Genomic DNA, 288,358 nt, shown 5'->3' on the forward strand with positions numbered 1-288,358 from the left:
CTCCATTCTGTTTAAGAGACATTCCATTGCTTCCTTTTCACTATTGGCGTTTTCAGTGGTTGAGTAAGATCCAAAGTTTCAGCAGCGGATGCCAAGAGTCATGCAGCAGAGATGTGCAAGTGTGCAAAGGCCGGGCGAATTTCAAAGTAATGCATTTTGGTTTTAGTTTGCATATTTTTTAGCATATTGGCAAATGTTAAGAAAGATGATAATTGGAACATAGCAGGTTGTCTACATCATTTAACCCAAGCTGATTTCCAAGAGCTGTAAGTCATTTCAGACTTTACTTGCGGTCCCAATACAAGGACAAGTGAAAACCAACGCAAAGTTTATTTTACTGTTTTTTACTGTAACTCCACATTCCTTTGTATCTTACATTATGTCAGTTGCAAGATCGGCAGTGGATTACAGAAAGACAGAGAACATGCAGTGTGTGTAAACTTATCTTCATCCTCATCCTCACCTTCATCCTCACAAACACTGACAATATTATCAGACCCAACTCTACACTAACAAACAAAGAAAGAAATGTTCTTGCCTTTTATTTCTGCCATCGTTACATCTGCACGGGCACAAGCTGAAACAGTCACTTGATTTTAAAGCGAGCAAGGAAGGAAGGAAACTCAGATTTTATGGTTTGCGTTTGGGTGGGGGGCAGGTGGATGTAGCCACTCTTTCAACCTAAAAGCCACGACGGGACATTGTAAGTAAGTGATTTGAATGCCGTGTTTGTTTATAGAATTTGATCTAAGTTCATAATTAGCCTAAACCTGATTATAGGCAAGAGCTAAAGAGAGTACAGCTGGAACTGCTTTTTGGAAGGAAAAGGAAAAATGAAAAACTCAACTGTTTTTTTCCCCCTCTCTCTTTTACAGACAGAGAAAGCCAATGTTTCTAATTCCACAACTAATGGAACTCGGTTGGGAGGGAACTAAAATATGAAAATCCTATCATTCCTTGTGTCTTCTGTGGAACACAATTAAGACATTTTTAAGAATGTTGTGCTAGTCTTTTAAACAGGATAAAAAATGTGCAGAGACTATGACATACCATGACATGACTATGACATACTTCTTTCTCCATTCGTCTCATCTGAATCAGGTGAAAAATATGCACAGATCAAGCACTGGTTGCAAGCAAAAACAGTCTAAAACTATTCTACACAAATATGTCATGGATGTGAGAGAGGGGAACAGGAGATGGACTTTTTCACGGGAGGAACTGTTATTATGGACTGGTATTTTGGCTAGTAGCAACTGTTTAAAGTTAAAACATCTGGATGATGGATTTGTTTCTTAACAACATGCAGCTTTTCACTTCACAAGATATTAATTGATGGACTGGAGTGGTATGGATTACTTGTGGATTATTGTGATGTTTTTCTCAGGTGTTTGGACTCTTGTTTTGACGGCACCCATTCACTGCAGAGGATCCATTGCTGAGCAAGTGATGCAGTGATAAAGTTTTCCAAATCTACTCTCATCTACATCTTGCCTGAGGGTTTCAGCAAATATTGCATTATAGCATACAGCATATTGCAATGATACTTTTCAGTTATGAATTAAATTTATTTCTGGTCAACACTTCTCTCAATTCCTCAGACATCAAGCTAATATAATCCTGTACACCTTGATAGCTGGTAGTCAAAAGTCTAGCTTGATTAGACTGATGAAGTGTTTGAAAAAGAGCTTGTTGAGTTGAGCAAAAATGGACACTTGTTGGCTTGTAAAAGGAGAGAGTGAGACAGAAAGGCTTGCAGGGGTTATGGTGAGTTCATAGCACTGATCTCTGGTCAGTTTTGTGTGTTTCAGGTGTTCTCAGTCTGCACCACGACTCTGTTCTCCCTTTACTACTTAGCGGTCAGCGGGTATGTGAAAGGGCTCCTTTCTTTCAGCCTGCTACTCCATCAACCCCCTGCTTACTGCCTCTCTCTCTCATCCCTGTTACACTGCAAGGATTCATATAGTCACTGAGTCCAAGCCAACCAAACAAAGACATCAATTATGCTACTTTGACACTCCAGGTTTTACTTCAACATGCACATACGCACACATTTCTTTCATATCCTTCCATACTTCTCTCCTAGAACAGGGACTGTCAAGCTTCAAAAGAGACTGAAAAGCACCCAAAAAAAAATTGTATTCCAAGAGAGAAAATCACTAGATGAGCTGTGGATTGTAGGAAAAAAATCAAAACATAACAATGGGTGGTTAATGAAGACTTTACATCGATAGCTTTATGCAAGAAAAAACTTCATGTGTTGTTATGGATGTAAGATGCTGTAAACAACAATTACATTTCACCCAGCTATGTGCTTCTACATAAAACTCATGTTTATGAATATTTCTTAAGAGTTTGTTAGTTCCCAGCATGCACTGCAGCACAAATAAATTGTGTGTTATAGGATTATTGCTTTGATATTTTCTGTTGCAATTTATGCTGATTTTGTCATATATTACATTATATACACTAACATTCAAAAGTTTGGGTTCTGTAGGATTTTAATGTTTCTAAAAGAAGTCTCTGATGCTTACCAAGACCACATTTATTTGATCAAAAATACAGTCAATACTGTAATATTGTAACATTATAATTACAAATATTATTACATCTTACTTACCTCAAAATTTTGAACGGTGTATTTGTCAAAGATAGCAGAGTCCACTCATATAGAACTGTAAATAAAAAAAATAATAAAAAATAGCAGGTTAAAATTTAATGTGATGTGTTGCTAACTGAAAATGCACTAAATCGAAAATCCATAGTTGCTTTGAAAATAATTTATTGTCTGACCAAGACATTTTGCATTTGGTGAACAAACAAGGAAAAAAAGCTTGAGGGAACTCTAATTTTTTACTGCATTATTTTGCCTTGATTTTAACTTTTCTGTTTCTTTTTTTTACGGTGCATGTGAAAATGTCAAACCCGGTGTGGCACATCTTGAGGTGTCATGTTTAAATGCGTACAAGCATAAATATGATTAGAGAGCAATGCCAGGGGGCAAGTTTACAACAAATACCGACTTAAATTTCAGTCTGTTCCTCACACACAGCTATCATATGGCTTCAGAAGACTGCTTTAGGAATTTAGCACCTTTTTCAAATGATCCTCAACACTTGTCTCACCTCTCTTTTTTTTTCTCACTACAGTGTTGTTGCGAGGCTCCATCTGGTTTCTATTGGTGAAGCTGAGAAGTCCAGGATGGAGTAATTGGCTATTGGCCAGTGGATCTCTTTGTGGGAGACTGCGGACTGAGAGATCTGGACTCAAGGAGTGGGAGAGAAGAAAATGGTGTTGTACCAGGACCACTTCCATTGTATCTGTGACCTTCGCTATGATACTCCAGGATTGACAAGGCAGGATACTCAGCCAACAATACGAACGATATATCAGACTACATAATATAGTTCATATACACAAGCAAATTAGAGCTGTTGAAAAGTGCAGACTGGTGCAGAGCCAGTGGTGAGATACTGTTCTGTGGTTGTGATCGAACCCGCTGTTTTGTCTTTTCTGCCGTTTTATGTGTTTTTATACTAAAGGATGACTGACCAACATGAGACCTTGAAGCCAAAATCAAATTGATCTACATGGACATGTTCTAGACTCTGAATTTGCATAATGAGGGCAAAACTATCTTGTAGCATCAATGAAAATAATTTTTCAGAACTAGAATGTTTGCGTCATGTTCCGGAATTTGTTTTGAATCACTTTTCCCGTTTTACTCGTTTGTGTTACTCATAATGTAACTTTATGTACTTCTTGACGAAACCATTGTGGGTTCTAAATTTTTCCCATAAAGTAAATGATTACACAAGACAAGGATTTGCAGGAATTTACTTTACAAGCAGATGTCTAACAACAAATTATGCTTGTTAAACAGGAAACCTGTATTCTAAACTATTGCTTCATCTATTTTTCTCCATAAAACTCGATGCAGATTGTAAATATACCTCAGGTATGTCTGTGGATTTTAGCTTTACTTAACTATAATAACCCTGATTACAATTTCAAATACTGTTTCCTATTTTAATATATTTTATGATGTCATTTTGATCTATTTAATGCATCTTTGTGGACTAAAAGTATTAAACACTTTATTAAAAAAAAAAAAAAAAAAAAAATTATTTACCCCAAATTCTTGACCTTGTGATAAATTACAAATGTTAATTTTAAAACATGTTGTTTTGCATCAACGCTGTTATAGTACATTCAAAATGTTGCAGCCTATTTGCTGGTCTAAGCTGGTTTAAGCTGGTCTCCTAGCTGAAAAGTACCTAAAACCATATAAAACCAACCAAAAGTTGTTACAAGGTTAAAGATCAGTGCTAAAATGTCTAAACTATCATTATCTGTGCCAAAAAAAAAAAAAAAAGTTTTTCTATTGTGCTAAGTGAGATCAATATAAATATAATCATAATGAAATACTCTTTAAACCCTGAGGTAAAAGAAATTATGTTATTTCCTTAAATATGATGTCAGAAAGATCAAAGTATTACTCTAAAGCCATTTGTAATCGCATGGCCTTGTTTTAAGCATGCACAGTATCCTCTGATTCATTCTTCTTGTATCTCCTCCAGGAATACACGACTGTTGTTTGTTTGCTCAGATCAGAGCATCTCGGGAATTGTTACCATGCTGTGTGTTTGCGTGGCTGTGCAGAAAAAGTGTTTATGTGTTGTGCATGTGGTGACGGATAACCAGCGCAAGAGTCAAGATGTGTTTTCAGGTATCAGGTTTGAGTCATTTCGCCTGTGTGATCAATGCAAACATGAGTCAGCTAACAGAGGAAGTCTGCTGTGATGTTTGCTGAGGAGGATCACGTTTGCCTTTGATAGTGCGTGAGACAGTTCAGGATCCCTAAATGACCTTATCTTAAAACAAAACCAGTCGCTGTTGAGGTGCAGCAGTTAGCATCCGTATGGAAATGAAAAATTTCAGTTTCAGTTAGTAAACACCAGTAATCTTATATGTCATGAGTATATGAACGGATTTGCAAACAATGATAAAAAATTTTATGCTGTCCACATTATTGTGTAACTCTATACTCTCTATGTATTTTTTGTTCTAAGGAATTTTGATAAAGAAACATCAAAGATGAAACATATGCTACCGTACTCACCAAGCCTGAATTTATTTAATAAAAAATATGGTTAAATACAATAAAATTGTGAAATATTATTACAATGTAAATTAACTGTTTTCTAATTGAATACATTTTAAAATGTAATTTATTCCTGTGATGCAAAGCTAATCATTTATCTTTTCGGTACAGACTGCTCAGCCTTATGCCTATGGGGCTGTCATGTGATGAACGAACGACTCGAAACTCCAAGACTCGGGAGCTGATCTAATAATTTCTGTTTCCTGTACAGAACCTATTGGATGTTGCGCATGCATGGTCAACACAAATTGAACAAATCTCTAGCTGAGACAATTCAGCATTCTCCAGTCATAATAAAGATTTATTCAAAATTAATGAATTGTTCAAGAACGATCCATCACTAATGATTAATAATTGTTGCTGTCACGTTCTGTCAAGCATTTAAATTTAAAAGATGTAGTTTTGCGTGTTGTGTTGTGTTGTGTATACACTCAGTGCCGCTGTAGGTCTCTGGCTAATTCACGTTATAGTTCTGGTATAGTTCTATAGTTGTTGGGGACTCCCAAAACCAAATTAGGAGCCTTTCAAATAGCATCATAGGGACACATTTAAGACCTTTTGTGTCTTTTAAGACCTGCAGAAACCCTGCCTTTAAAAAAAGTGGACAGCAGTTTCTTCAGAATTCTCTCTTTTTTTCCAAAGATGAAAGTAAGTTATACAGGTTTGGAATGAGTTTTGGAACAACATGAGGGTGAGTAAATAATGACCAAATTTTCATTGAACTGTCGCTTTAGTAAAAGCAATTAAGATCTCATTTGTGCTTTTTCTTTCCAACGTGAGCGAACAGCAATAAAAGATCTAAATATGAAGCATATTTCTCCACTTAGACTCCTCAGTCTCTCCTCAGTCTCCATGCTGAAGGAAATTGCCTTGGAGGTGCTGGTGTGTTTGCCTAGCACCTTGCAGAGAGAGCGAGAGTGCACTGTTTTCTAAATGACGGGTAATAGGTGAGAATGTCAGCGGATTCTTGTACTTGTATGTGTGTCTGTGTGTGTGTGTGTGTGTGTGTGTGTGTGTGTGTGTGTGTGTGTGTGTGTGTGTGTGTGCTCAGTTTGGGGCCCCGCTCCACCGTGAGTGAAGTTAACATTCGGTGCCAGATGCAGAAAATGTCAGCATGTTAGTCGAAGGCTCGTTGCACAAAACCACGATGAACAAAACTCGGTTCTTACATGACTTGTTTCCCCAGGAAGCAGCAGTTCAAGGCTGGGTTCAGATGAAGCCGATAAAAACACACTTTTTTAAATTTCCACAGTCCTGAAATTTCTGTGTTTGCTCTGAAATGCCTTAAAACATTATTTAATCAATTAAATAGTAATATCAAGACATGCTTTCCAAGGATGAATGATATATGATCGTAACATCATTATTTGCCTACATACTGTGTGTTTTATAACATATTAACATGAAACATGCCACACAGACTTCTTAGAACATTTTTGAGTGGCATTTGCAAACATATCTTTGAACCAAAGTTTTGAGTCAATTCACTGAAACAGGTCATTTAAACTGACTCAAGGAAATAAATCAAACTTACCAATTCTAATGCAGTCTTTGCTATTGAATTTTAAATGCCAAAAAAAGCTATTAAAACATCTCTGTCTTACAGGTGCTATAAGAGTGTTTGCTATCATCCACATGACCTCTGAAGATGTCAACCAATCAGGTGGCAGCAAACCTGATAATTCAAAATGATCCACAGGCATAGCACATTTCTGATTGGCTAGTTTTCTGATCTCCTAGTTTGGCAGGAAATTAAAGATTTTTATGAATTTAAAATGGGTTTAGTTAATAAAATAAAAAATGTAAAACATTATAGCAAGAATGTAATATATATATATTTAAAAAAAAAAAAATAGGCTGGCTAATGAGCTACACTTTGTAGATGTGAGGTCACAAAGCACATTATAAAGTCTCATTCTTGGTTTTGAGATCCTCATGGGCTTTAGTAGTGGCCGGCTGAAGAACTGCCCTGATGAAGGCTCTTTTTGTGTGTTTTAGGATATTAAGATGACAGCATGCTGATATGTGTATAGGTATGTACACCAGTCCCGAGCTTGTGCGTCACCGTTTATAAACTCAGGCATGTGTGTGCCCACAGTGCTCATATACCTATGTGTAACTGGTAGGAATATGACTGCCAATCATAACAGGTGGACTTAAGGACGTGTTTTTGTAAGCTCTGGAAATTTCTCAGTGGGAATAGCCTGTGCTTACCAAAAGCTCTGATTACAGCTGTTTGAACAGATTCTGGGCAGGAGGCAGGAGAAGGATGTGCAGGTATAAAGACACAGTCTGTGGAGGCTGAGACCCTGAACCATCCTGCAAATATTATTTTTCAACACCTGAGAATTTTCTGAAGACCTGAATAATGACTTCTGCCTGATGCCAAATCTAAATTGTGCACAGGCATCATTATGATCCATCAATCTGGCCAACAGAAGCACCTCTATGTTTTTGCTGGACATTTGTCCGAACTCCCTCTCTATTCTGTAGCTGTCCATTAGTTTATCCATGAGTTTAAGACTAGATAGCTTCCAAAGGACATAGGAGATCCTGACATGTGTGCTGGCACTCTGTGTAGTTCTGAAAATGAATCTGTCCTTTTTCACTCCACTGTAATATTCTTAAATTACACTCAATCATAAAAGCACAGGTAAATCATATAAAGATTTAAAGGGATATTTCACCCAGAAATGAAAATTCTGTCATCATTTACTCATCTCATGCCATTCCCAGTCTGTATGATTATCTTTCTTTTTTCTTTCTATCTTTTCTGTAGAATTTGAATGTAAATGTAAGGAAGTAGATTAAGTAGAATACATTAAAATGTATTTAAAGAAAGATAGAAAGATAGATTTTTGAGGTGCACTGCCGCTTTAAACCCTTCACTGGCTACATTTTAAAGCAGGATTTTATAATGTAAAACTCGTCAGTATTTTAACTTCATATGCTACACGGGGTGCACACATTTTACATGGCAAATGACATCACTGTGTACATGAGCGTCAGGTGGTTCGATGCCTAATGCTGCAGCATTGTTTTAAATGGCATAACTGTGTGTTTACCCACCAGGCTTAGGTTTCATACTTTGGCCAAATGCAATAAAAGTTATAACAAAACATACCTGTATTCTCTAGAAATCCCAATACAAGCAGCACTTAGTTTCTTTTGACAGCTGATCCTAAGCCATGTTATTCCCAGCGGAACCTGTTTTCTTGTTGGAAATCCACTTCCTTTCTATTCTTGGGGCCCAGAAGGCTTCCAACGAAATGTACGATTGAACAATAATAAATAAGTTTTATTGCATGAAGCATGACTTGTGTGATTTGCCACTCTATCAACCAAATAAAACACTACTGAAAGATCATGGGTGCGCAAAGTAGTTCCGGGCCTAAAAATATTCTTGTCTGCTCTTACAATGTGCCATGCATCAGTGCTACGGGATGCAGTTCTCATCTTTCAACAAGCTAAGCTCTAATGTAAATTCCGCCTCCTCAGCTCCCATTTTAGTCGTGTGTGAGGAGAGAGCATGTCTGGCGTACTACAATAAACACAATAAAACACAATGTAAAGGAACAAAATAAATATTCCCACAAGGTGGCATGCCATTTTTTTGAGAGACTCCAGTTTCGTAGACAACTGGATTCGTAGATGTAGTATTGCGGGTGTTGGCCACATTGGAAAGAATAGAAGAAAGTCAGTGTCAAAGCAGAGTAAAAGACAGGCAGATTACAACGTGTCATGGTTTAAATCAGTTGATTTCAACTGGGTTTGCTTCAGGATCCAGATTTTATCCTGTATTTAATGTCATATTTTCTTCTTTTTTGTGTATCTCTGTTCATGATTTTTGAAAAAAAAGGGAATGCCACACAATCTGTACATGTGAGCATCTTATTTTGCTAGTTTCTACCCTGTGAAAGATGTGTTTGCCCTAAAATTGTTTTCTATGGAAACTCGTTTCCACCTTCATGTGAAATAAATTAATAGTGAGCAGTCTGGGGAAAGTTACTTTTAAAAGTAATGCATTACAATATTGCTTTACTCCATTAAAAAGTAACTAGCATTACTTAGCAATACTAAAGTAATGCTATGTGTTACTTTTTCGTTACTTTTTGTCACCTGGGCTGGGCTTGCTTATTTGTTTTTTAATAGCAAAAAACCCAAAAGTTGTATTTTTGGCATCTGTAAGGCAAGGCAAGGCAAGGCAAGTTTATTTATATAGCACATTTCGTACACAATGGTAATTCAAAGTGCTTTACATAAAAGAAGGTAAAATAATCATGAAGAAAAATAATAACAAAAATAAAACAAGCAATTTTAAAAACATAAAACAGGCAATTTTAAAACATTGGAAATGTAAGGGCCCTTTCACACCAAAAGTGAAATGAATAAGCCTGAAGGAAGTGCCTTTGTCTCTGCACTTACTCCCAACTTCTCTCTGCTTGTGGACATGGGGGGTGTGTGTGTATGATTGTGCAAATCGAAGTTGCTTGAATTACTTACTTGAAAAAGTAACTCAGATAGTTTGCTATAAATTTAAAAGTAATCTGTTACTTTACTAGTTACTTGGGAAAAAAGTAATCTGATTACAACTCACGTTACTTGTAATGTTTTACCCCCAACACCAATTGTAGAATCTTTAAAATAAGAAATATAGTAAATTATTGAATAATTGTGCAACATGTGGGCTTTTCATGCTTATAATAGTTAACAGTTGGTCATTCTAAACCCAGTTAATCAGAATCTTAAGAGTTATCTTGCTTCTCATTTTACTCTGCTTATACCAGGTTAACATTCTTATTTGCAATTTTGTCATTGTCACTGATTGGATGAACGCAGTATGTGACTTCTTTGCATAAAGGCTCTAGCATTGCATACCCTTGTATTAAATATTCCTGCATGTACGATCAAGTTTTTCTTAAATGGAATTTTCTACTTTAAAGGTAAGAATGAAATAGTCTCTTCACTCTAATTGACGACTTTCTTCCCTTCAAACACTGAAACAACTGTTTATACGCTGTGTTTCCGTGACGGTCAAACACAAGTCACACTATACATTTAGCATCGCAATGCAGGATTAGCAATGCAAAAGCGGTGAAGCAGGTTTTCATAACTTGAAGTAAAAAGCTGTACTAAGCCTAGCTTTTAAATTACAAGCGTGAAACATTCCTTTACCCTGGGTTAAAAGGGGGTTAAAAACGACCTGGGGTTAAGCACAGTGTGAAAAGCCCTAAGGACTTTTAAACTGGTGAATTAGACTAGAAACTGTTTTATTTATACCTTTATAGTCCACCGAAAAGTTCATGCACGAAAAAATGTGATAGTACAAGTCTGCAACAATACAAGGCTGTGCAATGCTAGAGCCGCTATCTAAACAGGTTACGTGCTGCAGTCATCCACTCAGTGACACTGACAATAATACCCAGGTTTAATTGATAACCCAGGGTAAATTATGAACAGTGTGAAATGTAAAGCAAGACAACAATGGTTTCCCCTTACCCAGGGTTTAGAATAACCCAGAGTTAATTATTTCAAGTGTGAAAAGCCCTTCTAAGACAGAAACGAGCTTCCATATTTGTACTAGGCATGATTACATGTGTTTAGTTGCATTTTAACATTTTTTTCCTTATCATAACAGACCTTCGAACCTCCAGTTCGCATTAGTCTCTCACTCTTGTTCTACTAGCAGATGTGCAATGTGGATTTATTACTAAAGCTCAGTGTATCACCACTAATTCGTCTAGCCGTGACAGATCTCTACATGGTGTTCTGATGTCATTTAGTGATAGAAAATAGGAGGAGGCAGATAAAATTATCTGCCTCCATTGGAATGCCTTGATGCGTGGAAGCAGCTGCCAAATCCAGTGACGGAAGTCATGAAAGTATGCATGCCATTGATCCATCAGGCTCACCCGTGTTTTCTCAACAGCAGATCTCAAAGCTGGGGGTGGAATAATACCGGCCAATCTGCAGAATGTCAGCACGGCAGCCAAAACTAAGAGGTCCAGGCAAGCTGGGAAGGATATGCATGAACGACAAAGGTGGTCTTTGGCCTGACCAAATGACATTGTATTGGCTGTATTATCAAAGTTTGTCCAGCTCGAGTTGCTGATGCTACGGTTGGCCTCTGTATTTTTCCACATACTGAAGAGGAATTCATTAAAAATGAATTGGATCTGATGGGATCGTTGTTGTCTATGTTGTTTTTAGCGATGCAGTATTGAAACTCTGGTCAGTTTTGATAAACCAATACTTATTTTCATGTTATGAATATGAATCTTGTACTTGTTTTTCAAGAAACAAACAAAACTCATTTTTATGCACAAACAAACACAACTCTATCAATACTTTTGCTCTTAACAGGGAAAGCACTCTTTAAAAGGTTAAATCTTTGCCATAATCTGTCATTATCCTTTTAAGATAGTCATAAATGATGCCAAAAGTCAATAAAATCTTAAAATAGGCAGAAATACTGTACTAAACTTCATGTGTTCATTCAGGTCCTGTAAAGACATTGTAGAAGATAAGAGTTACTAACAGTAATTATTGAAAAAGCATTCATTCATAGTTACACGTTAGAAGGCCAGGAAGAAGTTAAGGTTGTGAACTTGCTGAGAAAATATCATAAGAAGAATTATTTTTATGGTATTTAAATGAAAAGTGGTGTATATTTGACATAAATACATAATATATGACTCTGAACCTGGAGTTCATAGGCTCTACTGGAGTGTTTGGGTGTTACGTTTTCTCTCTTGAGTTTTAAAACATTGTCAAACTTTATCCTTTTCTAACAGAAAAAAAAAATCATCCCAAACTTAGTTTTTTTTTTTTTCTTGATCACTGCTTGCTTACATCTTTAATTCGTTTTCCAATACATGGTATCCCACTATATATCAGAATTGTACAGGCATCTGTCAAGGAAATATTAGATTGCATTGGAAAAATGTTAAACATCGGTCAAGGTTTCCTTGCCAGAGCCGATAACAAGCCAACAAAAATGTTAAGCCTGAAAGACAGAGATGGAGGGAAAGAGAGAGATTAAGGTTTAGGAAACACACACTTCGCTCAAAGCCACAGGAACTCTATAAAAGCGAGAGAGTGTAAAGACTCTGGAGTAGTGAAGGTCCATTGGCCAATAGACATGTTTTTGTCAGCTTTCCCAAAGTATCATTGTGAAATCTGCACAGGCAAATGGACGGGCAATTAAAGCTGTATTCAATTAACTCCATGGGTTAAAACTACTCTGAAATCCAAGCAAGCAGGTGGTTCTGCTTATATGTGGAAACAAAACACGTCTCTTTAAGATTATGTGATACTGTACAATCTGATCTAGTTTGACACTTTGCCACAATCCAGGGCCACATACAGTGACAACCGAAATTTAATCCTACAAACAAGTCATGTTTCTGCTTAGACAGATGTTTTAATGTTAAAATATCTATAACAGAGCATGCTTTAAGAATATGCTTTAAGTTACAAAAGGAGTTTATGGTTCCCAAAAATTAAAATCTGCTGAAATTGTACTCACCCTCAGGCAATCCAAGATGTAGATGAGTTTGTTTTTTCATCAGAACTACAGGTATGGAGTAATTTAGCATTACATCACTTGATCACCAGTGGATACTCTGCAGTGAATGGGTGCCATCAGAATGAGAGTCCAAACAGCTGATAAAAACATCACAATAATCCTCAAGTCATCCACACCACTCCAGTTCATCAATTAACATCTTGTGAAGCGTTTGTAAGGAACAAATCCATCATAAGGTTGTTTTTAACTTTAAAACTGTCCCTTCTGGCCAAAATTCCAGTCCATAATCCATAATAACGCTTCCTCCAGTGAGGAAGAACAGTTTTGGACTGTTTTTGCTCGGAAATGATGCTTGACCTGTGCACATTTCTCTCCTGATTCTGAGTTGACTTTTATACCGGAGAAAGTAATATTAATGGATAAAGGACTGGTATTTTAGCTTGAAGCAATGGGTTTAAAGGTGCTGTATGTAAGTTTCTGACTCTACTAAAGCATAAAAATACCAAATGTTTGCAAATATTTAAGAAACATACTAAGTTAAAATACTTGTTTATCTGAAAAACAATGTCACGGTAAGTTATTCTCCTTTGAAAATGAGCATTCCATGTTGGAATGTCTGTATTTGTTTTGGTCTGTGTATCCCGCCCACTGCCAGTTTACCTAATAGTATTTCGGCACCCCGGGTTGCCAGTTGGCAGAAAACACCCCATATTTCATTTCAGTCATGGACGCTGGCAAATGAAAGGGGTCAGAGTCAGAGATCGAACATTCTATCCATTCTAAAAAGCCTCGGCATCCATCAAAGTTGGGATTAAATTTATTTTACACCTCACAATGAATAACAGTCTACTTGATAACGACTACAACTGGGCTGCCTCAATGTATGCAGCCGACAAATGCGACCTCCAGAGGAGGCAGCAGCAGCCTCCGAAATGAGACACAGATTCAGAGTTATAAAAATCCACATTAGGTGGTTTATAATTTGCAAAGAATACAAGCGTATGCATTAGCTGATCAACTACCAGTGAAAGGCAATCTGGCAACCTGCATGTGCGTCAAGTCTGAGGAGGAGGGGGTCTGAAATACCTAGTTCAACCACGGCTGCATCCAAAAACTTAGGCAGGTGACTTGCTGCCTCGCTGCCATATCAGGCAATGACTTTGCAGGGAGCGTTTTTGCACAAAGGCACCTCATGAGACTGATTTTGGACAGGCTTCTGAGGCAGAGTAACGGTTTAATGATCTACAGCAAAATATAGAGAGCTTTAGTGATAACTAAGTGGATATTTCATTAATGCAATATTAATTTCTCACTAGAAATGACATAAAAAGTGGAAAACGTTGATCAAAAACATACATTTACACACAAACTATCCACCGACCGCAACTTTCAGACGCCATGTTTATTTTTTGGCTGAACTGTCACAGAATGGAATGCACAGGATTGTGGAATATCTAAGGCAACGAAGGATACATCTATGCTGCCTTCAAAAATCGGCCAGATGAAGATTGAAGATTGATTCAGTGATTAGCAATGCATTGCATATACAGATTCATCATTATTGTAAAGTATTTTCTTGTCAAACACAACAAAGCAACAAAATTATAAACAAATTCGTTATCTTCTTGTCGCGTTTCTCAGCATATTTTTTTCTTCAAGTCAGACAAATTATTTGTTTGTGAAAGCATTTCCTGTTTAGGATGTGCATTGTCTCTCTAGCAAAACCTTTTACAAAGAAAACTTTTTGAAACTATTTAGTTCTTGAACATTTTGTTTATTATGTATATCTGCTTCCATCAGTTAACATTGTAAATTCAGCTCGTTCAAAATTTCCATTTATTTACAAAAAAAGAAAAAAAGAAAAAAAATGAAAGTGCAGACATAATTAACTAACTGTGGTATGGTTGTTGAATTAAATTCTCTCAATTTAAATGTCTTGTTTGAATGTAATTATATACCTTTCTATATTTGTACAAAACATTTTGAAACCTTTTTTTTCCAGAATGGTTAACATCACAATATGCATTATATGCTGTTACTTTGGAAAGTAACCTTGACTGGATCATCAAAAACAACAACAAAACACACATCTATTATCCCTTCAATTAAAGCACTTTAAAAGCAATAGCATCATGTTTCTTTTGTAAAACAAAGATTTAAAAAAAATGTAAACTATTTACTTAGCGTTGAACTACATGAAATTTAGCTCAATAAAAAAACATAAAAAAATTTGAATATAACAACTAGACATTTACTCGAGTTTCAACACTTTAACACATTCTGATAAAAAGCATAATGTACTTTTGTTGAGCAGCTAGTAATGTGAGGACAAGAACATCAACCTGTTAAAACACTCTGGTGAGTAGTGGTGTATTTTCACCAGCAAGATTCACAAATCTGAAGATATAGTTTCAGCACTAGTGACTAATCTGACACTGGAAAAAACATCCACTCTAATATAATTAAATATTTATTTGTTGCTTGCAATTAAATGTATTCCAGCAGAATACTCTAATAATAGAGGCTACTTATTGACGGTCAATGTAGAAAGATGTTTTTAGCAGCCAGATGGTGTAGTTATGACATCTACCAGCAGGGTCAAACTGAGCCATGCTAACCAGTCAAATGTATTAGTAGAAAAGGCCTCAGCTAGTTTTGACTAGTTTTATTGGCACATCGACACAGGTTTGTGTAAACAAATAATTACAAATGCTACAGCAACAGTGTTTGCTTGTTCTGAATCCTTATGTGAACCTCCTGGTGTTAATATCTACATGACAGGGTTGTGCAAAATTCAGAATGGAAGAATTTGCTCCATTTCAGTTCATGAGTGTGAATCTACTATTAAAAAAAAAAAAAATCCGTAAATTAGGACACAATGATTACAGTGGTTGTTAAAAACGGTTACTAAAATATCGAATTTGACAACATCAAGGCTTTTAATCAGGGTCAGTGCCAGAGCACACAAAATGAGGGGAGGGGGGTATTCACTTTGAAAAAAATATTGTTTCTGAATATTGATTGATCTAAATTATTTAGACAAAGTAATTTTCAGATGCAACAAATAAAATGGGAAAAACACAAACACGAAACTTGTAAATAAAATAATTTTATATATACACAACTTAATAACATATAGCCTAGTTTTATATATAAATAGGGTGTTTTTCAGCTGATTGCATGCCATCGGAGTTTCCAGTGTTGACAGCTCCGTAAAATAGCCTAGTGGAAGTTCTGTAGTTTTGCTGTAGCTATAGCTACTAAAGATACAACACACAAATAACATTTTAAGTTACTTCCGTTTCTGAACAAAGAAAGTAGTAATTGATATCATAAATACACAAGCCTAATTTTTGTTTTAATTGTCAGAATCAATCGTACATAAGAATGTAAGCCAGATTTGGTCCAGACCCTGTTGCTATCTGGGAAGCCAAACATAAGAATACTAAATTTGTTTTAATGTATTTTTTTTAACCAACAGTTATTTGCCTACTTTCATTTGCTGCATGTTTTTTTTTTTTAAATACAGACTATGTAAAAAGTACAATCTTATAGACTTCAGGCAGCACATTAACAAGGATTTGATACAATTATAATGCATTATAATGCCATTTCTCAGCTAATGTGTTCTCAGCCACACACACACACACACACACACACACACACCAAACAGCTGAAAATACTCATTTTTGGTCATACAGTAAAGGCAAAATTCGAGCAGTTTGAAGATTCAAGAATATTAGCAAAGATTATTCGAATTCTTAATAAATTGAACACTGTTCTGTCCCCCATCCCACTTTAATACTGTGACGAGTGGGGCGGGTGGAGTGATTGGGAAATGAGCGACACCTGCTCTACTCACCAGTCTCGAGTCCCACGGAGGAGATCGGGAGGATACAAAAGAGGAGCGACGACAGTGAAGGACGAGAGAGGACCAGGCCTGGGCTTTATTTTGTGTTTGGTTTTTATTTGTGCGCGGCAGTCGCCCGTGAGGGGCTGTCGCGCTGTTTTGTATTTATTTGATTATTAAAGTTTTATTTGAGTGTTCGCCGGTTCCCGCCTCCTTCTTCCCGTGATTATGGAGTTTTTATAATATTACAAATACTTTCAAAACTTTCAAAACTAATACTTTCAAATACTTTCAAAACTTTAAAACAAAAACTAAATTCATTAACCAAAGTTTGTTTTGACATTATAACTAAATGGCAGGTTTTTGAATTTCATTAGAATTTTGATTCATTTGAATTCTAATTCCTTACATTCATTCAAATTGCAATTTTGTTGGCTACCTCAGTTCAAATGCAAGAGTTAAATTGGAATTTAAAAGATATTCTCAGTTAAATTCTGAATGGTGCACAACCCTGTTCCATTCTGAATGTAAGTGTATAGGCTATAGCAAATTGATCAACAATACGGAAATCATACTCTTGATTTTGGCCAAATAACCCATCATAAAGAAAGTCTGGAAGTCATAAAGATCCAAAATGTTTCCATTCCGGTTGCTTTTTGAAAGTCTTTAGAATATCTCGCTACCTGCAGCCACAGCTCTCCACCACCATGTCCTCGTACTGCTTGTACACCACATTATTGGCCGAGTCAATGTACAAAATACTGATGGGGCTGAGTCTGGTTGGGACGCAGCAGGTCGGTGGTGTGGATCTGGGATCCATGGAGTTCATGAGAGTCTGGATGATGGCATGATTAGTAGGCTCCAAATGGGAGCGGATGGGAAAGTCACAGACGCCGTCGCAGTGGAAGGCCTCGTACTCCAGAGGAGCGATGATCCAGTCATCCCAGCCCATTTCCTTGAAGTTGACGTGCAACTGCTTGCGGTTGCACCTCTGTTTGGGATTCTTGGGTGGTTTTTTCCCACGTGGCAGTGGTGCCCGACGCATCCGCCGCTGGGTGAAGAGGTACTCGTAGACAGTCTTGTTGTCGTGACCTGAACGGGCTTTGATCTCGTTGTAAAAGAGCCCTTGCTTTTTCGTACGCCCAAACAGCACAAAGAAGGCTTTTTCCTGGGTTTGCCTTCCTGTCCGGCCCAGGCCGAGTAATCGCAAATCAAGCAGTCGACTTTGATCGACAGCCTCCAGCTCAAAGCAAAGCTGAGGAGTGTTCCTAAAGTTCTTGAACAGTTTCCAGATGTCAAACACTTCCCAGTACAGGGCGCTACGAGGGTCGATAGTTTGAGTCTGCAGCAGGATGGGTCCGTGCTTACCTGAGGCACAGGTGTACAGTTTTAAAGTTACCATGCCCTCGGTAAACGTGGCCTTACGAAAATCCATGTGCTTCTTTCGGAGGATGCGCAGCTCTGCACCCAACAGACCATCTTTCTCCATTGAGCTGATATTGAAGAGGTACCGCTGACGCCTCAGGAGGGACACACGGTCATCTGCAAAAGTTAAAGTCAAAGATCAATAAAAACAGTCCTTGCATTTCTTCATTTGTTTCATTTTAAAACTGGTTTTTATCTAGCATAACACAAAAAGGTAGTACAATTTGTTTTTCATGTACCATTTTTATAATTCTATGGTTTTTGGATGTTACCATGTTAATACCATGTTCTTGTACAGAATATTATGGTGAGGTTGAACAGTTTGGACATCTGCAATTATAGACAGAAACTATGGTACTTCCATGTTTTTTACCATAGTAATACCCTGGTTTTTGCACATACTATCATGATTTTATTTTAACATGCACAATGATTTTATCTTGTTTTTTGGACACAACATCATGTTTTTAACATTTTCCATGAAAATACCATGTTTTCTTGGACATGATGTCATGGTAACACTTTGATTTGTTGGACAATTATTATTATTATTATTATCATTATTTCCATCTGATACCATCACTGTACTTTTGTAAGGGAAGATTTTTTTTTTTAAAGAGTAAAATTACTTTGATCTTTTCTAACAGCAACGCAGTTGATATTTTCCACAATCAAAGCTCACACATCGTGATTATGTGAGTGTGTGTGTCTAAAAGAGAGCACTTTCTGAATGCAATGCAATATGAAGGCAGTGCATTATAAAAATCAAAGGTTTCATTTTCTCCAAGAACAGTTTGCTTTCAAAAGACTATTAAAACCAGACAACCTCGGCCTGGAGACCACAACATACTGTAAACACAGCATTATTATCAACCTGCAGCTATTTACCAGTGGGCCTACCACCGTGACATATGGCTTTCACTAACATAGGCTGAAAAGACCATCTGAAGCGCATGGAGAGGGGCAGAGAGAGTGCAACTGATTAGTGCTGTGTGAGTGTGTGTGTGTGTGGAGATGTAAATTACACTCAATGGATTTAGAAGGACATTATGTGCAGTGGACTTTTAAACTTAGGAAAAAAAGTACTTATAAAAAAATATAAAAAAAAAATAGTAGTACAAAAATGGAAATTCTGTCTCCTTTTACGCACCTTCATGTTGATCCAAACCTGTATGACGTGTATGATCTCCAAAGGGAGATATTTAGCAGAATGTTCCAGTCTGCTCTTTTTCATGCATGGAAGTGAATGAAGATCTAACATCTATTTTTGTGCTCTACAGAAGAGGTCATACAGATTTGAAGCATCGAGCATGAGTAAATTATCATTTGGAGGGAAACTTTTCCTTAAGGTGAGGGAAAAATGCATGCATTTCTTTCTGTGTCTACAGAGGATGTGGTCACTATAAATCTGCAAAGGGCATTTCACACGGCATAAACTAAAACCATTCAAAGCTTCTGAGGAGTCAGCCTTGGAGCTACATACAGCAGGGCCATTTAAATTCTGTTTTAAACAGATTTACTTTGAAAAAATAAAAACATATTGAGGCCACCTACTTGTAACCAGCCCAGGAGTTTATTTACTTTAAGCAGAGGTCCATCAAAAGTCTTATGCCAGATGCATATTGACACAGTTGGTTTGGGTCAGAGACCCATATTTAAAAAAATATATATAATAATAATAATAATAATAATATGATTGTGTCGATTTAGTGTATATGCAATAATAAGCAGAAATAAGATGTTTTCAAAATATATATCCACCAACTTTTCTTTTGTACAAACAGAAAATGACAATTTATTGTAAATGCAGTAGACTTCAAATGGGTATTGACGTGACATTTCAAGCAGTGACCGCAGTATCCTGCCGTTTGAAAAGCTATAAAACATTTTCTGCGTTTTTTTGTGAGCTTATATTATTTGAGAAACTGTATGGAATTTAAATTCTATGGGATATTTATTCTCATAAAAACTATTAATTGAACCTGCAAAAATCTAAAGCATGATTAAAGATTAAAGTGGTGACCAGTTACAACAGCTAAAAATATACACTTTGTCTTATAAAATCTATTTTAACTTAAAATCTATATAGTAACTAACTAATTAACTAATAATAGAGAAACTAATAATGTGGCTAGTTGTCACAAATGAATATTTCAGTGGGTGGTTTATTAAAAAATATTTAGAATTTTAACAAAATCTCTCTCTCTCTCTCTCTCTCTCTCTCTCTCTCTCTGTTTGTGTGTGTGTGTGTGTGTGTGTGTGTGTGTGTGTGTGTGTGTGATTCTCTCTGTGTGTGTGTGTGTGTGTGTGTGTGTGACACACATAAATTTGATGTTAAATTCTTAAAATACATATTCACCATCATATTCCCTGGAAAAAAGATATAGTACTGGGCATGTTGTCACAATATATGTGCTAAGTTGTCTTTTCTGGAAAATGCCATTAAATAGCTAATTATGGCCTTTTCAGCTCATTTCATTTTAAATAGTTAAATTAATAATTCATGAAAACAGCAGAATTCACAGGAAAATAAAATTATTAATAAAAATGTTACATACAAAAACATAACACAAACCACTGTGATTTTATTGTCAATCCATTTAACAAACAACTATATATAAGAATAAGAAAATCATATGAAAAAAAAAATAAGAAAATCATATGAAATATGAAATATTTGAAACCAACATGCAAAAACATTTTATTCAGACTTCTGATTCAAAACCTCACAGTTACTGAGATACAGCCCTTGTGACAATTTACCAGTGTGACAACTTGCCCCGTTTGAGCGTACAACATTTCTCTCCCATGCAAACCAGAATAACCAGGCACACCATACCTTGTCCTCTATCTACAAAGCTGGTGATAGTGTTGGCCATCCCAGCCTCGTGCAGGACGCTTGTATTGACCTCTCCGCTGGTCAGTGACAAGTACAAGGACAGCATGTAGTCATGGGGCGTTACTAAAGGGTGTTTGGATTCCTCGCTGTTCTCCAGTTTTTCCGCGTCTTTCGCTCTCAGCTGTAGCTGTGCAGGTGCGATGCTTTTCTTCATGCCAGCATTGGTCTGACCAGCCCTAACCGAGGCCGGCGCGGCTGATTTCTGCGCAGAAACTCCTTTATTGTGTCCCGCTTGGTGTTGGATGCTGGAAGAGGGTGCGACCCTCACCGCATCCTTGGGTACCCAGCGTGCGGCCTCCCTGCGCCCTAAACTCACAGGGGCCTCGGCGCGAACCGGGTGAGTATCGGTCATTATCAGAGGTGGACCAGCCCGGATGCGAGAGATCTTCGCGTTGTCTGAGGGCTTAACTAGCGTGGTGCCGTTGCGCGCCACCGGTAACCGTGGATTGGATTTGGCCGCCCCGGTGCCCCTGTGACCAGCCACTCCGGCGATGGAGAGCGCCTGTGGGATGAATTCCAGAAATAACAGAGTCCAGAAACCTAATAAAAGAGGGAGACTAGTCAGAACTTTCATCCTCTGATCTTCCTCTGAGTTTCGGCGATGGAGAAATGACCAACGGCTCTACCATGAACGGGTCTGGAGAGGTAAAAATTAAGCTTTGGAAATGTCTGATCGATTATTCTGCGCAAATCATTGCCATGAGCCCCCCTCTTCAGAACCATAGTGATCCAGCTCTCTGTCAGAGTGGAGATCCAGGAGTAGGTATAAAAGCGCAGTGTCTCTCGGTGAAGTCCAGCGGTTCTGCTTGATATCTTGTAAGAGACTTGTTTAAAATCCCACTTTTCCAAGAGGGAAGGGTGGCGTAATCCGCTGTCTCGCTCACTCTCTTTCTTTCTCCGAGTTTGAACATGGTCCAGTGAAAACAGCACGCACACACACACACACACACACACACACACACACACACACACACACACACACACACACACACACACACACACACACACACAAACCTGCAGGTGCTTAAGTTGTGCGCAAACCTGAGCGCAGGAATTCCAACGCAAACTAGCTTAATTACTCTCTGATGTCATGCTGTCCAGATTTATTCAACTGCAATATTTCTTCTTAAAGCATGAGTCACTAAATACATAAAACCAAAAGCTTTGCATTAGGTCACCAGAATAATGCACTGTTTAGGGTCCTCAATTTATGAGCCATGGGTCAGATCTGATATGCAAATGATCTATGCATTAAACATGATTTGATATGCAATCTTCACGGAAATAAAAATGGTGAAGAAATTTTCACCCAGAAATTGCTAGTAAACTTCAGTCACTTAAGAAACAGCATGTAACACATGGAATTGAACATGAAATTTTGAAATAATACTTTCTTGTAAAACAATAAGTTATGTTTTAGTTATAACACTGCAAATAATAATAATAATAATAATAATAATAAATAATAATAATAATTAAAAAAAAAAAAATTTAACAGTTTAAAAAAAATATATCACTGAAATTCTTTTTAAGGGTCAGAAAATTGCATGTTTTCACTTTTTACAATGTACTGTATAACCAGAAAATTTTAAATAATAATAAAGATAATAAATGTACTAACGTTTATGTCACATTGCAAATTTTATCATAATATTAAGTATGAAATTACTTAATATTATATTGTCTGTATTGTTGTGTATTTATTTCAAATTAAAAAAAAAATAAAGAAATAAAATAAATACAGGTAAATAAATAGAAATAAAGAAAAACAAATGGAGATAAAAAAATAAAAGAATAACTACATTAGATAAGTTAATTAATTAATTAATTAAATATTTGAGCTGAAATTATATTATTATGTGAGCAGAAAGCATCTATCGACCAATCAGAATCAAGTATCCCAGAGAGCTGTGTAGTAATATACAGGTAGTTTTCAGAAATTGAACACTAAAAGATCAAATGAAGTGAATGGATTTAAAATTCAATTGCCACATCATCTAAATATCATCACACTGGAATAAGGTCAGAGGTCACATGACAGATTTTAGGTTTCTGGGATGTAGAAACTGGCACTGCACTCTGTTTCTACTCGAGCTCAACCATACATTTGTATTTAAAGCCTGTGGAGAATCAGTTTATTTCCTCAAGTCAAATATATGGACTATTGGTAACTCTATGTTAGACACCCACACACACCATTCCAATCCTTCCCGAACATAAAAAATATCCACCTCCGTAGACAAACAAAGGAGGGAATGGAGAGTGTTTCAGATTGTGCAGGTGAAGCTCAGGACACACACACACACATAAACATGCTCATCCAGGGGTGAAAACCTCAGCACTGGCCAGCAAACTGAGTGAACGCAGCACATTTCAACCGTCCGAGATGTTCATCTCTCAGCATGTTTTCAGAAGGACGGAGGAAACATGGCCTGTGGTTTAACCCACACCCAGACGCATGGATCACCAGGAAGATTTCTTCTGTGTGGATATACAGTCTGAGACCACTAGTGAAAATACTTCCCTTGTGCTTTTTTCTCCTTTAATACAAATGTTATCATTACAGATCACAAAACTGATTTGACAGTGAATTAAAAAAGGTAGCATGAATTCTTAATATCTTGTTCGTTTCTTTTGCTTTAATTAATGACACTCAGGAACATGAACAAAACCTGACGTTCATGTACTTCAGCATCATTTGAGATGATCTAATCTTAAGCTTCAATAAAAGCCACCTGGAAATAATAATAATAATATAAAAGTTTATTATTACTTTATTATTTGTCATATTTTATTGTTAATATGTTACGTTTATCATCATTTTATGATTAATAAACTAGAAATAATAATAATAATAATAATAATAATAATAATAATAATAATAATAATAATAATAATAATAATATAATAAATAAATATGTTTTAATTGTTTTATTTTATTTATACATTTGAATATGTATTATATTAATATATTTTATTATATATCTATTATTTTATTGTTTATTATATTTTATTATTAATACATTGTAATATTTATTCAAAGTTTATTTTATTATTTATTTATTACTTTATTTTACTATTAATAACAAACTAGAAATCATTTTATAATTATTTCATTTTTCAGCAATTGTTATTCATTATTAATACATTGAACTATTTATTTTAAGCTTATTATTTTATCTTTTATTATATTTTATGAATAATAATAAACTTCGAATCGTCTAAATCTTCTTCATTTTATATCATAATCTTTTAAAATCCTTAAGTTTTATATTCAGGTTTTGAATCCCAGATTTTCAATGTGCTGGCAGATATCTTTGACCCCCTTCATGCTACGCTGGTATCTTTGTGCAGAGAAATGTGCTGTCGAGGTGTTAGACGTTGCAAAACCACAGACATTTCTCAGGTTTGGTCGTGGACAAACAAAATATAAAGGCCTCTTGTTCTGGAGGAGAAGCCACAGTTTGCTAATATGCATGTGCTCCCAACTTCACCTGTGCTGTGCTTCGTCGACTCAAGTTAAGTTTAAAGGAAAAAAATATATATTATATCTTTTTCAATGACTTTTCCAGGCAATCTGATCTGATATTTCCAGCTTGTTCTCCTCATTGACAGTATAATGAATGTGTTGTTGAACCTGTCTTGTTCATTCAAACATTTGGGCCACACTATTACTACAGACGATTGACTGAGTTGCAGAAAATCTTTTCACAATGACTGACTGAAAAAATGCAACATTGTCCTCTTTTGGACAATTAAGGCTATTACATTCAAAAAACAAAGGAAGAAAGAAGGTCAAACTAAGTAAGCCTACTACATTTTCAATTCATGTCTGTCGGGGTTTAAACACTTTATAAAAATCTAAAAGAAAATATATTTTATACAGTTAAAAAATAAATATATTTTGATAAAATTAGCAAAAATGGGGAAGACGGGCAGTTTGGGTTTGCAGCTATTGATAACGTTATATTTCACATTAATTGCATGGTAATTGTACAGTATAATAAAACTTGTTCTTGTCATAATGTGACTTGTGCAAAATGTTTCAAATCTTCTGAAGCAATATGATAATATGTGTGAGAAACTGACTGAAGTTTGTCATTATTCCTTTAAAATCCTTAAAAACTACTTTGCACAAAATATATAAATATAGGCTATGTACTATATCTTTGCTCAGAATTTTCGTATAAAATGGCTTTGATAATGGCTTTTTACTATAAATAGAATCTGAAAACCACGACACGAGTAAATTTATAACAGATCTACTCTAGAAAGGATCAAGCCGACTTTATTTGTAATGTCTTCAACAAACCAGCAGGTGGCAGTAAGAGGCAATTTTTCAAACGCTGTTTGAATATGAATGAACTGTCTAAACACTGTATTAAAAAAGCACATGAAGCTGTATATATAATGTGCTACACTCAGGTCATGTTTAACTCAGCGATGTACAGCCTACATCTGTGTCTCACAACAGTAAAGAAATGCAGACTTTACCTTCACAAGAATGCAGTCTTTTCTTTCTATCTTTGCCTGCAGTAGGCTACCTTTACGATGCACTTGGGCGCCCAACATCCTTGTACAGTTAAACTGCTCAGTCTTATCTTTGTTTGCTTTTCTTGTTTACTGTCCTTCTCTGTCCTGTTCCTCATATCGAGCAGAAATGGAATAATATCATTTACAGCTACACTACACGTCTCTCTGTGATACACACAGATTGACAAAAACCTAATTAATGCAGATTTGGGGTGACATCCTAACAAGATGCTACTGCTTTAAAATTCTTTATCAAGTTTTAAATGGCGATTAAATATTATTAGTCCTTGTCAGATCAAAGCAACAGGGCCATATTCTCTTAGTAGAGTTTCTTAGAGAGTCTAAATACTCTAAATATAATAGTTGTCATGCTTTTTAAAAATATTTCAGTGAATATCTAATTTTAGGTGTTTTTTATTATTTTTTTTTTAACCAATAGACACAAACTTTGGCTGTAATTTAAAATTTGTGCCATTATTAAGGAGAAAAAAATTTAAAATAAATTTTTGAATGCAAAAACCTGTATATAGGCCTTAATATAAGCAATATTTTCTTTTTAAAATATCATTATTCATTATATATATATAATCATTATTATTTCTTTTATTTTGTTTTTTGTGGTTAATGAATCAAAACATGTGCCAACTTGTCCAAAACTGACATATTATGCTACTAAAGAATACCATAAGAACTTAGTTCAACTTGTCTGTCAAAAGATACCATAGATATAGACTTGTGCATTTTTTACTCATAATCTTACAGTTACTAAGATTTTAGTGACAAGTAGCCCTGGGGCCAGTTGCATAAACAAAGACTGTGTCTTACAAAATAGTTTGTCCAACTAGCAGTTAGCCAAGAGGTAATCAGTCTTATTTTGTGGATTCACATTAGACCAATCTACCTTTTTGTAACTGACTTAAAAAGTTAGTCATCTAATTTATTTTCTTCAAGACTGGTCATATCTTTTTTAAGACTAGTCTAAGCAGTTTTTGCAACCCGCCCTGCTGTTCCTTATGTTCAATCTAAATGTAGGGGTTACTTTAAAATGAGTTGAACAAGTTGTAATAAGAAAAACACTTCATATAGCAAATCATTTCCATAAAGTGCGTTTATGGCAAACGGTCGTTTTCTCCTGTCTTTTACCCCACCTCTTGAGTAAACACACCCGGGCTGTAGTTGAAAGTGAAAAGACTCCATTCATCTTCTAGGATGGCGTAAGGCATGACAGTTTGAACATTTTCCAGAACCCTCCATGACTTGTTTTTCTGATATGCATTCAAATATGCAGCAGGAAACGCGTGCGTTTATATACTTCCTTGTCTAGTCCATTCAACCTGTAACCAGACGCATATTGTTTTTTCCCCAACGGATAAAAGATAAACTTATCATGGAAACTGTCACATTTGCATCTATTTTTAATCTGCATGAAGTTATTTTTACAGCACATCTTTGGCAGATTTAATCAATCGCACGGGAACTTCCCCATGCAGGTCATTTAATTTCTGTTTTGCTAAGCAGGTTACAACTGGTTTTCCTAAATATCTCAATCAACTGTTCGTGCTAAATGTACTTATTTTCTCGCTGCTCTTGGACTCGTTCAGGTGTGGAAGTGTGACGTCATAGGACACCTGTTCAACACACCCTGTCAATAACCATTATAATGTTGCATTATCATACAGACAATCACTTAAGTGGTTATAAAAAGTATTTAGCCACTATGCAAAGCTTAAAAATATATGAAAATCATTGTATAATAAAATATCAAACCAAATGGCATTTATTTTAAAGGAATAGTTCATCCACAAATGAAAATTCTGTCATAATTTACTCACTCTCAGCTTGCTCCAAACAGTTACTGGTCCCAGTTGACTTCCACAATGGAAATCAATGGGTACCAGCAACTGTTTGGTTTGGAACAACCTGATGGTGAGTAAATGACCACACAATGTTCTTTTTTCAAAACGTTCTTTCAAAAAAAGTGCAAAGAGTGTGGCTGAATACTTTTTGGAGCCGCTGTGTTTGTTTTTGCCAGAAGATTAGGCCTTGATCTGGATTCATCTGAATCCTGTCAGTGTTTCTCATTTTAAAAACAGATATGATCAAGGTCCATGCATGGCCCTTTACACTTTTTAATTAAAACCCTTTCTATTTTTATTCTTCAATCCTAAAAGAAAAGTCTTTATTCTCTTGGTATGCTCATATGTTTTGGTAGCAAAGCAGACAGGCATCAGCATGCTGGATACAAACACACACACACACACACACATAAACACACACACAGAGTTTACAATCATTTCTCTAGAGGTGGAAATTCCCAGTTTAACACTCAGGCACTTACATTACATATTAAAGTCTGTCTCATTATTCATAGTTCATCTATCACAAGGTTCATGAACAAACAATATGCAAACAATGTGATTTCAGTGTCAGATCCTTCAGAAATTATTCAAATATGCTGATTTGCTGCTCAAGAAACTTTTCTGATTAATGTTAATGTTATCAGTGTTATATATTATCCATATTTTTGTGGAAATCATAATAAATGTATTTATAATGTGAATTTATAAATGTGATCTATTGTCACTTTTGTGTATCCTCAATGAATAAAAGCCTTACTTTATATCAATCTACGGAATCATATTACCCCAAATCAGTAGTGTTCTTGTAGTCATTGTCAAGAGGAAGGACTACTTGATATTACAGCTCAAACTTTCAATTAGCAATTCTCAACCATCTCTAATCACATCTGAAGAAATATAGTTACATCATTTTATGGGGAAAAAAAAAGCTCAAGTCAGCTTGGTTATGTGCATAAAATAGCTTTATTTTCAACAGATCAGAACCTGCATGCAGAAATCAATGATTCATTGACCTTAACACTAGATCAGTGATTTTATCTGGATGTGACCAAACAAAGCAGCAGATTTTTCTCTTTTCTCATTTTACACCATGCTAGTAATGCACAGAGCATTCACGTTCCCCTTAACTAATCCAGAACATCCTTCTACAAAACATAAATAGATTCAGCTTAAAAAGACTAAAAGAAATAGAAACTCTTAAAAAAAAAAAAAAATCTGACGAAAGACTAACAGCCTTTGAATTTTTTGCACTACTGTATATAAAACAAATCTAAAAACAAACAAAAAAAAAATATAATAAAATTATCATATGTACAAACAGCTGAGAAAATGGAGCAACACTCCCGACCTGAAGGCAGGCAATAAAATATGACAGTTAAATTAATACCAAAAAATAAAAAAGGAATTAAGAACATCTACAAAAACACTGAGAAAAAAAAAAAGTTAGTACTAGCATTGGTCATTGTTCTCAAACAAAACATTTTCCATAAATGTTTCTGAAAGATACAGACGCAAAGCCTCTGTGTTTCACGAACAGGTTTTACGCCAAAAGCAAACACCTGGATGAGACATAAGAATAAAAATGATTTTGGCATTTAAATATTTGGTAAATAAAAGGCTGTCAAGAAATGGCTAAGTACCAAAGATTTACATTTTATTCAAATGGCTATATACAGATCCCTGGATGTACAAAGTCTGTTTAAAGTGAGCTGATTCTCAATCAGCATCTGTACCTGTTAAAGGAGCTTAGCTGACAGTCAAGCAGCACTATAGTGGATCGAGTCTCTCGTCGCACAAAACCAACACAGCAATGACATACAGATATGAGGAATGTACCATAACACCAAGGTTGAAATGAGTATACATTAGTATAGCACACCGATTTCAGGTTTGCTCTCACAGAATTTAGCTTTAAACATATACTGCATGCCCTAAATTTGGTTCCACTCTGATGTTTAAATAAGGAAATAAGTTTACAGCACACAGATTTAAAAAAAAAAAAAAAAAAGACATCTGATAACGTAACCATCCCTTCTGTAGCACCGATCGTGACACTGGCTGTTTTTCATAACGGCTGGTTCAATGGTCAATCCAAAGCCTTTAACCTGTGAATGGCTCCATTGCACCTTTTAGTGTTTTATTTAAAAAAATATAATGGACACAATGGGCCACATGGTGAAAAGGCAATATGTGTGAGAGAACAAGACGACAAGAACATCTTTTGAATCGAGCGTTTTGGCAACAGACGCTATCCCCTCGCTTTAAGATTTCAATGCAAATGTCCAGGCAGAGTGAATTACTTGTGTGAGGTCCTTCTGTGGTTTCTGTGGTATGTGAGAGGTTTGCGGAGGCCCGTCGGGCCGAGGCACTGTGTGAGCTTATAGTTCAAAAGAGAGGGAGAGAAGGTATGTAAGGGTGTGGATGCTCATGCATAGAATTCTGTGGTAGGAGCTTTCTTGTAGATGGGCGTCTTGCCCAGGTCATAACTTCCTTCGTCTTTCTTCTTGATGCGGAGAACGAAGTGAACCAGCAGGACGATGAGGAGGATGGCCAAGATCAGACCAACTGCTCCGCCCGCAATAACAGCTAGAAAACAGAAATAGAAAAATGTGAGGGAGGCATAACCTACAGACAAAGCCTTAATGGATAACAGCGGCCTGTTTGGATTTTCAAAATATACTTACTAATGTATGAAAAAAAAAAAACAGCTTTGTTATTGTTACTGTATTTTTAGTTACTGAATTTTACAAACATTTGATGAAAAACCAAGGGATAATAACATTTTAAAACAGGTAATTGTGACTTTGTCTAATAATAGACAAGTCTAATAACACACACACAAAAAAAAAACCCTAGAAAATCCTGCATTATATGATAAATCAAACCAGTAGAATTTATTTTAAAGCAAAACATTAAATGCTAGTGTACTAAATGTTTTATTATATTTAAATATTCAAATATTGCCCAATAATATTTATTAATTGTATTTACTTTGCATATCAAACTATAACTATTACAAACAAACCAAACCATCTCCTCACCTGCAAGCACCACTGTGTTGTTGAACAAGCTGTCATCTCCAGCATGGGTCATGAGCACATTGCTGAGCTGGTCACCGTCTTGGTTTGGTGCTCCAGGCAAGACGACCTCATTGTTTTTAATCAAAACATCGTTTTTAATAGTTGGCCTTGGTTCAAATGGACCCCCTAAATCAGGGATCTGGTTATTACTGAAGAGAACAGTCTGCGAAAGGAGAAAACGGTCACAAGAAAATTAATATAAAAATCAAATCGGCTGCATTTAAAACAAAAATCTTTCATTTGAACAACCAATCAGTAATTTAACTCATGGTTTCATTAATCATAAGCATGCATAAGAAAGAAATGGCAATTCAAGTTGGATATGACTCGAAGTAATGATTTTTAAATCAGTGAGTCAGTTCAGAAACCATGAATGAGCTACTTTAGACCAATGAGTCAGTCTGTGACTCAACAGAGAGTCACAAATCAGATGACACTGGTTGCATTACATATTTGTTGTTGTACTAAACCAGTGTATAAAATGCAATAGATGCGCTGCCTGTAATAATATAAAATGTAATTTCAATGTAGAAGAATTCTTTAAAGAGCATTTCACTTTAAAATTATTCACTTCTTGTAGGCAAAAACCTCAATAATTAAGATTGTTGTGTTTCCTAACAGGCATTTCTTTAGTATCCTAATAGTTGTTACTCAATTTTTCAAAAAAAAAAAAAAAAAAAAAAAAAAAAAAAAAAAAAAAAATTCATATCTACCTCATCGTCTATGGGTTCTTCTGAAAACCCAGAGCCTGAGCCATCATAATCATCATCATCTTCATCTTCATCATCAAAGCCATCCTCATCGTCAGTTGGGTTTAAATTAGCAAACTCAAAATCTTCATTAGGAGAGTCGCCGGAAGACTCCAGATCATCATGGGGTGACCTGTTTTTCAGAGGTACCCATGTTTCCGTTTCTCGTACCTACAAAGAGAAATAACTTAGATGAGGACAAATCACCAAAGAAAAATGTGCAAAATCACTCTTTCATAATGTAATCCAATGCAAACATCAGTAATTGAAGGAACAGTCACATTCTTGAGTGACAAAAATGATTTAAAGACCTCATAAAATCAAAATTGGGTTTTTAAGGCCTGGTGTAAAACATCTTATCACTTTAAAAGTTATACTTTGGCCAATGGCATAACGATTGTTCTGAGAGCACACTTAATTTAATTAAGACATTAATTGTGATATTAACGCTTTTAAATCACGTTAGCAGAGCCATTTGGCCAATCAATGTGAATGGGTTTTAAACAATTAACAGACTAAGTCTATTAGCATAACAGGAGGAAGTAGATCACACAAACTTATTTATGTTTTGTCTGTTTTTGTCTTGTCTCTCTTTCAAGACTCTTTCCATGAAAGTGGCCATTTTGCTTTTCACTTTTGCTATGGTTGCAAGACATCAACGCACTTTTTTAAAAAAAAAAAAAAGTGTAAATGAAAAAAAGATTCAAAATTCTATTCTGAATGGTAAACAACTGTGATTCACACAATACTGCATTACAATGAATTCACTCTTGACCTTGAAGCAAGCTGGAAAGGTAAGAGGCAAGTTAGTGCAGGTTTGGCACCATTGTGTAAAACAACAAGAATTCATTGGACAGGGGCTGAGGGTCTTTATCGCTCTCTCTCTCTCCTGCTCGCTGTCAAAAACAGATTTAATCAAACATGACGCACTGAAAAAATTCACATACCAGGAAAGCAAAAACATTCATAATGCACAGGTGCGCACTCACGGCGTAACCACCTTAGACAAATTTACTGAGGGTTTCAGTAAGGCAACAATGACTTCAAGTTTATCTTAAATACAACATTTTTTTAAAACAAATGTAATGCTTAAAATGGCTCTAGATGCAAAAGGGAGGGGTTTTTAAAATGGAGACTTGGGGGGACTGACTGACTCATTTTCCAGGAAAACCAGGATCATACAAACGCCACATGAAACTGCAAGTCAGTTCTAGCCTGCTCTGTTGTTCGTAGACAATAAAAGAAAAAGGGAGCGCGAGAAACAGAGAATGGCAGAAACCACAAGAGGGTGTTGGGAAAGAGGCCGACATACTTTATGGTTTTCAGCTTTACAGTGCTGTGAAACCCCACTCCAAAACCCCCCCGCATTCTAAAATAATCAGCTCTGAAGAAAAAAAAAACCTGTATAAGAAAGTACAGCAGATACTCTTTTACTGAGAAAGCCGTGGTTCAATTAAACCAATGCTTAGATTCTCATAAGCAACCATTATATCATGAGCAAACATATACAAGCCACATCAAAGAGTTTTAAAAAAAAATCCCACTACCCACTCTAAAACCTGTAGACTAAGATGGACTGCTAAAGAAAGTCCCTCAATTTCTCAGTCGCAACACAGGAAATCATGTTTTTTCTTAATTTCTCAGCAATAACCAAAAAAAAAAAAAAAAAAAAAAACTCACCAGCATTTAAAAGAAACAAAACCAATGCATAAGATAACAGCAGCTCTTAAAAGAATAGTTAATTCATTTAGAAATTCTGCCATCATTTAGTTGTCCTCATGTTGTTCCAAACCCTTTCACACAAAAGGAGATGTTTATCAAAGTTCATGCTGCTTTTGTCCCAACAATGGATGGAGACGGGCACTGTCAAGCTCCAAAAAGGACAAAATGCACAATTAATGGAGTGTAAAAACTGGTGCACATATAGCTTGAAATTTAAGTTATTATTGATGTCATTATCAAGTTTGCAAATTATATCTAGCATCAGTGACCACAAAAGTAAGTCATACAAATTTAAAACAACATAAGGGTGTGTAAATGTGTAAAAGCTTTATTTCTGAGTGAACTATACCCTTAGGCAACCCTCATGATAGCTGTTGAGACTATGATAAAAAAGATGACATGTCTACAAGTATGACTACGGCTTTTATCCTCAAAGGTGAGCTGTAATGCCAGGAGAAGTCTGTGTAAATTAATCAGCTTAGTAAACCAAGTCCAAGTCAAGACTAGCAAAGCTAGGAGCAAATCCGACCATCTGCTGACAAATGGTCTGGCATCTGTTCCAGTGAGTCACCATGGGCGACGCAAAGAGAAGATACCGCAGTCAGCGACTCATCCATTACTCTGAAAAACTGTCTGAGGTGATCAGGCCATTATTCACTGTTTGAGTTTAAAGGCCAATATTTAAATAACCATGACTGTTTTTATCTTGGTTTTACCAAGCAACTTCCGAGTATGAAAAGTCACAGAAAGTTGGAACATTTCACAGAATTTCTCCTAAAAATGTGAAAATGCCAAAATTCAATCTGGGTTTCATTGGGGACCCATCAAAGCTACACTACCGTTATTATCCGCTGTCATCTGGTGGTGGTTTGAAGACTGTCCTTGTTGTCCTTTCAGGTCACAACCAGTTACAGCCTCGGTCATCAAGACAAAGGGTGTCTGTCATTCCCAGCAATCGGATTTTCCAGTGTATTGTGTCATATGATCTCCTCATGAGATACACTCCTCACACGTACCGAATGAGTCTACATCCTACTTTGCACACAATCACACTCGAACGTCAAGAGAATTCCTTCCAATTACACGGAAACTATTTATAGCCGTGTTTTCCTTCCTACACTCCTAGCTTAATCTCAACAGCGGGGCGGAAAGACTCACCTGCCTGTTAAACGATACGTCATTGTTCAATCACACGCCAAATTCTCACCCCAACACCAAAGCCCTGAAGCATTAGTGCATGAGAAGGAAACTGAATTGGACTTTTCCTTCTAAATCTTCAACTTAACCAAACAAAAAGGACTATTCAGCCTCACTGTGATCAGCCTCTATTCTTTCACACAGGAAGTGCGATCACACTTTCTTTGTATCTGTTAGTGGCTTTCATTAATGAAGCTTCTCACCATTAAGTCAAAGACAGTTTAATGCACAATGAGCCATTCTGAATAGCCCAAACAATCAGTATTGTGTAATCTGGGAACGAGGAGTTCAAGCTTTCGAAAACAGACCTTCCCTGACTGGCTAAAACCTGACATTAACAGAGATTTAGACTGAATTCAGGAATCAAAAGTAAGCCAAATATGTTCTTGATGGTTTTCAAGAAATTTACCCAAAACCTATACACATTAGAAAATTCATTTGGTGGGTTCTCTAAAGAATAGCACCAAACAGGAAACAATCATATTCGTAGGTAAAGCTACAAACTAATTTAAATGTACCATATCCACAATTACTCTTTAATTACGTTTTAAAGCAATTAATATGAGCCAGAAATTAGAAGCTTTTTTGAGACGCTGCCAAAAAAGATAATACATTTTATCATTTAGAATCACAAAATGACTCTGAATGAACATTATTTTTGGATAAATAATATTTTTTATTCATAGAGCACATTTAACGCCACATAAGTGGACCCAAAGTGTTTTACAATAAGTAATAGCCAATTATAAAACATTTGAAAAATCAAAGCTAAAGACTAGCATTAAAACCATCCAATGATGGAGAGAATTATTATTATTAATACTATGCATGAATGGACATGTAAAAGATCATTCGAAACAATATGAAGACTCAGGAAAACAACTTGAAAGGTAATCCAGGATACTTCAAGTTAGCAGTTAATGTGTTATTAGATGTGAAAGAGCACCATGTGTTTGTAGGAACATCAATGAGGTGATTAGGCGCCAAGATTTCTTCAACTTAAGTCCGGAGACCTGAGAAACACCCAGATGGGTGTTTATTTGAAGAATGGGTATTTTCAGAAGTCCAAACATTTACACGCCAAGAAAGACAAAAGGCTTGATGAAATTGCCATTGCTTAGGGGGAGGGTTTAGTCAACAAAGAAACTTCACTAAAGAGTAGGTGGTAAAGTCAATTCAGATGAATACAGATATCACTTACCTAATTGCTAATATGTTATACTGAGCAAGCTATAAATTACTAAAGCACAAATAAAAGCATAAAAAGTGCTATCATCCACACCAATAAGCAGACAAATAAGAAACAGGGCAACTTAATAAAGAGGAACCGTCATTATGAAGGACAGCTGGTGGCTGGTTATCAGCATTTCCAACTAAAACCAGTCTGGCATATGGTTAATAGCTCCACAAGCAACAGAACTGGAACAGTAACGGATGTGATTCAAGATTTTTATTTGTCACATACAAGGTTATATGGAGAGCATATGACCAGCAGTGAAATGCAAGTAATTGTGGTATGCCAAATGACTCTAGTTCACACAGGATTCCCTTTACACAGCCTTAAGATATTCCTTTGGACTTGCAAAACAAAAGCATACAACATAAGGCATTGCATTTGTCACAATAAACAACTGCATTCACAGGCAGAGTTGCTGTAATAACTAAATTCTCCTTTCAAACAAGCAGCAAATAAAACCCTCTCGTTCGGTGCCAACATTCCAGCCTCAAAAGTGATTTAATAGACCAGTGGACAGCAATGCAGAAATCATTATTACATCCTGGCGAAAGTATTTATCACATCCGCTGCCTTTCAACAGCCATTCAGATGAGCTTTGCACCCTAAAAACATCTGAATAAATAAATAAAACCAAACCCATTTATATGCAAATCACCTCGTGCCTAATTCATAACACAATCATTAGCAAGATATCTAGCATGGCCATTAAAATATTAACAGTGCAAGTTATGTTTTAAGATAATGATTAACACTACTAAGGTGACAAAATACTGTTTGTAATAAATCTAAAATGATTTTCCAAAGTTTAAAAATTAAAGATTAATGTATGTTTTTACAAAAAAAATAAAATTTCAGTTTTTCTACTTTTTAATATTTTCTAATTTCATTTTTCATTGCCATTTCTTTGCAATTCCTAAGTGAAAATTGTTTCTACGACAACATTAATAGCTAGAAAGACAAACTGGGGAAAAAACAACATTTAAAAAAAAAAAAGTTTTAAATTCCAGAGGTTTTTTTTGGCACACAATTATCTACAGGAGTTTAAGCCACACAAACTTGTCCAGTGGCTAGAGAGGAGGGACCTGGATGAAAGAGGTGGACCATTTAAATCCGCCGAAATGTGTGAAATCCCAAAAGAAGGGGTGCTCAAGGTCAGGAGGGGTCAAATTCCTCAGGAAAACGCTAAAGAATGAAGAGGGAGGGGGATGAAAGGAACACAGACACTTCTGCATGATTTCGAGGAATGCCGCGGCCTTCTCTGCCTCGAAGGACAAGGCTTCTGGTGCGTGTGAGCTTGTTCTCACATTCCCACTCGAGATTAAAACACACCATCCGATGTACTACTAACAGCGCAGCTGGTTTACTGTTCTATTACCCTCGGATTACACAATATCACACACTAAAACCATCAACAGACAAGGACAAGACAGTACAAAAGCTGCATCTGTTGGTGTTTAAGTGTAGATAAAGATCTGTGGCAACACCTTTCCAAAGGTCTGTGAGAGAAAGGAAGATTTAGGCTCAAAGAATTTTCTTTTTGACTTATATGAGGGTGTGTGTGTAGTGTGTGGGGCAGACTGACCGGGCAAGCACACTGGGTGGCATTTCTCTTCTATTTCAGCTTCTAAGACATCTGCAGCAAGCTATTCTTTTGAGTTATGAAAGAACTGACCAACACAAAGCTGTGGCAAAAACTGTCAGATGAAAGCCAATGCTACTCATTAAGTTACTCAACAAACAAAAATGAACAAGACTAGTTTGGTGCCCTTAAATATATTACTTACATAAATATAAGGTTACACGCACACAAATTGAATATCACAAAACCACAAATCCACGACTAAGTTAATTGTTCCTTGTCTAATCTTACACTAGATGTTTATTTAAGAAAAATCGACCAAAGACCAAGGCTTGTCTACACGTTTGACAATTAAACTAAAGCTAAATAATGAATCTAAAGTGTTATATTGGTTGAACGTATAACGTTAACTTAGAAGCCTTTGTTGTTTCAACAGGTCTATTGTCAGAAAGCTAACGCTTTTGCTAAAACAAATATAACACCCTTCTTTCGTCATTTGTGATTAAAGAAAACAATATGGCTCGATTATAAAACCCTAGTATCTTAACTGAATCTAATATAAGTTAAAACTCACAAGACACTCACCGATTCAGCGGAAACAGCAGCAGCCACAGACAAAACCAGCATGAGGTAAACTTTCAACATCTTCTCTTCAAAATAACAAGCCCCGATGCCGAAATTTGTTGTTAGTTTCTGAAGTGAATCACTTTTATAAATCAAAACAAACCGGTCCTGCTTTTGTTAGTCCTTTTTTTTATGCCGATTCGATTAGGTTTATATCTCGTATTTTCTTTCTGCTATCCTCTGTGTTGGTACGCAGTATTCCTGTGTGATGAGTGATCCCGTTTAGTTTTATTTAAAGGCGTCACCGACTGAACCCGCCTCTCTTCCGTATGCAGCCAATCAGGACACAGATAAACCAGTGACGTGATTTTTTGGAAACTCCGAACGCAACAGGTTTACAACACAATATGTGATGTATGATTATTCTTCTGTATATTCCCGTTCCCTGCAATAATAGTTGTATAAAAAAAAGGTTTACAACACAATGCTTTAGAATCCATTATGTAGCTGAAGCACGTTGTGAACCGCGAAATTATAAGATTATATGATGTTTAGAATTAGGTTTTTGGCTATATAAAATAATTGTTTTAAGATTAAAACAATTACCAACACAAAATCCTCCGTTCTCTGACAGTTTCACATTGTTAACGTACTTGATATCCGTCATTAACTGACAAATATGAATGACTAGCATGTTTGAGGAAGTTAGGAAGAAGAATTATGAAAGTGAAACGCTCGTGGAAAGTTCAATGACAAAAACTTTCGGGATTTTTTGAGAGTATTTTTTTGCTTGTTCTTCCCCTTTCCCTTAAAGCGGTATGTAAAACGAAAATCACAATGATTTTTAGATGCAATTGCAATGCTGAAATGCTGATAAATGAGTTTTCTGTTCTTTCCTTCTTCTCTACTGACAGAAGTTCTTAAACTAGCCCAGATGGCTTGCTGCTGGTCTTAGTTGGTTTAAGCTGGTTTTTGTTGGTCAGTAGTCTCCCAGCCTGGTTTTCGGATTTAGTTGGTCAGCATACTGATCTCCAAAATCCTTCAGCAAACTAACTAGGCTTAGGCTGAGACCACTGAAGACCAGCAAACCATCTTGCCTTAATGCGGGATTTATCTTCTCTTCATTCTTTTCTTTTCTTTTCATAAAAGTCAGTTACAGTCAGATTTAGGTGTGGCATCACAGAATTAACGGTTGCCATTTCCACTAAAAGGCGTCTGTTTTTGGTTCTCATCCAATCATAGTAACTGGAAAATGATGGAATAACTCTTCTCGCTCTTATCACAACATTTCTATTCTAGCATGACTTTGAACTTGAAACCACTTATGCATGTCCCAACATGACACTGGCACTGTCAGTAAAATTCTTTGTGAAGTCATCAGAAATATACTCTATTACAAAGATTAGAATTAGGCATTAAAAAAAAAAGGTTCATTATCTATGCATGTCTGCAATTCTCTATTAGTAAGAATAGTGTGGCTTAGAAAGCAATGCAAATCATTCAATACAAACCAAGTTTAGTTAATCAAGACTGTCAAGCTAATACAAGTCTCTCATGTATGTAAATGGTCATTGTATAGGCCTTTAGGTTCAGAAACGCTACAGATACTCACAGTGTTAAAATCCACTGACCTGGCAAACTATCTTGATTCAGATTAACTTGTTAGAAGTGGCTGGGTGAATAGGATTGTAACTGCTGACATATTATATATATATATCCCCTGTTGGAAATGATCTTCTTATGTCTTCTTTGTCAATCGAGGTATCTTGCAGTTTTCCTTGCATGATTACAGTATATGTTCTCCACATCTGCACATTCAGCAAAGTTTAAACAGCAACTTCAGATTGCTTGTGAAATTGTGGAAAGCTCTTCTACGCTCAAAACTATTTGTAAAAGGTACCAGCTGCGTCACTGACCTGCTACTCCTGAGGTCTCAGACTGTCCTATATTATGAATTGAGAGAAGAATCTGGGCTGATTTCAGCCTTGATTTGTTTAGTCTGGGCCTAGAGTATATTTTAAACAACCCGAAGGAAGTGTTCTGAAAAATGCAAGTGATTAACATGTTTTATAAAGATGGTATTTTCTTTAAGATTGAGAGTGCAGAGTGAAATACATCTAGTGAATGCATAAAATGGGAGAAATGTGGACATAGGGGAAACAGGACTTTTGACAAAAATTGCCATTAAACATGGTTATGATCTAACTTAACATCACATAACAACTTATTAGTGATGGATAATGTTCCTTCTTATTTTCAAGAAAGAATCGTATTATTATGTAAAAGTCCTGAGATGCACAAATCAAAACAACACGGGGGTCAAAATAGGGTGCATAAAGCATCTTAGAAATGCTAAAAGCTTGTTGTGAATCTTACTGTCTAGGTATTCCATAACTCACTTTCAACTGTAATTATTTTTTTAAGCAGAACAGACCGTGCCACATATTAATTTCTGAGCTCATGGGCTGTCAGCGTTGGTATTATGCCATCACTGATTCAAGAACAATGGTGGAAAAGTTTAGGCAGAGGCAGTAAACACTGCAGCTTGGGTCAGCCCGTTCAAGCAGTTGTGGCAATCAAATCCACATGGTGTACATTAGAAAGAAGCGCCTGGCTCAGAGCTGCTGTACGCTGGCCTTCGCTACATCCCTGCCTCGACTTTCACTCAGTCATAGTCCGTCTTTTGTCTTCATGTAAAAAGCAAATTCCACTCAACCTCTGACATAGTCTGACACACATTCCAAATCAAGTACAACAATGGAGGCCTTTGTGCTGTGCTGCTGTGTGTGCGTGTGTTTGCTTTTCATTTTTTATTACACTCTAGATGGGCTAGAAAGTTGAATTTTTTTTTTTTTTTGTAGACATTAGTGGTATGTGTATGATCTCAGAACTCAAACTCCCCTCAATAACAAAACACACACACACACACACACACACACACACACACACAATTGCAAACTTTATGAGTGTTTATAATGGAAAAAACACTATGGAGTTGTGTGTGGTCCCTCCACTCTTTTGTGTTACCTGTAAATCTATCTCTCTCTCTCTTTCTTTATGTGTATGTTTATATATATATATATATATATATATATATATATATATATATATATATATATATATATATATATATATATATAGATAAACATATTTTAAAACTACATTTTCAAGTTTTAGTTACTTGAGGCACATTTCTGATATGTCAGGTTGGCAGTCAGAGCAGGTTTGTATAGGTGTGACATTCTTTGAGGGAAGTAAGTTACTATGATGTATTCAGTGTCCAGTGCACACAATCCCATCTAATCTCTTTCTCCTGAGGGGTGTTAGACTTGAGGTGATGTTTGTGCTTATCGTTGCTTTTGTAAACTCGTTATGTAGTAAATAAGCTCATCACAAAAACACATGCCACAGAAGATACTAGCTTGAACAATAAAGTACGCAATCCCTTTGAGCAGCCTACACAAATTAAGTTAATGTTGTTGGGGGAGGCATTTTTGTCCTGGCTGACTTTTCGTTTGATTGTTTTTCTTTATCTTCCTTCATCAGATCAGCCCACATTCCTCTATCATTAACATCATTAACATATTTATTTCTTTAGTTGTGAATTGTTATCTGTGTGTGTGTGTGTGTGTGTGTATATATATATATATACACTGCAGAGGTGGCACAGAAGAAATGAACTGAAGATGAAATGAAGAAAATAGATATGTGGCATGAGAGAGTGAGATCAGTGTGGGCAGCATTGGTTTCAAAGGTCGAGATCAACTTACCTCAAGATACTTGTTCAGATTAGATGTTGTCATTTATTTAATTTAATGCCTGTCATTAATGTGTCATTTGTTTAATTTATTATTAATGTAAACTAAGAATTTTTAACCAATGAAGCAACTGGTGATTCTCTGACTCTGACTCTTAAAAAAAAATAAAAATTGTGCAGCCTGTTCAGTTAGCAACCTGCAGGCAATCAGTACCCACAAAAATTCAGGGCAAATCAGAAAGCCATGCAATACATTTTTGTAATGGAAACACTAAAACTATTTTACTTATGTGAAAAATTCTGTAACATCACAGTGCAATGTAAGCTATGTTTACTTGCAACAAAACTTTTATCAGTTTCACAGGATTCAACATCTAATCTGAACAAGCATCTTAATGTAAGTTATTCTTGATCTGTGAAAACCAGGGCTGCCCACACTGATCTCACACTCTCACACCAAACGCCATTTTCTCATGTAGTGCCACTGATGTTTGTCTGAATTAGTTTTTGTTTCTTTATATTTATAACATATAGACCTGGTTTCATAGACAGGTCTTAAAATTAAGCCAGGATTAAGCCATAATTCAATTAGGACATTTAAGCAGCTTTTATACATGTGCCTTATAGAAAAACGAAACTGTACTGGTGTGCATCTTGAGACAAATTAATGAAACTTATATATTTTAAGATATATCAGTGCAAGTTTAATTCAGTTAAAGCAGCTCAGACATGCATTTTATTCTGGGTCTATGCTTAAGCCTTGTATATATATATATATATATATATATATATGTGTTGTGTGTGTGTGTGTGTGTGTGTGTGTGTGTGTGTGTGTGTGTGTGTGTGTGTGATCTTTAATTTTTTTTTGTGTGTTTTTTTGTGTGTGTGTGTGTTTGTTTTATTTGCATTTTCCAACATATTGTGAAATATTATTACACAGCTTGAAATAGATATTTTCTATTTGAATATATATAAAAATGTAATTTATTCCTGTGATTTTTTAGCATCATTACTCCAGTCTTCAGTGTCACATGATCCTTCAGAAATCATTCTAATATGCTGATTTGATATAACAATTTTTATTTTAATATTATAAAAATATTTTAATAATATTATAAGCCAATATTATACATTATATATTATATATTTTATTTTTATTTTGGGCCAAAATAGTGTAATATAGTCTATTTTATTTCAATATATATATATATATATATATATATATATATATATATATATATATATATATATATATATATATATATATATATATATATATATATATATGTCATATTAATTGTTTAAATGTGAATATGACAAAGCATTTTGTTTTGCTTCCCTTTTCATTGAATTTCTCTTCTTTGGAAACTCACACAAAGAGACACGCCCACTTCTTGCACTATGGTATATCACTGAAGCCCCACCCATTTTCCATTTGAACTTTGGACTGGATCCTCCTGCTCTTTCTAATCTAACCAGCTCTCTCACTCCATGTCTATTTTCTCTCTCTCAAAATCATTTTCATGTTTTTTTTCTGTTTTTTTTTTTTTTACACTTTCCTTTTTCATATCGCACACTTTCACCTTATGGGACGAAGAGATAAAGTCTGTAGAAGGTCACTCTGTTGACTGGGAGCCATAAAAACAGGGCACACAACAGCTACGCTTCACCCGCTCCAACCACAACCGCCTACTACACTGCCAAACCATATATAGAAGAGTCCATGCTAGTTCACTTTGTCAGCACATGCTAAAAGCCAGGAAGACGTCACCACTTCCTGTGCATATGCAAGAAAATGGAATTTAAGAGGAAGCGCATAAGGGGTTAAACAGTGGAGGATGTGTGTGTGTGTGTGTGCTGGAGTATGGAAAAGCACACGAGAAACACCATGTGGTAACCGAATATAGCTGTGATAGGGGAATTGTGTGGAATGACTGGAATTTCCTGCTGAAAATGTCACATGTGCTGCAATGATCAGCCACAGTTTACGTGCACAGCCAGAGAACTGCATGATGAGACAATATTTAACCGAAAATGATGAGTCACAAAATGTCACTGGAATGATATTTGACCTCAGCATTGGTGTAACTCCTTTAGGAGTTTATTACACAGTTGATGGTCTTGCTCTAAGCTGGGCATATCATTGTGTCTTCTAAAATAAACTTTATTTTATGAAAATGTAATTTAATGTAATTCATTTTTATTCATAAATCACAATAAAACAACAATGGTTGACCATTGTACTGAACAATATAGTTTAAAAGGAATCAAAATACATAAAATGGTAAGACAAGACAAATAATAAAACATTACTAATATATATTATATATAATTAATTAATAATAATATAAAATATTCCTACTGATTATCATACAGGTTTTTACCTAAAAATGTACAATGAAAGATCTAAAACCTTTTAGAGGTGCTTGTACTTTTCAAAACCACTAAGAATTATTAAACTTGTACAATACTGTTCAAACGTTTGGGGTCAGAAAGTAACATTATTTAGAAAGAAATTACTTTTATTCAGCAAGGATGCATTAAATTGATCAGACATGACAAATTTAAAGACACTTATAATAACATTTAAAAAGAGACATTTATAAGACATTTATGAAGACATTTACAATGTTACAAAAGATTTCTATTTCAAATAACTGCTGTTCTTTGGAACTTTCTATTCATCAAAGAATCTGAAAATAAAATGTATCACAGTGTCTGCAAAATTATTTAGCAGCACAACTATTTTCAATACTGATAATAATAATAATAAGAAGAAGAAGAAATGTTTCGTGAGCAGCAAATCAGCATATTAAAATGATTTCTGAAGGACATTTGACACACAAGTCTGGAGTAATGATGCTGAAAATTCAGCTTTACATCGCAGGAATATATATTTTTTGTTTTATAAATATATTTGAATAGAAAACAGTTCATTTAAACTGTAATAATAATTCACAATATTACTGATTTTCCTGTATTTTTGATCAAGTAAATGCAGCCTTGATGAGCAGAAGAGTCTTTCAAACACACACACACACACACACACACACACACACACACACACACACACACACACACACACACATATATATATACTATCTGTCAAAGGTTTGCAGTCAGTAAAATTTTTTTGAAAGAAATCAAGGCTTGTACTCAGCCATGGTGAGTTAGTGTAACTAGGACTTCTTCATTTGTGGTACGTATTTTAATTATACATCAGTCAGTGAAACTTTTCCAGGTAGTGAGAGTTGCTAAAATAGAATGCAAAAACATTTAGATTTACAGTGAAGGAGGAAGGAACCAAAGTCATTGAGAACAAAATATCATAAAATTTGCATGGGCAAGAAAACAATCTCCTAGCAACAACCCAGAATGCCTTAACAACCGCCCTGGCAACCACACACAACACCTGTAAACGCTACACACTATTTATTTAGAATTTGTATAAATCTAATTCTGCAATGCTCTTAAGGATCAGAAACAATAAATGACTTGTAAAACTTGCTATCTGAAGTGTACGTGTGCATGTATGTGTTTCAGGGTGTGGAGTTTGGATGAATAGAGGTTTATGTGTCATACTACTCCACATTTCACTGGAGAATAATCCGCCATGCCTTTGTTAGACAAAAAGCTCTGACATGGATCATTTTACCATTTCAGAGTGTTAATATGCCCAGGAGACAATCATCTCTCTGCTGTTTTACCTGCCCGCTGTGTTTTTGCTCTTGGCCAGGTGTGACATTTCACTGTACAATGAGTGTCTCTATTTTACAAGCCACACAATTTTCTAATGAGGACACAATATAATTATCTGTGTGCCCGTCATTATTAAAATTAATCTGAGTTTTTTAGCAAAAGATCCCCATGTAATAGAGTCAGTTTCTGTTCTGCTTTTTGCTAGTGAGCAGACAGCAGGTGCACTCTGTGGTTCTACTAAAAAGGAAAAAGATTTTCTGGTGCTCTATTAATATTACTATATTAATGTCAGGTGCTTTGCATTTCATATTTCTTGCTTTCATTAGTGGTGTTTTATTAAGCTAACATCACATATACTTCAAACCTCTGACCTAAATTAACTGTTATTTAAAACTAAAACTATGACTTATTACTTGAAACTAACATTAATTACTCACTTTTATGTTAATTTAAATAAAAATGAAATTATATATCAAATATTTGACGAAAAACCTATATTAAAATTAGAACAAAAGAAATGAGAAATTAGGCCTTAGCAACAAACTGATAAATGATAAATTTATATATTTTTTATTTCCACATAAAAAATACCCAATTAAAGCACTGCTTTGTGTTTTTTTTTTTTTTTATTCATATCAAATGAAGTTTCATTCTTTGTTTTTTCAAGTCAAATGTTTTTGAATGCATGTTAACATTTGTGACTAAGTGGCCTGTAAGAGAGGACTTTTATTTTGTACCGTGCCATCTCATCTTAAACTGTGTTCATAAAATACATTGATGCATTCAAAAACTAATGCTTTATATGCTATTAAGACATTGTATTTCTGATTGGGAAATCATCAATTAGTGAGCATGTCTGGAAACATAATGTGGACATGTGAGTTATAATTTATTGCTCAGAGGTTAACAGAAACAAATTAGAGAAACTCATACATTTACATTTAGAGTGCTATACATTTACTTGATGAGAAATGTGTTGAGTTGATATTAAAAACTTTGGTGTCTTGGCAAATTTGTGTTTCTGACCTTGATAAGTTGAGGCTGTTTAACCTACTGATGTTTTTAGTCTGCCTGGAAGAACACTTAAAAATGAGCCACCATTTACCAGCACTGAGCTCACAGTCATCCAGATGATCATGATTAAGTGCTTGATGCAATCAATGTTCTGTTAAGCATCACTGCATAGAAGGTCTCACCTCATCAGTTAGTGAACTGAGAGACTGTGTTGATTCACACGATTCCTCTCACATTACACAGCATGTTAGACGCTAGTTTAGAAGGTAATCAGAGCTACTTTAACTTTGATGATGATGAATGCCTGCACTTTCATTTGCAACTGAATTGCAGTTAATTAGAACAGAATATATTGATTCACCTTTTTAGTATGCATTAGATTGGAGATCAAAGTCGATGAGCGCTTTCATCTGTATTTTATATGCTTATACATCTAATTAATATAGAAAAAAGCAGTTAAAGCAGTTTTACATATTTATTTAAAATGGTATTAAAAATGCCACATGCACAAATGGAAAGCACTTTAAAAGACAATAGACAGCAGTTCAAAACGGTTTAATGTTTATTATTGAGTATACCAGTAAATATGAGACACATGAAGTTACATAAATTTACCCCTTTAACCCCCTTCTTCTTTTATTTTTAAGTCACTTTGGATAAAAGCATCTGCTAAATGCATAAATGTAAATATGATTAAATAGTGCAAAATAGATGAGCAAGTGTTCTATTAGCATTATGTTAACGTGTTTATTCAAAATTATTCAACAATTGAACAATCTCATGTTCAACTAGATTTGTACATTTTTACATTGAATAAACTGGCTGTTAAGGTTGGTTGCCAGGTTGGTGTGGGTGCTAAGCAGTTGCTAGGGTGTTTTGAATGGTTGTTAATCTAGTAAATTAATCAGGTTACAATTAAAACTAGAACAATTTCATAACTGGGACAGTTAAAAGTCAATTTATTTTAATAAAATGTTTAGATATTTTAAATGAAAATATTTTGCAGTCTTCAAATATTGTGACACTTGCTACAAATATATTGTGTCACAGAAAACAGAAGTTAAAATGTAAAAGTTGTGACATCTTTTCTTCAGTATTGTGATTTTCACTTAAAAATTGCCAGTAAATTTCACAATTATTTACAAAAAAATGGCAATTAACACACTGAATTAAACATGACATTTTTAAGACGAAAGTCTGAAATAGTATTTTCTTGTAAAACCTTTTATTTACAACTTAAAAAAAAATAAATTTTTTTTACAGTGTACATCCAAATGTAACAGATTAATGAAAAAGAAAAAAATATTTAGCTTTTAGAAAATAGACACGCTGGGCTAAAAAAAAATGGTGCAGAAACCATTTTCACTCAAAAATTAGTATACTAAAATGGTTAATTTATAATGCGTTTTAATGTTGCAAGGGAACATGCCAGGGTAAAAATAAAAATAAATATAATTATAAATAATGTCATGTGAACTACCTTACAAAAAACTGATTTGAGTGGTTGAACCTTTAAAAAACACATACAGACTTATCAGAGCGTTTCATAAGGGTTGAGATCTGGATCCTTCCAGTTTTACTCAGCTCTGCTGAACTTTGACCTCCAGTTGCTAGGATCATGCCCCTCTGAGGGTGGCTGTGGGTTGAGTGGCGACAGGATCCCGCTATATCTGTGCCGCCCTAAACACTTCCATATGAGTGTCCATCCTAAACCATGGGAAAAAGTAGCTGGGGTCAAAAAGTCCATCTAAACATTGTAAAAAGTCTCTTTTTATTATTAGTAGATCTTGCTGTGAAAAGCACCATGGTTACTACTGCTTATGTTTTTAAACCCTTTATCCTAAGTATTTAATTTATTTCCATATTACTGCCATAAAGGAAAGTGCAATAATTTAATGCCTCATTAAAATTACCCTCAACCGTCACTGGTTAAAATCTCATCATCAGGCAATCTGTGCAGCCACTTAAAAAAATAACATCTGATATTGCATGAAAAAAAGAGCGGAAAAAGTCTCCAGAGGGGGACGCAACCCCACCAGGACAGAACAATGTCATTCCTCTCCTGAGTCTGTGACTGAATACTGCCAGGATTCAAGTACAAACATTCCAGTATACAAAGAGAGCAAAGCCAGGTGGGACATGAACGGGGGTGAGGGGGACCACAGGTGAGGAGACAAGTCTGAACAAAACCAACACAGATGCATTACAGGAACCAGTCAGTGAGTGACAGCAGAACATTTCCTAACTTATAAAACCTACTGTATAATTTCTGATTTGCTAATTTCTATGGGGATCTAAATAAGCAACAAGATCAACACTTTGCTGAAAAACCTATTGTACACAATCTACTATATGCCTTCTGTCATCTGACTGATAGTTCATACTTTTTAGGAAGTGAAAGGATTTGGTGTAATTGAAAAAATGTGCTTCATGTGTTTTTTGTTGCTGTGAAATCTTTACTGAAGTATATACATAACAATGACCTTTCTATTGTTAGTAATATTTGAAGATGAACACTTACCGGACTGAAGCAACTTAGGTTTACTTGATTATCCATATGTCAATTTTTAGAAAAATTATGTTAAATTGTGAGAATCAACTTTGATCATCAGGTTTCTGAGGAACGTTTATTTGTCCATCTCTCATCATCAGTGTATTGCATTGCATTAAATGCATTCAAACTATAGTTTGATAATAAAATTATGCATTTAAATATCATCTTACTAAGACATATTATTGGGAGATACAGAGTGATAACTGATATTTATGTAAGGATCTGCTATCCTGTTATAAAGATCTTATTTTATATAATTGAGGCTGAGTTTGAGCTCCTTATTCTCACTATATCATACTATATGAGCCATAGGAGCTTGATGTATCAAAACATAAAACACATATGCAAAAAAAAAAAAAAAAAAAAAAATTATATATATTTTATATAAAGTAAAAAAAAAAAAAAAAAAGTTTTTTAAAAAAAGTTTAATTTTAAAAAAAAAATTTTTTGACCATTATTTAATATGGCAGGTTTTAGGTTAAGATGTATCTGAAATACATGATTGTTAGAAATGTGTGAACTTGAACTGTCAACCAACGAACCACAAAAATGTTATTATGCATAACGGAGGAACAATAAATGAATGAAATATCTCTTTAATATCTCAGTTGTTTCTCCAAGATCACAATGAAAAATAAATGGAGAACAAATGGAGATCTTTGTCAAAGTCACCTGATTTTTTTCCTGAGAAAATTACCAAAATGACAAAATTACAAGAAATATGGTATATCTTATCATCTATATGCCGATGACATTCAGATTTATTTACCGATTGGAGCTGGAGGATCTAGTCCTAATTTATCCCTGGTTGCTTGTTTAAAGGAGATGACCAGTTGGTTACAGCAAAACTGTTTGCAGTTAAATGCCAGCAAGTCTGGAGTGTTTGTTTTTGGGATGAAGATGGATGATTGTTTTTTGGCTGATTTTCTAGGTATATGGGAAACATACGTTCAGCCTAAAATAAGAAATTTAGGTGTAATTTTTGACTCTGCTCTTATGTTTGACCATCAGGTTAAAAATGTGGTAAAAAAATTGTTTTTATCAGTTAAGGACTATTGCGAAAATGAATTCTTTTTGTCGGTTCCTGATCTGGAAACAGTGATTCACGCATTTATCTCTACACGCTTGGATTACTGTAATGCTCTATATGTAGGAATTAGTCAATCTCTTATCTCAAGATTGCAGCTGGTGCAAAACGCGGCAGCGAGGCTCCTGACTGGTATTAAGAAAAGGGAGCATACTACACTTGTTTTGAAAAGGCTTCATTGGCTCCCTGTGAAATATCGGATACAGTATAAGGTTTTGTTATATGTTTATAAAGCTGTTCATGAGTTGGCCCCGGAATATATCAAGGATTTGGTGCTTATGAACTCTGGTAGATCTCAAAGGTCCTTTAATTTTTTACTGCTCTTTGTTCCAAGAACTCGTCTTAAAACTAAAGGGGATCGAGCTTTCTCTGTCGTTGGACCTAGACTGTGGAATGCTCTTCCCCCTGATATAAGATCTGCACCGTCAGTTGATGTTTTTAAAACTCGTGTGAAAACGTATTTGTATTCTGTTTCTTTTCATTCTTGACTTTGTCATTCTATATTTTGTTTTTGTTTTGTTTTTTTCTTGATGTTTCCTCGCTTTTAGATGTACAGTCCTTTGGTCTACGTTGTAGTAGAAAGGGCTATATAAATAAATGAGACTTGAGACTTGAGACTTATAAAAAATAACTTGGTAAAATAATAATAATTTGTAACAATTTGAAATTATTTTAAAATTAAATGAAAATAACTTATCTCCACTAGTTTCATAAACCTAAAATTCTCAAACTGTGATTTAATTTGACTCAAAAATCTTCAATAAAAAGTCACATTATGAACTTCAAAAAATTGTCATTGAATTCTCCCAAATCATCAGAGCTGCTATGCATATTCATTTATAGCTCTATACTCTAAATAGCAAGTGTTTCGTTGGTACCTATTTTTATTTCTCCTAAAGAATTTTAAGAGAAACATCATAGTTAATGAGCTCTGAATGAGCAAAACCTCTGAGCAATTTCAGACAAACAAAACAACAGACAGCACAACAAAAGCAGCTGCACATGTTCTCCAGGCAGAATTCCCTGTGTTTTTTCAATCTGATTGACAAAAGGCTTGATTATTAGGCAAACTGGTTAGCTGGGCAGCTTTTGTTGACTGACAACATCCAACAGACTCTTTTGTGTGTTTCCATAGCTTTTCTTGGTATGCTTTGATGCAGTTCCTCTTTTGTAAAAATCCATACAACCTTGCAAGTCATTCTCACAGGAGCAAAGACAGAACTGAAATCAGTACACCAGAAAAAAAAAAAACTGAATTAGATTTAGACTTCTGTTTAAATACAAAGAAAATGTTACAGATAAGTGAGAGATGACTTATGCCATGACATTTAACACATGGGTTATTTACAGAGATAACATCTCTGTGTCTCTGTGACGTGGTTGGAGACACAAGGGTATGCTTCACTGGAATGCCCTTTAGGGTGTCTCTCTCGCCCTCTGACAGGAACAAAGTCACCTGACCGGCCCATGTGCACCGAGCTAAAAAAAGTAAACATGGGAATGATTTTGGTATAAATCAGGTGAACGTGTATTTTAGGGCTGTCTTAGGGTGGGGGATATCAGTCAAATTATTTTTTACTTTGTTTATTGAGTTTTTCTTTTTCACCCAACGAACATAAGGATACTGATAAATGCAGGGCATTTGGCTTGGCATTACTCTGGCTTTCTCCGTCTTCTTTGCAGCTCCTATGAAATAACAAGAGAGAAAATACTGTCAAGTTCAACAGTATGATGAATAAATATTAACGGTAACATTTTACAATAAGATGTCATTTGTTAACGGTAATTCATAAACTAACATGAATGAACAATGAACAATACATTTATTACACATTTTATTAATCTTTGTTAATGTTAATAAAAATAGAGTCATTCATTGTTCATGTTCACAGTGCATTGATGTTTACAAACACAACTTGTGATTTTAATAATGCATAAGTAAATGCTGAAATTAACATGAACTAAGATTAATAAATTCTGTGGAAATATTGTTCATTATTATTTATGTTATTTATATATGTTAACTAGTGTAATTAACTAATGTTTACTAATGAACCTTATTGAAGAATGACCGCAGATGAGGCATTAAGTGCATGGCACTGCGACCAACTTAACATTTTACAGAGTTTTATGTAGAAATGCGGTCGCTCAGTTTTTCAAGATCAGTTTAAATCGTGGAACTGTTCATTTTAAATATTGCGGTTATCGCTAATACCGGTATATCGTCACACACTAACTTTACCCGATATCGGTAATTGTTGCTTTGAATATTACGGTTATCGTCAATATCTGTGTATCGCGACACCCCTAGTGTATTTAAATTGATATTTTCCCCTTGCTCTTGTGCTTCCTGTATGTTTGTGTCATACTTATATCTGAGAGAAGATCTTGTGTCCGTAATGGGTGTTTGAATAGTTGATCCATAAATGATTACATTTAAGTTATACTTTATTGTCCTTTACAGGAAATATGTCTCGGACTCAAAAGCTGCAGTAGTACACAACAACCACACACACAATAAAATTATTAAGAGAGAGAGAGAGAGAGAGAGAGAGAGAGAGAGAGAGAGAGAGAGAGAAAACCTTAAACCTAAAATACCATCACAGTTAGAAAAACTTACTATTTCAAAATCCTAAAAGATACAGGTAATGAATTCTTGTAGCGATTACTTCTACATTATGGAACTGTAGACAACAGTAATTGATATAGTAATTGACATTTGGTCCAGCTCTTCTTGTGGTTACATCCACACTTAAAGGAATAACTCATCCAAAAAAATAAAAATTTGCTGAAAATGTACTCACCCTCAGGTCATCCAAGATGTCGATGTAAATTTTCAGCAAATTTTCATTCTTTGGGTGAACTATTCCTTTAAGGCCCAGATCTAGGCCAAATCACATCAGTACAAGAATGAAGATGCCCATTTTAATGTACCAAAACAAGATAATTCATACATTTATTGCAGAATTTCAAATTAATTTGAAACTGATTGAGTATAAACCTAGAGAACAAGATTTTTCTTTTGAGACCCAGGCCCAGACCACAAGATCAAGACTCCAACCCTAAAATCTAAAAATAAAAACAAAATTGGTTACAGGGATATTCTGCAAATGTTGTGGTTTGTATTATTTCTGGGTCGCATGGAGATTTCTTTATGTGTTTAAACGAGATCTCTATTTGTCTTGTCATAAATGATAAGCAAAAATCAGCTGCTGAGGAACAGGTTATTTTATATAATACATTAATATGCAACTGTTGTTGCTATCTGAAATCGCTTTCGGTTACTTAACGTAACCTCAGTTCCCTGAGATAAGGGAACGAGCGTTATGTATGGGAAAACTCCTTTTCTCCTTTCTGCTCAAGCCTGATTTGTTCACGTTTGTGTAGCTGCACAAACCAATGGTGCTTCAGCCTGCCAGAAGGGGCGGGGCCGACCGCTATATAAGTCGGCCCGTAGCACCATTCATCAGATCATTCGAATGAAGCGACGATCATCAATTCGTGCAGCTTGTAGTGCAGCAAGTGACATAACGCTCGTTCTTTTATCTCAGGGAACCGAGGTTATGTTAAGTAACCGATAGCATTCCCTTTCGAACGTTCACTTTCGTTATGTATGGGAACGAATCCAATTACGCCACACTACAAGCAACAATCACATGCTGCTCTGTGAGCCCAGTGTTAGAGCACTAATAAGGGCCCTAAGGGACTTGGACATTATCTCGTCCCAAGCTTTTCTGAGGGCATGAGAAACCACTACCCACATGGGAGGTTAGACAGATAGAATCCACCCGATGTCTAAATTATAGAATCTGGCAAAAGTGGACGGCGACGACCAGCCGGCGGCCACACAGATCTCACTGATAGGAATGCTTCTGGATCACGCCCATGAGGAGGCCATTCCCCTTGTGGAGTGGGATCTCACACCAATAGGGCATTCCAGTCCTTCAGATGCGTAAGCCATAGCTATTGCATCAACAATCCAATAAGACAGTCTTTGCTTGGTAACCGGCAGACCCTTCTGGTGGCCTCCAAAGCAAACAAACAGTTGTTCAGACTGCCTGAACAGTTTAGAACGTTCCACATATACTCTCAGAGCCCTAACAGGGCAAAGAGTATTCGGTCCCTGCATCAATAGGGATATTACTTGCGCTCTAAAGGGAGTAGAGAGCACTTTAGAAACATAGCCATGAACATCGCTACTGAGCTGTCCAGGAGCCGAATGCCGGATTGCCCTCCAACAGTGCGCTCCACCCGGAGTTGGACGCATCTGTTGTGATCACCTTCCTTCTGGAGGCCAGGACCCATCCTCACTCCTGTCTGAAACAGATGAGTGGTCTTCCAGGAGGCCACGGCTTCAATACAGTGGTGGTCCACCCTGACCAGAAATCTCTTCAACCGCCAAGCGTGGGGCGGGACTCTGGCTTTTAGCCAAAATTGGAGGGGCAGCATGTGGAGCAGGCCCAGCAGAGTTACAGAACCGTTCCCAGCTAGACAGTTAGTCATCTGGGCAACAACTAGCTCTTGTGTGGGTTGATGACCAACCCGAGGCACTCTAAGTGACTGAGCAGCAGCCCTTTGTGAGCGGTCAGTTCCCATTCTGACCTGGCTAGAACAAGCCAATCGACGAGGTAGTTCAATACGCGGATTCCCATCTGCCTGAGAGGGGACAGAGCCGCCTTTATGCACTTCATAAAAGTGCGTGGGGCCAGGGACAGTCCAAACGGAAGGACTGCATACTGACAGGCCACTGCCTCGAACGCGAATCTCAAGAACGGTCTGTGACGGGGGGCTATGTGGATGTGAAAGTAAGCATCATTCAAATCCACGGTCAAATACCAATCCTCGGGACAAATATGTGCAAGAATCTTTTTAACCGAAATCATCTTGAACGACTGGCGCATAAGCGAGCTGTTCAGATGTCTGAGATCTAGAATGGGTCTTAGCCTGCCGTCTTTCTTTGGGACGAGGAAATAGGCTGAAAAAGCCTGGCTCACTGTTCGCTGGGGGCACTATTTCCACAGCGCCTTTTGCAAGCAGTGTTTGCACCTCCTGCTGGAGAACAATAACTTCGCTGCCCTGCGTTTTTTTCCTCTTAGGGGAGGAGAAAGACGGGAGGGCCTGACGGGGAGGATCACCTTGATAAAACAAGGCGACCCGCGAGCGTAAATGAGAGAGACTCATGCTCTGAGACGCATGGGCACGGCCGAGGCAGGCGGCGCACTCGCAGTATCCGTCTTCATCGTGCATTCATTCTCCTTGCACGAACCACACTCGCGGCACAACATTTGCAACAATGCACGCTGAAATTTGCTCTTAGAAATTTGCTCTTTTGCTCCGGATGCCTGCAGAGATCGTTTACGTTGCTGCCTCAGCTTCTTCCACAGCAGTGTGCAGAGCTGGAGCTTCTTCTATGGCTTATTTTTGCAGAAGAGTCAGCAAAGAGATGATCCTCGTCGCTGAAGGAGAAATTATCTGATGAATGGCGCTATGGGCCGACTTATTTAGCGGTTGGCCCCGCCCCTTCTGGCGGGCTGAAGCGCCATTGGTTTGCACAAACCAACAGCTACACAAACGTGAACAAATCAGGCTTCAGCAGAAAGGGAAAAAGTAGTTTTACCATACATAACGAGAGTGAACGTTCGAAAGGGAACTCTGTTTGGCTTCTAGTGGTTGATTTGCTTCATTACTGGAAGAGAATGAAATGAAGTTTAAATATAACTCTATCGCTTACTGACATAAAACCTGAGCAGGGCTTCAGTGTGTGAAGATATAAATGATGCAGTGCTTCCTCCTAGTGGCCTTTACAGCAACACGATGAAAATCACGGCAGAAATGTCGTGTTACACAATCACGCAGTACTAGTTACAACACTGGATTAGTATGTCACTCCAGTTTATTGACGATTCAAATAAACGCATTCTTTTAAAGGTGAAACTCCTGCCTTACGTAACACAGCTTTCTTTATATAGGCAGGTAAAATAAAAAATGCATGTTATTTGTATGATGAACACGTGCAAGTTTTAAAACTACACTACTTTTAAATTATGTCCCATCAATTGTTGTTATTTTTATGTTTAATTTCTTTAAAATTAAAGCTACGCATAAGCCATTTATGGGTGAAGACAGCAAAGTATTGTACAGCACTAAAATTACTTAATATAAAAAAAATATTTAACTTAAGTTCCATTAGCAAACCATTTATTTTATAACTTAATACATTCATATAAATTATATTTTATTAATTTCCTGTAGAAATAAAACATCTTAGTGACTTGAGCACTAAAGCAGCAGCAAGATGCAAAACAAAGACGTCCAAGACAACAAACGTCATGAACAATCCCCAAAAAGCAGTTTTATTGAGAAATAAGATGACATCACATCCTTTCCATGGTGAACAGAATCATTACTTGGCATTGTGTAAGTTTGCATATATCAGTGAAATCAAACCTGCAGTCTCTGGGATAGACCTTTGGCAATTTTAAAACGTAAACCAAACAAAACAGTTATTCACGAAATCAAACAAAAACAAAGGAAACAGAGTAGTAAATCACAGAATGAGTCATGCTCCCATGATTCTTAGTCAGCACATGTTGTCTGGATGTTCTGGAGAAAGGACAAACATCATAACAAATCCTCAATATGACAATAAAGTAGAATTGCTTTTAGATAACATCTTCATTTACTAGCTTTTATTTATTTATTTATTTAAATAATTAATTTTTTTTGTTTTTCTTTAAAAGTACCCAATATCCATCTTTATAATGCTTTTATTTGCTTCATTAAATGTAATTTTCAGGTGTACATCATCTCAGCCATGTGCGACATCTTCTTGGGGATGTAAAGGTAATATTCCATGTATCCGGAAAGGTCCTCTATCGTGATGTCATCCACGTAGGCGCGGGCCTGTTCGGAACAAGAGCGAGGGGAGCTGGACGTCCCAACGGAAGTTCTGCTGTTGGGTGAACTGTCCTGCGGGCTGGGAAGCTTCCGCTCGCATTCGGAGATCACATCTCGAAGGCCGGTGAATGAGTAAACCTCGACCCCCTGCCAACCAGGACACTGGCATTCCCGCTGCCCACACGGGCACTGACCGGCCTCCTGCAACTTGGACAGAGTTTGAAAGTCATTACCTCTGCCCGCCTCCTGAGATCCCGGCCCACATCCTAAAGTGGGCCTGTTTTCGGCAGCGCTCTCTTCATCCGAGGGCATTCTGGGACTGAGGGGCGATTCCTGACCCTTTGGAGAAGGGAGGTGGGTTTCATAGCCGACGACACCGAATACAGTGGAGCACGGCGCTGAGAATGCTACTTCGTTCTTGACGGCGCCGGTGTCGTCGGGCTCTGGCGGGGTCTTGTGTTTGAGCTGTTCAGGAGGGGGAGACATTTTGCTGCAGTAAGTAAACTTTGGAGGATGAAGGATCGGAGATTTTGATCGCCGACGTCGCTGGCTCCTCACAACTCCTCTTGATGACTTTCTTGTGCATCTGTAGTAAAGAATAAAGGTGGAAATATTAGTATAAAGTATAGCTTTGAGCAATTGTTTTATAATCATATTAAATCTATTTGATACGTTAACTTTTAAGGCCTCTAAACGATCAACATGATCAAAACTGCGCTGAAAAACTTCACAATGTACTACTTTTGTCATATGATTGATAGTTTATACTTTTTTAGCAAGTAAAAGGCCTTTTAGTGTAATTGTAAAACTGTCCGCCTTCAATAACTTTTATACTGTTAGTAATATTTCAAGATGAAAATTTACTAAACTGATACGACTTTGATTTAAATTGTAAAAAATAATAAAACTGAGCATTTAAATATCTTAAGATATATTATTGTGAGATATAGAGTGACAACTTATTTATAATTTATGTAAGTAGTCTGTTATACTGTTATAAAGATCTCACTGACAAGCTATCTGAATTTCATCTTACTTTCTGGCCTTATAAATATCAGCTACTGCACCAAAATGCACGTTTAGGTTTGAAAGAAATTTAGCTTTTTTTCCCCCCTCTGAATTCTTACTACATCTTATTATACGAGCCATAAAAGTCTAACATATCAAAAACTATACTCAACAAAACACACGTATGCAAACTTCCCCCCAAATGTTAAATAACCTGTTCCATTTAAAAATAATAATAATAAAAAATAATTAAAAAAAAGATTTTCTGACTATTATATCATAAGTTAGAATCCTAAAGCAGTCCTCACCCAAGCCAGTTATCTTTCGAGGAGCTCATCTTGGATTTGGCTCCTTCGGGGCTGCTTCGAGCAACCAGTCTGGAAGCCAAAGACTCAGAGACGCGGACTGTAGTTGTGGAACTGGAAAGGAATATACACAATTACCCAGACAGCACAAAGAAGAAAAAAAAAAAAAAAAAAAAAAAACATCTCTTCCAAAATAGTGAGCCTCCATTTCACTTGTGAGACAAACTAGCTGAAACAAAATCCAAAGACAGCAAACCTTTCAGCATCCACACGAAGTTTCTTAAAAGCGGTCTGTAGTGTCTCCTCCTCACACTCATTGCCTACTTTCTCCACAGCAGCCATTATGTTAGACAGCCTTAAAACTGAAACCAAAACCATAGAGAGAAAACCCAATTATAGCAGTTATCACACTCAATAACTTAATCTGAACCCACTCAGGTACTTTTAACCATTAACATAGGCTTCAAACAATTAGAGGACTGTAATAAATAAAGAAAACCTGCAGTGGCTGAAACTTTATTCAAGCATTTGTAATAACCTTTACATAGAGGTTATAAAAAACCAATTGAGTATCATGTTATAAAATACATGATTTCAACATTGCAATTTAAGTTTAATTTAATGTAATGTAAGTTGACAAATTATGATCCGTGTTGTGAAACGCTGATCACATGAACACTTCGCATTATGAAGCTTAGCATTGTGTCTGGCCAGTTGGCGCGGTTTACATTCGGTGTCTACATTGCCTGACCAAAATATAGCAACATAAAAAGACCGTTAGAGAAATATACTTACGGCCAAATGACCCAAATTTGTGTAGATCCCGGACATACAGGAGTTTGGTTCTCCTGTAATGAGGGTCTGTGTTCACAGAGCTAACAGGCTAACGTTAGCCAGCCAGCTTGTAGAGACTATATTTGTGAGAAAACTCGCTTTAAATCGCCCGATGACAGGCTGTCGACGAGCATAACGCGACCTAGATATCACGTATGCACGATCAATACCCACAAATAATAGAATCAGTCAATATATCATAAACAATATTCTAGATGTTTCGCTCGCTAGTCTCTTGTTTACACTCAACCACTCAGAGTGACTCTGCAACAACGCAGATCCTGATGACGTAGTGCACGTACACACAAACGTCAGCAGATATGCTTGTAGAAGCTTCTCGTGTAGTGCCTTGATTTAAGTTATTTTATTAAAGGATGCAATATATTTCGTCCAGATTTATTATGTTTTATTGTATTCTATTTACTTATTATTACGTAGGCTACAATGTTAAGTCTGTGCATTTGCATTTGTTATTTCATATACAAATAATGTTGAGGCGCATCTAAACCTGCACGCGTTTTATCTCACTGGACATTCATAATTCGTACACTAAAAGGCATAAGCATTTAAAGCATAACAATCTATTTGACTGGTATCTGGGAATCAAATAGAAACCCGCTTTACAAATCAAATACAAGTATTTAAAGATGGAAGTTATATTAACAACACAATTTAGTGAAAATGTGAATTTTAAATAATTTCCCAACTTTATCTGAGCAGCTTCTAACATGCAAAAAACTTGTATTTCATGTAAATGTATTTCAAAATATTCCAACTTTTTCTCCCATTTTTAAAAATAGGTATTAAACATTCAAATGTCATCTTCCTCCAGAGTGAGATTCTGCTAACAGTCATTGTTTTTATATAACCCAAATCATTACGCAAACACTGCACACAGCTGAATGGCGTCCTCTTATGGTGGTGAAGTAAATTGTCTCAGGCCTCCATAAACACACCTTGCAAAGCCTGTTTGCAGTTGAAAACACGAAGCCTTGAGTTGTAAAGAAGCCAGACGCAAAGTGCATCATAAAGATGGAATTTACAGCAAGTCTACCATGAAAGAACTGCTTGTATTACTGTAAAAAAAATAAATAAATAAATAAATAAACCTTATCAGATGCAAAGCTCATTAAATCCAAATCCATGGGGAATGGAAAAAGTTTGGTGAGTTCTTGTTTACTCTTTTCCCCACATGTGCATGAGTTTATGTTTGGAGAAAGCCGTAGGAAGCCCTAAAATAAAACCTCAGTGTCTGTTTCTGACTGTTAAATGTGGCGGATGTGTGCAGGATCTCACACACACAGACCAAGTGTTTTGGCACAAATACTTACCATAACAATGCATTTTATCATCCACTTTCCTCACCCTTCTCTCCATGTTTGAGTTTGATCTTGCAGGAAACTTAATGATGTCTGAAGGGAAATGGGCCGTGTAATTCTAACCCCAGCATGTTTAAGCATTTAAATCGCAATGCCAAGACTTTTAAAGTCCTTCATAAATAAAAGCATGTTCACATATACAGTTACTGGACAACATATGCTGGACAATAAATAGTATACAATTTGATAAGAGAATTATTTGTTAAGGCAAATATTTTTAAGTTAGAAAGTGGGACTTTTCCATACCAAAAAAATGGTTTACATGCTATGCAATAGGAAGGAGGAGGAAATGTAATGTCATTTTGTTTATATTATTATTTTTAAAATTAAATTTAAATACAAATTAAAGATTTCTAAGACTTTGAAATGATTTATGATGTAAACTAATATGTAGTTAAATAATGTTATATCAAAATGACATTATTTTTGTTTATTTATTTACAAAAGTCTGAGGCTAAGAAATGATCTTTTATGATGTGAACTTTATATATATATATATATATATATATATATATATATATATATATATATATATATATATATTAGATTATTATGTAAAATACATAATATATGCTGCCTCTAATGTTTTGGCATTTGTCGAGCTTTTCATCGCAAACAAAACATCTTTAATATGTGGTTTTGTTATGGTTGGCATTAGTGCTAGACTTCGCAAGAACCGATGTAATCAGTGACTTCCTTCCAGAGTTTCCCATTTATACGTACAATATTATATACACATTTAGAGTCAGGACAGTCTGTTGTAGTTTGCAGCTGTGGCCTGCAGACGGCGCTGTAGTGCAGGTTAAAATCATTTGCGCTTGTGTGGAGGAATGTTTAATCGTCGGCGCTTGCAATGTGTCATGTGTTGAAAAGATGATCTGTTCTTTGCAGTAATCAGGAAGGAGGTTCCTCCTGCTCCAGAAAATTCCTCATGTTATTGAATTTCATCCCATATATCACATTACATTGTTACAGACAATCAGGAATCCTGAGCTTCACAATTACAGCTGATGGGGGACAGTTTAGCATAGCTTGAAAGATTGATTTTCGAAAGACCAAACAGTAACAATCATAATCATTATGGCTCTTAATGAAGCGTCTCGAGGTTATCTGTTGTTTCATTTCTACTCATCCAGTAGGACACAGGCGGCGCTGTTAAAGCAGCAGTTCACTTCAAGAATAACAAATTCCTGATAATTTACTCAACCCCATTGTTTCGCTAGATAAGACCCTTATTCCTCAGCTGGGATCATGCTGAAACTGCAATTCGGACCTTTAACCCATTGGCCACAACTGAAGTCCATTATATGGAGAAAAATCCTGTAATGTTTTCCTCAAAAACCTTAATTTCTTTGCTACTGAAAAAGAAAGACATGAACTGGATGAGATGGGGGTGAGTAAATTATCAGGAAATTTTTATTCTGGAAGTGAACTGCTCCTGTAAGCTCCTCCTGAGCTTCAGAGCCTTCATTCTAGTAGAAACGTTTATGTAAACAAATGTAAACTTTATAAACCACCATTTCTCAATTTATAGAAATGTCAAAGCATGGCGCATACAGACTCTATTCATGAACACAATGGGAGCCTTTTCTTCCTGCGCTTTGAAGCTGGAGGAGGGATTTTACGTGCTCTCTTTAAAATCAGCACATTTCAGCTCTCTCTCATGAAGGCTTGTATGTAAAAGCTTTCCTGCCAGATGTCCCCGTTTTCCGAGGACAGTCCCGGTTTTTGGTGCTCTGTCCTGGACTGGAGCTGTCCCCGGAAATGTCCCCATTTTACAGCACATTCAAAACATTGATTACTTTCTCCATCAGAGGACACTGCGAGTGACTGTAGCCACGAAGAACCTGGATGGTGGCAGAGCGCTATTATCATCAGTTATCAAAAGAGACACTGTTATTGGTTTCATGGTAGTCACATACATGTTAAAACAAAGTAATAGCCTTTGTGTGCACTTTCTATCAAGGCATGATAAGGTTGCGGGATTGTTTTGCACACAATGTCACAACTCCGATATGAATAACATTAAAAATAATCGGCTAAACTAAACAAATACACTTGCAGAAAGCACTGCACTGCGTTTGTGGTCAGAGTGAGCCTAAAATGTAAAATGTTTCCAAAAGCATAAACATTTAATAACTTGGAAAAAAATTCATAAAGTTGTAATTAGCCTACTTTATACTCATAGTTTGTGAAAATGTTAAAGTGTCCCTATCATGCCATTTCCAATATTGCCTTTCATGCAGTGTGTAATGTAGGTGTATGTGAATGTAAACGATCTGCAAACGATCTGAACAGCTGAAACGAGTCGTTAGTAATTCGAATCCTACTTCCGTGACTGCTACACATCACGGGGTAACACATTTGCATAATGCTCACCTATGTTCTACGTTGGCTGGCTGCAAACAACTTGACCCCGCCCACAAACACGGCATTCTACTGAAAACTGCTTCTCTAATCTCGGGAAGTTCAACGCGGGATTCACAAAACGCTTGCTGTTGAAAGATGGATCAGTATCCTGTTTATTTGGACCAGCTGCTCCACTGAATCACAACGTGTAAATATGATAAATAACAGATGTTTATATTTTCTATAGAGCGTTCAAAATATAGAACTATTGAAAAAGACGTGTCGTTTCCGACACGCGCTGTACGTGGTAGACCAGTCACAACAGACTGGGCCGTCTGACCAATCAGAGCAGAGTAGGCTCACGGAAAGGAGGGGTTTAGAGAGACTGAATCTTTGAACTGCATCGAACGAATTGTTTGAGAATCGCTAGAAAATGAGGTGATATTAAATGCATATTTTGAGAAAATGAAAGTGTTTTTTGACATTGCATGCATGTAAACCTATTGTAGGAGACTCCCAAAACAATATTAGTAGCCGTAAAAATGGCATAATAGGGGCACTTTAAATACAGAAATCAGAAATTGTTAAATATTTGTTAAATTTTTCTTTTCCTTTTTTTTTTTAAAATTTTGATCCTAAAAGTAAAAGTCTCCTTGCACAATTTGAGTTGAGTATAGTGTTCAGTTCAGCAGGCACCACTAATGAAATAAAATTGAACCCCCAGGCACTGTATTTAGTTGGGTTAGTTAGTATAAGGTTCCCGTCTTTTATGTGGACATCTGATGATTCAGTTTCTGCATACCTAAATAAATATGATTTATTAAATAACTTCATTTTATAGAATTACCAAGCTCCAGGTAAATACAGTCAGGGAACAGTTACTACGAAAACACCAGAGTGTAAGAAAATAACTTAATTGCCTTACATGGACAATTTCAAACTTTCTGCCCTAGCTGGAAGAATATTCAGTTCTGTTATTTTTGGCTACTGAGGGGGTTATGATAAAATGAACATTAAATGAAAGATTGCATGTTACAAGCATGTTCTGGGCACAATCACAATTCATAATTCTCTTGTGACTCTTTGTGCTTGGTTCCAGAGTGAAAAATATTGATGGTCATGCTTTGGAGACAACAGGAATGGGAAAATATTCACTCTTGATCTGTCTGCTAAAGCTTGATGTCTGTATTATGGCCTTCCAGTTGTTTTTGAGGTGGGAAAAGTTACCATATGCATTTTTGAGAGGCCTCTTTGAAATATGACCCATATAATACCTCAGCACTGTCAAAATATTATCTGATATTAACAAAGCTGAATTTTTATTGCGTTTCATGCTTTTAACAAACATGCCAGTCGCCAAGATAATAATAAGAACGTATAAATATAAAATCATATCATTTACCTCCCTGAAAAATATTACCAGGGATGTTTTTCTGCTCTCAGGACTTAAAATGAATCTAGTTCTTTTTTGTTGGTTGAAAGCAAGGTATTTTTACTGTAATCTCTGAGAAAAAGTTTTAGGTTTTAAAGAAATAGTTTACACAATTATGAAAATTCTGTCATCATTTATTCATATATTTCAAAATATGAATTCATAAATGTGTATAAATCTTTTCTAAAGTCTTTGTTTTTTTTATGTTTTGTTTTTATAATGTATTATTTTTATTTTATCCCTAACCAGATTTTGTTACATTTAATTTAATTTATAGATTTGCCACTTCCATTTTCTTGTAATGTTGTAATGTTGTATCTGTGTCCTTGTTTAAGCATAATTGCTATATAAAAAAGCCAGAAATCACGATTAACTGATCTTTCCCTATGCAATATAGCTCTCAAAACTAATTTATAATGCAGATGCAGTGCATAGTGTCTAATTGTATGGAAGCCCGTTTCCACCACTAAAAATAAAACAAGGTAATTGTGACTTTTTATCTCAGAATTGCGAGTTCATTTCTCGCAATTCTCACTTTATAAATTAAATTATTTTAAAGTCTGAATTGCGTGATATAAACTCCCAATAGTGAGAAAAAAAGAAAGTCAGAATTGCGAGATATAAACTTGCAATTGTGAGAAAAAAAACCCTCAGAATTGCGACTTTATATTTCTGACTTTATTTCTCAGAATTGCGAGATATAAAGTCGCAATTCTGAGTTTTTTTCTCGCAATTCTGACTTTATAACTCGCAATTGCGAGTTTATATCTTGCAATTCTGACTTTATTACCTGCAATTTTGACTTTATAACTCGCAATTGCGTGTTATAAAGTCAGAATTGCAAGATATGAGCTCGCAATTGTGAGAAAAAAGTCAGAATTGTGAGATAAAAATTTGCAATTAGCTTTTTTTATTTTATATTCAGTGGCGGAAACAGGCTTCCATAAATTGGGTATTATTTGTCTTGCTTTAATAACAAAATTTAAAGTTATACCTCAAGAAATATCCATTCCACATTTTCCATGCAATTAACATGACAAGCAATAGAAGCAAAAAATAAATAAATAAATAAATAAATAAACAAACAAACACGTAAAGCAAGCATCCCTATTTTTGTTGCCTTGTTTTGTTTATGTAGCTTTGGTCACAGTAACATGTATATTGAATACTGGAGTGTTTTCACTATTTTGTGCTAGTGAACAAAGCAGCGGATGTTGGAATGTTCTCCAACCCCTCAAACAAGTGGCTCCTAAGAGCCCACACACCCACAGCTGCCGGTCAGACCTACGTGAACACGCTCCTGTACATGTGAGTGCACACTCTGGGCTGGGGTGTAACAGAAAGGCTTTGACTCTGAAAGGGGACCTGCTTCCTGAGAGGAAAGAGATTCCCACAGGAATACCAGTATACTGCCGCAAAGAAGAGGTACAGGGAAACGAGAGCCAGAGAGATGAGGTTCTGCTCTGGACTTAGATGTTTCTCCCTTGAAATCTCATTTTGGCCCACAGGAAAGAAAAATCACGAATGGATCTCTAATATCTTAGAGTGGCCCAAAAACTTGTGTAGACACTTACCAGAAAATATCAGACCAAGTTTGCGATCAAAAGTCAGACATCTCAATAAGCATATTTCTCATGAAATTCTTTCATGTCCAATTAATCTGCACTGATATGCACATATATTTTAATAGATTTTTCTGCACGTTAAAGCCTCACTATGTAACTTTTGTCCGTCTAGCATAACACTACAAATTGTTCCTTGTGGAGGAACATTGTTTTGGTAATTTATTGAGTTGTTCTGCATGGATGATTCTGATGGCTTGAGTCGCACCACTGTTCTCATGTTTGTAGATAATGACCACATAACTTTCCCAATAACAAAAGAAGGAAGAAAATGAAAGAATCTAAAGAAATTGTTATATTCGGTTGTTGTTTTGAATTTTTGAAATCAGTTTATTACAAAAGACTGGCAACCCTGACATTAAACATAAAGATTGCTATTCACATCAGATAGCAGTGCGAACTTTAAGATTTCAAGGCTATTTATAGACATATGGACCAACATAGAATAACTGGTTTAGAGAAAGACATTGTTACCAAAATAAACATTGTTTGGAAATGTAGTCAATGCACAGCAAATGTGAAGCTATGTGAACTATTTTGATTCGTGTTTTATTACGTGTACTGTCACTTTCCCGTTTGGCTTTCAAACACTTCTCGGTTCGAGATTCCTTTGTTGTGGCTTCAAATAATTCCACTGCATAAAATAGTAACCTGCCCCTTCTTTTCTTTATTCACGGATATGAAGTAAACACTCACTGTCCATGAATTTACAGTATACAGTTTCTCCACAGGAATTAACATCTGAGACATCTAGAAGAAAAATCTGTGACGTTGTTGACATCTAAATGAGCTCTCCATTACCTCACCTGAGCTACAAAACTGAAAGCTCTTGTCACGATTACATGGGAACACTGACATTTACACCAGGTATGCTCTTTATCATGCCCTAATGCTGAGGATGCTGGAAAATATTCTCATTCTGCATGAACAAAAGCGGCGTTCTCTACAAAGTTCTGGGCTTTCCGCCCATGTTTTTAATCCACTTGCATTTAAGAGATTCTGACAACATGGAACATTTGTGAGATTGCTGTAGGGAGTGATTCTGTTCCGGCTGGCGGAAGGATGCAAGGTCAGCTGGTTCCCTTTCAAGTCAGGCATCCTTACAGATGTCCTGTGGAGGCAGAAGGGGTTTCTAGAATGGACCGTTTTTGGGTTCTCATGCAGTCACAACAGAGAACAAAGAGCTCACAAACTCCATCACACTTAGCGAGCCATGTGATGTCAAATAAATGCACTGGATTGAACAAATGTTCACTTTTAATCGCATTTTTACCAAAGACTAGAAGGCTTTGAAGTGTACATTGAAATGCCATCAGATCAGAAATGTCCTTTTAAGGCCTTCTAGGTCTTAGTTAATGCCTCTATCTTGTTGGTTTTGCAAATAAGCCTCATTATTCACTGTCTAGTCATCTAGCCTGTTTGAAAAGTCTGCCAAACATCTGGAATTGGTCACTCTACATGTCAGTCTGGCTAAGTAGTATCTTGATGGTGGTCATCTAAGTGCTTCTTGGTCATACATACCTGTCACAGCTGATAAATGAAGATAATAAGACCTAACTGTATTATATTAGCTCAGTTATTCACAATGTCTACTCATAAAGCAGGGTTATTAACTTTCAGTTAGCCATAGTAGGCGCACGAGAATGAGTCAGGGCATCTTTTTCACATTGCTAAGTTACCTGCTGAGGAAAGTTGCTTTTAAAAAGAATAAAGTTCGCAAAAAAAAAAAAAAAAAAAAAAAAAAAAGGATTAAAGTGGTGCTGTATATTACAGTGGTAAAATCCACAGATTTTGTTTATACACTTCCATTTAAAAGTTTGGGGTCTGTAAGATTTTTTTAAATGTTTTTTTTTAAAAAGCCTCTTATGCTCACCAAGGCTGTATATATTTGTCAAAACATACAGTAAAAACAATAATATTGTTACAATTTAAAATAACTGTTTTCTAGTAGAATATGTAATTTATTAATTTAATGCATTCTTGCTGAATAAAAGTATTATTTTGTTTCCAAAAAAAAAACAACAACAAAAGGAACAGTAGTGTGTATATATATGTGTGTATATATATATATATATATATATATATATATATATATATATATATATATATATATATATATATATATATATATATATATATATATATATATATATATATATTTATATTTAAATATTATTTTGTTAGTATTAAAAGTAGTCCCCCACTTTAAAAATCTTTTGATATGTCTTGTGGCTTTGGAGTTTGAACTATCCATTTTTTAATAAGCCTGCATGTTTTGTTCTTGTGTGGTGTGGATGAAATGTAGAAGAAAAATTCTGCATGTTGTCAAACATGGCAAATGCTTCAAAGCATTTATAATAATCCATTTCTTAAACTCTTTTCAAAGTCTGTCTACTCTGCTGTGATTTACCTTGACACACTAATTTGCTCACATTTGGTCCCTGAACACACAAGTCCCTGGGAACAATGAGTACAGAAATATTTTTCATACTTTTCTCATCTTCTCCTCCCAGACACTGGCCTCTCAGACCTTAAAGGGCGCCCTTCTCAGAGCTGTAAATGAGCTGTCAGTCACAGGCCAGATCCTTGACTGGAGCAGAAGGCAGATCTGGGTGGAATGATGGGAGAGTGGTGATATATTAGACAAATGCTCGGACAAAACAGGGGTTTCTTTATGCTCAGAGGGAGCAGCATAGGGAGACTGTCAATGCGCCACGTTCACATGCCCAAAGTTTAAGTTTAAGCCGCTCCGAGAGTTTCATTTTAAGCAATAAGGCAAAGCTGAAAGAAAGTTCCTTTTTATGGTATTGAATACAGTCCTTCCTGTTACATATGAGGTGTGAAGAATGGATATAGATAGAAGAATAGGTCCCTTTAAATCTCTTGTTTCCGAGCAAATAGAAAATATATTCCAGGTGCCTGTTGGCAATGGTGGACACATGATAAAGATTAGTTGATGTGCCGATGTGCTGGTCCCTCTCATGCATATTTGCTTTAGTAATTAGAAGGAGGAAATGAGCCAAAGACCTCTAAGACCTTTCAAAAATGTGCACACACACAGTTTCACACTTTTCAACACAATTTATGGGGTATGTTCTAAGCTTTCATCCTTTGAAGATGATCTTGGATGTGGCAGCGGTGCTGTATAATAGCCACTTTGTGTAAAGTTATGTGCAGCATTATGTAAAAGATACCAGAAGCAGTAAAGCAGAGTAAGTTGAGATAGAGGACATAATAATATTAATTACATAACTGAATTAATGATAATTAGATACAAGCCATACTCATTATCTAATTACTAAGCAGTTTTTTTTTAGATATCTTATATCTGATGAACTGGAAAGTCTATTTTTGGGGGTCAGTCTTTTTTATTTTATTTTGAAAAATTAATGCTTTTATTCAAAATACATTTATAATGTTACAAAAGATTGATATCATGAATAAATGCTGTTCTTTTGAATTCATAAAAAAATCATGTTTTGAAGTCTTAAGTTGCTCACCAAGGATGCATTTATATGATCAAAAATACAGTAAAACAGTAATGTTATGAAATATTATTTTCAGCATCATTACTCCAGTCTTCAGTGTCACATGATCCTTCAGAAATCATTCTAATATGTTGATTTGCTGCTCAAGAAACATCTCTTATCAATGTTGAAAATGTTTTAAATTTTGGTAGAAACAAACTATGAACAGAGAGTTACATTATAAATGTCCTTACTGTCACTTTAGACCAATTTAATGCATCCTTTCTAAAAAATGTAGTTTTGTGTATTTTTCCAAGCATTATCTAGTCACTTACAAACTACTTCCATTGAATCCATTGATTTTAATGTGGATGTTGCACAGCAAGGATGTAGAAAACAAAAGTGTTTATGAAAGTGATGCTCAGTTAACACTGAAACGTTTGCTGCAGCAAACTCTGACACTCAAGCATCCAGTGACCAATGAGAAGTTCACAGAGGCAGGTCCAGTTACATCAATCCAGTTAACTGTATTCTGTCTTTATTTCAGACTGACCCGGTACTTTCTCAACCCAAATACACAGATCTTGTGCATTCCTACGTCAAACGCCCATCAGAGCTGTTTCTAGTGCGTATAAGCTCCCAAAAGCTTTATGTGATTACATGCTGTGAGAGTTTTTCTTATTAGTGTAAGTGTTAACAAGAGGGTAGAATGTGTGCCAGGACTAGACATAATCTGACATGAAAATTTGCCTCCATGAGGCGTGTGTGTGTGTGTGTGATCTCAGCTCTGCATAAATAGGTGAAAGTTTGTCCGTGTGAACTCCTGGTGAATGGTGTCTATGAGTGAGTCTGAGTCTGCGGTTCTCTCTGCTGAACCGTTTCCTTGAGGGGGGGTGCTGTGCTCTGGTGTGTAAGTAAATGAATAGGAACTCCTGTAGATTAGCCCATCCAATCGGATCAGACATAAAGGCACTGTGATTGGTTGTCTCATCCATCTCCACTCGCCACTCATTATGGATACATCAGGAACGACACACAGCAGAGACCTGGAGGACCTGAGATAATGAAGTATTAGATTTACAATCATATTTACATGGTTATGTTGCTCAAATAGCCTTATTTTCTAGTGTGCAACAAGCTTTTTCAGCAAAGAACCTATTAGCAGGTAGCATTGGCTATTATTGTAATTCAGTGCAATTGTCAAACTTTGCCTTTAATTCATAAAATCGTGGCATTAAATGTTGCATGCCCTGCAAAAATGAATATCTTCCACTGTATTATTGTTTTCTGATACAAATATCTAACATTCTTTAATCAGAATGCATTTGCTTGAGATGTAAAATGTAACCTTGCAAAAATGTTAAAAAATTGAGTTTATGCTGAAAACTAAGCAAGCCAAAGGCGACAGTGGCAACGAACCAAAACTCCATCTGTGAGAGAAACAGAGAAGAAAAAACCTTGGGAGAAACCAGGCTCAGTCAGGGGGGTCAGTTCTCCTCTGGCCAGACGAAACCAGCATGGCGTGGTTTAATTCCAGGCAGCAACACAGGCGCAGAGGACTTGTCTGGTTCTCGTGGTCTTGTGCTGATGGTCGTTGAGGTGATGAGGTCTTCGCAGGGGATCTGTCTCTGGGGTTCATCTCCGCTGACAGTGTGTTGTAGTGTGCTAATACAACTCATTGTGTTCACCTTAGACATTTACATTTAAAGAACATATTGCCGTATTATGTTAAATTTATTACTTACATTTTCTTTACTTAGTCTTAAAAGTCAGCTTCATTAAACCCTGTTTTAGAAATTAGTATTGATATAACTGATGTGCGGTTGCAGTGACTTATTATTGTCATTCAGTGCAATTGTCAAACTTTGACTCGAGGATTAATCTGATAAATGTTTACATCCTGTACTTAAGATGACAGAATTACATCTCACTCATTTGCAGTAATTTCGGCTGCAGATTACAATTGACCTTCCTGACATCTGACACTCGACTACAGCTCTAAGAACCCCCTAAAAGGACCTGAGAGAGATCAGATCATCATTCCATTCTTGTCTGCTAAGACAGGAATGTCGCACCATGGCATCCCTGGAGCCTTGGGAAAATGGTTACAACAGACTAAAATTATTGCACAGGGAAACGGTTTAGTAAGAGTAGAAAGTTGGTTTTGTGTCTTGCAGTGCAGGAAGTCATAATCTGAAAAGGGTAGCTTTTAAACCAAACATACACAAAGCATGTCATATTCTAACTCAAATAGCATAAGTTTTCTTTTTAATGCGTTTAAACTGTTGAACTGTTGTACTTGTTACACCGTAAGAAGAATCCAGACCAGATGATGGATCAGCACCTAGAGACAACCTCTATAGCCCTGAATGTTAGCGGAGACCATATCAACTAGAGACAGATCCCCTGTGAAGACCTTGTCAACAAGACCAACTAGACCATCGGCACAAGACCACGAGAAGACCCCTGCACCTGTGTTGCAGCCTGGAATTAAACCACGCCATACTGGTTTCGTCTGAGCCTGGCTTCTCCCAAAGTTTTTTTCTCCATTTCTGTCACTGATGGAGTTTTAGATCCTTGCCACTGTCACCTTTGGCTTGCTTAGTTGGGGACACCTAATTTCTGGCAATATTATCAGCTTGATCGCACAGATACTGTTTGAAGAGAACCTAACTGAACTGGATGATAACATCACTGAATCAACAATGAGTTGACTTGAACTGAAAAATTGACTGTTTACTATTGTCCTACATTATCAACACGCTATTTTCCAGCCCAATCTCACGGCAATTCATACATATTTGGTTATATGTACGTATGTACATAAGGTGGTTAATACATACGAATTCATACGACCTCACTCGTACACATTCATATGATTTGTGCTAAATAAGTATTTTACGAGTTGCACAATTCATATGAATTTGTACGAATGACCTACACCTAACCCCGCCCCTAAACCTACCCGTCACTGGGGTCTAGACAAAAGTGAGGTTGTACAAATTAGCCACCTCATAAAATATGTACGAACTGGTCATGAGATAGCGTTGCTAGTTTCCTGTTTAACACTGTAAAACTGTTTTGACACAATCTGTATTGTATAAAGTGCTATATAAATAAAGGCGACTTGGCTTGACAGTAGCTTTTATTAGTAGTTTTATTAATAAGCTACGTTATAAATAAGCAATTTTTTTAACAATTAACAAAACAAAAATATTATTTCTATGAACTGAAAAAAATATTTGAGCTCTCCATATGATTGCTTACATAATGCAATATATTTTCAACTGAACTACATATGAAGGTGTTTTATCATTAGTTGGATTTTTGAGATCAATGTTTTTTTCACAACAGGTTTTGTTTGTATAGCTATAATTATCTACTTGGTAGGGTGTCTTGATTGTCATTTAATTTTAGCTTGCCAAACTATAAGCTTCTCATGATTTAAAGTATCTGCCTTAGCACTGCACCAAAATATGATAAATCCCAACCTGAACATTGTTTCAGCCTGCATGTTACCAAACCAGACTTTTAAGTGTGGACTGAAGTTTTCTCCGTGAAGCTCCAACATGGCCACGTGTCCTCCTCCATTCAACTAAATCACCAAGGACAAATGTTAGTGTTGTTTGGGTAAGTAACCCTAATAGTTAACATACAGCTTAAATTCATATTAAATTCAGTTTCTATTGGAGAGATGAAATTAAGAAACATAACTGCTGGCTTGATTTCTGACCTCTAGTCCAGTGATGACAGGTACAGGGCTGATGGTGGTCGGGTGACTGGTGAGATTCTCACTGAAGGTGTATTCAACCACCTCTGTTCCAATGATAGTCCAGCAGGAGCCATCATTTAGTAACACCTTATTACTTTCTTTTGGACAAGGAGAGGCCTATAAGTTTGGAATGACATGGGGGTGAGTTTTCATTTCAGATTTAACTATTGTTCATATTTAACTGTCACTGCCTATGTTCACCTGGAACTGTATGATTTTTTCATTAGACAGGCACAGGTACATGTGGTTACTGTCTCTGAACTGGAAAGCACATTTATGAAGCTGAGACACAGGCTCATCCACGTCTAGACATGCATGCTGCTTGTTCACTTTACGTATTACCTGCAAGAAAAGAAAACAGAATCAGGTAACTATTCACACAGCTGACCATTTTGTCCTTTTTACATTTAACATCCCCTTAGAGGAATAGTTCACCCTTTTTCACTGGAAGAAGCGTTATTATAGATTATGGATTAATATTTTGGCCAGAAGCAGTCTTAATTATGGATTTTTTCCCCCTCAAATATGCAGCTTTTGGCTTCATAAAACATTAATTGATACTGGAGTGGTGTGGATTATTGTGATGTTTTTATCAGCTGTTTGGACTCTCATTTTGACGGCGCCCATTCACTGCAAAGGATCCATTGGTGAGCAAGTGATGAAATGCTTAATTTCTCCAAATCTGTTCTGATGAAGAAACAAACTAATTTTGGATAGCCTGAGAGTGAGTAAATATTTAGCTAATTTGCATTTTTGAGTGAACTATTCCTTTAATAAAGTGCATCAGTGAGCATCTTCTTCTATAGCATTGTTTGCAAAAAAAAAAAAAAAGTCTTCCGAAATCTGATACGAGCAAACTTAAAATAGCCGTTAAAAAAAAAAAATTTAAAAAAAAAATTCATGGCCCTTCTATCATGCACCACTGCACCTGGTCCCCCGCAGCACCTGTGTGCTGCACAATATGCCTGACTGTTCACACTCCTCTGACACTGCTGCACGGCGCTCAGAAATCCTGCTGCATGAGGGCTTCAAATACACGCTTGCAAACCAAAACAAACCAGTCAGCAAATTCAAACTAAAACAACATTGTGAAGGTCTATTCTGTTTGCTAGACTGCTAAATGTGGTATTTAAACATCATCCTTGACATTTTGAACAAGTGCTTTATCAGCAAATTGTGACGCAGGTTGGTAGCAGAGCGCCTTCCAAAAAACACCACAGGGATGGAAATTAGTACAGAATAAACTTCAGAGACATGGTGAACAAATATAGATAAACTTGCAGATTCAATTCAGAAAGGTTTTTTTTTTTTTTTTTTTTTTTATAATGCATTCTGTTTGGTGTTGCTAGTGAAACAGAAATTACACATTTTACCTTAATTTAAGCTTTGATATATTTTAAAAAGATGATTTGGCTGATTGAGAATAATGTAATAGAAACAAAGTCAGTTTTATATTTGCATACTGTACCATTGGTGGCAGTGCCACTCCTGAGTCAGTGCATACCAGCTGAACCACACAGCCGTAACAGATGTAGCTGTCACACACAGTGTATTCACTATGAGTGGCTTGCATCTCCTCCACTATGAAGAAACAGAGTGAGTATTAGGCTATAGCACTGTAGGGGATGAGAAAGATAAATAGACTTCACTCAGATTTGGCCTTGAGTGCCGTATAAGGGTTAAACCCATTTATGCTATGTTTATTCCAGCTGTTGAGCACATGTTGCTGACATTTACAATTGGACCTTTTAGAATTTCTGCTGTTTTTTTTTCTTTTTCTCAGGAAAACTGATTTTACTCTCATATTGCAGTGAGGCGCTAAAGGTGTTTGTGAGAGTGGTGGTTATGGACCAATTTGGCCAGTTGTTTCTAGACTTGTTTGGGTTTCTTGTGTTTATATATCTACTGTAGTGAATGGTGAATTAGTCACTAGAGTGATGGGCCAACAGCATGCATTGGTGAACCCCCGTTAATGGAAAAACTTCCACAAAAGGAGCTTTGCACCTTAAGAGAAATATATTTTTTTTTTCTTGCACATAAATGCATAATTTGCATACAGTTATTACTAAACGAGTCCCAGTGTTAACCTTGTATGAATGTTAGGTAACACTTTACAATAAGGTTAGTTAATGCATTAACTAACAATGATCAATTTAGTTTTACAGCATTCATTAATCTTTGTTAATATTAGTTAACAAAAATGTTCATGTTAGTTGACAGTGCATTAACTAATGTTAACAAATACAACGTGAACTAAATGTATTTGTACATGCTGAAATTATTGGACTAAAATAACTACTGAAACAATTTTGTAAAACCTTTTTGTAAATTGTTACCAAATGTCACCAAAAACAGTAACCCAGGATTTAAAAATATATAGTGTGAAATCTAAAATCTGACTACCCAGGATTCATTACTAACCAGGGTGAAGTATCAGTTTTCCAGTGTGAAATGCTCATAGTTTCTAGTTTTGGTTACTTAAAAGAACATTTGTGTTTAAACATAGTTTTTTTTTTTTTTAGTTAATTGAATGATGATTAAGATAAAGAGGAATAAAGGCAGAATGACAGAGAAAAAGCACTGGATCTCAAACCTAAAGTGACAGTAAAGGCCGTCCATTGTCTCGCGCTGGCGACAAAAGCCCCGTCTTCCACTGCCAGGTAACGCGTACTGACCGTCTGTGACCGCAAGCGGTTAAACAACGATACTTTTGAGCCTGAAGAAATACACACTGCAGAAACAAACACAAACTTTTTAGAAAGTGGCAACAGATTTTTTTGAACCAATAGGCAAACAAAAGAAACACCATAATAATTTCAACCCTCAATGATACCTAAACATGCGCATTCAGACCGACAAGCAGACAGCAAACACAAATGAAGGATATACTGTGACTAATGTCAGTCTGTTCTTTTTCTTAATCTTTGTCTCATTGTCCGTCTCTCTCCCACAGAACGGTGAGGAATTCAACGCCACTTGACAGCTGCTCTCAGATGTCAAGCGCCTCTTTCTTCCCCATAGAAGCTCTCTGTGGGTCGAATAGTCAATGTCAACAGAAGATGCCCTCTTAGTGTGTGCTTAAGGATCAAAAGGTTAGAGGTCAAATGTCTGACTTCTGTGGCAATGGCTGCCAGGTGACACCAGTTAGTGGCTTGACCCCGCTTCTCATACACAAAGACACACCAACATGCTAACCCAAACTTACAGGAGTTCGGTTTCTACATCATTTGACCCTTTTATGTAAGAGCACTTAGTCAGAGTAGACGTCGTGTTTAATTTGATGAAGGATGACAAATCCCTGTTGGCTTTTGGATGACTTAAAATTGTAAAAACTTTTAAAGTACTGAATTGCACAAAAAATAAAATATGGACACACACATACACACACACACAGACTCACGGTCAGCGTTTTTCATGGACTGCCTCTTCTGTGAAGGTTTAGAGATGACTTTAATGAGTCTGCTGTTGAATGTGCCAATTTCTTGGCCTCCACTGTGAAACAGGTGCAGCAGCAGCCGAAAGTGCTTCCGTTTGTCCGTATCTGAGATATACAAGGTTTTAGCGCAAGCAAACATCTGAAATAAATAAATAAATAAATAAATAAATAAATAGACATGAATGAGTCAATTGTTAGCATTTACAAAAGTACACAAGGTTGTGGTTGGTACAGTTTTTTCTGTTTTTGAAAGAAGTTTCATATGCTCACCAAGGCTGCATTTATTTAATCAAAAATACAGTAAAACTGTAATATTGAGAAATGTTTACAATTTAAAATAACTCTTTTCTATTTGAATATCTTGTAAAATGTCATTTATTCCTGTGTTGCAAAGCTGAATTTTCACTTGAAATAGTAATCATCCATGCTGATTAATTTCTTACTGACCCCAAACTTCTGAATGGCAGTGTAATTGTCAATTATATATAAAGCTATAAAATTAACATCAAAACAGCTCAGATCATTTGTTCTTGGAAGAAATATTGTTATACATGTGAGCTTATTTTGAGATCATTTGATCGCATCTTGGTAAATCTGAGCACAGTTTGAAACATTTTTGAGATCTCATCTGAAGAGGAGAACACGTGTGTGTTTTTCCCCCTGCAACATAAATCTGAGAAGGAAATCATTTTCCCAGAATTGTTCTCCATTTAATCTCATTGCTGTTTGGGTGATATATTCAAGAGATCTTATTTGTGAGTATTATTTTCTGTGGTCAGGAAGTTTAAAGATCATTCTTCTTCATGTTCTTACATACACCTGGCTGTAACACTAGTAAAATAAACATATGATCCCATCTCCAAATCCATCTGTACACACAGCAGTCATGTTCTCTCATAAACCCTACAGACTCTTTCCTCTTTGATCGCTGGGCTTTGGCAATGTCTCACCCTCCTGTCTGTCTGCTCCTCAAAGCTCAGCTTGAAACTGTCTGTCCGTGGATCAGTGGAGCTGTCCAGACCCATGTAACCGAAAAGCCGACAACTGGACTCTCCTAGACCTGATGCTGTGTTGAATACAAATTGAGAAATTACAGTGAATTACAAGGGCAAGAATGAAGATGTTCTCTCACGGCTCACTAACCTTTAAGTTGCTCCTGTCTGAGTTTCCATCCATGTCCACTGAGATACACACAAGGAGGCGGACAGAAAAACCTATGAAAATGCACAAAACACTTATTTTTGGATATGAGACATGAAAAAAGAGCGTGTGCAATAGTTTGCAATACTTCTTGTAAATGATCCAGTAAGTGATAAAATAACTAAAAACATTGAGGAAAATATATTTAGATGCTTTAGAGGAGCTTCAAATTAAGAAACAGGAAAATAACAGTCACTGTTGTAAAATTCATCAATTATGACACAAATTTAGCTGTAAAGCAGCTCTACAGAAGACAAGAGTATCATTCAGCTCAATTTAATGTTTAGTTAAATAACTGTCAATGAGTTCATTTATGCTATACAGAAGGCAAATTCCTTAGTAAGTTCAGAGATTATTTACATTAATGCATTTAGCAGACACTTTTATCCAAAGCGACTTACAGTGCATTCAGTTTATAAATTATTATTTATTACTTTTACCAGTATGTGTGTTCCCTGGGAATTGAACCCACAACCTTTTACGCTGCTAATGCAATGCTCTACCACTGAGCCACAGGAACTATTTATTTCAGTGTTGCAAATTTAATGTCATTATGCAGTTGAATTTAGTTTTTTGGACCATGGTAGCTGGTTTCTAGCTATTCATTATTTGGTCCAAGCTGGCTGACCAGTTGGTGGAGACCTGGTTGGGTAGTTCATCTTTGTTAAGCTGTTTAGACCTGGTAGCAAACCATCTGGTAACAAACCAGCTTCCCTGTTCCAAAAAAACAGTTTAAGCTGGTATGATGTGGTTTTTCCAGCAAGATTCAGCCTTATTCTTATCAGTTTACATTTTTCAACAAATTCTGTATGTATATATGCTTGTATTTTTCACTGTTGGAAATGTAAATGCATAGATAAAAATCATTTTTACCTCTTCTCATTGCCGTAAGACTTCTGAGCTACTTTGGCATGTAAGATGATCACTGATTGGTCAGGACTGAATTGAAGGTATTGCCTCACTGAATCTCTGGTTACTTTTGGCAATGGGGAGAAATTCTGATCCTCCCTGTGATGCACAAAAATATTTATTTTAAACTTAGTGTTACAAAATGGTAAAAGGGTGGTAAATCAAAATGCATCCTCTCCAAACTCATGCAGTTTACCCTTTCAAGTAAACAAACTGTGCATTTCTCAAAGATTCAATCATGGAATACATCCTTTCCAGTTTCGATATAAATATTGGTATTATTTCATAAAGCAGGGGCATTATCAGCCTGTGGTGGTCCTACAGCACTTTCTGACATTAACCATAGAAACAAGCAGCATTTATGATTCACTAATAGATATGAGTTATGATAATAGATATTCTGAATTCTGTGTGTAATTTGATTGTGTAGACTGCAGCAGAGATGAAGAAGACAGTAACTTTCCAGTTATTAAAAAAAAGACCTTTTATAGAGCTAGAAAATGTGATGCATTTAGGGCAATATATTTCAAAATAAATCCTTTTTATCCCAATTTCCTTTTTAAATCCTTTTAGGATTGGAATGACATACTGGTGAGTAAATAATGACAGGATTTAATTTTTTTGGGTCAAGCACAACTCTCTATTCATCAAAGAATCCTGAAAACAAAAAAAGTACCACATTTTAGTAAGCAGCACAATTGTATCATCAAACACTGATGATAAGAAGAAATGTTTTTTGAACAGAAAGCCATATCAGAATGATTTCTGAAGGATCATGTGAAACTGAAGACTGGAGTAATGATGCTAAAAATACTGCTTTGACATCACAGGAATAAATGATATTACTGTATTTTTGATCAAGTAATAGCAGCCTTAATAAACATGAAACACGTCTTTCAAACTTATTAACCCAACTCAATACTTTGAACCTAATATGATCAGTTTGCAGTTTCTCATTTTCAATGTTTCACTTTTAAATGGCTAATTTTATTACTTACTCAATTCTAAACAGCTTGGGAGTTATAATTCCTCTTATTAAGACCCCAAGGATATACATTTCCCAGCAGAGTGAAGTGCTTTAATTGAAACTCGCGTCGTTCCCCAGGCTTAGGATGTTTCAGTGAGTCTGCCTGGTTTTTATTTGAGGCCTTCCCAGGAGGATACAGGGTCAAAGGGGCACTGATGTTATTTCCCACTTTGAGCACATTAGGATGAAGGTCAAATTAGATCCCTCTGTTTGCCTTTTTTTTTTTAATTATTGCACACAATACTTTTAATACATTGTATGGCTAGTTGACATGAAGAAATCATGCAGTTTAACATGCTGTACTTTAAAACTATTTTAATATTCCATTATCATACTTAAAGGACGATCTAAAATTCACTTTCCTTTCATATAAACTGCACTCCAGTAAGATCTGAAAGAGTTTAATGCCTACTATCTTTATTACAGCCATATTAATATGTCATAGGAAGCCTATAAAGAAACTAGCATCACTGTAAATGAAATTCAGACTGAAGTCAGCTCTGTGTTCACTGGCACTTCAAGAGCTCGCGCATCAATCGTGGACTAAAGCAGAACCGCAAGGAATTTCTGTAGCTCACTGAAAGAAAGCGTTAATGTTCTCTCTCCTGCTGCAACCCCCCCAGAGAAATCCTGCCTGCTCTTCCCATTTCGGACGGGGGTGGGATCTACATTTTAAACGTGCTCTGTAGACCTAATACCTGGCCAATGTCTTGACTGTTCACTCTATACTTGAATAATCGCCTGGAGAGGTTACTACTCGCCTTAATGAACTGTTTGAATCTTTTAAGGTTTTCTTAACCACTACCGCGTCATTTTGTCGTATTTTTGGATACCGTTGCCCACTTCTACTGGAGAGCTTCTACCTGTGTGATTACCTGAGGTGAGTGAAGCACGCGTCTGATGTGTACAGGTTAGACACTTCTGTCGAGTCCACAATGTCCAAGCCTGGAGAATTAAGAGGAAAAAATACATCGTTGCTTGCGATTTAATTATTTTATAATTTAGTTGGAACTGGAACAAAAATGAAACTGTTTAACGACCTGGACAGTGACCTTCTAAAAAAAAAAATGTAAATAGCAGCTAATGTGCGATTGTTAAACTACTGATTGTGAGAAACATGGTAAATGTGCTTAGTTGAGCATTTTCATGCCATTTTTAAACGATGTTTTCAGGCGCCCTCAATAATAAAAAACCAAACGTACTTTTTATTACAAACAGGCTACTGCACATTGAATAATATAGGCTACGTTATTCAAAATATATTTTTTACAAATTATTTATAATGCAATTTTTTTTTTTTTGGTTATAAAATGCAATATAAAATGCATGGTCTCTCAAATAATCAGTTAATTGTTTTTATATAGGGGCCAATTACAAGTATGATGACATACATTTGGAGATGTCTGTTACGAGATTTAATTAAAATACTTTTTTATTAGGCAAAAAATTAATATGTAAGGCTATATGTATGCTATTTTTAAATGTTATTCTCTGTGACGTTTAAAATAATGTTGTGAGCACACCACGTGGTCTTTTTATACCCGCGAAAAGTGCATTTGTTTAAAATTGCATATTGACATACTATTTCTGCGCTATGTATGGTGCACAGTATGTAATTTTTCTGTATCCTTAAAATATCATAGTATGTAGCATAGAACCAAAGCACACTGTGTAAAACTGTCACCCATAATGCAGTGCTCCCAAAATGGCTTTCCTTTTTAAGTATGGTAAATGAAGCACAAACTGTGCAATTTTTACATTTTATTTATTTATTTTTTATTTTTTGGTCAGAAAGCAAATATATCCCATTATAAGCAAATATAAAGCCACAATATCATTTGACAATACAGCATATCTACTAATGTTTGCAAGTTATTCTTGCTATAGAAGCAATTCTCATATAAATGTTTTTTTTTTTTTTTTTTTTTTTTTTTTTTTTTGCATTCTATTAAAGCATCTCTGACGGTACACAGTATATACTGCGAGGTAAAGAGTACACTACTTATTATTCCATTCCAAACACAGCCAAAAGCTGAACTAAACTAAATATAAATCAGCATGTAATAGATTAGCTGTGTCTCAAAACCTAGTGAGCTTCCAACCTAAACAGCATTTTTGGGCACCATGCTTTCCACAGTGCTGTCTAGATAGGCATCTCACTAGGTTTTGTGACACAGCCACATGCTTTAGGTGCGCAGTGGTTGGCTGGAGGCGAAACCGCTATAGGTAGCAAGGGTCACATCTGCTTTCAATCCCACTTTAACAAGAAGCTGCTGTTAGTTAATCTTAACTGTGCTCCGAAGCTGTCAATCAGTCAGCTGCCAAAGAAATGACGCTTGTCATTTTCCTCCATTTCCCTCCTCTAACGCTCCTGTCTTCTCTCTCGCTCCCTCACACTGGGTTTTTCTTTGGTCTGTCTGTACCCCATGTCAAGCTGAGAGAAATGTTTACACTGCGGGGCTTTACCCCATGGAGATCCCTTTGGGCGAGAACTGGGATCCGGAAAGCTTAAACAGTCTTCTAAGATATATATACAGCATGCTGGAAGAAATGTGCAGTCGGTCTTCTGTTTTACTGCCAGTCACCTTTTCTCACTCTTCTACTTTACTCTGGAAGGATATGGTTTCTCTTGGTTTAGTTGTAATTTTTATTCATCCATACTATTCATTATGATCATTCCTCACTGTATCTAATTTTACATTTTACCATCTATTTTTTTACCTAATTGTTAATGCTCAGAGATTGATGAAACCTGTGATGAACAAGCTAATATTTTACACCAAAGCCGAAAATAAAAAATCTACTTTGCTTAAAGAATATGAGAAAGCTTATTTAGCACTGTTTTATTAGCCCTTTGCATTTCATGCTGATTAATGTTTTTTAAATTGTAATGGTAGTTTTTGTTGTAATGCCTTTAATTAATGCTGATTAATGATTTAAGCTGGGAATCAGATATTTATTTAAATGAAAATTTAGGATTTTTCTTATTTATTTTTAATAAATATCTACAAATACTATATAATAAATATTATATAATATAAATGACATATACATATTCTCTTATTTGACTTATTTTATATTTTAACTGCTTAATTGTCAGGTAAATGTTGGAATATTGCAAATTTTAAAGATCATAAACCAGAAATATTCAAAATGTGATTTTTTTTAAAGAATGCCCAGTGTTGTTACCATGGTTCTCTTTTATTAATTGTATTTCTTTTTGATAAATGAAATACAAATATTATATAATAAATATTACATGGTATAAAACATTTTTATTATTATTTATTTTAATGATTAACTAAAAATTGTCAGGAGAGTGATGGCACATTGCAAATCATAAAGATCACTAAATAGACTTTCTAATATATATATATATATAATGCCTTTTATTTATTTTTCACTCAATCGTAGTTATGGTTGTTTACCATTTATGTTCACCATTGTCAACATGGTTATTATTTTTATTTATTTTTAATTAATGAATAAAATATTATGTAATAAATATTAATATGAATTCATATTATATAACATAAAAATACATTTAATTTATTTAGTTTACAAGAAAAAACACAATTGTTAGCATGGTTATCTTTTATTAGTTTTTTTCGTTTTTAATAAATAAAAAACATATTACATTATAAATATGATATAATATAAATGAAAAATTTAATTTAACTTACCATATTTAATACCATATTTCTCGTACTGACCTGTTTCTCTATCTCCTTTCCTTTGGTCCTGCATGGTGCTCAGGTATACATCAGCCCCTTTAAAAAATCTTAAACTCTTCTATAGTGCCAGACACTTCACTGTTGTTCATGCCAACTGGTTTTACTTTATTCTGTCCTTTTGCAGTTGTGTAACTGTCAGAGCTCTGTTGTAAGAAGATGTCTCCATCTCCATTTCCAGTAACTGTGTTATCAGCCTCATAGGAGTATTTGAAAATCTATATGTGTGTTTGTTTTCAGAGATAGTCACCTGTACTCAGGTGCTGAATTCTCACGCCTCCCTCCATGTGGCAAGAAGTTACTGATACAAGTGTACACAGAATGAAGTGTAAAGTCCAAATAGAAGTGAATACGGGTGACATTTAGCACAAATGTTGCTTATTTTGTGGGTAAAAGATGGACACCAAACCTATCTGGCTTTTAAGTTACGACCACGAATAACAAGCAAACAGACAACTTTTATTGTACCTTTTGTGGTGTGAAATGACATGAGCATAGGTAAAGGATGACTTATGATTAATAAATGCCTGTAAACATATCAACTGCAACATGTATACAGCTGAAATAATTGAATAGCAGATAGAAAAGCAGCACAGCACTAATGTGGCTGGCTGTTTATCTGCTGAGTTCAAAGACAGTAAAAATTCATGCCAAACCATGACACACTCTTCCGTTCTGTGGCCCTCTGATAGTGATGACCCTTATCAGGCCTTTGGAGAAGCAAATCCTTTTGTGAAAGTGAGTTTGAAAGAAAAGTGACTGACAGCACGCCGTTTACACCACCAACGTCCCAGACACTGTTATTTTCCAGCAATTACTTCACACAGCATTTGAACTCGGTGCCTCTGGTGTTGTGATTGGCCCAAAAGTCTATTAACTCTTCCATGTTAATGGCCTGTTTAGAGCTGCTGCTGTGGACCATCTGTTTTATTGTGAGCTCAGACTGGAATGTATGGCTGCTTTTAAATCGCAGATTTCCCTTGACCTGCAATTTTTCTCTTTCTTTCTCTTCTCCATCTACAGCCATTGGGATTTTTGTGGCAAGATTGGGCCTTTGTCGACGAAACATGACACGTGCGTTGGTGTACATTGGTGTGCTGATAGCCATAATGGCTGTGATGGAAGCAAGGCCTAAATCAGGTTGGTTAAACCGCCGTCATAACACTAATAAATCAATCTTGCCAGTAAGGGAAATTAGACTCTACCTCAGAGTCAGTCGAGTAATTTAGTGGTGGCACAATTGTGTTGTTATTGGCAAACCAGACGATCATTGTAGATTCCTTTTATTTTTTTTTTATCTTCTAGATCTGTGGTTCTCAACTGCTTCAGATTTTACATGCAAAACTAAATCAAAATGTTATTTAAGCATGAACTATATAGGCCCAATATGCAAAATTATTAATATGAGATGGGTCCGAAAAAGAAAATTTACTTCACATTTTGAGTTTCAATTGTTTCGTGTTTTTGGCAGCCACTAATTAACCACACAAAAAGCACATAGTAATCTGCACAAATTATGTCTGTCCTTACTGGATTGGTGAACCTATATTTTAATGTATTCTGAGTCATATGTCATGTTTTCTTTTACTTTGGATAATTTTGTTTATGGTTCCCAAATGCAGTTTATCTTCCAAGTTTTACTACCAATCAATAGATGAATTTGGACCCAAATGGAGTTTGATTAGAGACCCTTTAATGTCACCAACAAAAGATGATGGAAACCTCCTCCATCTTAAAAAAATATATAAACATATCGGCTTTGCTATCCAAATTATGCATGATTATATAGTTAGTTGCATTTTATTTGCATCTGTAAGGGCTGCATGTGCAATTTCTCTTCCCTTCTTTTTTACATTTGAAAGAAGTTAATTCACCCTGAAATGAACATTCTTTCATTATTTACACATTGCATTTCAAATGTTTGATTTTTATCTTCAAGATTACAGATAAAAATCTGTTACAGATCTATTTTATTTGCACCTGTTAGACACTGTTAGAATAGATCTACGACCCATTTTTGGTTTGGTAATACCAACGGTTCCTCTTCATTAAGATTTGAGCGGTCTGTTTTTAAATTTTAGCTTCCATGTCTGTTGTGACGTTTTCAACACTTTCAAATTTCAGTGAACCATGGCAAAAATTTTTGGAAAACATTGTGCACTAATAAAAATAAAGGTTTCCTTGAGTTGTTTTTGCAGAAATGCCATAGAAGAACCATTTTTGGTTTCCAAAGAACCTTTCAGTGAACAGTTCTTAAAAGAACCATTTTTCTTTTCTTAGTGTGAAGACCATTTTAATAATCTAAAGAACCTTTTGTGTGATGGAAAGGTTTCATGGATGTTAAAGGTTTTTCAAAGAACCATCTATGCCAGTAAAGAACCTTTATTTATGATAGCGTAAGAACCATTATTTGATTCTCAAAGGATTTTAATAAAACAGTTCTTAAAGAATGTAGTTTTGAAAAATATTTTAAATAATCTGCAGAACCATTTTCCACTATAAAGAAACTTTTGTGCAATGGAAAGTTTCCATGGATGTTAAAAGGTCTTAATGGAACCATCAATGCCATTAAAGAACCTAATGTACTTATTTTCTTGTAGCTTTAGACTGAATAAGTATTGTCATTGCATGTTTTAACATTTTTCCCCCATTTTTTACAGCTGAACCAAAGTGTAAATCTGGCCCAGTCGACCTTGTGTTCATCATTGATGGCTCCCGCAGCGTTCGTCCCCATGAGTTTGAGACAATGCGCAAGTTCATGATAGACATCATCCATGAGCTGGACATTGGCCTGGAAGCTACAAGAGTTGGTGTGGTCCAATACTCCAGTCAAGTGCAGAATGTGTTCTCCCTCAAAGCCTTCAGCAAGACTGCACAGATGGTCAAAGCCATCAACGAGATCATTCCATTGGCACAGGGCACTATGACCGGCCTGGCCATCCGCTATGCTATGAATGTAGCCTTCTCTGCCGAAGAAGGCGCCCGTCCCAACGTTCCCCACGTAGCCGTTATCGTGACAGACGGTCGCCCTCAGGACCGCGTGGCTGAAGTGGCGGCAGCTGCAAGGGAGTCTGGGATTGAGATCTATGCCATTGGTGTCGCCAGGGCTGATATGACCTCTCTGCGAGCTATGGCGTCTCCACCATTTGAGGATCACGTCTTCCTGGTGGAGAGTTTTGACCTCATTCACCAGTTTGGACTTCAGTTTCAAGACAAGCTTTGTGGTAAAGTGTTCCTCCATTTGATATATGCTCCACAATAGTGAAAGGATCTAGACATAAAAGTTTAACTTTTCAACTTTTTTGGACTCTGTTCTAAAAGGTTTTAACCTCAAACCTCAACTCAAAGGTGCAATTTCTTCTTAGAAATAACAGGATGTAAACTACCATTCAAAAAGTTTAGGGTCTGTTAAAGGGGTAGTTCACCCAAAAATAAAATTTTTGTCAGTAATTACTCACCCTCATGCGTGTGCATTCCTCTGCTTACAAACAAGCTGCAGTGCATGCAGGTTCTACGTCAGAACAACGGCTCCTGCATTGTGTGTGTTGTAGAAGTCTCCTATATGCTCACCAAGACTGCATTTATTTATCAGTTTTTTATTGTAATAGCATTTCACAATATTAGTATTCCAGTCTTCAGTGTCACATGATCGTTCAGAAATCATTCTAATGCTGATTTAGTGAATAAAAAATAAAATAAAAAGAATAAAAAGAAACATTTCGGTTTATTATCAGTCATTATTATTATTAACAGTTGTGCTGCTTAATATAATAATTCAATAATCTAGGATGAAAGGAAAGAACACAAAAGAACAGCATTTATTTGAAACAAAAATCTTTTGTGTCTTTATAAAAGTCTTTACCATCACTTTTGATTAATTTAATGATTTAATGCATTCTTGCTAAATAAACGTGTTAAGTTCTTAAAAAGAACTTTTGAATAATCCTGTATACATTTATAATGTAATTAAATATAATAAATAATAATAAAAAACAAAGCATTCCATTCTTTCTAAAATATTTTACAATTATTTAATCTTAAATATAACTAATTAATCAGTATTCATTTTTATTCTTTATTATTTTGTCAAAAATATGCTTTTTTTGTGAGTGTAAAATGGAATAAAAATAAAGATTTTGACTAATTTAAAAGTCATTTTTCAAAACAAAATAAAAACTTTAAACACTGTTTGAGATGCTCTCATTGGTTCACATTGTCTTTTGAGCTTTAAATCAGTCCCACCTTTCTTTTCTTTTTTTCTTTTCTTGCTGAATATCCTGTTTCAACAAGGATTCGAAAGTGGAAAACCTTATGTGCAATACGTACATTTTATGTTGACTGTAAGCACATGAATACGCTTTCTTTTACATCCAGTGGACACTATGATTTAAAATTTCTTGCTTTCTCGATACTCATATATGCGTTGGATTTGCAGGGATGGACTTGTGTCTGGAATCAGATCACGGCTGTGAGCACATCTGTGAGAGCTCGCCTGGCTCCTACCACTGTCTCTGTCTGCCTGGATACACGCTCAACGAGGATGGCAAGACCTGCACACGTGTGTAGCCTTACAAATGACAAAGCATAGAAGTATGACACAATTATCATTCCAGTGGTGCTCAACAGGTGTGTGTTTGCTTTGCAGCCATTGATCTTTGTGCTGAAGGGAAGCATGATTGTGAGCAGATCTGTATCGCTTCACCCGGGTCATTCACATGCGACTGTAACACAGGATACACACTCAACGATGACAAGAGAACCTGCAAAAGTTAGTGACACACAATAGTGATATCTGCATAACAATTCGAGTGAAGTGTAAATTATAAAATTGACATGAACTTATATGTTTCATAGAGTTTTACAGACAAAGGTTATGTTCGGAATACCATACTATTTTAGCAGTATGCATTATATATACTGAACACAGTATGCAAATATTCTGTATGCTTGAAATATCTAAACTGTGTTTTGCCAAAATTACAGTATACAATATATGCAGTATGGAGCAGTGTATACACTAGTGTTCCATTCCAAACATAGCCAAAGGAACATACTGTATACTAAATATACACCTGCCCTGCTATTGTACAGCACAATATATTATGCCTCAGCACATAGTATGCTTACTCGTGTAATGCAAACTTAAAGATCCACTGAAACCACCTGATGAGTGTTTATCTCCCCTAACATGTTTTTCCATAGAAGCCATCTTTATTTTATTCTTATTTAAATACTATTACCGTATTTATTAATATTTAGATTTAGCTATATTTTTGTCTAAACTTTAGTAATTTTAGGTGCTTTTGTCATTTTTATTAGTTTGTTTTAATATTTTTTATTTAGCTTTAATTTACATTTATTTCAGTTTTAGTATTTTAGTGCTACTTCATCTTATTTTAATTAACTTAGCTACCAAACAAGTTAGTTGCATAAATATTTTTTTTACGTCTACGTTTTTCATTTAATATTATATTTTATTTTATTGCTTAATTTCTATTAATAAAAACAAAAAAGCAAACAAACAGTAGTTTTAGTTTTAGATAACTATAAAAAAAAATGTTTGAATATGGAAGTACACTAGCTTATATGTGACCCTGGACCACAAAACCAGTCTTAAGTCGCTGGGGTATATTTGTAGCAATAGCCAAAAAAAAAAACATTGTATGGGTCAAAATTATCATTTTTTCTTTAATGCCAAAAATCATTAGGATATTAAGTAAAGATCATGTTCCATGAAGATATTTTGTAAATTTCATACCGTAAATATATCAAAAATTTATTTTTGATTAATAAGATGCATTGTTAAGAATTCATTTGGACAACTTTAAAGGCAATTTTCTCAGTATTTAGATTTTTTTGCACCCTCAGATTTCAGATATTCAAATAGTGGTATCTTGGCCAAATATTGTCCGATCCTAATAAACCATACATCAATGGAAAGCTTACTTATTCAGCTTTCAGGTGATGTATAAATCTCAATTTCAAATTTACACTTGTGGTCCAGGGTCACATATATGACTTCAAAATAAGTAGACATGGACTAAAATCCAGAAAATCCAGTCCAGATTTCATGGGGTCTTTAACACCTGATTACTCACACAAGAAGCTTCTCTCACCATTCTCTGCCTGTTCCAGTGATCGACTACTGCTCATTTGGGAACGATAGCTGCGAGCACAAGTGTGTGAGTGTGCTCAATGGCTTTAATTGTCACTGTAACGAAGGATACTCACTCAACGATGACCTGAAAACCTGCACAAGTTAGTGAAAGCAATTTCCTGCAATTTCCTGTAGTGCTTTTTAAAAAATAAAAAAGTATATGCTGTGTAGTACTGCAATAGTATTCCATTCAGTTTCTAACATTAATACAGAGGAGGTGATGTAAAACAAGCAGAAAATAATAAACCAACATTTCTTGGATGTTTGCATAGTAGCTGTATGCTAGCATCAACAAATGCATACTAAAATAGGCAGTGATGAATTGTGCTTGTGTTTTACCATCACCAATGTTTGATGCTTCTGTCTGCCTGTTCCAGTGATCGACTACTGTTCATTTGGGAATGATAGCTGTGAGCACGAGTGTGTGAGCGTGCTTCAGAGCTTTTATTGCAGCTGCCGTGAAGGATACACACTCAATGAGGATGAAACAACTTGCACAAGTTAGTGAGAGCCACGGATACACACATAATTCACATATGGAGGACTCATAAATACCCCAAACACTACAAGCTTATAATTAAATGCCAGACACACTCAGACATTCGCCTAACTAACATTTTCAAAAGTAAAGTAAACTTTCTAATACAAATAGAATGTTTGCAATGTCATTACAGCATCCGATTGGCCGCATATGCTGCTATAAAACACAATAGCACTACTTATCTATCCGTTTCCTCCTGTGAGCAGCTGGTTTATCTATCAAGCCACTGTTTTAGTGTTGAGCTTCTAGTTCTGTACAGTTTTTATAGTAAATAGTAAAAGCATAGCCAAATAGTTTTGGTTTATAAGCAGTATAGGGAAGCTACTTTAAAGCTGCAGGCAAAGAGTATCTGTTCAGGCAATTATTAGTAGTTAACTAGCACAAAAAGATTTGTAAGCAATGTAGCATCTTAAAAAAGTGTGATTTAGCATTTTTACCACGCTGTACTGCTATTTGTCAGCACAAGTAACTTTTTACTTATAACTGTAGTTTAGCAAGCTACAATTCAAATGAATAAAAGCACAAGCTATGCTACTGGCAAAAAGTAGCTAGCTCAGTTAATGCTAACAAAAGTAGTTATCTGGTACAAAAACATTTGTAAGTAATACCTTAGAATCTGTGATGCTACAATCTACTTGCAAAAAGTAGCTCAGCTATTAGGAGTTATCTGGCACAAAACAGTGATTTAACATTGTCTTGCTACACTGCTATTTGTTAGCACAACTAGCTTGTTATTGGAAAAATACACTGTTTTAAAGGTAGTTAAGCTACTGTCATGCTGCTGAATGTACGTAGTTAAGTTAGCATTGCTGATTTAAGCTAGTTGCTGCCCAGCACTGCTAGATACATGCATATAGTTTTAGCAGCTTAACTGTTCTGAAACAAGATAAACAGCTTGTATTTTAGTTTGATGTGGTTTTGTTCTTCCTGTTTTGCCAAGCTTTTCTCACTGTTCTTTGCCTGTTTCAGTGATCGACTACTGCTCATTTGGGAATGATAGCTGCGAGCACGAGTGTGTGAGTGTGCTCAATGGCTTTAACTGTCGCTGTAATGATGGCTACTCACTCAACGATGACATGAAGACCTGTACAAGTTAGTGAAGGCCATCGTCAGTTTGTACATTCACAAATTCAAAAGGAATTCCCTTCAAATCAAGTTTACTTATCATTTTTATCAATTGTTTACCATCAGTATTGGGTCCAACCATGCTAAATTGCTAAGATGCTAGTTTGAACATCAGCAGATGTGGATCCCATTGGGTCTAATAATCTTATGTTCTTTCTCAAAGCACTAAAAGCTTTCAGATGTTTGTCCACATTTGGGAATTGGGATTGTGAATTAGGCCACATATAGCATGTTCTAGAAAACCGAATCTTCCTGTTTTTCCCTCCAAAATGGCACATAAATGTCTCAATAAGAGCATGTGATGGCCAAAACAAGCATGGAGAACTATTGGGAAACAATTGTAAAGAAACTTGATTTAAAGTATCTAAATGATTTAGCGCAAAGTTTATATATAAAAATGAATCAAAATGTTTGTCATAATTTGAATTATGATCAATCTTATCCATATTTAGTGATTGATTACTGCTCATTTGGGAACGATAGCTGCGAGCACGAGTGTGTGAGTGTCCTGAAAGGCTTTCACTGCCAGTGTAATGATGGATACACACTCAGCGATGACAAGAAGACCTGCACAAGTTAGTGAAGGCGCTTACTATCAGTTTATACCTTCCTTTTAAATCAGTTTCACTGCAGTTTTCTCAATTGTTTACCATCAATATTTGGGGCATCAACTGCAAAGCAAAATAGCTTTTTCAGACAGATGGAGTGTTTCCAGTTTGAACACTGTGGATTCAAAGCAATTTGGGAAGGCTGTGTTTACAAGATGAACGCAAATGTACATCACCACACAATTGTAATTTCAAGTGGGAAATTTTCTTTAAGCGCCTAGTTTCGCTTTAGTGAGAAAACATATTGGAAGCAATGAATCTAACATCTGTATATACTAATTACTAAGTTGCATGTACAAAATACCACAGTGTTGTACAATTATGGCACAATTTATAATGATTTGGATTCTCAACTCATAAAAATTAACTTCCCAATCTGAATGCACAAACTATTCAAAACAGAGTTGTTCTTTACGTTTTGCTTGGTAGTAAAAAGTTAAATATTTAAACATTCAATTACTTTTTCTGTGTTAATTGAGACCATAATTTCTTGTCGAATGCACTATTTATAGACATGTTTGGGGTTTCTAATAAGATTCCTAAAAAAAACAAAGGCCCCAATGAGAGCATATAATGGTCCACAACAAGCTCTAACTGTAATATTAGTGGTGGATGATTGAGAAAAAATTTGCATGAATTTGGAAGAAGCAAAGAAACTTTTCTTTAAAAAGTAAAAAAAAAAAAGAGTGATTAATTAGGGATTAATTAAATATTTATTCTGTACGGCTTGTTGTGTCCTTGTATTCTAATACATTTAATCCATATTTAGTGATTGATTACTGCTCATTTGGGAATGACAGCTGCGAGCACGAATGTGTGAGTGTCCTGAAAGGCTTTCACTGCCGCTGTAATGATGGATACTCACTCAATGATGACAAGAAGACCTGCACAAGTTAGTGAATGCTCACAATCGATTTATGCTTTCACTTCCATGTCATTTCCATACTTTTTTTTCTCAGTTGTTTAGCATCAATATTTGGGCCATCCATTGCTTAACTTGTAATAATGTTTCTAAATGGTGGAGTGTTTCCAATTTTCAAGGGTTTCTGAATTAAAACTCCAACAGACTTGATCCAAATGGCCCCAATAAGAGATGTGTTATTTGTGATGGCCCAAGAGAAGTTCTCTGCCATATTCATGATAAAGAACTGAGAAAATTACCTGAATTATAACATTAATATAAAAGAGAAATGTTTATCCTGTTTGGTCATGTTCTTTAAATCCATATTTAGTGATCGATTACTGCTCTTTTGGGAACGATAGCTGTGAGCACCAGTGTGTGAGTGTCCTGAAAGGCTTTCACTGCGTTTGTAATGATGGATACTCACTCAATGATGACATGAAGACCTGCACAAGTTAGTGAAAGCACATACATACATATGCTCACAGAGTATCCATACCCTAATTTGAAAACCAAAATATTTAATATCCTTTATGAATCCAGTAAGTCCATGCTTTACTCCAAATCCATGAAACAACCACATCTCAGTAGAAAAATAAATGTAATAGCAATTTTACAAGTTTCCTTTCTATGCTTCTTCCTCTTACAAAACATTTTGCTCTTTGCCAACTACTTTGGCTGCTCATCTTACTCCAGATTTTGAGCTTCTCTGCTTCTTTCTGCCTGTTCCAGTGATTGACTACTGCTCATTTGGGAATGATAGCTGCGAGCACGAGTGTGTGAGTGTGCTCAAAGGCTTTAACTGCCGCTGTAATGAAGGATACTCGCTCAATGATGATCTGAAGACCTGCACAAGTAAGTGAGATTAACTGATCGACACACATAATGTTCCAGATCCATATACACAACACTAATCATAGTGAGGGCGACATATCAAACTCTTCACACACATACTGTTGCGCACACCTTTCTTTTGTTGGCATTTATGGAAGGCCATTTCCATAATGGATAAGGTAAGGTAATACACTACCATTCAAAAGAATAGATTTCTTCTTCTTCTTTCAAAAACCGAAAAAAAAGAAATCTTACCAACTCCAGAGTTTTGAACAGAAGTATAAATTTGAATTAAATAAAATCAAAATTGGAAGACTTAAGTCACAACTGTGAAAAGTAAATTAATATTTTTTATTTTGTGAGGCTGCAACTGGCTTCCACAGGTTCTGATGGTGAACGGGATTTCAGCATCAAACAAGAACTAACAGCATTAATATCACAAGGGCATTAAAAAACACAAAATAAACACGTCTGTTTTATTATGAACTTGGCTCTCTTTGCCTTTTGGACCAGCTGGTTTAACCGTTAACATTCTACTTCCTAAGTGTCCGACGACAGCATACAGAAACTTTGAGATGCAACTTGTGAATTGCTTACACTGTTTTCGGCTTTTCTAAAGTCTGTTTCCTGCTATTCCTTTCCTGTTCCAGTGATTGATTACTGCTCATTTGGGAATGATAGCTGTGAGCACGAGTGTGTGAGTGTCCTGAAAGACTTTTACTGCCGCTGTAAGGATGGATACACCCTCAATGACGACAAGAAGACCTGCACAAGTTAGTGAGAGTAACTGATCGACAAACATACTGTTCCAGAGCCATATACACAATACTAATCATCCATGCTTACTGTGTTTGGCTTGGCAACAGACTCTTTAAATTGTTCAGCTCTCATGATGTTGTTTTTTTATTGTTGTAATTTTCTTAAAATGGACAGTTACCTCATGCTGTTTTATAACCTGCTTTTTATGAGAATCTACATTTTGTTAGTTGATCTTGCATGTGTGTTCGGGTCACAATTAATGTGTCATCTTCGTTCTATAGGATGTTTTGCCCTGTTGGCTTACTAAAACACTTTTGCCTTTGTTTTTTTTTTCTTAGTGATTGATTACTGTTCATTTGGGAATCACAGTTGTGATCATCACTGTGTTAGTGTGCTCAATGGCTTCTACTGTCGCTGCAATGAGGGATACACTCTTCAGGAGGATGGAAAGACCTGCCAGTGTATGTATGAAGTATTAAAGTATTAAAGTGTTTTCTATATTAAAACACTACCTCTTTTCCTAGTTGAAAGTGCAAAGATAACAATTAATAGGTTTTCACAAGCAATTCCAAAAAATAATAGTTTAAAAAGCAGTGGTAGGATTAGTTAAGTGCATATTGATGTCTATATTTTATCGTGTGCTTTTTATGTAACTGCTTTTCAAGAGCAAAACATTTACTTTTCAAATTATCATTCAGATTTTTTGGGCTTTCACAACATTTGTGATAAGATTTATTGACCTTCCAAGTTGATTATCCGATTAATCTACCCCATAAAGATATTCTGCTCTCAAACTGTGCTCGAATTTCTTAACACTGTATGGTTACTTTGGCCTAAACTCTTTAAAACTGTTCAAAATCAGCTGGCTCGGAAGTGAGCGCCCCCTCTTTAAGCCTGATGGCCTTCCCAGACCTTGGCCTTGAACAGCTGGAAAGGCCAAAAATATCAAGTGTGTCATTTATCTTTTGTTAAGTTTACCTAAAGGCTCTGGACATTTGCTTTAAAGAGCCAAGTCATTCCTTCACCAGATTTCCGCTTTCTGCTACCATTGAAATGTATAGCAGAAATTAAGTTTCATTCACATTTATACAGTTTTTCTTGCAAGTATTTACAGCAGATTGGTATCAAGCACATTTCTTGAAATTGTGCATAAATCTGATAAACACTATTGCAGTGTTTGGTAATTTTATTGTTTTGTTTGGTTTGGTTTTTTAGCCTGATCAAAGAAATGCTTGCAAGCAAGGCTGTATTAATTTGATCAAAAATATAGTAAAACTAGTAATATTATTACATTTAATTATTTTTTTTAAATATTATTACAATTTTCTATTTTAATATATTTTAAAATGTAATTTATTCATGTGATCAAAGCTGAATTTTCAGCATCATTACTCCAGTCTTCAGTGTCACATGATCATTCAGAACTCATTCTAATATACCGATTTGTACATTATTATTAAGTCGAACACTGCTTAATATTTTTTTTGTGGAAATATACTTCTTTTCTATCACAGTTGATCAGTTTAATGCATACTTGCTGAAGAAAATAAATCATTTTCAATACTGACCCCAATCGTAAATTATGTTCCTTTTCTGGCTCACCTCATGAATCCATTTAATGTTTATTTTCACTGTGGTTTATGACATGCTCTTTATGTTCATGTCTTCTGCAGCGGATAACTTGTGTAACACAGTGGAACATGGTTGTGAATACCAGTGTGTGAGCACTCCGGGATCTTACCACTGTATATGTCCTGAGGGCCATGTGCTACAGGACGACGGCAAGACCTGCGGAAGTAATGCACGCTTTCATTCTGATTACCCTTGTTTAAAAAGGGAAATTCCTAAAGCTGAATTCCTAAAGCTACAAAGTATAGATTGGCACCTAAAATTATACACCTTTGAAAATACAAAAATTCCCCATCTTCTCTGCTAATGGAAAAAATGTTTTGAAATGTATGTTTGTTCATTTCCTCTCCAAGCCTGTCGATCTTCCAACATCGACCTGGTCCTCCTCATCGACGGTTCCAAGAGTGTGCGGCCGCAGAATTTCGAGCTTGTCAAGCAGTTTGTTAACCAGGTGGTGGATCAGCTGGATGTCTCCCCTAAAGGAACACGTGTGGGTCTCATCCAGTATTCAAGCCGAGTGCGGACAGAGTTTCCGCTCAGCATGTATCAGACAAAAGAAGAGATCAAAAAGGCTGTGATGAATGTGGAGTACATGGAGAAGGGGACCATGACAGGCTTGGCTCTCAAACACATGGTGGAGAACAGCTTCTCCGAGGCTGATGGAGCCCGTCCTGCTGAGAAGAACATCCCACGGGTCGGCCTGGTCTTTACTGATGGACGGTCACAGGATGATATTCAAGAGTGGGCCAAGAAGGCCAAGGAAGCAGGTATTTTTATTTAGGGGCCAAAAATAAAAGTGTTACAGTCACAGACAACATACGCTTGTAGCTTTAGTAATAAATACATAGATTATGGTGTAAGAAAATTGCTTTGTAATAAATATAATAATTTTAGAAATTAATAATATTTTTCTTTAATTTATCAACATTAAAAAAACAAATCTAAATTTAGACTACAGTAGTCAACATTTGAAGTGGATCGAAACCTTTCTTCAAAAAAGTTGTCCTAAAACAAAACAATACCTGTCCTTGTCTTAGGACAAGTTTGATTAACTTTTTTGATCCACTTCAAATGTTGACTACTGTGGTCTAGCTTTTCAGCTTTTAGCTTGATTGTAATTATTATTATTATTATTATTATTATTATTTAATATACTATTATTGCTAGAAAAGTTTGAAAGAAATTAGATAAATAGTTTTCAACGTAATTATATTAATTCATAGTAGATTTTAAATAATAATATCATATTTTAAATGTTTTAATTATATATTTTATAGATCTATTCATTTTATAAGAGGTTTGCAATATTTGGACAATTTGGAGCATATTAGTCTGTAATATATATATATATAAACAAAATTTAAAAAATCTACATTTGACCTCAAACTAGTATAAGATGATAACTGTAATAAAAATAATAGTATTTAAAATAAAATATTTCTAAGATTTAGTTTTTATTTCATGTAAATTTATTTACATTTAAAAAATAAAAAATATTACTAAAAAGATTAAAGAAATTTAGATAAAGTTTTTTTTTTTTTTTCAAATTGCAAACCTCATATATAAAATGAATATAGCTAAGCATCTTCTCACTTAGCTTTTTACTGAAAAAGAAAAATAAATTCTACTCATTTCATGAAAAGTTTTGATGTGTGTCTTGTTCCAGGTATCACCATGTATGCTGTTGGTGTGGGTAAAGCCGTGGAGGATGAGCTGAGAGAGATTGCCTCTGAGCCTGTGGAAAAACACTTCTTCTACACCGCCGACTTCACTGCCATCAGCCAGATCGCTGAGAACCTCAAACTCAATGTCTGTGCAGGTGCGTTTGAAAGACTGAGAACAAGTATAACCATACCTGAATCATCTGTGTTAGAGGGCACACATTTTGTTCAATAGCACCATCTAGAGGCTGAGGTAAACGCACACATGCAAAGTTTACCTAAAGAGGTGCTAATAAGCGTATATATTCCTTTTAAAAATCATTCCCTGCAAATTTGCATTTCTGCCAAGTGCATAAATGCAAATTTAGGGAAACTATTTTTAATGAATATTGGTTATTTCTTTCATCCGCACTCATTAAATGCATAATTTTTCAGCTGAGAGTCAAGGAGAGATTGAGGTTAAGGACCCCTGCGCTTGTGAAAGTCTTGTGGAGTTCCAGCAGGTTACGATGTCCACCCTAGACCAGCTCAACCAGAAACATATCCTTTATATCTTCAGTACAGATCCTTTAAACAATATGCTTACTTTACAGCAAATGCAACTACACCATGCAACATTGCAGTGTAACTCATCCAACTCCAAACTTTCTGCGATATAACCCGAAGATTGACGCATTATTACAACAAGCTAAGGGGTTTAACAGAAGCCCCTCTGTACAGAAAGAGCCCACATTGTGTCCGTTGGTCTGATCTGTTCCAGACTGGCCCCTCTGGTTTGGCTCCTCACATAAACCTCTGTGACCACACGCTTCAATGGCTCTTTGTTTCAGATCTCTCACTCAGCATCATTCATCAAAGCTCAAAAGAGCCCTTGTCCCACGTCTGAGGCCAGAAACAGATGTTTCTGAACTACTAAATGCAGATGCATGTTTCCACTGGATCCATTTAACTAGAATTTGATGAGATTACAAAGGAAGGATGTTGCTTCTTGGCTCTCATCATATATAGATCTTGCTGATAGGAATCATTTACCGTTGGATCTAGTGGTTAGAGTGCATTGCTCAGATACTTTGAGTTCTTTTGCTCAAGCCATGCAATTCACAAGCTAATTCCCACATCATCTTCTCATTGTTTTCTCATCAGAGAGGCCAAAAGGCCACTTTCATATACTTTTTGCATGTAAATATGTAAATCAGTGCTGCAGTGATGATGTATTTTTGTAGGCCAACCTGAAAATTAGCATTACTCTGGTTCCTTCGATAAAAACCCAAAAGGATTTTTCCACTGGCTTTCGGATCATTGCAGAAAGTAAGCTCTGTCACCAACAATATAGTCATGATAGTCTCTACAAATGAATACAACTTTTATGAATTTGTGAGCCTAAAAGTAATTGGCAGAAGTGCAAAACTAAATGTTAGCTATAAACGAACAACTCTTTTAGTCTTAATTCAAAAATTTTCCCTGAAAGTTTGAGTTACAATAGTTTGCAAGAGTGTAATTATATTGTCATATGAGGTAAAAATAAGTAACAATTTCATATATTAACATTTATATCTAGCCCATACAAATATGTATGTTTCTGTGTATGTAATACATTTTTGGACATATATGTCATGCACATGATAAAACCCATCAATACATTTTAATATTATAAATATCAAAGTAAATATAAAAAACAATATATCAGTAAATATCAAAGAGAGAGATGCATTTTAAAAACTGATTGCAAAAACATATAAACACTGATATTTTGTATATGTGTTGTTTTATTGAAGTTCATAAATAAATATATATTGTTGACATACATGTATGGTTGCTACATATAATAACTTAAAAACTCATATATAGATATTGTTAATATACATATACAAATTTTACTTTACTTTTATATATGTTATAAATGTATATCTTTATCTACCCATCAGAGAATGTGTGCCTTATACAGTATGTAACATATTGCCCTATATCAAGAGTGATATTGCCATATATAAAGTGACATGACATACAGTCAAATATGGTCACCCATACTCAGAATTTGTGCTCTGCATTTAACCAATCCAAGTGCACACACACAGCAGTGAACACACACACACCCTGAACACACACCCGGAGCAGTGGGCAGCCGTTTATGCTGCGGCGCCCGGGGAGCAGTTGGGGGTTCGGTGCCTTGCGCAAGGGCACCTCAGTCGTGGTATTGCCGGCCCGAGGCTCGAACCCACAACCTAAGGGTAGGAGTCAAACTGTCTATCCATTAGGCTATGACTTCCCCTCAATATATTACATTTCCGTGTTGGCCTCTTTGACGTGATGTCCCCAAAACCTTCTGTAGTCCCAATTAGCCACCTCTTTAAAGATAAGTAAAAGCTTAAAAATAATAATAAAAAAAAAAAAAAAAATCACAGGGGGGTATTTCTGGTGTATTTTATGTCATAGAATAAAACCCATTCAAAAAACCTACTGACCCCAGGACAATGGAACTGGAAGTGCTAAAATGCAAAATCATTTACCAGTTTTGGCCTACAAAAACATGTCACTGTGAATGATTTGACTTTGATATGTAACTCGTGATCATTTTAAAATCAGTAAACGCATGCATAGAGACTCAATTTGCTGTATTTTGCTGTTTTGACCCGGGATATAAAGGAAAAAGCACCCAGGACAGGCAAACAAGCAACTGAAAACCTGCTTAGAACACACTAGACTTGCAGCAGTGAGTTTTGCATGTCTAGTTTGAATATATATATATATATATATATATATATATATATATATATATATATATATATATATATATATATATATATATATATATATATATATATATATATATAGCAATCTAGTTTGAAATATTTAATGCCTAAAACAGCGGAAAAGTAGTGTGGATGATTGATCATTTTTTATAGTATATTTCCTTAACTGTGTTTCACTGTCAGCTATGACCAAGCGACTGGAGGTTCTGGAGAGCCAGTTGCTCACAAGAAAATGAGAAAGCACTTTGAGGACGGGGCCCGCTGGGTGTGAAGGGTTCCCACAGTCACAAGATCTACAGGTGTAGACGCCTGATGCATGAGGCCCACTATTTCCCGTGCCATTTTTGGACATGGCTGATATTGTTCCCTATTTATACATGATCTGTATTGTATGATTTGTAGAGAGGTATGTATTTATGGCAAATTTGATATTAGCATTTATACACTAAAAAGGGAAATTAGGTGTTTGTTACCACTCTGAAATATTGTCATCTTTATCATGTTTTCAACATTTTTGGCACCAAATTTATGCACAATATGTGAATGTGGTTCTGTAAAACCTTTATTTACAAATATATTACAGAAAAAAACAACAACAAGTAGTTATAGATTGTTCTGTTATACAGTTTTAGAATCATTAGTACTGATTCCAAAAGAGACAAACACATCCACTCTCTTACATTACCAAAGCTGGCGCCTGTTGTGCATGAATATTCAAAATAGTCAGAGAAACATATTTGATAATTGTTAACTGTTAAACTGGACTGCAATGTGGCCTGAATGGTTTGATAAACACTAAAATGCGATTTTAAAAATTATGTTAACAGGGTAATGTGTACAAGTGCCCCTTAAGATTGTAGTTTTTTTTTATTATTATTGTTATTGAATACAGAATCCAGTTATGATACCTCAGTGTACTCTGGCCTCAGGTTTTTATGTTTTCTTGACTTTTGCAAAAAAGGCCCTATTATAAGGCTGTTATATGTGAATTCTTGTACTTTTTGGCTATTTCCTATTAACACTCCTTTTTAAAACGTTCAAAGTGTGTCTGTATTCTTTCACAGTGTGAAATAAAGATGTTTTCAGACTGCTGTCATTCTGAATATGATGCCTCAAGAAATGTTCTACTATAATATAGAATAAATCTATCTGTAGTAATATAATATCTACTATATATATATATATATATATATATATATATATATATATATATATATATATATATATATATATATATATATATGGGAACACTGAAAATCATATACAATGTGTATTATTTTTTGTAAAAAATTTTAAATTTACTTTTCACTCAGAATTTATATACATTTCAGAAATAATTACAAAGAAATGGCAAGTAAAACATTGAGATAAATGTAAAATTTTGAAGGAGAAAGACTGAAATAATATTTTCTTTTAAAACCTACTCCAATAATCTTTGTTTTATTTAAACTTTGAAAAGTCATTTTTACAGTGTACTTAAATATGGCATACATGACAAACTTTTTTCAGACTTAGTGATTGATCAACGTTTACATCAGCCACCATGTAATCCAAACACAACAGACCATTAGTGTTTATATTTCAAAACAAAATCTCTCTTGATGCCAATAGACCTTTAAACAGCTAAAATAATCTGTTTTATTATGTTCCTTGATCTTTTCGGCATCTCTCCACAGACGTGCTAATCACTCCCAGGGATGCAAGCTTCAGAACAACAAGTGTTCCTGGCTGCTTTGCCCTTTTGCCTGCAGATCTCTGGGGCCCGAGATGCTCGAGTCTCTCTTGCAATCACTCTTGCTCAGTCTAGCCTCATTGGAGGTCGTGAAATGTCAGAGATTCCCGCTAGCCTCAGTAAAAGCGTGTTAATTACCACAAACATACTGCAGCTCAGAGTCCAATACTCAGATGTCGAAAGGACAAAGGTCTTGTTATCTCACCAAAGCTCCCTTTTGTGAATTATTGCCTTTTTAGGAACACAAACACATGTTGAGGAAAAGGGCACGATTTCCAGAAAGGCTGGAGTTAATTGTTCATTTGTTTTTTGACAGATGTGTGACATGAAGATGATGTGAAGATGAGGTGATGTAAGTTAACAACCATATTGGGATGTTCACTTTATTTAACTGACCATTTGATGTCTATATGAATTATAATCATAGATTTGGTCAAACCAAAATAAAATACATGTAAAGTCAAAGTAAGGGGGTCAGTGTAATTAACTACGCATAAAACCCATCTTTTTTTTTTACTTAAGTACCAGATATTGGTTTCATGCCATAAAATATTTTTAATACGACTTTGTATGTAACGTGAATTTTAAGTTACTAATTATAACACCTTTTACAGAAAGAGAGCAAAGAACATTTAGCCTACATTATCAAAGAACATTTTCACTGACTTTAGTCTAGCTAGAGTTGAAGCACTCTCAAAAACTCCCATTATAATTACTGAAGCTGTTTACACTGTGAAATGAATATCTTACTTTACATACGCACATCTGCACTTTGTTGTTTATGATGAGAGATTTTGCCAGAGAGCAGAATTCAGTCAAGAATTCGAAGCGCGCACTGAACAAAACACCTGTGTTTCAGCGATGACTCATCTGAACGCCTCTGATTGGCCATTGCATTCAAAAGCTCAGCGGAAGCGTGTGTGTATTTTGGTTATACTGCGCAGCGCTGTTAAAACGTGTCTGGCAAAGCACGGCTGCAGATTTGAATCTAGAATCAAATATAACAAATATTATTTGGCTATGTTTTTGTCTTTTGGAAGCTGCATTCAAAATACACGTTCCCCCTTGCTTTGAATGGGTATGACACCTCTAATTGTAGATATTCCAGGGGTTACAGTGATTTTGCATTTAGTTTTTTTTTTTTTTTTTATCAGTAAAAACTAAAATAAGAAAAAGATTCAAAATTTATGACTCATGGTGGTCTGGATGTTAATATCACAACTTGAATGGTTGTGGATATAGAATGTTTTCTGGTTTTTAGGCCTTTGAAATTCGGATAATGAGAACAATTATTCTCAGTATAAATGAGATGCTATTTTTTTTTTTCTTTTTGCATTTTTATTACTGTCACAGATCTACTACAAAATGTCCCAAGCAAAACATGTCCTTTTAGCAGAATATATGCCCACTTTTGAATGCCTGTCAGTGGAGAGAGCAAATGCAGCATTTTTCAGCACTGGAACATGCTATAAACATATTTTCAGGTCGAAAGGTTGTCCTAGCCAGAGCCTACCCATCGGAAAGTATATTTCTCTAAAGCAGAGATGCCCAAACCAGGGTTGACCCTTGATGACCTTTGATAGGAATAAACATGCCATTGAAGCATGTTTATTCCTATCAAATTCCTATTTGTTAAGTTTGTTTTGTTTGTTTTGCATTAAAATGTAGAGAATATAAGGGAATTTGATTAATTGCTTTTTTTTTTTAATTTTACATTTGATCATAAAGCAGCATTTACTTGCAGCCTACAGCCCTCAAACAAGCTTGACGTTTGGCCCTTCATAGTAAAACATTTGGACAAATACTTGATTTGAATTCTTCTGACATCACATGAGTTTGTCATGCGCAGTTCTTTAGGATTGCAAAGGTGAGACAGACCTCTATTCCAAAGAGGCAAATCACATGGTATAAAATGAAGTTTCTTGTTGGCTTTCTTCACACCAGACTGGAGCAGCTGCAGAGGTATGACTGGAAAGACAACTGAACTTTATGTGACTCACTTTGATGTGAATTTGTTAATGCAGCTGAATTTTACATTGAGAATAAGATTGTGCTATCTTAGTTATCTTGATGCACATTGCTAAACCTCCCATATTCTCTTCTCTTCTCTTTTTTTTTTTTTTGTTAGGAAAGCAGTGCTATCAAAAAATGAACGTTTCACTAGGGAGTAACATCACACAGCCCAAGTATCTGCGGGACAGCTTTAGCTCAGCGGTGACTAAGAATGTGATCGTGGTTGGTTTGTGCATCTCCATCAACTATATCAATGGCACGCTCGTCCACACCTTCATCAAGCATGAGATCTTTAAAGGAAACCCTCGCTACATTCTCTTTATTCACATGGTGTTCAATGACATGATTCAGCTGATGATTGCAGTTGTCCTTCACATTTTAAGCTACACTGTGTTTACTCTCAATGTCTCTTTCTGCTGTGTTTTATTGATGAGTGTTATATTCACAACTCTCAACACACCGCTGAATCTCGCTTCCATGGCTATAGAGCGCTATATAGCCATATGCAACCCTTTACGTCATGCTCAGATCTGTACCATACGTAAAACGTACACCCTTATCGGCCTGATCTGGGTCCTGAGTGCCACTCAGGTTCTACCAGACCTGTTCATCCTGTTGGCTACAAAACCTATAACCTTCTTCTACAGCAACATCCCCTGCATCAGAGATTATGTGTTTGATAACCCATATATAGTAGACAAGAGAAATGTTGTGTACATCATTTACCTGACCTTTGTATGGCTCACTATAGTGTATACTTACTTGAAGATCATGTTTATTGCAAAGGCCACAAACTCAGATGCTCGCAAAGCTCGGAGTACCATCATCCTACACGGGATCCAGCTTCTGATGTGCATGCTAACGTTTGTCGGGCCCTTCCTGGACAGGCTGCTCGCAGAAATGTTTCCACTGTTTATTACAGATATGAGATTCTCAAGCTATTTAGTAATCCAGATAATGCCCAGGTTTATCAGTCCAGTGGTTTACGGCATGAGAGATCAAACGTTTTGCAAATACTTGAAAAGATACTTACTGTGTACAATGTTCAAGATGAGGAGAAAAATACAAACCCTCCAACCAAGTGGAAATTTGGCAAAGGTTTCTAATAAATCCATGTGAATGTTCACTATATTAAAATATTGTGAAGGAAATGTTGACTTTGTAAGCAACATCTGTGGATGAATATGATTTGTTTGAAATATTATTTAATAAATATATACTGCACTACATGCACAATGAGCATAATTAATACATTCAAATGTAATGAATGGGTGACGCTACAGAGGTGGATAGAGACCCTAGCACTGGCCCATAATATTAAACTAAAGGTACCCAGATGTTTAGTTATCATCCAGACTGGGTCTTGTTTGCTCACTTTTTAAAGTGAGAGATTGCATAAGATAATAAGAACTTTTGCAGGAAGTGTTTAGGGTTGCAAACACATTTTTAAAGCATAAACATTAAAAAAACAAATGCCTATTCAGAGTCTATGGCAGCTGTACATGAACTTCACAGACACACCAGCATAAAAAATGTCACACCACTCCTTTATATTGTACAATGAAAGCACACATACATTACTAAATCAGTAGTTTCAGTTGACCTTTTTCTTCTTCTCAGCTTTTACATGGCAAATCTGACTCATTTTCTGTGTAAATAGTATAACTGATAAGCTGTAATTCTCTCATCACATATCAGATCACATACCATAACTGTGTTTTCTCATTAATATGATCTGTAATGTTGGTTACACTAAGAGAGATGCATGATGTGCCAGATCACAACAGAAACATTCAATAAATTGATATTATGTCCATTTAAGGAAATATCATTAGTTATGTCACGGGGGCAAATAAAAAAACAAAAGCTTAGTGAAATGTATATTGGAAAAATAAGAATTCATACATATATGATGTCCTTAGAAAAATGCCCCCTAAAATTAGGCCTTTTCTGATATATCCTATTTCAAATTCTTATTTTTCCCATATATATTTTACTAAGCATGTGTATGTGTCTGTTATATATATATATATATATATATATATATATATATATGGGTATATATATATATATATATATATATATATATTCCCTAGTGAGATAACATACATCATAATCTACAGTCAGAGTGTGCGAGCATTTTAAAAAGCTGTCATGTCTTCACTGTCTTCACTGATGCTTGTCAGACAGGGGTGAGTTTGGCGGTCCATTTTTTAGTAACAAGAAGAAATCATTTTTCCATTCACTTGTTCTATTTCTATTAATTCATTCTGTGCTAACTATGAATGGTATTTTTGTAGTGCTGACAGCTTGACTGGAATTGTTTTGAAAGTGATTTCTGCTCCATGTCTTCTTTTCTGGATAGTTGTTTTACAATCAAAAGCATTGTGATAAAAATATTGATGGGTGTGTATCTACATCATAACCCCAAAATAGAAAATAATACATTCTATTTTGTTTACAGCACATGGAAGCATTATGTGAGTGATCGTTTCTTCATTTGTATAGCTGATTTATGCATAATAATTCATTTGCAAATATGTTACAATCAGTTTATGTATTTGTGTATCATACAAACATTATAGGAATATCTTTGCTTTTTAAATATCTTTGCTATCACATAAAGATATGTAATAACAATAACAATTAAGGTTTAATGTTATATTAAAGGGACACAGCTAAACTGGAAAATAATAAATACAATTTCCTACTTAGACTGAAAAAAAATGTTTCATTCATCCAATTAAAAAAATGTAGGGTAATGATTCAAAGTGAAAAGTGACGTGACATACAGCCAAGTATGGTGACCCATACTCAGAATTCATGATCTGCATTTAACCCATCCAAAGTGCACACACACAGCAGTGAACACACACCCGGAGCAGTGGGCAGCCATTTATGCTGCGGCGCCCGGGAGCAGTTGGGGGTTCAGTGCCTTGCTCAGGGGCACCTCAGTCGTGGTGTTGCCAGCCCGAGACTCAAACACACAACCTTAGAGTTAGGAATTAAACTCTCTAACCACTAGGCCACATCTTCCCAACAACTTAATTTTTTAACTTGAGCCAATGAAAAATAAATAACTTGCCCTTAGGGAATAAAATGTAAAAAAAGAAACATTATTTAAAAAAAAAAAATTATATGTAATCACACTCAATACACTCTAAAAATGTGGGGTTGTTTCAACCCAACTTTGGGTCAAATATGGACTAACCCAGCTGTTGGGTTACATTTTTTTGGTTCATTTTTGGACTAAAAAGTTGGTTTGGATTTTTGACCCAAAGTTAGGTTGAAACAACCCAGCGTTTAGTAGCTAGTCATTAACAGTTAATTAATTAACCAAAACAAACCATTTCCTTTATTTTGTATATCACATTTATATATGTTACCCTGGACCACAAAAGCAGTCTTAAATCGCTGGGGTATATTTGTAGCAATAGCCAAAAATACATTGTATGGGTCAAAATTATTGATTTTTCTTTTATGCCAAAAATCATTAGGATATTAAGTAAAGATCATGTTCCATGAAGATATTTCATAAATTTCCTACTGTAAATATATCAAAACTTTATTTTTGATTAATAATATGCACTGCTAGAACTTCCTTTGGACAAATTTAAAGGCAATTTGCTCAGTATTTTGATTTTTTTGCACCCTCAGATTCCAGATTTTCAAATAATTGTATCTCAGCCAAATATTGTTCTATCCTACTAAATTATATATCAATGGAAAGCTTATTTATTCAGCTTTCAGATGATGTATAAATCTCAATTTTGAGAAATTGACACTTAAGACTGGTTTTATGGTCCAGGGTCACATATGGCCTAATATGGAACATCTTAAAGGCCTTTACTAACAGCAACCTGATCTCATGAGAATTTAATAAGTAATAGATAAATAAGTAAATATAGTTAGACTTTGTTTGAATCTGTAGACAAATTTGAATGAAAATAGCATTGTACATTTAAGTCACAGCCAAAAACATATATTCAAGCATATTTAACTGCCAAATTCACATGTGTTAGCAACACATTCTCACTCCCAACTCGTCACATACTGAAGCTTGTTCAGGACCCTTTGGCTTCATGTTTTAACGCATAGGGTACCCCTTTAGCATAATTTTTCCATGTGCAGTGTCCTCCATTGCTTTAAATAAGAACTCTTTGGCGTCACTATGCAGACGTGAAAGGCATGTTAAGAATTTTATCATCTTTAAATTAAATTATATATTGGGTAATAATAATTTTGCCATTATTGCATATATGTTGGGGTGTGATTTTTCAATGTAAACAGTCACAACAATTTTATTTACCTTACACTATTTACACATTATGAGCATAAATGAGTAAACCAACCCCTACCCCTAAACCTAACCATCTGTCAATATAAAACACAGGATTTAACAGGCTTTAACAACAGTCACAATATATTCAAAAAGTATTAATATTCCAATTCTACTTTTATTCTACTTTTTATGGTCAGTTTTTGCAATAAATACATGTGACTGTACTTTTATTTGTAGTTAGCCTACTTGTTTAATATTGTTCAGAAGTGGTAGGTTTAGGGTAGGGGTGTGGTTAGGTGTTCCAAAATGTCTATGAAAGTATAAATTTAAAATTATTTCTGTTTTTACAAATGCAAGCAAACCATTCAATGTGTCTTGATCTGACGCATAAGGCAAATAACTGAAAGCAATGAAAGTACCCTGCACGTCGAAAAGTGACATTAAAGGGGTCCTGACCAATCATTAAGACTGTATGTGATGAGTTGGGAGAGAGTGAGAATGTCTTGGTGTTAGTTTGCACCTCTATTTTCATCTTTTCGTCCCTGGGAAAAACAAAACTGTGATAATGCCAAACCCCTGAAGTGTTTTCTGTGCATCCTCCAATCAGCTGCCCTGATCTATATCTATAGCACACCCATATGGTATAAGATTCACCACAGGCCTGGACTTTCACACTGGGCAGGAGGCATTTTCGGTAAGATTGGATCTGACTAACCACATATCTAAACTCTACTTAGATATCTTAAATGAAGCGAATTGGAAAATAACATTGCGCTGAGACATACTGTACCTTACAAGTCATGCTTATTTTATTTCTTTCAGGAAACAGCTGTTTAAGTGTTCATATTTATTAAATTGTGCAGCAGTTGCTCTAGCAATAGAAAAAGTGTATCTTGATGCATATGCATGTATGTATTATATACTTGCTTATATAACCATACTGCTCTATAACAAATCATTATCATGCATTCTTACATGCCTTTGACTGTAGTAAGCTTTACAGAGTAAAAGATGAATGGTCCAATGCAACAATGTGTAGCTTATTACTGTATTGTGAGTAGTTATGTACACTGTGTCTATAATGTGTGCTTTATCATCTCAGGTTGAGAACATGAACTCCAGCACTTTACTCCTTCTGAATGCCATACCGCGGGACAGCTTCAGTGCTGCTCTCACTAAAAACATTGTGGCCATGCTTGTGTGGCTGGCACTCAGTATCCTTAACTGCAGTATGGTGTCGACTTTCCGCAAGCACAATTTCTTCTATGAAGATCCACGTTATATCATGTTTATCTGCATGGTCATTAATGATGGAGTGCAACTGACACTGGTCACCGCCCTGTATGTGGTTAGTACTGAGATGAAATACAGGGCCAAAAATGATTTAAAGGACATTTATAAATGCCTGAATACAATTGCATTGGATACAAAATATCAAGCATGCGGCATTTATTTCGAATATTTAAAGGAAAACTAAGTAATATTGTGAAATATTATTACAATTTCAAAGAATTGTTTTCCGTTTGATTATATCTTAAAATGCATTTTTTCTGTGATGCAAAGTTGAATTTTCAGCATCGTTTATCCTGTCTTCAGTTTCCTTCAGACATAATTCTAATATTCTGATCTGCTGTTCTTTTCATATTAACTTATTATCACCCCCCCACCCCAACTGCAACAATTTTCATACCATTAAAATTGAAAACTTAATTTTAAATGTTTTTATTTTTAGTTTAAATTAGTTTTTAGTGCTGAAAACAGTTTTGCTGCTTTATATTTTTGTAATACATCATCTATGAGTAGAAAGTTCAAAAGATCAGCATTATTTGAAATAGAAATCTCTTGTAGCAAATTTAATTAGTCACAATTTTTCAAATGATTCTTTTTTTATTTAAAAAATGTAAAAAATGCTTGTGAGTGAATATCTTTTCTATTTTGTTACTATTATATTTTGTTTTTAGACTGTTAATTCATTAATTGTAAGGATTTTCATACCATAAAAATTCAAACTTGACTTTAAATGTTTTAATTTTTATTTTAATAGTGACAAAAATCCTTAAGAAAGTTTGAACATGAAAACAAGTATCTTTAAGCATAATTACTGTATAATTAAACAATGTCATTTCCATTGTGCATGTCGTTTGTGTTCTTTTCTTCCTGTTCTAGGTGAGTTATGCCTTCTCAAAGATACTGGCATCTGCCTGCTGTCCACTGATCTTGACCGCTGTGACGACCACGCGCTCCACCCCGCTCATCCTTGCCGGCATGGCCCTGGAGTGCTACATCTCCATCTGCTTCCCCCTTCATTACAGCCACATCTGCACTGTCACACGCACCATGTGGATGATCGGGGTCATATTCCTCCTGAGCCTCACTCCCCCCATCACTGATCTTTTCATCACCGTGGCCAAAGAACCGCCACTGTTCTTCCACACATCCATTTTCTGCGATCACTCACTCCTATTCCGAGACAGTTCGATTTATTACAAGAACTGCGTGTTTGATAGTGTGTATTTCTCTTTTGTCTTCTTGACTTTGCTTTGTACGTACTGTAAGATCATGCTGACGGCCCGTGCGGCCTCCACTGACCTGGTGTCAGCCAAGAAGGCCCGTAACACAGTGTTACTCCACGGGGTTCAGCTGCTGCTGTGCATGCTGGCGTTTGTCGTGCCGTCCATGCAGGCTCCGCTCATACAGCTGTTTCCAATGTACGGCCTAGAGATCCGTTATGTGAATTTTCTTCTGGTCTATATTATCCCACGATTTCTCAGTCCTATGATTTATGGATTCAGGGATGAGAAGTTTCGCAAGTATTGGCTCAGATACTTTGTCTCTAAAGCACACAAATTAAAACCAACCAGACAGTTCTCTCAAAAGCCTGGATAATGTTCTGTTCATTTCTATGCCACATGTATAATTTGTAGGTGACTCTGATTTTTGGGGTAGAGAAATTTTTCAGAAATCGAAAATTTTCTTTAAACAGGCAACAGGACATTGTTGATACAGAAATCTATATGATTCAAAAGAACAAAATATAATTGTGTATTTAAAAATGAAAGACCTGTTTGAAAAGAAGAATTGACAAACACTTTTGGCACTATAAAAACTTTATATAAAGCTTTATAATAATAAGATTGTGTAGTTAAATTTAATTTTTTTTTTTTTTTTTTTTTACAATTTTAAGATAAAGTGTAAATGTATGTGTATGAGCAAAGTATATTGTTGCTATAACTGATACTCTTTTTTTTTTTTTTTTATTAAAAAGCCCTGCGATGTAACATGGATTTTAAAAGTACAAATATTCCATGTAGTTTTTAAAGCAGTATGAGGTTACTCATATGAAACTGCATGTATACAGCTTATTAAAATTGGAATTACTGTTTCAGATGCAATCTATCAGGCCACATTGCAGAACATTGTCATTTAAACTGCCCAAATGGTAAAAAAAGGTCTGCAAAATATTGATCAAGCTTGCATCATCTTAAAGAAGCTAATTAATTTAGCACAAATCCTCAGTTGATCAGTTTGCCCTTCAGAGAGCACAACCATTGCATCATCGTAAGAATAAATACAGTAAAGGCTATCATGCATTTCTTTGAGGTCAGAGGCCATAACAATACGGCAGGTCGGTTTGTATTCATCCATTCATCCATTCATGTAATTTGTAAAGTCTCATTACAATCATGGAACATGTGAAAGTCTTTTCTCTTCAGCATTACCTAATAAATATAGTTTTTTATAATGCTAATGTATTATATACAGTACTTTAAGTGAGCTTGTATAACTTTATACTGATAACTGAAATGTTGACATTGAGTGCTAAGACACCACAACATATTATTCCAATGATAGTGTACTTATCTAAGTCTGTAAGTAATTTAACCACTGGAATTCTTCAGCTGTTGCAGGTTACAGGATCATAATGAACAGCACCATTCCAGTGGATCAGTTTTATGACACATTCATCAAGAACTTCATCAGTGTAGTCCTCTGCCTAATCATCAACTATATCAATGGGACATTTGTGCTTGTCTTCTTCAAAAATACAATTTTCTATAGTGACCCAAGATACATTTTATACACCCATTTGGTAATCAATGACATGATAGTGCTGTCCATTTCTGTGGGCTTACAAGTCACAATATATGTTGTGGGTACCTTCAGTCTCTCAGTTTGTTGTGTTGTGCTATTTGTTGCCATTATAGTCACCAAGAACTCTCCACTAAATCTGGCCTGCATGGCCATAGAGCGTTACATTGCCATTTGCAAGCCACTACATCACCTGCAAATATGTACAGTTCGCAGGACCTACATGCTCATCTGGTTCATATGGACTCTGTCAGCAGTACCAGCTTTCAGTGATATAATCATCACATTATCAACTCGGCCAGCGAGCTTTTTCTCTTCTGCCATTTTATGTCACATGGTGGTTATTCGCAACACCTGGCAACACGCAGTCAATGATACTGTGTCGAATGTTGTGTATTTGTTATTTGTGTGGACTACGCTGATCGTCACCTACTTCAAGGTTCTTTCTGCAGCAAAAGCTGCTAGTACAGATCAAGTGTCTGCTAGAAAGGGCCGGAACACGATAATACTGCACGGAGGTCAGCTTTTACTGTGTATGATGTCCTACATCACCCCACTCCTCAGCACAGCACTTGTAGATCTTTTTCCTCGGAGTCGAACAACCATTCTGTTCCTTCTTTTTTTGTTCTCAAATATTCTACCAAGGTTACTAAGCCCACTGATCTACGGCTTAAGAGATAAACAATTTGCTGAGCGTGTTAAAGTGTATTTTTGTTGCAAACAAAAGACACAGATAATACCAGTGAACTAATCTATGAACACAATATGTTTTATATTCACATTTATCTTACTTGAATTGATCGGCCTTTGATTCGGTGTGAATGTACATATCTGATATTTGTTAACTGGCTTTTTTCACTCCTGATGTGTGGTATGAAGTTCTGAAATAGTTTGTTTAGTCTAGATAACCTGTAAATTCTCTTTATGTTTCTGCAGGTTGGGTATGTATATAAAAATATATCAAATTCAAAGCATAAGTGTCTGTTTGCTGAGTCATATTTTTACCTACTTGGTCTACCTATAGCAGGGATGGGCAACTTTGGTCCTGGTGGGCTACTGTCCTGAAGAGTTTAACTCTAACCCAGGGGCGCCATGAAGAGTTTTAAGGGGGGTATATGCAAGACAGAAATTTGGGCCCCCTTCTTTCTGACGAGTGTGTATGTGTGTGTATTTGATGTATATAAAAAAAATTGAAAGACACCGAATGAGAAAATGAAATAATTTATTTCAAATAACATTTAAATATTTTATTTTAAGTAATGAAATTGTTTTTAAGATTTAGATTTTAGTTTTAGTTAACTTTAATACATAAATATATAACCGTGCTTCTGTCTATCGTTGCAGTTTTAACTAGTCTACTAGTCATTGTTTTTTTAATCATCATTACAAAAATAATTTTTAACAGTTAAAATTATTTGTAATAACTTGTTTGTTTTATTTTTTTTCCTTTCTATTGTCAGTACGATATTACAATCTAGGAAGTAGCAATAAAGAAATATAAAAACAAACAGCTAAACACTGCACCAAGCTTAACTGAATTTAATTTCATCTAAAAGTATTTTGTGTGTGTGTGTGTGTGTGTGTTTGCTTGTTTGTTAGTGTTATTTCTTTTTAAATAAAACAAGTAGTTAGAATTAAATGATAATAATAATAATAATAATTTTAAAATACTAACCAGATAAAATTTGAATTAGCATTATAATAGAGAGTGCTAGAGTAAGAGGGTCATATGAAGTTTCTTGAAAATGATTAAGTAAATTCAGTTGGGCAGGTCATTCCACCAAAAGACCATGAAAGTTTTTTCATGTAGAATGCAAAATGTTTCAATACAAGCATTTCAGTCAAATGTAATTTTTATGCAATATTTCAAACCTTTAACCCACTTGGGAAAATCAACCCATGGCAACAGTTTAAAAGTAGCCCAATTCTGTGGAAAAATGGCAGGGACTTGGAAGCCCTGCATCCAACAACAGATGCAGATTTGACTGATCTCAGGTCGAAAATGAAGACATAAATATCTGATCTTGTAAGAATTTACACAGAGTGTGTGTGATCACGAAATCAAAAGTAAACCTGTTCTTGCATATATATATATATAATTATTAAAGTAAATCTACACCTACCCCAACCCTAAACCTACCCTCTACAATAATGCAAAAATAGTAATTATTGTTGTACAATGTGTTGTATGCTAGACTGATGTGTGCATGCCCAGTAGTTTTTGATGTATGCCATCTAGCATTAACACAGTGGATGGTTTAAAAAAAGTTTTTAATCTGTGCCAACTCTTGTCATGCGTAGTCCGGTCAACAGATTCACATATTGATCAATAATATAAAATATATTGTGCAAGTGTGTTATTATAATTAATAATTGACATGAGTAAATATTTTGGGTGAGCTGTTTGGGGTCTCTGAGACCCCGGCTATAGGACATGATAAAATGCAAAAGAGTTGTGACGTGCATTCAGTTTTTGTCTGGTGTTGAGGTTATTCTAAACTATTCTACTGAATCCCAAATAAGTGTACCACACACACACACAACCAAGTCGATGTAAAGTCAAACACAAGAGTCGTGCGAAGCGCCGATTTTTTCACACCAGCTGTCCCGACCTCACGACACTGCATGACATTTGAAGCTTCAAACGTCATCAATCACGTGGTATTGTCATTTCGATACAAGCATCGGCACAGTGTGTGTTACAATAGTGCTTTGAAGCATTGGAGCCTCTGTATCATTCGTCCCATCACTAATTATTTATAGATTCCACATCTGTAAGAGAGAGTGGTATGCACAATTTTTGTGCATTCATTCGTTTATCTTAACAACATATATGCACATTTGAGAAATGATCTTGGATTAATTGTTGGACAGTTTCTACGCAACATTTTATAAAAGAGGCCCCTGGTTTAATGGTACAGACAATTGAAGGTGACTCTATCGCCCCCTTAAGCACTGAGGTTTGTTAGCAGCACAGCAAAACAAAGGCACATTTTAAGTATCATTCATCAGCTTTTGCATATTTTAAATAAATTATTTAATAATTTATGAGAACGAGGCATTCCTGTTTTATGCCCATCTCAATATTACCAGCTTGTGATCATACTTGGAGCGTCCTGCCTCTCTATCTCCCTCCCCACTTGCTGTCTCCTCTTCCTCATCTGAAGTATTTAAACCTGTTCGTTTTTAAATCTGGAGGCAAATCAATCGACTACACAATTTGAGAAGGTTAGCACACAAAGGTTTTTGTAATGCTGTATTTTGGAATTCATGTGTTGCTAATAACTTCTCACTCTTACATACTATGCGTATCTATTTTATTTTTAGATCATATGACACAGATGGAAAATATTCATCCTACTGCTTAATGAACTTCACAAAGAAGTGGACATCATTTGGAGGAAAAACAAAAACAAGAAAAAAGCAAAGAAAAAGGAGTCAAAGATACCAGTGCAAAAGGCCAATGAATTCTACAATGTTTCAGTACACCGCAGCAGACAGATATGCAGAAGCTTTTGCAAAAACATTTACCACTGTTCTTCTTGGGATCATTGTAAACTGCTTCAATGGAATGTTTGTTTTCACGTTCTTCAAGAGTTCAGTTTTCTACAATGATCCAAGATATATATTGTATATTCACATGGTTATCAATGATATGCTCTTGGTTTTTTTCAGTGTAAGTCTTATTGTGATGTCTTATGCAAGGCAGAAGGTTCCTCTCCCGTTCTGTGTTTCACTTCTAATAATATCCTCAACTACTCATAAGAACACTCCTCTGACTTTGGCTGGTATGGCCGTTGAGCGTTACATTGCCATCTGCAGACCACTGCATCACCATCAGATCTGCACAGTGCGCAGGACCTATATCCTCATCTCTCTGATTTGGGGTGTTGGTGTTATACCTGTACTGGCTGATCTGATTCTCCTTTCAGTTGTTCGCCCTTCATCTGTTTTTACAACAAGTGGTCTCTGTAGTTCAACTAATGTGTATAACACGCCGTACCATGAAGAACAGAGCAAAATTACACACGGGATTTATACATCTGTTGTGTGGGTAATTCTTGTATTCACATATTGCCGGGTGCTGATTGCGGCCAGAAGGGCCTCCACTGACAAATCTTCAGCAAAAAAGGCCCAAAGCACCATCCTGTTACATGGAATACAGCTTCTGCTGTCTGTGATGTCTAATATTACTCCTGTTATAGACAAGATTTATGCCCATGTTGTTCCTACACTACGGTCAAATATCAGCTTTTTCAATTATCTTCTTACAAACTTATTACCACGACTGCTTAGCCCCCTTATTTATGGTGTTCGAGATAAAAAAATTGTGAAATATATGAAAGGATTTCTTTCATGTAGATTATTTAATGTGAAAGTTGAATCAATCAAGCAGTGAGCTAAAAATGTATCACCAGATAAGCATTATTAGTAATTACTGTTAATACTGTGTGCAGAAAATATTTTTAATAAATGCCTTCCTCTTATTATTTTCTTGCTACTTATTTCGTAATTATAAGTTCTTGGCCAATTAGAATTTGGAAATAAGATGTTGGGTTAACTTGAAGAGCAGTGAATGGGAGAGTACCACAAGTATATTTTTTGCATTCCCATTTGCTCAAGTAGCAAAAGAAAAACTGCACGATAGTGTTTTCATGACTTTTAATAAAAGGAAAAAAATTGGGAGGCTGATAACAGCAGTTAGAAGCAAGAACGATGTCAAATTTACCATCCCTCCCATAGACGCTGTATTAGAAACACCCTCGCATTAGCATTAACTGTTTTTTTTTTTTTTTTTTGTAATTTGATGCAAAGGTGATATAATGCAAAGAATAGTGTTATAAATGTACATACATTTAAAAAAAAAATACAAATATGAAAAACGTTCAAGGATTTACGATGCTGATAATGACATCCTAATTAATGTTGTTCAGTTGCTTTGACGCAATCTTTTTTGTTTAAAGTGCTATATAAATAAAGGTGACTTGACTTGACCGTTAAGTCGGTCATCACAGTCTTGTGGAAATGGGCCATACAGAGTTTTATGAAATATATCACAATTGTGAAACTGTGTCTAAGAATTTTCTTGCTTCATTTCTTATTTTACTGTATCACCTTTTTTTCCATAGTTTGGAAACATAAACATTTTGTTTCAGACTAATGTTTTTCTATATATAACCTATATATTCCTGGAGGCCCCCCAACACTGCAGGTTTTCCATGTCTCCTTAATCTAACACACTTGATTCAGATCATCAGCTCATTAGTAGAGACTTCAAGACCTGTAATGGGTGTGTCAGACAAAGGTGAGATGCAAAATATCTATCTATCTATCTATCTATCTATCTATCTATCTATCTATCTATCTATCTATCTATCTATCTATCTATCTATCTATCTATCTATATTCTGTGCACACTGTATACATGTGAATGAGAATTACTGCAATACCATGATTTAATAAAATAACAAATAACAAATCTAATTAATCATAATAATTAATTAACTAATTAATTGTAATAGTCAAAATATTAACAAACTGGTAATAGGAAAATAACATGCCTAATTTTTCTCAGCCCATAAATTTATCTTATTTAGAAAATTTAAACCCACTTCAACCGGAAAACTTGAGCTTTGCAGCCTTGAATGAAGGGTTATTTTGTTTCAGTAATTCAGTCTGATGTGACCATATCTCATTGTGCTTTTGGACTTGATATATAATGGAAAAGAATTAACTTGTACTGTTTCAGCTTACTTACAGTATTCCAGTTAAATGAACAAACACTGCATTAAGTTACAGATTGTATTGAAAATACCCTCAGATGACTTCACTTTAAAAAATATTGCAGTATGGTTGCTGTATTCTTCTTGTTTGGCCAGGTTTTTTTTATTTATTTGTTATAATAGTCTATTTATTTCTTAGTGTAAGTTTGTAAATAATATACAAGTCAAATTCTTAATCAGTATTTCATGTCCACATATTTATTTACTGAGAAGCCATAGTATGTGGTCGAAAAATAGCAGTATACCAAACTCTCTTGCTCACTCACTCACTTACTCCCTTGAGCCCTCTCTCTCCCTCCCTCTTTCTCTGTTCAGCTGTGTATATAAACTGGTCACGTTACTTCTGGAGCCAAATTGACGAAGCAAACTGATAAGGTGATTTTGATCCATTTGTATTTTAATTTATAATAACTGATCTGTATTGCATACTCCATAAAAATTATATCCTTTGTATTTCCATATCAGGGTAACGCATGAAAAGATCTTTGGGATATCAACTTTGTGCTTCGTGGACTTTGGACTCTCATTGATATCTTACAAAGACAACAAGCCACAAAAAAATCCTGATATGATTTTGAGTCACTGCACTATACCAACTGCAAAAGAACGATGAACTCTACAATGCTTCAATACAGCGCCCAAGACAGATATATGGAAGCTTTTGTCAGAAATTTCATCTTTGTTCTCTTTGGGATTATAATTAACTCCATCAATGGAGTGTTTGTGTTTACATTCTTTAGGAGTTCAATTTTTTACAGTGATCCAAGATATATATTATATATTCACTTGGTTATTAATGATATGCTTATGGTTTTTTTCAGTGTCACTCTTTCTGTGATGGCTTATGCATGGCCGAAGGTTCCTTTCTCCTTCTGTGTCACCCTGCTAATAATAACTGCTACTACTTATAACAACACTCCTCTGACTTTGGCTGGTATGGCCATTGAGCGTTACATTGCTATCTGCAAACCACTGCATCACCATCATATCTGCACAGTGCGCAGGACCTACATCCTCATCTCTCTGATTTGGGGTGTCAGTGTTTTACCTGGATCGACTGACTTGATTGTCATAGCAATTGCTCGTCCTTTAGCTGTCTTTACTACAGCTACTCTCTGTAGTTCAACAAATGTGTATAACACACCATACCATGAAGAACTGAGAAAAGTTATGAATGGCCTGTACTCCTCTGTTGTGTGGGTAATTATTGTATTCACATATTGTCAAGTGCTGCTTGCAGCCAGAAGGGCCTCTGCTGATAAATCCTCAGCAAAAAAGGCCCAAAGCACCATCCTGTTACATGGAGCTCAGCTTCTGCTCTGTATGTTGTCCTACATTACTGCTGTCATAGACAAGTTCTGCTCAACTTTTAATAGATGATCGGAAAAAAGTGACCATTCCTAATTATTTTCTAACAAACTTATTGCCACGACTGCTTACCCCCCTGATTTATGGTGTTCGAGATAAACTTTTTTACAATCACATGAAAAGGCTTTTTGCATGTAAAATACTTATTGTAAAGGTTGAATCAACCAAATAGTGAGCAAAAATGGCTTTTTATCTTGCTGTTAATTGTTTTCTTTATTTCCTCTCAGCTGAAAAACTGCTATTTTAGTGAACCCTTTATGATTATACTTCTTTGGTAATCCTTACATATTTTAGTGCAATCATAAATTATGAAATATAAAATGAATGGCATCATAATATAATATATATTAGAAATAAGTTTAAAAATGTGCAGATTCTTAATGGAAGTGTATTGCACTTTGCCTATGGCATAATTCCTGAAGCTGGACTAGGGTGTGCTGCTAGAAATGCCAATGCAGATAATAATAAATGTAAATCTTGAATGCACTGTAATTTGCTTTGCATAAATTTGTATGTCAAATGAAGGAATATAAATAAAAAGATATACTGCTGCCATGCTGTCCTGTAACAAATGGACAAAATTACTGTTTGTTAGCTGACAGTAACAATGAACTGAAGGCTACAAAACTTAATGATTGTGAAATGTTTTTACACAATGTTTGACATTCATACGTGAATTAAAATAAAACTCTGTAATTTAGGTCAATACATTTCAGGGTGTCCAAACATTCTCTGTCCCTCTCCTTCGCTCTTTTTTTTCTCCACCATCAATTACATCTCAGACGAGCATATTAACTGCTCAGTAATGCCTGGAACCAAAACTTTTGCAAAAGATTTTGCCATTGTTTTTCTTGCAGTCATAATTCTCTCCATCAATGTAGTTTTCTTATTTTTATTCTTTGTATTAAACTAATATTAATGAATTGCAGCACTTGGTGCAAACATTGAACTGAAGCCTGGGTCCTAAAACCTGCAGCTGAACTCACAGAGTACATGTGCAACTAGCAACGCCATTTTCATGAGTTCACTACTTGTCATTAAACACAGATACTAATAAATTCAAATTTGGAAAAATGGGCCTCTATTGTCATTTTTTGCAAAACCAATTTGTTGCCGTTTCCAGCTGTGAAATGACCCCTGGTGGCATTAAAATACATAAGATTTATTCTTTTTCACACAAATTATGATTACAGGGCAGATTTGATTAATAAAGACTTGTAAGATTTGTAAACTAATACATTGACAATTGCATCTCATAACCAGCTTCATATGTATGGCTTTTTTGATGTAGTAAACTTGTTTGGTGGCTCACTTGGTAAAGCATTGCACTTGCATTGTGTACAAGTCACGTGGATCACGAATTACAAAAAATAATCTCTTGTAAAGCAAGCTAAAATGGCATTGTTGTTTCATCAAATGTGTTTTCCCCCTGATGTTTGCTAATGTTAAAGCTATCAGTAAGGTTTACAGTACACTCTCAGAAAAAAAAGGTACAAAAGCTGTAGGTGGGAAAGTTGTCTTTTGGAAGGTACCCTTTTTTAATGTATTTTTATTTGTTACTAATATTTTGATTTGAGGTATTTTGTCACAGTCACGGTGTCTGTCACTTGATGAACTACATTACCCACGATCCCTGTCTCAGTGCACTCAGCTGTCACTGATTAGTAATCATTGCACACAGTCAATTCCCCATTAGCGTTTGTCATGTCCCTGTGTATTTATACTGGTCTGTCTTAGTATGTGTCACGGAGTCCTTGTTAATCCTCGTCTGTCTCTAGTCGTGTTCTAGTCTGGTGTCCTTGTTTGTCCTTTGGATAGGTTTGGTTTTGACCCCTGCCTGGACTGTTTATTCTTTGGATTGCCCCAAAATAAAGACATACTCGCATTTGGAACTCTCACTGTGTTTCCTTGTATCCCGGACGTGTTAGAGTTTGGATCTGTCAACTTGAGATCCAGCGGTATGTATGTTAAAGTTTTCTGTCGAGTATTAGAGTGGGAGAGGAGCCGGTTTGAGGGAACTCGCCTGGTGGTCTTCCACGGAACCAGGGGAGGTCGCCGAGGAGGGAGTGGTCGAGAGGAGGTTCAACATCGCTCTCAACCATGGCCCCCCTTCGACCCTGGGCTCGTATGTGACGGATCAGAGCCACTGTCTCACCATGGCGGACGGAGAGGGGAAAAGAAGCGCAGGTCCGCCATGGTGGCGCCACTGCCCATGATGGCCGCAGGGCCAGCGCCGCGAGGCAAGATGGACGCCAGCCCAGCGCCACAGCACAGGGTGGTCACCAGCTCCACGCCACGAGGCCAGACGGTCGCCAGCCCAGCGCCAATGGCCAAGAGGGCTGCGGAGACATTGTTGGATTACTTTTCCATGTTGAACCAGATCTTAGAGACTCCCAGGAGTGTTCACGTCCCGGCTGCGGAGCCAGCGCCAATGCCCAAGATGGCCGCCAGCCCAGAGCCACAGCACAAGATGGCCGCCAGCCCAGAGCCACAGCACAAGATGGCCGCCAGCCCAGAGCCACAGCACAAGATGGCCGCCAGCCCAGAGCCACAGCACAAGATGGCCGCCAGCCCAGAGCCACAGCACAAGATGGCCGCCAGCCCAGCGCCACAGCACAAGATTGCCGCCAGCCCAGCGCCACAGCACAGGATGGCCGAATCTGCACCTGTGTTGCCAGACAAGATGGCCGACTCAACGCCTGAGTCTCCAGACAAGGTGACACCGACTTGCCATCATAGAGGGCGGAGGAGGAGGGGACAAGCGTCTACCGTTCCTCAAAGCCCGGAGGCCGTTCCCGAGCAGCCCGCTGCCGTTCTGGAGTGCGTTCGCGAGGGGGGGGCTGTAGTCCAGCACCACATTCCCGAGCAGCCCACTGCCGTCCCGGAGGCCGTTCCCGAGCAGCCCGCTGCCGGCCCAGAGGAGGTTCCCGAGCAGCACGCTGCCGTCCCGGAGGCGGCGCCTGAGGCAGAGGCTGATATGGTGCCCGAGGCGGGTCTTGAAGCCTAGGCGGTTCCTGAGGCCGTTCCCGAGGCGGTGCCCAATGCGGGCCCGAAGGCCGAGGCAGTGCCAGATGCCGTTCCGGAGGCCGAGGTGGTGCCCGATGCGGTTCCAGAGGCTGAGGCAGTGCCCGATGCCGAGGCGGTGCCCGATGCTGTTCCTGATGCCGAGGCGGGTCCGGAGGCCGAGGCGGTGCCCGAGATGGTGCCCGAAGCCGAGGCACTTCACGTGCCCACAGGCCGTCCAGAGCACCTTCACGTGCCCACAGGCCGTCCAGAGCACCTTCACGTGCCCACAGGCCGTCCAGAGCACCTTCACGTGCCCACAGGGGCCCCGGAGTGGCAGGTTCCGCCCTGGCCGCTCAAATGGCGGGTTCTTCCCTGGCCGTCTGCACAACCTGAACTTTCGGGTCCACCCTGGTCCCCTAAACTGACTGATCCACCTTGGCTGCCAGTGGAGCCATCGCTGCCTGTCCCTGTTCCCCTACATGGGCCTGGCCCTCCATCCCTCCCCCTGTTCTACCTCCACCAGTCCACCTCCCTCCTGGTCTTCTGGTTGTTGTTGTTGTTGTTGTTGTTGTTGTTGTTGGGGGTTTTTTTTTTTTGTTTCTCCACTTCCTGTCCTTGTAGTCTTGGAGTGTCTGGTAGCCACTCCGTAGAGGGGGGGTTATGTCACAGTGTCTGGGTTGTGTTCCCTGGGTAACCACTAGATGTCCTCTTTCCCCACGGTGTCTGTCACTTAATGAACCACATTACCCACGATCCCTGTCTCCTCATTGCACCCAGCTGTCACTGATTAGTAATCATTGCACACAGTCAATTCCCCATTAGCGTTTGTCATGTCCCTGTGTATTTGTACCGGTCTGTCTTAGTATGTGTCACGGAGTCCTTGTTAATCCTCGTCCGTCTCTAGTCGTGGTCCAGTCTGGTGTCCTTGTTTGTTTATCCTTTGGATATGTTTGGTTTTGACCCCTGCCTGGACTGTTTATTCTTTGGATTGCCCCAAAATAAAGACGTACTTGCATTTGGAACTCTCACTGTGTTTCCTTGTATCCCGGATGTGACAAATATGTACCATTCAGGTAGTAAAATGCACCTTTAACGTACTGATATGCACCCTTTAGGGTAAACGGGGTACCTTTTGAAATGGTCTCAGATCTAATAATAAATGCATTGAAATCTAAGAATAGATACTGATATTTTTGTTTTGGCTAGTAGAAGTTTTAAATGGCTGGTAACTTAACGAAACCAACATGATAAATGTTGCCAGGTTCATGTTCTTCTGTTTTGGATAAAACTGAAGGTACTTTTAGTGCCACTTTGTAACTGTTGTGAAATTTGCAAGAAGCAATGTAATATAAAATTTAGTAATAACAAGCCAATACACTCAAAATTCTTTCTCACATTAAATCTAGATGCTGTGTATATATATATATTCTGATCCATGGAGATCCTGTATGTTGTCATATATTACCGCTGTCATAGACAAGATGTTTGTCCCACTTATACCAATTGATCGGACAAGACTAGCCTTTTAAAATTAAAGATGCTTCAGATATGAACAATTACACAACAGATAGCTCTAGTCTAAATCACAGAAACCACAAAGCATCAGCCAGACAATACATACTGACCCCATATGGTAAGCATGAGAAGTCACAAATTACATTACCATTACCAAAGTGCTGTTATGTTGAGTATCACTTAATTTTGCAGTTTGCAATGAATACAAATCTTATTTAGATATGTTTTATTAATGCAGTTCCCCTTCAGGAACTCGAGCTGCATCCGAAAACGCTATGGGAATGCTCTAAATAACATGTGTAATCAGTCCAATGAATGGGCGTGACGTCACAGGCGGGTAACGTACTGTAGCGGCCAGGAGGTTATAAAAGCACGTGAGGTGGAACAAGCGTCAGCTTTCTGTCATTCAGCGAAGCTCTGTGTGTGTGTCAGTAACCATTACATGTCTGTCAGTCTTATTTACTGTTGTTTGTCATACAAAAGTTGCACAATCACAACATGGCTAAAAAGGCTGATAGTAAGACAAAACATTTGGGCAAAAGTGGATCGCATTTCAAGCTGTGTGTTCCTCCCTGCTCACGCTACATCACGAGCGGGAATACACACAGTTTATGCGTGGGGAAACCCACTTCGCATGATCAAGGTCATGCGGCGATGCCCACGTGCCTTAGACATGTGGAGGAAGCTTTGGTTCTTGTCTCAGGGCCCGGTGCTGGGAGCTCCTTGTCACCGTGTAACACTAGCGATGGACGAGTCCCTCACCGGTTGGGGTGCGGTCATGAGTGCTCATCCTGCCCGCGGTCTATGGAGTGGTCGCCATCTGACCTGGCATATCAACTGTCTAGAGATGCTAGCAGTATTTCGAGCATTGAATCATTTTCTCCCAGACCTAAGAGGTCACCATGTTTTGCTGCGCACCGACAACACAGCGGTGGTCTCTTATATCATCCACCAAGGAGGTCTGCGTTCACGACCCCTGTACAAGCTGGTGCGCCTTTGGTCAGGCTCAGGTGGATCTGTTTGCGACTCAGATGACATCGCACTGTCCCCTTTGGTTCTCTCTAGTTCATCCAGCTCCTCTGGGTATGGACGCTATGGTACAGACTTGGCCAAGGCTTCATCTGTACGCTTTTCCCCCGATTGCTCTGCTCCCGGGAGTTCTGGCGAGAGTACGCCGGGACGGGGTTCATCTTCTATTAGTAGCCCCATTCTGGCCGGGCTGAGTATGGTTCTCAGATCTGATCTCGCTCCTCGACAGCTCTCCATGGGAGATTCCCATCAGGAAGGATCTCCTCTCACAGGCGGAGGGCACGATATTCCACCCCTGTCCGGAGCTGTAGAAGTTATGGGTATGGCCCCTGAGGGGGCATATCTCGTAGCTTCTGGTCTCTCAACCGTGATTGTTGAGACCACCCTCCAATCCAGAGCTCCCTCAACGAGGAAACTGTATGCCTTGAAGTGGAAACTTTTCACTTCTTGGTGTGGAGATCGCCAATTTGACCCAGTCAACTGCCCAGTTGGTACAGTGCTGGAATTCCTGCAGTCCCGTTTCTCCGCAAGGTTGACTCACTCCACCCTGAAGGTCTACGTTGTGGCCATTGCGGCCTACCATGCCCCTCTCAGTGACCAATCACTGGGCAGACACCCCCTAGTTTCATGTTTCCTCCGTGGTGCACTGAGGCTGAGGCCTCGGGTACGTTCTCGTGTCCCCACGTGGGACCTGGCTGTGGTGCTAGAAGCTCTTTGTAAGCCTCCTTTCAAGCCTATTGAAGAAATCGCTGATCGCTATCTCATGATTAAAACTGCCTTTCTTCTAACTATTACTTCTCTAAAGAGAGTTGGGGATCTTCAGGCCCTCTCAGTGGCCCCTTCCTATTTAGACTTTGTGCCCGGCATGGCCAAAGTGTTTCTCTTCCTTCGAGCGGGGTATGTCCTGAAGGTTCCCTCAGTTATCCCACAGCCTATCGTACTTTTTAACAAAGCAGATCATGGCTCATATATTTCGTCTATAGTATATAAAACTATAGGGTAATCCAAAAACAGGAAAAGTAACAAGACCAGGAACCAAGACGTGGAAGAAACAAGGCTTAGAAATGTTGTGATACTAGCAAGACTAAGTAGTAAATTACAAAAAAACGAACCAGGCATATATAGCAGACAAGGTTAAGGAGACACAGGTGCAAACAAAGGCAAAGAATTATGAGAAATGAAGTCCAAGACTGTGTGACAGAGGTATGGGATGGTTATCAAGGGTACTGCAGCTGTTTATCGTGACAGTGGCTCACTCACATTTTCATCAGTATTGTCTAGTGTTATATATGTTGTTGTTGAAAACCCATGACTTTGGCTATTCAATAAATTACACAGCAGATTTGTAATAATTTCTATAGGTGCTTTTGCCTTGCAAATACTGCACTGTCCCTAAATGAACAGCAGCTGTTTGAATAGGCTAATTAAGTGACCCAAGTGCATTGGCCATCATGTTTAATATTCATAATCCCTGCCCTTTCCACAAACCATAAATGACACATGAGCACATAATGTAGCACTCCACTGATTAAAACTCATGTGAGTTTCAGACTGAAACATGCAATCCAGAACCGGTTCTACTCGAGGTAAGTCTATCGACAAGATTTTTCAAAAGGAAAAGGCTAGATTAGTCTAGACAAGGTCACTATTCATGCACTCTCTCTCCTCATTCCCTTCCAGACTCTTGGTCATAAAGCAACAGAAAATGAACTCAACGAACTGGATTGTGGATAGTTATGAAGAAGCTCTTGCCAAAAACATTGTGATTGTTTCTCTTGGTCTTATCATTAATTTCATTAACGGAATGCTATTGGTGACTTTCTTCTCCAATCCAATGTTTTCAAGAGACTCCAGATACATTTTATACATTCACCTGGTAATCAATGACATGCTCATGATATGCATATCAGTGACTTTATATGTGTTGACCTATGCTTCCTATTTTGTAAATGCATCATTGTGTTACACATTGGTTTTTCTTGGTACAGCCACTTTTATGGTCACTCCATTGAATCTGGCTGGTATGGCAATAGAGCGTTTCATTGCTATCTGTAAACCACTGCATCACTCTCAGACTTGCACACCACGAAGAACCCACATCTTTATATGTTTGATTTGGGTTATAGGGGCTATACCTTCTCTGGCAGATATCCTTATTTTACTCTCAGCCCAGCCCATGTCTCTCTTCAGGTCTACTGTGCTTTGCTACACATTTAGTTTGTTCCCGTCAAAACAGCACAAGGATCGCATCACTGCTTCACAAGTCATCTGTATGTCATTGGTGTGGATAATTCTCATTTATACTTATTGCAGAGTCCTGTTCACTGCCAGAAAGGCTGTTTCAAAGGGTTCAGCAAATAAGGCTCGGAGTACAATGTTGTTGCATGGTGTCCAGTTACTTCTTTGTATGCTTTCCTATATCACCCCTGTTATGGATATGTTTGTCATTCCTTTTTTTCCTGTTGACAGAACAAAGATCACTTTCTTTAATTATCTAATGACGAATATTATGCCAAGATTATTGAGTCCTTTGATATATGGGGTCCGAGACCAGAAGTTTCTCAAACAAATGAAGGAATACTTTACATGTAAAGTTATTATTGTAAAGATAATGCCATCAAAATTATGATTTTTTTTTTTTTTTTTGATTTTGCTACATTTATTTAAAATATTGGAAATTAGAATTTAATTTATTTATGTTTAATTATGATAGATTATTATGATATTATGCTAGAATATTTATGATTTTTCAGAATTGACAGAAATTATGAATGACCTTTACTCAAAACTAACTTCACTGATCCATTGTCAATGTCTTTTAATGAGCTTTTTGTTTTGATGATTTTTAGTGGATTTTTAGTGAAATCATTTACCCTCTAGTTTACACAGGTGTTGTTAACCATATTATCTCTAGAAATTATGTATTATGGATTTACATCAACAAAAGTATTTGTGTCTTTATTTTGAACAGTAGACTATTTTCAATTAATTATTTCAATTACAATATCTTTATAGCCAAACTATAGTCATGATATGAACAATTAGAGAAAATTACCTATTAATATTGATAATAGTACTGTGTTATGATTCTTTTTAATTAAATAAATTGCACTGTATATTCTCATTGTTTTAGTGTTTAGTTTTATTGTACTTATTTTTAATTTCACCAAAGAGAATTTGCATTTTGCGATGAGGTTTAAAATAATTGAATGTAGGCCTACAAAATGTAAGCATCTTTCATATTGTACAGCTCATATCTGCCAAATAGCCAACTTCTGCCAACACTTCCACACATGCAACATTTGATAATTTTCTCTGATTACAACCAAAGATAAATTAGTATAAACGTAAATAACTAATTAACCTCCCCAGTCTTTTGTTAATTTGTCACATGACCGAAGCAATGAATTAAGTGCCTACCCATGATCGCTTGTTGATAGTGGTATTTTCACTGTTTGTTATCATATGAAGGCACCTGTCGAGGTGTGGGATATATTAGGCAGTAAGTTAACAGTCAGTTTTTGAATTTCATGTGTTAGAAGCACAAAAGTGATTTTGACAAGGGCCAAATAGTAATAGCTTGATGTCTGGGTAAGAGCATCTCCAAGTCTTGTGGGATGTTTTCAGTATGCAGGTTAGTACCTACTAAAAGTGATTCAACAAAGAGGTGCACGTGCATTAAAGCGAAGGCTTGTCCATCTGGTAGCATCACACAGAAGAGCTGCTGTAGCTCAGATTGCTGAAAAATGTAATGCTGTGTATGGGACTGCATAGTTGCAGATTGGTCAGAGTATCCATGATGACCCCTGCTGACCCCTGATGAAGGCATCACAGGAACCAGGAAGTGAAGCTAACATTGGATTTGAATGTGCCTTGATGCCTTCCTATACAGCATTATTCAGTTTTTTGACACAGCCAATATCACTTCTCTTTGTGCTTTAAACTGTTCATGAAGGAACGGTGTCCGCCATATAATTCATTCACATTACTCCAGTGCTCTCATCTACAGAACGATTGTAAGTAGGCTACCACATCATTCAGAATCACCAATAACTGCATTTGCATTGAAATTATTCCACTGTAATGTGACCCAAGTTCATTGACCATCATATTTAATATTCATGATCCCTGCCCTTTCCACAAACCATAAATAACACATGAGCACATAATGTAGCACACTACTCATTAAAATTCATGTGAAGTTCAGACTGCCCACTTTGCAGAAATGGTTCTTCTGCTCCAAGGTAAGTCTGTCTATACAACTTCTCAAATAGGCTAAGACTGCAGTAAAGTAGGTGATTTCTTTTCTTTCTTTCTCTTCCAGATCCTTGCTTGTAAAGAATTGGGAAATGAACTCAACGATCTGGATTGTGGATAGTTATGAAGAAGCTTTTGCCAAAAACATTGTGATTGTTTCTCTTGGTCTTATCATTAACTTCATTAATGGAATGCTAATGGTGACTTTCTTCTCCAATCCAATGTTTTCAAGAGACTCCAGATACATTTTATACATTCACCTGGTATTCAATGACATGCTCATGATATGCATATCAGTGACTTTAAATGTGTTGACCTATGTTTCACCACTTGTGAATGCATCATTGTGTTGTGTATTAGTTTTTCTGGCTTCAACCACTTTTATGATCACTCCACTGAATCTGGCTGGTATGGCAATAGAGCGTTTCATTGCTATCTGTAAACCACTGCATCACTCTCAGATTTGCACACCACGAAGAACCCACATCTTTCTATGTTTGCTGTGGGTTATGGGGGCTATACGTTCTATAACAGATGTCATTATTTCACTTTTAACTCAACCCGTATCTTTCTTCAGATCATTTATACCTTGCTACCCAAATTATTTGTTCCCTTCAAGCCCAGTACAACACCACTGCTTCACAAGTCATCTGTATGTCATTGGTGTGGATAATTCTCATTTATACTTATTGCAGAGTCCTGTTCACTGCCAGAAAGGCTGTTTCAAAGGGTTCAGCAAATAAGGCTCGGAGTACAATATTGTTGCATGGTGTCCAGTTACATCTTTGTATGCTTTCCTATATCACTCCTTTTATGTTTATGATTACTACTCCTTTTTTTCGTCTTCACCAAACTAAGATAATATTCTGTGTTTATCTGTTTACTAATATTTTGCCAAGATTACTAAGTCCTTTGATATATGGGGTCAGAGACCAGAAGTTTGTGAAACAAATGAAGGAATACTTTACCTGCAATATTGTTATTGTAAAGATAGTACCATCATAACTGTATATTTGGCAAAAATTTCTTAAGAAATAATTTGATTGATTTGGGTTTCTTTAATTATGACATTTGTTTTAATAATAATAATAATAATAATAATAATTCTTTACATTTATTTAGCACTTTTCTGGGCACTCAAAACGCTTTACATACAGTAGAAGGGGGTAATCTCCTCAACAACCACCAGTGGTGTTTGAGATTTGAGAACATCAGTGAGAGCAGAAGCTCTCGTGTGTATGAATGTCACTGAATTAGAATCACTGAACAAGGTGGCAAATACAGTACAAACAAATGATGAAGGAACTCTACTCAGAAATAACTTTACTTATTTAATCAGCGGGTGTTTTTTTATTTTTTATTTTAGTGGATGTATGAAATCTGTTCACCTCAAGTTCACAAAGGTGTTAATAATCACATTAACTATGGGAAGAACCCACAGATTTTGTCTTTATTTTGAACAACCTCTTTTGCTTTATCAGTTAAAATTAGAGCCAAACTAGTTTTAAAATGAACAGTTTGGGAAAACTGCTTATTAATGTTGATGATAGAACTGTATTACAGTTATTATTTTTTAATAAAATAAATCACCCTGTAAATTCTTATTCTTTATGGTTTACAGTTATTTTCAATACCAAAGATTATTTCCATTATTTTTTTACTTAATCAGTTCATTCTTGTATTTATGTTTGAGTTATTTTTATTATTATTATTTAACTTGAGAAAAAAAATTACGAGAAAAGAAACACTTTGTATGATGCCCAAAAGTTATGCACACTCTTTTGTGTTATTATTTTGTCATATTAGAATAGCAATTAAGTTAAAGCATAGAACTAGAAGGTGTTGTTTTAAAATATTATTAATTACACAATGTATGCATGCATAAATCAAATGGATATTGTTTTGATCAGTAAAATATGCAAGACTGTAACTTTATTAGTTGAGCAAGTTAAAAATGATTGAAATTCCAGTGAGACTTCTACTTCCAGTCTACGAGACTTACTCAGTTATTTCCGTGGGTTTGCAGCGCCATTTTGTGGTTTTTCTGTATAGTTTTCCTCGTGCACACCTACTCACTTATAAAATTGCCATATTTATAAATTCGTCATTGGTCACTAATGTGCTAATGTGCAGTATCCTTGAAAATTCTCAGTTCCTGCATTGTTTACACCCAGCTTTTAAACAGGTGTATTTAAAAGACCCACTACTGCAAAACAGGACAGTTGTACTAACAAGTTGGACATGCACATAGTAATAGTACAGTTTTTTTTTTTTTTTTTTTTTTTTCAGAATGTAACATGTAAATACTATAGTAGCCTACATGAATATGGAAAATATTCTCGACAACTGTAAGTTTACTGTAAAATATTCTTATTAACTTTCCTGAGGCTATCTGCATCTTGGTTAACCTCTACCTTTTTTGTACTCTCTATCTCCAATATATTTGGAAATTTTATTGCTAGCAGTCACTGCTGCACAAGAGTTTAAAGTAGCTGAATAATCATATTTTCATTTTTAGTAATCATTTTTACTTTATTTACATTAAGTGCTATTGAAACTGTATGCAATCATTTCAACTGAAAATTTGTTTTACTTATTACAATTGTTAGAAGTTACATGTAAAACTAAGTACATATTTCACATGTTTGCAGGTTCCTCGGTTTGTTAAAACAAATAAACAAAAAGAAAAAAAATGAATTTGTTCACTGAAGCATGGAAGCATAGTAAACAAAATATTTAAAAGCAGACGTGATGTTTGTATTTTTGTACATGCACTTTCATTCATTTTTTATTTTGTTGTTTCAGGTTTTAATGTAAATGTAAATCATCTTTTTGTGGTCGGGTTACTTAGTTTGAGGAATTCCAGTTATGAATTTCATCAGTCCTGTACGAATAATTATGCCTAACCTTGCCTGGTCTCTTCCTGGTATTTTTCACAGAAAAAGCAAAGCCAAAGTGACTGGGCTTGTTTTATGCGGTTGTGGTAATTTACCGCTCTCCTGGGCAAACTCTATCCACCTTCCTAGAGGAGCTGGATGGGCTGCTGTCCTCATTCCCGGAGGATGGCAGTCCACTTTTGGTCTTTGGCGACCTTAACATTCATCTGGACAAGCCTTATGCTACAGACTTCCATTCACTCCTTGCTTCATTTGATCTCAAATGACTTACCACTACAAGCACGCACAAATAAGGCAACCAACTTGACTTAATTTACACACGCAATTGCATTGCAGACAACATTCTAGTAAAACCCCTATATATCTCTGATAATTTCTTCATTACATTTAAACTATATTTTGCTGCCTGTGTGCCACCAACCCCTATACCATTTATTTTTAGACGAAACCTAGGCTCCATTTACCCCTCCCATCTTTCCTCCATCTTTCTCCCAGTATCCTCGTCTCTTCCCTCACCTACCCATTTCTCATCTCTGGATGTGAATGCAGCAACTGACACTTTATGCTCTACTTTAACCTCTTGTCTAGATGACATTTGTCCTCTCTCCTCCAGGCCAGCAAAAGATCAAATCAAAAGATCCTTCAGACCTTAGGACGTATCGGCCTTTGCTTTCATTTTGCCAAATCTTCATACTTCGGCAACAAGACACACGTAATCTCTTCAAAACATTTAATTCTCTCCTCTGTCCCCCTCCACCACATCTGTAACAGCTGATGATTTCGCCACATTCTTCACAGACAAAACCAGAACAATCAGTAGTCAATTCTCAGCCCAACACAAACAGGACCTCAAACCAACCACACCCACCGCTAAAACTTCTCCTTCTGTCCCCTCACTGAGGCAGAAGTATCAAAACTTCTCCTCTCCAGCCACCCTTCAACATGTCATCTAGACCCAGTCCCCTCACACCTCCTCCAAGCAATCTGTCCTACACTTTTACCAGCACTCACACACATCATCAACACATCTCTGCTCACAGGCAGCTTCCCCACTGCATTCAAGCAGGCTCGGGTAACCCAACCGCTCAAGAAACCTACATTAAACACTTCACTTACAGATAGCTACAGACCTGTCTCTCTCCTTCTATTCATAGGGAAAACCCTTAAAAGAGTTGTTTTCAACCAGATATCATTGTTTCTCTCACAGAACAACAAACTGGATACTAACCAGTCTGGTCTCAGGAGTGGCCATTCAGCTGAGACTGAACTACTGTCAGTCACGTGTAATGGAGGCCAGCGAGTAGGTGCTTTGGAGGTAAAACCTCACTCCCCTGATCTCAAGAGAGACGCACTAGCGACAGATGCTAGTGGCTGCAGTCATTTAGCCTCCTTGTTAGTGCGTCCGCCTCCCATGCAGGAGACCCGGGTTTGAGGCCCACTCGGAGCGAGTACGAGGTGTGGCAGTGAGGACCCGGGAGAGAGGGGTTACACACGGAAGCCCTGCGGATTGCAAAAGCTGATTCCAAATCATCAGTTCTTATTCTGCTGGATCTATATGTTGCTTTTGACACTGTCAATCATCAGATCCTCCTGTCTGCCCTCTCATCACTGGGCATCACAGGGATTCCGCTTCGCTGGTTTGAATCCTGTATCACTGGTAGGTCTTTCAGGGTGGCTTGGGGAGGGGAGGTATCCAAAGCACATCAACTTGTCACTGGGGTTCCTCAGGGATCAGTTCTTGGACCCCTCCTCTTCTCCATATGCACGACATCACCTGGTCCCATTATATAGGCACATGGCTTCTCCTACCATTGCTATGCTGATGATACACAGCTCTATCTTTCATTTCAACTAGATGATCCAACAGTAGTTGCATGGATCTCAGCCTGCCTGGTGGACATCTCGGCATGGATGAAAGAATATCACCTACAGCTCAACCTGGCAAAGACTGAGCTTCTTGTCTTCCCTGCCACTCCAGCTCTAAAGTATAATTTCTCCATCCAGCTAGGTTCGTCTACAATTATCCCATCAACTTCAGTCAGAAATCTTGGTGTAACCTTTGATGACCAGCTGACCAGCTGAGTTATATTAAAAATTGTCTTTGATCTTTCAAGCTGTTTAATGCCACTCAATGGGTGTTGCAGTGCATCAGTCCAAAAGAAGTGAAATAAGAAGCACCCATCCATAAAAAAGTTTCTCACACGGCTCCTGGGGGTGAACAAAGGCCTCCTGTAGTGAATACAAATTTATTGATTTATTTTTATTTTTTTTTGTTTTTTATCCGGACCTTTGCTTGGAAGAAAACATAGAGGCCGTGCCTTATAAACCTTAAATCTGATTACAGAAAAACAGTTTTGAAGTTGAACATGGTAATGGATTAAAACATAAGCAGCAGGCTGGATGTACATTAACCTTACATCTTAACACCTCCTTTTATTTTTTATTTTTTTACAAAGCAGATCATGGCTCATATATTTTGTCTATAGTCTATAAAACAGCTTCGTAAATAGGAAGATTTTATTTTATTAGGATGTTGTTTATGGGTGTTTTTTTTTTTTTGTGAGTTATTTGATTTGTTGAGACTCGACTCTGACTCGTGACCAGAGACCCGAAACTTGACTTAGACTCCAGCGACAAAGACTTCAGATTTGACTCAGACTCCAAGTTAAAGACTTGTGAACATCTCTGCTTGACAATGGAAGTTTTCTCCATTCTAATGAGGCTATAATGCCTCTTGTGGCACCAATTTACTATCATTGCATTATGAATACTGGCCCGTTTTGCATTGTAATGTGTGAAATAAAGTTTGTGGCTGTCATAAAACTGCAAGGTGACACAAAGGTAAAGGATCCAAATGCAGTAAATTAAATGAAGGGGTATTCCACAATCAAAGTCTAGAAACAGGCAGAAGGTCATATACACAGGTAATCGGTCCAGACAATAACAACAGGGAAAAATCAAGGCAAAAGGGTAATCCAAAAACAAGTAGAGTAGAAAAGGTAGGGTAGCAAGGACATGGCCAAGACATGGAAGAAACAAGGCTTAGAATGATACTAGCAAGACTAAGTAGTAAATTACAAAAAAAACGAACCAGACATATATAGCAGACAAGGTTAAGGAGACACAGGTGCAAACAAAGGCAAAGAATTATGAGAAATGAAATCCAAGACTGAGTGACAGAGGTATGGGATGGTTATCAAGGGCACTGCAGCTGGTTATCGTGACAGTGGCTCACTCACATTTTCATCAGTATTGTCTAGTGTTATATATGTTATATATGTTGTTGTTGAAAACCCATGACTACAGCCAATTCAATAAATTGCACAGCAGATTTGTATTCATTTCTATAGGTGCTTTTGCCTTGCAAATACCGCACTGTCCTGAAATGAACAGCAGCTGTTTGAATAGGCTAATTAAGTGACCCAAGTGCATTGGCCATCCTGTTTTAATATTCATAATCCTGCCCTTTCCACAAACCATAAATGACCACATGAGCACATAATGTAGCAGACTCATCCCTGATTTAAAACTCATGTGAGCTTCAGACTGAAAACATGCAATCCGAACCGGTTCTAACGTCGCTGCGTTAAGTCTATCTACAAGATTTTTCAAAAGGAACAGGCTAGATTAGTCTATGGACACGGTTCCACTATTCATGCACTCTCTCCTCCTCTTCCCTTCCAGACTCTTGGTCTTAAAGCAACAGAAAATGAACTCAACGAACTGGATTGTGGATAGTTATGAAGAAGCTCTTTGCCAAAAACACCGTGTGATTGTTTCTCTTGGTCTTATCATTAATTTTCATTAACACTTCGTAGTCCCCTGCTAGTGGTGACTACTTTCCTCTCCAATCCAATGTTTTCAAGTAGACATCCAGGATACATTTATTATCCCGGTTCACCTGTAATCCTGTACATGAACATGCTCATGATATGCATATCAGTGACTTTATATGTGTTTTACCTATGCTTCCTATTTTTGTAAATGCATCATTGTGTTACACATTGTTTTCTTTTCTTGGGGTACAGCCCACTTTTATGGTCACCTCCATTTGAATCTGGCTGGTATGGCAATAGAGCGTTTCATTGCTATCTGTAAACCACTGCATCACTCTCAGACTTGCACACCACGAAGAACCCACATCTTTATATGTTTGATTTGGGTTATAGGGGCTATACCTTCTCTGGCAGATATCCTTATTTTACTCTCAGCCCAGCCCATGTCCCTCTTCAGGTCTACTGTGCTTTGCTACACATTTAGTTTGTTCCCATCAAAACAGAACAAGGATCGCATCACTGCTTCACAAATCATCTGCATGTCATTGGTGTGGATGATTCTCATTTATACTTATTGCAGAGTCCTGTTCACTGCCAGAAAGGCTGTTTCAAAGGGTTCAGCAAGTAAGGCTCGGAGTACAATGTTGTTGCATGGTGTCCAGTTACTTCTTTGTATGCTTTCCTATATCACCCCTGTTATGGATATGTTTGTCATTCCTTTTTTTTCAGTTTTTCTTTTTTTCCTGTTGACAGAACAAAGATCACTTTCTTTAATTATCTAATGACGAATATTATGCCAAGATTATTAAGTCCTTTGATATATGGGGTCCGAGACCAGAAGTTTCTCAAACAAATGAAGGAATACTTTACATGTAAAGTTATTATTGTAAAGATAATGCCATCACAATTATGATTTTTTCATGATTTTTTTTTTTTTTTTTTTTTTTGCTACATTTATTTAAAATATTGGAAATTAGAATTTGATTAATTTATGTTTAATTATGATATTTGTTTTATTTGAGAACATTAGTGAGAACAGAAACTCTCTACAGTGGCTGAAAACAATTCAACCTAGAATATTTATGATTTTTCAGAATTTACAGAAATTATGAATGACCTTTACTAAAAACTAACTTCACTGATCCATTGTCAATGTCTTTTAATGAGCTTTTGTTTTGATGATTTTTAGTGGATTTTAAGTGAAATCATTTACCCTCTAGTTTACACAGATGTTGTTAATCATATTATCTCTAGAAATTATGTATTATGGATTCACTGCAACAAAAGTATTTGTGTCTTTATTTTGAACAGTAGGCTTTTTTCAGTTAATTATTTCAATTACAATATCTTTATAGCCAAACTATAGTTATGATATGAACAATTAGAGAAAATTACCTATTAATATTGATAATAGTACTGTGTTATGATTCTATTTAATTAAATAAATTGCACTGTATATTCTCATTGTTTTAGTGTTTAGTTTTATTGTACTTATTTTTAATTTCACCAAAGAGAATTTGCATTTTGCGATGAGGTTTAAAATAATTGAATGTTTAGGCCTACAAAATGTAAGCGTCTTTCATATTGTACAGCTCATATCTGCCAAATAGCCAACTTCTGCCAACACTTCCACACATGCAACATTTTATCATTTTCTCTGATTACAACCAAAGATAAATTAGTATAAACGTAAATAACTAATTAACCTCCCCAGTCTTTTGTTAATTTGTCACATGACCGAAGCAATGAATTAAGCGCCTACCCATGATCGCTTGTTGATAGTGGTATTTTCACTGTTTGTTATCATATGAAGGCACCTGTCAAGGTGTGGGATATATTAGGCACTAACTTAACAGTGTTAGAAGCACAAAAGTGATTTTGACAAGGGCCAAATAGTAATAGCTTGATGTCTGGGTAAGAGCATCTCCAAGTCTTGTGGGATGTGTTTCAAGTAATGCACGTGGTTAGTACCTACTAAAAGTGATTCAACGAAAGGAGGTGCACGGTGCACGGGGGCGCACGGAAGTGAAGCTAACATTGGATTTGAATGTGCCTTGATGCCTTGCTATACAGCATTATTCAGTTTTTGGACACAGCCAATATCACTTCTCTTTGTGCTTTAAACTGTTCATGAAGGAACGGTGTTCGCCATTTAATTCATTCACATTACTGCCAGTGCTCTCATCTACAGAACGATTGTAAGTAGGCTACACACACCATTCAGAATCACCAATAATTGCATTCGCATTGAAACTATTCCACTGTAATGTGACCCAAGTGCATTGACCATCATATTTAATATTCATGATCCCTGCCCTTTCCCTGCCCTTTCCTTAAATAACACATGAGCACATAATATAGCACTCAACTGATTAAAATTCATGTGAAGTTCAGACTGCCCAATTTCCAGAAATGGTTTCCTTCTGGCTCCAAGGTTAGTCTGTCTATACGACTTCTCAAATAGGCTAAGTCTGCAGTATAGTAGGTGATTTCTTTTCTTTCTTTTCTCTTCCAGATCCTTGCTTTTAAAGAATTGGGAAATGAACTCGACTGACTGGATTGTGGATAGTTATGAAGAAGCTTTTGCCAAAAACATTGTGATTGTTTCTCTTGGTCTTATCATTAACTTCATTAACGGAATGCTAATGGTGACTTTCTTCTCTAATCCAATGTTTTCAAGAGACTCCCAGATACATTTTATACATTCACCTGGTATTCAATGACATTCTCATGATATGCATATCAGTGACTTTAAATGTGTTGACCTATGTTTCACCACTTGTGAATGCATCATTGTGTTGTGTATTAGTTTTTCTTCTTGGTACGACGAACCACTTTTATGATCACTCCATTAAATCTGGCTGGTATGGCAATAGAGCGTTTCATTGCTATCTGTAAACCACTGCATCACTCTCAGATTTTGCACACCACGAAGAACCCACATCTTTATATGTTTGCTGTGGGTTATAGGGGCCATACGTTCTATAACAGATGTCATTATTTCACTTTTAACCCAACCTGTATCTTTCGTTCTTCAGATGCATTTATACCTTGCTAAAGACCAAATTATTTGTTCCCTTCCAAAAGCGCACCAGTATACAACAGCCATTGCTTCACAAGTCATCTGTATGTCATTTGGTGTGGATAATTCTCATTTATACTTATTGCAGAGTCCTGTTTCACTGTCCAGTAAAGGGCTGATTGCAAAGGGTTCAGCTAAATAGGCTCTCGGAGGTACTATATTGTTGCATGGTGTCCAGAATTACTTTTTGTATGCTTTCCTATATCACGATCATTTTATGTTTATGATTCCTACTTACACTCCTTTTTTCCGTCTTTCACCAAACTAAGATAATATTCTAGTGTTTATCTGTTTACTAATATTTTGCTCAAGATTACTAAGTCGCTTTGATATATGGGGTCCAAGACCATAAGTTTGTGAAACAAATGAAGGATACTTTACTTGTAATATTGTTTATTGTAAGATAGTACCAATTCATAACTTGTGAATTTTATTGTGCTAAAATTTCTTGAAAAAAGAAAATAATTTGATTGATTTTTGCGTTTCTTCTTTAATTATGAACGTTTATGTTTTTGTTCGAGATTTGAGAACATCAGTGAGAGCAGAAGCTCCTCAGTGTGTATGAATGTCACCTGGAATTAGACATCACTGACAATGTGGCAAATACAGTACAAACAAATGATGAAGGAACTCTACCTCTAAAAACAACTTTACTTTTTTAATCAGCTGGTGTTTTAGTGATTTTTAGTGGTGTGAAAATCTGTTCACCTCAAGTTCACAAACCTGTGTCGTAATGCACATTAACATATGGGAAGAACCGCACAAATGTTTTCTTTATTTTGAACAACCTCTATTGCTTTATATTCAGTTAAATTAGAGCCAAACTAGTTTTTAAAAAATGAACAGTTGGGAAATCTGCTTATTAATATTAATGATAGAGACTGTCAATTCAATTCATATTCAATTCAGTTTTATTTGTAATGCGCTTTTTTACGGGATACAAATCATTGCAAAAGCAACTTTACAGAAACTTAAGTTTTTAAAAAATATTTTGTGAGTAGCTTATCAGTGATGACTGTCATTTTATGTGCATCCTAGTTACCACTTGTCAATCACCCGTGGCGAAACAGCGAAACAAATAGAGACATAATTAGCGTAGCTGCTGTTCCAGCCAAGTAAAATTTATTAGGTTTCACCCCAAGCTCAGAAGAATAATAATGCGCATTTGGATCAGATATAACTGCAGTCCAAAATTATTGAGATGTCATTATTTGACTGCTTGGCCAAAGAGGTGTGTTTGTAATCTAGATTTAAACAGAGGAGTGTGTCTGAAAACCCCGAACATTATCATGAAGGCTATTCCAGAGTGTTTGGGACCAAAATGCGAAAAAGCTCTACCTCCTCCCTTATAGTTGGACTTTGCTCATCCTAGGTACTATCAAAGTCCAGCGTTTTTGTGACCTGAGGGAGCGTGATGGGTTTGTATGCGTGGTAGAACACTAGATAGGTACCAGGAGCTAAGCCATTAAGGGCCTTATAATTAATTTAATAATTCTTTTGTAACATGATACGGACTTATATAGTAGCCAGTGCAGCAGACTGTAAAATTGGGGTATATGATCATATTTTCCTTGGCCTGGTAAGGACCTCTAAGCCACTGCGATTTTGGACTACCCTGTAGCTTGTTTATTGAAGATTCAGGACTAACCACCTGAGCAGTGCATAAACCATATTCCAATCTAGAGGTCATGAGTGCATGAACTACTTTTTCATGCACTCAGCAACAGTAACATGTGTCGTAGCTTGGCAATGTTTTCTAAGATGGAAGATGCTGTTTTTTGTAACATGGGAAAATATGATTTTCCAAAGACAAGGTTACTGTCTAATATAAGACACCCAGATTTTTGACAGTAGAGGAATAGCAGTACATCCGTCCTAATCGCAAATTGTAATCTACGAGATTCTGTGTAATGTTTTCGTGGTCCCAATCGTATATCTCTGTCCTTATCTGAATTTTAATAGAGAAAATTATTGGTCATCCCATCTTTTTAACATTTTAACACACTCTGTTAGCTTAGATAAGGTTTGAAGTTTCACCTGGTCGTGTTGAGATATTGAGTTGATTATCATCAGCATCACATTGGTAAACTAAGCCCGTATTTCTAATGACTATTACCAAGGGCAACATTTATATTGAGAAAATAGCAGGAGGACCTAGGACCAGATCCTTGTGGCACTCCATATTTTACTGGTGATAATGAGATGGCTCCCATTTATGATAAACAAAGTGGTAGCGATGGGACAGGTAGGATCTAAACAATCTTAAAAGCCTGCCCATTAGATACCTTTATAGTTTTTGTGTAATCTATCTATGAGTATGTTCGTGATCTATGGTATCAAAACGCAGCACTCAAGATCAAAGTAAAACTAGCAATGAGATTCAGCCTTGGTCTGATGCAAGAAGCAAGTCAGTTGTAATTTAACAATGCATTTCGGGCTATGATGGGGCCTGAAACCCACTGAATTCTTCAATAGAGATAATTTTTTTTGCCAGGTAGGATCACAATTGAGCATCACACAAATTTTAGGCAAGAAGTTTATTTAAGCTCTTCCTGTCCTATAGTTTTAAGGACTGCAGTTTATCTTTTGGGTCACGATGGATAAAAAACTAAAAGTATTGAACTCTGTAGAATCTACATTTGTTGTGGTATTTCTGATGTTAATCTATTTTATCAGTGAAAGAAATTTCATAAAGTCATTACTATTATTTAACTGTGAGGGAATTAATTAGATCGGGTGGCGTCTGGTTATTTGTTAATCTTCTGAAGAGATGTGTTGCGTGAACAGATGGCTCACTACATTTCGATCAGTATGTCTAGTGTATATATTATGTTGTTGTGAAAAACCCATGGACTTTGCTATGTTCAACTAAATTACACAGCAGATTTGTAAATTCCTATAGGTGCTTTTAGCCTTGCAACAATATCTGCACTGTCCCTAAATGAAAAACAAGCAGCTGTTTGAATAGGGTTAACTTTAAGTAGACCCAGTGCATTGTCCATATGGTTTAATATTCATAATCCCTACCCCTTCACAAACATAAATGACACATGGCACATATGGTAGCACTCCACTGATTAAAACTCCATGTGAGTTTCAGACTGAAACATGCACAATCCACAGAAAACCGGTTCTACTCGAGGTAAAGTCTCTCGACAAGGATTTCTCGCAACAACTAGAGCTCGAGATAAATCAGCTATATAGATTAGTCTAGACAAAGGGGGGGCACTTATTCATGCACTCTCTCTTCCTCATTCCCTTCCAGGACTCTTGGTCATAAAAGCAACAGAAAATGAACTCGTACGATAGCTTGATTGCTTGGATCCGTTATGAAGAAGCTATTGCAAAATTGTGAATTGTTTCTTCTTGGTCTTTGATCTTAATTTCACATTACCAACAAGGGATGCTATTGGTGACTTTCTTCTCACCAATCACAATGTTTTCAAGGATCCAGATACATTTTATAATTCACCTGGTAAAGATCAATGCCATGTCATGATAGCATATCAGTGATTTATATGTGTTGAAGCCTATGCTTTTCCGATACTTTGTAAATGAGATATCAGAGACTGGTTACAACCATGGTTATTTTCTTGGATACAGCCATGAGGTGGTCAATCAGACATGGAATCTGGTGGTATGGCAATAGAAGCGTTTCATTTTGCTATCTGTAACACCACTGCATCCCTCTCAGACTTGCCACACCACGAAGAGAACCCACCTCCTTTATATGGTTTGATTTGGGTCTAGGGGCTATACCTTCTCCTGGCAGATATCCTTATTTACTCTCAGCCCAGACCCATGTCTCTCTTCAGGTCTACTTGTGCGTTTGCTACACATTAGTTTGTACCCCGTCAAAAACAGCACAAGGATCGATCACTGTTCACAAGTCACTGTATGTCATTGGTTGTGGATAATTCTCATTCTCATACTTATTGCAGAGTCCTGTCACTGCCAGAAAAAGGCTGTTTCAAAGGGAATTTCAGCAAAATAAAGGCTCGGAGTACAATATTGTATAACATGGTGTCCAGTTATTTCTTTGTTGCTTTCCTATATCACCCTGTTATGGAGATGTTTGTTCATTACTTTTTTTTCCGTTGACAGAAACAAAGATCACTTTCTTTACATTATATAATGACGAATATTATGCCAAGATTTTCGAGTTCCTTTGATATATGGGGTCCGAGGACCAGAAGTTTTCTCAAACAAATGAAGGAAATACTATTACATGTAAAGTTAATTATTGTAAAGATAATGCATCAAAATATGATTTTTTTTGTTTGTTTTGATTTTGCTACAATTTTATTTAAAATATGGAAATTAGAATTAATTTATTATGTTTAATTATGATAGATTATTATGTTCATATTATGCCTAGAATATTTAGATTTTTCAGAACTTGAAAGAAAATTATGATGACCTTTTACTCAAAACTAACTTTACACCTGATCCATTGTCAAGTCTTTTAAATGAGCTTTTTGTTTGATGATTTTTAGTGGATTTTTAGCTGAAAATCATTTACCCTCTAGTTTACACAGGTGTTGTTAACCCTATTATCTCTAGAAATTATGTATTATGATTTACATCAAACAAAAGTATTTGTGTCTTTATTCATTGACAGGTAGGGACTATTTTCAATTTAATTTATTTCAGTATACAATATTCTTTATAGCCAAAAAACTATTGTCATGATAATGAACAAATTAGAGAGAAACATTACCTATTAATATTGATAATAGTACTGTGTTATGATTCTTTTTATAAATAAATTGCACTGTATATTCTCAGGTTTTTTAGTGGTTTTATTGTACTTATTTTTAATTTCACCCAAAAGAGGAATTGGCATTTTGCGATGAGGTTTAAAATAATTGAATGTAGGGGCCTACAAATGTACGCATCGTTCATATTGTACAGCTCATATTGGCCAAATAGCCAACTTCTGGCCAACACTTCCCACCAACATGCAACATTTGATAATGTTCCTCTGCTTACAACCAACAGCAAATTGTCCCACCGTAAACGTTAAATATGTATTAACCTCCCACCCACAGTTTTTTGTGAATTCTGGTCACATGACCCCACGCCCACCCCACCCGCCCCCAATGGAATTAAGTGCCTACCCATATCGCTTGTTGATAGTGGTATTTTCACTGTTGTTATCATATGAAGGCACTGTCGAGTGTGTGGGATATATTAGGCAGTAACGCTCCCAGCCAACAGGTCAGTTTTTGAATTTCAGTTTCTGTGCTTTTAGAAGCACAAAAAGTGATTTTGAAAAAGGGCCAAATAGTATAGCTTGATGCGGTAAGAGATCTACCAAGTCTTGTGGGATGTTTTCAGTATGCAGGTTAGTACCTACTAAAAGTGATTCAACAAGAGGTGCACGTGCATTAAAGCGAAGGGACGCTGTTTTGTCACCATCTCGGTAGCCATACACACAGAAGAGCTGCTGTAGCTCAGAATTGGCTGGAAAAATGTAATGCTGTGTATGGGACTTGCATAGTTGCAGATTGGTCAGAGGATAATGATGGACCCTGCTGACCCTGATGAAGGCATCCACAGGGAACCAGGAAGTGAAGCGAACAATTGGATTTGATATGTGCCTTGATGCCTTCCTATACAGCATTATTCAAGTTTTTTTGCACACAGCCAATATCCAATCTCTTTGTGCCCTTATTAAAACTGTTCATGAAGGAACGGTGTACGCCATTATAAGATTCACATACTCAGTGCCTTCTTTTTTCCTCCTACAGAAAACGATTGTAGGTAAGGCTACACATCATTCAGATCACCAATAAACTGATTTGCAAATTGAAAGTATTTCCAACTGTAAATGTGACCAAGTTTCATTGACATTCTATTTAATATTCATGTCCATGCCCTTTCCACAACCATAACATGAAACACCATGAGCACATAATTGTTAGCACCGACTACTCATAACAATTCATGTGAATTCAGTAACTGGGGCCCACTTGCAGAAATGGTTCTTCTGCGTCCAAGGACGTCTTGTCTATACAAATTTCTCAAATAGGCTAAGATGCAGTAACGTAGGTGATTTCTTCTTTCTTCTCTTCCAGACCTTGCTGTAAGAATTGGGAAATGAACTCAACGATCTGGAATTGTGGATAGGTATGAGAAGCTTTGTGCCAAAAAACCATTGTGATTGTTTCTGCTTGTGCGTTTTATCATTAACTTCATTAATGGAAGCTAATGGTGACTTTCTTCTCCAATCCAATGTTTTCAAGAGACTCCAGATACATTTATACATCACTGGTATTCAATGACATGCTATGATAGGGCTATCGTGACTTTAAATAGTGTGAAACCTATGTTTCACCCTTCGTGGAAATGCATCATTGTGTTGTGTATTCGTTTTTCTAGGCTGTCACCACTTTTATGATCACTCCAATGAATTGGTGGTATGGCAATAGAAAAAGGGGCGTTTCATTGCTATCTGTAAACCACGGCATCACTCTCCAGATTTGACACACCACGAAAAGAAAACCCACAGCTTTCATATGATTTGCTGAGGGTATTATGGGGCTATACAGTAGCTATAACAGATGTCATTATTTCACTTTTAAACTCAACCCGTATCTTCTTCAGATCAAAATTTTTTTTTTTATTACCTGTACCCAAATTATTATTTTGTCTCCCTTCCACAAAAGACACAGTACAACACCACTGCTTCACCAAGTCATCGTATGCATGGTGTGGAAATTCTCAATTTATACTTATTGCAAGAAGTCCTGTTCAACGCCAGAAAGGATGATTCAAAGGGTTCAGCAAATAAGGCTCGAGGTACAATATGTTGCATGTGTCCAGTTACAATCTTTGTATGAGTTCCTATATCCCTCCTTTTATGTTTATGATTAACTACTCCTTTTTTTCGTCGTTCACGCAAAAAACTAGACTATTTCTGTGTTTATCTGTCTACTAGATATTTTGCAAGATTACTAAGGCCTCTGATATATGGGTCAGAGGACCAGGAAGGTTGTGAAACAAGAAGGATACTTTACTGAATATTGTTATTGTTAAAGATAGGTTACCATATAACGTTATATTTGGCCAAAAATTTCTTAAGAAATAATTTGATTGATTTGGGGTTTCTTTCAATTATGACATTTGTTTTTAATAATAATAAATATAATAATAATAATTCTTCATTTATTTCGCAACTTTTCTGGGCACTCAAAACGCTTTACATTACAGTTAGAAGGGGGTAATCTCCTTCAAAAACCACCAGTGGTGATTGGAGATGTGAGGAACAATCAGTGACGAGCAGAAAGCTCTCGTTGTGTATGAATGTCACTGATATTAGAATCAATGAACAAAGGTGGCAAATACAGTACAAACAAATGATGAAGGAAACTCATACTCAGAAATAACTCGGTATATTTAATAAGGCGGGTGGATTTTTTTATTTTTTATTTTAGTGGATGTATGAAATCTTGTTCACCTCAGTTCACAAAACGGTGTTAATAAATCACATTACAAACTATGGAGGAAAACCCCCAAGGATTTTGGCTTTATTTGGAAAAACAAACAAACGCTCTTTTGGGGGCTTGATTGACGGTGTACAAAAAAGCGGTTAAGTGAGCCCAAACTAGTTTTAAATGAGACCCAGTTTTGGGGAAGACTCAAATGCTTATTAATGTTGATGGATAGGAACTGGTATTACCAGGTTATTATTTTTTTTAATAGTAAAAAAAATAATAAAATTCCACCCTGTAAATTCTTATTTATTTATGGTTTACAGTTATTTTCAATACCAAGATTTATTTTCCATTAGTTTTTTTACCGTAAAATCAGTTTTAATTTCTTGTATTTTCTGTTTGAGTATTTTTATTATTATTATTTACAACTTGAGGAAAGAAAAAAATTACGAGAAAAAGAAACACTGTTGGTATGGATTGCCAAACAACAGTTGATTTGCCACACCTCTTTTGTGTTTTATTATTTTGTCATCTTAGGGAATTAAGGCAATTTAAGTTAAACAGCCATCGAATCAACTAGACAAGGGTGAGTTTTAAGAAAATGTGAATATATTAGATTTTAGCACAAATGTATGGCAGGCAGTAAAAAAATCCAACCCCAACCCACCGCTAAAACTTATCCTTCTGTCCCTCCCTTCCACTGAGGCAGGAAGTACAAACTTTCCCCATCTCCAGCCACCCTTCAACATTCGTCATCTTAGACCCAGCCCCTCAACATCCTCCCAAGCAACTCTCTGTCCTAGCACTTTTACCAGCACTCACACACATTCCATCAACACATCTTCCTGCTCTGTCAGGCGCTTCCCACCACTGCATTCAGCAGGCCGCGGGTTCAAACCCAAAATACCGCCACGAAACCTACATTACACACTTCACTTAACAGATAGTTTTTTTTTTTTTTTTTTTTTTACCTCGATTTTTTTTTTTTTTTTTTTGTTGCGACAGCCTGTCTCTCTACCTTCGATCATAGGGAAAACCTTTTTTAAAAGAGTTGTTTTAACCACAATATCATTGTTCTCGCAAAGAACAGATTCAAACCAATAACGGGATATAACAGTCTGGTCTCAGGAGTGGGCCATTCAGCTGAGGACTGAAATACTGTCAGTCACGTGTAATGGAGGCGCAGCCGGTAGGTGCTTTGGAGGTAAAAACCTCACTCCCCTTGATCTCAAGAGAGAGCACGTAGCGGACAGAGCTAGTATGGCTGCAGTCATTTAGCCTGCCTGTTAGTGCAGTCCGCCTCCCATGCAGGAGGGAACCCGGGTGTGAGCCCACACTCGGAGCGGTACTGAGGGTGTGGGCAGTGAGGACAGGAGGGAAGGGGTTACTCACCACAGGAAGCCTCTGCGGATTGAATGAGCTGATTCCAAATATCAGTTCTTATTCTGCTGGATTTATATGTTGCTTTTGAACCACTGTCAATCAGCAAGATCCTACTGTTCTGCACCCTCTCTATCCACTGGGCATTCACCATGGCATTCCGCTTTCGATCGCGTGTGAATCCTGGTCACTGGTAGGTCTTTCAGGGTATGGCTTTGGGGAGGGGAAGGTATCTCAAGCGCATATTCAACTTTGTCACTCGGGGTTCATCAGGGATCAGATGTTCAGCTTGAGACCCCTCCTCTTCATCAATATGCACGACATCACCTATGGTTTTCCCATTATTATATAGAAACATGGCTTCTCCTAAACATTTTTGCTATGCTGATGATACACAGCTCTATCTTTTCATTTTCAACTCAGATGATCCAACGAAAAACACCCCCTCTCTCCCTCCAAAAAAATAGTGCATGGCACTCTAGACCTGCCGGGTCCCGGGACCTCTCACGGCTATGGATGACAAAGAATATCACTACACTGCTCAACCCCTGGCCAAACGGACTGAGCTTCTTGTCTTCCCTGCCACCAACTCCAGCTACTAAAGTATAATTTCTCCATCCAAAGCTAGGTTCGTCTACAACGTTATCCCATCAACTTCAGTCAGAAATCTTGGTTGTACACCTTGCAGTGACCAGTGACCAGCTGGAGTTATATTAAAATGTCTTTGATCTTTCAGCTGTTAAGTCCACTCACCCTCTTCAGGTCTACTGTGCTTTGCTAACACATTTAGTTGTTTCCCATCAAACAAGAACAAGGATCGCATCACTGCTTCACAAATTCATCTGCATGTCATTGGTGTGGATGATTCTCATTATACCTTATTGCAGAGTCCTGTTCACTGCCAGAAAGGCTGTTTCAAAGGGCTTTTCAGCAAAAGTAAGGCTCGGAGTACAATGTTGTTGCATGGTGTCCAGTTACTTCATTTGTATGCTTTCCTATATCACCCCTGTTATGGATCTGTTTGTCATTCCTTTTTTTCCTGTTGACAGAACAAAGATCACTTTCTTTAATTATCTAATGACGAATATTATGCCAAAGATTATTAAGTCCTTTGATATATGGGGGTCCGAGACCAGAAGTTTCTCAAACAAATGAAGGAATAATTTACATGGTAAAGTTATTATTGTAAAGATAATGCCATCAACAATTATGATTTTTTCATGATTTTTTTTTTTTTTTTTTTTTGCTACATTTATTTAAAATATTGGAAAATTAGAATTTGATTAATTTTATGTTTAATTATGATATTTGTTTTATTTGAGAACATTAGTGAGAACAGAAACTCTCTACAGTGGCTGAAAACAATTCAACCTAGATATTTATGATTTTTCAGCATTTACAGAAATTATGAATGACCTTTACTAAAAACTAACTTCACTGATCCATTGTCAATGTTCTTTTAATGAGCTTTTGTTTTGATGATTTTTAGTGGATTTTAAGTGAGAAATCATTTACCCTCTAGTTTACACAGATGTTGTTAATCATATTATCTCTAGAAATTATGTATTATGGATTCACTGCAACAAAAGTATTTGTGTCTTATTTTTTGAACAGTAGGCTTTTTTCAGTTAATTATTTCAATTACAAATATCTTTATAGCCAAACTATAGTTATGATATGAACAATTAGAGAAAATTACCTATTAATATTGATAATAGTACTGTGTTATGATTCTATTTAATTAAATAAATTGCACTGTATATTCTCATTGTTTTAGTGTTTAGTTTTATTGTACTTATTTTTAATTTCACCAAAGAGAATTTGCATTTTGCGATGAGGTTTAAAATAATTGAATGTTTAGGCCTACAAAATGTAAGCGTCTTTCATATTGTACAGCTCATATCTGCCAAATAGCCAACTTCTGCCAACACTTCCACACATGCAACATTTTATCATTTTCTCTGATTACAACCAAAGATAAATTAGTATAAAAACGTAAATAACTAATTAACCTCCCCCAGTCTTTTGTTAATTTGTCACATGACCGAAGCAATGAACTTAAGCGCCTACCCATGATCGCTTGTTGATAGTGGTATTTTTTTTTTCACTCTGTTTGTTATCATATGAAGGCACCTGTCAAGGTGTGGGATATATTAGGCACTAACTTAACAGTGTTAGAAGCACAAAAGTGATTTTGACAAGGGCCAAATAGTAATAGCTTGATGTCTGGGTAAGAGCATCTCCAAGTCTTGTGGGATGTTTCCAGTATGCAGTGGTTAGTACCTACTAAAAGTGATTCAACGAAGAGGTGCACGGTGCACGGCGCACGGAAGTGAAGCTAACATTGGATTTGAATGTGCCTTGATGCCTTGCTATACAGCATTATTCAGTTTTTGGACACAGCCAATATCACTTCTCTTTGTGCTTTAAACTGTTCATGAAGGAACGGTGTTCGCCATTTAATTCATTCACATTACTCCAGTGCTCTCATCTACAGAACGATTGTAAGTAGGCTACCACACCATTCAGAATCACCAATAATTGCATTCGCATTGAAACTATTCCACTGTAATGTGACCCAAGTGCATTGACCATCATATTTAATATTCATGATCCCTGCCCTTTCCCTGCCCTTTCCTTAAATAACACATGAGCACATAATATAGCACTCAACTGATTAAAATTCATGTGAAGTTCAGACTGCCCAATTTCCAGAAATGGTTCTTCTGCTCCAAGGTTAGTCTGTCTATACGACTTCTCAAATAGGCTAAGTCTGCAGTATAGTAGGTGATTTCTTTTCTTTCTTTCTCTTCCAGATCCTTGCTTTTAAAGAATTGGGAAATGAACTCGACTGACTGGATTGTGGATAGTTATGAAGAAGCTTTTGCCAAAAACATTGTGATTGTTTCTCTTGGTCTTATCATTAACTTCATTAACGGAATGCTAATGGTGACTTTCTTCTCTAATCCAATGTTTTCAAGAGACTCCAGATACATTTTATACATTCACCTGGTATTCAATGACATTCTCATGATATGCATATCAGTGACTTTAAATGTGTTGACCTATGTTTCACCACTTGTGAATGCATCATTGTGTTGTGTATTAGTTTTTCTTGGTACGACCACTTTTATGATCACTCCATTAAATCTGGCTGGTATGGCAATAGAGCGTTTCATTGCTATCTGTAAACCACTGCATCACTCTCAGATTTGCACACCACGAAGAACCCACATCTTTATATGTTTGCTGTGGGTTATAGGGGCCATACGTTCTATAACAGATGTCATTATTTCACTTTTAACCCAACCTGTATCTTTCTTCAGATCATTTATACCTTGCTACCCAAATTATTTGTTCCCTTCCAAAAGCCACCAGTACAACACCACTGCTTCACAAGTCATCTGTATGTCATTGGTGTGGATAATTCTCATTTATACTTATTGCAGAGTCCTGTTCACTGCCAGAAAGGCTGATTCAAAGGGTTCAGCAAATAAGGCTCGGAGTACAATATTGTTGCATGGTGTCCAGTTACTTCTTTGTATGCTTTCCTATATCACTCATTTTATGTTTATGATTACTACTCCTTTTTTCCGTCTTCACCAAACTAAGATAATATTCTGTGTTTATCTGTTTACTAATATTTTGCCAAGATTACTAAGTCCTTTGATATATGGGGTCCAAGACCAGAAGTTTGTGAAACAAATGAAGGAATACTTTACTTGTAATATTGTTATTGTAAAGATAGTACCATCATAACTGTGAATTTTATTTGGCTAAAATTTCTTAAGAAATAATTTGATTGATTTGCGTTTCTTTAATTATGACGTTTGTTTTGTTCGAGATTTGAGAACATCAGTGAGAGCAGAAGCTCTCGTGTGTATGAATGTCACTGAATTAGAATCACTGAACAATGTGGCAAATACAGTACAAACAAATGATGAAGGAACTCTACTCAGAAAAAAACTTTACTTTTTTAATCAGCGGGTGTTTTAGTGATTTTTAGTGGATGTATGAAATCTGTTCACCTCAAGTTCACAAACCTGTTATTAATCACATTAACTATGGGAAGAACCCACAAATGTTGTCTTTATTTTGAACAACCTCTATTGCTTTATCAGTTAAATTAGAGCCAAACTAGTTTTAAAATGAACAGTTTGGGAAATCTGCTTATTAATATTAATGATAGAACTGTCAATTCAATTCAATTCAATTCAAGTTTATTTGTATAGCGCTTTTTACGATACAAATCATTGCAAAGCAACTTTACAGAAAATTAAGTTTTTAAAATATTTTGTAGTAGCTTATCAGTGATGACTGTCAGTTTATGTGCATCCTAGTTACCACGATGTAAATCCCGTGGCGAAACAGAGAAACAAATAGAGACATAATTAGCGTAGCTGCTGTTCCAGCCAAGTAAAATTAATTAGTTTAACCCAAGCTAAAGAATAATAATGCGTATTTGATCAGATATAACTGCAGTCCAAAATTATGAGATGCATTATTTGAATGCTTGGCCAAAGAGGTGTGTTTTAATCTAGATTTAAACAGAGAAAGTGTGTCTGAACCCCGGACATTATCAGGAAGGCTATTCCAGAGTTTGGGAGCCAAATGCGAAAAAGCTCTACCTCCTTTAGTGGTCTTTGCTATCCTAGGTACTATCAAAAGTCCAGCGTTTTGTGACCTTAGGGAGCGTGATGGGTTGTAGCGTGGTAGAACACTAGATAGGTACGCAGGAGCTAAGCCATTAAGGGCCTTATAAGTAAGTAATAATCTTTTGTAACTGATACGGAACTTAATAGGTAGCCAGTGCAGAGACTGTAAAACTGGGGTAATATGATCATATTTTCTTGACCTGGTAAGGACTCTAGCCACTGCATTTTGGACTACCTGTAGCTTGTTTATTGAAGATGCAGGACAACCACCTAGCAGTGCATTACAATAGTCCAATCTAGAGGTCATGAGTGCATGAACTAGCTTTTCTGCATCAGAAACAGGTAACATGTTTTCTAGCTTGGCAATGTTTCTAAGATGGAAGAATGCTGTTTTGTAACATGGGAAATATGATTTTCAAAAGACAAGTTACTGTCTAATATAACACCCAGATTTTTTGACAGTAGAGGAAGTAACAGTACATCCGTCTAATCGCAAATTGTAATCTACGAGATTCTGTGTAATGTTTTCTGGTCCAATAAGTAATATCTCTGTCTTATCTGAATTTAATAGGAGAAAATTATTGGTCATCCAATCTTTTACATTTTTAACACACTCTGTTAGCTTAGATAATTTTGACAGTTTCACCTGGTCTTGTTGAGATATATAGTGTGAGTATCATCAGCATAACAGTGGAAACTAATCCCCGTATTTTCTAATGATATTACCAAGGGGCAACATGTATACTGAAAATAGTAGAGGACATAGGACAGATCCTTGTGGCACTCCATATTTTACTGGTGATAAATGAGATGACTCCCCATTTAAATAAACAAAGTGGTAGCGATCGGACAGGTAGGATCTAAACCATCTTAAAGCCTGCCCTTAGATACCTGTATAGTTTTGTAATCTATCTATGAGTATGTCGTGATCTATGGTGTCAAACGCAGCACTAAGATCAAGTAAAACTAGCAATGAGATTCAGCCTTGGTCTGATGCAAGAAGCAAGTCATTTGTAATTTTAACAAGTGCAGTTTCTGTGCTATGATGGGGCCTGAAACCCGACTGAAATTCTTCATAGAGATAATTTTTTTTGCAGGTAGGAGCACAATTGAGCATACACAAATTTTAGTAATAAGTTTATTTAGCTCTTCCTGTCCTATAGTTGTAAAGGACTGCAGTTTATCTTTGGGTGCGATGGATAAAACTAAAGTATTAGACGCTGTAGAATCTACATTTGTTATTGTATTTCTGATGTTATCTATTTTATCAGTGAAGAAATTCATAAAGTCATTACTATTTAACTGTGAGGGAATAATTAGATCGGGTGGCGTCTGGTTATTTGTTAATCTAGCCACTGTGCTAAATAAAAACCTTGGATTGTTTTGGTTGTTTTCTATGAGTTTGTGGATATGCTTGGCCCTGGCAGGTTTTAGAGCCTGTCTATGGCTGGACATACTGTTTTTCCACGCAATTCTAAAAACTTCCAAGTTAGTTTTTGTCCATTTGCGCTCAAGACTACGAGTTTCTTTCTTGAGAGCGTGGGTATTACTGTTGTACCATGGCACAGTACGTTTTTCTCTAACCTTTTTCAATTTGATGGGGGCAACAGCTTCTAATGTATTAGAGAAGATAGTGCCCATGTTGCCAGTCATTTTGTCTAGTTAGTGTGTATTTATGTGTACACAGAGCAGTTGAGCTAAATCAGGCAGGTTATTTGTGAATCTGTCTTTGGTGGCTGGAACAATAGTTCTGCCTGGACGATAACGCAAAGCTATATAGTTATTATCATCAATACGCAGAATGCACGATATAAGGAAATGGTCAGTAACATCATCACTTTGAGGTACGATATCTATGTCAGTAAGATCGATTCCATGCGATATAATTAAATCTAGCATATGATTAAAACGATGAGTGGGCCCGGTGACATTTTGCTTTACTCCAAAACAGTTTTAATAAGTTAGTAAACGCAAGTCCTAATGCATCATTTGTATTATCAACGTGAATGTTAAAATCTCCGAAAATTAGCGCTTTATCAGCGGTAACAAACAGGTCTGAGAGGAAATCTCCAAATTCTTTTAGGAATTCTGTATATGGCCCTGGTGGTCTATACACAGTAGCCAGAGAAAGAGATACAATAGATTTCTTTTGCATATCTGACAGTGTAACATTAAGCATAAGTATTTCAAATGATTTAAACCTGTATCCTGTTTTCTGGGTAACATTGAGAATATCACTATATATTGTTGCAACACCTCCCCCACGTCTGACGGGGGTCATGTTTATAACAGTAGTTTGGTGGAGTAGACTCATTTAGACCAATATAATCATTTGGTTTTAGCCAGGTTTCAGTCAAGCAGAGTACATCAAAACTATTATCTGTGATCATTTCATTTACAATAACTGCTTTGGGTGTGAGTGATCTAATGTTTATGAGTCCAAACTTTAGTAAATTGTTTTTGTTATTTTTTTTTATTTTTTTTTGGTTAAATGATTTTGGTGTTTTTTCTATATCCTACATTAAATTTATATTTTGACCTCATTATTCGGGGAACAGACACAGTCTTAATAGATTGGACAGCGCAAGTACTTCTAACATTTAAGCGGGTAGAACAAAAGCCATCATAACAGTAAGAGTCCTGGAGATGTTGTCCGAGAGGAGATCCGCTCCGACTCTGCTGGGGTGCAGGCCATCAGCGCGAAAAAGCCTAGGAAGCTCCCAGAAAAGATTCCAATTATTAACAAAGAGCAGTTTCTGTTCTTTACACCATGACAATAACCATTCATTTAGAGCAAAAAGTCTACTGAACCTTTCGTTTTTCGCTCGTCGATACGTGGGCAGTGGTCCTGACACGATGATCGTCGCCGCGGGCGTCGTGCTGCGAACCGTCTCGATCAGGCTCCTGAAGTCCCTCTTCAGCGTCTCCATCTGCCGCTGCATGGTGTCGTTAACCCCGGCGTGAAGCACGACCGCTCTGGGGCTCTCGTCGGCCTTCAGGATCGCGGGTATCTGCGCAGAAAACATCGAGAACACGAGCACCAGGGAAACAGTGAGTGTGCACTTTACCTTTGGCTAACGTAGCACGGACGTGTCGGACGATGGAGTCTCCGACGATCACAGCGTCGCGTTCCGTTTCGCGGAGGGGAGAGAAGCGGTTCCGTGTGGAGATCTCGAAGACCAGAGGGGGAGAAGTCGTCGCCCGGGGCCTGGCTCATGTCCTCCGCTGCGGATGCACCCAGGGTCCATGGTGTCCCAGCGCCGGAGTGAAGGACATCTGGGCAGATCGCATCCTGGGTGCACCGGGCCTGTGCAGAGAAACACACGGGGTGGAGGTGGTGGGACTGTTAGTAGCGCACTGCATACTTACCCTGGACTTGTGAGCGTCAGCCCGGGAGGTTTCCAGTGCGGCTCTCCGCTCTCTCAGCTGGGCCTGCCTCTGCTCCAGGACTCGAATCTGCTTCTCCACGGCCTCCAGCTCGAGCTGCACCGAATGAACATTATGATAAGAACATTATGATTTTTTAAAATTACTTGTTCCCTGACTCGCAGTAGCTTACTGTTTATTGTGAAACTATTTCATATGTTAATTATGCAATTATAACTAATTTGAATCTCATGTGATCACTGTAACAGCTCCTATAAAACTCCAGGTTGTGGTAATTTACCGCTCTCCTGGGCAAACTCTATCCACCTTCCTAGAGGAGCTGGATGGGCTGCTGTCCTCATTCCTGGAGGATGGCAGTCCACTTTTAGTCTTTGGCGACATCAGCATTCATCTGGACAAGCCTTATGCTACAGACTTCCATTCACTCCTTGCTTCATTTGATCTCAAACGACTTACCACTACAAGCACGCACAAATCAGGCAACCAATTTGACTTAATTTACACACACAATTGTATTGCAGACAACATTCTGGTAAAACCCTTACATATCTCTGATCATTTCTTCATTACATTTGAACTACATTTTGCTACCTGTGTGCCACCAACCCCTATACCATTTATTTTTAGACGAAACCTAGGCTCCATTTCCCCCTCCCATATTTCCTCCTTAGTAACCTCGTCTCTTCCCTCACCTACCCATTTCTCATCTCTGGATGTGAATGCAGCAACTGACACTTTATGCTCTACTTTAACCTCTTGTCTAGATGACATTTGTCCTCTCTCCTCCAGGCCAGCACGGGCTGCCCCTTCTAACCCCTGGTTATCCGATGTTCTTTGTGAGCTTCGGACCAAACTCAGGGCAGCAGAGAGAAAATGGTGCAAATCAAAAGATCCGTCAGACCTGAGGACGTATCGGTCTTTGCTTTCATTTTTCTCTGCTGAAGTCCATTCTGCCAAATCTTCATACTTCCACAACAAGATCAACAGCGCCCCAGACACACGTAATCTCTTCAAAACATTTAATTCTCTCCTCTGTCCCCCTCCACCACTTCTATAACAGCTGATGATTTCGCCACATTCTTCACAGACAAAACCAGAACAATCAGTAGTCAATTCTCAGCCCAACACACACAGGACCTCAAACCAACCACACCCACCACTAAAACCCTCATCTTCTCCTTCTGTCCCCTTACTGAGGCAGAAGTATCAAAACTTTTCCTCTCCAGCCACCCTACAACATGTCCTCTAGACCCTCACACCTCCAAGCAATCTCTCCTACACTTTTACCAGCACTCACACACATCAACACATCTCTGCTCACAGGCAGCTTCCCCACTGCATTCAAGCAGGCTCGGGTAACCCCACTGCTCAAGAAACCTACATTAAACACTTCACTTACAGATAGCTACGGACCTGTCTCTCTCCTTCCATTCATAGCGAAAACAATTGAAAGAGTTGTTTTCAACCAGATATCATTGTTTCTCTCACAGAACAACAAACTGGATGCTAACCAGTCTGGTTTCAGGAGTGGCCATTCAACTGATACTGCGCTACTGTCAGTCACGGAAGCCCTGTGGATTGCAAAAGCTGATTCCAAATCATCAGTTCTTATTCTGCTGGATCTATCTGCTGCTTTTGACACTGTCAATCATCAGATCCTCCTGTCTGCCCTCTCATCACTGGGCATCACAGGGATTCCACGTCGTTGGTTTGAATCCTATATCACCGGTAGGTCTTTCAGGGTGGCTTGGGGAGGGGAGGTATCCAAAGCACATCAACTTGTCTATGGGGTTCTTCAGGGATCAGTTCTTGGACCCCTCCTCTTCTCCATATACACGACATCACCTGGTCCCATCATACAGGCACATGGCTTCTCCTACCATTGCTATGCTGATGATACACAGCTCTATCTTTCATTTCAACCAGATGATCCAACAGTAGCTGCACGGATCTCAGGCTGCCTGGCGGACATCTCGGCATAGATGAAAGGATATCACCTACAGCTCAACCTGGCAAAGACTGAGCTTCTTGTCTTCCCTGCCACTCCAACTCTAAAGTATGATTTCTCCATCCAGCTAGGTTCTTCTACAATTACCCCATCAACTTCAGTCAGAAATCTTGGTGTAACCTTTGATGACCAGCTGACCTTCAAAGACCACATTGCAAAGACTGCTCGATCTTGCAGGTTTGCATTGCACAACATTAGAAAGATCAAGCCCTTTCTAACGGAGCATGCGGCACAACTTCTTGTCCAGGCCCTTGTCATTTTTGGCTGGAATACTGCAATTCTCTTTTGGCTGGACTTCCATCAAGCACAATCAAACCTCTACAAATGATTCCAAATGTAGTGTCACGACTGGTCTTCAACAAGCCCAAAAGAGCCCATGTTACACCTCTCTTTATCTCCTTGCACTGCTACCGATTGCGGCTCGCATCAAGTTCAAGACAATGATGCATAGAACAGCACAGGCTCAGCACCCGCCTCCTTCCACTCACTACTACAAATCTACATCCCCTCCAGAAGTCTGAGATCCGCTAGTGAGCGATGCCTCGTGGTACCATCACAGAGAGGCTCAAAATCACTTTCCAGAACATTCTCGTTCACCATTCCTGGCTGGTGGAATGATCTTCCCACCCCTATCCGGGATGCTGAATCCCTGACAATTTTCAAACGACAGCTGAAAACTCATCTCTTCCAAATCTACTTGATTTCATCATCATCATTAAAAAAAAAGAAAAAAAAATTGTCTTTCTCTTTATTTATTCCTTCTCTTTCTAGCTTGTACTTATTTGAACAATGTCTAAAACTTGGTATTACAAGCACTTCCTATGTCTGTTTGCCTCTTTAAGAAGAATCGCTTTATGTTTTCCACCAATTGTAAGTCATTTTGGATAAAAGCGTCTGCAAAATGACTAAATGTAAATGTAATTAAATATGCAAAGTGCAAAGAATACATCATGGTAGCATTTGTTAAATTAAATGTATGCTTGTTTTATTTTTGATCAAAAGTTTTATTTATTCTGTCACACAAAGTAGGTCTAATTAAAATTTAGCATTCACGTTTTAATGTTTTAAATATTAAATCAGTGGGTAGAGGAATGTACCTTTTTTCTCACTACAGGTACATGATTGACCATGATGCAATGCGTCACATGGGAAGGGCTGATGTCCTCATTGCTGGAATGCGAGGTCTTGGCATGGAGATTGCCAAAAACGTGATCCTGGCTGGAGTTCGATCGGTCACCATTCAGGATGAGGGTGTGGTGGAGTGGAGAGATCTGTCTTCTAAGGTAATACGTCCTGTTAATGCAATTAAAAGAATAGTTCACCTAAATGAATATTCTGTCAGCATTTATTAACCACATAAGATGATGTTTTGAAGAAGCTCCGAGCTGCTGTTTTGAACGTTGATTTATACATCTGTGCATTTAGACTTGCGAGGGCAATTACAATGTGGTACATTTGAATGTTTTGAATTAAATGCAACTTCAAATTAGTTTTTAGAGCTAAAGTAGAAATAATTTACTTTCATTGCATGAAAAAAGCTGCTCCCCTTTTGTGTTCCATGAAAGAAACAAGTCATGCTGGTGTGGAAAGTCATGACAGTTAGTAAATGATGACATAATGTTACTTTTTAGGTGGATCATCCTTTTAATTTGTGAAAATGTAAATGGTTTATTCAGGTGTTTTTGATGGGTCTTTTACAAACAGTTATTTATATAATCACTTATTTACATGAATTCTCTCTGTAGTTTTACCTAAAGGAAGCTGATCTGGGTCAGAACAGGGCCTTGTGCTCTGAGAAGCAGCTCGCTAGTCTGAGCGTGTCTGTCTGGGCTAACAAACTCAATGAGGACTTCCTCAGCAAGTTCCAGGTGAGTACTGATGCTGGTCTCATATGCATATGCAAAAAAAGTTTTTAGTTTTAACCATTTTTTCCTGCTTTGTCATATTAAATGTGTTTATCACAATAGGTCGTGGTGCTCACTTATTCACCTTCAGTGAATAAGCTACGCGTGGGAGCATTTTGTCATTTGAGCAATATAAAGTTTATTGTGGCTGACACCAGAGGGCTTTGTGGGTAGGCTGCATCCCATGAATCAGAAAATATCTGAAAATGGTTAAAACAGTGCTGAATCAAGATTCTGCTTTCTGTGTTTGGTTCGCAGGCAGCTGTTCTGTGACTTTGGCGGATCATTTGAGGTCACATTGAGACACAAATGTAGTGTCTCCAGCATCAGCCTTGATTGCTCATATCAGCAAGGTGACACAGGACAAAAATCATATTTTCACTTTCAGTTTGGTTCTCTTAAAGGGATACTCTCTCTAATGTAGTTCCAAATCTATAAGACCTTTAAGTAACTTTGAAATACAAATACAGACAGTTTTACATTTTGAACATTTTTAATGAAATCTGAGAGATTTCGGTCCCTCCATTAAATGTCTGTTCCAACAAAATTAATCCACAAGAATCCAGCAAAAAGAAAATCAACATAAATCAAGCTATTTAATCCAGCATGTTTGAGCTTCTGTTCACTGTATTTGATTTGCTGTATGTATGTGTGTTGATCAGTGTTTAAATGTGAATAAAGCCTAAATTAAATCAGTTCACCATAAAGTGATTGTGCCTTTTCAGAAAACTTGAATTACACAGCTTGATTCTTGTGAATTAAATGAAGGCATCACAGGAGCCAGGAAGTGAAGCTAACATTGGATTTGAATGTGCCTTGATGGCTTCCTATATAGCATTATTCAGTTTTTGGACACAGCCAATATAACTTCTCTTTGTGCTTTAAACTGTTCATGAAGGAACGGTGTTCGCCTGTGACTTGAGCTCTCTCTCTATTTTGTTGTAGATCATTAAACTGTTATGCAGTTTCAGAAATCTGTCTGAAATAGGGTACCTTCATGTGCATATGCTGCCTGCAAAGACATTGCCTGAGAAGACATTGAGGCATCAAGCTATGCTTTCGGACAGAGCCATTGTTTGCGCACAACACCTAGTGTATTGCATTGACTCAAGCATTTTCTCAACCCTGTTCATCAAGATTTAAATTCTAGTTACTGTGCGTATGAATGACAAGTTTAATTCATTTACATTACTCCAGTGCTTTCATCTACAGAACGATTGTGAGTAGGCTACCACACCATTCAGAATCACCAATAATTGCATTTGCAATAATTGCATTTGCATTGAAATTATTCCACTGTAATGTGACCCGTGCATTGACCATCATATTTAATATTCATGATCCCTGCCCTTTCCAAAAACCATAAATAACACATGAGCACGTAATAATGATTAAAATTCATGTGAGCTTCAGACCACTTTCCAGAAATGGTTCTTCTGCTCCAAGGTAAGTCTGTCTATACAACTTCTCAAATAGGCTGAGACTGCAGTATAGTAGGTGATTTCTTTTCTTTCTTTCTCTTCCAGATCCTTGCTTGTAAAGAATTGGGAAATGAACTCGACGAACTTGATTGTGGATAGTTATGAAGAAGCTTTTGCCAAAAACATTGTGATTGTTTCTCTTGGTCTTATCATTAATTTCATTAACGGAATGCTAATGGTGACTTTCTTCTCCAATCCAATGTTTTCAAGAGACTCCAGATACATTTTATACATTCACCTGGTATTCAATGACATGCTCATGATATGCATATCAGTGACTTTATATGTGTTGACCTATGTTTCACCACTTGTAAATGCATCATTGTGTTGTGTATTAGTTTTTCTTGGTACGACCACTTTTATGATCACTCCACTGAATCTGGCTGGTATGGCAATAGAGCGTTTCATTGCTATCTGTAAACCACTGCATCACTCTCAGATTTGCACACCACGAAGAACCCACATCTTTATATGTTTGCTGTGGGTTATAGGGGCCATACGTTCTATAACAGATGTCATTATTTCACTTTTAACTCAACCCGTATCTTTCTTCAGATCATTTATACCTTGCTACCCAAATTATTTGTTCCCTTCCAAAAGCCACCAGTACAACACCATTGCTTCACAAGTCATCTGTATGTCATTGGTGTGGATAATTCTCATTTATACTTATTGCAGAGTCCTGTTCACTGCCAGAAAGGCTGATTCAAAGGGTTCAGCAAATAAGGCTCGGAGTACAATATTGTTGCATGGTGTCCAGTTACTTCTTTGTATGCTTTCCTATATCACTCCTTTTATGTTTATGATTACTACTCCTTTTTTTCGTCTTCACCAAACTAAGATCACTTTCTGCATTTATCTGTTTACTAATATTTTGCCAAGATTACTAAGTCCTTTGATATATGGGGTCAGAGACCAGAAGTTTGTGAAACAAATGAAGGAATACTTTACTTGCAATATTGTTATTGTAAAGATAGTACCATCATAACTGTGAATTTTATTTGGCTAAAATTTCTTAAGAAATAATTTGATGAGAAATTGATTTGTGTTTCTTTAATTATGACGTTTGTTTTATTTGAGATTTGAGAACATCAGTGAGAGCAGAAGCTCTCGTGTGTATGAATGTCACTGAATTAGAATCACTGAACGCAAATACAGTACAAACAAATGATGAATGAACTTTACTCAGAAAAAACTTAACTTTTTTAATCAGCGGGTGTTTTAGTGATTTTTAATTTTAGTGGATGTATGAAATCTGTTCAGCTCAAGTTCACAAAGGTGTTAATAATCACATTAACTATGGGAAGAACCCACAAATTTTGTCTTTATTTTGAACAACCTCTATTGCTTTATCAGTTAAAATTAACAGTTTGGGAAAACTGCTTATTAATGTTGATGATAGAACTGTATTACAATTATTATTTTTTGATAAAATAAATCGCACTGTAAATTCTTATTCTTTGTGGTTATTTTACAGTTATTTTTAATACCAAAGATTACTTGATTATTTTTTGACTTAATCAGTTCATCCATGTATTTATGTTTGAGTTTTTTTTTCTTGAAAAAATGAACAAGAAAATAAACACTCTGTATGATGCCCAACAGTTATGCACACTCTGATTTGTTATTATTTTGTCATATGAGAATAGCAATTAATTTAAAGCATAGAACAAGGTGTTGTTTTAAAATATTATTAATTACACAATATATGCATGCATAAATCAAATGGATATTGTTTCGTTCAGTAAAATATGCAAGACTGTAACTTTATTAGTTGAGCAAGTTAAAAGTGACTGAAACTCCAGTGAGACTTCTACTTCCAGACTACAGTAACTTACAGTAACTTACTCAGTTATTTCCGTGGGTTTGCAGCGCCATCTTGTGGTTTTTCTGTATAGTTTTCCTCGTGCACACCTACAGTTTGTTGAGCTCACCTGAGGAATCTCAGCGTCCGGTGACAGAAGCTTTCGAACATACAACAACAAATAAATATTTGGCTTTTTAATCACTCATTATAGTTGAAAGTTACAATAACAGAAACGAAAGTGCAACCCTTTCCTCTGAATCAGATCACTTTCTGTTTTGACCGAGGGACCAAACGCTAAACTCTGCTGAAAGCTTAATGCTACTGAAAATTGCCTAGGCATTACAGCTAATTATAAAATTGGCATATTTATAAATTCGTAATTGGTCACTTGTTGTTCGCTAATGTGCAGTATCCTTGAAAACTCTCAGTTCCTGCATTGTTTACACCCAGCTTTTAGACAGGTGTATTTAAAAGACCCACCACTGCAAAACAGCACAGTGGTACTAACAAGTTGGACATGCACATAGTAATAGTACAGTTTTATTTTTATTTTTTATTTTTTTATTTTTTCAGAATGTAACATGTAAATACTATAGTAGCCTACTACATGAATATGGAAAGGGCATGCTGATATTGACTAGGGGTTATATTCTCGACAACTGTAAGTTTACTGTAAAATATTCTTATTAACTCTCCTGAGGCTATCTGCATCTTGGTTAACCTCTACCGTATTCTCTATCTCTATTTTGTACTCTACTCTCTATCTCTAATATATATATATATATATATATATATATATATATATATATATATATATATATATATATATATATATATGAAATTTCCAAATATATTTGGAAATTTTATTGCTAGCAGTAACTGCTGCACAAGAGTTTAAAGTACCTGAATAATCAGATTTTCATTTTTAGTAATCATTTTTACTTTATTTACATTAAGTGCTATTGAAACTGTATGCAATCATTTTAACTGAAAATTTGTTTTACTTATTACAATTGTTAGATGTTAAAACTAAGTACATATTTCACACGTTTGCTGGTTCCTCGGTTTGTTAAAACAAATAAACAAAAAGGAAAAAAAAAACAGAATTTGTTCACTGAAGCATGGAAGCATAGTAAACAAAATATTTAAAAGCAGACGTGATGTTTGTATTTTTGTACATGCACTTTCATTCATTTTTCATTTTGTTGTTTCATGTTTTAATGTAAATGTAAATCATCTTTTTGTGGTCGGGTTACTTAGTTTGAGGAATTCCAGTTATGTATTTCATCAGTCCTGTACGAATAGTTATGCCTCACATTGCCTGGTCTCTTCCTGGTATTTTTCACAGAAAAACCAAAGCCAAAGTGACTGGGCTTGTTTTATGTGTAGTTGAAATTATTTTCATACTATTTTGTTTATCAGAACTGGATTAGAATTAGTTTATCAAATACAATAAATGATGACTATGCTTAAGAACATTATGTTTTGTTTTTTTTTAATTACTTGTTCCCTAATTCTCAGTAGCTTACTGTTTACTGTGAAACTATTTCATATGTTATTTAAATATGCAAAGTGAAAAGAATACATCATGGTAGCATTTGTTAAATTAAATGTATGCTTGTTTTATTTTTGATCAAAAGTTGTATTTATTCTGTCACACATAATAGGTCTATTTAAAATTTAGCATTCACCGTTCTAATGTTTTAAATATTAAATCAGTGGGTAGAGGAATGTACCTTTATTCTCACTACAGGTACGTGATTGACCATGATGCAATGCGTCACATGGGATGGGCAGATTTCTGTGTTTGGATCTGCTTTTCAAGACAAACTGAAGAAACAGAACTATTTTCTGGTGAGTGTATTTCTTCTGTTTCACCAGCAGGGGAGGACATTATGCTGATTTATGTTTCGGTGAACCCTGTTAAATGACTCTCAGCTACTTATCGTTGATCTGTTATAGTGAGCACATCAGTGAGTCAGTGGTGTCGAATGCACAGGAAATATTTTATGTGCCGAGTGACATTTCCTGTTGAGCACTAAGGATATGCCAGTCAGAGTTTCCCATGTGAATCAACCGAATAATTCAGATTTTTGGGGGTGATTTTTCTGGTGTGTACTTTGGTGACTTTGAATGTTGCTAAAACATGTAATTTTATTTTCATTTTAACACACAGTTTGTTCATATAAGTTTTATGCTAATTAAGTTTAAGCAAGGATTTATTAAATTGATCAAAAGTGGCAGTTTTATATATATATATATATATATATATATATATTTTTAAAATGAATTCTTTTTTTTTTATCAGTGATATGTACAGTATTTCAAAAGTGCTAAATTCTAACACTTTTTGAAAATATTACTGTTTAAGCATAAAAGACTTTGAACAGTAGAGTAGTGTATATATGCTATAAAGAACATAACATCCAAAATTTTACTTCAGTCATGTCTCACTCTCAGTTCTCATCAGAATGTGTTTGTCTATGATCAGGTCGGAGCTGGAGCAATTGGTTGTGAGCTGCTGAAGAACTTCACTCTGATTGGTCTGGGTGCGTGAGAGGGTGGCAACATTACAGTGACTGACATGGACTCTATTGAGCGATCGAATCTGAATCGACAGTTTCTGTTCCACTCTAAGGACATTGGGGTAAGACGAGTTGGCACCAAACAACAGCAAAGAACACCTATACAATTGATTTACACTTCAAAAATTTATTCAGTAAGATCGATGACTTGTCTTCAAGAGAATATGAAATCTGATTGAATGAGCCACATCTGTATCACATTGTGCCTAACTTAACCCCTTAACTGTGATAAAATCACTGTAATGCATTTATATTTATTCTTTCTGTGTTTCTTAGAGGCTGTTAAAGAGATGAGCCCTTACATGAACATCACCGCTCACCAGAACCGTGTGTGTGCAGAGACAGAGGAGGTTTACACACGTTCATTTTACAATAACCTTGATGGTGTGGCAGCTCCGCTGGATAATGTGGATGCGCGTGAGTGATGAGTCTGCTCAGTTTTATGATGTACCAACAGTGTTTACCAACCAAGTTTACATCAACATTTTATTTTCCTTATACATTAGGAGTCTATCTCGACCAATGCTGTGTGTGAAAACAAAAAGCATATGCACGAGGGATGAACTCTGGGTAGTAAATGCCACACTTTGGTAGTAGTACCACATCTGACTGAATCATACTGACCCTCCACATCAGGAGGGCAGAAAGCCATTCCTATCTGCACACTTAAGAACTTCCCTCACCGTATAGAGCATACGTTACAGGTCAGAAGGCACTTGTACTGATGGGAAATTTATTTGATTGAATATTTATCTGCTTGCGAGATTTACATGTTCAGCAATTCAGTAGCCGCTCAAACATCTATTACCATTTCTCTCATGTGTGATCACAAACACTTTCATGTTGACGAGAGCTTTTTAGGAGTTAAACTGTGCTGTATTACACCAAATGTCGATTAAAGGCTCATTCACACCAAGAATGATAACTATAAAGCTGGAACAATAGCTGCTGTATATTAGCGTACACACCAAAGAACTATAACATTCTCTTCATTGTAAGTGCGCTCTGCATTTTTGACATCTGCCACTTTAAATGCAGTATAATAATAAATAAACAGAATTTTATTTTTACATACATTTATTAAATATTTGCAAATACACAAAGTGATCATTTAAATGCAGCAGTTGCATTTTTACCATACATGGAAGCTATGATTGTATGCGAATCACAAATCAATTGTTTGTCATTTTCAGTGGGCCAGAGACCAGTTTGAAGGGCTTTTCAAACAAACAGCAGAGAATGTGAACAACTTTCTCAGGTACAGATGAATTCAGTTTAACTAGTTAATAGTCTAGAAGAGCAAATGTGTGGAAGATATATAGGGTGAAGAGGCTCTACAGTTATCAGCAGATGCAGATATCATTAAATATCATACTCCTTCAAGTATACATGCTCATGTCCAGGCTCAGCTATTCATTACTAGTGCAACCCCAGGCTGCCCCCTGGCTTCCTGCCACAAGTGTCAACTGTTGTCAGATCTCTTTTCCATCTGAAATGAAGGATGTTTATAGAGAGGCGAGTGTGCAGGAAGTTGAGGTGCTGTGTGCTGTAGGCAGATACCGCAAAGGGAAGGCAGCAGCTTAACTGCCTCAATCTCAACTACTTCCTCTTGGCTGTCAGCAAATTGCAGCCTGTGAGTTCAGGGAAGGAAGGACCCCACCCAACTCAACAGCTTTCCTTGGTTAAAAACTGGAAGTGTTTTTAACTGTTTTAGTTTAGTTTAATGATAATAGGCATGTTTTTAGTGCCATATGAAGCTTAGCCTAAACAACTGATGTTAAAAAAAGTTAAAATAATGAAAACTACTCATACTGATAGCGCTACCTCTTTTCTCTATCTCTGCATTGACCCAACATTTGTTGATTGCACAGTTGCCCATGGGGATGTGGAGGCTGTGGAAATACTGGAGGGCGTCTATAGGAGTCTGGGTGAAGAATGGCCTCAGAACTGGGCTGACTGTGTCAGCCGGACCCACAGACAGTGGGAAACACTCTACCACAATTACATTAGACAACTGCTGCACTGCTTTCCCCCTGACCAGGTAACACAGAGACCAGTGTACACACATTTATACTTGGCTAAAGCATATGGCTAGTAGCCAGAAGGTTTCTGGTTCAAACCTGGAATTATCACTGTAATAGGGTAAATTTCCTGAAAGCATGTCTAGATCATATCCCAAAATCAAAAAAAAAAAATATGTATAAAACCTATTTTAAGAACTAGTGTGATTTTTCCATTGTGACATTATTTTTTATAATAATTGAGCAATTTTATTCGCCTAAAATTATAATTACCAGACAATCTGAAAAAAGAAATATATATATATATATATATATATATATATATATATATATATATATATATATATATATATATATATATATATATATATATATATATATATATATATATATATATATAAATTAGATTTTTATGACAATAAGGGGGTGAAATGTGATTAACTATTTTAAAAAAAAGTGTCATTCCTAATGGTCTGTAAGCAAATTATTATTCTTATTTATTTATTTTTTTAGCTTGGGATGAAATTAGACCCATATATGTTTTGACAGGTTTCATGAGATTCACCCAAAAACTGTACAATAAAATGCTTTGGATAATAAAAGGACCTGCTAAATGATTAGTTATAGACCTACTAGTCTTTTAATAATTTGTCAAATCATGCATTATTTTTGGGTTGACTAAGTCATTTTGCACCAGCAGGTGGCACTGTTGTCTATAATAACGGTGGGCCTTAAACCATGTGTAGTGAGAGGTCAGTAGAGGTTTAAATGGCTTGATAAAGTCACAATAACAGGCATCTTGTTATTCAATAACTGGCCATTAATTTTCTGAAGTTTATAAATTATAATAACAAAAGTCTTCATCATGAGAATGGCAGCATATTGCAACATTTTCTTTCTAAATATTAGATTCTAATTTAGTCTTATTGACAGTGTAAAAATACAATTGTTCATTTTTTCTGGTAGTCTGTGGTTATGTAACAATATGGATGTGGAGAGAGGTCTAATCCATAGCATAAGTGCCTGCACACTGAGATAAACATGCTTCCAGAGGAGGGGTGATGGACAAGAAGAGTTTTGAAACTCTAAAACGTCCTTTATCTCGCGTGTCCAGATATAACAGTTGCAAAACCAGAAGTCACAGATGTGAAATGGGAATGCAGACCACGGTTAAGTTTGAGGGTTTGTGCATGATTCATTTTGCATGAATATACTGAAAAAGAATAAATCATGAAGTTCTCCTGAGGTTTGGTTGAGCTTGACAGTTTCTCATTATCAGTTGGAGTCTTTCCTGGACTGCAGAAAGACAGTTGTAAAGCTCAACATACACAATTAATTATTTTAAACCAGTGGAATAAGCTTTGTGTTATTGTTACTGGTCTTTTGGTTTGTCTGCGCTCTTTTGAACAGCACTGTCTGTTTTTTGTTAAAACACCTACTGCATTGAACACACATATGATAAACTCATTATTCTGTCTGTCTGAGCAAAAGGTTTGCAGACACAGGCTTTATTGTGACCAATAACATCCACTTCACATCAGCATGTGACAAGTGTCTGCAGGGATTCCATTTGGCCCACAACACATGGAGACGGCATTCACTCTTGCTTACTGGAGCTGACTCTATAGCATCTTTAACAGTATTTTTTTATATTAAAATAAACAACACAAACACATAATAATAATGATAAAAAATTAAATCAGTAAATAAAATAATCATATTTTATTATATGATAATGTATAAAATGTATAAATGTTATAACTAAAACAAAAATAATATAAAAAGTGTATATAATAATATTTAAAATGTAATTAATCGAGCCTACATACACATGTAATAAATAAAACAACAATAGAACTATATAGCATCTTTAGGAATTTTAAAGCAATGTTTATAAAAACATTTTAAATAAAAAAGGACAAACATCTAATGATAAATAAAATAAATAAAAATTATAAAAAAATATTAAAAGTGTAAATGTAATAACATTAATTCATCCTACATAGACATACTGTATATTATGAATCATTTATCTAAACATTTTTTTAAAAATGTAAAAAAAATTAATAAAATTATACACTTTTTTTTTCTTCTTTTCTTCCCACTTTGGTCCTCATTAGGTAACAAGCTCTGGACTTCCGTTCTGGATGGGCGCAATGAGATGTCCACATCCTTTGACCTTTGACTCCAACAATGTAAGTTTTATTGAGTAAATCCCCACACACAGCCCTTAGGATCTCCCATCATCCCCTGCAGACAGCATTGTCTAAGTTTAGATGACTCACAGTTTCTCTTCTGTTGTGAGTAAGATAGTATCTGATATCAGTGATCACCTGTGATTAACAAAGCAAGGTCTTAAACCCCCGACTTCTCTCACACAGAGCCACATTAGCAAACAAGTCATGCTTTTCACAGAAACCCTTTCAGATACAAGTATAAACTGAAAAAAATAAAAACTCCAAAATATTTTATTAGGCATCTCTAGATATGCAAATGATTCCATTCTATAACCATTATTCTATTTTATGGCCCATTGTTTCCATTGTCTTGATTCTAGATTTGTGTTCCCCTAAAGGAATTTCTTTTAACTCATAACAGTTGTTTGAATTCTGTGGTTTCAAAGGTAAACCCAGTTTGGGAAGTGCTGTTTTTTGAACGCGCTACACACTTTCCCCTCGTCATTTCCTGTTAACCACTGCACTTCTGTTTTCTCTGCATATGTGTATGTGAGCCATGGCAAGTTTTTCCACCCTTCAGCTCAAAATCAAACACAAATGCGCAGTTTCGCCTTAGATCTGCCAGCTGCAATAAACTATTTTGAATTAAGATTGTTACTGTTTTCTTTTGTTTTATAGACCACCCATATGGACTTCATTATGGCAGCTGCCAAATTATACGGGCGGATTTATGGGATTACAGGCTCAAGAAACCGTTCTGATATTCAGAGCTTTCTGCAGGGAGTAAAAGTGCCAGAGTTCACCCCTAATTCTAGCATAAAGATAGCTGTGACTGACCAGGAGATGGAGGAAGATGAAGAGAGAAAAGAAGAAGGTGGAATTATGGGCTTAATATGAATATATGCAATAAAATTAAGTCTGTAAAGAATGTTAAACAATAATATCTCTGCTAATATAAATATCTATCACTGCACCTCTCTTACGGATGCACCCACAGGAGTTTGAGAAGGTAGGGTGTTTTTCAAGTCAAGTTTTATTTGAATAGCATTTTCACAATACATATTGATGCCTCGATGAATCTACAGTATATCTTATTCTTTGTATCATTTGTATTAAAGGAATAGTTGACCCAAAAATGACCCAAAATGTATTTACCCTCAGGCCATCCATGATGTAGATGAGTTTGTTCCTTCATCGTATCAGATTTGGAGAAATTTAACATTAAATCACTTGCTCACCAATGGATCCTTTGCAGTGAATGGGTGCCGTCAGAATGAGAGTCCAAACAGCTGATAAAAAAAAATATCACAATAATCCACACTATAAAACATCAATTAACTTCTTGTGACATAAAAATCTGTACATATTTCTCTCCTGACACAGACGAGATGACTGGAGAAAGCAATATAATGAATAGAGGTTGAAAAGTATGTATGCAGGTTTTTTTTTTTTTTTTTTTTTTTTTTACATACAGTACATGCAGATTTTGGCTTCACAATTTGTTAATTGATGGACTGTAGTGGTGTGGATTATTGTGATGTTTTTATCAGCTGTTCAAACTCACGCATTCACTGCAGAAGAACATATATGTTGTTTTTGTTATTTCACCACCCATTAAAATGCATTGTATAGAACAAAAAGCAGCTTAGATATTCTGCAAAACATCTTTGTTTGACTTTACACTTACTAAAGAAAACAAAATGAGTTTGGAATGACATGAGAATGAGATGAGAACAAATTTAATTTTTTGTGTGAACTATTCCTTAAGCAGTTTTAAACATAAAATCTAACTCTGAAAAGTTAGTGTTAACTTTGGCATCCCCAGTAAATGCACACATTTGGTATGTGCAGTGAGACTGTCAGACACATTGGTGTCCACTTTCAGGTAGGAGGTCTCATTCAACCACAAAATTGGCCCTAAAACATCCAACCCCGACTGCAGTTTTTATCAACCCTTAACCAGCTCCATCCATTACAGACCAGAGAAAACAGTCTTCCTTTCTGTTGAGACAGGTCTTCTTCACAGAACCTCATGACGGGTCTTATGAAAAACTTTGGATGCACTCTGGTTTAGTCAGTGTTTGCTTTGTTGTTTGTCGTGACTGCATGACAAATAGGCTTCCACACACATACATGGAGACTGAATGGGCATCAGTCTCAGAACATCATCTCAGTTGTGTTTTCTGTTACGAAGAGGATTAGTCTCAGTCTGTATGTTTCTCTGCATGTATCTGTCTTTGATTTTCAACCTTCAACCTGACCTGGACTATCGTTTCTCCATTTCTCGTTCTCTTGTTGCTTCCATCTTTAGTCTTGTTTTCTCTGAAGATGAAAGCATTCTGGTATCTTTTTGGGAATGTTCATATAGCAACAGTTAGGCAAAGGTTTCTGTGTATAAATGTACTGCAGGGTCCTCCAGTCTGAAACCACATAGAAAATCTGGGATTTTCTTTTACTCAAACCTGAAAATGAACAAAGATTTAAGATTCTGAACATTTTAAAACCAAGAATAGTTATAATGAAGAAGAAATCCGATTTCAGATTCTGCTCTATTTCTAGGTCACAAATGTAAGTAAATGAGTGACATTGAACATGTGACTCTTTTTTTGCTTGCATTGAAACTCAAAAGAGTGGTATTTTAGTATCATGGATATGCTATTAAAGTTTGTAATAACCCTGGCATAAGATGCTTGTTGGAGTATCTCAAATGACGTTATAAATTCATGTTTTTTTTTTTTTTTACCTGATAATATAATTTGTAATGCAAGATTTCTATTAAATTAGAAAAATGAAACATTTCTCTAGTGCACTCTGACTTTTGGGCTCCACTGTTTGTATTATGTGTGTGAGTGTGTGTGTGTGTGCACTTTAAGCGATGACACATTCTTTGCCAGATCAGATGTTTTGTATTGTTTTGTTTTTTCCAGTGGAATGTGCGTTTGGGGGATTCTGGTGGCATCAGGTTGCCAAATTATATACTGTGCTCAAACACCCCCAGAGTTGCCCCCAACACACCCAATACTTGACAGTCTTTGTAATGCTGTGGTGCCTGGGGCGTAGGAAGAGTGCCAAAACAAAACCTCCTAGCATGGGTATCCTGAAATATCTAATATCAAACCAAAGTTCTTGAGCTACGATTATGCTTAATGGTCTATCTGGTTTTTAATGGCCATATCTTTGAAAATATCAAGTTTATAAGTATATGATTTGAAACTAGTTAAATCTGGAGCAGTTGCAGTCTGTTTTATGTGACATCATGTGCAGTGTCACTGGAACATTACATATGAATAAAATAGGAAGCTATCAAAGTTGAAATATGACACGGTATGACATCTTTGTCTAGTACCTGTTGTACCAAAGTGTGCAAACATATCTGTGGCTACATTTTGTTCCTGTTTTTAAATTCTTCTTGTTTTTTATACAAGACTAAAGATAGCAATCAGCATCACACTTTGAACACAACAGGTCTTTTTTCCATCTCTTTTGCCCTGTGGTAATGAATGAACAGATGGTTGGTAGGGGAATATTTGCTAGTGGACAAATCAAAAGGTGTTTTCCATAGTTGAAAAGAAGTAAAGGACAACAATAAATGATGCAACTGGTTTCAGACTATTCTACTGATGCAGAGAAATATATTATTAAATATTTTTTTTAATTGATATTTTAGTTTTTAACAAAAATATCTAAATATCCTTAAAACACTTTTAAATATTAAATTAATATATAATATAAAATAATAAAGTAAATTAATAAAAATATTAAGAAAAATAAGTATTAAGTAAATTAGCTTGAAGCAAAATTTCATGATATTAAGACTTGTTTTTGGAAAATAAATCTTGAAGAGTATCTTTTAGAGTTTATTTTTTATTTTCCCCTATTTGAAAATGTTTTAGGGATAACCAACACTATGTTTTAAAGTTAATGCATAAAAAAACAACACATTGGCCAATGATGTGAGTCTGATACATGTGTCGAGACAACCAAGACTGAATGGAAGAACATTCTGTGCAAACCTCTCTTATGTGTAAGTGCTGATAATAATGCAGTTGTTTGTACATTACCAAATCTTCTTTTTAATTTTTGTGTTCCAGGATAATGACAGTAATTTCCACATGGACTACATAGTTGCACCATCCAACCTGAGGGCAGAGAACTACGATAGACCAACAGCCGACCGCCACAAAGTAAATGACTTTTGTCTTTGTCAGACAACTCTGCTGTGCTTTTGTTTGTGAAGCACAGCTCTAAAGTGATCAACATTCCCCTCCGGGGGTTTGTGTCCTCAGTTCCTGTACATATACAGTACACCCTGAGGAAAGACTTTTTGATTATACAGTACTAGACCATAGAGTTCCATTCCAGATGCTATTTTTTGCATGTACTACTTACCATAAATATTTTGCATGACTTGATTGTTCCAGTAAACATGTATTTGTAATTCACAAACAGTGCACAGTGTGTACATAAGTGCATAATTAAGTTAGTAATATCCTTTTCTTTCATCTGCAGAGCAAGTTAATTGCTGTCCGCATTATTCCAGCAATCGCCACAACAACAGCTGCGATCGCCGTACTGATGTGTTTGGAGCTCTATAAGCTTGTCCAGGGTCACTAGAAAATCAGGTCCTACTGCAACGCATATATAAACCTGGCCACCCAATACTTTGTCCCGTCACATCCTTGTGCTGCCCCGACATTTACAGTAAGTGACAAAACTATTCTTTTATTATCATCTTATATGATTGTTTTGTAGGTTTTTTTTTTCTATTTTTTATATATAAAGAGCAGAGAAAAAGAGTGTGTGTGTGTTTTATTTTGATTTAACATGAGGAGCTCTTAGCTGCTAAATACAATATATCATAATAGTTGAATGTATATATATATATTGACTATAAGTCTCTATTGGCTCTTTTACAACAAAATCTATTAAAATAGCAATCCGTGACTCCATTTCAGGAATTTTACCATGATTAAAGACAATGCAAAAGACATTGGCTAAAACCTATTAACTCTAGTAAAATCATTGTAATGCATGGCGTCAAGTAGCAAAATTATAAAATGACATTCAATTTATTTATATTTGTATTATTAATATTTTTATTAATTAATATTAGTAATCATAATATTTTTTTTTTTTTTTTATATTATTTTTTTTTGTATATGTATAATTATATAGTTTATTTTTTAGTTTTTTGATTATATTAGATTTTATTGTTATTATTATTTGTTTAGTGATGTTGAAAATATATAAAATAACTTTATATAATAAATAATAAATAAAAACTATAAAAACTTTTTTATTATTCTATTATATAGCTAATAAAATACTAAAATATTATATTAAAATACAGTGTTAATATTATTTGTCTAATGATAATAAAAATATATAAAATAACTTTATATAATAAATAATAAATAAAAACTATAAAAAACTTTAATGTGTAATTACCAATAGAGTTATAACAATTTGTTTTCATGTGTACACTGAAAAAATGGTTTAAAAATTGGTGTAAAAACTATTAATTAATTACAAAGAATTACAATGAATTAACCATAAAATTTTGAATTAGAAAGACGTTCTTGTAAAAAATACTCCAGTAATCTTTGTCTTATTTACAGCTTCATGAAGAATATATATATATATATATATATATATATATATATATATATATATATATATATATATATATATATATATATATATATATATATATATATATTTTTTTTTTTTTTTTTTTTTTATATACAGTATCACTGTGCTTACAGTATGGTCTTCATTTGTTCAAAAAACTGGTTTTAGACACTTATGGAAGACTAATATGTAATTTAGAGTAAATGTACCAGTCAAATGATTTTGTTCCCTATAATCACTCTTGTACATTGAATAAAGGTCATTTTCACTGTGGTTGAGTTGTGTTATGAGGGCCGGGGGTGATGGGTAGGGAGTGATGGCTGGGGTGAAAGGCTACAGCATCTGTCTTCCGTCTGGATCTGGACCACTACAGGCTTTAGTGAACTTATTTTCCTCCTCAGGGGCTTAAACCACATAGTAACTGTACACTCACCCCCGCAGACCCTAGTTGGTGTGTTTGCTCAGTTTAGGGGACTTCCACTTTCAAAGGGAATGTGTTTAGATTTAGACAACTGATCATTCAGACAGACACGTGCAGAAAGCAGCAAACCTCAAAAGAATTGCATGCAAAATCTGGAGAGTTTAAGTTTGAGCTGGTGTGCTTATTGGTTTATAACGACCGCTAGAGACTAAAAACAACTGAATGGCCGAAGATTTGTGCAGACAGACTTCATAGATGACATAATGCAAACCACAGACACGGCCGCCCACATGTGGGGGGAGTGTTGTTTCTGCCAACATGTGCAGGGTCAGAGTTGAGGGTAATTCTCACCCAAGGGGACAGGCGTTGAGCTGGGCTTTGAAACACACAAGCTCAGGTTGCTGGTGCGATGTGACCATTTTATGGAGTGTCCAGACTGCTCCTTTCTCAAAATACTCAACACACACACACTGTTTGGATTACAAGAACATTCAGTGGCCCTGAAAGGTATTTAGAAACCAAAGCCACACAGATCGAACTTGACAAAAATAACTTTTTTTCTAACTTCATCATTTCTGCTTAATGTCTTTGAATAATTCTCAGGTTCACACGAGTGTCCTCGCAGCGGAACCACAGGTGTGGTTCATCACAATAACTGTCAACATGTTCCACTAACTTCAATGAAGTGACAATATTTTTTTTGTATTCATTTTGAACAGAATACCCATTTTTTATCATTTAAATCTTAACAAACATCTTTTTGTAATACACTGTTCAAACTATTTTTCTATGTTTTTGAAAGAAGCCTCTTATGCTTACCAAGTGTGCAATTATTTGATTAAAAATACAGTGAAAAATTATTACATTTTTAAATATCTCTTTTCTATGTTAATATTTTTTTTAAAATGTAATGTAATCCTGTAATGCAAAGCTGAATTTTCAGCATCATTACTCCAGTCTTCAGTGTCACATGATCTTTCAGAAATCATTCTAATATGCTGATTTGCTGCTCAAAAAAACATTTCTTATTATTATCAATATTGAAAACAGTTGTGCAGCCTAATGTCTTTGTGGAAACCATGATACATTTTGTTTCAGAATCATTCTTTGATGAATAGAAAGTTCAAAAGAACAGCAATTATTTGAAATTGAAATCAGAATAGGAATGTCTTTACTGTCACATTTAATCAATTCAATGCACCCTTACTGAATTAAAGTATTAATTTCCTTCAAAAATCAGATTCCGGACTTTTGAACGGTAGCCAATATTTTGCTTAAAGTGTGCATATCTTTCTTAGTTTTTAAGTGAGGCTTAAATGTTCAGAAACTTTTCAGGACTACTGTGTAGAAAGGTTTTTTCAGCCTTTCTTTTCCTTCATCTCCCCTTTCACTTTTTCCATCCCTTTTGTTTTGTTTGCATACCTTTTTCATATAACTGGCACAGTGTTCACTAGTTTTTTCCAAGTACAGGATGTGTGGAAACATTTCCACACAATGGACTTGTTGATTTTGAGCTTTATTTTGTGATACTGATACTGTTTGAATGCATTCACATGGAAAACAAATTATTGAGTCGATTAGTTAACATTTCCTTTTTTAAAACCTTTGTTTAGACTGTGATGGTGATGTTGTACACTCTCAGAAAAAAAGGTACAGAAGCTGTCACTGGGGTGGTACCTTTTCAAAAGGCACACCTTTGTACCCAAACAGTCCATATTGGTTACCTTAATATACATATAAGTACCTAAAGTGTAAATATTAGTGCCTAAGGTTCAAAAATGTACCTTTTGAAAAGGTACTGCCACAGTGACAGCTTAATCCATCTTTGCTTAATCTAAAAGCACTTTGGATTTAAATATCTGTACATGTGCGAGCAGAGGAAACAGAGATTTGCTTTTAAATACAACAATTGTGCCGGTGAGTAAATATGTCTATCTAATGCATGCCAAATGCATGACAAATTTAAAATTTTTCACTTGCATTTACATAATGGATTAGTTGTTGCTCCTCTTGAAGACCAAATGGAGTTGAGAGCATACCATAAACTAAGAGGTAAGAGCATTTATTTGGATATGACACGTGCCACCTTATTTGACCATTTATGAATTACGACGAGGAGGCAGAAAGTGAACCCTGCAGAAATGACAGCTATTTCCTGCCATCGCAGGAAACTCCTCTATTAGAACCAGATTTTCTTGAGCTCCATTGCGGCTGCCTTTTTATTCTTTTAATCATTCACAGCTTTTTAGAGAGACCATGTAAGAAAGAAGGAGGCTGTGGGGGAGAAATGGAGGTTTTAACGACCATCTGCTCAATCCCAAAGCTTCTTCTCACTTCTTTGTTCTCAAGCGTTCCCTTTATGATAGAGTTTCAAAACATCTTTACTTGTTCATTCCTTCACTCTTTTTCCTTCTGTGTTTACTGTAGAGTGCACTCACTTGCATAATCAGCACTGACAATAGAGCTGAGCAATGTGTACCTTCATCAGTAAGCATTTGGCCTTAGTTAAAGCTGTGCCTTATTAACGATGCACAAACACACCATCATAATCACTTTACATGATGACATCTTGATGAAGTGTTAAGGAGGATAATGCACATGTTTAATGTAGTGCAAAATTTGAGGACACGCACAATTTAAAGATAGGAACTTAGCATGAAATACAGTCATGAAATACATTAACAGACTTGTTAATGCTTCCCATAATGTGTATTGCAGTTCTTTTGGAGTAATCTTGAATAAAATTGAGACGTTTCATCATTAGTCTGTTTTAAATAAATGCTGCTCTCTATTCATCAAAAAAAAAAAAAAAAATCTTTAAAAAGTATTTTCCACAAAAATATTAAGCAGTACAACTGTTTTCAGCATTGATAATAATAAGAAATGTTTCTTGAAGACTGAAGACTGGAGTAATGATGCTAAAAATTCAACTTTCATCACAGGAATAAATTACTTTTTCAAAAAATATTCAAATAGAAAACAGTTATTTTAACTTTTAATAATATATCACAATTGTACTGTTTTTGCTGTATTTTTGATCAAATCAATGAAGCCTTGGTGAGCAAAAGAGGATTCTTTCAAAAATATATACCTGTATGTATGTATGTATCTAGCACTCTCCTGTTAAGAGGCATAATTAAAGTTGTTAAGACTATCTGCATCAGTTTTTGAGCTTTAATCCCCTCAGTCTTTCTACTTCTCTGGTCTTCAAAACCTTTCTTTTTATTAGATTCGTATGGTTGAGTGAGTACAGAAATCCCTCTAGTTTTCATTCAAATAAAATGGTAATTTTTCATAGACATGCACCAGAATGATTGCCAAAAGTTGTGTGTGGCCGTCTAAAGTAATTGCTTTGGAAGTAACAGCATACGGCATCCTTTCCATATGTCTGCATAGTGAAGTCATTGAGCCGTACTTCATATGGCACATATAGTAGAGTCATGCATTGAGTCCTGGCTTGCCATCACAAGACCACACCAAGAGGCTTTAATCATATGAACAATTCCTGGTGGTAAGAAATGAATGGATAGTTGGATAGACAAATAGCAGTTATTTTTAGGGTATTATTGTGGTATCAGCTATTTCATTTAAATGTCTTTCAGATGGTCTCCTTCTGTCTAAGTGAACAATTCTTGACCAGAATAAGCTGCAAAGTGGACCAGACTTTAACTAAATACGCCCATCACTCGTGATACCAGTAGTCTTGACTCTGAACTTTTTCTCCCAGCAGTGATTTTTAGTTGGTAGTTGGGATCAATCAGACCACAGGCCATGTTATTTTCATTAACCCTCAGTGTTGAGTGCAGGAAAGATGAGCTTTCCCATAATTCTCCCTCCATGTGCAGCGGTGGCTCTGGAATCAGTCTTTAAATTAGATGGGAAAGTTCTGGTTTGAATTAGCTAGTTTTAGAATGTGTGTACCTGATGGAAAATGCTGAGAGAAAACTAGAGCAATAAATTAATCATGAAATTGATGCATAATCCTTGTCCAGCTGTATGTTTTACAGATTCCAAGCAATATATGAAATACTTTATTGACTAAAAGAGGAATATTTCTTTAGAAAGACTTATAAGATAATACTGCTAAATAATACACAATAAGACCAGGAATATGTAGTAAAAAAGTAAATAGGGAATGTGTGCACAACATCCTCAATTATGTGTTTATTTGTCTGTTAAATCAACAGATTTAATTAGAGTTTCAAAATCCAGACTGTTTTGTTGCAGGGCGGCATGGTCGTCGTTGTGTTATCATTATAATTTGGTGATAATGCCCTATGAGAAGAAAGTAAACAAGCTGTTTAGTCTGCTGGCATTTGTGTTTGTGTCTATGATGCTCATCAACGCAGCAATGCGGTGCCGTTTGCTGAACATAGAGGAATTTGGCCATAAAACAAACAGACACATGAAAACACTTATTCAATTAAGATGGTTTCCATGCAAACGTGTCCCCTAAGCTAGAGCGTTAAAGCCACAGTATGCTTAACAGGGCTGGTCTATGAAAGCACCAGAACTGAGGTCAATATCACACTTCTCACTAGATAAAGTCTCATGAGATGTGATGTCCCCAGACTGCAATGAAATATATACCGTAGCATTTCAAAAGTGCTGCTCACTACATGAAATGTGAATCTGCCAATACTTGCATAATGTTTAAAAGAATAATGTTAGCAGTTGGTTGTTTTTTGTTTCTTTGAAAACTATCTTTGATTGGTTTGGCATAATTTATAGTGACAGATTCTGTAGTACTCAGGGTTTTATTTTCATTCCTACAGGGCAAATATCTCAAGCTACTGAGTGCTTTGTTACTGTAGCAATGCCATACAGCATGCAAAAAGACACCTAAGAGGATAAATCTGACCTCATCAGAGCCTTAGTACTCCATTTGTGATTTTGTGTAACATTTTACCAAAGTGACCTTTTTTTTTTTTTTTTTTTTTTTTTTTTTTTTTTTTTTTTTTTTTTTTTACACTAAAGTGAATGACTGCCTCCTCATGTGACGCATAATAAATGACCATTAGTGATCACTAGAAATGGATTTGAGACATAATAATGCATATAAATAGCCCATAAGCACCGGTGGTGGTGTCTATGAATGGTTTTGGCACAGTCACATTTAGATGAATGCCATGAAATTACAATTATCTTACATTATCTTACAAAGTAATCAGTTGAGAAAATGGAGAGTGTTTCCTTGCCATGCAAATTCACTGGAATTCCATCAGATAACTGGAATTCTCTGGAATGCTCTGGATGATATATTTTATTGATCATGAATCTGATGCATAATCCTTGTCCAACTGATGTGTTTTAGAGATTCCAAGAAATATATGGTACACTTTATTGACTTCAAGACAAATATTTTTTTCTTTTGTGTAACATGCTGATGAATAATGATGCTATTAGTATAATGTGTTTGTAATATCTTATTAGGGGAAAGTAGACTGGAATTCTTTGAAATGCTCTAAATATAAGCTTTATGTATTTACAGATTGCTTGATTGATTGAGTGAATAGATCAGTCTTTTTCCTATGAAACCCATCTTTCCAGAAAGCATGTTTCACATGTTGTTGAGAGCGGCATGTGTTTTAATGGCACTCAGACTGACCGCCAACTCGCATAGATATGTACTGTATTCACGGCAGCTGCTCTCTCTCACAGATGGAATAGACCATGTGTTTCTTCATTTTTTATTCAGTCCTAGTTCTCTACCCATGCATATGTACAGCTGGAAAGATCACGGAACATGGGAAGTGTTATTTCCTGTCTATGTATGCATTTAAGTCTCTTCATTAACAAAACATCAACTGCATGGAAAGCAGAACTGTAACTTGTAAGAGAGGGGAACAAAATTCAACTGTGGTTAGTCGCTGTGCTGTTACTGATGTTCATACTTATAGTTTATCACAACATACAGTGGGGAATATATTTATTTGATCCCCTGCTGATTTTGTACGTTTGCCCACTTACAAAAAAATGAAGGGTCTGTCATTTTTATGGTAGGTATATTTTAACGTACAGAGACAGAATACCAACCAGAAAATCCAGAAAAAACACATTATATAAAGGTTAGAAATTGATTTGCACCATTTGTAAGAAACAAACTCTATTGACTGACTCCTTCTGGCACGAGCCATCAGTCAGGTGGGGAGTGCCTCATTGGCAGGACAATGAGCCAGACTTTTGTTTACTCTTTATCACGTCAATGGGCCTTTAGTAGGAGGGCCTATAGTTGGAGTGTAAGTGTCAAACCCTCTGGAGACTGCCTGCCATGCCGTCACCCCTCTCCATCCTTTGTTACCCCGCTCTGTTCCTGAAGGGTATATGCATGACTTTAAGGCGATTAAAGGGAAATATTCAGTCTGGAAGGCTGGAAGGTATCAGATTTTTCTTTATACAGTGGTTCAAAAAGTATTTGTCACACTTAAAATGTCTAAATGTCATTGCATTAAATTACATTGTTTTTTGTGTGTTTTTTTTCTCTTTCAATCTGTCTTTTAATTCGAGTGATATTTTGGTGAATTTTGTTGGATGTTTGTAAGTTTTTATTCTTCAAAATTGTGCTTTTGCTATCTTTCTTGAACAAAAATGCATTTGCTAAGATATTTTGTGATCTAATGCAATGACGTTCATGCATATTTAACTGTGACTTAAGTGGCCAAATACATTTTGGGGCCATTCATGCTTCACTCTGGCATCTTCTTTCTTCTTGTGGCCAAACATCAAGAAAGGTCTTTCAGAAGAGTTTTGGTGATGGCCATCTGTCCCTCAATTTTTCTCCACAGGGGGCTCCTGTAAGACAGATCAATAATCATTTCCTAATGACAGACACACTTTAAACTGTCGCCCTTTTTCTGAAGCTTCTTCAGCAAAGCAATTATTCTTGTTTTAGATGATGAAAGAGAATTGAACTAACCACAAACAGCTGAGCAAAGGGTACCTTAAACATAAAGCATTGGTTTACTGTAGGATTTACACTCTTTTCTGCATTGATAATCATTATAAATGTGGATGCATCTCAGCATACACTAACGTTCTAAAGTTTGGGGTCAGTAAGATTTTTTTGTTTTGTTTTGGAAAGAGGCCTCTTATGCTCACCAAGGCTTCATTTATTATATTAACTAAAACAATAATATTGTGAAATAATACAATTTAAAATAACAGTTTTAGAAATTTTTACAATTATTTTTCTTTGATGGTAAAGCTTAATTTTCAGCATCATTATTCCAGTCTTCAGTGTCACATGATCCTTCAGAAATCTTTGTTATATGCTGATTTATTAAAACATTTATTATCAATTTCGAAAACACTGCTGCTTAATATTTCTGTGGAAACAGTGATACAATTTTTAGGATTCTTTAAAGAATAGAAAGGAAATAGAAATCGTTTGAAACATTTTGAATGTTTTACTGTTACTTTTGTTGTTTAAACTATCAGTTTAATGCAGTCATGCTTAATAAGTAATTTCTTTCATAGACCAAAGTCTTTCTAACACTTTCAATCTTATTATCGTGTATTTGTTTATAATGCTCCTGCAGTTTTGCATGCACTCATTTTCTCCACTTAATGTTGATGCAAATCAATAGCATTTTTATTAGTATATTAATAGACCATGCATAATATTTTGCAGATTCAACAATAGTGAAAAGGTCCCAGCCAGGTTCCAATCTCTAGTGCCCATAATGTGTTTATCAGCTGTGTTTTGGCTGAACATTGTGAATCAGCTGGCTGCCATATTTTGCCCCTCAGGCCACATATTGACCTTTGGAGGTACCAGTTGCGTCAGAGGTCTCATTTCATTACTACAATCACCTTTGCATGACGTTAAAGAAGTGGCATGGACAAATCAGCTGATCGTTTTTTATACTGTAGCAACAGAGTTAAACAGCACCAGAGGAAATGGATTGTTCATGTTCATCTGTTAGTTCGAGGTCATGTGTTTCCTCAGTTATGCCTTTCAGCTTACACATACTGGACTTTTGCGGGTGATTCAACACACTGAAGTTGGGACTTTCAAAGACTGTCATAAGACCTTATTTTCCCAAACATCCCTAAGATTGCCATTAGCACACTTGGAAAGATGATTGCATGCTTATCTACTCATAAGAATGAACAGATGCTAGTCTTGCACAGCCGGACTATCATGACTAAGTTAAATTTTTCATCTTATTCGTGCCAAGAGCTGTCCACTTAGAAAGTAAGGGCCTGTCTGACTGACTTGAAAGGCGGCCAATCAGTTCATTTTTACGGCATGTTTTAATGTGCTATTTAAAGGCAGGTTTATCTGAAGTATTTCATACCACATTGATAACTATGATTCAGAAGGTTCCCTAACAACAAAACCCTATTCTATACACTTCTTATGGCAATGAAAACCTAGTTTTTATTGTGTATAGGGATTGAAACAAACTCTAAAAACAGTTTCAGCTGTATAGGTTATGAGAATGAGTTCATTGTTATAGTTCTGGCGATGATTCTTTCTACCCCGAACCTTAGAGGACATGAGCCGTTCCATTTTTATTCTACAGGAAGGGGCGACTTATCATGCTGCAGCTTTTGCGTCAGGTTTCCTGTTTCTGAGAATCAACCATTGTGTTGCAGGCTGCATCGAGCAGTCACTCAACAATTGCTATCAACCCTTTACTCAACTCATTTGTTGTGTAAAGGCTTGACTAATTGGTCATTTGTCCCCTACTAGATACAAGATCTTTTGTATGTACTCCTTTTAACATTTCACATGTGCAAGAATCACTCATATTTTCTAGTTTGTAAATGCATTCATAATGCAGTTGTCAAGACATGTTGTTGATCAGTTGTGTGTTCCCTCAAATTCTTCTCTCTGGCTTGGGCACTGCAGAGACACATGCTGAGTAGTGAAAAAATCCTGGTTTACAATGCAGCCTGTGATAGAGTTTATGAAGAACAGATGTGAATGTTGGCAGAGCTCCATTCTGAGAGTGATTACCTCACATGTTTGGCCCAGAATTTCATATATTCATCCTCTATGGACTGTAGCAACAGAACAGAACTCTGTGAAAGATATACTGCATTTCAAAATTAAAAACTCAGAGGAACCATTGGAATTTATTAATCGTATTGTTTTAAAGCCATTTTACATAGAGCAACGCCTTAAAACCCACAGTGAGCAAGCAAGTCATGATGGTATGAAGAATCATGGTTCATTCTCTTCTGGATTTATATTTTGTTTGTCTCTTCATTTATTTTGTGATTTTGGAGCTTGATATTTTGGAAACCTTGTTTTTCTACACAAAGAAACTTGTGTATGTTAAAAGCATGTGCTGAATGACTAATTTGTGAGGATTTGGAGTCTGTTTGACTAATAGTGTAAAAATTAGCATCTATTTTAGATCACATACTGTTCAAAAGTTTGAAATCAGTAACATTTTTTATTATATTTTTGAAAGAAGACTCTTCTGCTCACCAAGGCTGCATTTATTTGATCAAAAAATACAGTACAAACAGTATTATTGTGAAATATTATTACAGTTTAAAATAACTGTTTCCTATATGAATATATGTTAAAATTTAATTTATTCTTGTGATGCAAAGCGTCATTACTCCAGTCTTCAGTGTCACATGATCCTTCAGAAATCATGTTGATTTGATGCTCAAGAAACATTTCTTATTAACAATGTTGAAAATAGTTGCTTCATATTTTTGTGAAGACATTTTTTTCAGGATACTAAAAAAAAAGCATTTATTGAAATAGAGGGCTTTTTTTAATTTTTTTATTTTTTTTATGTTGTTTTTTTTTATTGTAATGTATTGCTTCTGTGTTGAAGTAATTTCTAATTAAAAAATCTTACTGACCCCAAACACATTTTCCCCACTGATTGTTAATTCAAACCAATAGAGCATTTTGCAGACATGAACATGCACAATTTTATTTTATTTTTTTCAACATTAACTTAGAAAAAAAAAAAAAATGAGAAGATCCCAGCCAAGTCCCAATCTCTGGTTCCCATAATGTGTTTTGGTGCCCATCAGCGGTGTTTTGACCTCAGACTTTTAAATGGCAGTGTAGATAAGTCAAAGCATTAAGACTTGTGGCACCACAACACAGACACCATCAAGTGATGGGATTATGAAGGTTTATGGCAGAAACACCTGGATCTGAGGATGCTTTCTACAGGCTTAGACGTTTTCAAATAGGATTTGCATCTTTCCCAAAGACTAACAGGTTTCCACATTACTAAGCTAATTTTTAGCCCTCCCATGGAGAGGTTAACACTGTCATTATACCCTTTCATTTGTGGTTAGACTGACCCCTACTTTCTTAGTTAAGAAGACTTAGCATGCAATGAGGTTTCATCCATTCCAGAAATGGCTGTTTTGCTTTTATATTATGTATTGATTATGGTGTCTTTATTTGTTTCAACCTTGATATTAGCCATAGAAGTAATCAAAAATGATAGTAACCATGCAAGTACATTGGCACACGTACAGCATAAGGGAAAGTCTAACTTCTAAAAGTGAAGCTCTGGTCGCAGATTGGGTGGAGTAGATATATCCATTGAATGCACTGAAATGTGGTCGGTGTCGGCACAGCATGACAAATTGATTGCGTTTTTTAAATTACTGTGGTTGAAAACATATGCTAGTCTTGCTATTTACATGACTGAGTAGGGAACTTGACCCCTATCACTTTTAGACTTTTGGACAGTGATATCCGTCCTGGCAACATTTCTGAAGACTTGAATTATTCCACTCTATACACTGCTACAAACATATTTGCTGAAACTGGGTTAGATGACTTTGATTTGCACTACCATTCAAAACTTTGAGGTTAGTGTATATATATATATATATATAAAGAAATTGAATACTTTTATTCTTTAAGGATGCATTAAATTGATAAAAAGTAACCGTAGAGACATTAATAGAAAGACTTAAATTTGAAATAAATGTTGTTCTTTTGAACTTTCTATTTCTATAACTTTAAAAGATTCCTGATAAAAAAAAATTAAGCAGCACAACTGTTTTCAACATTGATAATAATCAGAAATGTTTCTTGAGCAGCGAAGCAGCATATCAGAATGATTTCTGAAGGATCATGTAACACTGAAGACTGGAGTAATGATGCTGAAAATTCAGCATTGCATCACAGGAATAATTTTAAAATGAATTCAAATAAAAACAGTTATTTTAGATAGTAAAAATATTTAGCAATATTACTGTATTGATCAAAGAAATGCAGCCTTGGTGAGTATAAAATACTTATTTTAGTTTATCAAATGCATTCCATTATGAGCCAAGGACGAACAGCTTCCCAAACAAATGAAGTCCAAGTAATTCCACACAGGTACAAAGTCCAGCAGAGGTGAAATAGCAGAGTATTATGTCTACAGCAGACAGGTGATGTGTCTCAAGTCTATGTTAAAATGATCAAACCCAGAGGACAGTTTTATTGCTTATTGGTAGCTCTTTCATACCTCTGGAGATTTTATCAGTTCTCAATTATGAGTTAGTTGCTCATACAGTGAAGACCTATAAAAGTTATCAAAAATCTATTGCTCCTGGAGGAATTTGAGGCTTGGTTTTGATCACACGAAAGCAGTGTATTTTTAGGTGAAGGTTCAAACATACTTCGACATGCAGTATGTTTGAAATTTTGTCAGCAAGATCAAGTCAAGACATGGATCTGTTTTATTCTGCAAGACTGAACTTCCTCTTTCCAGAGCAGTCATAAAACCGCGTCTCCTTACATTTTCATGCACTGCACCTCAGGCAAACTTTTTGAACAGATGAAAAATGTTTTTGAATTTATCATTCATAATTTATAAGCTGCAGACATATGGTTGTAAATGAGATATTTGTAATATGTCTTCTATTAATTTTTACCAGTATACACTAAAAAAAATATTTTTTTTATTGGAGTATGTTTTAATAGCAAATACTATTTTAATGTTTAATTCAAAGTGTGATTTGCTGTTTTTCTATTATTATTATTATTTGTGAAATTTCCTACAAATTTTTAAGTCAAATGTTTTCTAAACCAGCTTTGTGGGTACACAGAATAATTCAAACTTGTGCAAATGGACATAAAATGTACCGTAATGTATGAACTCTAGTATTAGTCTTTTTAAGCAAGTCAGTTCATGTGAGATGCAGCAATTTCTTTTGTCAAGCTTCTTCAGTGAGGAAAGACCAAAACTGCTTGCAAACCTTATATTTTAATGTAAAATTTCAAGGAAATCAGACAAAATATAATAAATGTGTTTCTTTCCCATTTGTTGTTTTCTGTTTATCTTGTCTCTGGTATTATATGTCCTACATAACCTCTGACCTGGACTGTGTCCAAGACATGAGCTGCAAATGTGTCAGCAGGGTTAACGAGATCTATGTCAGCTGTTAATGCCACAGCCATGTAGTTCATGCAGACTCAGTCAACTAAGTGAACTGGAGGTGCAGTAGTATGCATGGGAGAACTAGCATATATACCCTCAACTGAGAGTGTTAATGTGTGTTAAGCATGTGTTATTAGAACCAGTGTGTCGTGTCTGTCGGCAGGTCGCGGGGCGGCGGTACTCTCTCTGGGACGACTTCCTGGTGCAGGGCCGGCATGAGGGTCAAAAGGAAATGACCTTGGAGGAACTGCTGAAACACATTCAGGTTAAGCACACACGCTGTCAGCATCAGACACTTAAAAGACATCAGATACCATTCACACTCAGTCTCACACCAGTTTTTTCTAAATCTTCTTTGTCTTTTCTTTGGAACCAGAACTGATTTTGCTGTGCCACATAAATACATGCACTAGCATTCAAAAGTTTGGGGTCGGTAAGATTTTTTTAATGTTTTTGAAAGAAGTTTCTTATGCTCAACAATGCTGCATTCATTTTATTACAAATACAGTTAAAATAGTAATATTTTATTTATATTATTTATAATAATATATTATTTATAATATTTAGTGTGAAATATTATTAGTTTAAAATAGCTTATTTTCTTTTTCAATATATATTAAAACATAATTTATTCCTGTGATGCAAAGCTGAATTTTAAACATTAGTCTTTAGTGTCACATGATCATTCAGAAACCAGCCTAATATGCTGATTTCTTGAGTTCTTAAATAAATAAAAAAATCTTACTGATACCAAACTTTTGAACATGTAGGACATTTGTTGGTTAAATTTTCATGCAGTCTGTATTGATTAAAAAAATTGTTGTTTTTTGGGGGAACGTGTTTTGTTTTATTAGTATTATTATTTTTTTGTCATTTCAGGAAAACCATAAGTCGAGCATCACAGGCTTATATTATGGTACTGCTATACTCTACAGTGATCTCTCGGATCATACTGAGGTGTTTATGCTGATATACAGCTGTTTTAAGAGAAATATTCCACACAGCATTAATCTTTTGTATCTTATGTTGAATGCTTACTTGCATAATATTAACCTGAATTCTCTGATATGTCATTAGATCTGTCTAGACGGAGATTTTGAGACTTTTGTCCCTTAGTGTTCATTTTGGGATTTTCCTAAGGCTTTCCAGCATAACGGTCATTTGAAGCCACACGCCTTCATTAACCCCTCACATCTAACATCAGTCTGCTGACAGACCTCAAGGTTATTCCTGGGTTCTTCCTGTTGAAATTAAAATTGGTCACTGGAGGGAAAATGAAGAGAGATAATATAAAAGCCATGTATAAAAGTATAAAAAAAACAGTGTGAATAATATGTAATCATGTAATCAATAAACATGTAACTGTAGTCTGATTCAGAGTATTTTAAAATGTAATTTAATCTAATTACAAATACTTAATATTTGGGTAACACTTTATTTTAAGGTGTCCTTGTTACACATTACATGTACTTACTATTATAATAACAATGAATTGTGCCTAATCTCATGCAAGTAACCCTAACCCTCACTATATAGTAAGTACATGTAGTTAATTAATATAACTCAGTACTTAAATGTATAGTTACACTGTAACAAAGACACCTTAATATAAAGTGTAACCAGTTTTTGAAATCTGATTACATAATCCAGATTACATGTAATAAATTACTACCCAGCTCTGCGAATCAAGCAGAATATAAACTAATATTTAACACCACCTTTTTATCTCATCATTTTATTAGACTGCACAAAATTAAATAAAATGCAAAATAACTTATTATAACTTATTTCCTTAATAATTGCACAACACTTTCTAAATTAAACATTGAATTTAAAGGTGCATTTGTATATATTTCAAATGCATTTTTAAAAGTTACATATATTTTATTTTTTTCTACATTGTTCTACAACTATAGTTACTGTACAGTGAGCTGGTACTTCATTCTCAACATAGCCGGTGTTACTTAGGCATAACAGTGACCTTCCTGTTCCTCTATAATTATGAGCGAGTCCATACCACACCCTTACATAAATAAACACTCTCTACATTAATTCACAGCAACTATTCTTGTGTAATCATATCTTGTATAAAGATGTACACTGAAGATAATGCTTGTTATAAAGCTTTGGTTCTTCTTTGATTTAGTCTAAAAAGAGAAGAGGTATTTTTATTGATTGATAAACTCAGTTTGTTGTTTGTGCAGCATAACAGATTTGGTACGCACCGCAACCAAGCATGAGATTCCAGATCACCAGGAGAGGTTGGAGATCGTTCCCTCATTTGAAGAGGATGAGGATTGCCAGACCGTCCCGCCCGACAGATACCTGCTCAGGCGTCCACTATTAACCTCTCTCTATTAACTTTGATTCTAGGTTTATGCTGAACAGTCTTAAAGTCATGTGAATTTATACACTGCAAAAATTACTGTCAAATATAATCAACATGCTAAATTTAATTCTTAAAACAAATAAAAATATTGCCTATAAAACAAAACAAAAACTATAATATTGTATAACATTCTAGTAACACTTTACAAAAAGGTCTCTTTTGTTAACATTAGTTAATGTGTTAACTACAATGGAAGAAACAATTCAATCAGAAATTGTTAGTAAATATCACATATAATTACCAAGAAACAGCAAGTAACACATTGAATTAAACATAATTTGTAAGTAGAAAAACATAATCCAATAATTTTATTTACAACTTTTCAAATTTATAATAAAGACATTATTTTAAAATATGTAAATATAATTTTTTATTTATTAATCTTTGTTAATGTTAATAAAAAAAAACAGTTGTTCATTGTTCATGTTAATGAACTAATTAACTAATGTTAACAAACACAACTTAATGTTAAAAATGCATTAGTAAATGTTGAAATTAACATTAACACTATAGAAGTATTTGGTTACACTTTATTTTAAGGTGTCCTTGTTACATTGTAATTATACATTTAATTACAGAGTAATATTAATTAATTACATGTACTTACTATATGGTTAGGATTAGGGTTTGGTTTAGGGTTTCTTGCATGTGATAATGCATAATTAATTGTTATTATAATAGTAAGTACATGTGCCGTGTATCAAGGACACCTTAAAATAAAGTGTTATCAAGTATTTTTAATTCTTAGTTCATGTTAACTAATGTAGTCACAAATGTTAAGGAATGAAACATTGTAATGTGCTACCAATATTGAAAAAGTCAAATATGGACTAATATTATGATAATTTGCAGTGCAAAGCTTGAACTGTAAAGTTATTTTTTTGTTTTTTTTGCAAAGAATCTTATTATTTTAGTCTGTAAGTGAAATGTCTTTCTGTTGTTTCTTTTAAACGTGTCTCCTGTATGTTTGTTAAATCCCGCCCTCATCTCTTTGTTATACAGTCCTGACCACCCACCCCTCACCTCACTATTAGCATGAATGAGCAGAGCCAGAGACACAAATGAGCTGCGTCTGCTTCAGTTAATTAATTTAATCACCTTCAGATGCATCTGTGTGTGTTCAGTCCTAATCACATTACAGCAGTGGGTCTCATTCTTTTTCTTGCTATTGTATTCTTCTTATAAGCCTTCAATTCTGCAGTAAAATTCTTAATATATAAAAATCTGTCTACATCTCATATCATTATCAGTAAAGTCTTATTTTAAAGTGTGCGTTCCATGTTTTAGTCACTCAGCTGCTGCCTTTTAGAAATGAAGGATAATATTTGCACATTATATGAGCTATTCGGTGTCGTGTTGAAACTATGAACTATTGCACAACTCTAAGAAATTTAAATTGGTATATACAAGAAAAGAATCAAGTCATTTGATTGCAATTGAATGTAGGAGAACGTTAAACTTATGTTGCTAAACAAATTTAATGTTGGTTAGCATTGAAAATAATTGAGGGATTATGACCTGTAAGACTTATTTTGATTCTTTAATAAATGTATTGAAAATTTATGTCATATTTCAGTCTTATATTTTCCGATTTATAAAAGCAGACTTTGAGATTTTTGCTTTAAACTAGATTTTTCTAAGGTGAAAACTATATGGTATTAAACCTGAACTCTGCTTTTTAATGCTTTAATGGCACTTTCATATTGTCAAATCCTCACTGTCATCAAATGTTTTGGAACATGACACTTTGGCTTTTAGAAAAACGCAGAAGAGTTTCTTTTATATATAAACATTTATTAATACGTAGAACAATATTAGATGTTTTCAGAAATAAATTCCAGTCCGTTAAATAAACACATCAGATGTTTCCAATGATGCCATTGCATATGACAGGCTGTCGACTCCCAGTCTTCATGAACTGGTAAAAGTCTGGTCCCAACTGGTGCAAACTTGTGTGGGACTGGTGAAAGAACGGTTTGGGGGCTTGAAATCCCACAGGACAAGACATGCGTTTAGTGCAAGCCTTTCTCTCCTCAACTCCCTTTGACATGCCCGCTAACTTCCGCCGCATATTGACCAGAAAGTCCTTGGCTATTTTGCGGCTGGCGTTCGGCTTGAGTTCTGCAGAATCTGGGCACTCTGGAAGATCCATCCAGTTCTTAATAAGATCTGCAAAGCTGTTGTCCCCAAGAACCAATGGTTGCCTGTTACGCCCTCGGGTTAACAAAGATGTGGTCCAGTCCGTTGGCTCGCTGGCCTCAAATGGCATCCAGCGCTCCAGGCATGCATCTGATGTGGATTTGGGTCGGATTTGGTTGGTGCGGATGCACGCAGACGATGAAACGCGTACATTCCTCGTACGCCTCAACACCACACCTTCATCCTGCCACGATGCTTCAGAGTATCCCGAATCAAAGTCCAGACTTTTCAAGCTGTTCGGGGAGCCTTGAGGTAGACGGCCAACACTGGCCTCCTCATCCTCCTCTTCCTCCAGCGGACCGTCCAGGCAGCAGGCCGAATCGTAGGTGCTGGCATCACTGATGTCAGAATTCCGCAGGCGGCTGAGCTGCTCCCTCTGTTGTGCCCTTTTTTGACCGGCTCGAGTCGCGTATGAGCACTTAATTTGATCGGCGGGTTCTCTTATCTGCTTCAGATCCTGTAGAGATCTCATCATGTTGCGCATCTGGTCCCGGAAACAGTCGCCTGAACTGCGAACGCACAGCTGGAGAAAAACAAAACAAAAACAAAAGGTTAGTACCTCAACTGCACAAACTTCAGTCTACATCATCTGTGAGGGCACTAAGATGTAGATGCATTTTTTTTGTTTTTCTTCAATATTTTGAATCATGTTTTTTTTTCCTTTAGATTTTAGTTTTGGTATTTTTGTTGTGCGTTTGACAATATTTTTGGAATTTATTTTATTTTCTGTTTTCATTTTAATTTTTAAAGTTGATAATATTTTACATTTAATTTTTATATTTTAAGTTTTCATTTTAATTTTAGTTTAAGTTTTAGTACATTAATTGTGTGTTGTTTTTTATAAGATGTTTATTTCACAATGAAATTTTTTATGGTTTTAGTTGTCAATAATAACCCAGCACTGTTTCATTATACCATCGCAGGACAACATGAGCTTGTTCCTCAAAAATGTTCTAAATAAAACCGTAAATCCATTGTGAGCCTGACGTGTCCAGAAACTAGAATTGCCTTTGAAAACAATCCATGGACCAGGCCAATCAAACAAGCCATAAAGTTGATTTTCCCCTCAGATGAAAGCAGTCCGGAGTTTTCCACAGTTTAAACCTGTAGCATTAATCAAGAACATGATGAGTGGGAGAGGAACAAACACACAATCCATTGGGCTGAGTCTCGGGGGAGAAGAGTCAGAGCATGATGCATGCAGATACATCCGCACCGATTGTGGGAACCGGAAACAAGAGGAGTTCCTTCCTGCACTGCTTCTGGAAGAAAGAGAGTCCACACCTCTCCCACCTCAAGTTCATGATTAATGCACAGATTGTTGTGGTCAAAAAGGAAATGGTGTCATTTTTGGAACAATGCTACACGGTGTTGGCTGTAGTTTAACAGCAAATGAACTGGGATCAGAAAAATTGTGTACGTCATTCTATTTGGGAGGGTTCAATACAAACAAAACTCATATTCACAGTAATACACATATAATTGGGAATTGCATCAGCAATGCATTAATATATATTGATCAGAACAGATGTACATTTCTCCTTTAAAACAGTGTAACTTTAGTATAATTGAGATACTATTAGTTTTTTTATTTTTGTATTTTCATTTTTAATTGTAAAATTTTAATAAATTTTGTTTTGTTTTTGTCATTTTTTTTTTAAATTGAATGTCTATAAAGTTTGTATAATTTTTGTTTTATTTTACTTTTGGTTATTTTAGTACATCATGTTAAACTAAATGAAAATAAGAAGTTGCTTTGACAACTAGCTGAATTAAGTTATTTTTATTTCATTTTAGTTAGCATTTATTTTAAGTAAAATATTTTATTCTCAGTGGTTTTAGGATTAGTTAACTATAATAAGACTCCAGAATGTCTTGCACCGTCCTTAATTCTATGAGAGAGGGAAAAAAAGAAAGAAAAAGAATTCCTCATGACCAGGCTTGGCAATATCAAAAGATTCGATCTTTCCAAGTTCTACACCTCTTAACAACCAGAAAGTCCCTGTTTTCCAGCGATAACATCCGGCTTCTCTTAAGTGATTTACTTTACTTTCACTTCCAGCTCTGCTGTAGCCATAAAGCATTTGGAATTTTTTGGGAATGCTTTTGAAAAGCAGAAAAAACACCCATGTATGTGTACAGACGGGTTGAGGCAGAGCTATAGGACCAGTGACCACTCCATGATGTTATCACAGCTGTGAGAACTTAGCCATTTGGCTTTAAGCTGCAAGTGTGTGCGTGTTTGAAAAGACAGTGGTTGCCAGGGGCCATGAAAAATGCATAGAGTTGGGTGGTGGTCAACCTCCATCATTGCTGAAAATGTACATTTCAAGATGGGTTATAATCCTTGAGGGAGGCACATTTTGTGCCAGTGCATGTGTCACATTAATATTTTGAGTTCAAACTATAGGAATATTAATGTGGCATATGAACAAATGCAATCAAAATGCCAGATACAGATTTTGAGACTCTAAACTGACATTTTTGTGGAAGTCCACAAAAAAAAACAACAACAACGCTACAGTACCATTGACCATTGTTATTATTACTGTACAATCATTTACCAGGGTAAACGTCCTCTCAGAGACAGAACTGAATTGACCATTTGGTTACTAGTCCATAACTCAAAACAACATGCTGATGACATTTTGCCAAGTTACTGTTAATAAAATATAAAACTCTCGACTAACTAGCTTATCTGATTTTATATTCCGTATATACTTCAGTTCAATATGTGTGTTCCGTTAAATTGCATGACTTAGACTAAAGACGCAACCCTTGTTACAAATAATATCAGCTTTTCAGACAATAAAATTATCTCTAGATGAACAAGAACAAAACAAGCAAAGTAAAACGCTTACCATCTTTATTTTTCGGTTGCTGAGTTGGTCCACCTTGAATTGTTTCCCGTTTCCCCTGAGAAAAAAAAAAAAGATGTGGCATAAATATTTTATTTTATTAATGCACAGATGTGTGTATATACAACCTTAGGGCGTTTGAGAGACTTACCAACTGTTCACAAAAAATATCCAAGAGTTTTTAAAGCAGTCCAGAACAACACAACAGCTCGGGCTCCTGTCAATGCGCGTTTGGACTGAGCGCTGAGCGCTTTTGATCGCGCCGTCAGTTTCCTTTTAGGACAATCTCAACCAATCAGCGACATCCGCCCCCCTGCCAGCCAATCATAGAGCGAGAAGTGAAACGTGAGCGAAGAACAAGCGCTTCGCACCTGAGAGACCTCTGCGGTGTAATGGACTAGAAGATGAACTTTATAAACAAATATAAAGTAACAAGATAATTATAACATTATAAAATAAAATGAAATGAAATATAAATTATAAATATAAAATGTGTCCTAGTATGTTATTTTATATAACACAAAAAAAGGATAGTATCAGAATCAAATGAAATCACACATGGAAAAACTAACACAAAAGTATCAAAAAAGCACCATGGCAATGTATTTTATTTCATTTATTTGATTTACAAATTATTATGGTATTATTTTATGTACTTAAGGGTACTATGAATATATTATGGAATACAAATTTGGAATTTACTCAGTAACATGATATTACCATCGCTATTATTTTTAATAATATTATCTAGGCTTATATTTGCCCGAGTGTAGTTTGGGGTTTTATTTTATTATTATTATTATTATTATTATATGCAACTAATAAGACTCTTGGCAACTAGTTTACACAGCAAGGATTGCCAGTCATTTTGAGTTTTTTTTTTTTTTTTTTTTTTTTACACAAAATGTTCTTTTAGCGCCATCACGTGGTCAAGAAATGACACTGCAGAAGTAAGATGAATGTGAACTACAAAAAGATGGAGAGAGAAGGAAAAAAAAAAACATTACCTGGCAGTAGGATAATCAGGTTCAGCAAAAACACATTTTCTGCATCAAGACACAAAATAAAAAAGACACAAGGAGCACAGGTCTATCTTACATATCAACTTTTATTTCCAACGAAATCTTTTATGGTATTTCGATATTTAGACTGTGGTCTAAGTTTTATTTAGCTCTTAAAATGTGCTCAACACTTTTACATTTTCCCTATGATCTACAGACAGTGAAAACAAGGCACAGACATCGCGCAAAAGAAGGGATGGCACAGCAACAGGAAGGAGAAATGTGAGGGCAGATATAAATGTGTTACATGTTAGTCGATTCTGGATGCTGTCAAAGTCAAGCTAGTAGAGAGAGTGAAGACATGTGAGGGAATGTCACGCCGTGGTTTGAAACGAGCGAGCAATTTCATATGATCCGTCATGCAACAATATACAGTTTGAGCCTGGGACGAAGAGTCGCTGTTACAAAAGAGACGGCTCGTTTTCTTTCTGTGCTCACATTAACTTTACAAAAGAAGCAGTTTAATCAAATTAGCACATCCATAAAAGAAGTCCTCACCCACCTCATTGGTAAACTGCCGAAAACAAAACCCAAAGCTCAATAGAAACAAATATCTCTCCACATGTTTTCTGCAAAATTAAATATTTACACATTGAGAACCAATTTAAAATCAGGTTCAGGAAAGAGGGATGGTGTGCTGGAATTCACTGAAGTTTCTCTTTTCCTTGTTCACAAGTCTTTTTCAGGTCGTCACATTAAAAAAACAAACAAAAAAAAACATTATGATTCTTATAGGTAGTTGAAGGCAGTCTAGCATGTCGTGTAGAACCAGGTCCATCAAACCGTTTACACCTTCCTGAGGAACAATCACAACAAATCAAGAAGGTTTGGCACATTCATTATGAATTATGAACACTAACAAACTTACTATATGTTTGTGAAGTGTGATTGTGCTAGCTTTAAATTAAACAGGGTTTGGTAATTATCCATTTTAAAATCTTATTGTCACCAAGTTTTAATATTTTTACTAAGAATGGATGCATTCAATTAAACAAGTGTCATTTAAAACATTTTTCTGATTATATTACAAAAAATGCTTTGATATTCATCAAAGAATCCCGAAATCCACAAAAATATGAAGCAGCATTTCAACCCTGATACAAATAAATGTTTCTGCATATTAGAATGATTTCTGAAGGATCATGTGACACTGAAGACTGGAGTAATGATGCTGAAAATTCAGATTTGCATCACAAGAATAAATGACATTTTAAAATATATTCAAATAGAATATATTTTAGAATATATATATATATATATATATATATATATATATATATATATATATATATATATATATATATATATATTTTAAATTGAAATAATATTTGACAATATTACTGTTTTTACTGTACTTTTGATCAAATAGATGCAGCTTTAAGCAACTAAGCTCATGCATATGAAAGTGTATCTGAACACAGGTGTGTTTTGTGCATGAATGGTGTGTGTGTGTGTGTGTGTGTGTGTGTGTGTGTGTGTGTGTGTGTGTGTGTGTGTGTGTGTGTGTGTGTTTACCTCATCATTCCCTTGGGCCTCCTTCATTAAAAAAGGCCGCAGTCCTTCAGGTTGTTTTTGATGATGACGTCAGTGACGGCGTCGAACACAAACTGCACGTTCTTAGTGTCAGTCGCACAGGTAAAGTGGGTGTAAATTTCCTTTGTGTCTTTTTTCTTGTTGAGGTCCTCAAACTTGGTCTGGATGTAACTGGCAGCCTCATCATATTTATTAGCTCCTGTATAAAAACCACACAGAAAATCTTGTCATGCAGGTTTAGTTACTCAAACCTTTAAGAAAAAAACAATTTCAGAATTATCATTATGTTTTAATCGTAATACACGTCAAAAGAAGTCAAATGAATGTTCTGTGTTCTACTGAAGCCCCGTTTGTTGGATAATAAAATCACTTAAGCACTGGTGAAGTCAAAGACCTGAATACTCAGGGTAGCAGATGGTGAGAGGGCTGCGCGTGATCTTCTCCTCAAACAGATCCTTCTTGTTGAGGAAGAGGATGATGGAGGTCTCGGTGAACCACTTGTTGTTACAGATGGAGTCGAAGAGTTTCATGCTTTCATGCATGCGGTTCTGAAAAAGAGGAGTGTGACTTATTGAAAGCTGAAGATGTTGCACAGTAACTCAACACCAGAGGGAGCAGTCAGCTTGCGTCTGCGCTACGGAGAGCATGCATTCTACTGTACACTATCTTAACAGGGATCTTTAGGAGTATTAGTTATGCATTAGTCAGAGTTGACAACACAAAACACACCAACCTAAATCCAAATGGGTCATATCTTTCAGAAAAGAACACAGTGTTTGATTTTTTTTTTAATAACCCACATGATACAACCACTTACGTAAAAGATCCTTTAACTCTTTTTAAGAACAATGTACACTTAAATTGTTACTTATACTATCAGTATATCAATGCCAATATTAATTGCATAAAATGCAACATGAATGAAGAAGATAATTTGTAAACAATACTTTGTTTTTTTCTGTGATTTTGGCCAAAAGCCCTAAACAAGTGTAGCTGTCGACATTTTAAATTGTTTTAATTAAAATAATGAATTACTTCCCCATCTTAAGTTAATTTCATATCATTTTAATTTAAGTGTATTGCTCAACCTCAAAATGATTAAATACTTCCACAAACTTAGAATGTTATATAATTTTGATTTGTTTAAATGCATTGCTTGACCTTAAAATAATAAATCTTATGTTACATCATTTTCATGTTTAAATGTATTGCTCAACATTAAAATAATGAAGTACTTTCCCAATCTCATCATTTTATTACATTTTCAAATTGTTTCAATGTATTGCTCAACCTCAAAATAATTACTTGCCCAATCTTAATATAATTTTATATGACATCATTTTATTTTGTTTAAATGTATTGCTCATCTATAAAATGATGAAATACCTCAGCCATCTTATGATAATTTTGTTTCATTTTAATATATTGCTCAATTTAATGAACATTTATATTACATATCAGAAAACAAAAACAGTTTGTGTGCAATTCTTGGACAAAGTTTGTAAAACTAATCATACAATTACAAATTCATAATTCAGGTTAACTGTTTGGACAACCCAAAGTGTTTTCCATGACTTCTCCTGTGGCTCTGATTACAGGATAAGGATATTTTTTTTTAAAGACCACACCTAAAACTATTGCAGCTGTATCTGAAACTCACCATCTCCTCATCTTCTGCCAGCACCAGGTCATAAGCGCTCAGAGCCACACAGAAGATGATGGCTGTTACTCCCTCAAAGCAATGGATCCATTTCTTCCTCTCTGACCTCTGACCTCCCACATCAAACATCCTGAAGAGAGGAGAGAATAAGGAGGCCATAAAAAGGGAGAATATTTTATGTTGGAGGTACTGAAATGCAGCAGCAGAAGATGAAAGTGTCACTTTTCACATGACCATTAACATTTCATGAGTGAAATGTTTCTCACTTGAAGTGCAGATCTTTAAAAGTGAAATGTGTCTCCACGATCCCAGTGGTCTTCACTCGGGTCCTCAAGACATCCTGCTGGGTGGGGATGTAGTCTGCCCGTGCTATCCTTTCCAGATCATTCAGATAACTACACACAAACACACACACATGCAATTAGGTCACACATCACAGCTCAGATGAAGAACTGTCATGGAAATGAATCATTAATACACGCAGCCCGTTTTAAAAGCTTCATTCTCAGTGACCTGCTGAGTGCAGCATTAAATCTGCCTTCATTTACAGTATGCGTCACAGTCACACAGTACGTGGGCAGAGGAAAGGCGTTTGTATTCACCGCATCCGTGCTCACTTTTGAGATCCGACACCTGCTTTTAGTGCCTGATAAGCTGTGTTTACAATCATCTGCTTGCAACAGAATACTACAGTATTGCTTAGTTCAGGAGTTCACAACATTTTGGTCAGCAAACCTCTCTAGATTTGAGATTATTTACTTGACAGACCATTTGAGACTTACTTAACCAATGTCATTAACATTTCAATTATATATACTGTGTCCCACAATGCATATATATATATATATATATATATATATATATATATGCATTTTTGAATACACTGTACTCTGGTTGCATACTGCACACCATGGCTAATGTAGCCGTTCATTTGCATATTTCCTGCTTACAGTAAACCTGCCTGCTGTATACAGTACAGTGATCAGAGTGAAGTTTGAGTTGAGTCCAATCTTCAGCGGTTTCAGCAACACAACAGCTGCTCATGTGTGAATTAGACTTTGACTGGAAGCCATAAACAGTCATATTAGCTCAGTGAGCCGTCGCTGTTGGACAGGCTACAGGCCTGAGCGCTGTGAGCATTACTATGGCAACCCCGACTGACACTGACCTTTCATACATCATGATTCAGGCTGAAAAATTAGGTCATACTTTCACAACATGTGATCGACAGAAGATACCATTTCAGTTTCATAATAATAGTCCTAATAATTTCACCTATAAATGTGAAAACGAAGGGTTTTCTGACTATTTAAACAGAGTTAAAATGCAACCCTTTTCTACTTTACGGATGAATATTACAAAGCCTGTCCAGAACATTTCTAAGCTATACTTCACACACACAAAATATTTTACATATATGTTAGATGTTTTTCATCTAGAAAAGGTAAATTAATCGGATGTACACTTCTATGACAGGATGAAATAATTGTTATAAACATAAAACTGTCATGGCTGTTAAAAAAAAATTAAAACATGAAAAAAAAAAAGAATATTTTAAGCTGTAAAGTTTTCAGTCCACAAAATTCTACAAAAAAATAAATCAAATTGGCTATAACTTAATATTAAAATAATTTAAATATTTTTTTCCTTTCAATTTTGGGGTGAAATATGACCCATATATGTTTTTATTAAATTCAGTCTATTCACATAAGCATGTGTTGATTGAATTATTTCCCACTGTGATGGCAACAGAGTGTAAACCATGAGAAAGGACATGCACAAATATGCCCATGTTCACAGCTGATCATATATAAATATACAGTATATAAATCTTAATGTAACTGCATGCCATTTTTGAATTACACTGCAAGCTCTTCAGTTCAAACTGATTTACAACATAAACAGTGACAACATACAAGAACAATAATTCTGTTAAATTAAACAAATAAAATGATTATTTGCTGAGGTTATGCATTCACCATTAACTGCGTATTAAAACCACGCTTTTCTGATCACACAATGAGTAAATACTCAAGAATCGCATAAATCAGAATAAAATTGTTTAGCTCAGAGTCATTTATAATTACAATCATAAATGAAAAACTGAGCTCATCTATTGTGAGATGAACTGAAATGACCCTCTATCTTCCTTCAAGCTTTCAGGGTTTATTTCCCGCCAGCTCTGGTTTTATTGGGGGGCACTACAGAAGGCTTCAGGATGAAGATCATATGATGGGCGTTCAGCTGCATGGCCTGAGGATCTGCTTTAACTACTGAGACGTGGGAATGTGAGGACTTCATTCTCTTTCAACAAATATACTGAGCTGAAACAAGTCTTAATGCTACTTCTGATCTTGGTCAAGGGCTAACTTAAGTATGAAGTAGTTATTACTGTTAACTATGTTGCAGTTTTGAGGCCAAGAACTCAAATATGAGATTTTAACTGCTAACCATGATTATAACCTCAAACATACGTTTTATCAACATAGATACAATAAATAGTGCTGTCACAATTAGTGTGTTAATTCATACGATTATTTTTTCAGTTTAACGTGTTAAAAATATTTAATGCAAAGGGGGCGGAGTTTTTGAGAAGGATTGAACTCTGCCTAGACTGAAGTTTGCTGGCTTTCTGTGCAATGAAAGTGTTATAATTAGTAAATTACAATGTTTTATTAAATCCATGTAAAATACAAAGCCAGTCATGTTAAATATTTTATGACGTGACACCCATATCTGGTACTTAAGTAAAAAAATGTGCCTCAGTTTTAATGATTTAATAATTAATAATGCAATTATTTAATGTTTTAAGAAACTTAGTTAATTTTTATATCGATTGACAGAACTAAAAATAAATTAAAATCACACATGAAACTACATTTCACCTGAAATGACACAACAGAAAAAAATATTAGTATAATAACTATATATACATTCTGTTCCAAAGTAAAAATGATATACATTTATTATAGATTTAATTTATATACTTTATAATAAAATAAACACTAAAATTCCTAATCCTTACATAAATATTTAGTATTTTTTCATTTGTATTTTTTATATATATTTATAAATGCATTTATATTTAAGCACAATTTCTACTTGTCTACAAAACTACATGCATCTAAGCAATCACCCTCAGATCAAAAGGTTATGAATCAAATGAAGCAAAGGCAGGAGATGTTTCTGCTAACAACAAAAGATGGACTTGGCATTGAGTTCCCTGCTTGAACCTGCCTCAGTGTTTATGTGCAGGTGCTAAAACACCTTTAAAGTCACTTTCTGTCTAGGGAAAGATTTGTAATTTAGTTTACTGCTGCCACTCCTCAAGTGCGTGCGCTAATGCAGCTCTGAAGTACATCTAATTAATGAAATCTAATTAAACAGCAGGCGATGTGAGCTGCAGTGATCTGACAGAGGTCAACGAGAGAAGTGAGAGGATTTAACTGCTGAAAAATGACTAACACACACCCTCGAGTGGATTACTGCTTTCATAAACCAACAACCAGTGTGTTTAATGTTTCAGCCAACAATTTTACACTACTGTGCAAAAGTATGGGGTAAGGTTTTTTTTTTTTTTTTTTTTTTTTTTTTTTTAAGAAATCAATATTTTTTTTCAACAAGTGTGCATTCAATAAAAAAAAAATTGTTACAAAAAAAGGACATTTAAAAAAAAATGCAGACCATTCTATCTATTATTCTATTCTACTGTGTGTGTGTGTGTGTGTGTGTGTGTGTGTGTGTGTGTGTGTGTGTTTATGTTTTTTTGTCATATCAGGACACAACTTTGTATAATGACATGGGTATGACACAGGTATTACAAGGAGAGGGTGACTTATGAGGACATAACCCATGTCCCAATTTTTCAAAATGCTTATAAACCATACAGAATGAGTTTTTTTGAGAAAGTAAAAATGCACAAAGTTTCCTGTAAGGGGTAGGGTTGGTGTAGGGCAATAGCACATACAGTTTGTAAAGTATAAAAACCATTATGCCTATGGAATGTCCCCACAATTCAAAAAAACAAACGTGTGTGTGTGTGTGTGTGTGTGTGTAGACACTCACTAGGCAGCAGAGTCATTGAGCTGATATTCTCTGGATCGGGTGAAACATCCCTGAACCCCGCTGTCGGACCACAGTCTGCGGATCACATTGGCCAGATCCTCAGTTAAGATCCCCTGCTCCTCCGCTGCTGCAGACAGAGCAAACAGCTGCCGTGCATCGTCCTGCACACACACACAATGTGTTGAGTGACGGACAAAACATGCTGAAAGAACTTGACTGTAACTGGATGTAAACGTTGCTTTAGAGCAATTACAGAATGCCTTGAGCAAGGATTTGCTGTAAAATTACTGTGGCTCCAAACATATTACTGTGGTATATTTGTAATGGCAATACTTCAACTTAAAATAACCAAGAAACTGCTTATTGTGAATCATTCATCAATGCACAGGATAACCCGATCTGCCTCTGAAGGATCTGAGATTGTATGCAAAACTTTAAACCTGAAGATCAGAAAGGTGAAGTTGCCACAGTGTGCGGGACTCTCTGAATTATTAACAGAATCCCAGCATGACCTACATACTCATCCCAGACATTACAGGAGGTCTTACCACTCGGGCGGTCTCTCCGTAGTCGATCTTGAGGTTACTCATGGCTTTAATGATGGCCATTATGGACTGGATGGTGTTGCTGTAGACCACGGCTCTGTACTGCTTACACTCGTCTTCTGAGTAGCCGTCTTCATGGATGATTCTGAACAGAGGGTGAAATGGCATAAATAAACAACTACAAAAATACTGACCTAAAAGAGCTGTCGAGAATGGAATAATGCCACCTGGGAATGCTACGTAACTAAAGTAAACTAAACTACATTAAACTTAACTAGAGAATCTTATAATGATATCTGGAAATGCTAATAAATAAAAAAATAAATAAAAATTTAATAAAAATAAAATTAAAATAAAAAGCAGAAAAATTGTATGCTGTCTAGGAATGCCAAGTAAAATAAAATACAAAATAAAATATCAAATAAAATAAGAGCAGAGAATCTAATGGCATCTGGGAAAATTAAATAAAATTAAATAAACAGTATAATAAAATAACAATATTTGATCATATCAAGTTGTAACAAGCCATTTTTAATCTTAATTAAAATAATTACAAAACTCTCTGAAATAATTTATTTCAATTGGTCTGATTGGTAAATGTGTCTAATGAGTCTAATAAGGCCTTTTTTGCCAACTAAAACCTATTATGTAGCCTATATTTATTTTGACTGATATTTCAACTGATATTGGCCATCATATAAACTATATCAGCCATAAAACTAATTATTAAAAATAAAAAGTGTTTCCGTGCCTGGTTCAAAACCTCCGTCGTTTGGTGTCCAGTGCTGATCTGTAATGTGCATTATTTAACGCACATCATATATTCACTAACGTCAGCAGATATTGTCATCTTCTCTTAGTTTAAGTGAGTCAGCAAATATAAAATAGGCCAGTTAAGTCTTACTGACATGATATTTTACATGGCATCTTTATCAAAATCATTTAAATGTACATAACTTAAAAGAAACAACTGAAAATGTCATTAAGGAAAATATTAGAAATATATTAAACAAAAACAAAAAAAACAACAGTTTTTCAGCAGCTCAGAGGAGAGGAAGCTCAAGCTAATGGATTTTAAAAGGCCTGATCAAATGAAGCTGAATCTTCATACGCTTGGTAAATGGTGCATAGAAGAAATGTGTGATACCCAACACCTTCAGGGCTGTTACTCTGGGTTATAAAGCGTTTGAAACTCCGGTCTTCTGCTGGTAACACCTATTGTCATTGTAACACTGTTTCAGCTTAAACCTGCATTAATGACGCAAGTGTGAAACTGTGTGCTGTCTGAACTGAGATCCCTGCGCCTCCAGTCAAACGGAAATGATAAAACTACTCAAGCCTTTCGCTATCTCTCTTTTTGCATTCAACTTCTACTAACACTGAAAGATATATCCTGTATAGTACAATAAAAAGACAAAGAATAAATGTGCACACCTTTCATCCAATACATTTAAAGCTTGCAAAAGATGTACAATGATGCTTCAACCCAAACAACTTTCATTTATCTTACAAAACGCTGACCTGTCTGCTCTGCATATAATTCCACACCATTTTATATACAGCCTTTTTATTATTTTTCTCCTTTTACATAGTCAAGTAACTGCAAAAGAAACATTCAAACTGAGTTTAAAAAAAGCATTCAAAGATAACAAAACATTCAAAAGTGGGGGGTCAAAAGAAATTCGTTTTAAAAGATTTGCTGTTCTTCTTAACTTTATGTTTATAAATGTTTATAAAAAATATTAACCATTTTCAACATTAAAAATAAAATTTCCTGAGCAATCAGCATATTAGAATGATTTCTGAAGGATCATGTGACACTGAAGACTGGAAAAATGATGCTGAAAATTCTGCTTTGCATCAAAGAAATAAATTACATTTTAAAATATATTCAAATTATACACAGTTACTTTAACTTGCAATAATATTTCCCAATATTATTATTATCATAAGTCAACCATTTCAAAAACAGGTAAACAGGAAATAGTATTCAATAGTTCTGGTATATTGAAAATACACTATTTGGCATGCTATTTCAGTATTTTTATGAAGTCTTCATCCACACATGCTAAATCTTACAAGACGTTTTGCAGAATGAGGGTTACCATCGAGACATGAGTAAGCAGAGCAGAGCAGAGCTGCACAAAGAGAGAAGTGCAACATTTTGGTATCATGAGGAGATGGATGGTGTCTATTAATCATGAACAGGATGAGGGCATTTGAAGTAAAGGAAGCAGCGCTGCATCACAGGGTCTGTAAGGAGGTGCACTCGTGCGGAAATGTGACTATCACGGAAATGAAACTCATAACAGCAGCTAGTGCCGCTTTCTGTTAACTCCTGTTTCAGCGCTGCGTCTCACACATGATGTCATTTGCTCAAAGAGCTGTGGCTGTGTGACAGATGAAGCATGGATTTATTACTGAATATAAATAGTGTGCGCACACTTTTATCTCAGCAGCTGCAATGAGCTAATTTACTGTCAATGTGTGATTTATCAGAGTTTAAGCAGCAGTTTCAGAGAAAGAGTACAGAGCCTGGATGTGTCTTTCTGAAATCACAGACTCGCTTGAATGTAAAATTGAAAGGAAGCTTGAATATGATGCTTAAAAATGATGTGGTGAATGCTTGTGATGTTTTCAGTGTCTCTTATCTCACTATACGGGGACAGGAACACATCTCCATTTGACACACACAAACTCAACGGTCTTCACGACAACCCGTCAAAATAGAGGTTTGGTTTGAATTTGTGACAGCGATATACTGTACATTAGAATGCACTTGTCAAAGTAATAATAAAATAATAATAATAATAATAATAATAATAATAATAATAATAATAATAATAAATCTCATGCCTGTGTGTTGTGTAGAACTTTGTCTATTATTAGGAGTAGTAATTTTTACATTTTCATTTGATAACATTTCAAAAAATATTTTTTTTAATGTTTGATTTCCACTATTTTTGATAATAAATTTGTTTAAAATTAATTTGATTTTATTTGTGTATTTAACAAATTATTTAATTGTAAATGTTCTATGAATTAAACTGATTAGGCATGTTTTTTATTTAGTAAAATCTAATTAAACCATTAAAATGGAACCAAGAAAAATTAAAATGCATTTTTTTTGGGGGGGGGGGGGGGGGGGTATATTACCACTAACTTGAACAAATTGTTTCTGGAATTTATAAATTTAAATAATTTTGAATGGATAAATAAATAAATAAATAAATTAAAAAAATACAAGTTGCACGGCAATTATTGTGCCAAAAATTTTTTTTGATAACATTAAAACATAAAAATAATAATAATAATAATAATAATAAAAAAAAACATTTCATAAGGCCCTATTATTGACAAAAAAAAAATTATAGCAATACATTTTTAAATTGTAAAAGTTTAATGAATTTAATTGATTGGACATGTTTTTCTACTTACTTCATCTGTTTCACAATGGTGCTCTTCCCTGATTCACCCGCACCTGAAGACAGAAGAAAAGAGAGTCAATGAAAATGCAGAGCCAGCAGTCAAATAAAACAAAATACTGGGTTTATCTTAAAAAAAAAAATTAAAAATTAAATTAAAAAGGTAAAACAACAACTATCAACCAAAAATAGTCCATATCACTGTGCAACTCCTATAGCGTATTGCCAATTTCACTGCATATCAACACTCATACAGATGGGTGTTCTCCAATACTCTGTGTATGATATATCATATCTGAAGTGTGCTTATATTGAAAGACTCTGCACTTTCCCCGCTCCTGAAGATGATTTCAGTCTAATACTGCTCACTGAAGCTGTGCCAAAACATCTGCTGTCAAAACTCTGCTTCTTGTTGATGTAGCCCGGCCACGGCCCTCCACTTGTTGTTATTTCCACTGCACAGAAGCCTGATGTTTTGAGAGGAGGCTCACAAGTTCACCCATGTATACGGAAAAGGTCTGGGAACAGTTCGGATTATTCCTGCATAAAGTAATGAGCTCTGTCTGTCAATGTCGTAAAAGCACAGCTCTGAGCCGTTCTGCACCTCTTCCGGTCCAGCTCTGAGTGGTCATTCAATTACAAACAACTATATCAAAAGGCTTTCAGATCGAGACGTTTTTCACCAGATCATGTTAGTTATAATTCGAGATCTCAAAAAGCTGCAGAATAATTGTACCTGCTCATGATTGCTACAAGATCTTTGGTATATATCAAAATACCATGATTTTAATATCTGTACCATGGTGCAGCTGCAGCATTTAATGTGGAGAAAGCCTAGAAAGGAAAAAATCCTCTCCATTTCATTTTCTTTTACCATGTTTAAATGTAGTAGGAGATGGAAATGGAGACGCAGCATCTGCGCAGGAGTGCCGTCAGCAGCCCCTACAGCAGCGTGTGAAATGTGCGTCTCCTCGGCCATCTGCTGAATCATTAAAACACAACTATCTCTGTATGAGGCACACTCAATGGCCTAATTTACTGCACAGCACACAAACCAATTACTAACTCATACTTTCTTTTTTTAACAAGCATCAGAAGAATATCTATCTATCCATCTATCTATCTATAAAAAATAAAAAATAAATTATATATATATATATATATATTGTATATATATATATATATATATATATATATATATAATTTTTTTATTTTATTTAAATTAAATATTTGGCTTATATTAAAAAACAAAACAAAAACAAAGTGATAGAATAAAATTATAATAAATAAACCAACAACCAAATGCCACTTTATTGGAGGTGTGCAATTTCTTAAACAAATTAAATTAAATTAAATTAAATTAAATTAAATTAAATTAAATTAAATTAAATTAAATTAAATTAAATTAAATTAAATTAAATTAAATTAAATTAAATTAAAATGTTTAACAACTGACAACCAAATACAACTTTATTGGAAGTGTGTAGTAAAATAACAAAACAAAACAACAAAATAAAATGACAACCAAATAACACTTTATTGGAAGTGTGTGAAATAAAACAAAACAAAAATAAAAGTAAAATAAAATAAAATAAAAAATACAAAATAAAAATAAAAATAAAAATAGACTAAAATAATTGTTTGACAACTGAAAACCAAATACTATTTTCTTGGAAGTGTGTAAAAAAATTGTTCTTAAATATGACAAAACCAAGAAATGAAAACTGACTATCAAACACCATCTTATTGTTCTTGAGGAAGTGATTAATTACAATCAAAATTAAAACATTTAAAAAGGAAGAAATAAATATGTACACACACCACACAAATAAAAAATTATTTTCACAAGTGTGAGCTTGTATGAATGGTTGACTTTCATGTCCTCATCTGGATTAATAATTTACTTTTATTGTTACCTTTGACCTCCTACAGTATTGTGACTGTACTACATTATTGTCCATTGTACTTTGTACAAAGAAAAAAAAGCCCTTAGGAAAAGAACAACAGAATAGAACAGCGCACCTAAACATTTACTCTCAGCGCAGAGACCCAAGAGACACACTTAAACAGCATCCCCTGAGCACTACTACTGTATCCAGAGCTCATGGGATACACCATTACACCGGCTCCACTGTACTACAATACTTACTAATGAAGAAATTAGAAAAAAAGCCAATAGCTGATCCTTATGAGACTTGAGGAATAACAGCTGAATTGTTTATTCACAAACCCCGGCACGCCACAGAGGGTAAAACAGTGTAACTGGAGACAAAGGGAGGGTTTTAATACACACCGGACTCATAAACTCAACTAGTACTTCAAGAGATGCAAAGCAGATGAAGTTCAGGTGGCGACTTTAAATAACATCTAATTAAACAAGTACTGCAGAAATATCATAAACAGGCCATTAAAACAGCTGCTTGATAATTAGTAGTGTTGGCAAGCACCAGTATTACTATTGCTCAAATGAAAAAAAAAACAAAAAAATATCTCTGTACATCAGGCACATTAATGATATTAAACCAAAATTATGATAATTTTTTTTTAATGGAAGAATGAGAGGAAAAAAGACAGAAGCAAAAAGATGTGCGATTATAAGGCCCCCTCGTCTAACAAAGGCATCTGTGTGTGTTTGGCTGGAGGAGAGGATAGGCCGCCTCTGTTTGCTGTCATTTGGGCAAATATCAATGCATCTGAATGAGACCCTCACTGGCCTTGTGGCAATTAGTAAGCGAAGCAGAACAGGGTGTCCTCATTCACAGACAGAAATGACACTCACAGGAGTCTGTTTAAAAAACGTGCATAGTTATAATTACCATCTTGTAAAATTACATGCACAAACAGTATGCATGCATATAACATTGCATTATCTTGAAAGATGTGTGTTCATTTTAAAGGAATAGGTGAAATTTGCTGACAACCACCCTCGGGTCATCCAAGATGTAGATGAGTTTGTTTCTTCATCAGAACAGATTTAGAGAAATGTAGCATTACATCACTTGCTCACCACTGGATCCTATGCAGTGAATGGGTGCCGTCACAATGAGAGTCCAAACAGCTGATAAAAACATCTTAATAATCCACAAGTAATCCTCACCACTCCAGTCCATATTGTCTTATCTTTTAAGTGTCATAAAAAGAGAATTCAAAAAAATTTAATAATTACGTATTTTTCTATTATATAAATACATGTATATATAAACATACATTAAACTATACTATAAACTAAAATAAATAAATAGATTACATATCGTATGAACAGAACATTAAATGTTCAATATTAAAAAGACATTTTGGACATGGAAAAACATCTTGGATAGATGGGTGGTATTATTCACCATGCCCAGTTTGACAAAATTGGGCAAAAACTTAATTCAGGAAAAACAAAATTAAAACTGAAAATATTACTGAGATTTAAACAATACACTGAAAAGAATCTTTGCAAATATGATTTGTAACTTAAAAAACTGTAAATGCAAATAAAGTATGAGCTACTTGACTCAGAAAACATCCTGAGCATCTTTCTTCCACCAATATGTGGCAAACATGTCATGTTTATAATTTAGCTACAACTGGTGATTCCAGCTAAAGCTTTGCAAAAAAGATCTGCTGACTGTCTAGTTTAGTACTGACTAATGTTTGAACAGTATAATTAACTAAGGACGTCGCAGACGGGCAGTAATGGTAGAGTTTGAACTATGATGACTTCTAGTCTGTAGAAGCAGATCACCACCACCACCACCAATGAAGTTTATTTAAAAACATGCCACATAACATCAGTCTTCATGTGCATCGTGACAGTAATCACTTTCAAAATCCATGCATGATGAAAAACAATCAGATACATACATATGCATTACATATGCAATACATTCAAATTCATTTAATGTTGGTCTAAGTGACTGAAGAGTGAAAGGCACCTGTAGGTTTAGGGTTTTTTAGATTTAGCAATCTGACTGAAGCCCTTATCCCTAAACACTACGCTTTAAATATAATAATAGTGATGCAAAACAACAAATATCACTAATTATCCTATATTCTGATGCGCAAAATCTAAAACCTATTTGGCTGAATATTGAGGACTCCATACTGTAAGTATGAATCAAATATCAACACAAAAATCCCCCGAGGACGCCTCTCTGTTCACGCCACCTCTCAAAGTGAATAAAGAGCAAACGTGTCCATCCATAAAAACTAACCTGGCTTTTCTCTCCAGCACGGAAGAAACACTAACTCGTATAGGATGCATCTATCCACTAGAATAATTGCCTTTCATGTTGGCTCTATAAGTAATATCAGCTTTCAGGCAGATTTCTAGTCAGAGGAACTAGAAGGGCTATAGCTCAGGACTAATGGCCTCGTTTGATCTCGCTGGCCCACGTCACTTCAGCACGATGAATCCCTTTGCTATATTGTAGCTGTTTGAACTTTGCTTAAGTTGGACTGGAGCAAATACATCAGACCTGGTTTTCAGCAGCAGATAAAAAAATAATAATAAAACTAATCATTTAAAATAATTATATGACCTGTTTACTTCTTTAACAAACATTATTATTAGATTGTTTTGAGAGAAGTCTATTATGTTCACCAAGGCTGAAATTATTTGATCAAAAATTGTAATATTGTGAAATATTATTGCAATTTCAAATAACTGTTTTATACTTGAATACATATTCAAATGTAATTTATTCCTTTGATACAAAGCTGAATTTTCAGCATCATCACTCCAGTCTTCAGTGTCACATGATCATTCAGAAATCATTCTAATATGCTGTTTTTCAGTGTTGAAAACAGTTGTGCTGCTTCATATCTTTAATTTCAACATCTACTAATAAATTTTCAAATTTTGAAGTTGCTTCTATTAACATTAGTTAATAAGATATGAACTAACTTTAATGATCGAAAATCGATTCAAATATGTGACAATTCAAATTGGTTGAGATGCCTCTGTATAATGCATATTAAAGTTCATAAGTGTAACGGTGCTTTGTTTACAGCGGAAACACAGTGTAACACAGCTCTAAGTAAATTAAATTATCTTTCTCAAAAGAAAAAGTTGACTCTGAATCATTGAAACGAGTCATTTTTAAAACGAATCCCAAGCCGTTTCACTATTGGGGACTCCCAAAACCAAAACATGAACCTTTCATTTCCCATAATATGGGCACTTTAAATGGAAAGAGCACAGACAAAGCCTTATTTTGTTTATATGAAGAGATTTATTTTATTTGTGCTACTTATTTATTTGATTTGGGGCTTGTTTTAATATTTCAATTTAGTTTTGTTAAGTTTACATTATATTTAAATTTTGTTATTTAGCAGAATTTTATCCAAAGCGACTTACAAACAAGGATAACAGAAGCAATCAAAACCAACAAGAGAGCAATAATATGCAAGTGCTATATTAGTATATTATTATAGTGTTATATTTCAATTTCACAAAGTAATGTGCAGCATTTTGTCCAAGCAATAATAAATGGACATTTAATTTACAATGTCTTAAATCTCATTTTGTAAAATAAATAAATAAATCGTGAATCGAATTGTGAAATCAAATTTCTGAATAGAATAGAATAGAATCGTGAGTTGAGTGAATCGTTACATCCCTAATAGTAATACAGGTATTTCTATTCATTTACAAATATGGTTCAGGTTTTTGTTTTGTTTTTTATTGTAAAGCACTATTTTAGTTTATGTTCAGAATTGATTTTAAAAACCATCGGTTGATGTATCAGGATCGGTCAGTGTGGTCCAACCCAGCTCTCATATCGGTCAAATCCACCATCGGTCGACCTCTAGGAGAGACTGTTGTTTCTGATGGAGGAAGTTCGGGACGGGACAGTAATGATGTCTGCAGGGCTCGAGGAGAGCTGGGAATCCCAATCAGATAACTGAAATCACGCTTGAGGGAAAGCTTAATTACAACTGCTGCTCTTGTTTTCTAACTCGCAATGAGATTTTATTTTCCTTCGCTCCTAATTCTTTTACTCCAGCATTAAGCCTGTCGGGGCTCTCAGCACCTCCTCTTGCTCTCTCGGGCCCCAGCGCTCTCTTCCCACACTTGTTTTTCTCTCCTTTGATCACTTTTTGTACTGGAACGAAGAGTCAGTCAGAGACTCTCAGGAGACAGCAGATAACTTCACCGGTCTCCTGAGGCTCCGCTCTCCCTCTTCATCTTCTTTACCATCCCATCACATTTTCCGAATGCAGATTAGTTGTCTCTTGATTATTAAATGATAGCTTTGCACGAAGCAACCAACTAGTGCACACACACAAAGAGACATAAAAACAGCTGCTACAGAACATGCAAGATTCTATTAATACTCAAAAGGACACTTCCCTCGCCTGTGATTTACATCCCTCACTAATTAAATACCGTGTCACATATATCCTATGATCAATGCTCAGTCATACTTAAATGCTGAATCATGCGTTCAATGATTGTACTGACCACAGGAGGGTCATTTCTGCTGTGCAATACACATCCCCACATCACATGTATCTTAGTATAATCAGATAAAATACTAAAATAACAACTTTAAAAGATAGAAATCATATTCATTAATCATACAGATAGATGGTATTTGTTTGTCACTGTAACAGGCCGTTCATACAGAATGCATTTTTTTCGTATACTTTTCCTTTGTTTTCTATATGGAAGCATGAGCTAGACCATTTCCCTTGCATCTCGCGTCCTTTGCAGTGTCTCATGCATGAAAGTGTTCTAAAAATTTCTCATTCAAAGTTTGAATCCTGAAAAAATTTCTCATGGTTTCCAAAGCTGATTTCAACATTAGTAATAATCAGAAATGTTTCTTGAGCTGCAAATCAGCATATTAGAATAATTTCTGAAGGATCATGTGACACTAAAGACTGGAGTAATGATGCTGAAAATTCAGCTTTGCATCTTAAACTATATTCAAATAGAAAACAGTTATTTTAAACTGTAAAAATATTTACAATATTAATGTTTTTCCTGTATTTTTATCAAATACATGCAGCTTTGTGAGCTTAATGTACCTTTTTATAGAAACTCCACCATAGCATATTCAGTTATTCATGTCTCAAAAGTTCAAAAGGTGCTGCAGAACAGGAATGATCCCGAGGGCAGTTGCCACGATTCATGTGCTTTCTGCCCTCATGCAATGCAGATCAGGTTTCTGCTCTGAGTGAAAGCAATTACCGCGACAAAATACATACTCTCAAGGTCCAGACCAAATGAAGATGTTTACCCACAAGTAATGTGTGCCTCAATTGCAAGATTCCACAGCTCAGAGACAAAGGAACAAAGCATTTTACCATAGAAATGCACAAATAAAATTAGAACAGTAGAACAGTGAAGAACATATACAGAGGCTGTGATACAAGTTAAGCGATTAACATGCTGTTTAGATCAAACCAGAGAAAGCGTAGTGATTCTTAGCACCACAGGCCAAGTTTCCCCGCATTACTCTACAGTGAACAGAGTAGATACATGTGTGCATTTCTCCAGTGCTATGAGGCATTTAGAATACCACCAGCAATATAAAGGTCAGAAGCTCCTATTATAAAAACACATAGATCTTCTTGAACGCTGATGACTAAGAAGCTTTGCATCTCCAGTTCTATTATTCATCCTAATACAATGGCAGCTTCCTCTTTGTGTGCCTGATTCAGGCAGACAGCTCCCAACTGTCTCATGTTCCTTTCGCTGCTGTGGAGGAAGTGAGCAGAAATTGCAAACCAGAGCTGGCAGTAAAGGTCTTCACAGGAATTAAAATCCAGCCTGCAAACCAGACCCTGTGACCCGACCCAACCCAGCACGACTGCTGCTGCTGTCACATTTATAACCTGAAACATGAATGTCATGTCGGGGATCAGGCCTCACTTTTAGAGCCAGTCAGTAATGCTCTGAGCAGTTAATGAAATGTCTGAAATCGCTGAGACCTTTTATTTATTTTTTATTTTTTTATCAAGTTAATGAATAAAACACTGACCTGAACATGGCCAAACATCTGACAACTTGAGTTGGGTCTGTAAATATATACAGTTTTGCCTAGATTGTTTTATTTATTTATTCTTTTAATCTAGAATTTTACATTAGTAAAAACCACACATTAAGCAGTCATTTAGCAGATGCGCTTATCCAGAGCAGTGTTATTTTAGTATTATATATTGTTATAGTTTTTATTATTAAATTTATTATTAAAAAATATATATATTTAAATTAGCTTCTTTATCATCTTCAATGTTTTTTTTTTTTTTTTTTTTTTTTTTTAAATATTACCATTTAGGTTTTTCATGTTAATTTATATATAAAGTAGTTTAGATTGTATTGTTTTTTTTTTGTTTTTTTTTAACTAAAGTTAAAACCAGACATTAAGTAGTCATTTAGAAGAGGTGTTGGTTGAAAGCAGTGTTATTTTAGTATTATTTATATATTATATTTTCTGCAAATTCATATTATAAAAATTATATTTTTGAAATAGCTTTTATAATTTCTATTTTAATTTTTTGGTTTAATTTTTAGTAATGCATGTCCTTTCATTATATTTATTTACTTATTTATTTATTTTAATATTACCATTTAGGTTTTTCAGTAAGTTTATTGCTTTAACTTAAACATTTCAGTTAGGCAATATTTAAATTTTTGTTTAAAGTATTTTTAATAATTATATTTGATTTCAGTTTTATTTCAATTATCAAAAATATTTAATGTTATTTAACAATACTAATCCTTATCCAAAGCAACAGTATCTACTTCCTGTGATCATGGTTTACTAGCCCTTAACTTTAACCAATACACTCCAACACATTATGATATACAGTAAAAATTAACAACTAAATAGTCCTTTTATAACCTTACACAAAAAATGTTGAATTAGACAAAACAAGCCCTGATATTATCTGCTTACAGTATGTGTAGGGAAAAAAAAATCCTAACATTCATTTGGCATTAAACTGCATTATGTATATTGCGATTATATAGACCATCAGCCATTGAAAATCCCATCCCATTTGAGCACTAATCCCAAGCAAATCAGATTTAGGACAGCACTAATCAAATATTCAAGCCAATTCATAATACTTCTTCAACTCCATTTGTACTTTACACTATACGCTCTTGATTCATTCATAACACCTGCTACTGCTCTGCTCGGGGCTAAACACATCCATGTTCATGATTCAAGCACACAGATGAAACCTGACAGTCAGCAATTACATCCCGCATCTATTTTCCAACACAAAACCCCTAATTTCTACAGATCCTCTTTTCTATTTTTGTGAAAGGGCCGGCAGACTATTCTTGACGTTCGAACACACTCTCGAGTAGTGCCACCGGGTACAGTGTGTGGAATGAATCCTGAAGTGGAACAAATAAAAGACGGAGAAAAAGTGGGTCAGAAAGCCAGAGCGGCTCAGCAGTTCTGCATGCTGCACTGCAGTGGTGCACGAGCACATCAACTCCCACCACCACAAGCCACCCTGCAACCGTGCAGACTGCCAACCAAACAGCTGATTAGAGCTCGCTTGAGTTTGAATCGTGCCGAGACACGTCGAGATGAGGCGTTTAGACGGGCATCTGAAGGTGTGCTGCGTAAATCACACTGGATTTCCTTCATTTATACAGCTGTCAGGCTCAATAGCTCTTTGTTTAGACAAACAGACTGAGCCAATAAAGAAACTGCTCCTGTTTAAAAAAAAACTAAAAAAAACTAAACTAAAATTGTAATCGTACAGCTAAGCAAGGACAGACTGTAGTTCATAAACAGGATAACCAAGGTCAAAGCTTAATCCAAATGAAAATGTTTGTTTACAGAGAACCAACTGGGAGCCATGTAACAGAACTATAACTTCAACAGAACGATTGCAATTATAGACATTCATTTACTGTCTGTACTGTGAAAGATTCATCAGCACACAATATTCCAAAGAAGAAAAAGTTGCTTGTAAACAATTGCTTAGAACAAACAAGTTACCGTTTAATGTCAATCAAGTCAGATAGCTGAAGACAGATTGTTTTTATAGATAATGCAGACTTTTGTAAAATCTACACAATAACACAATTTTAATGCTGGTTATTGTTAATATAATACAGGAAATAACAGCAAATAATGACCGTTTTTTTCTAAAATACATCACATACCTAATGTAAACATTATGCATTAAGCATTTGCATCCTATTTTACATTCTGGATTTGATGTACATGTCATTTCAGGTTGACTTTAAGAACCAGAAAACATGCTACAGTGTGTTATAAATATACATTTACAATATTTGATTTGCATAATACTGTATATAGGGGTATTTATTCAAATAAAAGACCACAGAAACGGTACATTTTGCCACACTTTTCAGTCAACCAGAAACAGCATTTGAATCCTCTACATTCATAATCCGGCTGACCTTAGCAACCAGAAAACACACAACAACTAGTTTCCTACTGATAGGTTAAAGCATAGATAATGTGGAATTGTCATCAAAATGATGGCAAAATGTACTGTTTCTGCAATCTTATAATTGGCATAAATATAGATTTATATAAATGTACACTAATATTTATCTAAAGAGACTTAGAGAAATAAAGAGCAGACAATAGCATTAGAAATTCAAAACACTAACATGTCAGCCTCCAATGATGATTTAAAGCGGTCAAGAAGTAAGAAATCAAATTTCCTTGATCTTTTGACATGTAACAGGTCAATGCACTATAAAAACATCCTGTAAGTTTCAGAACTCAAAACTTTCTCATTAGTTAAAAAACAACTTGTATTCAAACCAAGCTCAAAAAACAACTCGTTTTGGAATGTGCCACTTTATGATGTAACAGTGTGGCTAAACCCCGCCTCCTCAGGAGAAGATCAACGCCTGCTTCTACATCACTGCCTCTTTAGACATTACAAGATTAGAATTGATTTCTTTGTGATCCTAACATATCTAGATCAGATGTGAGCGCTGTTGCATCATGTCACAAATCCATTTCTCTTTCAGGTCAGAAGCGGCACGAATGTTTGTATGTCAGAAATAGAGCAGGACATCAGTTCACTGTCAATCCGTGCCGCATCCAGACAGAATCGCATATTATAATGGGTTCTGTTGTCGCTCGCGTCTGGTGTAAACACGGGGAAAAATGAGCAAAGAGCTCCAGATTGTGTCAGTGAAACACTGTTTGTTTGCGTTACTTTGCTACAGATTCACTTTTAAATAAGACCAGATGATTCAGGCTTTTCAGAGAGACAGAAAGTAAACGATGATGCAGCGCTGAATCTGACTAGAGTGGATCCAACAGTAATGTCGCAACATTAAGTGCGAGTAAAAAAAGTGCTTTTACCACAATGGCATTGTCTGTTCCAGACTGTTTGATATATACAGAGTATTAATACGTTTTTAACCCAAGTGACCCATGTTGTTTACAGAGTACGTCACAGCAGTCTATCAGTTATTTTAACAAGCGAAACTGTTAGCCATTAACAGCAGCTGGCGATTACTTGCGAGTCTTGAATGCTCCCTGCAAAAACATTTACAATGTGATGTAAAATGCAAATTACATTTCTGGTTGACTTTATTAACACTTGCATAAATTATCTACTACAAGTAGTTTACTTCATAACTACTGATAAGTACTGATATATATTGTGTTATGTGGCAAAATGTACCGTATATACGTGGCCTTTTACTGGTATAAATATACATTTAGGTACATTCACATTATCATTTATTTATAACAACTTAAAGTAAAAAGTAGACCACATCATTGCAAATGCAAAGCACATAAGCCTCCAGTGTTAATTTAAAACCTGTAAAAAATGCTACATACACATTTAAAATCTTTGATTTGCATTATTGGGTATATGAAATATAGGCTAGATCTTTCAAACAATTAACTAAAGTAACAAAAGCAAGAAACAAATCATTTTAGTCAAAAGACTGAGGTTTTATTTCTCTAAATGGCTAAACAGCCGTTTCAGAGCATCTATGGAAGATGTGGTTGCAAACTATTCTTTGAATGACTATTGATGTGGCGTTTCTGAAATGTCCTTTTCTTGTCTGCTCTTGCAGATGGGGCTAAAAACAGAAGCACACTATCACATCTCCCCGTGGGGATCAGGCTAAAAACCCAGCATCTCTGACCTCGCGTGTTCCCCTGAGCATGGCTTACCCCCTTAATCCACACCAGCCATCAAATCTGACACACACCATTGTTACATTAAACCTGAAATGTGAATGTGTTTGAAAGAACAAAGTATGCGAGCAAATGTCTTTGACCTACAGTTCATTTGTTCATTGTGACTTCTCAATAAACACGCCTGGTCTTACAGTGCACAAAATGAAAGGTTTGTCTATATAATTTTTCATCAAAATGTAATAACTTGGTTAAATTGTGAAACAATGTTCCTTTTCCACTGACAACACATGAGCAAACTAATTTCCAATAAATAAAGTCAAAGCCATTTTTTTCCCTTCACTTGAAAATAAATCACATTACAGATAAAGACAAAATATATATGCTGTCTATGCCATTCCATGTTTAGTACAATTGTAACAGATCTGCTAAAACACACAATCTCTTTTTACATAATGCAATTAAATGATTACATGCAAACAAGAATGCAAAAATCTGCAAAAAAAAACTAAAAGAGAAAAACAGCTGCCTCTTGAGGTTAGCACTATATTTTCATTTATGTTCTTATAGGAACAGTTCACCAAAAAAAAAAAAAAAAACCTTAATGGAAAATTTACTCACCCTCAGGCCATTCAAGACCTTGAAGAGTTTGTTTGTATGTTGTAATCTAAAGATTTGGAGAAATGTAGCATTACATCACTTGCTCACCAATAGGTCATATGCATTGAATGGGTGCCGTCAGAATTGAAGAATCTTTATGAATTATGGACTCATATTTCGGGCAGAAGTGACAGTTTACAGTTAAAACACCTTAATGGTGGATTTGTTTCTTACAACCTTCAGCATGATAGCTTATGGCTTCACAAGATGTTAACTGATGGACTGAAGTGGTGTGGATTATTGTGATGTTTTTATCAGCTGTCTGAACTCTCATTCTGACGGCACCCATTCACTGCAGAGGATCCACTGGTGAGCAAGTGATCTATTTATTTCTTATTTATATATTCCTTAAATATCTGAGGTATTAGTGACCTCAAGCCAACCTCCAAAACATTACAAACTAATTTAAAACTAACAAACTGATGACAAACTAGTCATTTCTTTTGCATACATTTTGTATCTTTCATGAAAGTGATTTAAAACAGAAGTAAAAAGCAGACCGTAACATTAGAAATGTGAAACACATGCTAACATGTTCGCCTCCATTGTGGATTAAAAACATGCTACAGTTTGTTATAGACCACAATGGAAACGCTTGAGTTTAATAACAGCATGGTTTAATTTAATCTGCTTGTTCTTTCTGAAACCGCACTGATCTTCCTGTTTTTGGCAACAGGAAGCTGGTGCAAATGTTCCTCTGCAAGGTATCAGCACACATGTGTGTGTTCTACACATTTCATTATGAAAGCGGAACCGTCTATCACTCCCTGTTCATTCAACGAATGCAAATAATGACTCCCTGCCTCCATTTCCGAAGTATAACCAATTTAAACCAATTTTCAAGGTATTTAAACTGCAGCACTAAGAAAAAAAGATTTGCAAACTAGTGCTAGTGTCTTTCTATTCTCCTTTTCCTTCTACTGTCTCTGCTACTTTCTCTTTCTCTCAATTCACCACAACATGAAATATTCCACCGCAAGCATTTGTTGATGCTCTGCAGTTGAGCAGAAAAAGAAGTTGTGTTTCCATCTCAGGGTTGCACTCGCACGTACATCGAGTGCTGGCAATGCATGTGCACACACACGACACTAGCTGCCAATCAATGAAAAAAAATACCATTCAGAAATACAGTATATCATCAATAATCATGCCTCCAGTTTCAGCACGATCAACATACTGAATTAAACTAAACGGATCACAGGGACAAGCACTGGCTAAACAAATTCAGCTATTCCCTTAATCAAATCAAGACAAGTCCCATTAATTAAGGGCCAGATGGATAATCTCAGTGTACAAAGAGGATGCCAGTATCGAGAGAGCACTATTTCCGGCTGAGTCCGTGGGGTACCAAGAAACAGATGCACAAAAGCTTGAGGGTGAAAGAAAGAGTGTCTTTAAATCTTTGAGCAAACTGACAGAGGATGGCAGGAAAACTAAATATATATATAGATAAGGGCATGAAAATAATACGTTCCTTTCAAATTCTCGTCAGGACCATTAGAGCCATTAGTTGAGTTCAATTTGATTTCACAATGAGGCATCCGTGGAAAAAATAGAGAACTGAGAATAGTGTTTCCTGCATTATTCTCAGATGTACAGACATTGTAAGTAGTACGGACTGAATGTGATGAGACAAAATGATTGGACGCCACAAAAAAATAATGCAAAGACAAAATTCTTGATCACTCTGTTGCCTTGTCCTTGCAAACAAAGCACAACCAGTAGAGTCTGATATATATATATACATGTTTTCAACATTACTACGTAATAATAAGAAATGTCAGCATATTAGATTGATTTCTGAAGGATCATGTGACTGAAACTGGAGTAATGATGCTGAAAATTCAGCTTTGGATCGCAAAAATAAATTAAATTATAAAATATTTGCAAAAAGAAAACAGTTATTTTAAATTGTAATAATATTTAACAATATTACTGTTTTAACTGTAATTTTTAATCAAATAAATGCTGTCTTGGTGAACATAAGAAACCTTTAAAAAAAATAAACTATTATCCTGTACATTCAGTATATACATACATACATACATACATACATATACAGTAGTACGGATTGTGTATATATATATATATATATATATATATATATATATATATATATATATGCATAAATACATACATATATATATACATATACATATACATATACATATACATATACACACTATGCAAGTCGATGGCTACTACCGTCAACTGTTTGGTTACCAACCTTCTTCAAAATATCTGCTTTTGTGTTCAACTGCAGAAACTCATACAGGTTTGAGTAAATAATGACAATTTATATTTTTGGGTGAACTATAACTTTAAGAATTCAGAGCCATTAAACAATCATAATTCCTTAACATTCCTTAGTGGAAAACTGGGAAGGCAGTTCCAGTCAGGCTGAAGTAAGGCAGCATGGAATGCCACGTAGAACGGAACGGGGTGGTGAAGTGTAGGGAGGAAACGCAGTATGGCTCTGAATTTTTCCTGAGGCAGGGAACCCGTCGACACTTACCCTCAGTCATCTGCACGTCTCTTTCTCTCTCATATACTCAGATTAAAGAGCGTTTCTGTCTTTATGAAGCAGCTACTGGACACATGTGCTGAACAGCTGTCCCTATAAACACCGGATTCAGCTGCTTTTCATTTGCTTATTCTTCCATTAAACCACCTTACATCATCTCCTCTGGCAAAAAAGCAGCAGGTCTACGGCTATGGGGATTTTAGTGCAACATAGTGGTATTGTGAAAACCAAGGTGAAAATTGAAAGTGTGAATGAATGATGTGCTGGGGAGAATGTGTGAATACCTGAAGAGAGACATGCTATAACATGAAAGAACAAGATTCCTAGAAACAGAACAGAAAAATGATGTTGCACAAACATACCATCTATGCTTCAACTGAATGTACAGGATAATAGTTTTTTTTTTTTTTTTTTTAAGGTTTCTTATGTTCACCAAGACAGTATTTATTTGATTAAAAATGACAGTTAAAACGTTAATATTGCAAAATATTATTACAATTTAAAATATCTGTTTTCTTTTTGCAAATATTTTATAATTTAATTTATTTCTGTGATGCAAAGCTGAATTTTCAGCATCATTACTCCAGTCTTAGGTGTCACATGATCCTTCAGAAATCAATCTAATATGCTGATATGCTGACATTTCTTATTATTAGTAATGTTGAAAACAGTTTTTGGTGCTTAATTTATTTGAAAGAGTATTTTTTAACATTATAAATGTCTTAACTGCCTTAATTTTTTTTTACTTTAAACTTTTCAATGGCAATACATTGATAATGTATATGAAATATAGATTCATAAAAAAACAAAGTAATTCATGTATTTAATATGATTAAAATACTTAATCAAATGACAGCCCTGAATTTAATTAAAACGTTAAAAAACCGTTAATACTTAATACACTGCATATATGCATATATATATATATATATATATATATATATTTATATATATATATATATATATATATATATATATATATATATATATATATATATATATATATAGATATATATATATATATATATATGCAGTGTATTAAGTATTAACGTTTTTATCTTTTAAATAAATACCCTTATTATCGGCATCAGCCATTCTATTATCTAAATATCAGCATCTGCCTTTAAAAATCTTTACAATCATACAAAACACTCAAACAAGGACAGAATATGGTGAATTGTGTGTTGACAGTGTTGTATATTTATGGTTGAATTTGAGGAGGCCTTGGCTGAACTCATATCGAGGAAAAACTCACTACAATCTCCTAAAGACAGAAACGCGTCACCATGGCGACTCGGACACAAGCTAACAGCCTGTGTTCTGAGGAACCGCTGCGTGGTTATGTAACACACACACACACACACACACACACAAACACTTCAAATCACTACAAATCTATTATCTCCTCAACAATTTATGACCAACGTCCCCCAAAGATGATTTCAGTTTTTCTGTATTCTTACAATAACGACCATCAGATCTTGAGCGAGCCTATAGTGGGCCGCCTCGCAATGAAATCACAAATCCCAGGGGAGAAAATCAAAAGCTAGGATTTCACACTCAAATAATTAATTAAAAAGACATTTACAGCCATCACAATTAATAGTGAAAAATGTCAACTACAGTTGCATTTAGGTTTACTACTGTTCAAATGTTCTATTTGCATGTAATTTGCAATGGCCAAGCAGAATGACCAATCACAGACATGCAAACTTTTTGTATAATTTAACATATACTGAGGAATTAAAGGGCAAAAAAAAAAAGAAATGCATAAAACAAAAAAATAAGTAAATCTAAGATGACCTGTAATTTGCAACTGCACTGATTTTGGTCTAAATTGTGCCACCCATTACCGAAATGTTCATTCTGTAGATGCCTCTGTTCAAGGGTTTAGAATACTGACAATATACTTTGTTATTATGGAGAATGTCACTCCAATCATATTTCATTGCACAAATGTAGAATCCGTGTCTAACGTCTCTCAAAATAAGACACTTGCATAGATTAAATTCTGGCGTCACAAAACAAGCAGTGGTTGTTCTTCAGGCAAGCAGCTTTTAGTGATTGAGCAGTGCTGCAATTCTACTGATCTGTTACACATTATACAATGCATTAATGCTCACTGTTCATCAATATTTGTTATCATACAGTGACATTATGGTTAACAGTAAAGAAATATTAGCATATATATTAATAAATATAATATATTCCTTTAATGTGGCATACACTGAAAAAAAATTGTGTAGAAAATGTTTACTGAGAAACAGAAATTTCTTAAACTTAGCAAGTAATTATAAAGAAACAGCACTGAATTAAACTAAATTGTGAGGTGGAAAGCCTGAAACTGTATTTTCTTGTAAAATGAACTACAGTCTTCACAATAATTTCTACAGTGTATAATGATAAAAAAACAACAACAGTATTTCATACTAAATGGTTTTAATTGTACAAATTACGTATTACACTCAAAATAAATGATTTTGCATGCTATTTCGCAAAAAGCCTGTCTGTGAAGATGCATCTTATTATTAAAAGTAGGTTTGTCTGGACTTATCATTTGATCTGATATTTCTCAACATGGTGCTTCCAAAGTTAAAATCAGTCATTTACAGCTAATGAAATACAAAGCAATAAGATTTGCCTAAGTGAAACAAATTGAATGACACCAGTCGTGGCTCAACCAGGACTGATTAGAGCAAACGGATCTAAGCAGATTTGCAGATTTGTCCTGATTCGCTGAAAAATGATGCAAATCAAAGGAAGTCCAAATCTCAGACTTTTATAAATGGCTACACATAGTTCCATTTAATTGAAGTACTAAATCTTCTTTAGGCAACCCAGAAGAGCTGCAGATAAGCGTTTGCAAACAGCAATTTGGTCTATAGAGATCACACTTTCTGGTGTGAACTTTGCCACTCGCGCCAAAGGGTAAACAACGTAATAAACCTTAATTTTACTTGCTAGTTTACTACTGGCAAATCGCTCCAATATGCTAATAAAGGCAACATAACTTGTGCTTGCCAAGACATGAGGTTACGTCACATCAAATCATCAACTGCTAGTTGGTTATTATAGCTTTTCTTACTGTTCCAAAACAAAGAAGCTAGTTAAAGTTTGATATTCTGGTCTAAAAATACAGCTTAGTAACCACCACTGAAAATGCAAAGCATGAGGGGGAAAAAAATCAAATCAACACCATCTCAAACATGAGCCTCTATGACCCTCCTGTTTAACATACTTGCTCCTTGTTAATAATCAGCTTTTTTCTGGCCACATCTCATGATGTCATTGTTAAGCAACAGGAGTCTTGTTTCGAGATAAAGAATGAAACCAGAACATGACATGTTGTGTAATGAGCCTGGGAAATTTGCAGTACAGAATGTACAGGGGAAACTGGCTGGGATGCACCGAGATGCACTCAAAATTGAGCAATGCAATCAAAGTCTTATCATAAATCATAAACACAGCCATGTGGAGGGAGTTTTAGATTGCAGTTTGTCCAGGGTCTGTTTACACACTACAGAATACATGCACTTGTAATATTGCTAGTCAGTTCAATAAATGTAGTGTTGATTAAACATGAGGTTAGATGGCAGGTACGCGGCCCTAAAAGAAACCAGAGGTTTTTGATTTGTTTTTTGGTCTTCTTGACACATTTCTTGATAGCAGAAATGTTAGGGGCTGGGCAAGGGTGGAAATCTGAAGCATCCATTTTATAATAGGAGATTATATAACAAGTTTAAAAATAATATTATTACTCATATATGTAATATTTAAAAGATCAAAGATGCTTAAATGATCAAAACTTTATTGATCAAAGAATCCTAAAAAAGGTATTATGATTTCCACAAAACATATTTAAGCAGCATAAACTGTTTCCAACATTGATAATAATACTGTCCATAATAATTTAGTACCAATAATAACTAACAATATTAACACCAAACCAGCATATCAGAATTATTTCTGATGAATCATGTGACAGTGAAGACGAGCAATGATGCTGAAAATTCAGCTTTGCATCACAGGAATAAATTATATTTTAAATTATATTGCAATAGAAAACAGCTATTTTAGATTATAATATTTCAGAATATTTATTTTTACTGTATTTTTGTTCCAATAACTGCAGCCTTGGTGAGCATAAAATCAAAAACATAAAAAAAAACTGTATACATGTAGATTGGCAAATATACATTATATTCACTGGTAAAGCATAAGATTCACTGGATTATGCAAAATATATTACCAAAATAATTACTTCATAATGTACATTTTTTCAATATTTTTCCAGCAAATAATAACTATAGTTATACTGTTACCATTATATAAAAATACCTAGAACATAATGTAAGACTTCAGGAAATAATGGGTAGAAATGGGAGGGAGAAGACTGAGTAATGTTGCAAATGCTGCATACAAGATTCAACCTAACACTGCTAGTATGAGCAACAAGACTCCAAGTGTCTCCAGATTGTACTCAAGCAGCAATTAACTTTTGAAAACGGTTTTAAATTTAATCTAAAATGCTTACTGCATGTTCATAGTGTCCTCTCCAAGAAAAGAATGCTCTTGAGACGTTGAGAAGGGCGTCCATAATGACAGCATTCACTACCGTGATAAATTATACCAATTTAGATCATTGGTGTCTAAAGAGTCGTTGTCCACAGCGTCGCCGATGTCTTTGATCTCCAGTGCAGCTCTACACTGCCACCCGTCAAGTGGCCTAATCAGGGCCTGAGCCCAATTTACATCTCTGAGCAGTGCTCCAAAAAGAGGAGAGCTTCACAATGAGCAGTCCTAAAGAGCGGTTTTCAAACCCTCCACCGGAGGGCCGACACCATTGTGTCAGATGGGATTCGCAGTTTCCAAGTGTCCCCTAGCATTCCCTCTGGCAAGACAAGAAGTCAACGAAAGGAGATACATCAACGCCCAAAACTGGACACAGGATGCATGCAAAAAATAAATAAATAAATAAATGAGTAGACAGTTTTCTAAAGTATGTAATCTTGGCTCAAATTCAGCTTTGCATCACAAAAATAAATTACATTTTACAATATATCCAAAAAGAAAACAATTTTTTAAAATTGAAATAATATTTTACAGTAGTACTGTTTTTACTGTATTTACACAGCCTTGCACATGTATATATTTATACATACACACTATATAAATCTTGCTTTCTCTGTTCTGCAGGAGGTTCGGTCTATTTTCTGAGCTTTGCAGGAATGAAAATGGACTGACAATGAGTGTGAGGGAAACTGGCAGACCGGCTGATGCATTACAGTCAATAATGACAGAAACAACACAGTAGGTCACTGGTAAATGGCTGCAAGCATTTTAGCCCCAACAGGCTGAGCTCAATAAATGCACAACATCCCAAATGATCCACGCGACAATAAAAGAACAACTATTGTAGCTGCTGTAAACAAATAAACAGAGAAAACTTCTAGTGAGGAGGATCTCAGCAGACCTCCAAGACAACATGACAAGACAAGATTTTTTCATTTTCCTTCGTTTTCCATTTTTTTTCTCTGCCACTGAAGCGTCTTCTCTGTTGACGTAACAGGTTTGACACCATTCACGCCAACTGCAATTGGTTCTAGTTGGTCTTGTGACCAATAGTGATGCATTAAGTTTGAGCATGCACATATATTCAGTGTATAACATCTTAAACATTGCTCTGTTCCCCACACAAAGCTATCGTATAGCTTCCAAGGACTTGAATTCTAGCACACAAGCCATATAAACTACTTTTTCATAAAACATGGAGCAAATAAACAGCACAACATGGGCACAAAATTCTAGGTTTCTTCAAGCTTCAAAGGAACACCAACTTTTTGGCATATTCCATACTGAGACCTGAAGATCTGACATCATTCCATGAAAGACACTTTCAAGTTGGGCAAGGTTGATGTAAGACCTTTGAGACGAGCTGAAATAGGAAACCTAGAAGCCAGGCATCTGTTTTCAAGTTAGTGTGTGTGCACAAATCACAGAGGAGGTTTTTGGAGGACACAGTCTGGTTCTGAAGTGTGTGTACGTGGGGGTATGTATTTTGAAAATGTAAATGTGGGACAGTGACTGTGTGGGAAGCTGTCACCAGTTCTGCGAGAGGTGTCACCTTGGCGAGTTGTTTTTGCACTCTATCTGAAGGTAAAAGGAGAAGGTGCCGTGTTTTATCACTGTCTGAGACTGTGGCTCGCTCCCTCCGTGCCGGACGTCTCCCGACAGGAAATATCCTGCTCTGGCCTCTGATCTCTCCACACCGTCAGCCAAAGTTACACAGACACAACACAATGACTCAACATTCAACATGTAAACAGTGCAAGTGATAAATCAAGGAAGCCACTTGCCTTCTAGGTTTTTAAACAACAGATGCACCAGTTTTTATCCCAAAATCCTCACCTCTCGGTGTGCTGTCTTAAAGGGGTCATCGGATGCTACATGCACTTTTACAAGTTGTTTGAACTAAAATGCGTGTTGGCAGTGTGTGTACACAACCACCCTATAATGATAAAAATCCACAGAGTACTTTTTTTTTAAATCTACTAAAATCTTTACCCCTTTCTCAAATCGAGCCGATCTGTGACATCACACAAACAGGCCCCTCCCATGATAGTTTGATTGACAGTAGTGTTTCAGCACAGAATGGACTGGTGTCTTACCTTAGACCCGCCACCAGTCATCAGTCCACCATTGTTTGGACGCTGGAGCAGGTGTACACAAGAATGTCTCCTAAGCGATTGAGGTGTTCTGTCGTTGGATGTAATAATGAACATATCAGTCGTCATTTACTCCCGACATCTGAGCCATTTACTCGCAAATCATTCATGGTTTGGGTTGTGATAAAAGTTAAAGTGAGGAAGAAGTGAGTATAAGGTTTTTTAATGTATATTTTCATATTGATTTTCTTATTAGTTTGTTTATTGGTGAGTTTAGGTGTAGTAAACAGTCTCTCAGAGAGCGGCTCAGAGAGGGGCGGGGTCTGCAGAGCTTATTAACATTTAAAGGAAAATGCCACAAAACGGCTTGCTCTGAAAAGAGCTGTTTTTGACAGGATAAAAAAGGGTGTTTTTTACACTAGCATTGAGGAATTTTAACCAAACTATGTTACAGACTTTTCATTAAGACACTAAAGAATCATATCAACTTGTAGAAAATGGGCATCAGATGACCCCTTTATCAATATTAAAAACAAATTTGTATTTATGTGGAAATTATAGTACATTTTTTCAGGAGTTCAAATGAACAGCATTTATTTTTAAATATTTCTTTATTTTAACATAATTTTCTTTTTAAGGTTATACATGTCTTTACTGTACTTTTGAACAATTTAATGCATCTTTGCTACATAAAATTACTAATTTAACTTAAAGAAAATGAGGGTCTATAACTGTAGCTTCAAGAACACAGACCCTCCTGATAGTCACTTGCACCCAATCTGTGGCACAATTCCATTAGATCTGAGATGGGACATTCTCCTTTCTAAAACTGAACAAACGAACTGCTTATCATTCTTGTCCCCAAAGCTTTTGTCTTTTTTGCCAACCCAGTACATCAATATGTCATGATTAGGCAGAATGAAAGAGCTTAAAGAAGCTTGGTTTAACATAAACACAAGACCACAAAGTACTTCCTGCTCTGTGACACGACCTTGACTCCTCGGTTGTTTGGGGATTCAACACTTGCCGTCCATGTTGTGGGTATATTCTTGAGGGTTAAAAACAAAACTTGACTCAAGGATATTCTTGGCATCCCAATGTCCTGCCAATTTCTTAACTTAAACCCAGCTGATAAGAGTCTGGAGTATCCGTGACCAGCAGACGTGTGTCATAATGGTGAGTTGCTCAGCTGAGACATGAGGAGGTGGCAAGGTCAGTAATTCTGACGAGAGCGGTTACAAACATGACGCATATTGTAGAACTCCAGAGCCATTACAAAAAAGATCATTAAAAGCCTGTCTGAATTCTAGGCTTCTGTCATGAATCTTAGTGTGATTTCTACCTAGACAACATATGTAGGCATCATAGGTGTGGTTCTTAATTTGTAGACAACCAATTACACTGCCTGTTAAATGCTTCATTCTGGAAATGCTATGAGAATATTTGATGTGGCCCTCGCAGATACAGCAATCCCATAATGCAGAGCAGTGAGATGATGTTATTTACTTGCATATACACTTAATCAGTTTCTTATGAGGTTGACATCTCATTTTGAATGCATGTGCTTTCATTAAATGATTTAATTTTATTAAATCGACACTAAAATCATCGTAATCGTAAATCATCATAACTCTATTCAGCTGAACACAGTGATTTCACATGATTGTACTCTGATTATACTCAATATCCTGACAACATATAAGGTCACATATGTAAACGTATACACAGTTACAGAAGCTCCTGTGTCAGAAGTGAATCATCATACAACTTTGATAATTACTTTTCTTACCGTTTACAATGGTAGTGCTGGAGTTGTATTAATACCAACATGAAATGTGACTATTTAGTTCACCCAGAAAAGAAAATTTGCTGAATATGTACCCACCCTCAGGCTACCCAATATGTAAATAAGTTTGATTTTTCATCAGAACTGATGTTAATTGATGGACTGGAGTTGTGTGGATTACTTGTGATGTTTATATCAACTGTTTGGAATCATTCTGATGGCACCCATTCACTGCAGAGGTTCCACTGGTGAGCAAGTGATGGAATGCTAAATTTCTCTAAATTTCTTCTGATAAAGACACAAACTCACATCTTGGATGGCCTGAGGGTGAGTACATTTTCAGTAGGGGTGTAACTATACACATATTCGTACCGAAAATTTCCGGTTTCCATTGGAGTTCCATTTCAGTTTTATATATTGTTACTTTTGAAAAGAAACAACGTCTCATCTTTCAAATTATGTCCTTCTTTCAGAAAATTCAAACAATAAATGCCGTTTTGGCGCTCTTTGATGTGGCGACAGATTGCTATATAAATTCCTCAGCTCAAACAGCAGCACGATCATCTCTTCCTCTTTACTGCTAGTTTTAATGTGAAATAAACATGAATAAACATCTCACGCCTCATGTAATCGGTCAGTCAGTGTTTCAACTGCCGAAAGACGGTAATAAAACAGCTTGTAAACAAAATGTCACGTAGCATTTCATTTCCCTCAGGAAGTCATCAGTGTCCACAGCTCGTTGGTGCGCTATAAATGAAGTCTAGAGAAGAGCATTTCGTGAAATATTAGACTACATACTCAATTTTTCTTTACCTGTTAGTGATGTCTTAATTATTGTGTAAATTACTGTGTAAATGAATATATTTCAACAACAAAGTTAATTTAAAAACAGCATTATGTGCAATTTGCATACATTTTTTTTTTTTTTTAAGTTGAGTGTTGCTTGTTATATTTAAAAATAAATAGTAATTAAATTTAAGTCTGGGCTCTGTTGTTAACTATGACCTTATAGTAGGCCTAATGTAAAAGGCCTCACTATAGTTTAGAGCATAAGCCAAGGTAGATTTTTATCCCTAAGGAAATTTGAATTATAACTGAATTTATTTCAAGAAAGAGCAATTTGTTCAGTAAACCACTGTTTATGTTTAGTTTTTTCCCCTTGCTGTATTGAAACTGTACTGAACCGTGACATCAAAACTGAGGTACGTTCCGAACCGTCATGTCTGTGTACCTTTCACCCCTAATTTTCAAAAAAACAAATCATTTCTGGGTGAAAGATTCCTTTAAATTTTCTACTCGGTTTAAATAACAGAATTTTAAAATAACTACATGTACAACCCAAGAGAGATGCTTGATTTGAGACAGTAACCAATGGAAAGTAACCCAGCCAGCATTACTTTCACAATCTGGATATTTCAAACTGATGATTACATACATTTAACAATATTGTAAAAATGCTGAACAAGCCAGAATATGCTTCTGACACAGCATGAGATTACTGCTGTGGTCATCAATCATTTCAGACCTGACTGTAAGAAGTCATTAGTGGGAGCTCTGTGAACACTGTGGTGTGTGGAAACCCATATTTACACTGAACCAGTCAGATCTTGAGCGCTGGGTGATGCTGGTCTCATTTCTGATTTAACACTATAAGCCTGTGATCCAGCATCAGAGCACACATGCTGCACTACTAACAGGATATGACAGAGGATGACTGTGTGTCGCTGTACTGAACTGTCAGGCGACTCCATCCAGAATTAGGCCACAGTTTAAGCAACTACACTAAATTTAAAAGATTAACGGGCTCATAAACTGGTTTATGACCAACTCTGATATTACCAATATATGATAAAAACTTACCGATATAAACTCAAGTGAAATGCCTGATTGGTGACAAATTGTGTGCACTAGATTAAAAACCAAGCATCTTATCAAATCATCTCTCTCTTTTGCATTTTTTGAAAACATGCTCACAGTTTACAAGGGCAACAACTTATTCATTTACTATCAAATAGTCAACATGCACGCATTGCATAACAGTGTTAACCAGACTACATAAAGTTGGTATAGAAAATACAGACCAAACATTTTTGACATCTTCACATAGTAAAGACATATTGATATTATATCAGCTAGGCTGAAGAATCAGACAATATTTGGAAACTTTGTGATAACCTGGCCTCCCCTGGTGTCACCTAAATATATACAATAGCCTTGTCAAGAAATAGTAAACAATTTATTTAAATTATATGTTATAAGACATATTATATATTACCAATTGTTTATATCTATTATTGTGCACAATATTTACAAAAAATAAATGTAATTTTTATTTATTTAAATTTCTGGACATGTACTGAGCTTGTAAAGTCTGTTTCTCTAATGATGATTTTGTTGATCTGGAATTATAATAATTAATGACTTAAAAGCCATTAAACAGGTGTGTATATGCATACAGTAACTACAGAACTGTGCAGTTTCTTCCCCCTCTCTGATGTATTTTTTCCAAATCAAGCACACTTTCATTTAACACCAATGGACCTGACAAAATAAAAATGGATTGGTTACAGCGGGAGCACTCAGCTTTAACGAAGTATAATTGAATGGAGAAGTCTTTTGTTTAGAGCCGTACTTATCTGATTCTCACAGCAGGGTTACACCAGAACAGCACTACCTGCAGACTCTTGTTTATATCTAACCTGGTCATCTTGCAAAAAAAAAAAAAAAAATCAAACAGCATGCATGCACCTTCCTGGATGCCTGTTTGCTTTTTAAATTCCAAGTTATTGGTGCAAAATGCCCAGCTAACAAAATATGTTCTAAGAATGTTTTATTAACGTTCCTATCAAGTAATGAAAACATCACTTCTGAATGTTCTCTGAAAGTCCAGTTTTTTAAATGCTTAGATTTTTTTTTTCTTGGTTACGTGAACGTTTAAGACAATGTTAAGGGGAATGTTTGATTTTCTTATTTTGTGAACATTATGGGTATTTTACATCTGAATGTTCTCTAAATCATCTTCGACAAACATCCAACTAAAATGTTTAATAAAAATGATGCATTAATAATATGTTTGTGCTAACATCTTGAGAATATTAAAGACCAGATAACTTAGAATGAACATTCTGTTAACGTTAATGAAAGAATATTTGTTCATAACCTTGCCAGAACATTAGCAAAAGTTCTAAGAACGTCCCCTGTTAGTCACAATAGAACAAGAGAGTGGAGAATATTTATGACCAGGCCTAAACACATGAGCATAAAGGACAATGCAGTATCCATGGAAACCACATAATTAATCACTAATAAATATGTTTTTTTCCCAACGCAGAGGTGAGTATGGCTAATGGAAGTATAGTAGAAGAGTTTCATAATGTATCACAGTTGTTTACATCTGAGAACATCTGCAATTGAATTGAATAGAATAGGCTAAACATACTACATGAAGAAAAACGGTATAAAAACAACATTACTGATGATAATTTATCTAGATTAGACACTATATAGGATCTCTACTACTTATGCACCCTGCAAACTATTATTTATATTCAATGTCACAAACAACAGTGTTGACAAAGCACTGAGATACTGGAGGGCTGTTTTCTCATTCATGCCCACATCAGATAGTAATATCATATTTTTTTTTAAGTAGTACTTTGCTTGGAGTAATATGAAAACATGGTTTTCTGTACCATAGTATACCGACTGAAATCATCACTATACCATGCACTTAGTGCATGTATATGTCCAAAACACCATGGTAGTACTCTGCTACTACAATGTGCTTCAAAGAACACCACGGGCATTTAGAAAACACGGTAACACCATAGTATTTATACAGTACGCAAAGCTGCTTCAACGTATAGCGTACTATTGTATTTTCTCGCTACAAATCCAAAAACATTGTAATTGTTCCGGTTTGATTATTTGTAATAATGTTGTAGATTGAAATCTCAAATGCAAGACAGCAATCAGACGGATGTTGGTGTGTTTGCATCCATCCTGTTTATCCATCATAAGCAAACCGAACCACACATCAGATCATACTAAACACATATCCTCCAAACGAGTCGCAAAGTACTGGCATGTTGTTTTTATGACATAGCACTGGAAAACGAAATGTTTCGCGAGAGCCGTCTGAATACACAGAGCCGCTGAAAATAACACACACACACACGACGTGCCATGACTTACCGAGCAGGAGCAGTTTCACCTCCCTCGCAGCCTTCTCACCATCCTCCCGAAGGTTTTTGTCGATCATTTTTGATCTCTCGCTGGCCGCCTTGTCTTCTGCGCTCACCGTGCAGCCCATGATCGTACCGTGCGCGCGTCAAACTTCAAAGAATAGGTCAGATCAGCTCGGTCCGTTCCGCGCAAGAACTATAAACTATAAACACGCCGCGTGGATTGACAGATGTGCTATTAAGGCGCAAAATGTCACAATTTAAAAGGTTCGATTCTGAAAATCCTCGGCCTCTGATTCTCCATCAATCAGGAGTGTTCGAATATGTGTTGACGCGATTAAAAAGTTGCTTAGTTTGCCACCAAATCAGTCAATCAATCTGCCTTCCTTCCTTCGTTTAGCGCCTCCTTTCAGATCAAAGAGCAGCCGCGACGTCGGCGCTTTCATCTACAGCACAGTTCCCGAAATCAAAGTCATCTGCTTGCACTGAATCAGAGGTCTGTTTTTGCACGCGAAATTGTATCCAACTGGTGAGAAATTCAGCAAAACAGCTCTGGTATTTTATTTAAAACTCAAACGTTCTGCATACCTATCCTGGCGCAGGGAGATTCAAAATATTTAAAAATTCTAAATCAGAACGTCGCAGCGTTCGGCGTAGAGCTCCGCTCGCGCTGCTTTCTTCTGACGAATAAACAGAGCGTAAGAATGTGAAGGAAAAAAAAAGCCAAAGCGAGCAGCAGCAGCAGCACCCACCCACTGATGAACAACTGCGCGTGAATTGTGGGAAATGCAGTAGTTTCTGCCGTTTCCGAACAACTAAGTTAGTGCTAAGATGTTTATTTTAGCAAATCGGTTTGCTCAGATTGTTCAGTGAACTAGTTAAAAGTGATTCACTGATTATTTGAAATCATAACTCAAGTTTAATAAGTATAATGATTTAAACTAATACGTTTAATCATTAAACTTTATAAAATAAATTAACAAATATAATAATTTAAAACAATATATATTGAATAATAATAAACATTCACAAAAAAGACACAAATCTTAGTAGTACTTAAATTCAATTAAAACGTTTTATACATTTTTAAAGTAAAATACATTTTAGTTGCTTATTATCGCTATGTCTCTAACATGTGACTCACGTGGATACTTCGAGTGATGAGCATGCGCTGTGCGAATCAATTCGAATGAAACATTCAAAAGAACGACGCTGGCATAAAGAGTGACGGCACGTTTGCACTTGAACTTCTCTTTGAACTTAAAAGAAACCGAGGAAACCTATTCTAATATTCAGCCCTAAGCACACATATGCAGATAAATAATACGAAAAATAAATGTAAAATGCACTGAAATGCAGCTTTTGGATACTTTGCCATTTGGATCTGCAAGCATCGCCCTCAACTGTTTGAAAAACTAATTTTACCATCTTAGAAGCCTTAACTAGTCAAGTATTTGTTCTAGTTTTGATCTAGACCCAAAGGTAAGAAAATGTTATGATGGGCAGGATAGTAAATGCAAAACTCACATACAGGTTTAAAAACAGCTTTTTTATTGTCAAAGTGGTTCTGCTATTTACACTATACAAGCTAAATATGCATTACAAATAAAAGTGGTTCACATTTATATACAATATATACGAATGCACTAAACAATCTATCATATGAACCCAACTGTATTGATTAAATAGTGTGTAAATAATGCTTTGAAAAACAAACTGGTTTGCATTTTCCTTACTGAAAGGAAAAAATCTAGATGATCTGTACCAGATAAAAATATAGCAAATGTTAGTAAATCTTGTTTGAAGAAAAGATATATAAGCTGGGCAGCAATAAGACAAATAACTGTTACAGAATTTCAGTCATAATCATTCTTGCATTTTGTACCATATGAATCACGTAAGAAAATTATCACTATTCAGTACCCTTGATTTTATCTTCAATCCAATGCTACTGTGGTTGAAGTGAAATATACCCAGCAAGGCTATAACTTGACTGAAAGAATATTTTTAAGAAGAAGATTATTATTATAATATTAAAAAAATACAAACTAGCATTCAGGAAACTTTTTTTTTTTTAAGTTTGAGGGCTATTTAACAAGCACTTATAGGGCTCATTGGGAAAAAAAAAGGTAGTATCTAAAGAGTTTATAAGGTAGCTAGTTGTAAAGTGAGGCACTTTTCTTGAGTATATTTAGATTTATAATACTTAAAAAAGCACAATTTAGAATTAAATGATCAGTTTCAGGAAAATAATGCAAGCAAAAACATTGCCATGTTTAACAGTGACTCCTGGGGACCACTGGCACTGCACTTCAATCTCCAGCATAAAGTTCAGTTTGTTTTTTGGTTGACAATGCAAACAGAACTATGATGCTAGCTACATTTTACATGTCACAAATAAAAGTCCATTCCTTATCAGTTTTCTGTCATTAATGTGGTGATATTAACTGCATGCTCATTTCCGTTGCATCAGTTAACACATAATATTAGCCCAATTATTGTACAACATGATTGCACAGCATAATATTTTGGCAGAATCTGAACACATTACAGTTTTGAAAATATCGCAGGAACCACTGAGTAAGAGCAAGTTATTTCAAACTTCAAATAAGCAACATGTTTCCTTCTAACTAAAAAAAACTGGTGTTTTTCATGCTTCTACATATCAGCTGGTTCATTAACTACTGCTAACACCAAAACAGGGTCCACAAATACTCAGATTACAGGAAAAGGAACTACACAGATTTAAAAAAAAAAAAAAAAAAATGTACAACTGTTTTCATGTGAGATATTGAGAGCAGCTTCCAAACTAGATTACTTAAACTTCATTCACCCAAAAATGAAAATTTGATGAAAATGTACTGAAATGTAGCATTACACCCCTTGCTCACCAATGGATTCTCTGCAGTGAACGGGTGCCGTCAGAATGAGAATTCTCAAAAACATAAGTAATCAACATGACTCCAGTCAATTAATTAATGTCTTTTTTACTTGAGGAAGTGTTATTGTGGATTATGTATTATGGACAGCATGTTTATTTTGTCCAGAAGCAATGATTTGGAGGAAAAAAGTAATAATGGATTTGTTTCAATCCATGGTGGTGTGGATGACTTGTAGATTATTGTGATGTTTTTATCAGCTGTTTGGACTCTCATTCTGACGGCACCCATTCACTGCAGATGATCCACTGGTGATCAAGTGATGTAATGCTACATTTCTCCAAATCTGTTCTGATGGAGAAACAAACTCATTTACATCTTGGATATTAATTTTCATCAGTTAATTTTCATTTTTGCGTGAACTATTCCTTTAATATAACTGTTGGAATTCTAATACAAGCGAGATTGTGTCCATTTCAAGTAAAATATAGTTTTGTATTTGTATATGAGGTCCTTGTCTAGTGTTTGTATAAATGACCTTGAGTATCATGACAAACAAAACCGATAAAGGACACCGGCATTGTACATGTTAATACTATAACACACACTAATACTCATCCAGTGAACTGCAAAATATATTCAATACAATTAAATAAATATGTTTTTCACTGTTTAAATCTCAATGTGATCAAGGCATGCCTTGCATTCTGTGTATTGTGCATACTTTAGGAAAACTGAAAATATACTTCATGACAGTTAGAAGGACTATAGAAATCCTTCGCTTTGGCACCCTGAAATTGTGCGATATGATAAATTGCACTCTCACTTGACTCAAAAACACTGAAAGTTACCTGAAATAGGTAGTAATGTGACTCACTGATTGTCCAAAGCCCACTGGAGAGTAAACCAACAATCAATCCATCTTTACTAAACTAGCCCGCTTCATTCTACACCCAAAGAGGAATCAAAACCTCTACAATCTCCTCGTTCTACGAGCAAAGTAATACACAGAATTAAATATGTAAAAATCTGATATATAGGTCACTATTGTACAATGCATTTGCTGTCACTTAAAAGAAATCTAGAAGGATGCATTTATGTGTTACCACAGTACTGCATTCAGTCTTGTCAAGTATAAGAGCTCTGAATTGGAAAAACAGAGTGAGAGTAAATAAAAATGATGACAAGCAAACTTGAGCCATAACAGCATATTTCTACAGAGTTTAGCTCCAACCCCTGAACCTAATCTAGGTCTTACTAGGCATGCTGGAAACTTGCAGGCAGGTGTGTTGAGGCAAGTTGGAGCTAAACTCTGCAGGACTCCGGCCCTCCAGGACCGAGTTTGGAGACCTCTGCACTAACCCTTCAATAAATAAAAAAAAAAATTGCCCAAATTGACAAGATCAGCACTTTCACAGGTTTTAAAATAGAAAACATCAGTGTGAATTTATCAGAAGTGTTTTTTTTTTTCAGAATAATGCAGTTCTTCCCCATTATCTGATGGCAGGTTATCTGTGTAAAATGGGATGTTACGTTGGGTCCCCCTCACCTTTTCCTTGCCACAGTGGGATAGGGCATCCTCTGTGTCATAACAGGCAGAAAAATATGGATAAAAATCAATCAGATCACTTCCAGTATGTTACATCACTAACCTAACTTACAACACACACTCTCATACAAAAGCATGTACACAAAAACACACATTCATCATCAGAGTTTGTCTCCTAGTGGCCACCCAGAGCACTGCTGCTGCCTGTCGTCCAATCAATGATGATAAAGCTCAAGCTCATTATCATAAACAACATGCCCAGTCCAGCAAAACAGGCAGCCTGGGAAAAAGAGAAAAATATTTTTTAATCATTAATCAGATCTTTTTCTGTTTTATAAAAAACTTTCTTGGCCAAATTAAATGGAGTCATTTGGATTCAGACTAATTTGTGAACTGATTTACAAGTTTTTAAAAAATAATGTTTTAGAAATATTCCAAAAAAAAGTACAGTGACAAAATATTTCTACTATACATCTGTCTTTTTTCAGGTAGGAGAGATCTAAACACCATGTAAATATCTAGACGTGATGATGATACAGAGCTGAAGAAAACAGCTCAGGTGGGTCGTATCAGTGTATAACTGGAATCAAATGGTATAAACCTTGGATCGGTGCAGTACTAATTATGTATCACTAATATATTATTATAGTTTTTGTTAGTATTTTGAATTCATTTTTATTTTATATTTTCTCTTTTCGATTTAATTTTTTTTAATGTTTGAATAATTTTGTTGTAGGTTTTTGCTATTCTGAATAATTTCTGGGTAATCATTAATCATACAAACATAACTCACAAAGATTTTGGGGGTGGAGCGCATTGGCTCTTTATCCTTGGGAACAATACGGATGTAGAAGACAGCAGGGAAGATGAAGATAAGACAGGGAGCGGATGTTGCACCTGGAGGAGGAAGAACAGGACAAATGTAGATCAGCTAATCAGCTGAATCCAATTAAACCTGACACTGATGACAATTAAACATGATGACAATTAAAATTCCAGCAATGTTTTCCTTGCTGATGAAAATGGAAAAGTTAAATGAGAACCCTGTGTTGAACAAAAACTATTTTATGGTTATCAAAGTAAGATTCGTGGGTCAATGTCAAATGATTTCTGAAAGGAAAAATAGTTTTAAAAAACATTTAAAGCTAATTATAAAATTTTCAAAGAAAGTCAAAATATTTTTAATAAATATCACAAACTTTAAAAACTGCTTCACTGCCTTTTTTACACATAATAAAAGATTATGGCAACCATTTTTTATTTAAAGAATTCGTCTCAAAAATTGATTTTTTTACATCATAATTGTAATTTTAGACTTTAATATAATTTTAGTTTATAAACCTGAACAACAACAAAACAGTTTCGAACAAAAGGAACGCTGACACTCATCTTCTTTCCAGTAATATGTGTTAAACACAAAATGTGACCCAGGAGCACAAAAGCAGTCTTAAGTCTCTGGGGTATATTTGTAGCAATAGCCATAAAAACACTGTATGGGTCAAAATTATCGATTTTTCTTTTATGCCAAAAATCATTAGGATTTTAAGTAAAGATCATGTTCCATGAAGATATTTTGAAAATTTCCTACCATAAATATATCAAACCTTAATTTTTGATTTGTAATATGCATCGCTAAGAACAACTTTAAAGTGATTTTCTCAGTATTTTGATTTTTTTGCACCCTCAGATTCCAGATATTCAAATAGTTGTATCTCAACCAAATATCGTCTGATCCCAACAAACCATACACCAATGGAAAGCCTATTTATACAGCTTTCAGGTGATGTATAAATCTCAATTTCGAAAAATTGACACTTAAGACTGGTTTTGTGGTCCAGGGTCACAAATATTGATTTAACAGCACAACATTATCTGTTCAAACAAGCAACTGTGACATGTGGAGCTGTTCTCAAGGCCAGAGACCGTGTCAGTGACCCTTACCCACACTGAGAAAGCAAGACAAACAAGTGACGCCAACGTGAGTCTCTGCTTTGGCATTTCTGACACATGTTTGAACACAGAATTGTTTCCCTCAGAAAGCACATTTGACTGCTCTGGATTTTGAGCTCTTGGGTTAGTAATGATTGAAGGACTCACCAATGATGCCAAAGATGCCCAGGATGTTGGGAGCGAAGATGACCAGGATGTTGATGAAGGTCAGGAGAATGACGGCGATGGCGACGTGTCGGATCCAGTTGAAGGTTTTATTAGGGAACATCATCTCTTGAATAGCTCTTCGCACCTTTGAGAAAAAGTATCAGATTGAAGCTTGAGAAAATTTTATGCTATTTTTGTTTACTGAAATTATTTTAAGAAACTTTTAAGCCCCTTTGAGCTCTTACTGTACAGCAAGCTTAATCTGTCCCCTAAAGCATGGGCAGCATCAATCATTTTAAATCACAATAACTGTTTTTGCTGTATTATTCAACCCAAATGATTCATATATTTCATCAGTGCTTCTCAACCTTTTTGACTCCAAGGTCCCACTACTCTACAAGACAAAAATGAAGGGCTAAGATATTGGTTTTCAGACTTTTAATATACAGAAACTAGGAGTGGCATTATATTAAAAAGATTCAATACCATAATTCCAGAATTTTCAAGAACTTATTTACCAGTTTTCCAGCTGTTTGATTAGATTATTTTACCCCAAAATAGCTATTATTATATTAACAAAATATTTTAGAGTCTTACATAACTAGATTCACTTTTTTACATTATAGAAATTTTCATGACTTTTTTAGATTTTATAAAGTTTTGTGACTTTTCCAGGTCTAGAAATGAAACTTTTAAAATTCCTCATATATCCAGGTTTTCCAAGAACCCTAGTTCTTAAATAAAATAAAAAATGAAGAGGAGGAACAATTCACATTACGTATAATGTCAGCTTATCTGTATCAAGAGTTTAACAGGAATAAAGTGGCAAAAACCTTGGATCAGTGCAGTGTTATTTTAGTACCACTGAGATACTATTATAGATTTTGTTAATATTTTGAATTAGAATCTTTTTCTATTTTTAGTTTTTAATTTTAGTTGAAGTTTTATTAATTTTTAACAGGTCCATAGAGTTTTACTTATATTTTATTAATTTGTCAACACCAAGTTAACCTGAACGAAAATGTGAATCTGTCATCATTTTATTTTTATATATTTTATTTTTAATATATTAAAAATTCAGCATGATGTTAACACATGGCGATGCATGTTTTCAAAATGTAGGAACAATTTACATCAAGAAATAAAAAGTCAGTCTATATCTTGGTTTTTAGGTGCATTATCTTATTTTAATATTTATTTTAAGCCATTTTGCAGCCATGGATGCCATTCCAATCTTGGAAGTGTGCTAAGGCCCCCTCACATCGCAAAGGCATTGCAGTTTGTACAGTGTTTGGCTTGGTGTTTTAAATGACACCATGGATATACTGTGATAAAAATGCTCAAAACAGCTATGAGCTGATATGAGCATATGAACATGTTAAACTCACTGGGAACAGAACGATGGGCACAGTCAGCGTGACGGCGGTGAGCACAGCCAAACGCACGCAGAGGATGAGAGTGTCGTAGGGGTCGATCCTGCTGTATGTGTGCAGAAGCTCGGCCTCAACATTAGCTGTGGCGAAATGAGAGAATTCATCTACTTAGCTTACAGCTCTTACAATACATGCTAAGCATTACATTATGATTTGAAATCTCATGTGAATATAGAAACATTGAAATAATAGTAATAATCTAACTTATTTTATAAAGTGCCTTTAAAGCAAGCTTCTCAAGGTGCTTACAAAAAAGGGAAACTAAATAAGCGTGCATATTAAGACAATATAATCAAGTAAATCCTATCCCCATTAACATTTTTAAATTGATCTATGTGTTGCATTGCCAACCAAAGCAGGACTGTATTTAATTTGACACGCAACATAATGCATACATAAAATTGAGTGCAAACTTGGACCAAATGCAAGATCCAGTGTGCTAGCTAAGCAGAGTACTGGCAATGGGGAAATGTAAAAGTGTTAAACTTACTGTAAAATGTTAGGTATCCAAAGAGAGCAGCAAGGAAGTACATAGTGTACATGATCAGAATGGAAATGTTGGAAATGTGCTGCATCTTCCTCTGAGTTGGGCTGCAGGGAGAAAAACATGAGATTCCTATTCAATCTATTTGCATAAGACACAGATTGCAGTGCTGCTTTAATGCTGTCAACTTACTTGCGCAGCTCAGTGTAGATGGGCAGGACCTCAGGGTGGCAGACGAAAGCGAAGGCCAGAATTGGGATGGTGTATGCAGTCTGTGGGACAGAGTGTCCTTTTAAATGCATTCAGTAAAATATGTAATTATGAAAACAAACATGTGCTATTCTTTGAGTGTAGTACATGTGTGTTGATGGTGAACATCTGCGGGCTGCAGTTGGAGTCATCCACCATCACATGTCCGTTATGGTAGCCGTGGTTCACCGTCACATTTGCCACATGAGCCTGAGCCAGCGTGCTATTGGACGAAAACTCCTCGAATGGACACAGGATCTGGAACTTCTTATAGATGACCTAACAATACAGAACGGGACAGAAGATGGGAGTTAAAATGGAAAATAAGGAAGATCAACAACAAATGCATTTTGGCTATTTTGTGCATGTAAGTAGTAAGTACTCGACATATAATTCAGTCAAGAACAATAGTATTTCCTGTGTGTATTCCTCTAATTGCCATCAAATGAACCGTACTAAAAATGATAATAATTAAATAAATAAAAAAAATTGACATGTACGTATAAAGTTATGGAATTTTCAACTTGTGATCAATGTTTAGAAGTTCAAAAAGCCATGCAGTTATTTTTAATATTCAAGCCTCTAATGGCTACATTTCTTGTCAGCTAACATGTCCAAAGACACAAAGACATATAAAAATACAACAGGTTAAAAGTAATGATCCCTAACTTCAAAAACCAAATGGTCAAATACCAAAAACAGAAAAATTCAACCATTAACTTGAGTACGTTCTTTGTGTATTCCCTTAATTGCCGTCAAACAAACTGGACAGCAAAAAAAATGATGTGACATGACATAAATACGTAAATAGAATATAAAACTAAGGCAATTTTTGACATATTTGTATATAGTTATGGAATTCTGTTCTAGTGATCAATGTTTTGAAGCTGAAAAAGCCATGCATTTATTGTGAGTATGTCCTGTGTGTATTCCCCTAAATGGAGTCAAACAAAGTGGATTGGGGGGGGGGGGGCAAACAATAATTCAATAAAAATGTGTTATGAATTTGAAAAAAGGCATCCAGTTATTGTGTTTTTATTTTTTAATAATATAAGTCCATCTCTAATGGCTACATGTCTTGGTGACAAAATTGTCAAAAAACAGCAGGTCAAATAGCAAAAACAGAAAAACATTATTCTTCAAAGGGCCAAATACACACTTATGAAATATTATAGAGCATCATATTATTATCCCGAGAGAGTGTAACCAATTAAAACCAATTAAAAGCCTCAGTCGTCTTCTTTTTAAGTCGGTCTGAGTGAGTGTTTTATGAGTCAGCCTTGCCGTGTGTAGATATGATATAATATGTACGCAGTTTATTGCTTCCTCTGGGGGAAAATGTGCGGGCGAACGGTTATGTGAAGCTGAAATATGTATGAGACACAGGGACAGGAAAGTGGTGAGTTTTTGTATTAACTATATATTTTTTGTATCAAATAAATAATTTATGAATGTCGTTTTTTGGAATAACTTGCACTGATGAATCATACTCTATAAGACTCAATAAGTTATTTTTGTTTTCATATTAACTTTAATATCTTTACAATGATGATGATGATGATGATGGCAAATACTTACTGCACTGAGGAAGAAGACCATGCAGCTGAGTGAAAAACCACTGGTATAACCAAGGTAACCTGAAAATGTAAATATAGTAAAGCACGTCAATATGGCGTCACGGTCCAGCTGTCAATCGACATGCTGCGAATCCCTGATCTGAACCATAAATGCATGAGCTAAGAAAAGCACAGTGTTTTATCGCTCATCTCAGGAGCTAATCTATGCTGACAGAGCCGACCAGATGCAAATACTGACAAGGTCAACTTCATTCAATTACTATAAACACATCAAAACAACAAAAACAGAATTGTGTGTGGTTAAAATGGACTGTTGCTGTCAGATAAACAGGTGTGCTGAATTGGTTTAGCTTATTGCTTGATATGAGGACAGAATGTGCTTTTAAAGTGCTGGAACCGATGCTCTGTAATATGAACAGTCTATTCAGCTGGGTCAAATGTACACGGAAAGCCACTTTCATGATTATGAGATGACTGAAGTAGAAATGATCGACTCACCCAACTGCTTCATTAGAGCCAAAGGCAGGATGACCGAGAGAGAAACAAGCACCACCAAGTAGTTTCCATTGAGATACCATTCCCTACAAAAACAGACAATTCAAGAAATATCATATGCGAAGCACTAGTCAAAAATACAATATTTTCAAGATTCATCAGCAATATTTTGCATTTTTAAATTTTTCACAAATGTGATATCAGTTCAGATCAGTCATTTTAGGTGATAAACACAACACATTACTGTAAAACATCAAGCTATGACATAACACTGTAAATAGTTTGTCGTCATTATGGTGATAAATGTTAACTTTGGTTGTGAACTCAGACCTTATTTACTTTTAATACTTTACATGTTCTCCCAGAAGTATAAAAATGTGTTATATAAAAGATAAAATGACTGACAGTTACTTGCAATTTGCACTATATGTGGCAATAATGTAATATTTTATACTTATTTGCTCATTATAAGTTAAAAAAAAACATCTGATATACTGCTGTTCAAAAGTAGTAGAATTTTTTTTTTTTTTAGAAATTAATGCTTTTATTCAGCAAAGATACATTAAATTGATCAAAAGTGACAGTAAAGGCATTTGTAATGTTACAAAACATTATATTTTAAATAGATGTTGTTCTTTTGAACATGCATTTTTGTTACTGTATCATTGATAATAATCAGAAAGGTTTCTAGAGCAGCAAATCAGCATATTAGAATTCTAATAAATGTTGAATAAGAAAATCAGCATCTCAGAATGATTTCTGAAGGATCATGGGGCACTGAAGACTGGAGTAATGATGCTGAAAATTCAGCTTTGATCACAGGAATAAATTACATTTTAATTTATATCAAATTAAAACAAACAGTCATTTTAAAATGTAATCTTTTTTCACAATATTACTATTTTTACTGTATTACAAAAAAATGCAGCTTTGGTGAGCATAAGTGGCTTTTTTCAAAAAAACATTTAAAAAATTTACCAACCCCAAACTTCTGAACGGTAGCATATATCAATATCCAGATATGGTTTGACTGTGGAAAACACCTACACTTTTCCGGAATCAACCTGTCTAACTCTGATTCCAGCCTGAGTCTGAGTCTGCGATTCTCATGATTTATGAGACAGCATGTTGTATTTGCTGTGGCTACTAGCGACACACACCATCTTATATAGCCCAGAGCTGAAAGCAACATGGCGCAGTTCCCACTCCTGAACTCAAGTAACCACACACTGTGAACACACACACACACACACACACACACACACACACACAGAGTCACAAGGTGTTACACAGTGTGTAGGTCCAGGCCTGGTTTGAGACTCCTCTATTTTCAGACCCTCTCTGCACCTCCCTGCCTGTATTCAGACACTGATGGGAAGGGTTGGCGTGCCGACGCTAGGCCCTCTCAGACTATATGTAGACTACTATATGTGGGAATGAAACATCATACATTATATATGCTACCGGGGCATAAACATTCCTCAGCAAAAGACCATGTGCAGATGTAATATCTATGCTTTTACATGCTGACTTCTGCGTAGCAACATTCAAACACTGAAATATTAATGTTAAACCACCCATTTATGCAGTTTAGATGTATTTTAAAATAAACTGGTATGGGAAATGCAAATTTATAATATTTATATTAAATAATATTATATTTACAGAAAATTTTAGATAGATAGACAGACAGACAGACAGATATTGATTGATAGATAGATAGATAGATAGATAGATAGATAGATAGATAGATAGATGGATTGATTATATGTTGGTTAGATAATAGATGGATAGAAGATAGATAGATGGATAGATAGATGATAGATAGATAGATAGATAGATAGATAGATAGATAGATGGATAGATAGATGATAGACAGATAGATAGATAGATAGATAGATAGATAGATAGATAGATAGATAGATAGATAGATAGATAGATAGATAGATAGATAGATGATAGATAGATAGATAGATAGATAGATAGATAGATAGATAGATAGATATTCAGATGATAGATAGATAGATAGATAGATAGATAGATAGATAGATTCAGTTGATAGATAGATTCATTTGATATAGATAGATAGATAGATAGATAGATAGATAGATAGATAGATAGATAGATAGATAGATAGATAGATAGATAGATAGATACTGTAAGACATAAGAACAATTTCAATGTTTGAATGTAAATGTTTTATGTGAATTTATTATTTTCTTACTTTTTTGTAAATAAAAATCATTTTCAAAAATGTAAATAAAGCTGAAATACAACTTAAAAACAAACTTAAACAAACAACAAACTTAAAAAAAATAAATAAAAATAAATAAAATTGATAAAAACAAAAATGACAAAAGCACATAACATATTACTAAAACTTAAACTAAAATGAAAACGAAAACTGAAATTATACAAATAAAAGCTCATTTAAAATATTAAGAAATACTACATTAGTATATTAATAATAATAAAATAAATAAAATGTATGGTGATTGCCTATGCAAAAAAAAAAAAAAAAAGAAAAAGCTGACAATGTAAAATCTTGCCAAACAAAACAATATTAGAATTGTAATCCTGCATCAAGTGTGTGAAAATTAAAGTGTGTGTGTGTGTACCTGGTATTCCCTATGTTATGGGGACCAAATGTCCCCACAAGTATAGTAATACCAGTCATTTTTGACCTTGTGGGGACATTTTTCATTTTTGAAGAAAACCGCTAATTAATTACACAGAATGAAGATTTTTGAAAATCTAAAAATGCAGAAAGATTAATGTGAGGTGTAGGTTTAGAGATTAGGGTATATCCCCATAATGATAGGAATACCATGTGTGTGTGTGTGTGTGTGTGTGTGTGTGTGTGTGTGTGTGTGTGTGTGTGTGTGTGTGCGTGTGTGTGTGTGTGTGCGTGCGTATAGAAGCATCACTTAAAGTTGCACCTGGTCCTAAAATTATACAAAAGCCCTCAGTCAATGCATACTGTTAAAACTGAAGTACACGCCTCCATCTTTTCACAATTTCTAACATACGCTGACCTATTCAATCCAGTACTGAGAAGTCTCAGGAGCCAAAGCTGTGTGAGCAGCTATATGGTCATATAAATAAAATCACCTTGCCCATCTACACTTTCACTCTGTTAATTGGAAACCTTCATACTAATCCAGGTATTTTGAAATACAGCAGACAGAAGATTTTGATGGTTAACCTTTAATGACTTCAGGGGCTTTAAAATAAAATTGTGGCTTTGTTGTGCTTTTAATATAATAACAGTCCTAGAAATTTAAGATTGCATCTCTTGATGCTGCATTTGTTTGCTTCTTACAAACACACCACGATGGGTCTGTTTTCCACAAAATTTTTAAACCTGATAAAACATGCTAAACTAGGATCTAACCTGAGAACACAAGCAGCTGAATAAAGTTATAACCCAGCATATGTTTACAGACGTAAGAAACGAGTTGTGTCTACTGACATCGCCATGACGATACGCTTGTTTAAAGCAGCTGTCAAGCTCTGAAGGACAGAGGTGTGGTGGGAAAGACACAGTATCAGCCAGTCAGCTGCCATTCTCTTATTAACTGCCCAATCACAGTTCACAGACCCTACCACACCTCCCCTAGATGCCAGGTTGAAATTTTTGAGTGTTTGCCCTGGTGGATGACCTCAATGGTGACATCGTCAGCTGATAATGACAGTACGCGTCAATACCAGCAGCTTCAGAGTCAGCGCATAATAGTCAATTCATTTACATTTAACTGGCAAAATGGATTGTTGAGGGAAGCATTTTACAGTGTAAGTGTACTTACCCTGAACTGGTATCTGCTTTCAAAAAAGCCTGCAGGACCAGTGGGAACTCTGACTTGACGATGTATAAGTAACTGGACATGGCTATAGCAAAGACAAAAATAAGTTAATTAGAAGAATCTCATTCAAAAGAAAATAACCGTTAGGGTTTTATGCTGATTTTATGCTTATTATGCTTGCTGCACTCAGCTGGAACATGCAAATAAAACTTAAAAAATATATATATAAAAAAAAAACTATAAATATAAATACATTAAAAAATATATATATATATATATATATATATATATATATATATATATATATATATATATATATATATATATATATATATATATTATTAGCATTAGCGTTTTCTTTTTTTTTTTTTTTGCTAAATAAAAAAAAAAATACTATATAAAATAAAAACAAAAAACACAAAAAAAATCCTCAAAAATGTGATTCCAAATCATGTCAAGAACAGGCAGCAATAATAATTTTGGGTTAAAACAACATGAAAATGTGTCAAAACATTCATCCAAATACACAGTGTTCATCATCAGCATAAAGCAAGTATTATAATTTTGTAAAAAGTGTATAAATAAAAGCATAAGTATGGAAGTTAACTGGAAAAATATCCATATATATATGGAAAAAAGAAAATGTCTGGAAAAAGTCAGGCTAGGCTAATACTAATGTCAGGTTTTCTTTACCTCCAATGTTTTGAAGAGTGATTGCAATTCCGGCCGCCATCTTCCCTGTGATTCCAAAGGCTCTGAATCCCAGCTGTTCATAAGATCTGATTCCTGGAAACAAATGTCAGTAAAACATGACGAGAGAGACAAATCTCACCACCGGAGCCAAGTTTCCACAAAACACCGTATCTCATGTTATGATTATCTTTGCCTGCGTCACTGCAGTTTAACATGGAAACTCAGTCAGATCTAAAACGGAAGCTGAATTGTGTTTTCAGAAAGAAAATGCCATCGTAACAATACACTAACAACACCATCAACTGCATTGCAAGAAATGTCACTAAAAACAGCATCAGTATTCATCAAAAAAAGCTCTTTTTTATAACATTTATTATTTATAGTATGAAGCTAAATATTACAATTAATATATGTAATATTATATATATATATATATGTGTGTGTGTGTGTGTGTGTGTGTGTGTGTGTGTGTGTGTGTGTGTGTGATGTGTGTTGTTTAATTATGTAATATTGAATCAATATGAGAAAAATATGAAGTTTTAACATGTAACTTTGTAACTACTAACTGTATAAAATATTAAATATAAGACTAACTAGTTTTGTAATAATGTAAAAAATATATATATATATTTTATTTTATAATTTAAACTGGACAGGCCGAGTAATCAATACATTTAACTATATATTTTATTATATTAGCTAATAGTGGTAACTTCAAATTAATTGGCCTGTCTGATTCAATGTATTATGTAAAAAATCCTTCCTCCAGTGTTACTGTTTTTTTTTCACTATATTTAACTATTGTCATATTTCAGAGAATTTCTGTTCAAATTACAATAAAAGAGCCATTCATTCAGTAACTGTGAGGACATGACCATACAACACACTGATGAAGAAAATGTGCCTCATCTTACCCACAATACCAGAGGACTTCAGCAGGAGGTGAATAGAATAGCAGGAGAGACCAGCTACAGCCGTGAGGAGAAACCTGAAGACAAAATACACAATCACTCCACATCTGTACAACACCATCTACACCTGCTAGACCCTAATATGGAAGTTCCTCTGTTGGAGGTTAATGTACTATTTTCTTCTTACCAACATTTAGCTGACATTTTATCTAAAAATGACCTGCAGTATTAGGTATTCAGCACACATAGTTAAGATTATAAACTATCAAAACCACCCAAATATAATATGAAGTCTATAGCTGGGAGTTCCAAGTGCACTGCATGCATGTGTCTTATTTAATAAGAAGGTCTACAGTACTTTATACTTCAGATGTATCACTGTTGTAGAGTAAGATTTACTTCTGAATGAATCTTGGGAAAGTGTCAGTGTTTGTGCTGATCATCTATTCTGTGAAACCCTGCGATCAAACACACTACCAACCAATTTTACCAATTCATCCCACTCTTTTCTCTTAGCTTATGTAATGGAAATCTTGAGAAAGGCAAATCTGACAGAGGCATTATCAACATAATGGTGAAAAGCGATTAGTGTACTTTCAGAAAGATGCTTCACCCCGGGAGGCAAACTGTCCTTGAATTGAGTATATTGAAAGTCTATTTAGATGACAAGTACCTGATAAATGGCAAGTAAATAGAAAGGGGTGTGAAATAAGCTCTGGAACGACTCTATTAAAATGTTCTCATGGACTATTGACTTCAACAGCTGCCTAACAATTGAGTATGCAAGAGGAAGTCGTCTCAATAGCTGTGCTCTGTATTTACATTTACATTTAATCATTTAGCAGACGCTTTTATCCAAAGCGACTTACAAATGAGAACAGTAGAAACAATCAGATCAACGAGAACAACAACGGTATACAAGTGCTATGACAAGTCTCAGTTAGTCTAGTACAGAACACGTAGCCAGGGTTTTTTTTTTCTTTGGAATATGATAGAAAAGAAAAAAGGTAAGTACTAGTATTAGTTGGTTAAGTGTGTATTCCACACATCTACAAGAGAATCATGTGAATTTGCATTGTTCATTTCTGTTCATGCATTTATTTGACCATTAAACAAAAATGTTTCTTTATCAGTATATATATATATATATATATATATATATATATATATATATATATATATATATATATATATATATATATATATATATATATATATATATATATATATATATATATATATATATATATATGATTGATACAGACTGACTGTGTAGTTAATGTTAATGGTTTTTGTTGATATTAACCTAATTTAAACCATTCATGAGCATACCTTGGCTTAGGATGGCTAGGGCTGCTGGGCCAGATCTATTGTTTTTAATGTTTATGGTTTTTTGGGGCTTTGTTTTGTTGTTTCTTTGTTGTTATGCCACTACAGTTTAATATATCTTTACTGTATTTTTTGTTTGTTTAACCCGTATTTTACTACTTAATTGAATTTACTACATATCTATGATTTCTTTGCATATAACGTGGATAATACTATATGTTTAAAAATTGTTCATTTGAACATAAGAAGTCTTTTGCCTTAAATGGATCTACAATGTGCTTGGGAAGCCCAATATAATCTGAATATTATTACACTTCCAGAGACGTGGCTGAGTAGTAAGATTTCTGATAGGGAAATTAAAATGGCAAATTATGTACTTTATAGAGCCGACAGAAATTCAAGGGGTGGTGTCGTGGCGATATATGTCTCCTCTAATCTGATATTGGAGTTAATTAAACCCTCAATCGATATTTTGAATGGCTGCTTGTTAAAATAACTTTACATAAGAATAAATATTTAGCTACTGGAAGTATATACAGATCTCCCTCTGCACCTGCTTAATCAATCAGTTGTTTGTTTTCTACTATTGACTCTATTTTATTAAAAAAAAAAAAAAAAAAAAAAAAAGATTATTCTAGGGGACTATAATAAAAATTGGCTAGATAAGTCTGTTACTAAAGATAAAAATAATTTTGAACATTTTAATTGAATTCAAGAACCCACTAGAGTTACTTCAATGAATCAGTCCCTAATTGAGTGGATTCTTGTTACTCATCCTGATAGATCTGTTAAAGCATGGATCCTGTCTGATTGTTTTAGTGATCACTCATTTGTTTTGTTTTTTATATGGGAAATTACAATTCTGAAATTACCTCCAAGAGTAATAAAACTAAGACAGCATGAAGGTGAAATTAGAGATGAATTTACTAATGATTTAGTCTCCATAAATTGGGATAGATATCAGTTAATACCCAATGTGCAGGACGCCTGGGATTTTTATATTCTGGGTTTACTTGAGTACTTGATAAACATGCTCCTTGGAAAATTTCAAAGGTCAAGGGAAAACATTTACCCTGGATAAATGCAGAACTTATAGGACTTTTTGGACAGAGAGACAAGGCCTGGGCTAAATTTTGTAAGACTAGAACAAATGAAGATTAGGAATCTTATATGAGTTTAAGAAATGTATCAAAGACAATGACTCAGAATGCTAAATATAATTATTTTACAGATTGTCTATCTAATAACATTAAAAATCTTACTTGCTTTAGATGATATATCTATGTTTATATCTATACATGCTAGGTAAATATTAATATTTCATGTGTTAATATTGTAGTGGGGTGTTTGTTGTTGTTGTTTTTCTGAATGATGTGATATGATCAGTCAATAAGAAAAAAGTTTTAGCAGTGTTATTTTAGTATGACTATAACACATTTTTTTTCCAACGGTTTTAATTTTAGTTTCAGTTGTAGTTTTTTAATTAACTATATTACCATTTGTGTTTTTTTTTTAACTGAATATGATCAGAACATGCTCTTGCCAGGTTTTGTAAGATTCACTCATGAACATAGTCACGTGTAATTATTATAGACTGAATGCTTCATATGAAGGAATACATTTACAAATGTGTTCATTTCAAACACCTTCTTTAATGAATGTGACAGTGAAAGTGACATGTGGCAAAGTATGGTGTCCCATACTCGGAATTTGTGCTCTGCATTTAACCCATCTAAGTGCACACACACAGCAGTGAGTAATGAACACACACACCATGAACACACACCCCGAACAGTGGGCAGCAATTTTTGCTGTGGCACCCGGGGGGCAGTTGGGGGTTCAGTGCCTTGCTCGAGTGCACCTTAGTCATGGTATTGAAGGTGGAAGAGAGCGCTGGTTATTCACTCCCTCCACCTACAATCCCTGCTGCTACTGAGACTCAAACCCGTGACCTTCGGGTTACACGTCTGACTCTCTAACCATTAAGCCACGACTGCCCCAAAAAGGATAGGTCTGTCAGTAGTGGCAAAGTCAAAACACAATTTAAGTCATCTCCTAATGACCACAGAAAATGTATTTTCACATTTATACAAGGCTTGTCTTTTGTTGAGAGTAAAAGTAAAAAAACTGGACATGATCAAACTGCCTCCTGAGAGGGATGCGTGAAGTTTACACCAAATTGAGCTTAATGAATTTCTTGTTCTAAACCCGGAAATAAGACTATCTTTGGAAGACACAGTCTTGGCCTGTTGGGTAATTTGATGAATAGTATTCAGTTCCCTGTAACCTGACTGGAGCTGCAGACGCCTCAGACGTCTCCCCGCTCTCCTCCCCCAGTCAGACCGAGAGGAAACCAAATATGACAACTATATTTGGATGGGGGTGGAGGACCCTAGAAAGAAGGATGTGTGTGGAGAATGGAGGAGGCGTGTCCAGCCCAGGTCATGGCCTTTCTAGGGCCGTGGATAGATGAGGGGGTGGAGCTAACTAATGGAAAAATTTTGGAAGGATGGAAATAAAGAGTAAACGGCAGGTCACACAAACGCATGTTATTATTAGACACTTAATATAATTTTGTGTGTTTCTGCATAGTATGTATGTATGTATGTGTGGGTGTGTCTAAATGTAATTATTAATTTACATATAAATTAATAATTATATTAATAGAGTATTTTATTAAATTCCCATTTATTAATTATATATTCAATTAATTAATTAATTATATAAGTTTTAAAATGTATATAGTTTTGTATATATATTTACATAAATATAAATGTATGTGTGTGTGTGTGTATATATATATAATTTTAAATATATATATATATTATTTTTAAATACACATATTAATTGTATTTAAATGTATATATTAAATGTATATATTATATATATATATATATATTATATATATATATATATATATATATATATATATATATATATATATATATATAATGTAAACGTATAAAAATTCAAGAATATTTATTTTTAATTATATATACACACACATTTAATTATTATTGCAAAATAAATATAATAAATACTAGCTAACTGTACATTATCCCTTTCTTTAAAACACTTATAATAATATAATTTTGGAAACAGGCTCATTCTCCAACTCCCCCAGTCTTAATAAATTGAGTTTTACCGTTTTTGAATCCATTCAGCCGATCTCCGTGTCTGGGGATAGCACTTTTAGCATAGCTTAGCATACATCATTGAATCCTATTAGACCAGTAGCATCGCGTTCAAAAATGACCAAAGAGTTTCGATATTTTTCCTTTTTAAGACTTGACTCTTCTGTAGTTATATCCTCTACTAATACCAGCATTAAATAAAAATAGTTGCGATTTTCTAGGCCGATATAATTAGGAACTATACTTCAATTCCGGCATAATAATCAAGTAACTGTGCTGCTGTAACATGGCCGGAGCAGGTTTAGTTCCTAATGGTCTAACAGGATTCAATGACGTATGCTAAGCTATGCTAAAAGTGCTATCCCAGACCCGGAGATCGGCTGAATGGATTCAAAAATGGTAAAACTCAATTTATTAACTCTGGGGAAGTTGGAGAATGAGCCTATTTCCAAAAAAAAGTGGAGTGTTCCTTTAATTTAACCGACTAATTATTTATTTATTTATTTATTTTTATGGCATACATTATTTTATGAGTTTGTCACAATTTTTAACTTGCAGTACCTTAAAAAATCCTTAAACACAGGCTTGATGTTTTTAGAAAAGGCCAAACGGTGGTTTACGTGTCATTTAACAGATTGCAGGGGCGGATCTTTTCCATGGAAAACCCTTTCTGGTACACCATCAACATTAACAGACTCCAAAAGGGAAAACTCAATTATTCAAGAGCATGTCTGGAAAAATAACATGTAAAACAATCCTTTAATTAGCAAGGCAATTAGACACCCAGTGGTCTGCCAAATGCTTGACATTCAGATGAAGTGAAAACGCTTATTCATTGAGGGCTGGAAGTGACAGGTTCATTTGCATGACTTTGAGATCATTCAGCGATGCTTCACATCAGAACATACAACAAAGAAATGACTTTTCCAGCCAATCTGTCATCAAGAGGGTAATGAAGGGATTTCACTTACAGGAAAAGCAGTATGCCAGTATTGGCCATTGCGTAGGCCAATCCCAAAATCCCACTGCCCATAATGGCATTGCCCAAATTGAAGACTGACATGCCAAAAGAGGTCTTCCCCTCAAACTAAGAGAGGAAATGAAATTGATGAGCAACTAAAACAGAGACAACAGCTGCTACAACAGCTAACCGAGAACATCAACACAGTCAAATCTCTCAGTCTGAAAAATCATTCTGTTTCTAACTGTGATAGGCTTTCGGCTGAAAGTTCACGGCAAATGCTGCACATACTTACATCAGTGAAACGTGGCTTCTTGCCCTCACTGTTGGGCAGGAACTCAATGTTCTCAGCAATTGTGCTGTCAGGATCATCAAACCTGTTGGAAGGACGACAGTCGACATTTAATCAACAATGATCTTGCAAGGTGCATCAGTTCATTTTCCCTAACTGCATCTAGCAGCCATTTGTTTCCTGTTATTGACATACCTGCCGTGATGGGCACCATTTCTGAGGGTTGATGATTGAGTGTGTGAGAAGGTCCATCATCGAGCAAGAGCAGAAAAAGGGTAAACATGCACTTAGACAAGTCAGCACACCATGCCAGAAGATAAAAGTGATTTGAGGAGTATACAGAAGAAAGTTTGCATCGATAGACTTCAGTACAGAAGCACAGAGACACAGTGAAACTGATATAAGTTCAAATGGGTTACAGGTCTGTTCTGATGGAAGGCAGGGAAAAAGCAATGCTAAAAATCATGAAAAACCAGTTGAGAACCACTGGTCTGCCATGCACGTGGTACATGAGAAAGCAAACACTTCCCGTTATGTAGACACACATGCAAGGAACTTATCTAACAATGCATGACAATGACGTTTTTACAGATAAAACTGAATAACTGAAGTGATGCATAAGTGCTTACTGTTCTTCCTCCATCATAGTCTTCATCGACACGCACATTTCCTCTCCCAGATCCTGACCTTTCCCATTGGGCAGGATACTCATTTCTGATCTGGAAGGTTCCATAGTGGAAGTATTTGATATCCCAAGTGTGAACAGTCTGATACCAAGTTGCTGAAAAAGATAAAGATTTTAAACTATTAAAAACATTGAATATTCACTACATGCATTAAAAACACCTAAAAATCTGTTTAAAACGTCTAGCATTGATATTGTTAACTAAAACTAAAACCAGTGTTATTTTAGTATCATGGAGATACTATTACAGTTTTTATTAATATTTCGAACTAGTTTTTACTTTTAGATTTTGTAGTTAAAGTTTTAGTATGTAATTTTATTTTTTTATATTTCTATATATTTTGTAGTTTGAGTTATTTTATTGCATGAAATTAAACTAAATGAAATGTTGCTTTGGAAACTTGCTGAAATAAAATACACAGGGCATCACAGTAAGCTTGAGCAAATACACAAAACAATGTTCGTTTTAGCAACGTCATATGACCCCTTTAAAAAATATAAAAATAGATATTAAAGTATTAAAGGTAATATTAAAAAATTATAATACTATAAGAGTGAATACATAATACTAAAATAAAACTTACAGCTAAGGCAGTGCACTCATCTAAAGAATTGTCAACTAAAAATTCACCAGGATTTTTCAGCAATTTAGTGATTGGCCTTACATCAGTTTCACCTGAGTCCTAATTTCCATTTATGCACGCTATTAAGTCATCAGTTTACAATGACAACAATGAGGCACGGCCCACCAGGGGGACAGTTTAGGCCAGCAGATGTTCTCGCTCTTCAGCGAAGAGTCTCTGCACACTCCCTGCAAAGATGGAGGCTCAATAACAACATTACTGTTTATTTTATGACTGAGGTTTTTAGGAAGCTGCAGGAGAATGTATAAAACAGTAGGGCCATTGAGACACCCAGCTGTCAAGATATATTTAACACAGACCGCTCACAACAACAACCAGAAGCTCTTGTGAAGAACTGTATGAGTGTGTTCATTTACAGCCAGATAACTGAGGAAAGTCTTGAGTCTAGTCCATTTCCAAATGAGACTGATGCAGACTTGAGATTAAATTACAACACTATTAACATTTAAAACCAGCAACATAATGAGTCAGAGTGCCATGGAAAGTTTTTAAAACATTCTGTGCTTGATTAGAAAACATACAATGGTGATGATTTATGTGATCTTAAACATCATAGTAAATATTAAGATTTCAAATAAATGCCATTCTTTTGAACTTTCTATTCATCAAAGAATCCTGAAAAAAATATGGCTTTATATAAATATGAAGCAGCGCAACTGTTTTCAACATTAAGAATAATCAGAAATGATTCTAGAGCAGCAAATCGGCATATTAGAATGATTTCTGAAGAATCATGTGACATTGAAGACTGGAGTAATGATGTTGAAAATTCAGCTTTGCATCACAGAAATAAATTATATTTTAAAATATATTCAAATAGAAAACAATTATTTTAAATTGTAATACTATTTCACAGTTTTTACTATTTTTACTGTATTTTTCATCAAATAAATACAGCTTTGGTGAGCATAAGAGACTTTTCAAAAACAAAAAAATCTAACAAATTTCTTGTTTAAGTTTCTTATTATTTTAGAATCAAAAATAAAACATTACAGTCAATTAAAAACCCATATAGAAGTGGAATAATGTACAGACAGACAGGTATTATCCCAATATAAACCCTTCCAAATAAACGCCCGATCAACCTGTCAGGGTTCATTGTGAAATAATGACCAACTGAATGTACATTTTGTCCTCACTGAGGTATTGTTCAATTATGCCTGTATTGGAATAATCAGCATCAACAGGATTATGTGACAAACTTTTGACCAGGCATTACAAACAGCAGCTCCTCTTTGGGGTCCAGAGGGGGTTGGGTTTGAATTCTGGCAGGAGCTTGAATTTCACATGACGATGGTATGTGAGGCATGGAGTCCCGAGGCTGCCTCGATACATGATTTTGGCAGCCCTAACGCTGCTAAATGTCGAGTTGACCATTAAAGAAAACCAGTCGCGGCCAAGGTCATTAAAGATGTCTATTTGAGCTGATAAATTTAGCAACTCAGTGAGGCACTTTGGGGTGGAATACAGGTCAGCTAGTCTTTTTGCAAACATAGGAAGGTCAATAGATGGTCATAAAAAAGTAGCTTGTAGATGTTTATTATAATAAAAATTCAGAACATGCATTTACAAAGTGGCCAGAAGACAATCATAGGGTAAATGTACCACAACTAACTACTTTTGAGATGAGCGAAATACAATAACTCAGGTGTAAAGCTCAGTAATAAGAAGACCTGTCACGCTCTCTCATCATTTTTATCATCCGTCGCAGCTGTTTCACACAATGCACTGTCCTTGATGACCATTCAACAATGTGCTGCCTTATTGACATTCACAATAATACAGACGTCACACTGACCAACACCCCAAACTAGAGCCATGACACAAAACCAGATGAACCCCAGCTTCTACAGACAGATTTTACAAATATGGCATGCACAATAGTCACCCATGACTTTTGTGACGTCTCTTTGAATCTATTTTATGAGGGTCCTGGAGTCAAGCAGAGATGGAATAAATTATATACTGACTTTATTATTATTTGTTCCTCTAGTCAAAGGCCGTTTCCCAGACAGATAGATAGATATACCATGCAAGTGTGTTTTTTTCCCACTAAATCGTTTCATTTGGAAAAAATGTCACAATATGAAATTTAAATGTCTTACAAATGCAACTGACTATGGTTGTGATATATGGTGGGAACAATACCACAAGTATGGTATGGTGATAAAAATAAACACCAAAAATATTCACATGATCAGTCTTGTGACTGAAAAACACATGGTAAAGTCAAGCTCAAGCTTACAGAGAATAACGTCAATCTAAATGAACTCCAAGACCTCACTCAAATCAGACATGACTGCCGTCCTACAAAATCATATGCTCATCATATGATCATATATCTCTGACCTTGGACATGCGGTCAGTGACCTCTTCTCTGTCAGCACCAGCCCAGAAGCTCTGACCTCACTGGATGCAATCATACTGTATTGCCCCATCCATTCAAACACGACACGAAATCAAAATCGGACTTTTGTGCCAGAGTTTTAGTCAGCTTGTGTAATTCCTCAGCAAACTAATGTTGGGACACATCTAAAATCACTCTTTTTTTTGAGTTTTACAGAGTACCTTCTGCTGATTTGCCACTTTCTCCATGACCTCTGACCTCTCGTTTCCTTGTTTGCTGACCATTAGGTCCAGAGAACTCAGAGATTCAGAGCTGACATGCTAACAGGCCATCCGCCATGCCAACATTCAATGCACTGCCAGAAGAATAATGAATTCATATATATATATATATATATATATATATGCCCCCTGAGAACAACTGCATGCACCTTAATGTGCCACTATGAAGTCAGAAATACATCAAACTACTTTAATAATAAAAAAAAAATAATAATAATAAATGTTAAAAAAGTTCATAATAATCTGCTTCTATTATTATTATTTATATTATTAATGAATATTATTGTCAATCCACTAACATTTTTTTTTTTTTTTTTTTTGCATTTTAATGTATTTCTTCTGAGAAACATATCTGGACATAAAAAATGCACGTGACGTCACTGACTCATATACAAAGTAAAAAAAAGAAGGTATAGATACACTTTACATACATACACTACATCCAGCTCTCTAAGACCATCGCAAAGGGAATCAAAATGTTATTTTTGCAAAAAAAAAAAAAAAAAGGTATATTCACAACGAGTCCATTTTCCCCATCAATTACATTTAACTCAAGCATATTCTTTCACTCATTTTCGTTTTCTGATTTTATGAATTATGCATCTCTTAAAGTACTTAAAAAACCCAAATAGATCACACTTTGCCAATAAACATGTATTACTTACCGGTCAGTGAGCTCCTGGATTCTGAGATCTTCACAGCTTACAGTGAGAAATGATGTTCTTGCTTTAAGTTTCCAGTGTTTCGGCTGCTTTATGTTCCTGTAGTTCTTCTCCTCGTGCGGTTTGATCACAATAGAAACAAAGTGCGTCTCTCGCTGCTTTGAGAAATGAATTGGGGGATGTATGGATGAGTAGTGGGGGTTGTGTAGGCCCCGCCTTCTGTGGGGTTCGTCCAATGGCAGCCGACGAGACCCCTCCAGTGGCCCCGCCCATTTCTTCCAATAGATAAGGGAAAACTGGTGGGTGCACTCAAACATAAAAATTATACTGTAAAATAATATTGTGTATTGCAAAGTATAATTAATCCCTTCATTTAAGATTCTTTAAATGTTTGTTTGTTTTGTTTTTTTCAAAGGTTTGCTCCACCTTTCTAAGAGCAAATATATTATAGTTGATCTTATTCTAGCCTTATTAGATTCTTAGAGGACTTTCACTTAAATAAAATAAAAATTATAAAACATAAATATCTCTAAAATAAAAGTATTCCTAAAATGACAAAAACAATTTTAAATAAATTTAATTAATAAAAATTAAGTTAATTAATTTTATTAAATTTTTTTAGTTATTTAACAGCACAGCATTCAGTTCAGGACCCTAAAGTACATTTCTGCTGAGTCTTCGGAGCTGATAATAACTACTGCAGTGCCAATGTGCCCCTATAAAGGCACAGTTCTCTCGCCCGTATACCTCTGTCTTTGTGTCTGTGAACGAGTGTCCGTTTCACATTAAATAGGGATGAGCAATTTAACAATGCAGTGAAAGATCTGCTGGCGTTCAACAGATGTCTAGTGTCCCGTTGTCTCCATTAGGGTTAAATATAGTGGTGGAAGTGTGTGTGGGGTTAGCAGAGGTAACATGGATAAAGCTCAACACTGCAGCTGTTCACCAACACTCTGGCTATTTGCGCCATGGAATGCTGTCTGAATTTAGCAGGGCATGAACGCCACAGGAGAGAAACCATTGGCTGTCTGCTGAATCCACATATGCACAGGTTAATAAACGTTACTGACCTGTTAAATCTGTAAAGATTATTAATTATTGTCTGTGATAAATACAGTTCTTACTTTCTGAAGAATACATGAATCATGCTTAACTGTGCACAACTTGCCACCAGTGTTGTTGTAGTTAAACTAATACTAAAACAATTTTTTTTAATTGTTAATTGAAATTAAGCTGAAATTAAAATATATATATATATATATATATATATCTTAACTGTGCACAACTTGCCACCAGATATATATATATATATATATATATATATATATATATATATATATATATATGTGTGTGGTGTGTGTGTGTGTGTGTGTGTGTGTGTGTGTGTGTGTGTGTGTGTGTGTACAAAAAATACTAATTTAAGTAAAATTTAAATAAAAAAATGCAAACATTTTAAAGATAATTAAAAAAAAAAAGCTAATAAATGTGTTAAACGCACATAACAAAATTACTAAAACTTAAACTAAAATGAAAACTGAAAATATAAAAATAAAAGCTAATAAAAGTACATTTTGGTGCCATTAACATCTTACCAGTGTTGTTATTGTTTACTAAATCTAACACTAAAACGGTTAAAACAATTTGTTAATTGAATACAATTATTAAATGAAATAAATTAAAACTAAAACTGATATACAACTAAAAATGAAATAAAAATAATTTTAAAAAACACAAAAAAGTACTATAAATTAAACTAAAATGAAAACTGAAATATAAAAATAAAACAAATAATAGCACTGTGTCTTACACACACAAGTTTCATATTTAAAGTGACCTTGCTTGTTCAAATCTCTAACCCTGAATAGTATAGTGATGCTTGTCTTAGCATGTCGACAGCCACAAAAACACTCAATCAAGTTCAGTTCCTCTGATAAGACGGTTGCCATAGCAGCTCATTAGATTCTCATTGGTTTTCTTCACTCTTCCCACTAATGAAAGACTAAGCAGCTGCCTTTCCATCACAGAAAACAACACACTGCTTCTGCATATGTGTGTGAGTCACAGTGAGCGGTAAATTAGCATCTGCCAGCGCTGTCAAAACCACTGTACACTTCCGCTCAACCAGACTAATTACTTTAATGAAATGTTTCCGTGGAGCATTTGCCCGTAATTTGAGGGTAAACGTGCCCTCCTGATTTACACCTGAGATTCACTGCAGCTCCCTGACCAGAAGAGATTACAGTCTCCGAGAAATCATTCAAATCAAATCAATTCACAAGGTGGGTAAGCCACAAACATTCACTGCCAAAGAAGCTGGCAGTTCACAGAGTGCTGTATCCAAGCATGTTAACAGAAAGTTGAGTGGAAGGAAAAAGTGTGGAAGAAAAAGATGCACAACCAACCGAGAGAACCGCAGCCTTATGAGGATTATCAAGCAAAATCGATTCAAGAATTTGAGTGAACTTCACAAGGAATGAAGAGCCACCACACACAGATGTGTCAAGGAATTTGGCTACAGTTGTCGTATTCCTCTTGTTAAAGCACTCCTGAGGCATCTTACCTGGGCTAAGGAGAAGAAGAACTGGACTGTTGCCCAGTGGTCCAAAGTTCTCTTTTCAGATGAGAGCAAGTTTTGTATTACATTTGGAAACCAAGGTCCTAGAGTCTGGAGGAAGGGTGGAGAAGCTCATAGCCCAAGTTGCTTGAAGTCCAGTGTTAAGTTTCCACAGTCTGTGATGATTTGGGGTGAAATGTCATCTGCTGGTGTTGGTCCATTGTGTTTTTTGAAAACCAAAGTCACTGCACCCGTTTACCAAGAAATTTTGGAGCACTTCATGCTGATTTCATTTTCCAGCAGGATTTGGCACCTGCCCACACTGCCAAAAGCAACAAAAGTCAGTTAAATGACCATGGTGTTGGTGTGCTTGACTGGCCAGCAAACTCACCAGACCTGAACCCCAGAGAGAATCTATGGGGTATTGTCCAGAGGAAAATGAGAAACAAGAAACCAAAAAATGCAGATGAGCTGAAGGCCATTGTCACAGAAACCTGGGCTTCCATACCACCTCAGCAGTGCCACAAACTGATCACCTCCATGACACTCTGAATTGAGGCAGTAATTAAAGCAAAAGGAGCCCCTACCAAGTATTTAGTACATGTACAGTAAATGAACATACTTTCCAGAAGGCCAACAGTTCACTAAAAATGTTTTTTTTTTTTTTTTTTTATTGGTCTTATGAAGTATTACTAATTTGTTGAGATAGTGAGTATTAAATAAATTCAGTGCACACAGACTGAAGTAGTTTAAGTTTTTGGTTCTAAAGACTTAAACTACTTCAGTCTGTGTGCATTGAATTTATTTAATACATGAGTTTCACAATTTGAGTTGAATTACTGAAATAAATGAACTTTTCCAAGACATTCTAATTTATTGAGATGCATATATATATATATAATTTATTGAATATATATATATATATATATATATATATATATATATATATATATATATATATATATATATATATATATATATATTTCTATTTAAAAAATGACAATATGAAAATACCATGCTTTTGGACACGATAGAACAGAACCCGTAAGATGGGTTGATGCTGTTACGTTACCTGTAATCAGATTCCAAAAATTATGCTTCTAATAATATTATATTACATTTTAAAATACCTGTAATCAGATTACAGTTACTTTTTCTTAATTAGATGATTACATATTATTCACATGGTCACATGACATGCATGTAAACAGGTATAATATGCCATATTTTTTTAGTGTTTCATTTTGATTGTTGTTGTTGTAAAAAGATCAGAGGCAGACAGTAGGGAAGTATTTTTACTTTACTCAAGTAAATTTAAAAAGTATCTGTAGTTTATCAGTGTTTTTCTTTGGAAAACTTTACTTCACTACATTCCAAAGCATAATGTCATATTTTTTACTGCACTTCATTTCATAAATAAAAATTGTTGTTTGTTTTACCTTTAATACTTCAGAACATTAAAAATGTAATACTTTCTTGTACTCAAGTAAATCTTTGAATTACTTTTACTTGAGTAAAAAAAATAATAGATTTCTAATGTAATTAAGTATTAAATTGTATTTAATATGAAATGTAGTGCAGTAAAAAGTACAATATTATGCTTTGGAATGTTGTGAAGAAAAGTTTTCTAAAGAAAAACACTCTGATAAAGTACAGACACTTGAAAAGTACTTTTACAGCAGAGTAAAAATATTTCACTACTGTCTGCCTCTGAAAAAGTTTTATTTAAATTTGACATTTTTATGAATTCATTAATTATTAGCTTTTCATTAAACTCACAAATCCCAGTTTGGGAAACTTTGACGTAATGTAATGTTTAATGCACCTCATGTTGTTAATAACAGTGAATGGAATATATTTTCATTCTCTGTTTTTCATATCAATATTGTACAAGATTATCCTATTTAATAAATGAGTTAGGTCAAAAGTAATCTAAAAGTAATTAAAAAGTAGTCTGATTTTATTGCCTGAAATGTGTAATGTAATGGATTAACTTACTAACTACTCTGCCTTACTAAGTACCCAGCACTGTGTGTGTGTGTGTGTGTGTGTGTATATATATATATATATAATTGTTCAAAAAAAATCTACTATTTTGGTTCTCAATTAACAATCAGTGCTGCAGAAGGTGTTCTGTTTAATTTAACCTATTCAAATATTATTTTCTCAATGAACTTTAGTAAAACTAAATACAAAATGTCCTTCTTGAAATAATTATTACAATGAACAAATAGTTCAGTCACTGTTTATCATGATGATGGTTCACCATGATCCAGCCAGATGTTCTTGAATGAATTATTGCAACATCTGATGTGTCATTAGTGACATCCACAAATGTTTGTTTATGTACTACTGCTACATTTGTGCTGTTTTTAATCATTACTTTGGGGGCAGTTGTGGCCCAATGGTTAGAGAGTTGGATCTGAAGCCTAAAGATCGCAGGTTCGAGTCTCAGTACCAGCCGGGATTGTAGGTGTGGTGAGTGAATAACCAGCGCTCTGTTTCATCTTCAGTACCATGACTGAGGTGAGACCCTTGAGCAAGACACTGAACCGCCGGTGTGTGTGTGTGCGCGCACTTGGATGGGTTAAATGCGGAGCAAAAATTCAGTGAACAAAAAGTAAGGGACACCTTACTTCACTCACTCAGGCTCTCACTCTATTATTTGATGTAAACACATTTATTTTGTGTGATGCAACAATTTGATTGTTTTTCATAGTCAAATGTTGACCTTATGTAAGGTCCAGCCAGCTGCAGTAAAGCTACAGGACACCTAATATAGTTCTTCATATGAATGCTGTTCAGAAAGTTCATGTGTGCTGACCTGAGTTCTGCCGGCTGGAGGAACACGTCTGCCTAATATCATCAGATTTCCGAGCGAAGCCCAGCACAAAAACAAATGCATCAAATCATGTCTGAATGTAGTGTCATGTTATCCCTCACCTGCCTTTTCCAGCTGCCGTGCTGAGCGTAACCATGGAGATGTAACGTTAGGTGACTGGTTTATTTTAATGTCAAAGCAGTCACTGATTTTGGCGAAGCTCCTAACTGTGTAATCTATCTATCTATCTATCTATCTATCTATCTATCTATCTATCTATCTATCTATCTATCGTTCTATCGTTCTATCGTTCTATCGTTCTATTGCTCTGTCCGATTTGTCAGGTTTGCAGCAGGATATTTGACTAACAGTTCATCCTCTCTTTTGATTGTGAAACTACTTTCGCAACTGTCTATTTTTTGAGTTTGCTTCTTAGAGTTACAGCTTTCATCCATAATGTACTGTTTGCAGAGCGCAGTGAGCGTTAGCTCACATGGACTTCTGACTGGGTGACCTGGTACATATCTGGACAACAACCTATTAACATCCCAAACCAAAACACTGATAATGTCTCCAGCATGTAAAATGGCACGTTGCTGAACAGATTTTTCATATGCGAGAGGGTGGCGTGATGGTTATTAACTGTTCAATAACCAAATTTTGATATATAGCAGTACTAATTTTTACATTAAGTGAAATGTGACATCAGTATTGACAAATCTCCAGCTGCTTCACCAGGAGCAATTAAAGTGTAATTATAGCTAGAAAAATCATAAATCGAATCTTTAAATAAAGTATAATATATGTGGCATGTAATTAATGAGCATATCACACAATCAGGCATCTCAGCAGCACACAAGAAAAACAAGGTTTCAGGACTAACAAGCTTTGATTAGTTAATCAGCATCCCTCGTCAGCTTACGCTTCATTAAACAACAATGTGCTGAACTTCAGCGGGGCCTCATCTCAAGCTCAGTGCTCTCACACAGTGCTTGGAATGCATGGGAATGCCAAGGAACACCAAGTCCAAACAGAAGTCAATTAGGCTTTTACCACTGTGGCACACATGCAGTACATCAGGTCTACTGGGAGCTTTTTCAAAACCACTAAACCTAAGTATTAAACTTTGGCATGCATCTCACACCCCAGCGTTTGTGCTATAGACACACTGAATGATGGATCCGAGCAGTATTTAGATACCAGAACATCACAGCAACCACATAGCAACACCCTGGCAACCTCCAATCACCAACCAGCCAATCAATCACAGAACATCCGAGACACAAAGTGCAGGTACAGTTTCCCTGATGGAGCCTGAGCTGAAGTCTTCAGACAATGAAGCACCACTAATGGGGTTTGAACCTGCTATCTTTGAACTGTCAGAACTAATCATTATCTACGACACTCTTAAAAATAAAGGTTAAAAAGGGGGGTTTGGATGCCACAGAAGAACCACCTTGGCTTCCCAAAGAAACTTTCAGTGAACAGTTGTAAAAAGAACCATTGTGTAAAGAATATTTTAAAAATCTAAATTCTAAAGAACCTTTTGTGGAATGGAAAGGCTCTTTGGAATTTACATTTTCTTCACAGATGACAATAAAGAACTTTTATTTTTAAGAACGTGTGACGCCACATTTGTTCAAAACACAACAATAACATTTAATTGGTCATCTGGACTTGCTTTTATATGAAATATTATTTTCTATAACTGGAACATAAGTGAACATAAGTGAAACTATGAACAGACTGCTTAAAATTAATAATATATTATAAAAAAATCTAATATATAAAATATTAATTAAAAAGATTAAACAACTGATGTTGGCCACTGAATTATGGGGGAAAAAAATACTATGCAAGTCAACATTCTTCAAAATATCATCTTTTGTTCTCAATAGCTGAAAGAAATTCATACAGGTTTGAAAAAAAAAAAAAACCTATATAGAGTATTAGAAACATGTAACTATGCCATCCATATCACCCGACCTGAATCTCTAGCTGACTCCAACAGGATGATTACATTACAATAGAACAAACGGAAGCCACTGGAAAACGAAGCGATATGATTCGTGGAATGCTGGAGGATTTCTAGGTCAGTTCAGAAAGTTTCAGTAAACACACCTCTGACTCGACTGCAAGAAAAAAAAATATTTAAACCAACAAACCTGAAAGCAGGAAGAACACTAGAATTCCTCACTACTTCTCTTATAATTAGGCATTCATTAAAGTCTAATCAGATCCAAAGTCAAATTTGATTTGAATATTGAACAGTGAGACTCTCTAGTATATAGCAGATCTGGCCATTCATACAGTGGATATGAATTATTAGATCAAGCCTCGTCGTGTTATTAGTGATGTTTCTAAGAAATCCAAACTGAGAGAAAACCGCAACAAGAAGATAGTACAAGTAGAACCGAACAGAACCGGTATTAGACACTTTCCCAGAGAGTTAACCTCTCAATAACAAACACACATGTACACAGACCTTGGTCTTGTGGGTCCACAGATCAGATCAATGCTCTTTAAAGAGACTCTCTTCAAAGGATCACCACTGGAAAACAAACCCAGACTGATAAACATGCTCCTTCCCAAAATACACGTCATGTGAGAAAGTTCGAATGTTATCAATTATTGGTTTAGATAGATTAGAGTGATCAGAGAGTTCCAATACAAAAACACTGGGGAAGTACTGTATGTGTGGATTTGTAAGTACATGATAACAAGTCAAGACAAGCGATTTTAACAATCTATGAACCTTTGTGTGAATTTCAGGTGCAGACATAAAATGCCACAGACATTAAAAGATATTCATTTTTAACATTTAATGACAATTTCAGGGATATAATATAAATTCAATTCATATTCATATATATATATATATACAGTACAGACCAAAAGTTTGGAAACATTACTATTTTTAACGTTTTTGAAAGAAGTTTCTTCTGCTCATCAAGCCTGCATTTATTTGATCAAAAATACAGAAAAAACAGTAATATTGTGATATATTATTACAACTTAAAATAATAGTTTTCTGTTTGAATATACTTTAAAAAATAATTTATTCCTGTGATGCAAAGCTGAATTTTCAGCATCATTACTCCAGCCTTCAGTGTCACATGTAACATCCAGTCTATCACAAGATCATTTAGAAATCATTCTAATATTCTGATTTATTATGAGTGTTGGAAACAGTTCTGCTGTCTAATATTATTTGATGAATAAAAGGTTAAAAAGAACTGCATTTATTCAAAATAAAAAAAAAAATTCTAATAATATATATTCTAATGATATATTTTCTTTACTATCACTTTTTATCAATTTAACACATCCTTGCTGAATAAAAGTATTGATTTTATTTTAAAAAAAAGAAAGAAAAAAAAATTACTGACCCCAAATTACTGACCAGTAGTACTGTTTCCAACTTTGATAATGAATCATCATATTAGAATGATTTCTAAAGGATTATGTGATAATGATCCTAAAAATTCAGCTTTCCATCACAGAAATAAATGATAATTTCAGGTATAATAAATTTAAAAACAATTATTTTAAATTGTAATAATATATCACAATATTACATTTTTTTTTCTGTATTTTTGATCAAATAAATGCAGGCTTGATGAGCAGAAGAAACTTATATATTTAATGGCTCAATATTTTTTTAATATGTAGACAGGAAGTTATAAAATACCCAAAGGAACAAATCTGAGAAATTTTGAACTAGAATGAATCATAAAAGCAAACACACAAATATACACATGACAAACACTAGCATCTCTGTGGCATTGCTTCAGTGCTCTGACTCAGCTCTGAATCACACATACAGATTACTGAAGGCTTTGATTCAGCAGGGGTCATGATGATGCCAGACATGAGAGATCAAAAACAACTAGAGTGACTCAGGCTAAAGGCCGTAGTGTGCCGCTGCCACGACCCCTCTCAACCAAGCATGAGTGTTATTGTACCAGCGCTGAAGGGCAAACAGCACTGGCACACTCCCACTTGACGCCAATACAGTGGGAACGCAATCCTCTTTCTCTGAAAGACACCAGATGAGACGACAAGAGACCACAGGCCAAAGCTCAACACAGCTGCTTTAACTCCTGCGACTTTGAGAGACTGAGTAACTTAATAATCTTAAATACAAGTGTCACATTTACTATTATAGTATAACAGTAAAATATGTTCATTTTCTTGCAAAATACAATGCTATATATCTGCAAAATATCAAAATAAAATGCAAAATGTTTTTTTTAAATAATAACAACTGGGCTGGATTATGACTTTCACATGACTTCTTCATGAAAACATGCCTCTGAATTCTGGTAAGTAAACCCAATTAAATATATAAAGAGCAACAACAACAACAACAAAAAACTTCAATTTGGCATTTTTCTAATTTAATAAAATAATTAGTTTCAGGTAAATTAAAATTAGATTAAAATCTGAAATTTCTTCATTTAAAATGAAATCCCTCTGTATATCAGACATTAAATACATCTATGTGTCAGCTCACATATGAGCAGAGGCGTATAAGAGGAAAGATCTTTTAATAAGAGTACACTGCTGACCTCTAGTGCTTGACATGTTTATTGCATCAACTTAACTCAAGGATTTCACATTTATGATCATTAAACCTTTTTGAACAATACATTTCTCTCACATATTTTCTAGTCTCATCACAGAGATCTTTTCTGATCTACAAGATGAAGACAGTGGAGGTGATATTATGATTCATCTAACCTACAGATGAAAAGACAGGTTAAGTTTCTATTACAGTGACCTAGAAAATGCCTGAGAAAGATATCACCAGATATGCCCTCTATATCACCACTGTACCTGTGAAAACAAGAGCCTGAACCCCAGGTTGGTACATTAGATTGTTGCTGCATTTATGAAACACCTGATCATATCACATGGAAATGTACATAAAAATAAAATACATTAAACATTAAAATACATCCTCCTGTCCCAGTTTTATACAATGACAAGAACAGCCAAACCATCGCTGTTGCATACGGTAAAAAGCTGTAATAAATCTTAAGGGACTGGTTTAGATGTAATTTTACAGTAAAATATTGTTTAAGCAGTTATATACTGTTAACAGTTTTTGGATGTGAACTTTTTTCTCGTCATACATGTACATTATGGTTTTATGTTTCAGCTTAAGTTGTTAATGTTTATTGCATTATTTGAGTGTTGTGTGTTTTGTATTAGTGTGCACCTACTATATTATCTTAATATTGACCTCAGCTTGTGGAAAAGCTAGTTGTGATGAGTGATTACTGCCTCAGATTTATGGAGGTTGTCAGTGTATTATAAAAGTACAAAACAGATTTAGTACTTCAGTAGGTTGGTATATAAATAATAAATCAGGTCAAGAAAAAGGTTCATTTTTAATTTTTGTAATAAAAATACAAAAGCTGTCACTGAGATGGTACCTTTTTAAAAAGTAGACTTATGCACCTAAAGGGTCCATATTGGTACCTTAAAGGTACATAATACTACCTAAACCAGGGGTCTCCAAACTGCATTGACAACTTTTGTACCTTTTCTTTCTGAGAGTGTCATTTTCCCCCCATTAAAATTCAGATGTTTTCTCCACAGTGTGGGTTGCTTTCCCTGAAAACTGTTGTAGGGCATTTCAGACAAAGAACAGCAAACAGAGTCAAGTCCAAAGAGTTTATGATTTAGCTTTGGAAGAGATCGGAAGATATTAGCATCAGAAAAATCTTAAAATCTTGCTAAAATAAGAACATGCAGATTCAGACAGACCAGAAACTCCTTCAAACAAGAGTGAGTGATTGTGACTGTTGTTCCTCCATCATGTCTGTCCTCCTGCTCGGGTCAAACACAGAGGCTGCTGGATCCAGGGAAGGCACGAGGTCAAAGGTTGTTCCTCCAGACACCTTCACACACCACCAAACCTCCCTCCTTAAAGCAATTCTCCTCGCTTTCTCTCTGCTCACCATCCACTCCCACAGTAAGTGCAGGTTCCACAGCACAAAGTGACAGGATGGAAAACAAAGCAGACAAACTCCCAGAATGCAAAGTGTTGCCACTAGGGGGCGCCCACTGAAATCAAGAATGCTGTAGATGTAAGGTTGACCAAACATGTTTGTGCCACCCATTAGCCAATAAACAACAGCAAATATGACATAAAGAGCTCCGGCCAGCACAGCATAGAAGAAGTGGATGAGATGAACAGGTGTGGAGGACAACAACAGATCCACAGCGATCTGGATGCTGTTGATAACATGGATGTTGATGTTGAAGGCTGTGAAGGAGTGCTGATCAAAGGGGTGGATTATGGTCCAGTATAGAAAGGAGACAGTTAATGAAAAACAGCCCATTACAGAATGCAGGAGCCACTGCAGACAGAGAGCAGCGGTGAGAGGGACGGGAAGAGACAGGAGGCTCTCACATTCACTACTGACACCTAGTGGAGGAAAGGACTGCATGAAACACATGTATAGGCCCCTTTAAAAAAAACAGCAATATTCAGCAAGGATGCATTCAATTTGTGACAGTAAAAACATTTATAATGTTACAAAAGATTTCCATTTCAAATCAATGCTGTTCTTTCCTCTTGAATCCTTCACAGTTTCCACAAAAATGTGAAGCAGCACAACCGTTTTCATATTTGATAGTAATAAGAAATGTTTCTTGAGCATCAAATCATGAAGGATCTTGTGACACTGAAGACTGGAGTAATGATGCTGAAAATTCAGCTTTCATCGCAGGAATAAATTGAAAACAGTTATTTTAAATTGGAATAATATTTCACAATATTCCTGCATTTTTGATCAAATGAAAGCAGCCTTGGTGAGAAAACAAAAAATAATCTAACCAACCACAAAATTTCAACGGCATATATATATGTATAAAGTGCAGCAAAGGATTTTACTGCAGCATTGGTTGATTAAAAGTCACTAAAATATTTTGAGAACAGCTCCTGCAATATTTCAGAGCAGATGACCCTTGATGTATTATACTGCGATCTAATCGGGGCTTAACAGTAAGTACTTTTTCTGTTGAGTTCAAATTCAGTTGAAATATTTTCACAAAAATAAAATGAATAAATAAATTAAGATGAAAAATTAATATGATCTAAATATACTGTAAATATAAAATATTGTAATATTGTAAATATATTTTTAGCAATGCATTTCCATTTGAAATACAACTACTACAACTCCTTTAATTCTTAAAAATTTTTTTGCAGAAAAACACAATACTGAAATCTTTTATAGACTCAGTTTGTAGTTCTTTCAAGACTCTTATAATCCAGTAGCATAAGTGTGACTTGTTTATGGGTAGTTTATGAAGTCACTGTGTGGGATCTGTGTGGCAATCAGTGGGATCTGTGATCAGCAACACACTGCACAACAATTTTACCTCTTTTCATTCTGTGAGAGGAGCATCTGATTTCCAAGAAAGCCCAGGCCAGATTACAGAGAGAAACCAGATAGTAGATAACCATAAGACAGTATGAGATATGGCTGAGAAATATGAGGAATTTAGGTGTGTCGAAGAGAAGAGCCGTGTAGATAAACCAGCTGAAGGTGTAGACCAGCATAAAACATTTGTACAGAAGCCACAACAATGGAGGAATCTCCCACTGCAAACAAAACCAGACAGGTTATTACAATTTCATGTTTCAGTATGATGGATTCTGGAAATTGGCATTTACATTTTGACCTATATAATACACATATGCATTCAATGTCTTCAGCATTATTTACATGCAGATTATATCCAGTGAAACTAATGGCACTGCTGACAGACATGACATACATGTAACAAGGTTTCTAACTAGTCCAGACCGGTCATCATTTATGATCATTAGTTGATCTATGCTGGTCGACCACCGTGGACCAAAAACAAACCACGACGCAAAAACTTTAGCTTGATTCTTTCAGCAGGGTTTCCATCATGCATATGCTAACTGGATCAGTGCATGAAGTTTAGTGACTCAAACTCACCCGTGGCTGAAGAAGCAGCTCTGGTTTAGAGGTGAGAAGGTGGAGTTTGTGAGCTTTGAACTCCTCCTTCCAGCTCTGTGTCCAACTAGCACCCATGTCTGTCACCAATAAACACTCCTCCTGTCAAAAACATAATGCAAAATTGGTTAACCGCTTGTGATGCCATGTGTCTGCTTTCTTGGAAGTCTGTTCACATTTGTGTAGACTGCAAAAACATACTGTTTGCACATTGCACATATATGAAAAGACTTTCACTTCCAATATGAACCAGTATTTCTGGTTTGAAATAATGCTGTAATTATCATTATCAGTTATTTAATGTTACAATGATCGCATGCAACTCAGATACTAAATAATATAAAGAATAATAATAAGAATATAAAAAGAATGTCTCTCACTAACCTTTGCAAGAATGCATCCACTGAGCTGCTATAAAGACGCTGCATAAATCTACAGCTCCAAACGACGGTGTTCTCCTACACCTTGATATTCTGATTTTATCAGTTGTGATCGTGATCTCATGTTCACGAGTCCATAGCAGCAGAACAGACACTGCACTGCTTGTCTTGGAAGCATCTAATGAAATAACTGGAGCTGCAAATCGTAATCGTGTTCATGTGAATCTCTCATACATACCAACAAGATTACCACTGAGTCTCTGAGATGTGGCTAAACGTCAAAATGCCCTTAACTAAAAGAACTGTGGACGTAGTAGTCACTTTTCACTGAGTATTATTTATTTATTTTATTGCTTTCTCCATATTATCACATGGTTGTACACTATGTCACTTATTTTACAACTACTGACAAGTTATGATGTCTAAACATTTATTTTATATCCTAGAGAGAGTTTTGGTCTGAAGTGAACAGCTGCAGATGTACAGCAGGGTCAGCCTGAAATCTAACAGCATATGTTTCACACAAAATTGCTTTAATGTTACCAGGGCCGGTTTTAGACATTTGGAGGCCCTAGGCAAAATTCATGTGTGAGGCCACCCCACCTTCAATAAAAAGCACTTGAAATAAATATGATTCCTAACCTTTTTATTTATACAACTGCAATTTTGAAATGTGTATTTTTACTTATACAAAACCATTGAAATGTTTGGACACATTACTATTTTCAATGTTTTTGAAAGAAGTCTCTTATGCTCATCAAATGAAAAAAAAAAAATACTGTGAAATATTATTACAATTTAAAATAATGGCACTTTTTTTTTTTTTTGATGATTAAAAAAAAAAAAAAAAAAAAGAAAAACTTTTATATTTTATTTACTTATATACTTATATTTTATTGAAAGAGAGCTCAATTTGGTAGCTATTCATCTGCTGTCTGAGAGACGGCTTTCAGAAATGATTAATCACAGCACGCGAGTACCGCATTGAAATAAACTTTCTTGAGGAAGCAGCACTGGCCCGCTTGTTAAAATAGTCACACACCCTTTAGGACCCTATATTTAATTTCCTTCGGTAAATATTTAAATATAATAAACTTTTCCTAATTACTAAATATTTATTCCTGCAGGGATTTCAGTCTGACTAAAAGCGATATCAGATATGCACGTTATAGAGCCTATAAAATGTTATCCAATAATAACTTCAAATAATATCAATGCAATTATAATTCACCACATTCATTACTGATCACTCAGTTATGTAACTGGGGGAGTACGTTGCAGCAGGTGCGCAATAAAATTTCACACATGACATCACTGCTGGTGGGAGGGGCCCCATCTCGTTCTTTGCAGGGGCCTCACTGATGTGCGTTTGCCACTGGTCAAACGGTAAAACAACTGTGCTACAAATTATTGTTTATTAGAATGTTATTAAATTTAAAATAATGTGAACATCCAGAAGCACAATGAACTGTTTTTGCACAGCTAAATAGGCTAATAAATGGAGATTGCAGACCCCTCGCACAAGTTCATACCAGCTCTTACGTTTAAAATAACATGAGAAGATTAAAAAAAAAAGTTTCTTTGCATGTTTGTTTGAATCAAGTATTCCAAAAAATAGGGTCCTGGAAATGCCATCCTAGAACTGCAACAAGGTTTGCATTAAAGACACAGTTCACCCAAAAATGAAGATTTGCTGTTAATTCCCTCACCCTCAGGCTAAACGCCGTCGTACTAAGGCCATGCAAGATGTGGGTGAATTTTTTCTTAAGTAGGGGATTTCTTGTGTCACAGTATAGACAGCATCACTGATCATTTTTTCCCGTAAGCGGGCGCAGCCATTTGTAATTTTTATGGGACTGGCTTCCAGCGTCATCCGCGTAAAGCTATTTTTAGCTACAAAACAGCTGGTTTTGCAAATTGGTTTATCTTATCTAATTTTAATTTATTATATTTATTATGAACACACTGGTTAGTAGTGCAAACTGTGTTACCATCTACTGCACGTTGTTACTTTTCTCGTTATCTCCATTTAGCAGCTAATGAACCGGATGTCTCGCCCATAAGCTTACTTCCGCGTTGAAGCCTATTTACAGAATGAAGGTTGTGTCATTAAAGTCTCTGCCAGAGCCACCAGAGAAGTGTTAAATGCCCATATTACTACAAACACTAAAGACATGACAGAATTACGCACAATAGCATATCTTAATGGCAAAAAAATTGCAACGTAGTGATCAAATGCCAGAACAACCAGGGTGGCACTTTGCTGAGTAACAAAGAGATTAAAAAAAAAAAAAACAAGTTAGCCAAGCAAGCATTGTAGAACATGTACTGAGGCAGTTATGAGTCCATGCATTAAGGCGGATAGTATTTTGTCATGGCACACCCTATTATAACTTTGTAAAACACATTGTTTGCATTTAAAGTTTGTTGGTGTCACTGACTTGTCAAGTTTCTCCACCTTGTCTATCAACCGTGACATTACAATCAAGTTCATTGTTCTCTTGAAAGAAAAGATAAAAAAGGTCAGTTCCTTCGAACAAGGTGTTGCTCTAGCTTTACATGGATGAAAAACTATGCCACAGGCGGCGAATGGACAAAACTTGCAAAACAAGCTCAAACACGCAAGAGATTTACGAGCTAGAACCTTGATAGGCAAAGATATGAGATTAATATTGTCATTTTGGTCAATATTGAAAGCTAAATATTCTCAACTTTTTGGTAACATGTTTTTTTTTTTCTTTCACTGCTCATTCCTTCAGCAGTGAAAGAAAGGTGTTGTAAAATGAAAGGAAATAATTCTCTCTCTTTTTTTCCAGCTTTCAGCATAATCGCATTTGTGATTTGACTTGCAAATTGATGTCTCAAAAACAATCCAATCACAGTATGAAATTACACCCAAAAGATAAAAGCATTCAAATTCATTTCAGGTCATCTCATTTATTTTCTTATGTACAAAAATGAGATCATATATAATAAACTTTACACAGTTCAAGATCTACTTTGGAAAAAGCAAATAATAATCAAAATCAAACACATTCTTCACATTTTTCGAGGACTTTGTACATATGTACACATTCTTCTAGTCACATATCTCATGTTCACTGACACAGTTTCTGAAGTCAAAATAAATACACGCCTCAGCGCAGACGATTAAAGTCACAGTCCACAATCTTTAGTCAAACTGACATGACAGATCCTCATTTACTCAATTTCTGTAAAGCGTGCAAACATGGCTTTCCGGACGGCATCTTTGTATGTATCTGAAGCAGAGAGGCTGTAGTTGCTTCCTTTAGTTCCCAGACCAGCTCCCTTCATTCTCAACTGAGCCTGCAGACAAGATGACAAAGATTCAGTTCTTAGTTATGTCAAATATTTGCACAAGATAATATTCAGGTTTGACTGGGGTTCAAAATCAACCTTCTGCCACACCTATATAGGATTAGTGAGCTGCAAAAAACAACAAAAATCTAACAAAATATTTGGCGTCTACTCCAGGTTTCGCACTGCATATGAAACGGCACAGGTCACTTCAACACTCACAGCATCATTTATTGTGAAATAACACATCAAGAATATTAAAACGCATCTTGATTTTATTGTAGCATATTCAACCTGGAAAGCAAGGTAGTTATATTTAAACTAAAACCATACAAAAATATTTTCCTTAGTTATCGAAATCAAAATATATTTAAAAAAAAAAAAACAATAAATTATGAATTAAAAAAGAATTTACAAAATCTTTGAAATTAAAACCAAAACAGAAAATATAAAACTAATTCAAAATATGAATGAAAATTATAATAGTAACTCAAAAATACTAGAATAGCATTGTTGGTTAATTCAAGGACACTTTTTTTTTACAACAAAAACTCTGAATGCAAAGTAAAGATGTCATATCTGATACTTGCCAAATTGTGCATGTTTGTACCTACACGGACCTACACGGACTAATACATCTATGCTAATTGCACAAGACACATTTGTGTTGAATTGTTTATCGAATACCAAGTATATCATGGTAACATGACAAAATGAGTCGTACCTCAATTGGTGCTGTGATGCCCTGCTGGTTTCGACCCAGACCTTTGCCTTCCTTCCAGCCCATGGCCTGCAGCATCTTATTGCCGATATTATCACTGTTCAGGCCGTCCTTGGTGGGCTGTTCGTAATTTCTGCCAAATCAAATGGCACAAAATGCATCGTTATATAGCTATCGCAACTGTATTGTAATAGTAAATATCTCTACTGAATCAACCTTAAATGCGTGTTAAAATAAACACTTGAACTTACACCACAGGTGTTGGCTGGGTGAATTTCCTTTTCTTGGGCACAGGGGGTTCAGGGATACCGTATTTCTCTCTTCTCTCAGCAGCCCTGTCTCTGTACTTCATCTGTCAGTACAAAGAGAATGAATGAGTGTCAGTAACATCCAGGAAATACTCTTTAAAAGGAAGATGTATGTATTTATGAGTTTTCAAACCTCTGTCTCTTTCCTCTCCAACTCCTCCAGTTCTGCTTCACTCAGTTTGGATCTCCTGAGAACCTCCAAGTTTTGCTGGAAAGCACAGGTGTATACATTTATTTAAACAGGTAAATAACTAAATAACACTCCACAGGTCAAACGTTTGGAATGATTCATTTTTAAAGGTTTTTGAAAGAAGTCTCTTATGCTTCAAAAATATGAAACATTAATTACAAGAAATGTTTCCTGAGCAGCAAATCAGTATATTCGAATGATTTCTGAAGGATCATGTGACACTGAAGACTGGAGTAATGATGCTGAAAATACAGCTTTTATCACAGGAAAAAAACTGCATATTAAAGCATATTCAATTCTTAAATCATTTTCTGTATTTCTGATCACCTAAATGCAGCCTTGGTGAACAGAAAAGACTTCTTTTCAAAGGATTTAAAAAATCTTAACTATTCCAACCTTTTTTTTTTTTTGTAAAAAAAAAAAAAAAAAATCATATAAGTAAAGTTTAAGTGGATTTTTACATTTTTAAAAGTGATGGCAATGATTACTATCCAACTCAAACGGCCTCGGCTCATTACCTTGTGCAGGTCTGAGAGCTGCTGATGGCGGATCAGAGCTTCTTTATTGGGGAACTGCCGTCGGCACAGAAGACATGCTATCTTTTTCCAGTCGGTCAACTTGTCCTCCCTTTCATCACCCTCTGTGACCTCCTCAGGCTCACTGTCGCCGCTGTACGCTGCCACCAGCCCCACCTGCAGTACAGCACAGGGGGTTAAACTAATCAGCTAACACTACTTGGTAACTTGAATTGTTTTGTAATGGTGCACAGTGGATTTAGGACCTTTGATGAGGAGCACTCTTCTTCTGTGACTTTGGATGCCTCTGTTACAAGCCTCTCCAGTGCTCCTGTCTGCACATATGCAAATAAAACAAAAACCATGTATTATAACAAAACCATGATCATTACAGATCAGCAATCATCAAATGTCTCCAGCAATACCTTCTTCTCAAAGAGCGTGAAACCAGCATCTGCTGCCGCCGCCTCCTTCCTCTCCTCCTGACTGATTGGCTGGAAGCTGCTTTTGAAGTTTTCTTTTTGTTTGTTCAGACTCTTGGCCCAGCGCTCCATGTCTTTTGCAATCTGATGCAGAGACATATTTTTAGCACAAGTGGAGGATTGAAATAGCTAGATTTGACATTTTCTGAACATGTGAGTGCTGGCTGTTCCTTAGATTCCAATCGCATGGAGTCACATTTAGGCACGATGTTAAAAATACTGACAATGTGAAATGTAGTTTTCCTGTGATATGAACTGTGATACGAAAAAAATCATGAATTATCACCAGATGACTCTAGCAACAATCTGGAACGAATTAATTCTAGAATGATTATGGGTGATAATGTTTGGGGAGGGAGAAAAAAAACTGAAAAATTACTTTCTTGGTCTAAAGAATTTGGGTGTTCACACATGGGTATAATATTAACAAGAACTAACTCAAACCTTGTTCAGTAACCATAAGATAAACATTAAAAAAAAATCTTTCTACTTAAGTTTCAAATGTTCAATTATCTAGTTTTATTTTGGTGCACTGAGAAGTTAGAGCACCTTATCATAATTGCGTAAGTGAACAAGCATGCTGAAAACAAAATTATTTAAATAAATTGCCGATGTCAATTTGATGACTAAGCAATAACAATTTTATATCGAGAGGACCTAAGTGCATATTTGAATTTTTTTTTTTTCACCTACTGTATTGCCCAGTAGGGTTGGGCGATCTTCCCAAAATATCATATGATCTTGTCACACAAAATCATGATCTGAATAGCGTTCTTCCCAATTTTGAGATGTACTATCAAATATACGTTGTTTCTTATTAAAGTTATAAAATGATTCATTCAAGAGCAGTGAGTGATTGTCTCTGTCTTTTGTTGTTTGATTAAGATTACTGACACAGACAGCATTAAGTTTATTAGGCTGCTGTCTCTTTAAGACTGAATGCACGGATCTAATATACTGACACGCATCTGATTTCTTTCTCAATTGTTTATGTTCACTTAAAACAACTGACTTCATTTATGTCTATGTAAATACTCACCAAGACTGACATTTGGACATATTATTGTGTATATTTGACCATTTATGTACGTGCCTGAAACTCCACATGTAGTTTGCTTGCTCCGTCTCGGAGCGTGTGCACAGAACGCACCTGGAGAACAGTCTCTTTCGCAGTAAAAGCGCTTTTAATAACCCTTTTTAAAATAAACCATGTCCAACTGTAGACTGCATTTCACGACTATCACATTGCATGTTTGGACTGATTTGCACAGGCAAAAGCACACTGCTTGAAATGATTGGAACAATCTTACAGCACAAATCAAAACTGAAACTAAAATTTGATTCATTGCAGTAGCCTACTACTGCTAGCTCCCGTTGAGTTTTTTTTTTTTTTAAATACATTACCACGCATGAAAGACATGATAGAGACGCGTGATATAATCCGACCAGCCACAGTCATTTAATAGGCAGCCAATGCTGTAGTTTTAACAGACGCCTTTAAGATTGATCACGATATAAAATCGACAGATCGCCCACCCCTATTGACCAGCAAGCAAAAAGTGAAGTCTGTATTGTTAGAACACATTAGTGCTTTAAAAGAATCCAAGCACGCTGAATTATTATTACCTGCTGAGCCGTTTTGCTTTTAGGTTTCTCTTTCTTCTCTTTGCTCTCCTTCTGTGTGGAAGTGGAGGCAGCGGCGCTTTGAGCTGCGTTGTTGGCATCCACCGCGGGCACATAGGCCTGCTTCTCCCCGTCCCAGTACAGATACTGCTGAGTCTGGGAGTTGTAGTAATACTACAGACAGAAACAACAATACTTAAAACCCTCTACAAGCAATCCGCTGAAATATAGTATTGTCTTGTTGAAAACCGAATGGAATACGTACATGTGTGTTTGCGTCATAGTACAGGCCAGTGCTGGGGTCGTAATAATACCCGGAAGACTCATCGTACTGATAGGATGAAGTGTCTGGGACAGCTAGTGGAAGTGAGAAAATGGCAAAAGAATCAGAAACCTCTATCATAATGTCTTCTGATTGGATGATGTGGATTTGGTGATCCGTTCTTACCGGCTTGGTTTTCCTGAGAGGTAGCTGTTGCTGTGCTGGCTGCTGCGGCCGATGTCACGACTGCAGAGATTGCTGGGCCAGAAACAGCGGCTGTGATGGGCTGGGCTTTGCTTTCAATCTGCAATGTCTGACAGTAAGATGGGTTATAATGAGATTAGAACAATCACTGCACTAGGGCAGTGTTTCTCAAACCTTTTGTCAAGGACAATATTTGAAGACCCTCAAAGATGTTTCTAGCACTTCAGCTGTAGTGACAAAGCTGCTTGTTAGTTTACAGAACTAGGAGTGACAATACATTATAATAATTATAAATAAATAAATTGAATAAGTTGCAGAAGTTTCAATAATTGAATGGGATTTTTTATTTTTTTTTGGGGGGGGAAATTTCTTTGAATCAGCCGTTGAAATAATTTAGGAAAAATTTGATTTTGGAACAGAGCTATTTTTCCAGGGAGCAATGTTCATTTAAAACAAAACCAAGATCTATGGTAACATCCTAAACTATAAAATGACAATAGAAACTACAATTTAAACAGTTTGTGTTCAAATAATAAGTTTTGATAAAAACAATGATGCATGTTATATACTGGTCTGAACAAAAACAGCAAATAAAAAAACTTATAAGATCTGCACAAATCAAATAAATCACCTATTTTAAAGTCAGAATGGGAAATTTCACTCAAGTTTGCAGGTAAGCTTTGAGTGGTTCATGAGGACTGGATATTTTTACATTCACAAATATCAGTTTTCAAGGTTCATATAATTAAAAACCACTTATATTCATTAAAAAAAATGAAGATTTTATTATTTCCATGACTTATTCAAGGTCTGGAAACATCCTAAAATATCATTTTGACAATTTAAAAAAAAATTATATATATATTTAAAAATTAAAAACATTTGCATATAGATTTTTAGCAGTTTAAATTTATTCTAGAGCTTATAGTTTTATCTGAAACGCTTCAGTCATTTTACAGCCCTTGGAAATTTGATGAAAAGCACAAGTGCGTCCTGGCCCACTCAATGAGAACCACTGCAATAGAAACTAATGCTATTTACCTAGTTTAAAAAAATAAAAAAAATAAATAAATAAATGAGTCATAGCATAAAGTAGTCACCTGAGCAGCTGGCTGGCCGATGATATGAGGCTGATAGACCTGCGCACTCTGAGAGATCACCACTCCTGTAGCAGCAGGAAGAACCTTCACGCCTGGAGCCGCTGCAAATTAAAACATACCACAGCTATTCAGCTTGCGAACCGCAAGCACAACTAGTCATTTTACTTTCATAAAAGAACATATTGTACTAAATTGTACTACTAAAAGAAGTAGACAATGCCAGGCGAACGTTACCTCCAAGTATGCCGTTAGCCTGGGAAGGGTCCACAGCTCCAGCCTGCTGCTGATAGTATGCCTGGTACTCCTAAACAAATCATCTTAGCTCAGCTCAATATCAAAACAATTCATATAAATGCAATTCTAAACAATTCTGAAATGCATTTCAGAGGGTGCAGTCAGCTGACCTGTGAATAGGGTATATATCCCTCTTGCAGGTAGCTGTATTCTGATGTTGGTTCCACACTCTGCTGAGGCTGTAACGTGAAATATAGTCAATTAAACCTGTCATGCATGCATAATTCCATTTTAACATTAAGCCACAGTTATAATAAAGTTGTTCATACCTGACTGGAGGACCACTGAGCAGCTGCGATGGCTGTACTAGCAACCGAAAAGGCACTAACACGGTTCCCATCTGGCAATAACAGGTCCCTGAGAAACAAAAAGCCATTCTAGTAAACTGAATTATTAATCAAGCTACAGCAAATGGAAAAACTCTTCCGAGCAAATCAACCGCATGAGGATTCGAGCGAGAGGTGCGTACTTTCGAGCACTCTTGGCGTAGTCGACACCAATAGTCTTCCCATCCAGCTTGAGAGGGGGCTGTAAGCCCTGAAGGATGGTTAGGAGCTGTGACGCTTCCTGCAAAACCACAAACATCATCAGAATGTGCTAAAAAAACAAAGATACAAAAGAGCATGCAGGTTTAATCTTATTGGTTGTTAATCACTCTGATACTGGTTTCACTTAAGAGATCTACCTCTCTATTTGCTTAAGATGATCTTTGGAACAAAAGAGATTTGTATAGACGGAGGAAGGGAGAAAAAGGTTACCAAAGGAGAGGCAAGTTGGACGAAGGCAAACCCTCTGTTCTGTCCCGTCTGTTTATCCTTAATGAGGCGGATGTTGCCGGGCGAGAGGTTGGCGTAGGGGGCGAGTGCCGTCAGGATGGCTTCAACAGTGGAGTGAGGGGCGATGTTCCTCAGGATGATGGCTGTCAAAACATGCAAACATGTCAGTGTGAATGCAAAACAAGAACCGCACAACACACTAGAGGACATACCAGTCTCAGCCAACGTTTGAATTTAGATTATCAGCATCAGCCTACATTGGACAATTTTGGAACCCAATGACGTGCAATTGACATTTTAGATAATTATTGGTGCATCCCTAATTCAGAAGTGATATTTGTTGAAAAGGGCTTACTATCGCCATAATAATCTCCACTGGGTTGGGTGTCTGTGGCTCCTGTTGTGCTGCTGGACTCGGAATCTGAAAATAAGCACAAAGAATAAAAGCACATTGAGTTTCTTTAAACACTGAAGCCTGATGCAAACCACATCACTGAAAGAGCCCCATACAAAGGCTTTGGGAAGATCATAACAGATGATCCCTACAATCCCAGAGTGACTCTGTCATCAGTCAAAATGAGAGTTTTGTTTTTAAATTATTAGCATTAAGTAGGCAGACACTGTAAACTGATCATATGAAGGCTGACTGTGCGGTATTATAAATTCTGATGCCTGATTTGACTAGCAAACATAAAACATTTAAGTGGAGCCATAATATCAGTTACCAGCTATAAAAAGAGCAAATGCCAGCTATCACGAGTGATAAAAACGATCACTATTTTAGATTAGTTTGTTGAGTACTGTATATAACACACCATATACATTTTATTGCCGCGTTTCCACCGAAATTACCCGGAACAATTGTACCAGGAACTATTTTCCCCCCAGATCTGTTGCTTTCTGCGTTTCCACCGCGGTCTAAAGTACCGTGAAGTTTAGGCAAATAGTCTGGTGACGTAGGTCTGCAAGCGTTACTCGATACAAAATACGTAAACTTCGGACTTGCATCCTCGGTAGCGTACTTGATAACATCAGTCAGCTCGCCTTGGCTACTGCAAGTATCCTCACTGTATATTTACAATAAAACGAAATAGGATATAAAATACCACTGCCTCCTTTCGTTTTTTAATTTAAAAATAATAATAGCCGCAGAAATGTACTTGGTTCAGGGAAATGTGTAAATATACATAAAGCCTACATTGCAATGAAACAAAATATTATTTCAATTGCCTCTTTTTATTTTAATTTTAACTTATAGAAAAAATAAATAAAGAGCAAAGATTACCTGTTAGATAACCACTAAAGAGACATCAGAGCCAGCGGCAAATGTCAGAAGGACTAGCTGAGTTGAGACTGCTCTAGGTGGATACATGAGCACTGAGCTCCCGCTGATCATCTCCAAAATCGGCAAAACACATTTTGAAAAAGGTGGTCTTTATTAAACTGCAAATTTGATTTTAAAAACAACTACATTCTCACCTGAAATACTTTTAAAACTACATTTCATGACACGATAACAGTAATTTTTTTTAATTATCCCAATAAATGGTGGTTGAAATCACAATGCTGCGTGAACTCAACCAATCAGCATGCTCAGCGCCCAAGTCCCCCCCCCGAAAGTTCCGGACCTTTGAAAAAGTACTACCTCGTGAGCAGGGACTTTCTGAGGGGCATTTTTTTACCCTGAACTTTATTTAGAACCTGGTTCCTGTGGTGGAAACACACAGCGAGTACCAGCCCAAAGTCCCTAGTTCCTGGGTAAAGTTCCAGCGGTGGAAACACAGCTTACTACAAAAATTGCTCCAAGGACATGACCAGCCAGATGGGTGCAGACAGCGGTTTCCAGCTCAGGGAGCTACTTACCCGCTTTAGCTGCGCCACACCTGAAGCACTTCAGCCTCCTCCGGAAATTGTACAGGCCACACTGCAAGCAACCGGTCATAGTGTTTTAGTTGACACTTCTGCTATGGGGCACCAGGTAACAAGCACACTAGAGTGGCTTGAACACTTACCGTGATGGACGCCCACCAAGTGGACCAAAAAACTCAGATGCTACACTTAACTAGCTAACTTTTCCAAAACAAAGCTTGGATAGAGATGTTCTGACATTATTTTTCATATCTTAGATGAGTCATTTATTTTAAACTCTCTCAGCATTTAAGGCTATGTTCACAGGAACAAAAAGCAAAAAATGAACTTCATACAACAATAAGTATAACATATATTAACATTACTATTCAAAAGTTTGGGGTTGATGAAATCAAGCCTTTTGGGCTAAACAAGGCTGCATTTATTTGATCATAAAACTGAAAAATGATACTACAGTAAAAATCATACTAAATGGTTATTACAATTTAAAACAACTATTTTCTATCTGAATATATTGTAAGCTGTAATTCATTACTTTAATGCAAAGCTGAATTTTTTAGCATCATTACTTCAGTGTCACATGATCCTTTAGAAAACACTATTTTCTTATTTTTTTAGTTATCAATGTTGAAAACACTTGTGCTGCTGTGATACATTTTTCTTTAGGATTCTTTAATTAACAAAGTTCATTTATTTTAGTTTATATGAAATAGCAGTCTTTTGTAACATTATAAATGTCTTTTCTGTTACTTTCGATCAATTACATGCAACCTTGATGAATAAAAGGATTCATTTTTAACAAAAACCAAAAAACCTTGACCCCAAACCTTTCAGTTTTCCCTGGTGAAAGTT

General features: G+C 35.7%; 17 protein-coding genes and 6 pseudogenes across 35 annotated transcripts in view; 14 read left to right on the forward strand and 9 right to left on the reverse strand.

Annotated features, from left to right (window-relative positions):
* Positions 1 to 16,799: 16,799 nt before the first annotated feature.
* On the reverse strand, positions 16,800 to 21,717 carry LOC109095262 (growth/differentiation factor 5-like). The gene is made up of 2 exons (XM_019108955.2): positions 20,807 to 21,717; positions 16,800 to 18,084 (listed from the first exon to the last, which is right to left on the reverse strand). The coding sequence occupies exons 1-2, from the start codon at positions 21,438 to 21,440 to the stop codon at positions 17,222 to 17,224; spliced, it is 1,497 nt and encodes a 498-aa protein (XP_018964500.2). The 5' UTR covers positions 21,441 to 21,717; the 3' UTR covers positions 16,800 to 17,221.
* A 6,485-nt stretch (positions 21,718 to 28,202) lies between these two features.
* On the reverse strand, positions 28,203 to 37,659 carry LOC122145357 (syndecan-4-like). The gene is made up of 4 exons (XM_042758936.1): positions 37,408 to 37,659; positions 31,052 to 31,258; positions 30,300 to 30,501; positions 28,203 to 29,844 (listed from the first exon to the last, which is right to left on the reverse strand). The coding sequence occupies exons 1-4, from the start codon at positions 37,465 to 37,467 to the stop codon at positions 29,684 to 29,686; spliced, it is 630 nt and encodes a 209-aa protein (XP_042614870.1). The 5' UTR covers positions 37,468 to 37,659; the 3' UTR covers positions 28,203 to 29,683.
* An 18,165-nt stretch (positions 37,660 to 55,824) lies between these two features.
* LOC109052629 (oxidative stress-responsive serine-rich protein 1-like) lies at positions 55,825 to 59,933 on the reverse strand. Of its 3 annotated transcripts, XM_042758938.1 has the most exons (5): positions 59,873 to 59,908; positions 59,656 to 59,773; positions 57,964 to 58,069; positions 57,711 to 57,821; positions 55,825 to 56,980 (listed from the first exon to the last, which is right to left on the reverse strand). In XM_042758938.1, exons 1-5 carry the CDS (start codon positions 59,891 to 59,893, stop codon positions 56,290 to 56,292), a joined length of 1,047 nt encoding a protein of 348 aa, XP_042614872.1. In that variant the 5' UTR covers positions 59,894 to 59,908; the 3' UTR covers positions 55,825 to 56,289. The 3 variants fall into 3 exon arrangements, with proteins under 3 accessions (XP_042614872.1, XP_042614873.1, XP_042614874.1); XM_042758939.1 differs by lacking the exon at positions 59,656 to 59,773 and having other exon boundaries at positions 59,873 to 59,933; XM_042758940.1 differs by lacking the exons at positions 59,656 to 59,773; positions 59,873 to 59,908 and adding an exon at positions 58,503 to 58,832.
* Positions 59,934 to 69,137: 9,204 nt separating this feature from the next.
* Positions 69,138 to 83,048, reverse strand: rbpjl (recombination signal binding protein for immunoglobulin kappa J region-like). Its single transcript, XM_042758955.1, has 12 exons — positions 82,848 to 83,048; positions 80,010 to 80,079; positions 78,072 to 78,206; positions 77,142 to 77,212; positions 76,949 to 77,064; positions 75,963 to 76,137; positions 75,156 to 75,293; positions 74,031 to 74,143; positions 72,764 to 72,904; positions 72,524 to 72,679; positions 72,282 to 72,385; positions 69,138 to 69,845 (listed from the first exon to the last, which is right to left on the reverse strand). The coding sequence occupies exons 1-12, from the start codon at positions 82,879 to 82,881 to the stop codon at positions 69,572 to 69,574; spliced, it is 1,527 nt and encodes a 508-aa protein (XP_042614889.1). The 5' UTR covers positions 82,882 to 83,048; the 3' UTR covers positions 69,138 to 69,571.
* Positions 79,714 to 100,908, forward strand: LOC109052628 (matrilin-4-like). Of its 13 annotated transcripts, XM_042758941.1 has the most exons (19): positions 79,738 to 80,014; positions 83,889 to 84,005; positions 85,526 to 86,089; positions 87,301 to 87,423; positions 87,511 to 87,633; positions 89,001 to 89,123; positions 89,400 to 89,522; positions 90,533 to 90,655; positions 91,141 to 91,263; positions 92,066 to 92,188; positions 92,529 to 92,651; positions 92,930 to 93,052; positions 93,682 to 93,804; positions 94,129 to 94,251; positions 95,464 to 95,586; positions 95,773 to 96,186; positions 97,086 to 97,238; positions 97,516 to 97,620; positions 100,008 to 100,904. In XM_042758941.1, exons 2-19 carry the CDS (start codon positions 83,933 to 83,935, stop codon positions 100,064 to 100,066), a joined length of 2,844 nt encoding a protein of 947 aa, XP_042614875.1. In that variant the 5' UTR covers positions 79,738 to 80,014; positions 83,889 to 83,932; the 3' UTR covers positions 100,067 to 100,904. The 13 variants fall into 13 exon arrangements, with proteins under 13 accessions (XP_042614887.1, XP_042614886.1, XP_042614880.1 ...); XM_042758943.1 differs by lacking the exon at positions 92,066 to 92,188 and having other exon boundaries at positions 79,729 to 80,014; positions 100,008 to 100,906; XM_042758945.1 differs by lacking the exon at positions 91,141 to 91,263 and having other exon boundaries at positions 79,729 to 80,014; positions 100,008 to 100,906.
* Positions 100,909 to 103,604: 2,696 nt separating this feature from the next.
* LOC109091205 (odorant receptor 131-2-like) lies at positions 103,605 to 104,694 on the forward strand. Its single transcript, XM_019104978.2, has one exon. It carries the CDS (start codon positions 103,633 to 103,635, stop codon positions 104,692 to 104,694), a length of 1,062 nt encoding a protein of 353 aa, XP_018960523.2. The 5' UTR covers positions 103,605 to 103,632.
* Positions 104,695 to 108,957: 4,263 nt separating this feature from the next.
* On the forward strand, positions 108,958 to 110,743 carry LOC109091204 (odorant receptor 131-2-like). Its single transcript, XM_019104976.2, has 2 exons — positions 108,958 to 109,205; positions 110,024 to 110,743. The coding sequence occupies exons 1-2, from the start codon at positions 108,969 to 108,971 to the stop codon at positions 110,741 to 110,743; spliced, it is 957 nt and encodes a 318-aa protein (XP_018960521.1). The 5' UTR covers positions 108,958 to 108,968.
* Positions 110,744 to 111,749: 1,006 nt separating this feature from the next.
* Positions 111,750 to 112,762, forward strand: LOC109091203 (odorant receptor 131-2-like). The gene has a single exon (XM_019104975.2). It carries the CDS (start codon positions 111,780 to 111,782, stop codon positions 112,695 to 112,697), a length of 918 nt encoding a protein of 305 aa, XP_018960520.1. The 5' UTR covers positions 111,750 to 111,779; the 3' UTR covers positions 112,698 to 112,762.
* A 2,551-nt stretch (positions 112,763 to 115,313) lies between these two features.
* On the forward strand, positions 115,314 to 116,345 carry LOC109091731 (odorant receptor 131-2-like). Its single transcript, XM_042757448.1, has one exon. The coding sequence runs from the start codon at positions 115,314 to 115,316 to the stop codon at positions 116,343 to 116,345; it is 1,032 nt and encodes a 343-aa protein (XP_042613382.1).
* Positions 116,346 to 118,195: 1,850 nt separating this feature from the next.
* On the forward strand, positions 118,196 to 119,315 carry LOC109091202 (annotated as a pseudogene).
* A 6,712-nt stretch (positions 119,316 to 126,027) lies between these two features.
* On the forward strand, positions 126,028 to 127,276 carry LOC109091733 (odorant receptor 131-2-like). The gene is made up of 2 exons (XM_019105519.2): positions 126,028 to 126,233; positions 126,328 to 127,276. The coding sequence occupies exon 2, from the start codon at positions 126,353 to 126,355 to the stop codon at positions 127,274 to 127,276; it is 924 nt and encodes a 307-aa protein (XP_018961064.2). The 5' UTR covers positions 126,028 to 126,233; positions 126,328 to 126,352.
* A 1,720-nt stretch (positions 127,277 to 128,996) lies between these two features.
* Positions 128,997 to 129,909, forward strand: LOC109091736 (annotated as a pseudogene).
* Positions 129,910 to 135,510: 5,601 nt separating this feature from the next.
* Positions 135,511 to 136,885, forward strand: LOC122145237 (annotated as a pseudogene).
* A 1,232-nt stretch (positions 136,886 to 138,117) lies between these two features.
* Positions 138,118 to 138,801, forward strand: LOC109091734 (annotated as a pseudogene).
* Positions 138,802 to 144,761: 5,960 nt separating this feature from the next.
* Positions 144,762 to 148,702, forward strand: LOC122145427 (annotated as a pseudogene).
* Positions 148,703 to 150,319: 1,617 nt separating this feature from the next.
* LOC122145238 (odorant receptor 131-2-like) lies at positions 150,320 to 151,237 on the forward strand. The gene has a single exon (XM_042757449.1). The coding sequence runs from the start codon at positions 150,320 to 150,322 to the stop codon at positions 151,235 to 151,237; it is 918 nt and encodes a 305-aa protein (XP_042613383.1).
* Positions 151,238 to 158,646: 7,409 nt separating this feature from the next.
* On the forward strand, positions 158,647 to 190,399 carry LOC109091200 (annotated as a pseudogene).
* LOC122145358 (odorant receptor 131-2-like) lies at positions 160,898 to 162,270 on the forward strand. The gene has a single exon (XM_042758956.1). The coding sequence runs from the start codon at positions 160,984 to 160,986 to the stop codon at positions 161,899 to 161,901; it is 918 nt and encodes a 305-aa protein (XP_042614890.1). The 5' UTR covers positions 160,898 to 160,983; the 3' UTR covers positions 161,902 to 162,270.
* A 1,690-nt stretch (positions 190,400 to 192,089) lies between the features above and the next one.
* LOC109091735 (PAK4-inhibitor inka2-like) lies at positions 192,090 to 195,853 on the reverse strand. Its single transcript, XM_019105521.2, has 3 exons — positions 195,521 to 195,853; positions 195,373 to 195,427; positions 192,090 to 193,034 (listed from the first exon to the last, which is right to left on the reverse strand). The coding sequence occupies exons 2-3, from the start codon at positions 195,373 to 195,375 to the stop codon at positions 192,171 to 192,173; spliced, it is 867 nt and encodes a 288-aa protein (XP_018961066.1). The 5' UTR covers positions 195,376 to 195,427; positions 195,521 to 195,853; the 3' UTR covers positions 192,090 to 192,170.
* Positions 195,854 to 196,459: 606 nt separating this feature from the next.
* Positions 196,460 to 236,338, reverse strand: LOC109092502 (guanine nucleotide-binding protein G(i) subunit alpha-2-like). Its single transcript, XM_042758958.1, has 9 exons — positions 235,592 to 236,338; positions 207,672 to 207,714; positions 204,237 to 204,378; positions 203,689 to 203,849; positions 199,890 to 200,018; positions 199,624 to 199,753; positions 198,358 to 198,511; positions 197,946 to 198,162; positions 196,460 to 197,226 (listed from the first exon to the last, which is right to left on the reverse strand). The coding sequence occupies exons 1-8, from the start codon at positions 235,707 to 235,709 to the stop codon at positions 197,972 to 197,974; spliced, it is 1,068 nt and encodes a 355-aa protein (XP_042614892.1). The 5' UTR covers positions 235,710 to 236,338; the 3' UTR covers positions 196,460 to 197,226; positions 197,946 to 197,971.
* Positions 236,339 to 237,111: 773 nt separating this feature from the next.
* slc38a3b (solute carrier family 38 member 3b) lies at positions 237,112 to 262,286 on the reverse strand. Of its 4 annotated transcripts, XM_042758959.1 has the most exons (17): positions 262,090 to 262,286; positions 258,097 to 258,248; positions 257,663 to 257,683; positions 257,471 to 257,552; positions 257,186 to 257,301; positions 251,755 to 251,828; positions 250,841 to 250,933; positions 250,151 to 250,232; positions 246,348 to 246,430; positions 245,851 to 245,909; positions 244,381 to 244,551; positions 244,216 to 244,295; positions 244,030 to 244,130; positions 243,495 to 243,619; positions 242,107 to 242,251; positions 240,803 to 240,906; positions 237,112 to 240,289 (listed from the first exon to the last, which is right to left on the reverse strand). In XM_042758959.1, the coding sequence occupies exons 2-17, from the start codon at positions 258,198 to 258,200 to the stop codon at positions 240,185 to 240,187; spliced, it is 1,545 nt and encodes a 514-aa protein (XP_042614893.1). In that variant the 5' UTR covers positions 258,201 to 258,248; positions 262,090 to 262,286; the 3' UTR covers positions 237,112 to 240,184. The 4 variants fall into 4 exon arrangements, with proteins under 4 accessions (XP_042614893.1, XP_042614894.1, XP_042614895.1 ...); XM_042758960.1 differs by lacking the exon at positions 257,663 to 257,683; XM_042758961.1 differs by lacking the exons at positions 257,186 to 257,301; positions 262,090 to 262,286 and having other exon boundaries at positions 258,097 to 258,236.
* A 10,961-nt stretch (positions 262,287 to 273,247) lies between these two features.
* On the reverse strand, positions 273,248 to 275,542 carry LOC109062504 (protein rolling stone). Its single transcript, XM_042759210.1, has 3 exons — positions 275,447 to 275,542; positions 274,860 to 275,082; positions 273,248 to 273,900 (listed from the first exon to the last, which is right to left on the reverse strand). Exons 1-3 carry the CDS (start codon positions 275,540 to 275,542, stop codon positions 273,248 to 273,250), a joined length of 972 nt encoding a protein of 323 aa, XP_042615144.1.
* A 3,219-nt stretch (positions 275,543 to 278,761) lies between these two features.
* Positions 278,762 to 288,358, reverse strand: part of rbm5 (RNA binding motif protein 5) — a 14,528-nt gene continuing 4,931 nt past the window's right edge. For both annotated transcript variants that reach the window (XM_042758963.1, XM_042758964.1), the window contains exons 8-25: positions 287,501 to 287,561; positions 285,993 to 286,058; positions 285,620 to 285,780; positions 285,331 to 285,428; positions 285,131 to 285,218; positions 284,972 to 285,040; positions 284,802 to 284,871; positions 284,568 to 284,668; positions 283,450 to 283,576; positions 283,267 to 283,358; positions 283,005 to 283,175; positions 281,322 to 281,462; positions 281,163 to 281,231; positions 280,900 to 281,073; positions 280,325 to 280,399; positions 280,135 to 280,235; positions 279,887 to 280,016; positions 278,762 to 279,171 (exon numbers count right to left, since the gene is read on the reverse strand). In XM_042758963.1, the coding sequence (XP_042614897.1) occupies positions 279,046 to 279,171; positions 279,887 to 280,016; positions 280,135 to 280,235; positions 280,325 to 280,399; positions 280,900 to 281,073; positions 281,163 to 281,231; positions 281,322 to 281,462; positions 283,005 to 283,175; positions 283,267 to 283,358; positions 283,450 to 283,576; positions 284,568 to 284,668; positions 284,802 to 284,871; positions 284,972 to 285,040; positions 285,131 to 285,218; positions 285,331 to 285,428; positions 285,620 to 285,780; positions 285,993 to 286,058; positions 287,501 to 287,561 (1,920 nt within the window). In that variant the 3' untranslated portion in view covers positions 278,762 to 279,045. The remainder of the gene's footprint in view (positions 279,172 to 279,886; positions 280,017 to 280,134; positions 280,236 to 280,324; positions 280,400 to 280,899; positions 281,074 to 281,162; positions 281,232 to 281,321; positions 281,463 to 283,004; positions 283,176 to 283,266; positions 283,359 to 283,449; positions 283,577 to 284,567; positions 284,669 to 284,801; positions 284,872 to 284,971; positions 285,041 to 285,130; positions 285,219 to 285,330; positions 285,429 to 285,619; positions 285,781 to 285,992; positions 286,059 to 287,500; positions 287,562 to 288,358) is intronic.

Source organism: Cyprinus carpio, chromosome A6 (genome assembly GCF_018340385.1).
Source record: "Cyprinus carpio isolate SPL01 chromosome A6, ASM1834038v1, whole genome shotgun sequence".
NCBI lineage: Eukaryota > Metazoa > Chordata > Actinopteri > Cypriniformes > Cyprinidae > Cyprinus > Cyprinus carpio.

Excerpts from the sequence above, each read along its gene's own strand:
- LOC109091733 (XM_019105519.2), top strand. The coding sequence starts at position 126,353 with ATGAACTCAACGAACTGGATTGTGGATAGTTATGAAGAAGCTCTTGCC.
- LOC109091204 (XM_019104976.2), top strand. The coding sequence starts at position 108,969 with ATGAACTCCAGCACTTTACTCCTTCTGAATGCCATACCGCGGGACAGC. Across the intron at positions 109,206-110,023 it reads TGGTCACCGCCCTGTATGTG|GTGAGTTATGCCTTCTCAAA; the intron begins GTTAGTACTGAG and ends TTCCTGTTCTAG.
- LOC109052629 (XM_042758938.1), bottom strand. The coding sequence starts at position 59,893 with ATGATAAAATGCATTGTTATG. Across the intron at positions 59,774-59,872 it reads TGATAAAATGCATTGTTATG|GGCTTCCTACGGCTTTCTCC; the intron begins GTAAGTATTTGT and ends GTTTTATTTTAG. Across the intron at positions 57,822-57,963 it reads CTTCGTGTGGATGCTGAAAG|TTCCACAACTACAGTCCGCG; the intron begins GTTTGCTGTCTT and ends ATTCCTTTCCAG.
- slc38a3b (XM_042758959.1), bottom strand. The coding sequence starts at position 258,200 with ATGGAACCTTCCAGATCAGAAATGAGTATCCTGCCCAATGGGAAAGGT. Across the intron at positions 250,233-250,840 it reads CACTCTTCAAAACATTGGAG|CCATGTCCAGTTACTTATAC; the intron begins GTAAAGAAAACC and ends TCTTTGCTATAG. Across the intron at positions 246,431-250,150 it reads AAAGCAGATACCAGTTCAGG|GGAATGGTATCTCAATGGAA; the intron begins GTAAGTACACTT and ends CTGTTTTTGTAG.
- LOC109091731 (XM_042757448.1), top strand. The coding sequence starts at position 115,314 with ATGAACTTCACAAAGAAGTGGACATCATTTGGAGGAAAAACAAAAACA.
- rbpjl (XM_042758955.1), bottom strand. The coding sequence starts at position 82,881 with ATGCAGGACCAAAGGAAAGGAGATAGAGAAACAG. Across the intron at positions 75,294-75,962 it reads GTCCATGAAAAACGCTGACC|TGTGTATTTCTTCAGGCTCA; the intron begins GTGAGTCTGTGT and ends TTGTTTCTGCAG. Across the intron at positions 72,386-72,523 it reads CTGTCATCACTGGACTAGAG|TTGAATGGAGGAGGACACGT; the intron begins GTCAGAAATCAA and ends TTGGTGATTTAG.
- LOC109091205 (XM_019104978.2), top strand. The coding sequence starts at position 103,633 with ATGCACATTGCTAAACCTCCCATATTCTCTTCTCTTCTCTTTTTTTTT.
- LOC122145358 (XM_042758956.1), top strand. The coding sequence starts at position 160,984 with ATGAACTCGACGAACTTGATTGTGGATAGTTATGAAGAAGCTTTTGCC.
- LOC109091203 (XM_019104975.2), top strand. The coding sequence starts at position 111,780 with ATGAACAGCACCATTCCAGTGGATCAGTTTTATGACACATTCATCAAG.
- LOC109052628 (XM_042758941.1), top strand. The coding sequence starts at position 83,933 with ATGACACGTGCGTTGGTGTACATTGGTGTGCTGATAGCCATAATGGCT. Across the intron at positions 86,090-87,300 it reads GTTTCAAGACAAGCTTTGTG|GGATGGACTTGTGTCTGGAA; the intron begins GTAAAGTGTTCC and ends TTGGATTTGCAG. Across the intron at positions 94,252-95,463 it reads GGATGGAAAGACCTGCCAGT|CGGATAACTTGTGTAACACA; the intron begins GTATGTATGAAG and ends TGTCTTCTGCAG.
- LOC109095262 (XM_019108955.2), bottom strand. The coding sequence starts at position 21,440 with ATGAAAGTTCTGACTAGTCTCCCTCTTTTATTAGGTTTCTGGACTCTG. Across the intron at positions 18,085-20,806 it reads CTTTGTAGATAGAGGACAAG|ATGACCGTGTGTCCCTCCTG; the intron begins GTATGGTGTGCC and ends TAACTTTTGCAG.
- LOC122145238 (XM_042757449.1), top strand. The coding sequence starts at position 150,320 with ATGAACTCGACTGACTGGATTGTGGATAGTTATGAAGAAGCTTTTGCC.
- LOC109092502 (XM_042758958.1), bottom strand. The coding sequence starts at position 235,709 with ATGGGCTGCACGGTGAGCGCAGAAGACAAGGCGGCCAGCGAGAGATCA. Across the intron at positions 198,512-199,623 it reads TGGCAGAAGATGAGGAGATG|AACCGCATGCATGAAAGCAT; the intron begins GTGAGTTTCAGA and ends CCTCTTTTTCAG. Across the intron at positions 198,163-198,357 it reads CTGCTACCCTGAGTATTCAG|GAGCTAATAAATATGATGAG; the intron begins GTCTTTGACTTC and ends GTTTTTATACAG.
- LOC109062504 (XM_042759210.1), bottom strand. The coding sequence starts at position 275,542 with ATGGGTGCTAGTTGGACACAGAGCTGGAAGGAGGAGTTCAAAGCTCAC. Across the intron at positions 275,083-275,446 it reads AGCTGCTTCTTCAGCCACGG|TGGGAGATTCCTCCATTGTT; the intron begins GTGAGTTTGAGT and ends TTTTGTTTGCAG. Across the intron at positions 273,901-274,859 it reads CTCTCACAGAATGAAAAGAG|GTGTCAGTAGTGAATGTGAG; the intron begins GTAAAATTGTTG and ends TTCCTCCACTAG.
- LOC122145357 (XM_042758936.1), bottom strand. The coding sequence starts at position 37,467 with ATGTTGAAAGTTTACCTCATGCTGGTTTTGTCTGTGGCTGCTGCTGTT. Across the intron at positions 30,502-31,051 it reads AAGAACCCATAGACGATGAG|ACTGTTCTCTTCAGTAATAA; the intron begins GTAGATATGAAT and ends CTCCTTTCGCAG. Across the intron at positions 29,845-30,299 it reads CAACACAGTGGTGCTTGCAG|CTGTTATTGCGGGCGGAGCA; the intron begins GTGAGGAGATGG and ends TCTGTTTTCTAG.